Source organism: Myiozetetes cayanensis, unplaced genomic scaffold (assembly GCF_022539395.1).
Source record: "Myiozetetes cayanensis isolate MyiCay16 unplaced genomic scaffold, myiCay2020 scf6-25, whole genome shotgun sequence".
Classification (NCBI taxonomy): Eukaryota; Metazoa; Chordata; class Aves; order Passeriformes; family Tyrannidae; genus Myiozetetes; species Myiozetetes cayanensis.
The window spans coordinates 15,510,339-15,798,696 of record NW_026087853.1 but is presented as its reverse complement, the minus strand read 5'-3'; the positions used below and the strand labels follow the sequence as shown (position 1 = coordinate 15,798,696).

The 288,358-nt window shown below is 41.9% G+C and overlaps 1 protein-coding gene and 1 non-coding gene across 13 annotated transcripts; both read right to left on the bottom strand.

Moving 5' to 3' along the window:
- Positions 1–38,371: 38,371 nt before the first annotated feature.
- On the bottom strand, positions 38,372–38,444 carry TRNAT-UGU (transfer RNA threonine (anticodon UGU)). Its single transcript has one exon. It is a non-coding gene; the product is annotated as a tRNA-Thr (tRNA).
- Positions 38,445–74,649: 36,205 nt separating this feature from the next.
- FOXN3 (forkhead box N3) lies at positions 74,650–283,213 on the bottom strand. Of its 12 annotated transcripts, none has more exons than XM_050335353.1 (8): positions 283,088–283,213; positions 208,234–208,790; positions 179,939–180,075; positions 150,963–151,027; positions 103,294–103,359; positions 92,134–92,242; positions 84,700–84,726; positions 74,650–82,118 (listed from the first exon to the last, which is right to left on the bottom strand). In XM_050335353.1, the coding sequence occupies exons 2-8, from the start codon at positions 208,774–208,776 to the stop codon at positions 81,569–81,571; spliced, it is 1,497 nt and encodes a 498-aa protein (XP_050191310.1). In that variant the 5' UTR covers positions 208,777–208,790; positions 283,088–283,213; the 3' UTR covers positions 74,650–81,568. The 12 variants fall into 12 exon arrangements, with proteins under 12 accessions (XP_050191310.1, XP_050191312.1, XP_050191309.1 ...); XM_050335355.1 differs by lacking the exon at positions 283,088–283,213 and adding an exon at positions 282,377–282,391; XM_050335352.1 differs by lacking the exon at positions 283,088–283,213 and adding an exon at positions 211,328–211,526.
- Positions 283,214–288,358: the final 5,145 nt, after the last annotated feature.

Below are 288,358 nucleotides of genomic sequence, written 5' to 3'. Positions count from 1 at the left end.
TCATGAACTGCCCAACATATGCACATTACTCTGCATGATTCGTATATTCAGGATGAGCGAGGCAGTTCCTCCAGGAGTTCTAGATATCAGGAAAACTGTTCAAAGTTTTCTGCTGAAAAAGAAAGCCTTTCTGAAGTACACATGCAAGTTGGTATGGCTACTCCAGGTTGGCACATGATGCTCAGTGCCCATTTAGAGCACAGCAAAGCAACAGTCCTCACTGCCAATCTCTTCACCTCCTAGACAGCAACTCAGCTAAAAGATGAGTGCAACCACCTAGTAGTGCAGCTAACTCCTTGCTTCTTCCTTTTCCCCTTTAAACAGGACAGGGAGGATTTTACAATTGATCATCCTCATGAGACAGTCTTTGAAACACAAAAAGTATTTTTCTTAATGTGATTCTATTACATTGTCATGACTTGAATATTTTTGACAGTGAAATAAACTTAACTAATAAAGTGGGTGCTGTGTTGACTTTTCTTCCCTCCTTTCCTAAAAGGCAGGTGTGTGAACAGTACAGAGAGAAAGTATTTGCTGCTCTTCCTGGTTTTCAGAAATAAAAAGACCTATCCGCTCATGTAGTCTCATTTTTCTCCTCCTACAGATAACTGTAACATACCAGCTTATTCAGTGTTGTAAGGATGGCAGGCAAAACAAGATCAAATAAATGGATTCAGCGTTTTCAGTCTTCCAGGTGAAGTCTGATTTTCTGGTAGAATTCATCCCTTACCACCAGGACTCACATGCAGAAATGCACATGTGAAACAGGGGCTTATTGGGGCAGAAGGTTTCTGGGCAATGCCCATGGCCATCATGGGCAGAAAGCACTAACCACCAAGTTTCTATGCTGTTTAGCTCTCTATCCTGGAACAAAGATGCAGCCGTGAAGACCTCAGTTAATCCCTAGTTTCTTTCCCTACCTTTTTGACAAGTCATGTTGATGTCATCTACTCAAATAGCAGTCATATAAATGCAGTAATAACTGACTTTGAAGAACTTAGGCACATGGCCTAGCTTTCATAATCCTACCATAGGTTCTGATTTGCTAAAGGAAGCTTATGCAGGGGTGGTTTCAGGCATACTTTTAAATATTTTAAACATTTTTATCAGTGATTCATCCCACTTGCCTTGGAAACTTGTGGTTTTTTGCCAGAGGGCACAGTTTTAAGTTTGTTGCATTATTCATCCATAATGTCAGTTGACACTGCTTCCAGCCAGGTAAGCAAAGTATAAGAACTAACTGGCATACGAACCATAATGCTTAAGCAGGATCATTTGGGTGTGGGGAAGAGTCAGAGATGACATGAGCAGCAATTAATATGCCTGAGTGTTCCTCATTTGCCAGGACCTGAATGACAGTCTCAGTGTCCCATCTTTAAGGGAAAAAAAGCGCATTTTTTATGTTTGTCTATAATTAAGTTCCTGACCTATCGTTCAGTTACTATTTTCAGGGTGTACAGCTGTGGTTTGATGACAAGCACTGAATAAGTACTTTCTGAGAGACAAAGCTTTGATCCAGGCACCTGAAAGCACATACATGTTCATGAAATATAAAATTTACAGTTTGGATTTTCCAGCCAATCTGTTGCAATCAGAGTTTGTGTTTCTCATTGATCAAATAACAGGTACATCCAGATCAGGAATTAAGTCAATTTAGACCATCTTTATTACCTATAATTAAAATATGTATATATATATATATATAAATATATACAGAGTGGTACCAAATTTCCTTTCTCTTCTCTGGTACTGTAAAGAGTGGTGCTCCCTGTAGGAAACAAGGGAAAAGCATCAGTCCTGTTTGACTGAGACGCCAACAGTCTTGCTGTTGCTGGACAGTCTCATAGTAGGAAAGTAAGTCCTTTAGAATCAAGGTCAGGAACAACACACAGGACGCTTTTGCTAACTGGAGCAGTTTCATCCAGGGTTACCTGACCTGTACCCCTCCTAATTTCTTAATTTGACTCACCCCTACAATTTCAGGTGTGGTTCAAGTAGGACTGCTTTCCTTGTCTTTGATATCTCAGGATAGTTTCACAAGATGCCCCTACAAAGCTTTTATTTATTTTTTTACCATACCTTCATCAGGGCTCATTCCTCATGGTCTGTAGTGTGAATAGCACTTCTCCATGCACTGTACCTGAAGCACTGGATTCAGTTGCTTAAACATCTACAGACCTTGGCAAACATGCACTATGTCTATAGAGCTGGAGGCCTGGCAGCATATCCTAGGAAATGTAAAATGGTATTAGAAATCTAAGTCTAGAGGACTGAATGCTATCCACAGACATGTGGATATAAACAAGTTACTTCCTGTAAAACTTCCTCTACTTATCCGTGACAGTTAAGCTGCACCATCTCTTTGGCAAAAACTGGAGTTTCAAAAGACAAAACCCCAATGGGAAAGAGTCTTAGAATATATTAGAAGTTTATAGATGAAATGGATGCTCTGACAGTGGTATCTAATTTATTTGAATTTATGCATGTGTCATATCAATATTACAGCAATTATAGGAACACATAATTGAATCATGAGGCTGAAATTACCACAGGAATACTCTTCATTAAAATTCTGAGATTTCCTTTGTACCTGTTTTTAAACAAGGCTTTGTGTGGGATTTTTTTGTGATTTTTTTTTTCTTCAAAAAAAAAAAAAAAGAAATGTGTTTTGTTAAACATAGCAGAATCATCAGAGAGGATAGAATAAAGCTGACAGTGAGATCAAGTGGATATGACATAAGTCTGTGCGTGAGACAAGCCTGCCTCAGGTGTGGCATTGCCCAAAGATGAGCAACCTGATACACAGGTCCAGTGAAACAGCCTTCTTTTTTCAATAACAGGATAATAATGTACTTTGGTTTAAGTGATAACAGACATAACAGTCGTTAACTGGACTAATCTCAAAGTTAACCTTGCATAAATTAGATGAGAATTTGGCCCTTGATCTGGATCTATTAGAATGAAATATTCTCAAGTTCTAATTTTATCTTCAATCCAATGACTGTAACCGCATTAATTTACAGTTATCTGTAAAGAGCAAAGTCTTGGGCTAGACATACTCTGCAGTGCAACAACTTATCTGTTGCCAGTCATACAGTCAGAGTGAAAATCACCTGCCTGAATGTTGAGCTTTTCACTGAAGGTTTCTATATTTCATACATCGGGTCGGCAGGTATCCTCCTAATTACAGTATGGTCATACCAAGTCTCCACAGGTAAGAAAATCACCTCAATGGAACCATCTCTGCAGGAATCCTCCTGGAGCAGTGATGACCTTATCAGCTTCGTTTGAGCTGCAGTTTTTATTTGTTTGGAGTGAAACCCAAATGCCAAGTACATGATTCCTAACATTCTTAACAGGCTTCAGCTCTAGGGTTTGAAGCACATATCCCAGATCCTAGACACCTTCCACTTACTTTAGTAAGAAATCTGGATAATTAGAAGAAAGCATTAATAAGAGCAGTAGAGCAAACAGGAGAATCTGTGCATGGCCTCTAGCCCAGGGTGATGAAGCTGGAGTGCAGCTGATGCTGTCTGGAAATCCTGCTGAAATTTACTGGCAAACAACCAGGAATGATCACCCTGAGATGATGCTAAGACACATTCAGGTGCATGCCCAGATGGGGTGGCTTGGAAACACTCATGAGTCCATCAATGTTTCCTTATTTCTTTCATCTTGTTATCATCACAATTGCAAGGGGAAAAGGTTGGTTTTGGTGGGAAGGGACCTCAAAGATCTTCTAGTTCCAGCCCACTTGCCATGGGCAGGGACATCTTCCACTAGACTATGGCAAGTATGGGTGCTGAAAGGAATGGAACTGCACAACACACAGAAGTCAATTTCGGGATTTGTCTGCCAACCTTTTTTTTCAGGATTATTAGGATTCCTTTGTAAACACCACCTGGCGTTGGCATTCAGTTAATCAGAATTCCCAGGATCTTGCTAAACAGGTGTTTTGATTCCACACACTCACACTTGTATCATGTTTGACTGTTTTCAGCTATGGGAAAACCATGCAGACCGTGCAGACCGCTAAGCAGTGTTCCACTTTGAGAACACAACACTCTCTTTATCAAAAACACCAGTCAAGGCCAAAACACTCCTTTTTGATAGTAATTAACTGAATGCAGGTGCCTCTGGCTTAACTTGTTCCCACAGTAGACCAGCCTGATCAAAGTCCCATCCAATCTGGACTTGAACGCTTCCAGGGATGGGGCACCCACAAATTCTCTGGGCAACCTGTTCCAGTACCTCAATGCCCTCACAGTAAGAAAATTCTTCCTAATATCTAAACCTGCCCTCTTTCAGTTTAAAGCCATTACCCCTTGTCTATCCCTCCACGTAAAAAGTCCCTCTCCATCTTTCCTGTAGGCCTCCTTAGGTACTGGAAGATGCTATGAGGTGTCCCCACAGCCTTCTGTTCTCCAGGCTGAACAACCCCAATTCTCTCAGCCTATCTCCACAGGGGAGGTGCTCCAGCCCCTCTGTGGCCCTTCTCTGGACTTGCTCCAACAGGACCACATCCTTCCTATGTTGGAGGCCCCGGAGCTGGACACAGTACTCCATGTGGGGTCTCACCAGAGCAGAGTAGAGGGGGACAGTCACCTTCATTGGCCTGCTGGCCAGGCTTCTTTTGATGCAGCCCAGGATCTTGTTTGGCTTTCTGCTTTTAGAGCAAGGATCAGAAGTGGTCTAGGAGCTGACGAACAACTGGTTAGCAGGTTGACAACCACAACTAAACTGGGGAGGTAGATTTCCATACCTCCTGGATTTCTAAGACAGAACAACACTTAAATGCCAGTGGGCCACATCAGACACAGCAATTCTTTAAAAATGCTGGAATTGTTTGTGGTCAAAATACAAGACTGGGAAGCAGAAATGCTGTCTTTCTCTTCAGACTTAAGCAAATGAACAAGTGGCATGGCTCTTTTGCTCCATAGTTTCCCTCCTTTCAGAGTAACTGACAAAAGCAGCCTACCTTACAGATCTTTAATGAAGATTCAACACTTCCTTGTCATAAAACAATTTGAAATCTTGTGCTCACAGATACTAACAAGCCCTCATATATGACAATATACTTGATTTTAAATCAGATGACATTTTATGCCTTTTCAGAACTTTCATAATGCAGTAGGATTCATTAGAGTAGCTAATAAATAACACACATCTTCTGTTATTCCAAATTTCTCAAGTACTTTTTTTTCCTCAGTTACGTTAAGATATGCAGTGAAATAATCAATAACTGTTACTGCACCCTCATTTTCAATTTATGATGGGATTATTTTGTAGAGGAGTGTAGGGACTAGAAATTCATTGTCATAAATAATTTTGTGACAAATATGTCTTAAATACTTTTCACAGATTCCCCCAACTGCTATGATGGGCACTCTCCAGTGCCTTCCTGCAAGAGCGCCCTGTCTAATAGAGAGTGCAGATGTTTCATCATCAGGAACTTTACAGTTCACTGTGTGGGAAACAACTGGTGAAGCTAAATTGGCATTACAGGATACATTGTAAAGGGTGTTGAAAGTGATTAATCAGGGTCATATTGCCCTAAACTTGGAGAATGAGTCATAAGGTATTGCTTCACTTCTCCTCCAAAGTCACTTAGATATGAGTGGAGGTGTCCAGCATCAGAAGGAATCACACCTATAGCTTTTCAAAATTCAGAGACTACTAAAGTACAGCTAGACAAATACCACATTGCATCCTCACAGTTAAAACTCTGCCCTTGAAGGCTTAGCTTTCCAATTACACATTTCGACTTCTAGCAATTTCTCACCACTCAGGTATAAAGCCTAGGAAGAGCCAGTAGAACCTTCTCTGTACGGCAGCAGCACAAACACTGTCAACCACAGTCATCCTTTCGTAAGGGCTCCCTTTCCTCTGCTCTTCTATTACCTCCCAGGCTGAAGCTGAGTTGATGAGCTCATTTGCCCTCTTTGCACTTTTTCTTTTTCCCCATGTTTGGAACATGGAACAGCAGAGGAAAAGGCTGACAAGCAGAGGTGTGGACCTGAGCTGCTATGCCTGAGGACTGGCAAGCTGGGGAGAACTGCAAGAGGAGTATGATTATCTCCTTACTTGAAGCTATTCTTAGAGTGAAGTATATCATTCAGTGAAATGTGTAATTTTTGAGAATTCCTCTGAGACATAGATTTTAGTTATGGTCATAGGTAATGCATTTTCACTGTTCTAATAGCAGGAGTTCTAGTAGCAAAAGTTTCTATCCCTGAGAAGCATAGCAGAGACACAAAAGAAGCTCTTGGTTTGTCTCTTACTACTGTGACCTCGGGATATGGGTCTCTCAAGATAGTATATCCCATGCCAGGTAAATTGCAGCAGAGCTGGTTTCTGCAGTATGGAGAGGGCAATGTCAGCAAGGCAAAGTGGATAGTAAACTATATGAAAAGACTACCCTATCCTACCTCTGCAAATGTCCTGGCAGCTTCACCTTTCTCACCCCCTTTCTGTGCTCTCAGGATGCTGTCTATCAGTCAGAGAATTGGTCGAGGTAGTAATTTTTCTCATGATGGGGATTTTTGTTGATGAGAAAAGTTAGACTGTAATTTTTTACAGCTGTTTTACAAAGACTTGAAGGAGCCTGAGTCATAAAGTGGATGTCACACAACTAAGATAAAAAGAACAAATCAGAAATATTTTTTAAAAAGGAGAGAGAAAAAGAAAAAAAAGGTAAGAATTTTGTCTCTTTGTGAACCCCTGAAATCAGAAGTCCTTAATTTCTGTTTAACAAAAAAGACAAATAATGACTCATTATTCCTTTCTACTGTCTAAGAGCAAAGAAGGCATTTTGGTTTCCTTATACACACACCAGTCCCCTTCCATATCTAGACAGCACCTGAAACTGAATCATACAAAATGAATTATTCCTGCAACTGCAGGACAATTAATGTGAGCAGCTAAGGTAGCAAAGACAGAAAGAGAGCTTGCCTTAGGAACCAGTGCTTTATTGTCAGCCTCCTTCCTGTTGAGGATCCTTAGGGCTCACTGAGGCTAGAAAGACAGTGTGCTGAGACAAGTATGTGATAATATCTCCACTGAAGAAAGCTCCCCTGTTCAGAAGTACTTCAGGGTTATTCAGAAACAGCAGTTTCTTCTAGCCTCTAGCATACACCCTTTGTATTGTTAATATAGCCAAGAGCAATACATGCACCACTTGACAAGTTGAAGAGATTATTTCATTATTTATGCACAGCTACATCCTATAGGCATCCTATAGACATACAGCCTTCTTATGTATTAGCACTTTGAAGATGTACTTACTGCCTTTGATTCAGATACAGATAATTTTCAAAAAAGAAGACCCAAACCCCTTGGAATACTCAGTCTGTCTCACTGACTATTACTCCATGGATTGCACTGTCCTACATGTCAGGATCAATCTGGAAGTTTGATCTTGGAGTAATATTTTTATCAAGCTAGCAAAAAACCCCTATATATCTCTGAGTCCTCAATGGCTTCTGTGAAGTGCAACAACACATATGTATTCAATGGCCCATTGCTTATAGTGGTTTCCCCATCTCTTATCTTCTGACATAAGAACTTCACCACAAAAGATGTCCCACAGTGAGTATAAATGTTTCCCTTGATCTTGGTGTGTCTCAGAGTGTGCTAATTCTCACAGAAGATAAAGAATTTCCAATTAAACCAGATATTTTCCATCTAAAGCAGATACAGCAATAGAAGGAGCTAAGAAACGGCATCTTTGCAATGAAAATAAACCATCTGTCAAGTCAGACAAATAAAGCAGAAGGTGCAAAGCCATTAGCAATACTGGATTTTGTGCAGATTTCAAGCTAACCCCAAGACATTTTGCTTACTGGAATTGTAGCTCCACTTACCCAGGAAAGGGTCATATTTCATACTCCGTGAATACTCTTGGTTCAATACTCTTGGTTATTTATCATTCTGAGAATCGATGAGGTTTGAATATTAGATTAGATTAATATTAGATATTAGTCAAGGGGCAGGTCCTGTTAATTAAGGCTACTGAGTCTTGTGTCCATACATGGACATGACTGATAATTCTATAGGATACACCTTCTATGCAAATATCATACTTCTCTACCACACCATATTAAGGCTCCATGTGGTAGAATCCATGGCCCGAATGCTACATAGTAATCTGAGGTCTCTTATTCCTCAGAACATTTCCCTATGTTGTTCATTTTTAACTCTAACTGTAGATGAGGGGCAGAAATATTTCCACTTGAGTTTTTTATTATTATTTTGGTAAACCATAATTAGGCTGTCGCTCATTCAAATCCATCTGGCAATCTGAATATTTACGTTCATTATGGGAAGAAGTGATTATGATTTGTTCCAAATAACTGCTGTTTGAATTAACTGAGATGGCAGATAAATGCAGATTTCCTCTACTTCAGAGACCTTGGGGGAGGTTTAGAGTTCAGAGACTGTTTTTGGACATACTTCCTCTGCACTTAGCAGAGAAGGCGCAGTCTTCTAATGGATACGTGCCACAAATACTTAATGCTAATTCAGCATCAGCTGAAGGGTGTGTCTACACTAGTCTTTAAGTTCAGATCAGGGGGTGCTCTGGAAGTGAACTCTTAGTAATTCTCACTTCTCTGTGTTTTTGGTTACACCAGAAAGTTGTCTTGGTACAAACAACCTGGATTCTGGAAGATCAATGAATGAACCACTAATAGGAACTCAGTTCTCAAGACTCATCTCGAAAGAGACTGGAGTGAAATCCCTGAAAGGTGTACAGTGTGGACAACTGATCCACAGCATCGGTGGTTTTGTTCTAGAAATCAATTTTCATCATGCTGCACTATTTGGTAAGGCAATAATTTTCTAAAATGCTAGGTTACTGTCATTTGAAGAAACGTTCACAAGAAAAACACTAGATAAATCTGGTAGCTGATGTGCTTGCCTAAACGTGATCCACCCTGCCAGGAGCTCAAAGATAAATTCTAGATATGAAAGTTAGAGACAGAAGTCCTTATGATATCACCAAATATATTAGAGGAAGACCTACTTAGTTTCAAAATACTTTCCCCTTATATTTTCCCTTAATGAACAGCTAAAACATTAAACAGAACATAATATCAAGGCTATTTTAAAACATAAAGATTACTTCATCAGGCATGTTTGAGTGAAGAACCAGTTCTTGTTTTGAGTAAAGCCTGCTCTTGATGAATTCCAAGAAGCTATACCATGTTATGCCCTGATTCACAGGATGATAGTTATTATAAATAACCTCAAGTATTCAATGGGTGTGCTGCTTACCATAACATACAAAGCTAATGACTGAGCCAGTAGCAAAGCAGAGGAATTTTGACCATAGGAGTTCTCGATTGCTTTAACCATAAATGTTACTTTATAAAATCACTGTCTAATGAAAACAAAAAAACAACCAATCAAACAAACTCTCATGCTTTAAAACCTTTGCTCAAATTATTCAGTAGTTAGTGGGGGAAAGCAGAGGACTGATCACATTCAGGCCCAAATCATTGCCTGTCCAGCTAGTTTTCTTCTCATACCTTACAGAGTCATAAGAGTATTTAGCAGGATTTGCCTTCCTCTCCACCAGTGCTACACCTTCATTAGCCAGATGGCTGCTCTGGCTCCAGTCTTGCAGTATATATTGCTTGACAGGATTCTCTGCCTCCACAGCACAGCCAGTGTGGTATAAGGCATGAGGCAAGGTGGGTGAGTTCCTTCCTCCATTCTTAATCAGGCATTGGAAAGGGGTGCCCAGGAAAGTGGTGGATTCTCCTTCCCTGGAGGTTTTTAAGACAAGACTGGATGTGGCACTGAGTGCCATAGTCTGGTAACTGTGGTGGTACTGGATCAAGGATTGGACATGATGATCTCAGAGTTCCTTTCCAACCCATCTGATTCTGTGATTCTCCTGAGGGAAAAAACCCTTGATTTTAGTAGGTTTTATCAAAGGACTCCTTCTCTTCACAGTGCTTTCTAACCTGAACAAGTAGCTCCCTGTTCAAAGACACTGTTGTGTCACTATCGATTACTTATGAAGCACCAAAAAAAAAAGCTACTGAGGCTAGGTGTTTTATGATCTTCCATTATCTCATTACAATGAATTAATAAAACAATAACTTCAACCAAGCAGGGCGATATATCAGTAACTGGTCTTGAAACACTCTTCTTTTTAAACAGGAATGTTTAAAAACAGGGATTTCAGCAAGATGAGAAATGTTGCCACCAATTTCATATCACATGTACAGTGAGTTTTACATTCAGATATCTGGGAACATTCCCTTGCTACCTGCCTGTCCAGAGAAGAGCAACAAGGCTGGTGAAGGGACTGGAACACAAGTTCTGTAAGGAGAGACTGAGGGAGCTGGGATTGTTTAGCCTGGAGAAGAGGAGGCTCAGGGGAGACCTCATCACTCTCTACAACTACCTGAAAGGAGGCTGTAGCCAGGTGGGGGTCGGTCTCTTCTCCCAGGCAGCTCTCAGTAAGACAAGAGGGCATGGTCTTAAGCTCTGCCAGGGGAGGTTTAGCTTGGATAATAGGAAGAAATTCTTTACAGAGAGGGTAATCAAGCATTGGAATGGGCTGCCCAGGGAAGTGGTGCATTCTCCACCCCTGGAAGTTTTTAAGATGAGGTTGGATGTGGCACTGAGTGCCATGGTCTAGTAACCACGGTGGTAGTGGGTCAAGGGTTGGACTTGATGATCTCAGAGGTCCTTTCCAACCCCTCTGATTCTATGATTCCATGATTCTACAAGTCAGACTGAGCCCTATTAAACTCAATAGGCAATTTATCACAGAGTACAAGAAAAGCATTATAGGATTGCTGATGGGTTTCTCTCTCTTTACTTTGTTTTTTCTCTCACTTGCCTTCTTACCCTGCAAACAGCTTTGATTTAACTGCAGAAAGACAAGTGGTTACCTTGAAAAGTGTGTACAGGCTTTGTCCACGCAATGTCAAGTAGGGCTGCAGGAGCTGGTGCTGACACTGAGCTACTGCAACCTCTGAGCACTGGGCTTGAAAAACTTAACCTCACACTCCAATGGAGAGATAATTTATGTCACTTAAACAACCTCATCCTTCACTGCTTCCACTGCAGGGACCGAGATAAGCGTTTCCATGGTGCAGAGCAGCTCTGCGCATGCCTCAGAGAAATCAGAAACAACCACCTCTGCTCCCTGTTGGGTAAGTCCCACTATGCAGCTGTACCCTGCTGATCCATTAATCTCGGATCTCCAGAGATTACTTTTAGGGTGCATATCTTTTTCTTTGTTTTCTTTTTTTTTTCTTTTTTTTTTTCTTTTTTTTCTGCAGAACAGCTGGTAATATATGTGTGTGGGTTTAATATGGAACTTAGGATAACCAGTTATATTGTAATTACTACAATGAATTATGCTGATGGGGGAAGTGACAATGATGAGAAAAAAAATAATGAAAAATGTTTATATCCATGGAAAACTTTCCTATTAGCCAACATGACGTGTTCTCAAAATTGGAAGGGAACCAAAGGAAAATATGAGCTTTCAGAATGGTAGCTCAGAATCCACCATGACCTCTCTTTCCATAAGCTCTTAGCACCAGTTTCTACATTATTTCCACAAGGACTAAACAGAAAAAGAAAACTGACCCAAAGGTCCACTGAATCAATGCAACCCATTCTTGATGTTTCAGAAAATGGAAATTAAACCTCTAAAAAGGGTAGTTTGATGAAATAAGCATAAATATTTTTTTGTTCGCCATATCAAAGAAATTATTGCTATCTTGAAAGATTATAATATTATAGATCTACTTCTCAGAAAGGAAAAAAAAGAAATATGCTTTGAATACTTTATAGAGAGGGTTTCCTTATTCTTATATCCCACCAAAATTATATATTGTATAGAACAAAGACTTCTTATCACTTTCAAATTCTCTATGTATTAACATAAACTATAGTGTTCAGTTCTGGTCTCCACAGCTAAGAAAGACAAGGAGCTGCTGTAAAGGGTCCGTTGGAGGGGCACAAAGATGATTGGAGGTCTGGAGCATCTCTCATGACATCTCTCTTATAAGGAGAGACTGCAGGAGCTGGGACTGTTCAGTCTAGAGAAGAGAAGAGAAGATTGAGAGGGGATTTCACCAATATACATAAATATCTCAAAGATAGGTGCCAAGAGGACGGTGCCAGGCTCTTTTCAGTGGTGCCCAGTGACAGGACAAGGAGTAATGGTCATAAACACAAGAAGTTCCACCTCAAATTGAGGAAGAACTTCTTTACATTACAGGTGGCAGAGCACTGGAACAGTCTGCCCAAAGAGGCTGAGGAGTCTCCCTCTCTGGAGACATACACAACCCACCTGGACACATTCCTGTGTCATCTGCTCTAGGTGACCCTGCCTTGACAGAGGAGTTGGACTGGGTGATCTCGAGGTCCCTTTCAACCCTAAAGATTCTGTGATTCTGTGATTCTGTGAATAGCAGAAAGAGCACAGGTAGAACCTTTGACCAAATTCAGTCCTGATACATTTATCCTCTCTCATTAAATTTTATAAACATATCTTGTGAACTAAAAAAATTAGGCAAACAGAAGAACAATATGAAAGAATCTATAGATTTTCATAGTCCTACCACCAAGACTTGGCAACCTCTTTTCCAAAGCACCCTTCATGGAAAGGGTTGTCAAGCCCTGGAACAGGCTGCCCAGGGACATGGTTGAGTCCCCATCCCTGGAGGTATTTAAAAGACATGTAGATGTGGTACTAAAGGACATGGTTTAGAGGTGGATTTGGCAGTGTTAGGCTAATGGTTGGACTTAATAATCTTAGAGATCTTTTCTAGCCCAAATAGTTCTATGGTTCTGTGGTTCTGCATGCTGCTGCGGCATAATCACAAGTGATAGAAAACTTACACTATAAAAGGACATTCCTATAAGGTACTGGTCTATTGTCTTGGTGCATTTATCATGGCATACTCCATATTCTAACATAAATATTTTCCTTTAGCCTCATATCAACAGTGAATGCTTTCTGCTCAAGCATACCTACATTGGACAGAGTACAGACATCATGTTCCTGCATGAACTCCTCAAAAGCCTAAAACGGGGTTAGAGGCACCTGCACAACTCTAATGATCAAGCAGCTGGTGGAATGATACTTCACAAAATCAACTAGCATTTGATTCTGGAAACACACCTGTTGCTTAGACTGCTTTGACAGTAGAAACACAAATATTGCAGAACATCTCCATAGGTTTATAGAGACAGACCGTGGAGATAAAAAGGAAATCTTTTAATAAGAAACTTTAGAGGACAAGGTTGCTGTGCTCCTTAAGTCTATTTAAAAAAAGAACTTAAAGAAGGGAAAACAGGATGGAGCATTAGGCTGACTATGCCTCAGAGAGCCAGGATGTAGACGGACATGCTTTTATCTAGACCTGTTCTGTGTAATAGTAGCTTACCAAGTGGTAAATTAGAGTTTTGGTTTTGTAACACCCATGGCATCATCACTGCTTGTGAATCTGCCCCTCTGGAAGACTACTTTTTTTTTTTTTTTTTTTCAAATTGCCATCAAAGGTGCAGCTTTAAGACATTAAAGTCCACCAGTGTGCAGCAAAGGAATCATTGCACATGAGGACATTTTGCTGTGAACCATTGGTAAGTAAAGATTGAAGAAGGGTTTGAGGCATTCTTCTCCACAGTATTGCACCTGGAAAATTTCCAGAGAGAAATAAACCCCAAGATCTAGGAGACAGACTGAAACCTTCTCAAAGATAAAAATGAAAAGCCCCATTCGGCTCCATTAAAAAATGACACCATTTTAGAAGAAATGCAGAATATAAATCCAGTCAGAATGAAGTTAGGGCCTGACTAAAAGCTAGATTTCTCTATATTTTGTGGGTTTGTATTTCTATCACCATATTTAATCTACAGTATAAACATAGAAAATACAAATTTGAATGCTAGACCTAAAAAAGATTTAAAGTTATTTCCTTTTTAAGCAATCCTTTTGCAGCACTATATATACAGTATCTGCAGATTTTAAACACTGTTCATTAGATGTACAGTTCCCCTAAGTCTTCTTTTTTTCAGACAGACTAATACTTCAGCTGCCTTGCAAAATCTTCTCTTTTAGGATTTCTAGTTGAAATATTTCCTTTTTTATCACAATGATGTCACAGATTAGTGAAGGCGGCTACTTCCTCCCACCCCCGTTATCCAAGATTTTGTTGTATGTGTGGTTAGTTTCATTTTTCACCCTCTGCTCTCAAAATTAACTCAGCTGTGGATGAAGACATATATCCTATTAGCTCTATCCCTTTGGGGAATGCCTACAACAGCTGCAGCTGCCATTTCATTTCTCCTTAATACCCTCGTGTCCTAGAATACAAATAAAACAAATGTTGGTATCTTGTCCACTGCACCTCACATCATTTTTTTTTTAACATTCTGTAAAGTTACACAAAATGCCTCTGATAAGACATTGTTAGTCACTTGCAATGAAACTGTTAGAATAACACTTTCTGCCTCCATAATCCACCCTGGAAAAATGAAATTCCACACTGAATGCTGATAAATGATCCAAGTTCTCATAAGCCTTCTTAACTCTGAACAGTGAAATATTAAAATACTGCAGAAACCATGGCAGCTGACAGGTGGAGTCATTAGAAAAATGTATGCAAATCCCAAAGCAAATGACACTGCATAAAGGGGCTTTACAGCTAATGACTTGTACTGATGCAGTCCCATATTCTGAAAAGAAAATGTCTAACGTTTATATTGATGACAAGTAAACCACTAAGATATTTAAATTCAGATATCTTTTGTCCTGTACTGAACTCAGACTTGGGAGATAGACTTAAAAACCTAATAATAGCAATCTCAGATCTTGCTTATACTTACATTTTGACATGTCAGTTTATGTATTTAAAATTCAGCTAAGAACCCAACATATCATCAACACTGAATTTCCATTTTCAAGTAAAGATACTTTTACTGACTAAAACAACACTGTGCAGTGAAGTAGCAAAGAAAAAAATTTAGTCTTTGGCTGATATTGTCTCATATTGGCTACTTTCCCCCTCCAGTAGTGGTACACTATACTGGAAGATGAGCTAATGGTAACCAGTAAATTAACAGGGAATGTAAGGGCACATTCAGTGAAGTAGTTTAGACATGACTGCAGGAATAGAGTGCTACATTTCCTCTGCTGAAAATGGGGATACAGACTGGGACCAAAGATGGGATTCACAACCAAGCACTCTTGAACAGAAAGGATGATGAAGAAGAACAGCCAAGCCCAGCTGAGAGGATAGGTCTTAAGCCACAGCCTCCCTAAGGATGCACAAAACCCATCCCGTGCGGTACCGAATATCATGACTGTGGCAAGGGTTGTATTTCTGTAGTTCCTTCATTCTGAGTGCAAAGAATGTTGAGGAATCTATCTTTGTAATATTGAAATAAAGGAATGCTATCATCTTTAAACTACAACTAAGGACACCTTGATGAGGAAAAGTGCTGTTCTAAAGTGAGTCCTAAAGTGAACACATTTAGTCTCTGACAAAATCAGGAGTGGGGAGCAATTTTGGCAAATATATTGTACCTATTCCAAAGGACAGTGACTTAAAAAGGAGAGGAGCAGAGTTCTATTCAATTATCTTTCCACTAAAACTGAATTCTACTTGGATTATGTGGAATTTCCAGATCAAAGTAAAACTGATGCAGAAACCTAGCCACTTTTAATTGCTTTGAAACTAGGTTTTAATTATAATACTTTCTCCAATTATACCTTTATTTTCCTTGAACCTGATTTTGAAAGTGTACAAGATAGTTTTAGTGGAAAAGGATTATAAAGTCAATATTTTGATTAATATAAAGTCCATTCAAAACTGCAAAGTAAGACTCCATTAACATTTTCTTCATCTATTCAAGTGACTTGTACCTTGCAAACTGGTATCATCATCACCATCAGTAACCATCTTGAACATAGGTACCTCGCTGCACTCCCCAAATCTGTACAAATTACCTAATAAGAGAGTTCCTTGTGAATTAAGATACCCAAATGCTTAAAAATCCCCAAACCAATATCCAGGGAATATTTCTTCTTGAGATCCCATTTATGGTCTTCTCGAAAGTGAAAACATGTAAAGCAATCATAATAATCACTTTTCTTCAAGGTTATATGGCTTGGCAACTTTTACTCATCGTCTCTAAGTAATCTGCAAACAATGATACCACAAGCAGTGCTGATTCCCACCAGGGGTACATCTGCTTTCAGGTAATAACTACTGTGGATTTCCATGGGTCACTTTCAGTCCTTGGTGATGGCAGAGCCCCTACAGAATATGGGAGAAGAGCCAAACTGGATTCTTTCTTCCCCTCATGATTCAAAGCACAAAGCAGTTATATATCTCACCATAACTGGCATCTCATCTGTCAGAGCTCTTCCTCCACTATGCCTGTTAGCAACTATTCACAAAATTCAAGTGAACAACTTCTTCACACAGAAAAAATATTAACGATAGTTTGGGGGTTTCCAGCTGTCTTAGTTTTCTTTATGTCTTTTAGAGTACAAACTGTTCATGACAAAGATAATTATAACTGAGTAACACTGTTTCAGCCATTCCCCAGACTGTACACCCCCAGAACATGCTAGGTAGTTTTGGTCAGATTTCCTGGTCTAGATCCACAGCACAGCAGGAAGGGCAATGCTGGTGATGATACGTGATTTTCCAGCCATGGAGCCAAACTGTAGGAACCACATTCTAGCCTCAAGAAAGCACCTCAAGTCCCAGACCCAGGAATAGGTTAATTATTTATGCAAAGTGAAACAGGTCAGCCGGAAGTTTACCTGTACAGAGAGGAGGAAAACCAGAAAACATGGGATTGATCCTGCTGGAAAGGGCAGAACTGAATCTGAGTTTCCAATACCTTGGGAGAAACTCCTCAACACATAGCTACTGGCTTAAAGTCTTTTGTCTCCAAGACTGGAACTGTAACTCATCGTATTTTTCAGTCTCATATATACCCACAAAGCATATTTTATTGAAGATCTAATGGAACACCCCATGCAGAAATACAACTCTGATTTCAATGTGAAAGTTCCATTTCAAAATGTCTTTGTCCTCATCACTAATCTGATAGTCCTACTATTGGCTTATTCCATTTTAATGGATTTATTTGGCAATTGAGAAGTAAATAACTGATGGTTATTCATAATGTACTTAACCTTCCAATAAACTAAAAAGCTTTCTTAAAGAGGAAATTTGCAAGCGGAATAAATAGGCAGATAAACCAGAACTGTTATCTCTTTATAATTTAGAACAGATACCAGACACCTGAAAGTGCAGACCAGAGAAAAAAATTTATCTTTTTCAGTAACTGCTTTGAGGATTGTTCTTTTTAATCTGCTAACAAAGGAGCTGTATTGTTCCTTAGGTTTGCAGAATTCCTATGGGCATCATAATAACAGATCAATCTCAGAAATATAACCTTCAATTTTACATTAAACAAGAATATGGCATCACTTCCACTCTTGGTTGTGCTGACAGTATACATAATCAGCAAAGCGATTCCCAAAGACAACAGAAGGCATAAAGCTTGCAATGAGAAACATGCAGAATCCACAGATAAAAACAAGAAACGGATGGGCAATGTGTGTGGTAAAATATGCTTGGGTCTCAAGCAGTGATGTATCATGTACTTGAGAAATGACATATGGCACTTGCCTACAACCCTGGCTGGCTAAACGCCCAGTGCATTGTGGATTATACATAATTGTTTCACACCAGTGAAAAGCCCCTTCTGCACATTATAAACACATTCATATTAAATTCTTACTAATGAGACAGAAGATAGTGACTTGAAAAAATAATTTTAGAGAGGAGTACAGTGGGTTGCAGTACAACTGGTGCAACATTTTATGCAATATATTACGTTGTCTATCTAAATAGCATATCCTGAGACATGGCGAAATAACAGATTCTAGTTTCATGCTTTCCATGTTATTACAAAATGAATTATCAAATAAACAAATTGCCCTTCTATATGTTGTGCAGAAGCAAGTGATTGTTAAAGTATTGGACACAAGACAAGACCCCATAGCACCTGAGCAGGCCCACAGCACAGCCTTCTTCAAATCTTCTGCAGTGTGAAAAGAAGAAAATAGCCCAGTATAGCTACCTTATCAATTTAAACCAGAGCTGCTTCAGCCAGAAAAGAAAAACCCTGTTGTTCCCTACTTTTTACTGATTTTTATTTCATTTTCAAAAGTAATCTATTCAGAGCTACTTACACGGCTGCAGCCATCTGCCAGCCTTGAGCTCCAATCAGAGGACCCCTGTCCATATCTCCTAAGCTAATTACGGGCCAGGCACACTTGAACTTCATTTTGTGCTACATACCTTTTTCTAGGACATGTTCATTGTATGTTCTTACGTTTTTAAGATTTCCTTCAATGGCTTCTGGGAGCATTGTGGAGCTCCAGCAGCAGGAGGACACAAGCTTCCAGCTCTGCTTGTTTAATGAAAAACACTTCCATCATCTCCTCACAGCACCACCGCTGCCTTACCTATAATTATGCTATTTGGTTCTTACTATAAAATGCTAGAATTATAGAAGCAGCTCATTTGAAATGTGCAGACTGCTTGCTTGTAAAACATTTGGCTCTGCCCTTGCAGGAATAAAGCTGTTTTATGCTCTAAATAAGGAGTAGGTTGCAATGCCACATGGCTGCTCATTATCACTACATGAAACTAGCTATAATAAAAAGCACATGCTCCTTGAGTTAACTCCTGAATGGATTTGGCTCAAGTTCCCTGACACTTCCATTTCCACAACTCAACGCGTGTTTGTGAGACACCCAGCAAGATGGTAGGAGGGGTAGAACTGATGTCTGTTGCTTGTCAACAGGAACCAATCGCAGCAAGGTTACTGGAATTTTTATCCAAATTTCTTCAATTGCTTTCACGAGCTGTATCCTCTGACTTTCATTATATATTCACTTGCAGCCTTTGCTGCTTGTCTGCTGTTCCTGGTATACATCTGGGTGCTGCCAGGGTCCATAAATCTGTCTGACTGCTGCCAACTGTTACCCACATGAATTCCAGAACCTGACATCATTAGATTTAGATGTATCAGGAAAATAATCTGATCCTATTTCCAGAAAAGTCTACCTAATTTCATGGATGTCAAAGGCAACAAATCACCTGGAGAAGCCAATCACTGGTTTGTAAACATGCATTTGAAGCCAAGTTTTTTGTTTTCTGGGTTTTTTTTAAGAAAGTCTCAGTTCCTTAATGCCTTCTTATTATGTCTTCAAAAAAACCCAAAGCAATCATTATCAATTCATTTACATCTTCAACATACAGGGCAGTTATGACTGAATTCTCACTGTTTTATTAGGAAACCATTAATTTCCTTAATCCCATTCTGCAGATAGAGAAACTGAGGCACAAAGCTGGTCAACTTCATTATGTGTATTTAATTTGTTGGATTTCTTAAGATTTGTTCATTACACTCTTGAGACTTTAGTCCTTTGTTAAATCTTACATTGTTTTTTATTTCAACATCTTGAGAAATATTTTGAGGTTTTCTAATTAGTTCTTGAACAGAAATAAGGTCGCAAATGCACTACTGCATCTACATCTGATGAATACATTTTCAAAATGTCCATGAGCAACAGAGATGATGAATAAAGCTTTCCATTGATGGACCAAATTTATTTGGCGTCTTAAACACTTTACCAATATGGACAAGTGAAATGTTCCTCTTTTTAGCGATGGAGAAACCAAGGCACAAACCAATTAAAAAAAATAGACAAAAAAGCAGAAAAATGTGGACGAAAGCCCAGATTTCCTGATTTTTATTCCATTAGTCATTCAGTGCACTAAGTCAGAACAACCAGACTGAATTCTGATCTGGCTCTTAGATGTTAATACATATGCAGAAGCACTTGAAATTTTCAGGCCTTTTAAATAAATTTGAATAAACAAGTAGCATATAAAAGCTACCTTTTATAGTGATACAGCTAATACTGCTCTCTATTACAGATCATGCTTGAAAATTTCTATCAGTATTATGTCAAATGAACAAATAGTAAGAGGGCCATGTTAAGCAGGGTACACCATGCTGTGAAGCTTTTAAACCATGATTTACCTCTTTATTCTTCATAGTCCCAATTTAATAATCTCAGTATTGAGAAATGCTGGCAAATGCTTTATCATCTGCATTTATAACATTGCAGATTCAATGTGCACATGCATGTGTACACACACAGTCACAGCTGAGACCCATGCCAGTTTCCAGATGAAGAACTATCAGTTTGATGAAGACTCACACTAGTACAGAAACTGCATATGCCTTGGATGCGTCCAGGGACCTCAGATCAATAAATATGTTGACCAGGTCTTTTACAATACCAATTTATTTTTTTTTCCCACTGAATGGAGAACAAAACAGATGGGTTAGACAAGTGAGTGACTTCTGCTGATTCTGGCTTCATTTGTCATTGAAAGACACTGCTCTCTGAACTTTATGCAGGGCTGTGAAAAATGTGGATGGCTGCTTCTATGTGTGATGGACTTTTTGGTCCCAGTTTGTATCAGACCAGCTAATGTTTGATTGCTTTCTTTATACTCATTCTGTGAACTCTGCCACTTTGAGAAACAGAACATTATATACAAGAAAACACTGAGAGATTTTTATCATGAACACTGAAAATGTCCAGCTTTCAAAAGGATTCATAATAAACATAAAACCCACATAGTGTATCTTGCATATAGGCACTGTATATTCCAAAAATATTGGCCAAATGGTAGTAAATAAAGGAAATCTAAGAAGCTTTTTTCCAAGGTTGCCAAGTTGTTCAAGTGCATAGAAAATTTTATTTCTTTATGGCCAATTGATATGCAAACAGCAGCCCAATGCAGGCCCTATTCATCCTTTCTATGACTAGATTTATTTGTATTCTTGCATGAAAGGCAGTTAACTGCTGTATTTTAAAATTCTGTTTACATAACACAACCCTGGAACACTGAGACAAATTCTATGAAAAAGACAAGTCACAATTACTGATAATATGGGATAAAATGTCACCAAAAGGTTGTAAAAAAATATCAGTTTTGGGACAAAGGGCCTTCCAAAATCAAATCATGAACCCTGAAGCCATAAGAGAAATATCTGGAAACTCATGACTTTCAGTCCAAAGAAGCAAATTTTTATTCTTTTTTTTTTTTTTTAAACTTGAATTTTGCTGATGTTTTTTATACCAAATTACCATTCAAGATGTTACAAAAAGTCCCCAGGAAAGAGATCTATGACCATTACATTTATATAAACCAAGTTCAGCATGACTTGGGATAAATCAGGGCATGACACGCTCTGTACAAAACAAAGCAGTCATCTGGAGTACCAGCTTAGCTGCGTGAATCATCCAGGCCATCTTGGGAAATCCACACAACAGTTCCATCTCCACTTCCTCATTTCCCAGAAATATGATATACAACTTTCAAGTGCATGTCAGTCAAATCAAATCTTTTTTTCATTCACCCCCAGAAATTCTCTTTCCTGATAACTCTGAGTAAGTGTCATTGCTGGAGTTCTCAGTGAACCTGTTGTTTCTTGCAGAAAGAAGAAAAGCTGTAGATGGTCCACAAACAGCATCAGTAGTATGGTGTTTGTTCCTCATCTTAAGTTTAGTGCCACTTCTAGCTGTGTCTGTATATGAAACTGTACGAGATTTACACCATTAAAAATGTACTTTGAGTATTTTAAAAGAGGTGATGAGATGTTAGATTATGTCTGTATTTATATAAAACTACCCACCACTGTTTGTGCCTAAGCTGTACTGAAAATTAGTAGAGAAAATTCATCCAAATCAAGTGACATTTTTCCTCTGTGTCCTTGTGATTACTGGAATATGACTATTTGAGTAGGAGGTGTCTTCTGACTACTGATGTTTTTACACTTAGAGCTGAATTACATCAAAATGCAGGATCCAAACTGAAATACTATTGCTTTACTTTAGCCCACAAGACTTTGGGGTGTTCAAGACCAAGACTCAGATATTGGGAATGCAGATTTACCTCTGTAAGAGACTGGAACCTGACTAGTAGGAGAGTTGCATTCACAGGTTGCTGCTTTCTGACATCAGAGAAGTAGCAACATCTCAGAAACTATGCAATAAAATCTGTTCTCTTCTGTTAATTTGGCAGCTCTCTAGCAGGCATGGGTGGCATTCCAAAAAATGATCAGTCAAAGATCAAGGCAATCAGTAACTCCATTTGTTTCCCCCACTCTCAGCAGCAGCCTGACACACCTCACTCCAGGATGCCCCTTGGGCATTAAAAGTTCAAACTTTTGTGGATGGTATAAACTAAGAAAAATTTAATTTAAAGAGCAGTGAAGTGAAAAGTACATGGAGGAATCAGCTGGGCTGGGGGTTTTGAAATGAAATGCTGATGTATTTTATGTGGATGTGCAAGTTAACACTGGGCCAAGTCACTCAGGACGAACTGTTTTTCCATAATACAGGGAGATCTCTCTACATGTAAGGCATGAAAAAGCACTCCCAAATGAGCTTTATGTTGACCTTTCTCGTAAAAAGAAATACCCAGTTGCATTTCACATTTTGCTACAAAAATCCAGTGTGAGCTGGAAATGGGACTGACAGGACACAGTGGGGTGCAGGCATAGCTGACAGGTCCCTGTGGTGTGGTGTGCCCCAGGGCAGCAGGACAGAGCCTGGCAGCCTGGGCTGATCCAGTTGCTCCAGCCAGAGACAGGAGATCAGAAGCAGCAGGAGCAGGCCCAGCTTAGCAGGGCCCATGGCTGAGCAGGGCAGGGCTGTGGGGAGCTGGAGACCAGCCCTGCTCTGGCAGCACTGGGACAGGGGTTGATGGGGTTTACAGGGGGCTGACACGGGATGTGGCTGAGGTGGGTGAGACCCCAAACTGGGCAGATTGAGACCTGTAAGGCCTATTAATGCCCTGATAAAGAGCTCCTCATCCACGTCTGCCTGTTGCTAAATCCAGCGGTCCGTGTTCAGGAGCAGGAAGTGCAGGACAGTGTGTGCTTGACTGAAGAGTTTGGACACAGGGACCCTGAATCTGGGTCCATCAGAGCTCAACCCAACCCACTCCCGTATCAGGCAAACATGCAATAAAAGTTCAAATCATAGTAATGATGAAAGCAACTGAGTTGGGATTTCAACAAGGTCACTGAAATATTCAAAACAAGATTCAGGGTGAATACTAAATACATAGTTATTATGCAATGTCTATCATATACATTGCTCCCTTCCTCACAGCAAGGAGATTTCCACCTCACCATTACCCTTGTCCAAGGCCAGGATAAACCTATCGTGCTGTAGCTAATGGATAGTTTCAAATTCTTCGACTTTAAAATTTAATGAACCACCTACTCTTTCACAACAGTAATTGTTTTCCACATATTGCTTATTCATAAAATATGTATCTAATCCTGACTCTTCACTTCCTATTTACTCTGGTGAACAGATCCTCTGTTCTGCACAGGCAGCCCTGTCACCATGCTTTAGGTCCGAGGACATGTGCAAAAACCTTTATACAATAATTACGTGAAGTTAGTGGGGTAGAAGAAAATGTTATCAGCCATTATCTCTTGCTCCAGAGGATGTGAGGAGAATATAAATAAATCCAGACACCGCAAAAGCTTTGCTGCAAGCTAGGCGATTAAAGTATTTCAGATTCCTACAAGTCTATTTAAAGCAACTTAAATCTTTTTGATGGCCAGTAGTTCACTCCAGCCTAGCTGCTTGCACAAGCTAAGCTTCCCTAACACACTGCACAGAGTGCACAGCAAAATGTCTTCAGCTCCTGATGAACATTAATACAGATGAGACATTAGACTATGGATAGGTCTTCAGAAAATGTTCTAGGCTACTTTTGTTTATGTTAGAGATACACAACCCTTGTAAGGCTTAATACTATTGCACAGGCTCATATACTTCAACCTTCACTGTGGTAAGACTTCCACATTCAGGGCAGTGGCAGGTCAGCAGTTGGTTTTGCAACAGCTTGCAGAGCCAGGGAACAATTTAACTCTCTCTCCTATTTGTCTATCTGTCTGTCTCTCTCTCTCTGTCAAGAAGAACTTCCTGTCATTTGCTGACAATATTGAAAATAACAGCTCTACCACAGCTGGATTGATCAGGATACGTGCAGGCTATTTGGAAGGCCATGCAGTGTTTCCACTGCCTGAAGCTGTTCATAGAGAAGTGAACTCATCTTACTGCCAAGGAAGAAGCCTAGTGATAGTAAGGGAGGGGAAAGGGGATGGGAGTGGATAGAAGAGAAAAATACTGTTTGTTTGCATCAGTTTATCCATATCTAAGAAAATAATAAATAAAAAATTTCTTATCTTGCATTTTACAGCACATTTCTCCCATCATCATCCCACCACATGGGGATACAGTACAGACTATAAGCAGCCTCAAGAAAAATGAGAAATATAAGAGTCATCCATCTTTTGGCATAAACCTAAGGAAAAAAAAACATCTTAAAGCTAGAAAAACATGTATTGCCTAAAGAAGTCTGGTCAGTAATTTGAGTTATACAGGAGAGGCAAAGCTGACTATAAAAACCAAATGCCCTCACAAGTGACAATATCTATCATGAGTCAGAGAATCATCAGGGTTGGAAGAGACCTTCAAGAGTTCAACATCAACCCAACACCACCATCATCACCCCTAAACCATGCCCTCAAGTCCAACCATTAAGACACCATCCAAGTGCAGGCAGCAAATTCCTGCTGTTGGGAACCATCCCTTGAGTCCTAACAGGAAGAACTAACCTGAAAAGCACTAATTCCTTTGTGCTCTGCTTGAAACCCAACAGTTTTGGAGTCCTTGGTGCCTGATGGTCACTATTACACAACTAGAAAGTCCACGGCTTTGAGCCAAGACCGCAAGGCCACCAAGCTCCAGGAGGACCCTTTGGACAACCACGCAAGACATGGTACCTGCTACAGGAACTCCACTAACTGCTGAACTCATGTCTTCAGTTCTTAAGTAAGGTTCATTCTAACTAATGCTAGCAACATAATATATTTCCTGTGAGGAGTATTGTGCAGTTTGGAATTTTTTTTTTTTTATCAAGCAACTGATTCTCCATGAAAAAATGTCCTTTGCTTTCTGTCAGTCATACAGTGTTTTCCTGACAGTCTGAGCAATTTGTATAAACCAGTGTGCTTGGTCTGACTTTATCCATGTCTCCATATGGCTATAACCTCACTTAGGTTTGTTACTCTATACCTCTGATCACATGAGAAGAGCTCAGCCTTTAGCTTATGTACTGTGTAGGCCTGCAAGGAGAACTAACCCATTGGAGCCTGCTCCAAGTGAACTGCTCTCCATTGCCATAGCTTTCCAGACTGCACTGCCCTGGCTCCTTAACTCCATCCTGACCTGCTGAGCTGCACAGCACAAGTGCCCGTATATATTCCATTTTCTTCTGCCACTTCCAGGACTGAAGTAGCATCATCAGAGTCAGTGGCTTTCACCTCTCCCCCATCACCAGGATAAGTCATAAAGTGTGCTCTTCCAAGAAGATTGGATCCAGTTGGATCACATAATTCATTTAGAAGAGCACTGTGCCTCACTGTCTGCTGTGAAATCTGAGAAGACTGATGGACTATTGATGACAGCATAATGCTGCCCTAGCAGGAGAATGAAGACAGTCTGCCAAACACTACTGATTTGCTAATGATGCTTATCTGCTCTAATCATCCAGAGAATTGGAAATGGCAGAGTAGAGAGAAGAAAATCCTCAGGGAAATCAGTTTGAGACAAACTTCTGGAGTCAGCCAAAGGAGTAAGAAGGCTCTAATTTGTGAAAGACTCTTTTTGTAGTTAGAAGTTCCCTCAAATAAGTCAGCAAAACTTAGAGGTGATTTTGCAGATTTTGGTCAAGGGCTTTCTTTAGAGCTCTACATCTCATGCACTAGATCTACTGGAAAAATGGTTTAACTATAAAGATGTGCAAAACTTAATGAAACTTCCAGTCTTTGAAAGATGCGATTCTTAATCAGAGAATCTATGAAGATAAGGATGGAAATGTTCTGTGGGAGGATGATCTTAACCTATCTGGGGAGTCAGAAGAGCTCTTGGGGCTGCAGACAGCTGGACTATGGCGCTCCACATACCGAAAGGAAAGAAAATGAGTGAATGCTCTGCCATGCCAAATTAAGACACTGAGTTCATTGTGGGTTTGAACCTATGACCGCTTCATCACTGCAGTTGAGTTCAGAATAGAGTGAATCTCCGGAAGAAGAATGTAACACAGATTATAATATGTTATAACTATAACATATTACAGTTACAGTCTCTTCAAGTTAAGGAATAAAGAATATCAGGACAGAATCCCAAAGATAATTCATACGTAAAAATTAGATATTCATCTATTGTGCTTAAGCTCTACTGTTCCCAACAAAACATCTTCCACGATTTTGACAGTTCTCATTGACTGATTTTCTTCTTAGTTGGACTTCCTTCACGTGAGAAACTTCACCACCTTAGCTAGAAACAAAATCTGAGTTATCCAGGAAGAAGGGTACGCAGTTCATGTATAAACCAGGCCTGGCAGATTATCAAAGATAACTAGGGCATATAGAAAAGGTTTTACAGTTCTGCCATCTGTCCAAAATGATCTGTATTCCCCATGGAAATGGCCTAAGGGCAGCCTGATTTTTCCTTGATATGGATCTCCCACATGCACTTCTATCCTGCAGAAGGCAAGAAGGGCTTTCTCTGCCAGATCTCTGTTGTCAGTAAGTCATCAATAGCATTGCTGTAATGGAGCATTATCTGATGTTCTTGTCAAGTTAGATATATTCAGACTGGTTTAATTTCCTCTTTCTCCTGTTCCTGTGGATCTTGTCCATTTTTGAAGCACTGTTACTAAAATAGCAGTTGGCTGCAAGAAGTTTGATAAAATCTTATTTTAGTCTTATATCCAGTCGGTCAAAATCCACATTCTTCTGAAATGGGATTTGCTACAATTTCTGTTTTATACAACAAAATTGGGAAAATAGTTCAGATGGTGTTGAAATATTCTTTTGCCATTTTTGGGAATAGAATACAGCAGTGAAAGAATTGAAAGAATTGTGGGTTATTCCTCTGCAGAGGAGAGATAAGATGTACTGTAAATGATCAACATCGAGAACATCAATAGCTTAGTAATGACCTTCAAATCAAAAATTTACTGTTTAAAATTGAAAACACAGATGCTCAGTGAACACAACTTAAATTGATTTGCAGATAACATCAGAAAATCTGAGGAATAAAAGGAGATGCAACCACCAAAGGACATAAAAGGCAGTGAGAAAGCTTTTATAAATACATCCAGGATAAAAGGCGGAGAGCATTGCACTGGTCTTACGCAGGAATGGTGAAAAATGCATGAAGGAATGTAAAAGGACAAAGTGTTCAGTGCCTGAGCCTTCATAGAAATAGTATTTGTGATCGGATTCTTAACACATTTCAGTGATGTGGAACACTGGCTAGAATTAGAAGAGAACAGATAGCAAATATTTAGCTGTGACATGTCCATGATAACAGAGCCTGCTGAAAGGTTAAGAACCTTAGAAGGTTAAGAAATAATTGAAACAATCTGGACTACTTTGAAGGCGCACAGAGGACTGATGAGAACAACTATAGTGGTCTTTCACAGAAAGGGAAAAGGAAAAGATGGAAAATTGTAGGCTACTCAGTTTAATACCTGGAATGATACCACAACAAAATATGAAACAATCTGTGTATAAGCATCTAGAGATATAAACATGGTAAGAAACAGCCAGCTTGTATTTATCAAAATAAAGTGTGCTAAACCAAGCTAAGTTCTTTCCAAGTGAATAATTTGCCTTTTCAGAATAATTTGTCTTTTTGGTTGGAAGAAGGTAGTAGAGAAAATGGATGTTCAGTTCATTGAAGTTGTTGCAGTCTCAGACAACTTCTCCACAAACAAACTCAGGAATATGGCTTTTATTATATCACCATAAAATAAGCCCGTCAGCTGTGAAAACACCCACTCAAAGAATAGTCAATATTATTCTCAATTTCAGCTTGAAATTGCACCAGCTTTTGAAATACTGAAATCCTTCACAGTGCAGAATTTCTGTTCTCAGCACACCTGTAATGGAAAGGAGTGATTTCTTGCAAGCAACGAGAGCAGCCCTGTGCAGAGGAAGTGTCCCAGACCTTATCTGAACTTATCACCAGGCAAGATGGTTAGTCTGGAAGCACTAAAACATCTCTGCTGGGGAGCAGCCGCTAAGCCAGTTCTCTGCCTGTGCTGGGTGACTGTTGGTGTCAGGACAGAGGGGAGTCTCCACAACTGTGTTCCAGTGACCCTGATTGTCAGTGACTCCCAATGCAATTAGCAGTTTTATCCCTATCTGTAAACCAAATTATTCCTAGGAAATAGTCATTGGTATTGTGCTACATCACTGTGGCATCTTGGCTACGCTTGAGTTTCTCTTCCTTGGTACCCTTTGGTCTGAAGTTCCTATGACTTTGACAGGTGGAAAAAAATGCATTTCTCGTAGGGCACCTCAAAAAACATCTTCTTCAGCATTTCAGTAGCAAGAAGGGGACAAATACCTGTCTCATATCCTTGAGGTACAACAAACAAATTCAATCTAGTTATATCAACCCTGTGCTGAATGTCTGGTAACACGTAGTCCCAGATACCAGAGGCACATGCCCATGTAAGTTCATCCAGCTGGTCTTTACTGTTTCAAATTCAAAGTAGCTGCAATTTTATCAAAATATTCTCCAATTCACAGATTGTACAATAATATATTTATACAAATCTATAGTGACTGAATTGACTTTCAGATCATTAACTACTAGTCCTAAATATGAAATTACCATAAAATAGATAATTTGGGGAGAATTAAGGGATTATTTGAATAAACGGCATGCATCATTATTTTGCACACATACATTTGTTTACAAAGGGATGTACATTTGTTTACATGGAGTATCAGTAAGCTACTTATTATATTCCTAAGTTACTGATTTTCATCAATTGGCATATATGAACTGAGCAATTATCTGAGCAATTGAGGCATACATGCAGTCCCCTATAGTAACTTCAGCTGACAGGCTGACATAGTTAATTGCATCACATTGGATAGGCTCACATGTGCCTAAGCCCTGTAATACATCTGGACACAGTTCACTATATTTTTGGGGGAGTATTTTTTAGACTTTTCTAAGCTTTTTATTAATATATAATAATCCTTTAATAATAAAAGCAGTTAAGACTGGGTTTTTTTCATCTTTTAAAAAGGAGATCAAGTCATAGGTTCTACTATAACCACGAAGTAAAACTACATCTTTAATAATAAATATTCCGTGACTAAAATGCTTCTTTTTCTGTCAGTTTTCCTATGGGTCATTTTCTTTCAATAAGCAAAGTCAGGGACAGCTACTAGACCATGCAAGACTCATCTCTCCCTCAGGAGGGTTTTAAATTATAACTTACCTTATTGGATTTAACTTCAAGTAGAAACTGATCTATAGGTTCTGCTTGGGGCCTTTGTAGTCTCACAGAAATTAAGTTACTTGCAAGGCTCACCTAAGGGCTTGTCTACAGGGGACACTCAAAAAAAGGGGTAAGATTTCATCCAAAAGTAAACAGTACGAAGGCAGAATGCCTGTAATTAACAAGTTATAGACTAAAGTGTAATGGCAGATACCTTGAGTGCTGTGTGCAGTTTTAGGCACCACAATATAAAAAGGACATTCAGCTATTTTGGAGCATCCACAGGAGAGTCACAAGGATGGTGAAGGATCTGCAGGGGAAGCCTTATGAAGAGCAACTGAGGTCACTTGGTTTGTTCAGCCTGGAGAACAGGCTGAACTTGCAGTCAACAACTTCCTCATAAGGGGAAGAAGAGGAGCAGATACCAATCTCCTCACTCTGTGATTAGTGACAGCACTCAAGGAAAGAGCATAAAGCTGAGCCAGGGGAGATTTAGGTTAGATTTTGGGGAAATGTTCTTCACCCAGAGGGTGGTTGAGCACTGGAACAGGCTCCCCAGGGAAGTGGTCACAGCACCAAGTGTGACGGAGTTCAAGAACCGTTTGGACAATACTCTCGGGTACATGGTGTGACTCTTGGGGATGGTCCCATGCAGGGCCAGGAGTTGGACTCGATAATCCTAATTTGTTCTGTGGAGCTCAGAGGGGAAGAAGAATAATGAGAGGAGTCTAAAACTCCCATGCTAGCCAAAGCCATTCTTAGATGAAAAGGAACTGCACTAGAAGAGGCAGTGGCTAAGCAGTCAAAAGGTCAAGGGGAAAGGGAAAAATAAGCCTCTGGTATTGTCCACTTCCAGAATTCTGAAGAAATCTTCTCTGATGTCTTCTCCCTCATTGGTTGATAGCAGTAACAGAAATGCTACTGTAAAAACAGTTTGTGAGTACTTATGTACAGGTTAAGTTGTAAAGGTGACAGGGAGCTTTTTTCCACTGTGCTGTGTACTGACTGAATGTCAAGGACTAGAGAGATGCAGCCCATGAGGCACTACAGAGTTCACTATTGTTGATATCAGTGCTGAGACCTCATTAGGGAAGACTTGCAGATCAGAAATTAGTGTGAATATGTGCCTAATGTCTGGATTCAACAGACTCGTTGGGTTCCTCTGTAACACTTTGTCCACCCAGCCTCAGCTGCCTCCTGTGACTGGCTAAAATTTCAATGAATTCTCTCATAAACTTTAGGACAAGAGAGTCTCTGGTCTTTACAATATTGCCAGGTCCTGGCATTTGCCAATTTGTGTGGAGCAAGCTACATCAGAATTTAAGTTAGAAATATACACTATGTATGCTAGGAATTTAATTCTAGTAACCTCAAGGACAGTGTTTTGAATAGTTCTCCTGAACTAATTAGTTGAATGGCTTTTTAAATCTTAACTGATAATAATTTTATTGTCACAGATAATAATCTGGAATGCATCTAACAATCAGTGTAATTATATCCTTCACTAATTTTTCAGTAGGTAAGCCTTACCAAGATAATAGGTCTGATCATCCTTTGCATTAGCTGACACCTTGCATTGTTACGGTGCTTTGGAATCCTCAGGAAAAAAGAAAACCCGATTTGGGCAAACAGCTCTCAGTGTCTGCAAGGTTTTCTTTTCCCTGTTTTCACACCATCACTCTTCACTATCACAAAACTCTTTAGTGCCAACTCTGATATATCAGAAATCTCTGCTTTTTTGAGGACAAACCCACAATTTCACGTTGTAGGATCAGAAAACCAAGGCAAGGAAATGTGCTGAGGTATTTTGGTTTGTTTGTTTGGTGTTTTGGGATACACCTAAAAATTAGAGAAAATTGAGAGCCAATAGTAATTGAAGCAGGAATGATTATGCATGAAAAGGTAATGAATTAATGAAGAATCATACAATAAGCTTGCTTTACCAAAAAACCCAACAGTTTCACTAATGAAATAATTTTAATTTGAGATCTTCAGGAATACAAACAATTTTAGAAATTATCTGCAGCTTTGACAAAACATCCCAGAAATACAGGGCATATGATAACTAAAGATGAGCACTCTATTTAGAACAGAACTTAGTAACTTTCCATTGTGATGTAACAAGCCAAAAAGCAGTAACTTTTAAGTTACCCTTAAAGATCAAGCTTGTGTAGAACTTATGGTGTAACTTCCTGCTCTTAGTCTTGCACTTCACTGACATTCAGTGTCAGTACAGATCCTTCTAGCCATGTAATACTCACATATGCACTAATGGACTTGTCATCACTGGCAGCCAAATGCTGAAGTCCTTACTTAGCATCTAGCCAACATTTCCTCAGGATGATGTCAGTGGAAGTTCTAAGGTAGGTATGAGTGAAATGCTGATGGACCATGCTGCCACAGAGAACTAAGTGAATTGTCATTGCTTTCATTTGAATGAAATATAGGGAACCAAGAGACCCAGCTGAACAAAATAGGTCTCACACCCTAGTTACTCAGTTCCATTGGACTTCAATTTTATGACACTCTAATTCAGCTACCACTCTATAACTGATGCTGAAGTTGTTTTGACTTAAAAAAATGTGACATCATTTTTATGAGAAAAAACCAATACAGATGTCACCATATTCTTATTTTAGGATTTTATTTCTAATTTAAACTCTGTAGGCCAAGTTGGGCAACTGAAGTTTGGGGACTGTGGATAGTAGGAGAATATAGTTGGTTTAAGAATGTTTATTAAAAAGCAGCCTTAGTAAATCATTCAGCAGAGCAATGAGGATTAAGGAAACCACTCAGCCTGAATCCACATCATCTGCAAATCTGATGTTTATAGTGGTCGCTATATTGCCCAAACCTTTTGCAAACTATTTTTAGTGGCTAATTGTCCAGCTGTATTACATCTTCACCTAGTTTCTCTTTCTTAGCCAAAAGGAAATTGAAACACTGAGGAAGCACAAAAGCCAAGTTGAATATTAAATGGTATAGGTAATGCTGGAGTACTTGGATATAAATGCCTTGCAAGAAAAACCAACAAACAAACAAAACCCACAAAACAAGCAAAAACCAACCAAACAAAAAACCAAACCAACAAACAAAAAAAAAAGGAAAATGAAAAATCATCACAGAAAAATCTATCTATTTTGGGGGGGGCCTTAAAAAAAAAGATTGAAATTGTCTATGAGAGTGTGTTGAAAAAGCATATCTAAGGGGTTTTGTGGCTGGATAAAGCAACAAAGAGATATAAATTAAAGACCAACTTTTAAAAAGCAGATTAGAACAGTAAGAGATAAATGCAAATGAAGGGTCAAAGCAGCATGAAGCCAAGGGAGCAAGGATGTGTGGAGAGCCCAGGGCAGGATGGAGAAATGGATAACAGACATGCTGGATCAGAGGCTTGAGCTGTTACAGAAGCATCACTGAGGGCTGGATGAGTTACGGGCTTCTGTCAGCAGTGGTTTAGGAGTATTAGGTTTGCCTGAACCAGCCTGACATTTCCTCAGATGTGTTTATCAACTCTCTTTGAGGGCAGCTGGCCCTTGGCACTTTGCAGCTCTGAGGGGAGGAGCAAGAATTGATTCTTCATGATGGATGCTGCTGTGCTTGAATAAAGTCACTAAGTCCTCTTCACAGCTGCACAGCAAGTTCCCCTTGTCCCCCAAGCACAGCTGGAATGCAGACTGTGTGCACTACATGAAGCTGTACACTGTAACAGCCCCTGTTCATGGCAGACACCTGTAATAACTCAGCAGTCTGCTATTTCATCGACTGGCTGGAGAGGAATTGAGCAGACATGTTGTTGTGCCAAGCAAGCTATGCAGAACGGGGCAGAGAGACGAAAATCACAGTGAAAACCTGTCACATCCAAAGTTCTGACACAGATAATTCTAAAATGACAAACCCAAACAAAATGTGATACTCACATTACTCAGTACCTAAAAAGTTGTAAATAGCTGAGGAATTTCTAATCTACAAGGAAAGCTTCTCATAGACTGCACTTCAGTATCTAAATTTAAGCTTTCTCATCTTAATTTCTTTGTTTTAAGAAACACACAGTGCTTTCAATGTGAGAAGCCCATGCACAGGGTCTGTTTGAGAGGTAAGCAAATATATGTAGATGGGTAGTCAGATACTCAGAACACTAGGTAGTGTTAGCAGAGTGGTCTCTCTGCTTCAAGCAGAGTTGACACCAGCCTTCTTTTACAGTAAAAGGTCTCCATTTACAGTCTCTGGCTTAAGATAAGCTGGAACTAGATAAATTTAGAGAACCAGTCCAAGAGAAGCAGGCAAGAAAGCCGAATTACCTTTTCTTTTTTCCTAATACTTTAGAGTTGCAATTCTAAATTTTATTTAAGCCTCAACTTGTCCCAAAGACTAGTTCTACTTGCGTGCCAATTTTTGGTCACCTGAAAGCCAGAAATATTGTAATAGTCTAAAAGTCCATTGAGTTTAGTGATGTTAGGAGGGATTTTTTTGTCTATACATAACATGCATAGATTCTAAATGAACAGTACTTCATCCTTTATAAACTCAAGCTCTCTTTTCAGATGCATAATAAATTATGCATGTATGCAAACTTTTTAAAGGACCATCCCCTATACTGCTGTATGCATTCATTATATTCAAACCTATTATACTGTGCCTAGATTCTGTACTGCCAGGACCTGGTGTTCCCATCATTAGATTATAAACTGCATGAAAAAAAGGCAACATCTCTATACTGAAGTACACCATCAAAACCTAAAGGCATACACTGATACTAAAATATAAGCATGGTTAGCATCACATATTGCACAGTTAGTTAAATATCTTGGGGAGCTGAAATAAGACATTTCTATTTGCTTTTCTTCCATTCTTCAAGTGTTAGAAAGACTCCCTGAAAATAATAGAAAACACTATTTTTCTTTAAAACACAACAGTCAGGGCCCTGGCAAACACTGAATGTTTTAATTCATCTGCAGTTTTTCATTACCAGAGAGGTCCCCATTATTTTTAATCATCCTTCTTCATATGTCAGCGTGGCAGTAAATAACATCCATACTAGAAGCCAAATGGGTTCATTAGTTGTGCCTCCATCCATAGCGAACTGGCTCAGAAATATGGTCTTTTGCCCAGAATACCAGTAAGCATAGATTTATCCAACGTTACTCCTCTGTGAAGATTGCCTTGTATCATCATTCAAAGTCCTAATGCATTGAGCTCCCACTTCATCTGGGGATGCATTTGGCCTGTGGCTTGTCTTGAACAGCAGTATTTTAAAAACTTCCTTTTAAAAGGGATTTCTTGACAGAGGAGGAGGAAAAGGGACAAGGAGACAGCTCAGTCTGGAGGTCAGGATATACCAGACTGGATCAATATTATATTTGGTGATTGTGGTGTGCAGACTTATCTTCAAACAACTCTTGCAGATTTGTTAATGACACCCTAGAGAAAGAAACCCTACACAAAGTACCAGGACCGTTAAACTTGTAAAAAATAAGTGGTCGGGCATCAAGCTTGGAACATCCTGGAAGAGCCTGACTATGCCCATGATAGCTTGTCCTGCACAAGGAATTCTGTGTTGTTTTAGAAACTAGGAGAGAAGAAGTGTCTAACTGAAACCAGTATCTTCGGAAGACAAACACTTTTTTCTTTTTGATGTTACGATTAACACCCTAGGTTATTTTACCTGAACATTTCCACTGTTCATTGAAGACTGTATTTGCATCGTCAGGAAAAAAAAGCCTGAACTTCCACTTTCTGGCTTTATCTCACTGGCACAAATCCCAAGTCTGATATCAAACTAAAGTACTTGCAAAAAGTACAGAAACTTAAGTCAGAATTTCTTCAGTTCCTTACTTACAAAACAAATTCAAACATTCTTTATTAATCTTTATTAATCTATGGAAGTGTAGAAAGTGCTTGGAACCTGGTATGAGAGAAGTTGTTTGGGTTTTTCAGAAATTTGTGTTGTTTTGGTAGCATCTGTACAATATTTAAAGCATGTGGAATATTGAAAGTGTTTACATGTAATTAATTTTTCTTTAATTGATGAAACAAGTTTCACAGTCATAGACTTTGATTCCCTATTCTCATTGTCAAAAATTACACCACACTGCAGTAAGCTATGTTTAGATACGTAATTTTCTGTTACATATCTAGAAAAAAAAAAATAGTAGACTCATGAAGACAATAGCTTCTTCTTGTCTAAGGCCTCCTGCTGTTGAAATGAGCAAGATGGGTATAAATTTCCTGGAAAAAAACAGAACAAGAAGAAATATCTCCAAGATGAGTTCAGAATGCCTTGCAGCGATGGTAGGGTATCTGTCTTTCCAGACACTGTGGTAATTCCCAGGGGCTCTGCTAGCAGTCCAAAATGGAAACACAATTAGTGCTACCCAGGCCCCTCACCACAGCTTGCAGAAACAAACCGTACAGACATTTTCCAATGATATCTCCAATGACTGTATTACTGGATCTAGTGAAGGTCACCTCAAAGTCTTTGAGAAAAGGTTTTACACATTTCTCACCTTCAGCAACAGCAGCTACTAATAAAGATCCCTTTACAGCAAGAATTGGAGTGCGGATGATGCCACTTGCAGAGGACGGAGGAAATTTTGGGGTCGCTCATTGGCTGGAATCAGGGAATGGTATATACGTGTCCTATGGAAGATGCAGAAGGCAGGAAGAGCATCTCGAAAGAGGCCTGGGTGAATCTCCGCTTCCCATTCATGCCAGTGGGCGGATGCACTGGGGGCAGGGGAGGTGGCCCCGATGGCTCTTGCCACTGGGGATGCTTCCCACGGGAAGGCAGGGAGCGGTGCAGCTGCAGGAGGCGGCGGGCACAGCGCGGCACCCGCTCTGCTGTGCGCCACGGGCCAGCGGGGCGAGACTCGCGGGTCCGCTCTTTCAAAACACGCTCTGCTTAATTGTGAAGAAATATCCTTGGAAAACGAAAACTCGGGATTCACAGCAGCCTTCCCCGCTGCTCGGTACCACCCGCGCCGCCCTGCCCCCGGAGGGGGAACCCGCGGCCTCACCGCGACCACCCCCGCGGCGACGGCGCCGGTCGGGGGAGGAGGCGGGGGCGGCAGCGCTCCACCCGCTCCGAGGAGGCTCTCCCTCCCCTCCTCCCTCCTTGTCGGAGGAGCTGGCTCTCCCTCTGGAGGCGTCCGGCGGCATCGGCCGCGCTCCGCCGCTTATGTAACACCGGCCGGGCCCGGCGGTGGCCGGGGCTCCCGCGGGGCAGCCCTGGCATGAAAGCCCCATTCCCGCATCCACAAGGCTCTGAGGGCACACCGAGCGTCCCGGCAGCGCTCTAGAAAGGCACCCGTAGCAGCTTACATATATGGCTCCAACAACCGGGTATAGCTGAGCCCTACTCCTGTAGTACCCGGTGGACGTGGGGAACACTGCGGCCCAGCACTGGTGCATGATCCTCCCTGCCGTGGCTGAAGCGCCGCAGCCCCCTCCCTGCACGCAGGCTGCGATCGCCCTGGGCTGTGCCGGGCCCAGCAGTTCAGCTCCTGCACGTTTGTGCTGGAGGAGCCTGCGGGAGACTAAGCAAACCATGCAGCCTCTAGAAGTAAGTGCATGCATGACTTCTGAAGGCCACCTGTGCCAACCCAGGGATCTGGTAGCGCTCTGGTTGGCCATGGCAAGACCCAGCTCCCTGCCAACAGAGAAACGCCACACCCAGCCTCGACCGGACCCCCTGGAGAGAACAGATCCTCCCAAGGGCTGAGTTTGAGCACTACCTCCATGGACCTGAGGACTGCCGAACCAAGGAATTGCCTAGGATGGTAGTCAGGTGGTAACACCAAGATTAGGAGGCAATGCTGCAAACAAGGAGTCATTCCATGCAAACCCTTATGTGCAAGTACCCCAAAGCCCTGCAGATTCAAATGTTTTTTGGGCCTCGTGGCACAGCACAAGTTCAATCAAACAGGGGAAATAGCCTGTTAGCCCCCGGCTCCTCTCACCACAGCAATGGCAACTCATTCAGCCCCGTACATCCTCACAGCTCTGATCTACTCTCAGCAGAGGAAGGAGGCTGGAGAGAAGCTGTGATAGGAGCTGTGGAGGTATAACACGGGCTGCAGTGCTACGATGCAGCCCACGGGTCCTCTCGGCACATCTGGCACGCTGAGCCACAACCTGCGGCAGCTGCCTGTCTGTTCAAGAGCTCTGCCGTGGTTTGAGCTCCGTGCAGCCTGCGCGCTGCAGGTGCTGTCCTCTCCCCTCACCAAGCGCATGCATTAATCTCCCTGTTTGATGTCGGTAACGATTGCTGTAGTGTTTGCAGTGCTAGAAACCTTGCTAACAAGGTTTCTGAAAAAAACAAATGCATATTTTTGAAGTGTTGTGCTCAGGAGGATTTTTGTGGAGCTTTCTAGTTCTTTCTGTAACCTAAAAGGAAAAAAATAAAAAGGCAAAGAATCATTACACCTCCGCTGTCCAGCCTCCAGCACAGAAATAAACCCAACAGGCTGGCTCGCCTGACAAGCTGTGAAGACTCAGATAATCCTGTCCAGCTTATTCTCCACTCAGGGGCAATTTGTTCCTTTTAAACCCCTTAACAGCATTTTGCCAAAGCTGCCATCAGGGAAATTGTGACACGAGCTGTGCAAATATTTACTCAGCCATCCCCACACTGTTTCCCAAAGAGGTTATTATTCCCCCCACCCCCCTGCCGGCACGAAGCATAGCCACGACTTAATTTGGTATTACTGTTAACACTCAGATTTTACTGAACGCGTTTGTTTCCAAAGCGTTCCCCTTAGCAGAAAGCCCCCGGAGCCCGCACGCACACTCAAGTCCGCCACCACCAAAATACCCAAAATCAGGCTCGTTACCCGTGGGTGCAGTCAAGGGCTGTGCCATCTTAAAAAGAAAGCCCAAAAAACAACCCCAGGCCCCAGCGAGGATCGAACTCGCGACCCCTGGTTTACAAGACCAGTGCTCTAACCACTGAGCTATGGAGCCGCCGCTCAAAAGCCACCCCGGCTGTGTCTGACGAGCGGCGCCGCCCTCCCCGCCGCCCCCTGCCGGGCGCCCTGGGCCCCGCCCGCCCCCGGCACCGCCACTGGCACCGCCACCGCCACCACCCCCGGCACCGCCACCGCCCCCGGCACCGCCACCACCCCCGGCACCGCCACCACCCCCGGCACCGCCACCACCCCCGGCACCGCCCGGCGCCGCCACCGCCACCGCCCCCGCCAGGAGGAGCCCGCGGCCCGCCGGGAGCCGCTCCTCGCCCGCCGGCGAGCCGCCGGCTGCCCTGTCTGTCCCCTCGGCCCGGCCGCCCTGCCCTTCTCTTTCTGGAGCGCTCCCGGCGCTCCCAGCCGGCTGCGGCTCAGTGGGAGCGCCCGGGCCGCGGGAGGGTCCCTGGGCCCTCTGCAATAGCAGGAAATAAACCTGCTGGAAGGCGCACGTCCGGCCGAGCCGGCAAAGGCACCGGAGGAGAAATAAGGGCTGGGCCAATGTCTGACATACAGCCTGGTTTGTATCGGTTAGGAGTAAAAAACCTTGTCGTGACAAAGCCATATAAGAAGGTGTTGTGTTTTATTTCTGCAGAGTTTGGGTGTTCCTCGGAAGTTTGAGCTAGGCTACTGCAGGCCAGAGGTGCTGCCCGGGGTCTCAGCATCACTTATTGCATGACCCCCGCAGCACTGAGCATGGACCTAAGAGAAGATTTCCAGATAGTTCTACCACCTGGTGCCTGCAAACCACCTTCACAGAGGTTTTGGAACTCAGAGCTGAAATGTGGAAGCTTCAGAGAACAGCTCAAAGGTGGAAGGTAGCAATGGTGCCAGACCCGTTTTTAAGTATGCTGCTAGTATCCAGACCTGGTGCTGGGTATCATGACTTCTAACTGCACAAGTTAAAGCAGAGTTCTCTGATCACTTATGTGTGGACTGGACATTTTTTTAAAACTTGGTGGCAGATGAAATTATTGCAGTCATATGACTTTCAGAAAGCAATATTCTTGATTCTGTACTATTATCTCTTTATATAGAATTCTGACTTGGCTCAGCAAATGGGAAAGGGATGCAGTAGGATAGCTCATACACCTGGCTTGGCTTAGAAAAGTCTTAAAAAACCAGAATGTTATACTACAGAAATAAACCCCGAAGTCCACATCAGGATCAGGGTCTGCAGTACCCTGGGTGCTAGATGTGTAAATATGTGATTTCTGCCTTGAGTTTCCCTTCCAAGTATTCCCTCTCAACGCCCTGATAGTTTGTAATAATGACAGCCGTGAGATTTGAAGTTAAACACTGAACAATTATTGCTGGCTTACGGAAAACAAAGCTCCATCAGGCAGCTGGATAGTAGATGCAGTCAACAAACCAAAAGAGTGCAGATCCACCTTCACTGAATGGTACTCATTACATGTATGTGAATTTGAATTATTGTGAAAATATTCAGTGAAGGTTAAGTGTTTAAATTCGTTAAACATTTCATCCTAATTCTCTACTAACACTGGAAATAACAAGAAGGTCTAAGTTGTATTTCTAGTCATCATGACAAAGATACTCTTGTAAAAATTACAGATGTATGTATTAATCGTGCATTATTTGCTGTGTTGTTTTAGGGACGTGTCTCAACAATAAACCAGGTGGCAGGCTTTTCAGTCTTCAAAACTATGGTGACTGCCAGTGGCAGCTTTAATGCTTTTCTAGATGGTATGTGTGTGTCCTGTCTGAACATGTGTAATGCAATGGAAGTTTAGGAGCACTACATTGTAGAAAACAAAAGGCCTACAGATTATTTGTTATTAATATAATATTGTCATGATTTGTTGTCATACCCTGGAAAACAGAAAAATGCTATTGCCTTGCTAAGACCATGCAGTTTTCTCCTGTGTGCCCCTCTTCATGCTCAGCCTGAGTTACCTCATGCCCATCTGTGAACTTTGAAAAGTCAATTAAACACAGATTTTTAAAAAGCCAAACACCCCAAAATACCCAAAACAAAATTTCAAAATCCTTCATGAAAACTTGCTACGTTACCATGTTGTTCTCTGTAACTTCCTGTTTGTTCTTCTGCTACCTCACATCATTGCTAAGGCAGAACAGCCAAGAACAATTTCAGCAAGACTTTTTAAGTCTTGATGAGGATGGACCTCACCAGTAGGGCAAGAGCTGCCAGAAATTCCAGCTATAGGACAAAGGCACCCTCTTTGAACAAGTTGAACAGTTGTACTGGGTTTAGTATTTAAAACAACCTTAAGAAAGACAGTCCTTAAAAAGTAATGGACACTTCCACTCATTCAATTGACCTGGAAAAAGCACACAACTGTGCACTGAAAAAAAGCAATACAGAACACAGCTCTTTCTTTAGGAGTTGAGACTCACAAAGACAGGATTGTACAAAACCTGCGGGAGAGCTGTCAGCACAGCTGAGGCAGTTGGCACTTACCTTCTCATTTCAACAGGGACTGACTCCTGGAGTCAAAGATGTTCACCTTCCCTCAAGCACCAGAAGAAATGCACCAGCTGGGATATCTGAGGAGAAAAAAACTGAAAGGGGCAGCATATCTGTGGGAGGAGTAAAGTATTTCCTGCGTTCTTTGGAAAGAGCATTGTCAAAAAAAACGTTACAATGATAATTAAAAGTAAATTCTTACCTCTCATCATCATCTTAAATGACTAAATGTAAAGGTTTGACACTTTGGCTTTTTTTCTCTTGCTATCTCTTTGCTGTACTCATTTACAGAAATTAAACAAGATTGACTGGTTTTCATTTGATTCTGCAAGATGTGTGCCAAAACCCTGTAGTAGTAATACTGAATCTTGATCAAGCAGTTATTTAGTCCAAAATGAGTGGCAAGGTCAGAGGTGTCTGAATTCAAGATAAGAGAGTGGACCCTGTTCTCAAAGTGGAGGCAATTGTCCTTTAAAATGTGTATACACAGGCACTTTGTTTCCGTGTTCATATCACTTTAAGAAATGTACAGATCACATCTAAACCCCCTTCTGATTACTATGAAAATAAGAATCAACAAGTAAACCAATAAATCAATAACATTCCTGTCAGTACTCTTCCTCTACACTGCTCTATTTTATCTCTCCCACCCATCTTTCAAACACATTTTCAGAGCCAAACCAATATCTAGTTGGCAGAATTTCTTTAAACACATATTCTTATTTCACTCAATATTACTGAGTAGCTCATTTTTCTATAACTGAGGGCGATTCTTTGCATATGAAGTCTAAAAAAGCTGTCTAACTTAAAGCTACTAGAATCTATTATGCAGTAATCACTCCCTCACTAAGTCTAAACATCAGTGCCTGAACTGGGAAGCCCTCCCTTTCTTGAGTGCATTAGTATTGACAAAGCTAGTCCTTCAAATACATTTTTAATAACATTTTTATATGGTGCAATATCACTGAAAGTTCACTGCATTTATTTTTGTCAGTTCTGAATGGTGGGATTTTATATGAAAGGATTGAACAGATTTTTCTGTTAGTGCTCTTCATTTTAAAGGCTCCAAAGCATTAATACTGTGAACGTTAATATTTTGGCCTGATACATAATCTGCTTCTGCACATATTGCAGTTGGGCTAATGGGAGAAACCAGAAAAGTAGCTTTGTGGATTGGGACCCCTGCCAAATTGCAGGGATCTCCTCTATGGTTGATGATTTCCATTTCTTTTTGATTTTTTTTTTTTTTTAATGTCACTGTACCAGAACAGTGGCATGGGCTGCCTTTCATGTTACCCGAGACATCAAAAGGAGGTACTGAGGACCTGCCTCTTTACTGTTTTCCACCTTTTTCAAGCACTGACACTCCTGCCTGATGAGTACAACACGCTGCAAAAATAGCATCCCTGTTCACGAGCTGCATGCTAGTCTTTATTGTGTCAGGCGCCAGCTTGTGGCTTTCAAGCTCTTAGAAGCTTTGAGCCTAAATCTAGTCATATCTAGCCACATGGCAGACATGCCTGTGCCTTGGACCACAGGCTGGTCCTGCTCCTGAGCTCACCAGATAGCATGGGCCAGGACCTACAAGACGAGGCGTGGGCGAGGGCAGTAGTGCCTGACAGCGTATTCTCCCATTGCATTGCATCCAGCTGCCTCTTTCCCATAGCAAAATCTCCTGTGCTGGGCAAGTGAGGTGCCAAAGCAGTAGGTTCCTTCTGGAGCCATGATGCAGACATCTGACCAATAAGTTTCCTGGCACAAGTCCAAAGGGATGAGTTTTGAGGGTCAGCATGTGAGGCTCCAGAGATCTGCCCCAACCTCTATTCCCCACCAAAGTAAGGAAGTACCAGCTCTTAAGTGGTAAATTGCATGGTTTCATCTCTGAAGCTGTGTGCACTTACTGGGGCTGGCACTGACTGGAAATCTTCCTGGCAGTCGGAACAGATGAGCAATTGATTTGCCCTGCACATTGCTTCCCAATTTGGTGCTTTGGTCAGGGATTACGTCTTTGGAAGAGGACATGACTCTTCTGAAGTGAATCAACAGAGGATTTTGACATCATCCACTGTCTTTCATGAACATGAAATTCATTTTCCAGCTGTCACTCACAATTAATCTATTTATTCACAGAGGAGGGTAAAATTTAGTTCTCTCACATTACTTAGCTATAAATTTCACTCTGCAAGTCTGTTTTCTAAGTAAAAAAAGAATTTCCTTAGAATGGACCAATACTGCTTCCTGCAAAGGGACTGCCACAGTCTCTTTGCTTCTCATCACAATAATAAAAAAAAAAGAGTCCCTTTGCATTTCCCTATCTTTAATTCTTTCTGTATTCACTTCCATTATTGGTTTGTCTTTCCATTAGGGGGGTAGGCCAGGAGGAAGTCTCACCAGGGAGCTCTGTTCTGTGTATGAAATAATACTGTAGCAAATGAAAACACCAAAGCAAGTTTCTTTCTCTTTTTAATAGGCAAGCTGATAGGAAATGAGTTTCCTATGGGACAGAGCCAGAGGGAGTGGAGTTCATATAAGATTTTCCACACCATTTCATAGCTATGCAGTTAAGAATAGAAATCAAGCTACAGCAAGGGTCAACAGGTAATTTTCCCTGACACAGAGTGCATGCTGCTCACTCCATTAAAACCACGTCAAGGTAATGCAGTGAATATTACACTGACTTGCCAAACTGCATTAACCATAATGCCCTCTCTCCAAGACTTTAAGAAGACACCTCTTGGAATAATAGCTGCGTGAGGCTTTGGGGAAATCTGACCAAGTATTTGGATCTTTGCAAAGGCTCGAATTCTTTAGCTTTCTTGAAGCAGGAAAAAATTTCTCTGTGAACAATATTCATACACACCCTAATATTCATATAAAATACCATATTAGATATTCAAAAGGGACAAGAACAGGTTATTAAATAATATCCAATATACAGCACCTCATCAACAACAGAGTAGGACTGGTTTTCCCTAAAAAGGAAAGAAACATCAAACCCTTGAGTATGATCTCAGGCAATCCTGTATGTAAAATCAATGCAGGGATCTATCTCATCTATAACTTTAATTTTGCACAGTGCAATGTTAAGGAGTGGAAATAATTCACTCTGCTATTTCATTGGGCATTACTGGAAGACTAGGAAACAATGACAATCTTTTTGAGAGCTCTGAGAGCAAATGCCCATTTCAGTTTATATGGAATTCCAGTGTAGCCAAATATATTTCATGGCAAGCCATGTGATAGCTCCAAGTTCCTCAGTTATTTTCACTATTTGGAGTGGGGGAATTATCACATCTTCCATTCCTTTGTTTGATTTCAGCTGAATCCCCAGAAAGCTGTGCATCACTACCTACATTTTATGTTGACATCCTCCTCTGAAAAATGACAGGTGTGATGGGTAGATTTTGCTGGCTTGCACAAGACTTCTTTTTATCTGTAATAAAAATTCTTCTAGTTTTCTATCTACACTGCTTTTAGGTGGCTAATTTAGAGTCCTGGGGCAATTCTAGTTGAAACCTAGGAGTTCTATATCCCAGTAACAGATTCTATACGAATACCACCATATTCTCCTGCTAAAATATCTCAATTTTAGATGGGAAAAGAATTCAAATGTTCACTCAGGCCATTTGGTGAAACTTCAAGCAGTCTCCTGCTCCTGCTTGGTTACTGTCAATAGCAGTGTCTGCTGTAAATTAAAACTGCAGCAGTTCACTTCAAACAGGCTGTAAGAGTGATGACTTCACCATCACCAAGTCAAGCTGCATTTGAACCTTAACCTGACGGTCAATATTTCTGCTATATTCACGAGTCACAGAGAGATTTAGAGGCCAGGACTAAATGGTACAATCACAGCCCAGTCTCAGTGAAATCCACAGAAGGAAGTATTTTTTCCTTCTGTTCTTATAAATGAGGCATGGCCCCAGTATTTTCTTAATTACAATGAAGATTTTGTAAACTTAAGTAGTTTTCCAGCTGGACCTTTATCTAACAAAAATCACAGTTGTGGGTATCTAGCTAGGATAGTGAAAAAGAAAGGCTCCAACCAGAAATTAATTGATATGGAAAGATCAGGGCTTTTAATTAAACAAAACAAAACAAAACACCAACAAATAAAACCCAAACCAAACCAACAAACAAAACATCAACACCACCCCCCCCACGCTTTTCAAATAATAGCCTAGCTTCCAAAATAGAAAGATTTAATTTTCCAAATATGGGTGGAGAGTTGCTTTTAAAATCAACACCTGCACCTACCAGTATAATTTTTTTATTGTTAACATACCTTTTAAAACATGTTCTCATTATACCACTTGCCTGGTTTATATTACAATGGTGCTACTGAGCCTTGAAATGTAACTCTTTGGGGACACTTAGCACTGATATGCTGACTCTTTTCATGTATTACAGTATTATATTTATTTACACAAATGACAAAAATAACTCTGCATTAATATCACAATGACTCCATTCCTTTGGAAGAAAGGGATACCTGACAAAAGTCATCACAGCTCCTGGCAATATCTTTGGTGTGACTTATTAAGGACTATTTTGTCAAAAAGCCAAGTTTCTTTTTTTGAAAAAAAGCCCAAAGAATTAATTTAAAATTACAGAATAAAGTGGCTTGGAGGAGCTAACAAGCATAGTACAGTAAATAAAATCAGTCTGTTTTTAATATAGTAAATACCACTGGCTGAAAGTCATATTTTAGAATACATTTATTATAAGAAACTACTTAGATAATGAAAGCAGATCTAAAAATTTAATTTCATTTCCATCATTTATGCAGTTTGTTTGCTTTTTACATTTAATTCTGCTTGGATAATGAAAACAGACTGCTTTTTTCCTTTGGCAGTATCATTTTTCTGATTGTCAGACACTTGCCAAGGCTGCAGCGACTGAATTTCAGACACCTCAGGGGAAATGGTTAAATCCTGTTTTCAGTAGAGGGGTGAGCAGGGGAGTTCCTGAAAACAGATATATGTAATTTGGTCAGATCAGAGCCTGCCCATGACTGCACTGGTGACAGTCAGCCAAACAGCACATACCAGACCATGCTGCAAAGGTTTGGGTCACACACTGCAACCCTCAAAACTCAGTGCAAGACTCACTAGAAAGTGTTCCCATAAGCCAATCCCTTTGCATGCTCACAGTCAGCACTTGGGGATGGTTTGGTTTGCTTCCAACAGCACCGGGGTTCTTGGGCTCAGGTTCCAAACTCACGATGAACACACAGAGCTGAACTGCCATTTTGGGTCCCAAGAAGGGAAGCTCAGTTGGTTCATCTCAGGGACTAGATCTACCTTGTTTTCATGAGCATAAGAGAAGTCACATCTGAACAATGAAAAAGGAATCCACAGCCATAAGAAGTTTTTCAAAGGTGTTATAAGATCTAACTCCAAGTAGTGTGATGCGGACCACTTCAGAATTTAGCAGTCTACTTACTTGTGGCAACTGGGGCAGTAGTTCTTGGAGAACAGTTAAGTGCCTGCCTCTCATTTTCACAGTTTCTGTTAAATTCAGTAAAGTCCAGATCCAGTCCTTCCTTGAAGGAACAATTGAAACACAGCTCACTAATGTTCTGAAGCTGGATGCAACATCCCTGAGTCTCAGCAAGGTCTGGATTTGAATTCTCTGATTTCAGTACGGTCTCATTTTTTAACTGTAAATCCCCGATCCCTTCCAGTGAGATAAAGATCCAACTCAGTAGAACTCATTTTCAGGTTCTACAGTTGTTGAGTGCAGGGACATGAGGGATTACACCTAAGATGATCTTCAAGCTTGCGATTCTTTCTCTCGAAGTTGTTAAGATTGTAGCAGGGAGATTTTATTATCGTTTAATATTAAACATCCTCATTCAGCTAAGGCTGTTATAAGAATCTGATTTCTTGCAAATTCTTATACACTAGGGGGTGCAAACATCCTTTTAATGAGTCCAGAAATAAATGGTCTCATCAATACCAGGAATGCAAGTGCCTAGTCCAGCTTGTGTGGAAAATGTCTAATGTTTTAAGTCACATTTGGCTCATACAAATTAATAAATAAAATCTCTGCTTTCAGTAACAGCTTTTTAATGTTTTCCAGGTTTATATATGGAGCAGAGAAGATGCTAACGTAGGAGTTACATAAGAGAATTCAGACCCAGCCTACTTTGCATGCCATTGCCTGCAGCTTTCTCATGTCCTGTGGTGACTCAGACACTGCCGTAAGCTTCGCGGAGGGACAGTCTCAACTTTTTACCCCATATTTTCATATTGTTGTATGATGAGCTAGTCTTCTGACTCAGACACTGGCTGAAGTCCTTATTTCAAAGCACTTAGTCTTCTGTTGTTACACTAAGACCTGTCTCTTGCAAGTCATGGTGTGAGGCACAGTGGGCTAAGCAAGGAAGTGTTGTTTCACCTGCGTGGGCTCCAGCTGACAAAGTGCTGATTTTCTCAGCTTGTGCCAGCAGAGCATTTAAGCACTTACTTAACAGGGAACAGTGGTGGTTCTGCTGAATGTGATGGGATTGCTCACATGCAGAAGCATTAATCATATATTTATGCACCGGTAAAAGCAAAGGAGCAGTGCTGAGCACCAGTACAGATTTCCAGGTCCAGCGTCAGTAAGGCTTCAGTCCCTCTCCTTATGCATTGTTACTTACGTATGCATCTTTACTTTCAGATAGGGAACAGAGCATCTGAAGAGATATCCTCTCATAATAGTGCATTGTCTTTTGAGGTAACAGAAATAATTCTGCAGCTACAAAGAAATGCTTATGAATGCAGGATCCTCCTGTGCAACATTTCTTGCTTTGCATTTATTCGTTTGCCCACTCCTTATCTCAGTAAGGCATGATCAGAGCTAGAAAGTCCCTTCTCCTAAATCATATACAGAAAATTACTAAAATTTTGAATTCATAAATTAAGGCTGGAAAAAAAATCCCATGGTTTTATGCACTTAGGCTTTTACATCTGTTTTACCTAGATTCTGTGTTTCCAAATACAGGGGTTTGGAGATGTCTTTTCATCTCAGACACGAATGTCATCTTGTGATTGATGGAACACTACCTAAATACCTCAAATTCTGCCTGCCACTTAATACCATTCATACTATCAGCTTTTATTTCTGCATAGTGTTTCATATTACCTTATTTTTCCTGTGTTACCTTCATCACTACATCAAAACAAAACAAGAGGATGAAAGCAGGTCAACGCATAATGGTTAAATATTTTTTTCTAAGGCAGAGCAGACCATTGAGAATACCATTAAGACAGAATCCTGATTGAATCTGGTGCAGCCAGATTAAATGAATGTTAATAGACAAGGACAATTATTGTTGACTTCCGAATGCAAACAAGAACTTCAGACACTGATTCCTATCAGCCCATTAGAGCTGGCTGAATTCTACACACTGTTTTAACAGTTGCTTAGCAATGGCAAATAAGCTATTCTGTCTTTTATCACTAGAGGTATAGTTAGAACAATACCTATTATTGAACTGAATAGGTATGAAATTAGTTTATATTGTTCCTCTTTTTGAGATGGCACTTGGCAGCAAAGTGAATTATTTAGGCTGCAGGCGCAAGTAGCAATTTTTTTTCCTAGAGCTAAAATGGAGCTAAAATGAAACTGAGGCTTTGCTGTGGCTGTTTATCTGAAAGCATGATCAAAAAAACTTTGCTTGTGTTTGTTTGTGTGTGCAGGAATAAAGAGGTGTTCCTTCAAATATCTTCTCTGAGTAAATTTCCAGGGTTGTCACAACATTAATGACTAGAACCTATTCAAAAAGCAAATACAGCAATACTGCACTGTGATGTCATCTCTTCCCTCCTTCCTCCACAGGCATCTCTGATGAAGTACCTCAGCTCTGATCTGGGGAAACATACTGGAAATTAAGCTACCAAAGCCAAGATCCAGAAGGACACTTAGGCACTTGTCATTTACTGTTGCAACTCCTGTCTGTTAAGTGTGCACCTTCCACAGTGGAGTCCCCACAGCTGCAGAATTCAACATCTGCAGCAACATTCACACCTAGTGTGCAGGTTTTGTGGTCACCACAATAGAGGATGCTTAGCAGAGCAGTGTGGTTTAATTCCTGGTGCCGCAAGGTCTTAATTATGTCTTTCTAGTTAGGTTTTATACTCGCAGCTCCTGCCTCCCACAGGAATACCCCAATAACATGGCTGTAGTCTACTTTGAGGTAAATGCTTTACGAGACAAACTGAGCTTAGATAAGGGCTGCACATCCAAGAAAAAAATTTCAGATTTTAGTTAAGTTTCTCATCCTCCAAGTCTGATGCAATAAAGTATGAGTTATTTTAAGTACATTGAGTAATTTCAAGAGAAAAATTGAAAATGTTTCTACTTTGCAGTAGACTAGTCTTGTAGCTGGTGCTTTGGGGCAGTGAAAGGTTTGGGTTTGAATATTTCTGAGGAAATAATGTAACTTATATCTTTTTGGATTCTCTGACAAAGAGAACCACTGAGCTACTGCAGAGATAACCTGCAACTGCTTACTCTTCCTCCAGCTACATTTCATAGAAAAGAACAGCAGCTGCTTTGGACCCACATAACTGGTCCCTAAAGCTAATTCTCAGGTCACTTACCAGGTTTAACCAGAACAGGCTAACAAAGGAATCCCTGTTTCTGAAACCTGAGTGTAACACCTGGAGTTTGTGATCTTATGTATCCAGCTTCTGAAGCTTCCCAGTACAGAAGCACTTCTGTGCACCAGCAGAGGTGGAAATCAGGTACCTTTGAAATGCTGTGCATAGGGTGGAGCAATGTGCTCTGGGCTCCTGGCACACCACTGGCATCACTGTTCTGAATTTAAAGACCAGCTGAATATGGGTTTTGAGCCATGTAATCACAGAATGGTTGGAGTTTGAAGGGACCTCTTGAGATCCTCTAGTCCAACCCCTAGTCTCAAGCAAGGTCATCTGGAACCAATTGCCCAGGACTGTGTGCAGCTGGGTTTCAAAGATCTTCATAGATGGAGACTCATAACTCTCTAGGTAACCTGTGCCACTGTTTGACCACCCTCAAACTAAAAAAAAAAAAAAAACAACACGTTCTGTGTTCAGTTTGAATTTAATGTGGTTTAACTTGGGCCCATTGTCTCTTGTTTTATCACTGGGCAATACTGAGAAGAGTTTGGCTCCATTGTCTTCATTTCTTTCCATCAGGTATTTATATGCACGGATAAGATCACAGAATCACCAAATCACAGGATGGGTAAGGTTGGAAGGGATCGCATCTGGTCCAGCCTCCCTGTTCAAGCAGGGTCATCCTAGAGCACATTTCCAGACAGACTCTTCTGAGCCTTCTCTTCACCAGGCTTAACAGTTCTAGCTGTTCCACCCTCCCCTCATATGAAAAGTGCTCCAATCCCTTCGTCATTCTCATGGCTCTTGGCTGGATTCATGGTATGTCCATGTCTGTCATGCACAGGGGAGCCCAGAACTGGATACAATTCTGATATACAACTGAACCCATCATGTAGGCAACTCCAGTTCCTCTCCAGACCTGAGCTTTCACACTAATTTACTTTTTCAGTCCTCAGCCCATCAGTACAGCTTCCAGCAAAGTGTAACTTTGTACACCTTTCCATCAGAAGTGGGTGTGAAGCTTTCGGGTTCATTATCCCAACAAGTATTCACAATCTGAGAATGATTTAGGGATTCCTGCAGTGCAAGTCAATCTCATGCTCTGTGAAAGAGCTTTGTTACCAACCTCACTGCCTTCCAAAAGACAGCAAATGCTCCCTCTTTTATTAATAATCCATGTGAATTTCCAGTGGAAAAAAAATTACATGGAAAAAACCCCCCTTATTCATTTCTTGCTTGAGCTACTGGGTTCTTATGATGCCTACAGTACTAATCAGTCATGTACAATGATTCAAATTAGCCCAGTTAATATTTTTACTAATAATTTGATTGCTATAACCAGACACAGCAAGAGCAGTTTAACCTGAGCTTAAAGCTGGAGTCACAGATGAAAGGTTCGATCATTCATTCTTACCCGAATTCCTGTCCTGCAGCTAAATAACTGCTTTTGGGTAACTAAATGAAAAAATTAAATTCTCAAGTAGAAGTATAAAATGGAGTGGAACTGCAAAATTTCCCATTAAAGGTGTAAAGGACTTCTCATGGGAGAGCCTTAGCCAGGAAGATGGGCAGGCTGAAAAATGGCTTGGACTGCCCAGTCACGTAGCAGTCAGGTACCAGAGGGAGCAGTCCAGGGGCCAGGCAACACTGGAGCCATCTTCCCACTTCTCTTGGTGTTGAGGGTGACCAGGAAGCAGGACTGCCTGTTTGGGGTATGTGGGGGAGTCACAGGGACTTGGAACACCAGTGGGGTTGCCAGGGGATGTGAAAGCTGGGCTGGCCAGAAATGAGCTACGGTCTTGGCAGAGGGCAAGAAAGGAGAAAGCACCTGCCCAGTCAGACCTTCTCAAAACAAGGGCATCGTAAGTATTTCAACCACAGTTTGATGCAGAAAACCTCAGTTGACCTCTGCACAGTTTCAGTGGTGTTAACATGCTTTCCAAAATTCTATCGTACAACCTGCAGCTGGAAAATACTGAGAACCAAAATGATTAGGAGAACAATCAACAGTGTATAAAAAGAAATGCTCTAGTAAAGTAGATAAACAAAACCATTCCAATCACATTTAAATCAGTTACAAACCTTTTTATTTTTGTTTTTGTGGAGTTTTGTTTGTTTGTTTTAGAATAATGCCACTGCAGGAATCCCTGTGTACCACAGAATTTGCCATGGTGCATTGCAGAAGCCGGGTGGGGCTGGCCCAGGTTTGATGCTGGTTGTAAAATATAATTAGTTAAAAAAAAAAAAAAAAAAAAGGCAGTGTTAGCAGTCCAATATTCAAGAGAAGCTCTAAAAGAACAAATCTCTGGAACAAGATAAAAAGACGCTACAGATTTGGTTTCAGGTGCGCACAAGGCTGTAAATTGTAGTTCACTGGTTCTAACACAGTGACTGCAGCAGAGACACTTGGACAGACACAGTCCTTGCCGCACAGTAGTTACAGGATACACTTTGGAAATAGTGAAATGGTATGTGAACCCTACAGCAAACCATCATTTGTGATTGCCTCAAAACAGCTCTCAGAAGAGCCAGGCAGAGTTGGCACACCCGGTTGGTGTGAAAGGGCTGCAGAAAGATCCCAGTTTTCTCTCATGAGGAAGCCTGTGTGTGACATAAAATGAGGTGTGGGCTTCCCAGTGGTGAAGAGTGATGGGGCAGATGGTATTTGCAATGGATTAAATAAAGAGACAGTATTTCAGGATGTTTGAGCATGACCATAACTACAAGCATTGGGGTTTTGTCCCATATGTAATCTTGCATGTGAATAACGCCAGGTCACCCACCTAAGGCTACAACTGACTCTGTCCCTAAATGCCAGTAGATGCTCCAACTCCACCTCTTGCCTTCTGTTGAGAAAAATCTTTACCAAAACTGTGTTCTCACTAATACTCACCCTTGAGACTTGCAAACTAGATTATGGCTTTGAAATACCAGGCTTCCTGGTATCTCTCTCAAATCCTACACCATTTCTGTTGTTGTCTCACATCCCTGAAGAGATTAACAGCATTTTCAAGGTTTCAAATATAGATATTTCTTTCCAGAACTGTCTGCTTTGCCTAGCATGAGCAATGCTGTTTTCATTTAAATAGCTCTACCCACATCACTCTGTTTTTAAAGCTATGACAATTGTTGTCATACCACAACCATCTAATGGCAGGAGCTGGAGTTCCGGGCCTAATCGCTGTCATCTGCTGCAACCCAGCTGAAAATTTTGATAAGGTCCTCTCACTTACAGCAGCAAAGTCTCTGGCACACAGAAGTTGTATGTCTCAGATCCAGTGTAGGATCCTATTTATATTCAAGTATACACAACATAGAAAATAGAACCTAAAACCAAAATAAACTAAAAGAAACTTCATGGAATCCTGCCCAAGCTGAAGTCAGTAACAAGTCTGCATTCTATTTTCCTGGACTGGGGTTTTGCTCTGAGGTTTTTACTGCCTACTTTCACCTCTAAAATTGTCTGCTAATGTTTCACATTTTATAATAGCTTTTTATAACTTTTTTCAAATATTACCTTCTGTTTCATGAGCCTTCAACAACAATTTTTGAAGGAGGAGGAGGGTTTGCATCACCCACCAACACAGAGTGAATAGGAATCTCATACAACTTTCAATAGAGGATCAGTTCCAAGAGTTTGCAGTAATTTTGCTATGAAGTCGCTCTAGCCTGCAGTTTGGTCCTCTGCTTTTCCTCTTCTGCATTTATGCTACTGCTGGCTGCTGGAGGTTAAAAAAAAAAAACAAACAGAAATCCAGGAAAAAAAGCTGTCTATATGCAAACTACTGTCAATTCGACAAACAGATCTTTTTCTTCTTTAATGTGCCATGTATAGCTTTCTCAGGTGCTAATTAAAACAGCAGCATGAGCTTCCAGTAAGTTTTATGGGGATTTTTTTTTTTTAAAAGAGGGTGTCTTTTTGCATCAATCCTGCTGTTACCATGCAGTGTTAGCAGGAAGGTTTTTTCCTTACCTCATTACAAGAGACATATTACACAAGATATTTTGCAGTTTAAGTTCTTACCAGAAGGAAAAATTGAATATCAACATTTCTTCACAACTAAGCACCCCATGTACCATAATTACAAGCTATATTACTGTTTCCCATACTCTGGTATCTAAGCTTGGCCTTATCCAACTTCCCCATCAATCACTTCACACCACTCTTTGGGATCATGCCATCATATTTCCATAATCATTAATCATGTTACCAAATAAATCCTTGGGCAATTATTTAAGCTGCTCTCTTAACAGCTGTCCACTTCGCATATTGCCACCTTGGCTGCTCATTTACCAGCATGCCTTTGATCTGGGAACTGTTCAATCAGATCAATAACATGTAAGGAAAATGCAAATTGTTTGAAACAAGAGAAATTCTTTCATGTGGAATATTCACATTTGAAACAAGCCTTTCAACTCAGTGGCTGAAGCTTTCCTTTATAGTGATAAAGTTCTTTATAACAATTTAACAAATTACAACTAGGTAATGGCAAAGCATATTGCGTTTAGCAGCAGAGCAAGTGGTGGGTGTGAGGGGGAGCTGGAAGCTCCTAGTCACACATGCACTGGCAAGCCCCCCTCCTTCCCAGTAACCCAGGAGATGAGATGCCAGACTTTTCCCTGTGGGAGACAGATGAAGTGAGGCACAAAAGGCCAATTGCATGTTCAGGTCTGTGGGAAACTGCCTTGTTTATCCCTGTGCCTTTCGACTGGTCTCAGACCTGACTTCCCCATCCTTTTGTGGGTTCTGGTCCACCCTGCATACTTTTTCCCATCAAGCTTTCCTACTCCTTTTCCCACCCTTTCCAGCTCTCCTGTGCATGGCTATCACAGGACTTCTGACTTTGAGGGATCATTTTGGTTGGTCTGGTTTTGATGATAGGTTTTCTCATGTGTGAGAGAATCTCTTTGGCTTCAGGCAGATGTACAGCTCCCGTCTGTCTGTCAAGAAGATTCATGAGAAAGAGGCAAGATTACTAAATACAGTTTACTATCTGCAATGACTAAATGCCAAATGCAGATATAAATTGTAGTGCACTTGAAAAGCTGATTAATTAAAACACCCTAACACCACCAACAAATGCTCAAGTTTCAAATGTTTCTTTATCAGCATCATCTTACTCTTCCTAGACTGAGGGCAGATTATCATCAAGTATTTTTCAGCCTCCTCTAGTGAAGCTTTCTTAAGCATTTTCATGTTTTGAAACAAATATTTTTTCTACAGCCCTGTTTTCTAATGGTACCAACCCTCTTAGTCACAATTTACCATGGTGGTGTATAAATTTTCCCTCTAAATAAGACAAAATGGGAGGGAAAAAAAGTAATATACATCTTTAGGAATTATTATATTACATGCTTTGTTTTCTGAAGTGAAGGCTGTGAGATAAATAGTGCCATATGATTGTGTAGTTCATCATTTTACCACAAACCTGCACCACTAACATTTGTACTGCAATCCCACCCCCAGACCCCAGTGGGGCAGCCCCCCTGTGCTAAATGTTGTACATATACACTGAGTGACAGGCCATTCTTCAAAGGCCTTATGAGCTAGAGACAAGAGATTCCTACTGATCAAAAATGTCACCTTTCTTCAAACAGATGAACAGCACATTTTGTTTCCATGACACTTCTGTAGCCACGATTGGCTGGTGGGAGAAGCAGGAGGACAATTTTGATGTAAGTAGAGGGTGAATAAAGGAGTTTGCCTTCATGAGACAGAAAGGACACAGTGGAGACCACTGGTAGAATCTGGAAATATCCAAAAGCAGTTTTCCTATGGTACAGGGAATGGAGTACAGACTTCTGTAACACAGCAGTATGGCTTTACTGGCCTTCATTTAGGATATCTTCTTTGCCTCTTGCCTGTCTTTACCACTTTATCAATAATTTAATCCTCAAGTTCCTGCTAGTAAATACATGATATGTGTACAGGATTGAATACACAACATACGAGCTGGCGTTTAAGTACAACTCAATCTTTTAAAATAAATAGTTTCTAGGATATGATAATTTATGCAACAATTACAAAGATACATATATGCATAACATCTGCATTTATCAGTTAACATAAGGGTGTAATACCTAATCTCAACTTCAACACTTTATTTGGAAAGGCTGGTCAAATCTGATGTAATTTGGTATTTCCTCTTCACAAGGTACATCATAATGGTTCTTGTTTTGTTTAATTTATATATCCAGTTGAAATCCAGTCCACCTTCCATTCACGGCAATGTGAACACTGTCATTCTGTCAAAAATGGGTAATACAACCTGCAAACAGAATGTTACAGAATGGTTAAGCAAGTGACAGAGACAAATAGGTGAGCTGCAAACTGAGTAGTGTAACTAGACAGTCCTTTGGGGGTTATACTTCAGATATTCTGTTACTCACACCTTGAAGTACAGCTCTGTGCTGAGGAAGCCATCCTTATTCCAAGGCTTTTGCTCTGAAGACATGCACAAGAAATCTGGAGGCATAAGATGCACAGATTACAACAGCAGGTCAGGTCATGAGCCAGCATAATAAAGGGCATAGTTCCTTTGGCTTCGGCAGCTTCTGTGAAGCTTCCATCTTCATCTGAGCAATGAGAATTTCTACAACTAAGATACTGTCAGTTGGATGTTTGTGAACAGTGCTAGGTATGACCAAGTTATGAGATCTAATAACAAATGATAATGTGTAATTTTGGAGAAATAAGATGGCTGACCATGACTGGGGAGCCATTTAGGTGTTTTAACATGTCTGGTGCCACTTTAAAATCCTTTAGGATTTCACAGGATAATGATCAATATGACTCAAATGATCTACCTGCTTTTGGAGAGGTTGCAAAGGGAGGACTGGTGATACGTCTTAGCCCATCTAACTACAACAGCATCCAACAGATGCTACTGGGAATGCAAACCCCACTGCTGACCTCCCATACAGAAGAAAGGAAAATGTTTCTGAGAGTTCAGAAGCAGCAGCTCAGCAAAAGCATGCAAACACCAGTGGTGGAAATTACATATAAGGGAATATTAAAGTTGAAAAAAATGGAGATTGGGAGTAGGAGGAAATAGAAAAGGTGGCTTGGAGGAGGAAGGAATGGCATGAGGCAGATGTTCCTTTTGTGTTCTCTATAATATTACCACTACAAAATCTGCTCCAGAGAGGAACACAGCCTGGCATGGACAGGGAGCTGCTGTTGTTGCTGCTGATAGCAGAGGCTAGCAAATCAAGTGTGGTAAGGGGCACAGTACAAGGAAATGAAGCAGTGGCAGGGAATGAGATATGGCTGGAGAATGAGAAATAAGAGGTTTAAGTCCATCCCATTTTGTACAGATTGCAGTGGGAGCATGGTGTTTTCTGATGATAGGAACCAGTACTCAACAATCTGGCCTGATGGACACCAGCCCATGCTCCTGAGGAAAAAAACTCAGCTGCCCTTCCCTCTATGTTCCTATGATTCCTATTCATTTGTATCCATTCTTTTCATTACTTTCCAGGCAGGTGATGGCAAAATAAAGGTGTCTGAAACTTTTTTAAAATAGTTTTTAGGCTGAGATTTCCTCCTTTAATTTTGTTGGGTTTAAGGATTGGTATTTACATATAGATTTAGACAGAGATGCTCCAATACCATACTACAAGACCTCGGTGATTTGTACACGTGGCTTAAAGATGCATGGAGAAGGAAGGCAACCAAACATGCTAATGACAGCAAGCATAAAGCTTCACAAAATATTACCTGAGACTTGTACCTTAATTCCAACTGTATCATCACTAAGGTCTTTAAAAGCTACTGCAATATCCAAAATGTCTTAAAAATCTTTTGACTTTGTTTTTCTTAAAATTTGTGAATCCTTTGTACTGCTGTGACAGCTGTCTATGAGGTAGGCATTTTAAGTCAGTTTGATCAGGGTGATAATTAACAATTTTACCAGAGTATGTCAGAGATAAAGAAATGAGAGTGAAATCCTGATCCTAGTGCAACCAGTGTTCTCAGGGAATTAAGGGGTCAGCTCTTCACTCTCTAAGTTTTGTATCATCTGATAAATAATTTTTAATATGACTGCATAAATCATGCAACTGCACTGGTCTCTTGGCAAAAAATATTTCTTTATATTAATAGCTGTTTCAAGAGTATGCCAAGAGTAAGTGTTCCAAAGGACACACACAATTGTTGTGCAGCAGAAAAGCTATTATAATATCCCATTTTCTATTAAGCAATTACAAAATATTTCACCCCCTTTCTGTTTTTGTTTGTTTGTTTTCCAAGTCGTTTGTTTTTCAAAACTTATTTGAAACCAATCCCAGGACTCCAACAATGCACAGTTAATTGCTGTGACTGAATCTTTTTAACCTGTTGAGAAGCTTCCAAAGAGCTGGTCTCTACCAGTGATCTCAGTAGTATGGGCATCACTGTTGATGCTCTACCCTCTGGGATGATACAGGATAGCATTTGTAGTGCAGATTTTTCCCCATGGATCATCCTCCTAAGTTATTCTGAGGTGTAGTGCACCTGGATGCTCGGTTTCTACTTGTCATTCTCAGTTGCTTGTAATGAAGTTCATTTCTTAAAAAACGTCTTGCACTGCGGGATGTTAATGTCTCTTCTTCTGATATTGATGCTTCTATGCAATAAGCAAAGGCTGCTACCCAAAACGAGTAAAAGTAGTAGGAAAGGGAAAGGGCACAGCTATTAGAAATTATCCAGAATAAATATTTCTGGAAATGTCCTAATAACACTTACTCTCCACTCCCACCAGAAAAAAAACTAAGGTGGGCAGCAAAGCACTCTTAGGGCTCAAATGCAAGCAGACAGATAAGGCGCAGTGTATATGCAGACAAACTGACAAGACATAAAACTGTTTTAAAACGAACTTCCAGCAGCAAGTCTATCAGCAGGGAAAGGTCATTTGAAAGGTTTGGTTAGAACAAGGCAAGAGTAAACACTGTGCATTCCCCTGTCTTTCTGAGACAGAAGGGATTTTTCACAGGCCACTAACTCCTCTTTCAGGAAACACGGGCAAAATATTTCAGAAGTCCTCTCTAAGCACATAGAGTGACGGATGTAGAAAGTAATACCATAATATATTGAGTCAAAGGTGGGTCATAACAAGGAAGTTTAATCATCTTCCTCAGCAATGATATACAGAAATAAGTAAATAAAAGGGATCTTGGAGAGATCACAGTGCTGAGAACTGCAAAAGCAAACTGGCTTCTTTAGCTTAACTCTGCCAAGCAAGTGGATGGGGCTGTACTTCTATGGACTTGCTTCATATTCTGCTACCAATTCTTATGGAATTAGAAACCTTCTTCTTCAAAGGATATCTCTTTTGGAAGAGTTTACCTTTCTCCCCAGTTGCAGTCTCTGTATGCCTAGAGACAAGACCTCCCCACATTTACCTGCTATGAGTAGGCTTTGTTACACAGGAGTCTGCCAGCTTTCTCTTTGGACAGTATCGTCCCACCTTCATGCAGTTCTACATGAAAAGAGGTGGGGTTTGATTGCATCAAGAATACCTTGTGCTCAGGTATACCCTCGTAATTCAGACTGTCCTGCTTATAGTCACTCTCTTCTATGGAATATAAGTAATTTCACTAAGCGTTATTTCAAGAGGATTAGGGAAACTGGGGAATTAAAAAATCAACAAATAAACTGAGGAAAGCATCTGAGCTGGAGCAGCGAAGAGAGGCAGTCACTGGCACAGGACATTTAGAACACACTCCATAAAGGATACTCATCTCCAGCTGGAATCCAGTGCACAGTCTTTCCATGGAGCACCCAGTGCAAGAGGAAGAGGCTGAGGCTGCCTTTTCCATGCACGGTCACTGCAGTCAGAGGAGCAAATTAACAATCCTGTGCTGTATGGCAACTTCTTCTTTTGCTCTGCAGACCTGCACTCACAGTGTTCTTCCTACAGAAATCCACTCTGCACCAAATGGAAAGGGACATGTTCTCGTACTACCTGCTGGCTCTGTGGTGTGGTACGGGGAGGAATCCTTTCCCTCCTAATCATGTCTCAGACCCCATTGAGGACCATATTCCAGCCTCGAGGCCAGCAGAAAAATCTGACATCTTTCATGATGGATAGAGAGGAAGGACTTTCCCAACACATGGGCTAATCATGCCATTTACCCTCCAAACAACTTAAAAAATTCCCTTGTACAAAGTTAAGATGACAGAACCAGACAAGTAAAAAGAATTCTGGAGTTTTCAGTTCCCATTGTATGGTCAGAGAAATAAAAGAGAATATTTGTGAAAAGCCACCAAGGACTGAGCCTGCAGTCTGATAAACAACAATAACCTTTTTCTTGACACTAATTCTGTTATTATATTTTTAGAAGAATTTAAAAGCCACTTATTTTTGAAAACTATGATTTCAGGAAAAAGTATAATTTTCACATTTCCTCTGATGTGTTGTATGCCCTGCTGTGTTATGACATTTCAAGTTTCATCAAGTCACATTAATTTACATTCTCACATGTTTTCTCAGTGGAACCTGCTCTTTGGGTCTATTTTCATTTATTGCTTGATCACTTTAATGTATTTGTTTTACTGAATACTTGGGCCATATTAACTGATCTTTCCATACCCCATGCTTGCAATTCATTAGCAATCATTTCTCTTCTCTGCACGAAGAAAGGAAAAAAGAAATGAGAGAAAAAATGAGAGAAAGACAAGGACTTGGGAAGAAAGTGAAGTGCAGTTTAGTACACAGCCAGGGATGCAGCCTGTTCTGTTGCTTGGGCTTCGGTTATATTAGGAAATTTTGTCTGGTGTGACCAACATAAATTAGTGATCCAGTAGAAGAGATCATGTACAATAAATGCAGCTAACTGGTTGTAAGCTATCCTTTATTTCAACCTCCTCAACTTTGGTAAGCATGTTCAAAGCAGTGCAAGTAAATATGTGTTTAGAGATGTGTTTTGGTATTAGGTGAAGTGGACTGTTGGATCCCATCATGCAGAAATTTTCCAAGCTTGTGCAATGCTGATGAGAGGGAGAGCTGGGCATCAATCCCATTTGTGGGCTTGTTCATTGCAGCACCATTTTGGTTGCCCATGCCACACCTTGAGGTTGAGAAGATGACAAAATGCTCAAGTTTGAGCCCCCTAAATTCAGTTTGTTCAGAGCAGGCAGCACAGCTGAAGTACAGTATTGTCATTCTTCGTCTCCTGGCATAGATAAAGGTCAAATGATGAAACATTAGGTGAGGGAATCAGCCAACTCTGTGTATCGTTTCCCTATATTTATTAATTTAATGACTGAATGAACCATCATGTTTCTCCATGCTCTTGCCACCCTCTGCTTGCAAGTGGCACATGAATACAAAATGAGTGATCTCACCTGGAAAATTTTGCAACCTCCTAGTAAATTCCCTTTCTCTCCCCAATGTTAGGATGCTTGATCTTCTCTGGTACTGCTCTCAAGCCCATGCTGCATGACCTGAACACCAGGTAAAATGGTTCTGACACCCTGTGTAGGCAGCTGCTAATCCCCCAGTCTGGAAACCTGCAGCAAAGGTTTCAATGGCTGTGCAAGGCGTGAGCCTTTCTCAGCCATGGTGTAGCCAAACATGGTTAGAGTTGGAAGTTTTAGGCATTGGGTGGAAAGGAGTAACCTGCACTTTAAAAATCGTGTTGCCTGCAGCTCTCCATCACATACAGGAGTGACATGAGTCACATATGTATGTGACAGGAGTCACATACAGCTCTGATATGACTACCCTCTACCCATGACTACCCGTGATAATCCCTGTCCTCTGCTGTTAACACACTCCCATCAGTCAAAGCATCACCAGTCGGTGGAGGGAGGGGATTGTCCAGCTTTGCTCAGCACTGGTGTGGCCTCACCTTGAATATTGTGTGAGGTTTTGGGCACAACTATATAAGAAAGATATTAAGCTGTTACAGAGTGTCCAAAGGAGGGCAACAAAGATGGTGAAGGGCCTTGAGGTGAAGCTGTATGAGGAGCAGCTGAGATCATTTGGTCTGTTCAGCTGGAGGAGACTTAGGAGAAACCTCATTGCAACTACAACCTCCTTGTGAGGGGAAGAGGAGGGGCAGGCACTGATCTCTCCTCTGTGGTGACCAGTGACAGGACCCAAGGGAATGGCCTGAAGTTGTGTCAGGGGAGGTTTAGATTGGGTATTAGAAAGAGGAAGTGGTCACAGCACCAAGTCTGACGGAGTTCAAGAAGCATCTGGATGATGCTCTCAGGTACGTGGTGTGACTCTTGGGGCTGGTCCTGTGCAGGGTTAAGAGTTGGACTTGATGGTCCTTGTAGGTCCCTTCCAACTTGGCGTATTCTGTGATTCTGTTACTTACCTCATATTGAGATCTTGCCTGTAACCTCATCTTTTTGAGTTTGCAGCCACAGCATGATAGATACAGGCAAGTGGAACATTCAGCAATGTAACAGGTTGCAGCTTGTATTCCCCCACCTATATCTGTGTGAATACACACCTACTGCTCCCACACCTACCCCTAGCAGTGAAGACATTGCATAAGAGCCCAGCTGTTGGCTAATCTCAAGATAAATAATTCCACTTCCTGTCCTAAAAGCAGCTCTACGTGTGGAAGGAGAAAAGGGTGGGGCGAGGAATTGCCCAAGACAGACATTTCTGTTACTTTGGTCTCATTGTCATTAAGCTGTTTGGAGCAATCAGGCCAGACAGTAGTTTAGTGACAGCTGCATTTCATTTCAGATCTTCTCTCCACCCTTTGGCAACTCTGGGGAGCTGCCACGAAACAGCTGGAAGATTCTAAGGGCGGAGAAGAGACTCCCAAATGCGAACACAACCACAGAGAGACCAGCCTGCCCTTTGCGATGTCCTTATGTCCCTGAAAGAGTAGAAGGATGATGCTAAAGCTTCCCACAGAAGGTTGAAAGGAGCAGCCTGATGTATCAAAGCATTGGGAAGAGGGGGGAAGGAAGAGTTATCCCAGCCAATATATCACTGATGGCAAGTGATGTGGTGCCACACACTCAGTAGGAGAGTAACCAGCACAGCCCAGGGAAAGCAGCACAGTTATGACAGCAGGCCTGTTATCCGCGGCACACCGGTGATAGAATGGAATGTAATTTGTGTGTTTACATTCAGAGATTAAAGGCAACAACTGGCTCCAACAGGACATGCTGCCCTGCAATGGAGAGCAGAGAAGGATGCTTACATAAAATGGGCTGGCAGCAGTGCACAGGAGGTACAGACAGACTCATTTTCTCCTGCGGGCAGCACGGAAAGGGATTACTGCAATGGGGGGAGGGAGGCAGGAACACGGAGAGAGAAATTAGGAGTCCAGATGTCTACTCTGTATATAGAGTTTCCAAGGATTTGGGAAATAAAATAGAAATAAGCCATACTGTACCACAAATTCAGACACAGGTGCAAGGAGTCCACACTTACTCAAGGCTGAGGTTGTGTTATATGACCTTAAGCAAAACTAATAGCTGGACTGAGTCTCTACAGTCTTCTTCAGCACCTGTGAACCTGAGAGGTGGATTTTGCAGAGCTAAAAGTCAGTCCCTCCCTTTCACTGGGATGCAGCTGTCTAAATGTCTTGGTCCCCCTTAAGAGACCTCAGAGTATAGGGTGGAGGAACTGTAAGAGAAGCAGGGACTGATGTGATCACTGGCAGCTACAGTTCATATTAACCCTGTTTCAGAAATAAAGAGCTGTAAAGTAATTCAACCCATTCTGAAATCTAGGTGCAAAATGGCCAGGTTAGGTTGGCCACAATACAGTCAATCAGAATTTAAATAGTATTGTAAATACTATTCAGGCTTAATTAGGGCTGAGAGAAGGAATGCCAAAATGCCAGAGGCTGCCTTACCTTTCCTCTTGGAGTAATATGATTCCTGACACTACAAGACTAGAAGAACAAGTTTAAAACCCCTGATGCCTTCCAAACACCAGGTGCAGCACTATCAATATCTTACCTAGACTACAATTGACCTTTTAGCTCCTTTTTTTTGGTGTCTTTTCTCATGGGAGGTACCAGCTATCTCTGTCAGGATGAAAATAGAAAAGTGCGATCTGCGTGTGCCGAAAAGTTTATGAAATGAGAGAATAAGAAACTAAATCAAGTGGCTCTCTTGCTGTCACTTCCCCGCTCCCTTCTTGAATGACTTTTTGTGTCCTTAAAGGTGAAATCCCACTGGTGCTGAGCAGCAAGGCAGGAGCTAGTCACAGGGAAATATGCACAGATAAATGCCCCAAATTTTCCTACTTTACTTACTGCCAGTTGACATCAGTACAGAAAGTCACCCCTAGCCAGTCAGCATAGGAAAGTTACCTTTTAAGTGATGTGCACTGCACAATTTATGGAGACTGAGATCAGTGGAGGACAACAGAAATCTCAATTGACAGTGCACTAATAATTGTTGACATTAACCAATCAGATGTGATTTTAAAGTTCATACTGTGAACACTTATATCTTCTGTGTGATGGGAAGACAGTTTGAGCTGATATTTTTTTCTATTAATAAGTATTTGAAAAGGTGGTAGGAAGAAATTATTGTTGTAGTAATCAGAGCTCTCTGTGTGAAATCGCTTCATAGTCTTTGAGTTTCATAAAGCATAATACAGATAGTCTGTATTCAAAATAGTATGAGCCTTTACCTGACTACCTAATAAAAATGTAAAAGTTACCATTGTTTTAAACCTCCCTGTAGACTTCACCAGGATGGAGCTATCCATGTCAGGTCTCTGCTGAGGGGAAGAGGAACACAGGACACCAGCCCTGTGTGTTTCCAATAAAACTGCTGGATGTCACTGGTTTATATGCCTGCAACTCAGAGCAACCCTGCATCAACGCTGGAGTAGGTGCAGTTACGTTTGTTTAAGCACGTTTCACTTCTCACTAATGACAATCAAACCAATTCTGATTTAATGGCATCTTTAGACCACAGCACAGTGGATTACTTTCCTGTGTTTGCACAGGTGTTCAGTGCATCAGCTAGGATGTATGGAAGAGCCCTGCTGGTTCTTATAAATATGAACATGTTGGTTCATAAAGATGAGAAGGTTCTTAGCATCACAGAATCATTTAGATTGGAAAAAAGACCCTTAAGATCATCAGGGCAGCTATTAACCTAACACTGCCAGGTCTTGAGTACGCATCCATTGTTTTGTTAGTGCACATAATTCAGCATCACATAGCTATACACAACCATTTCTAGCTCTTGCTTGAACAGGGAAAAATATTATTCCCTTTTCCCATGGTGCAGCTGAGACTAATAGTGTAATTTGTATGATGCTCAAAACGCTATGCATATGAAATCCAAACCAACCTTCCCTTTGACAAAGAATTATATTTATGACACAATGCACCTACAATATTATGCAAGAAAGTCTGGAAATGAGGGCCTGACACTCAGTCTATACCAGAATGTATCTTCAGTCAAAAAAACCCTAAGTGTTAGCATCTGATTCTCCTTCCTAGCAGCCTGCTAGAGGGGTGAACACATTCATGCCTGCTTAGAATAAAATCCTTTTGTTTTCTCCTTGTGTTACCCACTCTCCCTTCTGACTTTACCTTATGATCAATACAGTTCAAGCTTAGGGAATATTATCAGAGCTATGATTGCAACCTCTAACATTATAATCTATAGGGTTGCTGAGAGCATTAGAACATCCAGGATAAATTAATTCAGTGTAAGTAAAAGCTTTGAAGCTAGGAGCATCACCAGGCTTTTGAAGCTTAAGCCCTGTTTAGATTACTTGATTAAAGTAGGTCCAAAGCTTCACGAATCAATATATTTTGCTTAGGAGTAGTGTTGATACAGAAGCATATTTAATGGGATCTGCAGTACCCCACCCAGAAGATGATCTGTTAAAGCAAAATGAGATAACGTGCATGGGGGAAGAGGGGCAAAATCATTGCCATGTGCTTGTGAGTGCCTGAGTAGATTACTTGCAGCTGTGGTACAGAATAGCCTGTGTAAAGAAAAAGGGAGTAGGGAAATGACAAGAAAATTATAGGCTCGGAAAAGAAGTAACTGAATCTTCTATTAGTTTAAAATTGTAAAAAATGACCAAATGTAAATAGATGTACCTACCATGCATTATTAAAGGGGCAGCCCTTCTCTTTGGCCACTTTAATTAGTGCTGCAATATCCAGCAGGACAAGGACTGATGGTCTGCTTAAGTGGACAGCAGCATCTCTATCAAGATTACTGACATGGTACCTGTGGGCCAACACTGACAAAACAATAATTATTTGTACTAAAATTAGAAAAACTTAAGCCTGACCATTAGATCATAGTTGAGAAATGCCAAAAATGCAATCAGCTCATGAATTTTTTTCTCATCCAAAAATACAAATATGCAAGAGGTACAACAGGTAACAGGGGAGAGCACAGGTTCGGTTTTCTCCTCTTGCTTCCTCGCTTTACCTCCTGAGTTAGTTGGACCTGTTCGGTTATTCACGTACAAAATTTCTGTCTAAGTGAGGGACAGGGCAAAGCGAAGTAGGGGGTCAAACCACATCAAAGAACATCCACATAAGTGCTTTGCTTTCTTCAGCAAAGGGAGCAATTGTTTTGTGTCGGTAGCGTACCACTGCAGTTGGCAGTCCGATAGCAGAGCTGTGGGCAGCCCTGTGGTTAAGGGCTGCTGAAGCCTTTACTGTTGCTTGTTACGTGGGGACCAGTTCAGCAATCAGTGCTCGAGGTGCGAGGTCCAGCAGACACGGAGCTTGGCCCTGCACAGCTGCAGAGCTGGCAGGAGGTGACCTCCAGGCGTGAGCTGCTCCAGTGGGACAAACGCTGTACATGCCTGAGCACACCCTCAGGGCTATGGGGGGGGCCACTCCACAGCTTCCACACCAGCACCTGTAATCAGAAACAGGCTGTCCCTTGTATCCTGGTGGAAAATATAATCCATTTGGATTTCTAATTGGTCTTAACATTAGACATTTAGATAACTTTTTTTGCAGTAGCAATTTAAATGAATTTGTTATATTTTCCAGCCTATTGAACAGAGCAGACAAACAAATCATGTGCTACCTTCATGGCACAGCATGCACCAAGTGCAGTGCCAAGTCCTGTAGCTCCCTTAGGAGGCCTGACCCCACCTTGGTGCTGTGAAGCTGCTCCCCAAGAGTCAGGGACCCCTCCAGCCAGGGCCCAGCCCCACAGTACCCAAGCAAGGTGAGTGAGGAAGACTTGCAGACAGTAGCCAGGTTTTACCAAGAATCCAGATCTTATCAGGCAACGCTTGTGTTTATATGGCAGCTCCAAAATCTCACTGAGAAGTCAATCAGTTATCAGAGTCAAGTTCAGTGATGGTAACCAGGGCTGGATACAGCACAATGATTGCTGGGCAGGTGCCCAGTAATAAGGCAGATCTGCAATCAAGATGGGAGGTCAATCTACTGGTCAGGGTCTGGATCAACAAGGGTCAATGGCCATGCACAGGAACAGCTCTGCCTGAGGTAGAGACTGATACTCCAATAGCATAGCCCAGACTGACAGCCCAGGGATGAGCTGAAATGGGGTTCCTGGGTCCACTGGCAGGCATGTGTGTGGAGACACCAGATGAGGATGGTAAGGGCCATTAAGGTCTATTAGTGCCCTGACATTAAATCTGATCATGCAAGACAAACCTTTACATTTTCCTTTCAACAAGAACCTCAGTTTAGAGCTGGTGTTTGCTCATGTTATGGTAATAAACATTTCACATGCAGGAAAAGCTCACAAAAAGAATGAAACTAGCATGCCAGGAGACCTTTATGTCTGAAAAGGAGAGTATCCACCCCTGCACTGAAAACTTTGAGCATAGCACAGGCTGGTTATCTTAGAGAAGTACAGGTGTCTGCTTAGAAGACAACATGAGGCAGTGCAACCCTCCTTTGTGCTGTTAAAGATCAGTACAGAAAGCATTTCTGTGCATTTACACAGGATTCCCTTGGCCAGCACAGCTGCTGTCTGGCCCCCTGGCACAGCACTCAAGGTCCCCGTGGTGAGGGAAATGCAAAGATATCTCAAGTGTCACAGACACCACTTCTCTCTATTGCCAGTGTAAGACAACAAATGCTCTAAGCAGACAGTCCTGCTGGTGTCCACACAGCAGTGCCATACAGAGGTGGTAGCTGGTCTGGTCTGGAAAGTGTCTTCCTACTGTGCCATTCTGGAGACAGCAGAGCTCCGCTGCTCAGAACACAACACAGCTGGGATGTGCTGACTTGTCCCCCTTGCAGTTCATTTGGCACCAACCACCTTGTGTACCCGCAGCCAGGGGTCCCACCAAGCAGTCTCCTGTCCTTCCCACAGCTTGACTGGCATTAGCTCTGACAGACTGACGGTTTCCTCACCAGTTATCAGTGGAAAACACTTTGCATGTTGCACCGTGTCCCCACACACTTCTCTGATGTGTAACTAACTTCCACATTTAGATTCTGGGTTACAGACTTCCAGTATGAGAGAAAACACAAGCCTCTATTGCCAGAAGTGACTAAACCCCAGCCAGATGTGCTGTGTATTTAGAAGCAATAAATCCACACAGTATTTGCCTCTGTGACAGCCAGGGATTGAGACAAAAATTTGCAGTTTGAAAGTTCAAATTGAAAGATAGACAGACAGTGAGATGTCTTAGATAATGTAGGAATTGGGAATGGGGTCTTTTCCATGAGTTCATACATCAGCAGCAGACTGAGGAGAGAAAACCCAGCAATCTTGAAAGACTCACTGGAAAGGAGATGCAAACAAAACACCCCAGCCCAGATGAAGAAGTTGTCAGGGCAGGACCCTCTTATTATCCTGTGCCTTGGCAGCCCTTTGCATCCCTGCTCATGCTACAGCTGCAGGTTCTGTTCAACTCCTTACACAGGTGTGGACTCAGCCTTCACCTAGAATTCCAGCCTTTGTTCCCATGAAAAATTTCTGTCTTGGGTGCACATCCCTTCCCTTTGGTAGCCTCTTTGCAGCCTGAGTCATGCCGGGGCTCCAGGCTTTTTCTCCCTCCTAACCCTAACCCTAACATTTGGAGTGGGCTAAGCCTCGTCTGGCAAACCCTGGCCATGCCCTAGTGAGCAAAACTTCTGAGGGGCTAATCCTTCTGGCAGCCCACCCTTTCCTTTGGCAGCCACTTTCAAGTTTCTCATTTTGTGTCAAAATCTATATGTTCAAGTAACATGTCTTCTGTCTAAAATGAAATATGGTTGTCTTTTTATTTTTATACCCATCAGACAGTTGTCCTCATAGTGAGTTTTCATGTATTTTAGTGGCATTTACAGTCTGCATGAATAAACAACTGGAGGCACTTGAAGGGTTGCAAGCTCTGTCTGCCTTTGTCTGCCAAATAATCTTTTCTTCTGTCCCTGAACTCTGAACTAGAAATTATTAAAATTCTTCTTTGCAAACACAGTCAGGCACAAGTTATTACTTGACTGTTTCAAGATGACTTTTTAAGAAAAACCCATATCTCCCAACTTTTGGAAATAATGAATCTTTTTTTTTTTTTCTTTTTTTTTTTTTTTTTTTTTTTTTCTCCCTGCCACTGGTATTTAACCCTCATACAGGTCACCCAAAGCAAGCTTCAGCACTGGGCTGCTCGTGGTTCCCTGGCCATGCCCAGCCAGCGTGTTCTCAGCAGTGACTTCTCCTACAGAGCAGGGTCCCCATGTGGTCCCTCCGGCCGCCGTGAACACCACTGTGGGGGGAGATGATATTACCCGTGCTATGGAGGTGACTGATTTGCTTCCAGTAAGATACATTGTCACAGACTATTAATTTTACTGCAGCCTCATTGGAAAGGAGTGGTAAAGAAGCACGGCGAGCAAACAGCTCCCGTCTGTGTGGGAACACTAAATGCCCAAGCAATTAGGCTTCTAGTTCACCAAATTTCAGCAGCCTCCCTTCTGCTTTTGTTTACATTCCATTTTACTAAAGCAAACAATGCCTGAGTAAGGTCAGAGCTGTCTCAGAGTTCAGAGTTCAGGTGCCTCTGGGTTAAGTCAGAGGGGTCTGTTTGCAAATAGCTGTAAAAACAGAGATAAGAAAAATGGTGAAAGGTCCTTAGTATCCAGAATTTATGTTTGGGGCAACCAGTCTGCCAGCACTTAGGATATGGTTCAGTTGCCCAAAATGAAGCAAAGCAGGATAGTGAGGAAGAAGAAAGGAGGATGTAGACGTGACTTTTCAGAAACAGAGATGCATGCTGACATGGTACCTGGGAATTGTTTGATAATTCTCTTCCACGCCGTTGAAGTCCTCCATCCAGCCCACAGGGGTAATAGTGTTTAGCCCAACAGTGCCACCCGGGTGGGGAGGTCACACAGGGCAGCTAGGCTGCAGATGGTGAGGAGCAGACACAGTGCTGGGACAGAACAGGCAGCCATGATGCTCTGGAATGGGTCTAATGCTTTAAAAGGTGGTGAGGGAGAAGTTCCACAGAAAGGTAAGGGCTAACAGAGACACAGTGGCTTCCTACATTAGCTGCTGAGCACTTGCTTTTCACAGGCATTCACCGCAGTCCTTTTCCTACATACATCTCCTCTTGCTTCATGTAGCACCGGAAACCTCCCATGCTGTTACCTCTTCCTTTTTAAGCAGACAGCAGGAGTTTTCCTTTCCTTTCCTTGCAGGCACTTTCCTTTCCTTTGCCTTATTTTCCCTTCCCCCCTACCTTGCTTGTGAAGCTCAAAATGGCTGACTGAATGATGTTTGCAGCCTTTTAGACAATATTCCCCAAATGCATTTTTTTTTTGGATGGTGGATCACTCATTAGATTTGCATCACACCTCGTCCCCACTGCCACACCAGGAGCAGACAGCAGTCAGTGGCCACCAGGAGCAGGAGTTGGGACTCTCCTCCAGATTGATGATCTGCTTCTTACAGTCCTGTAATAGGCAAAGCCAGTTGTATTTGATTACACCCCAGGTAGTGTGGCTTCTGTAACTGAGATGGTGAATGAACTAGGTTGGAATAAGCAAGTGTATTAATTAGAATGCCGATAGCTGAATAAAGCTATTTTTAAAATCAGTGAACAGCACCGCTCTTTACTATGATTGCAGAGATTATGTAAGACGATGATTAAAACCAGGTCCCTGCATCGCAGACTCATCTGTGTTTTAGAGATGAGAAAAAAAAAGCTGCAAAGGAATGAGAGGAGACTATTATTTTACAAGGGTCTCTGCCTGCCCTAATTAAGGGCAAAGCAGCCATGTCATCAACCTCTTCATTGTCATTCTAACCCATCCTACTCTGTCTATCGTATTTTGCCAATAAGCCATTTATCTTTTAAGGCTGGGTTTGTACATATGGAAATGTCAGCTCAGGGGGATCTGCTGCGTCATCCCACAATACGCAGCTCTATTAGGATGTCCCTAATGCACAGCTTCTGCCTCCTAAGGTGCATCTACCAGAAATGGTTTCCTCCTATTTTCTGATGTATTATCATTCATTTAAAAAAGCAGAAGAAAAATGTGGGGGCTACCTTTGTGAATTGTCTAACTGATTGAAAACAAACAGATAAGGAGGAGCTGTACCTCAGCAGTAGGAAGATGCTGTGTTTCAGGACCAAGCTACCAAAAAGGATGCTGCTGTTTTCAATGACAGTTATTTGGGAAAAGCCTCTAGAAATTGATTGTCATTAAAGACCTGGAGAGAACATTGCTTATGATGATAAGAAGAGATTTTAAGATTTCGTGTTTACATCCTCCTGCACTCTAATGCTCAGATTGCTATATATACACAATCATTATTTGATTTCTTACACCACAGTGAATAGCAGCTCTGCTGATCAAATATAAAGTGGCAACCAATCCTAATGCAAATAGAAATGTAAACAAACCCTGCAGATTTATAGCCAATAAAAATTATGTCAAACAGTGTAAGATGAAAAGCAGAGTGTATGCGTGTTATTCAGTGTGACAGATGTTTGCCGTAGAGTGTTTTCCATGAAGTTACTCACCATTATTAATCATTTGTATTTTATGATGAAGTTTAAAAACTCTTTAATTATCTTATGTGGATTGAATGTGCCCACTCAAAGCACCACACTGTGTTAAAGCTGAGATTTATTCCTTTATAATATTTCTTTAAGAAGTAGATGTCACAGGAACCATTGTTACTTCATTTCCTGGCATAACACAGGATCTGGAGCACACAGAACAAAGCCTTTTGTCGTTATTTATTTATTTCTTTGAAGCAACTTCCCCAGCCAAGGTGCATTATGCCAACAGAAGGGTCAAATGCCACCTCTTCACAGGGGAGTCTGTAGTACCAGATGCTGTTGTGTGAAGACAGGGATTTAATGCGGAGGCCATATGAACTTGGCCATTTTGTGTGTACCTACTGTTTTGTGCAAGACACCTGCCCTTGCAAGGAAGATGGGTGAGCCTTGGGGCCCGTGTTTTTTCCCTCACGTGCCATGAGCAGGTGAGGTCTGTCTTCCTTGCTCATTTGGGTCCCCAGAGCCTCGCACCTCTGGCCATGCAGCTGCTGAATTTCAGTGAGAATGCAGGGGTGTCTGGATGGGGCTGTGCAGTACCTTCCCACTCAGTGGGAAGCAGCCTGCCTGGGCTGTTTGGATTTCTGTAGCCAAATTTTGCAGTGTAAAAGCTCATATGCCTCATTTGCCCCATGTTACACACTTACACAACCACTTCTATTTCTACATGGTGAGGAGGGGCAGGAGCGCTGCCATCCCACTCTGCCTAGGGACTACTGAATGGGAGGTATGCAAAGGGCTGGGAGGACAGAGGCAGCTGTGCCAGGGCACGTGCCTGTACCAGGTGCCTTGGCCATGAGGGTGGGCTGGTGCCCTTCCTCTGCCCCATGCAGGCCCCAAGGGCTCTTTCCCAGAGTGCAGCCTCGGCACCTGCGCCTGTGAGTTCCTCATCAGAGGAACCTGATTGGGCTGAACACCACTGCCACCACAGCTGAGATGTTGAGGGACTGAGGGGATGCAGTGACCAAGAGAGATGAGATTTAAGCATGGGGTGGCAGCATCACCCATGTGGCAATCAGCCAGGAGCGGTCACAGCCAGTTTCATCCCACCAAGGGCTGAGGTCAACAACAAGGGGGGACCAACCCACTGGGTGGCACCGCTGTGGGCAGTCAGAGGGGCATGGGGTGCTCCTCCTCAGATGTATTTTACAAAAGAACCAGCACATGGAGGGCTGCTGGAGACCCACTTGAGGTCAGAAGGATTCTGTGTGCCCCTGAGGGACTGCAGCCCGTGGACCACCCATGGCAGAGCAGGAATTCCTGGAGCGGTTGCAAGCAGTATGTGCTGAAGCAGGGACATCCCTGAAGAAAGAGCAGCAGAAAGAGACCATACATAAATCATCTCACCTGCCCATGTTGCCCAAGGGCTTGCCAGAGGCATTTTGACAAATTGAGCACAACCCATGGTGCAAATAAGGGTGTTGAGCCTGGAGAGAAGGTAGGACAGGTTTTGGTTGTTTATGTCCTTTCTAAATACCCAAATGAGTGATCAGAAGTCTGTGTTAATTGCAATGATGTAAAACTCACAACTTGAGACTGTTTTGCCCGTAACAGGCAAACTGCTCCGCTGCACGAGAAGTCTGTAGCACAACTGGCATTCAGCACATCTCCCATAGTGTCCCTGAGCTAAATGGCTTAAGGCCCTCCCGTAATGCCCTATGCTGAAAAAAGCCCACAGCCAGCCTCTTGGCAAGCTTGCTGGCTTGTATATAAAGGCTACAACATGTTCTGTGGAGACTGCAGGTCTCTCTGCTCCTCTACACACGTCGCTGCAGATACATCCACAGATGGTGCTGCGTGATACTTGCTTAACTGGCGGCAGATGGGAGGGGGGATCCATTAGAGGAAGATGATTCAGAGCACAGTTAAGTGCCTTTACCTTCTCACCAGTCTCCTCCTATTTCGTCTCCTTGGCCAAGTCTGTTTTCTCTCTTCCTTGTTCCATTGCAGTAGCAGTGGGTACCGAGGATAGATTACAAACAGAAACTTTTCCAGGCAATACACGGAAGTAGCAATTGCCTGGACAGATACTGAGGGTAGGCACTTTTGTGCTCTTTCCTGTGTATCTTGGACATTTGATTCTTCTGCCCCACTGCTCCCAAGACCTGTTTACATGCATCTTGTCCCTCAGATGCCCACTGTGGTGTGTCCCATACCAACCACTCTGGACAGCATGGAGACAAGTGAGGGGGACACTCTTTCAGCTCCAGGTCAGCAGTGTTCCAGCTTCAGCAGCTATACAGTCTCCTTACACAGCCAAGAAACCATCCTCCTCTGCTTCAGCAGTGTTTCAAACCAGGTGTGAGAAAGTTTGACAGAACTGGGGGGCTTTTTTTCTTCTCAGTCCTTTGGAAAGTTAACCTATAAATACCTATGGCTGTTAACAGAACACTTTCAAACCATAGGGTTTGGGGAATGATGTGATTTATAGGATTTTACTATTCAGTTTAATTTTAATTGGAGAATGCTATGAGGCAACTACAATTTTTTTATACACCCTATTATTTACTCTCTGAAGAGAATCCTTCTGCACTGTTTTCTTCAACTCTAGACCTTAGGCTGGATTACTGAATCTACAGAGAGAGGGACAAGTTTTTAGCATCAGTCAACAAAGAGCATTACTATTCCTGCAGCAGCCCAAGGTGACTAGGGAGGCTCCAAGTATCTGAAGATCAGGATACCTCCTAGGTGGTTACACATTGAGCCAGCTGAGGCGACTAGCTTTGAAGCTCTTGACTCTACAGGATTTCCTCCTGCAAACAATCCATTCCTGCCGCGAGGTAAAGGAGTAACGTGGCAAAAGAATTATGAGCCCTGGTGCTGCAGAAACCTGAATTAACCTGGGGACGGTTGATGCAACAATTACAAAGCAGTGTTTTTTGGAATGTTATATATATACACCGTTAGACATGTTCTATTACTGGATCTCTTCTGATTATTGCTAATTAAAAGAAGAGATACAATTCCCAGTGAAATCAGCTTTGTTTCTGGGCTGCAAAACTGATGAGAATGGAAGATCAGGCCCTAAGTTAACATCAGTTTTAGTATGTCTAGCCATTTGCACATGACAGCAAATTAACATGAGCTGATATCCACTGCAGGGTAGATGAACATAACATCCCATGAGGGGTAAAACTATTTAATAATGAAGGAATTATTTCTTAAAAAAAAAAAAAAAATCACTGTTGTTCTTTCTTAACATCTGGGCATATTTTGAAGCCAATATTCACACAAATACAATTGTTCAATTGATGCAACTCAGTAATTTTTATTGCAACTGGAAGACAATACATCACAGAAACTTTATGGTAGATTTTGGGGAAGTGTTATTTACAATAATAATTGATGAAATAGTTTGTCTTTGGCAATATGATTACACATCAAGAAAATGTAAAATGCAAGTATGCCTCTAAATCAACGATTTCATATTTCCTAAAGATCAGCTGATTGCACTTGCCTTCGGACTGCTCATTTAGGTAAACACAAATACAACTTAACATCACTGTTCATTCCCCATCACAGTTTGTATTTTAATATTGTTGAAATTGGCAGTTTCAGACGCCAAGTACAGGAAAAAAAATTGGCTTATCACTGTACTAAATTAACTTATTGGCCAGTTAAGGTCCTGTGACCCTTAAGCATTGATACTAAATCTCTTGGTCTTTTGATTGCTTTATCACTTTTTCTGTAAAACAAAATATTTCAGAAATTACAGATCAGAGTATAAAAAAATGTACAAGTTCATAATGCTTTTCATACACACACAAATCATTCCCCCCAACATTTTACATCATGGCAGTTTTAAGTAGTGAGTGTGAATGATGCAGGCATGGAACTGGTTATCAGATACAGGTATGACTTTCAATTGCTGTCTCACACATACTCAGAAAATGTACAATGCTCTAGTAACTTAAAAATGTACTCAAGTTCAATGTCAACCAAACAAAAAAGAAAGTCTTGGGATTTCAGGCCAGAGTAAACAAATGAAAAAGATTCCCATTTCTAGATGAACAGCCATTCCAGCATCCAGCATGTTATTTTAGCATTCGATAAAATCCCTTCTAGCACTGAGGGCCAGCATGAGTTGTCATTTATCCCTTAAACCCTCACATGATGAGCTCCTGTAACTGCTGGCCTGATCCAAAGCTCAACAAAATCCACTGAAAATAAAAATGTGAAACAAAACCCCCTTCCACTGACTGTGAAAGGATGTTACATCAGGTCAATATTCCTCTCTTTGCAAAAGGAAATGTGATACAGTAGAAAAACCATTACATAGCTTCAGATAAATATACCTTGTTTCAATGCTAAAACAAAACCCAAACTCCCCAAACCAGGAAAGGCTACTTATTAGAAGAACTCGAAAGTGACCTTTATATCATTTCTGGCTTTAAATGTATACCAGCAAAATACAGCACCATAGACACATTAGGTTGAGACTTTTTTTTTTGGTCAGTGAAACTAGTACTTGCTTGCTGAACTGTGGAAGAATTGTAAGGTCATGTACATGATCAAAGATAAAGCAACCCAGCTGACAAGTCTCTGCTTAATTCAAGAATAACCAGTACTAAAAAAAAAAAGAGCAAAAATAAAAACCCCTAATAAACCACCATCAATTAATACTTTCTAAATAAAAGGGGATTAACAGATGAATTCACAAATGTATGCAGATTTATACAGAACACTGAATGTTGTGTGTAAATCCTTATAAATTGCATCTCAAAACAGAAACACACAAAATGTATAGTTTGACTTACACATCCCATTTCAAAGGAAAAGAGACATCATTACAACTTGGTAACTGTGCTAATTGCAATACAAACCAAACAGAAATTCAGAGTTTGGCAGGTAACTAAGAAGAGGGTTATCACTTAGGTTATATAGCAAAGTGTTGATGTATATTACATAGAGTAGTATAAATAATAAAAAAGTATTATTTAAATTAGATCACAGTGCTGCATTATGTGCATAACAGTGTTTGATATATTACTGGAGGGCTGTGAAGAACACTACTAAAACTTAACTGGTCAGACAGTCAACACTGATATACAATCAGGAGGATGTATGGTTCAAATGCTCTTTTGGTGGCAAAGTCAAGAAAATGTTTCAAAATATTTCCTATAAAATATGCCAATGAGCTATTCAGGCAGGAGTGATGTGCCCGAAGGAGCTGGGTTTGCATTCTCCATGAAGTGAAGTAAATTGCATTGGAAATGCATTCTCTCAATAGTTTTATTCTGATCCTGGAGCACAGGAGAGTAATGTTCCCAAAAATGCCTAGGGTCAGTTTCAAGGAAAAATGGTAATAGTAGTGAAATGGTAAAGGCTTCCAGGAGCACTTGGGTGTCTGTAGCTCCACTGACTGCAAAGGAGATCAGACACCTTCAAGTTCCAGAAAACATCAGACTGTGCACTCTCAGGCACATGGTGTGATTCATGAGGTGTCCTGCACAGGGCCAGAAGTTGGCCTCAATCCTGATGGGTCCCTTCCAACTTTCTACATCTTTAGATGGATTAGGGCCAAAATCTCTGTGAAAATCAATCACTGCCACCAAGAAACCAGGACAAAGTGGTGTTTTGGTAATTTTATCCTTGGTGCTATCTGGTGTACAATTTAGGATTTCGTTCTCTGCTAAAGTATGCTGATGTAACTCTACCTCACTACAGTGAAGAATGCAGCCTCCAGCTTTGTTCTGTATCTTTTCCAAAGGTAGACAGTAATTCCATTGAACACTGGGAGCCGATGCATCTCCTCTGGGATTTCCTTCTCCCATTAAAGTAAAGAGGAACAAGAATATGAACCTCAACTCAACTGCCACAGAGGAGAGAACACAGTCTCAGGACAGTTCTCTAGTCCCACATGGCAGACCTCCTCACTCCCACATTCGGCTTTTCAGCTGTAAAATCCTGTGATCTTGGTAGAACTACTGCCAGTTTTGCCAGGAGAAGAACAGAAGCAGACTGCTTTCAGAAACAGCTACAGGGTGATACATTTCAGCTGTTCGAGACCTGTGCCTGAATTTTTAAATGCAAGCAGAATCTCCATCAAAATGCAGTAGGACATCCAACTGCTTGCAGAACGCAAGCACGACCAGCAGATTTCAGCTCCCTGCAGATGCCGGTGAAATCTGCTTATGGCATTAGCTCTGGCCTGCAAGAGCTTCTTGCTGCAAAAGGCATATTCCAAAGGAACCCGCCATGAAGTCCAGCAACCCTTACAATTCATGCCTATGTGGAACTCGCCACTGAATGCTTGCCGACCTCCTGGGATTCCCCTAGACCCCACCTGTCTTCGAGAAATGCTAATTTGGCAATACTGATAGAGTGAGAAGAATGGAAAGTTAGAGATTTGACAACTTCTCACTCCAAAATGGCTTAGTAAGGAAAGCTAACAAGCAAAACCACACCACCTCATATCTGGCAAGTGAGAGAGTTTGTAATACAGTGCAATTAATTACCACTCTGTTTTGACATCATTCAGTCAAGGTAGAGACAACTCTGCTGAAAAGCTGACATTGTATTTCCTGGAAAACAAATCAATTTCAGTTCTTACAAGAAAAAGAGAACTTCTCTGATGGAGTTAGAACCAGTTCTGAAAAAGTTGCCATTGTCAGCCAGGCACAAAAATGGTTTAAAAGGTGACACCTAAATATTGTATACAATCCAAATTATGTACTTCTCATCAACAGTCAGAGTAAGCATCAATAAGGACAAGTTGTTTTTAAACACCAGAAACAATCCGTTGATGGCATTAGCCCTCAGCCAAACTGCTGGTCTTGAACGTAAATTTGTAAACTCCTACCAAAGTATATGTCCTTAGCAGATCACACTAGGAGAAACAAATTTTACATGAAAATAGATGCTTGCCAACATTTTAGGTTTACCAGCAAGTATATAGAGGAGTTGTTGAAGTCTTAGATAAGTTTTATATATATATATATCTCTATATATATCTGTATAAAGATAACTTGCCTAATTAGATATTTATGCAAAATGACTGTTTTCTAAGATGAGTAATACTAGTGGTAATTATATATTTAGCCACCAAGAGTCCACATTAATGAATGGTACTTGTTGTCAGATACTGATCTCATTTGCACTGACACACTGCAATCAGAGAAGTTGCCCTGGAATTAGTGCTGTGGACAGAATCTGGCCACTGACACACAAATACGTTGCTTCCCCTGGAGGACAGAGATAGTTGAGCCATGGTTTAAGTGTATCTTCTGCCACTAGATTTAACTTTTCAGTGCTGCTTTTTGATAAATATTAAACCACTCCTGAGATGGTACAACTACGCATTAATGAGCAAAGGTAGTGGCAAAGTGATACTGTAGTATTTTCTATTTCAAGTGACTCTCTCCAAAGTCATCTCCAAAAGATGAAGACCAAGTTTTCTTGCACAGGGTTGTGTGGTTCACTGCCTGTGGACTTTGGCTGTAGTAAGCATGGATCTGGAAAGCAGCTCATTATCCAGGTCCAAACAGATAAGGGAAAACTATGGCTCATTCATCTCTGTGCTACCTGGCCAAGGGACTGGCCCTTTCTGTTTCCCCCATTATTATCTCAAGGGCTGCAGGCAGTCAAGAAAAGTTAGTATCTATGTACTCATGACTTAACTAATGCAGGGAATCAACCCTGCATGCACCAGCCCCAGCAAACTGAGAGGAACACAGGCTGTTTCTCACACTATCCTCGGTTCTCTCCTTCCTCATCTCCATAGCTGGCAGTTGTGCTGAGCTACGCAGCTGTCAGGCAGCTCCTGGACCCAGGACACGCTGGCTGAGACGGGAATAGAGGCACCCTTTTGCTGTGCTGCTGCCAGCATGGCCCTGTTCTTTACTGACAAAATGCTTGTGGAGCACAGGACCAGGTCCAGACCAGCCCTTCAGTCCTTCCACTTGCAAACTGAACACACCACAGGCATCTCCAAATGTAAATTTTAGCTCACTGCACTGAGTGGAAAGGCAAACCCTTCTCTAAGTCACTCTTCATAAACTAGATCCATCTTGCTGAAACTGCTGCCTGAAACAGTTGTTAGGGATAAATCTAAACCTATAGTCTTTAAGAAACCGACCATTCTGTTCTACTAAGCGGTTGGTTCCTGGGATTTTCTTTTTGCCTCTACGATATTCTAAATGTTGAATTTTTCATGCCAAATGCAAGAATCCAGATGAGAGAGACTGTTTTATTTATTTGACAGTTTCTCTCTTCTGTAGTGATCTCCAGTCTCACAGTCATCATTACCAGGAGAGTAGCACTGTACCTGAATCACACTCTCTGTAACACTGGTTTTTCTCCGGACACCTCCGTAAGGCTCTTAATTAACTTCATTTTTTCATGGCAAATTAGCAAAGCTATTTTCTTGTCTACGTATTCCTGAATCAAATCAGAGAGTTTTCCTCAATTAACCTCCCATTATTCTCTTGATTCTGTCATACACACTCACTACTAAATTTGCCCTCAGATTATTGCGTCATGTTACACATGTACAGACGAAGAAAGGACACATTTTTACTTTTTTTTTCTTTTTTTTAAACAGAAGTAGGGAGAGGGGGGCTGAATGTGCAGACAAGGCAGTATAATTCAACCATCCAAGCCCTACCAGAGCATGAAGATTTTATTTTTTAATATTGCAGAGTAAGTTCCCCAACAGTCAGTGTTTGTCCCTGAAGAAGGTTAAACCTTAAACACCTGCTTCAAAAAAACCCCAACAACAACAAAAAAAGAACCAAAACAAAACCAAAACAAAACAAAAAAATAAAACCCCAAAAAACCAAACTCTAAGCCTAAGGGCTTAAAAATTAGAGGCATAGCCTTTTTCTCTATTTTCTATATTTATATGAAAATAATTCATGCTTCATGCTAAATACATTATTTACCTTACAAGAACTTTGTCATCTTTGAATAAAAAAAATTGTTTGCTTTTTGTTTTCTCCCCCTCCCTAAGGAATCCATGCAATGTGGATCAAATTTCTTCTGCTGGCTACGCTGGTTCAATCTGGAAATTTGTTGTCATTTTTGCACAGATGAATCCTGACTGACGGCCACTGCACACTCATTTCCGAGGGCAGTGTGGAGCTCTTTTGTTAAACTTCTGAATTTTACTGTTCACCAATATGCTTTCCTTTTATTTTTAAATACAGAATACTACTAATGGCAGGTTTTGTAGCTTTGTTTCCCCAGTTAGATCAAGGATGTGATCCACAGAAAAAGATTCTGATGTACATTGTATCTATTGTAATTTCTTAGACTTGATTGCTTTTCACTCAGGCAGTTTAGAAGACATAGCTTGTTTTTCCCTATTACTATGATTTTTTGCACGCAGTGCCAATCTTCAGGCTTATGGCTTTTTGAACATTCTTTCAATTTAATATTGAAGACAGAATTCAATGGTTAATGATGCTACTGACAGTGACCCCCCCTCCCATTTCTTCTCGTTATTTCACTGAAACCCATTGCATACATAGTCCAAATTTCCTCAAACTTATAGTTATCAGTCTTCACATTATGAGCCACATGGGACACATGAAGCACTGAAAGTGCATTACAGCTTGCAGTTGCCACCAGTGGCTGTCCAAAGACTTGTATGGCACAGTGTATCCAAGTGCCACTAGATGGTTCTTGGCTGAGAAGTACGTGCCTCCTCTCTTCCACAAATCTCTTTATTCATATTCACTTCTAACCCAATTGTAAGGCCAATAAAAAAATTCTTAAGGGTCAGGCCTGAATGAATACTAAATTATGCACAGCTCTTCTACTATAAGAGGGATTTCCAAGTGCCCAATTTTACTCCCATCACATCAATGTTGATGTCACTGCGTATTGAACCACGCATTTTTGACAAGCTGGAGAAAGCAATGGCGATTTTGGCTGGTTTGGTTTTTTTTTTTGTTAACTTTTTGTCTTCAGGTAATGAAAAGCTTTTCGTAAATTAGCTGAGTGTCAGTATGAGTTCTATGGCTTCAATCTCCTTTAAAAATAAAAATCTTAAGGGTTCAAAAAATAAAAAGAAAAAAAAAGAAAGAAACAAAACAGAAACAAATAGAAGAAAAACAAAAAAAAAAGGAAAAAATTGCTGATATTGCCACAAATCATTAGAATTCACCTGACGTGCTGAAACAAAACTTTGTAAGTTCAAACAAATCATTGATTTGTTCTAATTTTTTGTGGTTTCCTTTTGCTCTTTCTGCCCCTTTGCCGTCCGATTCGTGATGTTGTTCAAACAGGATCGAATTCCTGCTAAATGCAGGAGCGATCCCGCTGCTTCTTTCATCTCCTCATCATCACTCTCAGGGGGCTTTTCTGTACGTCTCTTTTTAAGAGGCAGTGTGTCACTTGGTACTTTTTTCGCCTTCATTAAATGTTGCCTTTTCTTGTGCTGGGATGCATACCCACTGTCAGCTAAAGAATCCTTGGTCTCCTTCCGACTTTGCTTTTTGTCCTCCTCTTCTGTTTCACTATGGCTCTCGTGGCTCTGGAAGCTAACTTCACTTCCTTCACTGCTGTCTTGGCTACCTTTAGTTGCAAATTCATACTGGTCGTCAGCAGAGGAAGAGGAAACGGAGTCACTAGCAGGTGATGTGCTCCTGTGGTTGGAAGATTTGGCACTGCTGTAGTTGTGATCCTCCTTCGGGTCACCGCTCACAACGGGAGAGCCGCAGGACTGTTCGCTTTCTGTCCGCATCCGGCAGTTTGTTATTCCGTTCCTGTAGAAACAAACAGAAGCAGTCTTAGAAGCCACAGAGATGTGATCCTGCTTCAAAGCAAAAGATGATAAAGCCAACTGACAGGTAAATTGAAATTATCATCTGAAACTATGAGTATCAAAGTAAAGTCCATGCAAGGTGGTTTCAAAGCCTCATTGCTCGTGGATTAGACTTGACATTAAAACACACCAAAAGACACAAAACAGCACAAGAGGCAGGAGCAAGTAGGGGATGGTTACAAATAAATGATGTCTAAACAGTCCTGATTTACATTTCAACTAATAGCTTACACTTCCAGAAATCAAAAAGCCCCAACATTATTTTATCTCCTGGACAAATAAACTCTGGTGAGTTGCATAAATATCCCCTCCTCTTTTTCATATAAATGATACTATCAAAAATGTGGTGAAGAGACACTAGCTTCCTGGAGTAATTCTTTGCCACCTCTGAATGACACTTTCCAGCTCTAGCACTCCAACTGCAGGAGATGTTTCACCCAGAAATAGCACAGCTTTCATTTAGGATTCTTTCCAACAAAAGGAGCAACTAAGTATAAAAGCCAGGTCCAGCCACATTTCTGATTCTGATCAGTTAATGAATAATCTTAAAAGCAACACAATCTTAAGCCACTAGCTGCCAATAAAATATTACAATGTGCTCAAAACCAGGCAGTAGAAAAAATAAATCTGGATTTGCTCTAGAAGCTGTCATTTCCCCCTTTGGTTTTATGGCACCCTGTGCTGTGGGAACTACTGCAACACAATATATTTTAAAATAAACAGTGTTCCTTTCTGGACTAAAAAGTATTAGAGCATTGCCACTGATTTTCAGTACAGAATACAGACTATTAAAGAAGGGACTGGCCCTTAATTCTTAATCCTTAATTCCTGCTGAGAAAAGGAGAGTAGGATGCTCATCATTGAGTAAAGCCATCACCATTGCTCCTTGCCAGTTCACCAGCCTTGAACCTCTCTATCAGTTAAAAAAAAACAACAAAAAAGCAAGGCTGTTTCAAGCATCACATGATAAAACTGATTTAAAGTCTACTCTTGCCGTCTTTGTGCTACCACTAGAATGCTTTTGCACGCTCATGGCAGTGTTGGATTAAAACCTTTTCTTAAATACATGCACTGAACATAGACATCTAAGAGGAACAGCACAGGGGCAAGTATTACTGCTCTTCTTAAAAAGTGCTTTAGGTTTCAAGGAATGGACCTCACGTATGGGTTTTTTTATAGAAGCAGCAGAACAGTATTATCCATTTTCGAAAGGTAAGGTTGAAATGTGGGAATATCAGAGTGATATCTAATTCCACAGCTCCTATTCACCTAAGTGCTCGTCTCTAGACCTCACTGAGATAAGAAACCTGCTTGCTTTTATGAACCAATGACAGTACAATGCTAGAAAGCAGCAAATTTATGGGTCATGCCAAATGTTCTTATTTACAGTATTTTTCAAAGAAATGTTTAGAATAGAAGGCCCAGTTATTAGAAAAGAAAGCCTCTTGTCAACCTCTTTCACTCAACAAAATTGCCTTCCCCTAGATTTCTGAGTAGATATATGATCCATAAATTCTACATAGAATCCAAAAGGACTTCAATTATTAATAACTAAATGCAATGTCATTCATGATTGTGCAGCAAGCCAGCTGCATTTACTCTGTGATGGCTTGCCACTGCAGGGGATGTCATTAGAGGTTGCCAAATGCTTAAAAGAAGAAATCATCCATACTAAACTAGTTTTAAGGTGAATTTATAACCAACTCCTTAAGATCAGTCATTACAAGGAAGCATGTGATGCATTTTAAGTGACAGATTCTTCATTTTTAGGGTAAATTTACATTTAAAGATGTTTAAAATTATCATAAATTAGCATAAAATTAAAGTTACTTGATTTTACTAGGCAGCTAAAAGTCATAGCAATGTAGCTCACTAAAAGTCACATGCTACTAATTTTCCATTAAAAAATAATCTATCTGTGCTCCAAGGAAACAAATACAAGACAGAATGGGTGGGAACTCCTACGGGATGCCTATTGACTATTAGCGAACAAGGCTTCTAATGGATGGGATTTAAACCAAGATGTCCATTTTTATGTTATTAAATCTACTTGTTAGTTTGTACTGAGAGACTGTCAATAAAAGGAAAGCTACAATTCCATGGAGCAGTGCAACCATGTACCAATAAAACACCCCTGATCTGCCCTAGTCCTGAGTCTCCAGTGTTGCTTTTACATAAAAGGGCTGTAATTTGGATTCAGAAACTCTGCCCATGGGACTTACTCTGGACCCCAATTCTTTCAAATCAGCATAAAAACAGAATGAAATGCCTGGGGAGTACAGAGGCAATGCCCCAGGGGAAGGTGTATTACTATGGGGTTAGCATCCCACAGGGAGTGACGGGAAACAGGGATGCTGATAAAGAAAAACAGAAGTTCACAGAAAGGTGCAAAAAAAGAATCACTTTAAAAAAAAGGGGAGGAAAGGAAATACCAATACACTTCAAAGAAAGGCTTCTATGGTGGAACTGGTCAGGAAATGGACAGCACTTGCATCTCAGAAAAATCTTAAGGTTTCACTTACATTTTGAAAGATTTCCAACCAGTTCTGCTTGAGGAAATAAAAACGGAAGAGAAAGCAGGTCAAGGAGAGAATTAGCAAAGAATATTTGCAGAAATAAAAAAGTTACACAGGCAGAGTGTTTAGGATATTCACAATATCAAAAGTCATGTACCCTGAAAGGAAATTATCTGATCTGTATCTTGATATGCAACAGCTCAAACACAAGATTAATTACTTATACCTGATGTTAGTAGATTAGTAAGAGTTGAATAAACTAATATCTAAAACATTTATATTCCACACGTGCCTCTGAAACTCTAAAGCTCTGCATTGCTCTTATACAATCATATGTTCACTAAGAAATGAATCTGTGATCTACTTACTTCTAGTTCCTTCAGAACTCCCCTTGGTTTCAGGAGACAGATTTTGGCTAGCTGAATCTATTTGTGCTCCCAGTTCTAGTTATGCCTCTAAGTTTGTTACTGAAACAGTAAAAGATTTTTAAAACAAGTGCCTGCTCTGTGTGTGGATTATTTTTAAATTACAGAGGGGAAGAAAAGGTATTTAAGAATTCTGTGCTTACTGTAACAATGAGAGGAATTTTTGTTGTTGTTCAGAACTTTATTTCAAAATTTCCAGAAACTGACGTATTTTCATGTTTTACAGCAGTGGCTTGCCCTTTCAGGAAAGTCCATGGGACAATCTCTAGATCATTTCGTCCTGCTGACATGGACATTTTATTTGCTTGAGATCTGAACCTAAAGCACTGCGTACAGATTCTTCTTAGAATATTTCTGTCTGGGTGTAGCACAATCCTCAAGCAGTGCATAGGTAAGTTTGGACTTTTGAAAGTCCAACTTCATTCCCATGGTTAATGGTTACGACGAATTCTGCCACAAATATAATCAGAAGTCAAGTGGGACTCACAGCAGCTGGATCTCAAACAGTAAAGAAATAATGTCTTTAACTGATAGCTAAAAAAAAAAAAAAGAGAATCACATTCTGTTTGCAAAGTGGCAAAAAGTTTTGCTGAAAAATACTCACTGTATTCCACCCTTAAGATAGGTGTATTCCTTTGATGAACACAGAAAACCTATGTGGATTTTAAATATCACCTTAATCTACCTCTGATCCTTCTGGATGACAGCTACTGTGTACCCAGAGGTGACAGTTTTGGTATGTAACTGGAAATACCCAGTTAGAAGATACAAAGAAAGCAGTACAGGTAAGCTGGGTTTGTAGATTTTGACAAGTTCCAGGTTTGCTAAAAAAAAAAAAAACAAAAAAACCCCACTCTTCTTTTATTTCAAAGGGAAATTCAGGACAGTCAGAGCTTTTGGCTACAGGTAGTTGAACTGCTTCTTAAAACCACTACACACCAGCAGACAGGAGGATGAGCAAGCATATGGAAAAGTAAGTGGTGCTTGCTGTATGATGAGATTCTGTCAGGGGTTACTGAATTGAAAGCCAACAAGTTGCTCACACTGGTGACAGCAGCTCTTACAAAGGTACTTCAGAACATAATTGTATACAAAGGACCACAGGAAATGTGAGTCATGCACTGCCAGCAGTATCAACAGCAGATCTGAAGTTAAGCCAAATACAGCCCTCTGCATTTTGCAAAGAAAGAATAATCCAGTTAGTTATCATTATTATCCTTTAGTTACTAATGGATTCCTTTGACTCCCAAGGATAACCGATCCTGCCTGTTACAGGTGGAAAGGGGAATGCAATGCAAGGATGACTTGGGGTTTGTTAAGCTGATCATGACAGTAATAAGCAAAAGCATTAAGAAGATGCAATTAAGAATTTATAAAAGGAAATACCTACCAATTCCTTTATCTAAGCAAAAATAATCATTCACAGATAATATAAGTGAATAATAAGAATTGTACTTATGCTTTGGCATCTATTCTGCACATGTTACTTAGGTTTGGTGTATTTAATCACTGCTTGAATGGCTGCTTCAAGGGAAGAAAAATAAGCAAAAAATAAAGCTAACATGAAAAATAAAGTCACAATAATTAAAATTACACCTGAGGAATAATCCAGTAATCACCCTATAAATTTAGAGTGAAAATAATCCTAAATAACAATCTTTCATCTTCAAATAAAGTTAGGCACAAAATTCATCTTCAAATAAAGTCACACTCCAGTGACCAGGAGGTGCATAAGGAACTGTGGCATTAATAGCAGAAGAAGAACAGGTATTTTAAAATCTGCTCGTGATGAAGTAGGTAAACTTTGTTACCATTGCATTTTTGGGCATTATGCTGATTTCTGGTTTGCTTTTATTTTTAAATTTTTTTTTCTTCCCCTCCCTCAAAATCAAGGAAGAGCAGTAGCTCTGCCAGTGTGGATGCACTTGCTCTCCCCAGGAAGAGGGAACATTTTATCTTGGAAACCTCAATAGAATATTTATTTCTTTTTACTGAGGGAAATTCCCTAGGAAGCTTGTTTGCAATTTACCGATCATTGTGAAATTCCTCAAGAATGCTGATGTTTAACCCCAGCCAGCAACTACGTACAATGCAGCTGCTTGCTCTTCCCCAGTCCATGCAGCACGGGGAGGAGAATTTGACATAAGAACACTTTAGTAATTGCAACAAAGTAAATAATAACAACAGTAACAATGATGTTGTTACAACGATGACAATGAAAAGGGAGGAACAAAGGGAGGAATAATAGGAATAAAACACAAGAAAGACAAGGGATGCACAATACTGCTGCTCACCACTCACCACATCCCCCAGGAGCGATCAGCCCCTCCCAGCTAACTCTCCTGGTTTATATACTGGGCATGATGCTCTTTCGTACGGAATATCCCTTCGGCCAGTTTGGGTCAAGTTGTCCTGGCTGTGCTCCCTCTCAGTTTCTTGTCCACTTGCTCACTGGCAGAGCATGGGAAACTGAAAAGGCCCTGACTTGGGGTAAGCTCTATTCAGCAACTAAACCATTATTCTTGCACTAAATCCAACATACATCTCTGTACCAGTTAGTAGGAAGAAAATGAACTCTATCCCAGCCAAAACCAGGCAGAGAATGCTACAAATATTTGGTAAGAAAGAAGAATTGCAAAGAAAGGAAAAAACCCATGTAATATTCCATTAATTTTTATTTTTAACCTTCAATAATTTAAAATCCAAGGTATTTCTAATAAACACTACCAAAAGTAATCTAACCTATTACCTAGGCATACATAGCCTATAAATTTTTTTTTTAAATTATCACAGATATTTTGTAAAACATCTTCTGCAGAATAACCTGAACCAAATTACAAGGTCTGTGCCAAACAGCTGGTGAGATTCTCTGTTGGGTGAGAACCTCACCTCACCTCACAGTGGATCTGTCCACATCAGGCAAATGTGGCTCAGCAGTTCTACTGCACTGCAGCAGGACTCTGACATAGTCACAAACCACTCACACACTGTGGATAACCAGAGAAAATCACAAACATCATGGTGGAGGCTGTCTGCTGAATGTACTGAAATTGCAGTTCCAACAGTTCTAATGCTGGATCAATTTCCAAGCTTGTGCTCTTCCCAAGGGTTGATGTAATAGGTGACATCTGACTCAATGGAAGGTGATTGTTTATGGTAGAACTTCTTGCACCTTGCCAAGACACGTGATGGCAGATGCACTTGCCACTTTGACAGACTGTGCCTATAACACTGAAGTTCTCCTAGGAAAACAGTTAAAAAATATTTTCCAATGGATGACGATAAGAAGAGGAAGAGCTCACCTTCAAAGCTCAACTAACTCTTCGCTGCATGTAAAGAAATACTGGCTTTGCCTGCTTTCACTGAATACCTTTGTAAGTCAATATTTTCTTTTCTACATACTCAGACTATCACTGCATTTGCTTTTAGATTCTCTCAGGAAACTGTATGGGGATATGGTCTGCCAAAAATATATATGATGGATCTCATGTTAGAGACATGCTACACGCTGTGCAGCTTTGAAGCGTTATTTTTCCCTGCTGTCTTTGGGTGGGTCTTAGACTTGTCAGCCACAACATGGAAAATATGGATGGTAAACAAGCTAAAAGCGGTGTGAATAAAGTAAATAAAAAGCTACTGTCAAAACACATCCAATTATGCTCTGCAGTGGAGATTTAACACCAGAAGATGATTGTCAAAGTAAAAATAGTGTGGGATGCCTTTTCCATTTGTAGATTAGTTTGGAATGAAAGGCCTATTTGTGCAATTTAAGGCAAATGCACTACAAAATAATGAAGCTCTCTTCAAATTGCTATTCTTTATTCATGGAAAGTCATGTTTGTTAAATACATTTCAGTAGGGTTTTTAACACAAAGTACTTAATTCAATTGTACTTTATTTTATATATAAAAATATAAAGTAATTACATGTAATTACAAGGGAACAGCAACACATTGATACCTTGTACAGGTATAAAATATGCCAATGCATTCAGTCACACTGTCAAAGATGAATAACACAGTAAACTTTCCAACTGATGGAAGCTAACACACCAGAAATCACAGATTTCAGCAATTTAGTCCAGTGCTATGGTTTTGGTCTCCTTGCTGAATAACATATGAGTCAAAACACTTCACCTAATTACAACTGTGAATTTAACCCAAGACCAAACTTTTTCTTACTCTGTTTTGGCATTAATGACACTGCACAGCAGGACAACATCCTGCAAGTCATTTGCACCAGTTTGGGGGACAACAAAACCAAAGAACATTAAGATATTGAGGAAATAAACACAAAAATTAAATAAACAGCTCAGACAGAAAGGAAGTGCCAATAGAAGACCAGCACCTTACAAAAGAACCTGTAACTTCTAGACATGGTAACTAAAGAAGAACAGTTAAAAGGTTTAATTTATTATGCAACAATCCTCTACCAAGAAAATGCTACAGGTGCCCTGTATGAATGATGAAAACTACCATCTTTAAGTGGCTTTAGGCCTTTCATTTACAGCACCAAAAGACCTCTTCTCAAGAAAATACATACTTGAGTAAAAACTTCTTAGAAAGAAGCTGTCTGGCTTCTCAATATATAGCCAGAGGCACACAATTTTTGCAGAACTGTAACAGGAGACTGCACCACCTCCCATGCCTGCCCAGACCTCCCTCCTGGTGAAAGCTAGAAGAGGAAATCAACCTTCCTGCACCTAAACAGGTCTGAAAACATCCCCTGCCAGCCTGACTGGGGCATCATCCTCTGTGCAGGAATGACAGCTCAATCTGAGCAGTACTCCCACTCTTAATTGCAAAAGAAGGCTGCATGGATGCTGTGGTAAATTCCCCCTGTTGCACATTATAAGCAGAAGTTATTCTCATGAGATGCCATGAAACCTCAACCTGACAGGTCCTATTTAGCCCTGCGTATCTGAGGAGAGGAACAGGCACCAAGAAACAATGTCATTTTTACAGTAAATGATAACAGAAGTATCCAGTTTTGAGAGGACCAGATGATATTCTAAGAGGTATTGTGAATCCAGATTGATCTTCTTCCTAAAGAAATTCGGAATCTTATTATCCCTGAGGGAGGCAAGGCAAAACTGCCTGCTGAACTCTCTTTGTTGCAGAGAGTCCCTTAACTTCTCACGAGGCTTTCATGCCTCTTGTCTGTGCCAAATCCCCGCCTTTCAAAAATTGAAAGAGGGTATATTGCAGGAGCCTTTAAATATGAGCAGACATCATGCACACTAGGAATAATATTCATAGCAAGCTATTTCTAATACTGCCTAAGGCTGGAGAACAAAAAGAATTAGAAATGTCTGCATTAACTAATTATAAATGATTTTCTGTGAGACAGAGCAAAAAGAACATAAGCAAGGGAGGGGTAAAATCCCTAATTTCTCAACTCTACATTAGGAGGTAGCTGGTAAAGATCCTGTTCTCTACCTGCTGGGGAAAAACATACGAAATAGTCCTCTGAAAAACACCTAAAATTTAACTATATACAGATTTACAGCATGGCAATTTGAGGATGCCTACACAGAATTAAGTTTTCAAGTGGCCTGGAAGTAAAACAGTTTTATCTCCTCCACGAGTCAACCCTGATTATGAAACAGGATCTAAGCAAGAAATGCAGATAAACTCTACAGAGAATATTCAGACCACTACGTCCTCCATTTAGCTTGGACACCTCATAAAAATGATATATAATTAATGACCCAGTAGTCCCACAGCTCTGCAATCCCCACTGGAGCAGAACACAAGTCCTGGGTAAAGCCAGCAGCAAAGTTGATGCAGAGGTTGACCTCTGCTGCCAGCAAGGCCAGGCTGTGGTAAAGGCAGATGGAGGGAACTCCACAGAATTCTGGAGGATGACCCTTGGGGTTGCATCCCTTCAGTGTAGCAAATGTGAAAAACAGATGACAAAGTTGCCAATCCAAAAATATGGGGTTTATTTCAATTAGTGTTTTGCCCTCTATGCATTTTAAGCATCAAGAGTACACAAATGTCACAGGCTCTCTCTGTCTCTCATTCCATTTATTGGATGGAAATACTGCACCCAAAGGGCTAGACACTGATTCTGAAAAGGGATAAAAAAATGGAGTAACTGGGTATAAAATCCCAAGTAAATACTAATGAAATAAGAGCTTTCAAGATACTTTATTTCATTGTCTTGCAGCCATTTCCTGAGAAAAGAGGATGTAATTGGAACAGCCCAGCAAAGTGGGGTCAGCACTAATTATGAAAACCCACCCAGAATACACCACTACATGAGCTGAAATAGCTTTTGCAGATACTGAGAGTTCTGAAAGAGAAGGGCACTGGCAGAACACTTGACCAAATTAATCTCTGTTGCGACTGACTGAAAATGGAGTTACACCCGAGGCAAATTGTTCTTCCACCAATAAACCAGTACTTTGCTTTAAGCTAAGCAAACCATGGAACCACAGTTCTGACTGTCATCACTAGATGTCTCTTACTGCCCTGCTTCCTGAGATAGTTGAGTATATCTTAAACAACATTTAACCCTTGAATGTTTTGCTATAACCTTGAAATAAAACTTTAGTGAAAGAAACAGCCTCATAAAGACCCAAGTTAATAACAACATGACAGCTTTGTGTTTTGATATCTTTCAGGGTTTGCTTTAATATTATTGATATTCTTCTCTCTGGTATTTAATCCAGGAAAAGGTTTTAAGAAAAAGAGGGGTGGGAAAAGCAGGAAAAATCATCTGAACTTAGAGGAACAGTCCACAGCAGGATGTTCTCACTATAAACTGTCTGCTATTTGCTAGTGAAAATAAAACTGCTTCTTACAAACCAGTGTGCAACACAGATATGCCATGACTACATTGCAAAGAATGATAACCCAAGAATTTTAGGTGGCAGAGTTTTGTTTCGTTTAGAACCTCAGAAGTATTAGTAAGCAGCAAAGTATCTGTTGACCAGAGCTTACAAATACTTTGACACTTTCTGCAAAACACTGATTTATTTCATACAGATCCCACAATGAGCCACTCTTACCTTACTGCGACAGCCATGCTTCCTATAGGGTTGATTGGCAATGGCCTGGCTCCAGGAAATATTCCTCTACTCAGTACTCGAGCTCCATTTTGTATCACTCCCGAAGGAACTAAAAACAAAACATAAAACATTTTTTTCTTTGAAAAGAAATGTCAAAAATTATGGGAGCACAACGTGGAACTTAAGTTTTTCAATGCACTGAAAAATCATTAGAGAGGCTTGAGCAATACACTGCTTACCTTGGACATCTCAGCCTCAACTCTTCTGAGTGCCGTGCTACTTTCAATGCTACTTTCACAGCAACCAATGATAACATGGCTTGTGAAAGCCACTGCCTGACCTAATTGCTGCAAATCATTCCTTGTACAATTGAATCACTTTTGTTTTGTAATTGCCGTTCTGCTGGGAATGCATGTGCTTAGAGTCAAAACCATCTACAAGCACAGATGAAACTATTTTGTCTACAAAAAGAAACAATGACCCTTTACAGATAAACAGAACATAAGTACTTCATTGCAAGAATACAGTTCACAGCTTTTTATCATCCCAGTTTACTTTATGATCAAGCAATCTCTTGGCCTCTGCCTCCTGCAAAATAAAATATTAACTACAAATATGTATTTACCAGGAAAGGAAAGAGAAGAGGGTAAAAAGGCATTATGTCCACGGCACTAATTAGCCCCTCTCTCTGGCCATCAATAACCTCTGTCACCCAGTCTGGCAGCACAGGGATGGGTCACAGCCCAGCCTCTCCCATCCAACATGGCACACAGATGCCACTGACACCGAACTGTGCAGGTATCGGCCACTACAGATGAGAGACTTTACTGGGGCCTTTTAACTTGGCTGTGTATCAAAAACTGCAGCTCTCGCCAACAAGGTTTTAACCCAGTACTTATTTTCTACTATGCAGACATGTTCCTGTGCACTGCTCAGGCCAGGGCAGCCAGCCCTGCAGCTGAATGAACAGAGAAGCACTACCAAGGCACCACCAAAGGAAGAGTCACCTTAGCAGGTCTCAGAGTTCTCCTCCTCCACTGTGAGATGCAGGACTCTTGAATACAGTTCTTAGCCTAGGCACTTACCAGGGACTGACTTAGACGCAATGGCATTTGTTTGCACAGATATTATGTCCCTTCAGGCTGGAGCAGTAACCTCCAACCTCCTGTACCCCAACTTGCATCTTTGACATCCATAGCTAGCCAGTTCGCTCACTTTCTGCTTACTGTAAGTCATCATTCATACCATAACTTCCCCTAATGGGGAATGTCCGAAAAGAAAACGATGATCATTACTCTGGGTATATTATTTTTAACCATATAGATACTATATAAACACATACAAGATAAATGTAAACCGTGTCACTTTATAAACATCCACAGAATTTATTTTTAAACAAATTACAAAGAGACTAGAAAAATTATTCAGCTTAAGAATCAACACATACACTTTACATGCTCACCTTCAAATACTCCCCCCCCCCCAAAATGTAAGTGTATTCTGAGGTAGAGGAATATTGGCTCAGAAGTATATTAGTTCTAAACTGCTGAGATACACTTCAACTTCCTATTAACACCAAGCCAGATCCACAACTCCCTTCCTGCTGTCCTGGTGCTCACCTTGTTTTACTCCAGACCACACAGATTAGTTCTGGGAAAATAATTTTCTTTCTCCTGCTTGTCAGAGTACATCACTTCCCTGAACAAATCCTGTCCCTGTGTTACACCCACCCTTGCTTTTAAGCACCTCTGAAGAACAGGTCATTTATATTTAGGTGCTTAAGTACAGCCTCAAATGGCTAAAATTACAGTACCTACTTTATAACAAGTTGGGTCAGCTTTCAATGACCAAAATAATTTTAAAATTGCATTTTGCTATTTATACTTCATTATTTTGTACACTCTTTCCTCCAGCAGTAGTTCATGAGAAATCAATCAAATGTTTCACTCAGGGGACACTATGAGGCTTTCGATGCTCTGATGTTTGGGTTTGTAGATACTGTAGAGCAATGTTATCTTGGTAAAGACTCCAAAATCTGAATTTAATATTATTATTTGTTTCAACAGCATGATTTTGAGATGGTTGAAACACAAGTGTCATGAAAGAAAAGTAGTCTGCTCAAGGCTAACCTAAAATACACAGATCATAGATAAATTCAAAGCAACAGATAAACGTGCTAAATACCAAAATATCAATAAAAGGACATAATTTCCAATGGGTATGGTTTTCTAACAAAGCTTTTAAGAGGGACAGATTTTATACTGCACTACACAGTATGGCTTCTTTCCATTTACTAAGTCTTGTTAAAAGAAATGAACCAAGAGTTTTGATAAGGATTTTGACCAAGGAAGATCTGGGAATTTTCTCTATACTATGATACAAACCATAGAGTTTTGTATTGAAATGAAATATTTATGCAAACGCACGGAACCACATGTCAGTTAGCTATGGATATGGTCTAAATATACACACTGTAAACCTTCAAAGCAAACATAATGTAAGTTCTACTGCAAAAAGAGAGCAACAGGCTCCTTGATGCCCAAACTCTTCTTTCCACAGTTACCATATAATTATCCTGGTCTGCTAGCAGAGTTAGCTGATGTCTTATTTTATTCTTCTACCCTCTCCTTCTGCCTTATTGACAAATCCCATTGCTTCTTCAAAAACTCTTGTTTGCTTCCTCATCAATTCTATAAAAGTAGTCTTCTGTCTTTTCTTCTTTACCTTTCCTGAATTTCCTTTTTTTCCTGCACTCCTATATATATATATATATATAAATAGATAGATAGATAGATATAGATATAGAGATATCAATATATGTAATACACTGCCAAGTCTCACAACTTAGACCTTCTATACATTGACATCCACACTGGAACCCACACTCCATGTTCCTTGACACTTTGCAGGTTTCTAAGTCACAGTGTGCTACCCAGGAAACACTCTCCTCCAAAGGCTTCACATTTAAAACATTCCCACCTCAACACACATGCACGCTCCACATATTCCTTTCAAGGATTAACAAATGATTGAAAATAGAGAAAACCTGCTGTCTTCTGAAAATATCCCCAAAAAGACAATTTGGTATTTTCTTCTGCCTATGAAATTCTCTTAAATGATGTCTGGTCAGTGCCATATGCCACCACTCACTGAAAAGCTTCAAGGCAGAAGAGGCCTTAACTATAATGCTGTGATTCTAACTTTTCTTTGAAGTACACCACAACTCTGTGTGCTGAAATGATCACTCAGAATTCAATAACTATTCCAGCTTACAACAGTAGTGTTATTGTTACTGATTTTTGGCTTTGTTTCCCCAAACTCTGAATTATGATGCAGCAATACCACTACAACACACAGACAGACAAACAGAAAGGTGATATGCAATGGATCACTGAAGGAGGACACTGCTCAACGCAGTGTATCCTTTAGTAAATATCTAGAACCATAAAGAAAACAGACCCAAACATCCCAACTTGCTGGTACATTAGTTTCTGTAGCATTTCAAACCTAAAATGAAAAGCAGAATCAAAATAATTCAATGGTGAAACGTATTAATTTCTAGTTATCCACATAACCAATATGCCACTGTAAGCCGGATCTTTCTTGCTCATGCATCTCTACTTACAACATTTAAAGCATCAATACTCATCCTTCTCAAAAACTACAATTACTGAATTGTAAACTACTAATACATTGTCCCTGATACCCACACACTTTTCCTGCCTTTGTGCAAGATGTATGAAGATGGCTACTTATATCCAAGGAATTATTTCTACATCTTGGTGCTTTTGAAAGGTCGTGGATTATTTACTGGAAATTACCTGGTGCTTTTATTTCAAAGATACATTTACGCCTTACAAGCTTTAATTACGTTTCAAGCACATAACTTTGAGGTGAGGTACTTATATTTGAGATTGAAGATTCAAAGTGTAGAGGCAAGATAATTTACTCCAAGCCATTTCATCAATCACTGCCATCCTGGACTAACACCTTACAGTCCAGACCCCTCTCTTCTAATGCTTCTTTAACCAACAGTACAGGCAGGTTACATGGTTCCCAATGCCTAGACAGAAGTGTGAAATGTAATTTACACCTTTTCTGTGCAAGTGAAAAGAGCCGTTTATGTCTGAGAAGCTCAGCTCAAGAAAACAATGCAAAAAGACCTGTGTGTCTCTTTGATGAAGGTTTCCTCTTTCACGAAATGTTCCTAATGAAACATAAGAGTCTGAAACAACAAAATCATTATTCACTTTTCAACTTTCATCACTGCTATGTTCTCATTCTGCTCTCAGGAAACTTAAACCCAGGAAACACTTCCACTGGAGTAGAGTTCAACTGTGTACAGAGAATCTGCTGCATGAATGGGGAGATGATTTTTGGATCTTATGCTGCTTATGTCAAAAATCAAGACTGCATCTCTGAAATTTTCCAAGGGGAAAAATCTGTCTTTTGTAGCAAACATTCATGCTATAGTTTAAAAGAAATTTAAGTGAATGACGTCTAGGAGAACGTATCAGAATCTGAATCCATGAAGACACTCTGTTCAGCTACTGTTAAAAGGATTCAATAAAAGCCCTTCAAAAATCCAGTACTGTTTTGTAGCCTGTAGGTGGAAAATAAGTAGATGGCCATATGATCACTCCATAGTCAGAGCAGGACTGTCTTAATCCAGAGCATGGTCTTGAGAGCACATTAGCTGAGTAGAATATCGCAAACTATGGACTTCTTTCACCACATCTCTTAACAGACTGCATCCATAATCTCTTATTTGCAAGTGTGTGTGCAGATGAAGCAAGCTTTCCCCCTCCAGCTGAGACAATCACCTCATCCAAGACCTTCACAACAATCAAAACCACGTCAGACTGTGTCCTTCTCTGAAGGGGGAAGGACATTGTTAAACATAAAATGTAGCAATTTGGAAAACCTGAAATGGAAAAGAAGGAGGAAACACGCAATGGATAGAGTCACAAGACACACTGACACCCCAACAGCTCAATAAAAAAGAAAACTAACTTTCTTGGTTAAATGTTGGCACATGGAAGTTAAACATCAGCACTGAGTGAGATTTACTGTCAAAGAAACGAAGAAGAAAGGGGTAACAAACATAACATGCTCTTTGTGTCATCTGGGAAACAAACATACACTACATTAAAATGTCTAGCTCAAGGTAGCCAATACTTAGTAAGAAAGACTGAATAGTATTTATTGAAAATGAACTTTAAAAAAGTGGAATATTAAGAGTGTGAAAGTATCTTGTAGGGACGGACTGGTTCTTTGCTTCTTCTGCCATCATGTGACACATGCATTTATCTCAGGGCTCTCATCCCTGACCCATCTCTTGTAGCATAGATGAAATTATTATAGACAAGAGGTACTAAATTTCTGCTAAAATCTGTCAGCTTCAGCTCTTTTCTGCCAAGCTCTTCTTCCAGTACAGAGTTTAGCAGAGTACTTTATCTCAGGCTACAAGAACTGAAAATCAGAAATTGCTGATGATGTATAATTGATGGGACATTAGAAATTGCCAAAAGCAAGTATTATCTGCCAAATGAGTAACTTTATTCACTTCAACTATCTTATCTCAGGCATAAATTTGATGCCATCTGCCTAACTTCTATTTTACTGCTCAAAAAACCCCATGAATCTAGGATGCATCCAAAAAGCCATTTATTCTAAACAAAAATTTGAGGTGGGGAGAGATATATATCCTGATAATCCTATCCCACTTGTATCTTGTCCAAGAGTATTATGAGGACTAGGAAGAAAGAAGTAGAAAGTATTTAATGAAAGTAAATTTTCTTTTCAATTCTATTCCATCACTTCAATGACTTAATACATAAACACCAAAGTAAGAAAAAAATAACAAAAACCCACTACAACTGGAATGGGAAAGTTTGAACCTTATGAAAATGTCTTTTCCTAGTTTTTGTTTTAAAATGAAATTGTCAAGAAAAATAGCTTTATGAGACATTTTACTGATAATGATTTATCATTTTCTGATATTAAAAGTTAGACTGGAAGCTGCCTACTAAGTTATAATAAGTGACTTGTTCACAAGCAGAATAAACAACATTAGAGTTCTCAAGTTTCATATACAGTAAAAATGTCCCAAGAAAACAGCATGTCTATTTTATCCTATTTGGAGAATTTCTTACTGTCATTAAGGCAATTTTATTTAGGTCTTGATTCTTGTATATGTACCTTCCACATATAAAATCCACTTGCACTGGCTTAAACAGCAAATTTCATATGGTTAAATTTTTAGTATAGTGGAAAAGTGGAAAAGATCTCTTTAGGGAATTATTTCTCCTCCTACCAAATTTAGAATATATGTATCTAGTCTGGGGTTTAAATGCTTTCAAACAAAGATTATTAAAGATTTGCAAACCATAGAAACACTAGTTTCACCCTTGGAAAACTTGCTTTTTTAGAAACACCAAGCAAAACTCCATGCTTGTATCTTCCCAAACATCTCCACCACAGCACTTCAGTCTCCTATAAGGAACCACCCACAAAAACAGTGTTGCAAAGTCTTCTGAAGGCCAGCCCTTTCCAGTCAACCTGAATGAGTAGTGATGAGTAGTACTGAAACAAGAAGATGTTCAGAGCTGAGAGGACTCTCAGGTTCCTACCCAAACTTTTTCTGTGAGCAGTTTTATAGCTATTTGCAGCTTTAGCTTGAGAAATATACTTCCATTTATGTGCAATTCACAAATTACACAGAAATGGGCAAAGGACATGAATTTGAAGCTATGTGTAATAGCACTGAGTAAGAAGCTTCTTGAATTAAATCAGTATTTCCAGGATAATCCCTAGGACCATGGCACTGTTCACCAGCAGTAGCAGCAATACACTACTCGTACTCGCTTCTTCACTGGTCCCTCCTGAAGAGCAAGTTCAGAATGACCTCACCAATTAAGAAGGTGTTGCTACTTACGTGCTTCCAGTGACTTGAATCTCAGGAATTTAAACATACTGCAAAATCACCAAAACTAATCTCCATTTTAATCATGGCAAACCACAATGGTTTGGCAAGACTGAATGACATGCCCAGGATGCTACACACTTCAGAGTAGGGAATGGTATGCTGTAGTGACAGCTGGTAATATTTACTTTCAAGACATTGGTAAGAACTGAAGTGTTGAAAACTTTTGTACAAAAAAACAATTGTACAGAACTAACCTATGGACTTCACTAACTTAATATGCATGATTTCTAAATTGAGCCCTACCATTTGTTCCCCATCCCTTTTTCCTCTTTGTGAAATAGATTCCCATCAGGGAAACAGGCCCAGAAATGTGATGCAACTTGCCCAAGATGGCCCAGACAGTACCCAGTCCCCTGCAGGTCAAGATACAGTTTTTAATGCAAATCACATATTTTGGAATTAATATTCATGAACTGGCTACCAACAAAAATCCAAACTATTTGTAACTTATGATAGTTGCTACTGAAGAAAGCAGGTGTTCCAGTTGCTGTTTCTTTTTAAACATAATTTAACCATACAAAACCTGATCAAACACAAGGACTTCAATAAACTGAGGCAAACGAAGTATTAAATCTATGTTCCTACATGCCCTTCCTTAACATATCATAGTGTCTTTCACGATTTAGCTCCTGGTGCCAGCTGGATTGTGTGTTTCAGTAGAAACTTGTACACAACTGGCTACTTTGAACTTCTGCCTTTAGTTACAATATAGAAGCACTTGGTCTGTAAATATACTGTAAAGTGTTAATAATTTAGAAATTGATTTCTGATGTTAACACTAACTATAATTGCATTATTGCTAACCTTTAGCAGCAAAATGAACAATCAATTTTGTGAGTCTATAAAGTAAAACCCACACAAACACAAAATAATCCTAACAACAGTGTTTTAGTCTTTTATTCTGCCTTTTTGGTTTTTGGAATGAAAACTAAAGAATGGTGGAACTGGGATAAATGGTAAGCAATGTTTGTCAGACAACATTTTAAGATTTCATATAAAAGGAAAAGTAAAGCTAAATAATCAATCTGTTACAAAGCAGGAATAGTTTCCTCTGGATTTTCTAATGCCACTGAGATGGGAATCTTTTCTGACAGACTATATTAAAAGAATTAATTTCAGTAAGACCTTGAATAATTGTTGAAGCTAACTTCAACCTAAAGATGCTTTTAGCACCCATATTGCCTAGATGAACACTGATTTTTATGCTGCTTGAAAAGCAAGATGTGTTCAAAGACAAAAGCCAAGACATGTAACTGTCCACAGAAAAAAATCCAGACTGTCACAATCTGCTTTGGAGGTATCCACTTGTCACAACAGTGGTTAAATATTTGTAGAATAGGTAAAGGTCTTAATGGACCAGTTTTAAACTTCTTGAGTTGCAGAGTTGTTATAAGGTAAACTGTCCTCAGGTTCTGCCTTCATCTGACTCTTTGCTGTGCCAGTAAGTGGCATGTTTGGAGTCAGACTCTCAGAGCAAAAGAATGTTTTCAGTCAGGTATTAACATGTGGCCAAGTAGCAAACTATGTCCTTCCCTTTTCATATCTTGTCTTCAGAGGACGGTGCACTTTGCAGCCCTTATGCAGATACTTGACACCACAGTCTGATACCAGCAACAGAACTCTCAGTCTTCAAGGGATCAAACAGTACCGGCACACTTAACTGCCCTGATCGCTCAGAGTTTGATTTACAGACCACTGCAGTCACTGACAGAGCAGAGAATGAACTGTGAGCTTCTAGATGATGCTCAACATTGTGGTGAAACTTTCATAAACAAACTGCCTTTCATTTGAGAACTAATCTCAAGTGTGATTTTTTTCATGCAATTATTTCTTAATGTGCAATAACAGTTAATTAAGTTGCCTAAGATTTTCCTAACATGGTACTTGAGTGAGACCCAACTGGAATTCACAGGACAGGCCCATTTACTTCCTCAAGGTATCCACTCATATTCCCCCCAAAATATTTCTCCTTTGTAATTTAGAAAACCTCTGAGGTTACAACAAAAACTTCTGCCCTTTCCTCCTGGCATTTCTAGCAACATCTAGAAGGATACATGAACTTCTGAACAGACCTTGCATTTGAGGTTAAAGGCACAGAGGAGGGCCTTGTTACTTGTGGACATCAAGAAAAGAGAAATGTGAATGAGGAGCCACCTTTTTGCTTTCATCTCCCTCTCACTTTTGACATCCTGACACAAGAGCCCATGGGGAAGGTGGCATGGAGGTAGAGATTAGCCAGCCTTCAAACTGTGACGTCTATGAGACACGTACTAAACACATTGTAGATTTAGGCCAAATTGGAGCCTAAAGAGACTGAGGAGAAAAAGACTCCAGGCAAATTTAGTGTATAAGATAAGAAAAAAAGAGCGTGTCCTTTAACGAGGCCTCAGGCCCAGGAGAATACACACAACGCGCGCTGTAGAACTGTATCAGCTGCTCGCAGGACATGTCGAGGAGCTGATCCAGGTCCACCCTGTGGTAAGTACATTTACAGAAGGTTCTCTTCTTCTTCTGCTCCATCTCTGCCATCTTTTCTGGGTTCTCTCTATATTCCCCAACTGAGGCCTCCCATTGTTGTAACTCAATCAGAGTAAAAGGAACTTCTATCAAAGTGCAGAAGTCTCCAAATCATTTCCACTGCAATGCTGGCAAACGTGCACATGATAAAAATTTGCAGTGTGTTTAGTACAAGTTTACTACTATGGATCTCCACTCTTTCTTGTTTGCAATCCTCTTCTATTCTCCAGTTTCCTCCAGGAGTTCATATTCCTCTGTGTTTTCCCCATCCTCTTCTACACACATACTGCTTTATGTCTCCTTTCCTCTCACATATACCCCTTTACCCCTGCGCTTTCATTCTACAGCAACTCCTTTCTTTCTCTTCTCTGCCCCACAAATTTGGCTTCTTTAAAACTGGGATCCTTTGGAAGATGTCTCATTTTATTCTTCCGACTAAGCCCAAGGGTAACCCCCTCTTCCCAATAAAATCTTTCCTTTTTCCTACCTACACAAAGAGGGGATTGGTCGCCCTTTTACCATGCACAGACCCTGAAGGCTGCTTAGGAGAGGACAAGGACCATTCTTTTCCTTCCAGAACAGAGAGTTTCTTGGTACATCATGCACTACTGAGAGAAGCTTCTCAAAAGGCATTCCTCTGGCAGGGTCACTAAGCAGGCTGACTGTATCTTTCCTTGGCTGCATTGGGAAATGCTTTGATGGTAATTGACTCTCTTCCCCAGGCAGAGTATCAAAGTGCAAATCACAGCTTCCCTTGGAATTTGGATTTGGTTGCCCAGGCTAGAACAATAGCAGTGACGCTAGACAGGCTTGATAATGGCTTCTATTTTAACTTCTGCCTTTATTTTTTACAGCTGCCTGTCACTTGGCATTACAACCGTGCTTGCTGACCAGCGATGTGTTTGTTTTCTTGCATTGCCTGTTTTTGTGCAGCTGTATTCCGCTATGGATTCCTTTAATATCTTCACTGCAAACTCTGTGGGCCAGGATGATTCCTGCAGTATTTGCACAGCTCAGTACAGTGAGGGCCAAGGCCCCTTCAGTGCTCTGTTAATACACAGCATCAAACCCTTAGGTCTGGTCACAGAAGAGGGAGGCCAGAGTTTTGGCAGGAAATGAGACCTCTCTTTGCTCTGTGTAGCTGCTACTGCCTTGCATCAGCCAGAGCAGCAAAAAAGGAAAACGGGCAGGATGTGTGCAAGGAAGGAGCTGAAACAGTGCCCAAGTGAATGGAAAGTATCCAGATGGCTGTGGTAACTCACACGATGGGAGTCAAATCAAAACAAAATGAAAACAAAACCATATGCCATGTACCCTTCACTCTCTTGCTCTCTCTCCCTGCCTTTCTCCTGGCTGTTGCCCCAGGTCTTTCTATCAGTATGGATAATAGTATGCTACTCATTTAAGTGTATGTCATGAATAACAATAACCCCTCTTTTACATTAGAGATCATGGATTAATATTATTCATGTAACAAAGAATGTAATATGAACCACAGAATTATACTCGTGTAAGGGTCAAGGAAGTGTAAGATTCTATAAGGGAAGGTATATTTCTTTATTAAATCCTTTTTATCTGGTATGCTGTATACTTATCAAAGAGAATATTAACTTTACACGTCTATGTTGCTATATGCTATAGAAATATCTACTCACAACCTGCTTGTATCTCAGGGGGAGTATTCAAAAGCATCATGGCAGTGGCAGCATCAATGTCAGGATCTGGAAAAATCAACCAATAAATACATTATTTACAACTGGGCTAATCTTCTTGCCCCCGTTGCTAAACTATAGGTTCAACCAAATCTCTGCAGTGAAAAGGTATGAGAGTTTATTATTCAGAGGGCTCGCTGATCACACACTGAATCTACTCACAAACTTGCATATGATCCCATTGCTACTTTTAAGTAGAGCACAGTGACCTGTGTCACCAAACCATACTCATGCTCGTATGTGCATGATACTTTTGTTGTCAGCCTCATCAACTCGATGTTTAATTCCGTGGAGAGTATTAAATTTCATTACTAAGGATCTGTGAAAGCAGGTGCAACATCACAATTTGTAAGCAACAGAGAGGCTGAGCTGACAGTAGAGCGGGAAACGTAAGGAATACCTACACTTGAGCAAGTACAGAAGATGACACTCAGTCATATTGATTTGTCAAGAAAGATTTCAGTGAAGTTTGAGAAAGTGTTGGAAGACAAACTGCTACAATTAAGGAAAAAAAAAGAAACTAGCATTTCATTGAAGCATTTGCATGCTCATCCATTGTCACTTTAATATAAGCAAAAATCATCAGCTGGTTGCTGTTATTCTTAAATTGGTTTCTGCATCCATCATGAACAGTCAGCTGACAGATGGTAAGTTATAGAGACAGAACAAAATATGATCCTTTTAGAACTATATTCACTTGCTTCACACACAACAGCTCGGCTGCTATGGAAATGCAGGTAGCTATGACAACAGTAAACAACCCCACAACGGCCACTGAATAAGCTGAAAAGAACATCTGCCCCAGCAAAGCGTCCCAGCTGCCCTGGGGCGCAACTTGCTAATCGTGCAGTGATGCCGTGTGACAGAGAAAGCCGCCTATGCCATGTCCAAATAAATGAAGTGTGCAATTGAAGCAGACATAAAAACGCACACCCTGGCCGACTGCTGCCTCTGCACGGCTAAACTGAATGACTAATGAGTATGCATTTGTTGTTTGGGGTTGTGTTTTTTTTTTTTTCCAGCTTGTCAGTATTTATACCAGATTACATACAAAAAAATTTAATTTACTGCTAATAGCTTCATGGCACTTTATTTTGGCTACTATGTCAGAAAATTGTTAAAAATATGTGTATTTTTGCTCTTCATATATTTCAAATCTATTCGCAGTGATGTGGTATAAAGCCCTGTAATTTATTAACAAGACAAATGACGTACACAGGATTTCAAAATCTGCTTAAGCCAAACAGAAATTCACTTCACTGGTGAATTAAAAAAAGGGATTTTTTTTAATTAGTTTAAGAATGTACTACTTTTCTGCGAATCGCTGCAAACACACTTCTAAAGGCTACTATATATTTAATTACTAAAATAGTAAAGAGAGAACCAGTGCAGCGGGTGTAAAACTGAAGCTGAAGCAGCAACAAACTTAATATAAAAGGTGCCCACGTAGAGGAAAGCAGGTGCCTGTGTCTCCTGGACAGGTCACCATACTCTTTTCCAACAGTCACCTGCATACTACTGAGAAAAGCAGCTTTACCAACTCATCTTTAAGTCTGAGGACACCTCAAAAGCAGCATTCCTGCCACAATTATCTATGCTGAAAGTGCCATTTCCAAACAGCTTCACTCCCAAACATGTGCCATGTTGCAGGAATGGGTCCATGTACCACACAGCAAGTGTGTGATATCAAACTGAAGAGGAATAATCTATCCAATGGTAAAAAGCAAGACAAAAAAAGCAAAGAAACTGGAGAAATAAAGACAAACCAAACCAGAATTCTTCCATCTCTTTCACACCATAAAATTAGAAGATTGTTAGAAGTTGAATTTACTGTATCATGATTCATACAGCAAAGTTCAGCATTTGCTGTTCCTAAATTTAGTTTTATTGTTTTACTTCAAATATGGTCCCTCCCCTGAGCAACCCTGTAGTATAATGTTAATTTTGCTGTTGAAAGAATAAAAGGACATTACCAGAAAAAACACTGGTGACTTCGGGTTTTGTTTGTGTAACAAACTCTGTGATTTGAGATAAAACTGATGCAATGAGTTTATCTTGAAAGGTGCATTCTTAACCTTTGGACCACTTATGGTACCACCATGTTTCTGTAATGACATCAGGACACTAACTGAGCTGTTCTCAACACAGGTCTGCATCGATAACAGCTGTTTCCCAAAGTACAGCCATGTTTCAAGCTCATCAATATCTGCTATTGTGCTCTTTCTAATGCCTTGGCAGAGAGGTAAGAGGGCTTGGAGACAATCACAAAGGATGCTGTCAGTAGGATGCAGGACAACGTGCTTTGGGTTGTCCTACTGGAAAGAGGCAAGAAAAAGGGGAGAGTGGTGCACAAGGGACATAGGGGCCAAGGACCAGCAGTCTGAGACTACACAAAGAGGTGCAGAAGAAATGTCCAAGGGCAAATTGAAAAGCCGGTGCAGCATTCTTGTGCAGCATTTACGTTCATGATCTGGAGGTGTTCTCCTGAGCAGTGCGTCAAGAAGAGCCAAGAAGCAGTCATGAGGAGCAGCATCGAAGGCAGGTGCTGGGACTGGCCCTTCCTGCTTTTCTCTTGTGGTACCCACCAGCACCCCACGCTGATGGCCCTTTCCCCACAGTGGCCATCCTCGTGAAGCCTCCTCCATGTGGATTCTCTTACTTCAACAGTAAGGCCTGACCTCGTGTGACAGTCCCATCAGCCTGGTAACTGGATCCTCTCCCTTCTACCTGCCTGTCTGCATTTGTGAAGCTGTGGATTTCAGAACTGAGATCTCTGCCCCACCTGAAGTCTGTGATCAACACAAAAGCTCCTGAAGTTATTAACAATGGGTGGTTAGTGAAAAATGATTGCAGGAATATCTTTCCCGAGGAAAGCAGGTTAAAAATAACTACATACAATGTTTTGGAATATAGAAAATTAAGTATTTAAATGAATGCATTCTGGTTTCTTTTTTTGCTAATTCAAGTAAGTAGTGAACTGACTGCATACACAGACAGGTAATTTTTTTGCCAGTGGAAAGTAGAAGATGCTCAGCCTTCCCTGTAAAAGAGGGAAGTAAGAGACAACAAAGAAAAGGAAGGATTGTGGGTATTGTACAAAGAAGTAAGAGTATGTCAAAGTCTCAGATAGGCAACACTGGAGAGTGAAAAAAAAAATAATGACAAGAATTTCCAGCAGCCACAGTTTTTCCTAACTAACAACTGCTGTCTCTCTATACACTTGGTGCTTCATGCTACAATCTGAAGTTTCAGTGCTTGGTCCCTCATACACCAAGGAACCTTCACAAGGTACCAGAAAGGACCTGGACCTTAAGTGCTTACACAAACTCACAGGGCATGAAAGCCACCAAGGGGCAGGAATTCCACCATGGCTGCAGTACCCCCTTGCAGTGTGAGCCTACCGGTGTTTTTGCCAGCATTGCTTTCAAAGACAAAACTTCTTTTCATGAAGACGATACCAACAATGGCTCAAGCCTCAGGGCAGGGCTGTTTGCTGCATTTTAGATTCATGCCCCTTGTCAGCAGAGTGTTCCGAAATGAACACCAAATCTCTAAACAGCACCTAGTTCTTTCACTGTGGAATTAACCTACAATTTATCACTCTGTGGAATTATATCTGCATATTGTCAAGACGTGCTTTGAGCTAAACTCACTTTGCATGTTAACTGTATAGGATCAGAATGTGCCTTGCACAGACATGTGAAGTGGTAAAATGGTAAGCATGAAATATTCTGGCATAAAATTTCATACAAGCAATGCAGAGCATAATGCTCAGGAAGCAAACTCTTTTTTCTAGACTCGACAAAAAATAATTAAAAGCAAACAGGTACCTGAGAAAGCTGGATGTGACAGCTCTTGTTTTATTATGTTGTGATCTCTGATCTGAGTTCATTTCACAGAGAGGGAACGTGGTTTATAATAATTCATATCATTTTGATATTAGTTCAAACTTCTATCTGGTTTCATCAATTGCTTTAAATCCACCCCCTACCAACTACATAAAAATTAGGATAGCACAGTCCCCTCTTGATTTTGCTAAAGGATATTTATCTTTACAGCCATACTATAAGTTTTTAAAGAAAATAGCAGTTAAAGCAGTTCAAAGCAACCATGGCCTGAATTTTCCAGTAGAGATGCCTAGAGAGAGGCACTTAAGATGCATATTTAGGTATTACTAAAATGTTACTGCCAACTGACATGAAAAATGTAGTTAGTAAATAAACCACACCATCTGTACACTACAGCCACAGTTACGTTATCTCATCAGGAAGGAATTTATAAGAACTTATTTTAAGTTACTACATCTAAAATAGAACTATTTTTGCAAAGAACTTCCCTATTCAGTATGCTAGTTTTCGGTTCATTCTACTTCTGTCTCAGCATCCTCCACTGCTTTTTTCCATTTAAATGCTCTACTCTAGATGGAATGCGTAAAACTCACTGCTACTTTACTCAGAAGGCAGAAGTCCCGTTTATTCTTTGTCTACAAGATCAGTCTTTTTACCCCCGCCTCACTTCCTAGCATAGACCACTCCTACATATTTTGAGGTGATATGATTCTTCAATATTTTAAATTTTTGGCAGCTAGAAAATGCTGCAAAAGCAACACTTTGTCTTCCACCTTTTACCTTTAGGTTTATTAAACTGCAACAGAGCAAACAGCAGCTTGCCCCTATTTAACTTGTCTGTTAACAGATGTGTCCTTTCCCTTCCCACATCATGATAGTTAACCTTGGTATGAGTCAAGTTAGGTCAAAGACACAAAGAATAATGAACAGAGTGGAGGCTTTTTTCCCATTTGTTTTTTTTCCTCCTTTCTTTTCAATTTTTAATTTATTTTACCTTATGACAGAATAAGAACATAGCTGTTAAAATAAAATTGCAATGTGCAATATAGAAAGAAATACCTGAAGAGAATTGTAAGTACTGTAACTCTGTCAAATGCCTTGGTGTAGGATGCCATTGAGTCCACTTCTGAAATACTTAAATAAGGTTGAGAAAATCTCTTAAAATAAACAGAATACTTGTTGAAGTGTAAGGTAAACCAGCAGGATTCAGAACCAAGATCTTGGAAAGAAACAAGAAATTATATTCATATCTCAACAACAGTGCATGGAAGACCAAGAATGAGAATTCTGGAAGCTACATAATAATAGAGGCCAGGAGGAAGCAATTTCACTAACAATATAAAACTGGTCTGGCAGTCACAGTGGTTCTCCCACTGCTTAGAAAGTATGAGATCTAGTATGAGATACAGAAGAAGAAAGGTATGGGTCGAAATGAACTAATAATTTTTCCTATTTAAGTTCATTTCTGGCACTGCCAAGTAAACTATGGCACAAATTATCCTGAGGTCTAATTTTAAAAAACACAAAACATTTGTAACAGAAACCTTCTTCCTGCTCCTCTGTTTTGTTACATTTGTATTGTCGTGAACCTACACATACGATTTCCGATTTTATCAGCTGAAAACCCGAAACAAACAGTTACAACATATTCTTGTTAAAAATACTAGCTTTAATAAAAAGAACGGTAATAGAAAGAGTTACAGAAGGTCTTGCACATGCACAAACTCAAAGATCTATCATATAGGAAGCTGTATAAAACCAAAGCATCTTAACTTTTCATCTTGGGAGTAAAGATTAAGATCATGTAATTGTTAGAAGACAGACTTACAACACTGATATGTATTTCACCAGTGCAAGATAAAAATATTTTAAGAGACAGATGACTAAAGAGAGATGAGATATACATCTTACACATAAATATGACACATTATAATACGTACTCTTCTTAAAAACAGGGTGGAGATATTTGCTGTGGTTTTGTTCCTTTATTTTAAAAATATTTTTCCATTTTGATGCACATTACTGGCAAGCTTAACTTTCAGTGCAGAAGGATGTGAAAATAAAATTTACCCATTACAAAAGCAACAGTCAAGTCTTTTTTGACTCCATTCAGGCTGTGGAGCTTGAAAACATCACCTGGAGAAAACACTAGCCAATGAGCTAGCACAAAAGAGAGAAACAATTTGCTGTTCTGTCATGTACTTACCTAATTTGTGATCAGGAATTTCAACCATCTTCTTAACTGATTGCTGCAGCCTCAGCTTCTACAGTGGAAGACGGGATTATGAGGGCTGTAACTCCTTGCAGCCTTGCAGGTTGCACACATATTTTTTTTGAGTGAAGAATACACATACACACACACATACGTGCTCTTTGTACCCAGTTATGCAGATGTGTGTTATCTCTGGGACATTGAGGTCATCATTGCTCAAGCTTTCATAATGTCCCTGCTGCTAACAATAGGTTTTCCTTCTAGCAAAATGGAAGGATGTCTAGCAGGAGGAAGCCTTCTACAAAAATCTGACCATTTAAGACCATAAGAACCACACCTTACTGTCCCATACCAGTGTTTGTTGTAAGCACTCATTTCCTTCTCATTGCTATTTCAAAATATACTCGTGTCCCCCAGACCTTGAAAACAAGAGTATGTCAGTCCAGCAAGTGCAGAACATGCCAGCTGGAAAAGAACTGACACATTTCACACAGCCCGAGTGACCCTTGAGGAAATATTTACAGTCCTCCTGCCTCTCTCAGCCACTAGTTCTGCATAAAATGGTGGCTTTTGGGTACTTTCACTGCAAGATGAGTCTTCAGGAGGGTTTCACCAAATATTCCAACTGCTAGAACCACCATGGCACAATCCACATCATGAACATAGCAAGGAAAGGCCTGAGGAGGTGAACATAAATTCCTCACTGGTTTCAGGATCCAGAAAGCAAGGAGGGGGGGAAATGTCAGATAAACATTAAAATAACAGTGAGAAGGGTATTTTGGGGATTTGAAGAAAAAAAAAAAGCTACTAATGATGAGAAAAGGGTCAGGCATGTGACACTGCCAGTGAAAGCACTGTACAGAGTATAACTACGGAGCCAAATGCAGTCTAAAAGCAGAAAAGGTGAACAAAAAATCCAGCAGCTAAAATAGTTGTGTGCTATCAACACAAGCAGACTGACATAATGGAAGGGAAACTCAAGGCACTAGTGTTATTACAGGAAAATTCACAAACAGGGTGGAACAGTAATTATTATTGAAACAAGTGTCAAAAGGTCTGTGCTTTTCAAAGAAAAGAAATATGGGTTTTATATGGTAGGATACTGTCATGCAATAATGAAGCAGCAGACTTTGGAAACAGCATAAAATGAAAATGTTTGGAAATGCTGTGGACAGATGGTCAAACGAGGCTACTAAGAGAGAGACACTGGGTCTGCTCTTCACTTCTTACAGCAGATATGGATCTGGATAGAGCTCTACATCATTATTTAAACAGGAATTGCATCAACAAGGGAGAACTAACTTTGCAGTACAGATTGGAGAACAAATGCTATTAACCATGGTAAGACCAGTTATTCTTGGATGTGACAGCTGAAAAGTTTCTTTATCCATGTTGAATGGACAAGAAGAGATTCTATTATGTTCTTTATCTTAAATAAGGAGGATGACTTTGGAACAGGGGACCATGAAGTGATTCAGTTTAGATTAAGTGGGAAGGATAACAGCAAGCCTAATTTTGTTTAAGATCTATTATTTCCAAAGAGTAAGTTCCTGTGGAACCTCTGGGAAACAGACTGGCCTGAGGAACTCTAGACCTCAGCCTGGGGGAGGCTGCAGTTTCTGCAAGTCACTGCACCAAGACCCAACCAAAACCTGTATCTGGAGAACATCATGAAAGATGCGCTTTCTGAAAATAAGAACACAAAAGCTTAAAAAAATAACATAAAAAGCTTAAAAACCCAAGCTGGCAGAAAGCAGAGAGCTTAGCTTGGCTTGCTCAGTTAAGCAAAACAGAGACAGAGAAGAAGTAAGATTATCATGACAAGGTATCCATGGGATGCAGGGGTGAAAAGTAAGATAAAAGAACTATTAACTTTAAAGACAATTTTAGTAAAGCAACACTGGCTGAAGACACAACTGGTAACTGGAACACTTCTAAGAGCAGGGCAATGGTATTTTGGCAAAACTCTTCTAATTGGAGCTGAAACAAAGAAAAAAGTTTGAACGTGAGTTTTCAGAAGTATTTACAGAGTGTTGCTGCCCACAATGTGTCCCAGGGGAAGGGGCTCTCCAGAAGCTACCTTTGAAACTACTTCTCTAGGGCAGGTAAGCTCTCTGCAAAACTCTATGACAGAGTGGGAAAGAGCACAAAAACACAGTCATGAAGAAACTATGCCAGTGAAAGCCTACATAAACATGCAGAAGCACCAGGATGATGTTTGACACTACAGGACCAGACTCATACCACTTCATGTCAAAGGTGACTTGTAATAAACTTAGGGGCTGTGCTATGGACACACAGGACTATGTCTATCAGCTTCCAGCATATTCTGTGCCCTGAGCTGCTAAACTTGGGCAGGATGCCTGAAGATCACTGGCTGTCTGCACTTGGAGAAGACAACTGTAGAGCTGGAGCCTCATACGAGCTCAGAGCAGAGCAGTGATGTGATCCCACAGCTGTCACCCATAGCTGGCCTGAGCCCTATGGCAACAGCCTTAAGCGTGTAAGGAAGACTCCTGGTGCAACGAAGAAGAGTTGGCCAGAACATACTCCAGTAGCACTGGAGCCGTGGCACTTTTGAAGAAAAGTCAGTGGGCAAGCTACATGAGACCCAGCGTGCAAGTGCTGTCACCCCTCTGACTGCACTCCCATGCCTGCTTGTAAACTCTGGTTCAAACTCTCACATTCCCTCTTCTGCTTCCTCTGCAGGACAGCAGAGCAGGTCCAGGCAGGGAGGTGCAGAGAGGTGCCAGCAGGCAGCGCCTTGTACATGGGGACTGGGAGAATCAGAGGGAAAGGTCGCTGGCCCACAGCTTAGGGAGGTCTGTGCACAGAGGTTTCTTCGTGAACCTAGAAAAGGCTGGGAGAACTGGTTGCAAGCCCAACAGTTCCCACTGGTGTACGCTGGGCAATCCTGGGTTTCAACGTGTGGATATAGGCAGGACAGCTAGAATTGTCACCAGAAATATGTTAAAAAGGCCAGTATAAGCATAAGCAACTAGCAGATACACAGCCAGGCAGGCATGCAGTCTGATGGGGGTCAATTCCATGCCATACAGCCATGACAGCAAGCCTAGGTGTGTCCTCGAGTTCTAGATTAGGTGTTTCTTCCCCAGGAGGGACAGTGGATAAATGAAGGTGTGTCAGTGCTAATTCTCAAGTGAAGTCACACCTGGGAGAAGAGATAACTTTTTATTTGTTGAGTTATGTGCTCTATGGGGAACTTGCCACTGGCTGCCACAAGAGAGGAGCCCCGAAGAGGAGATACAAGGACTGCCTGAAACAATCCCTCAGCCTTGGCCATATTGATCACCACCACTGGTCTACCCTGGCCTATCATGAGGCCTGGAGACACACCATCTATAACGGTACTGCTGCTTTTGAGAACACACGCAGGATCACTCTCGAGGAGAAAAGACAACGCAGAAAGAATCACGTCTCGTCTGATATCACCTGGGGAGTCTTTCTGCTGTGCCTTCTGCAACCGGACTTGTCTATCTCACATTGGCCTTTTTAGCCATCAGCACGCTTGTAGCAAGCGTGGGTAGAGCCCTTCCCAAATCTTCGTTCGTTAAGCTTAGCCATGATGATGATGATGATGATATGTACAAGTCAGGCAGGCATATTATAAATGAAGAAAAATCAAAGTCTGTACCATCTACTTCCCTTCTTCCTAAGATTGAGACCAACTAACAGTCACTAGTATGAATCAATCAATAAACAATCAAATCACTAATTTTGAAAACCTATTATTAAACACACTGAAAATCCCTGTTGGGGCTACTGTTTCTCCCTTGCCAATCTTTTGCAAGTGTATCCCCATCAAAGACCAATAGCACTAGACATAGACTTACCCAAATGGAAGTAGACTAAAGCCTATTTTCCATCAGAGTCCTTGAAAATTGTTATTTCTGAGCCAGCCCCAGCCTGCATATGGAGATTCTAAGGACTCACCCACATCTACGGATGATGGCTGAGCACTCTCCACAGGGAGTGATGTTCAACATGGCTGGAACAAGCTGCTCTTCTGCTTCTCTGAAGGAATTCAGTGGAGGAAGACAGTCCCAGGAACACTGCCATCATCTGACAAAACTGGTAATAATCTACTGTCTTCCTGCAATATTCCTCCTAAACCACTTTAATTTTCAAATAAAGGAAATGATAGAAGAGTGGGAATCCAGTGTTCAAGCCTTTTGCTGGAGAGCTTCCAAAGGGGGCTGAGGGATCAGATGCAGACCAATGGCAAGGCAGTACAGGAAATAACAACATCATATTTGAAAGATTATTATAACAGTATATGAAAACAAAGGCTTTGAAAATCTTGACATTCCCACTGCAGATGTCTACAAGATAACCCATGGAGTAGATGATTACTTTCAAATTACAAGTCAATATTCTGAGACCACATTGGCCTTTTTTAGTGAAAGCTTCTGCTGAAAGCAACACAGTGAACATAGGCTCCCTGAACACTAAAGAGAGTTTAGGAGTGAAATTAACCAGCCTTAAGGTGGGGCTTTAACTTAGCTTAAAAAAGCATACATAAGAATAGGATTTATTTAAAACAATTGCAACACCATTTGTTAAGACTAAACTCTGCATTCTAATTATCAGGTGTGTTTTGTTTCTCGCTTACATTCTTCAGAGAAGAGATTTTGTAGAAGGTATGTTCCAAACCTGAAAAAAACTATCAAACTTGTTTTCACTTTTTTCTTGAATTCAGTTGCATATGCATCTCAGATCTTCCAGTAAACACTTTGCTAATGTTAATTTAGTACCATCTATGATATATAGTAGCAAATGTGTAAGTTCAATATTGTCATCGCTGGAATTTTTACTTGAACATTTCAAAAGTAGAGGAAATATGAAATGTCATGAACTGAAATGTGGCGAAAGAGTAATTCACTTGAGTATCTAAAGAGCAGGCAGTAGGGCAAGACTTTGCTGCCAAGTCACATTTACAGGCCCCTTGGATGCTTCTAACTTGCCAAACTGCTATCATATAGCTCCTTTCTGGCCAAAACGGTTGAAGTAACTTTTAACTTACTATTATTTGTTACATTTTCATTAAAATGAAGAAGGGGAGACACAGGATTCCACTTCTGCCAACCTCCAATTTGCTATGAATGATCCTGTTCAAACTCTTTGGACTCTGAATGGCCACTAGCTGACAGGTTAGGTTAGCAAAGGAGTAAGGAATGGGCAGAACACAACCAGAATTCCTTTGCAGACTCTTCCAGCTCCTCAGCTGAAAGGTGTAAAGTCTATATACTTCACAAAACCGAGTGGGTAAGCTAAGGGGCTCTCATCCCCTTCTCTTTGTGCACTGAACATGTACACAAGCTGTGCCTAAAATAAGTTGTTGGACACTAGAAGGAAAAGAAGAAGAAATAAAGCTTTATCCAGAAAGCAGTGAGAGCTGTCTCTGTAATCGAGGAAAACACTTGTATGTGTATACAAGCCACAGAATGAGTAGCATCCTTGGAAGAGAACCAGAGTACCAGCATCCAGCAGGGCTCAGCCCCAGACTGGAACAGCTGGGCAGCTTAACTATAGCTCAAGACAGTTTAGTAAAAAACTAGTGCTTTAATTAACAAGAATCATAAGAATGTTCTGCACAATTCTCATGGGCATACAGCAAGGCCAGAGGGGAAACCATCTTTTACATGGTGCTAGATCTCGTCTCCCTGCAGCCCCCTCAAACGCAGCTCTTGATGCCAGGCAGCTGTGCCTCTGCTTGGGAGGAACAGACGTTGCTCCCACCAAGCGGATGGCATGGCAAAAGCTGCCCTGAAGAGAGTTTGCTTTTTGTAAGTATTTAGTCATCTAATCAACGTTGTGTTTACAACCAAACAGAGAAAAAGCCTCATGCTTCTTTTTGTACTCCAACATTTCAACAAACTCTAGCGAGAGCTGGTTTATTGATTTTAAATAGCAGATTTTGCAATCCTTGTCAGTGCAGCACACAGGCACCTCTCTGGCCTTTCAGAGTTCTGCTTCATGTCCACACAGCATACAGTTCATATGAACTCTGCTAATGCAAATTCAGTTTACTAACATGATCATCATCAGATCTGAGTGCCTGTGAGGTTAAAGGACGGGCTGTCTGGGGAAACAGATCTTAGTGATTTTGCGTAATCAAATCGATTACACCAAAACAAACCAAAAAGAACATATTTGCCTTGCCCCCTTCCCACCTCTGAGCACTCATCTTCAGTGAGCACCTGCCCTCTCACTGCAGTGCCAAACGGACCCACTACCCTGCTGTCCCCTCCGTACAGAGGCCCTCACGGTGCATCTCACCACTCTGCACAGCCAGGAGTTTCTAAGCTCCCCAGTGTGTCTGTTGCACTTTGCACCTCTCTGCTTCTCTCCTTCCTGTCTCCAGCAGGGGGTAGGGAAATCTCAAAGGATAATGGTGGCGAACCTCCAGAAAAGCAAATGTGAAAAGAAGAAAAGCTTGTCTTTATTTTTTAATGCCATCATTTATAGGCGAACAGCTGCCTTGCACACGCAGGAACAGAACTGAAAACCTTATAAGGTGTCCTTTCCCCTCCCTAAAAAATACCTGTTAAAAAATATCTGATTAAAAAATACCCCACTTTAGAAACAATTATTCATAAATCTGGTGCAACATTTTATCCAGTACAGCACACATGTTAATAGCATGTACTATAGAATTGTAAGGCTTTTTTTATAAAAGCCAGCAATATTCTTCCTAAGGGAATACATCAATGAAAATGTTTCTATTTTATGGAAAATTGTCAGTGAAATTCCAGCAAAGTTAGAGACCTAATAGTTACAATACTCCTTAGAGTAGGAAGTAAGTGCTACATTGTACAACTATAATAGTTATGGGAAACAGTGTAAAGCCTTAAAATGGCTGGGGAGAAGTTGTCTCTCACTTGTTTCGGGGGACTACCAGCAGTAATTATGCCTGATTAAAAATCAATGTTGCTAGACCTGATACTGGTTGGAAAGGGCCTGGAATTCATAAACCCCCAACTCTTAGTGCTGGGTGTGCACTGAGCTACATCTTCCTTTATCAGAGATGAATGTAAGCAGCTTCCTTCCTCTTAGTTTCAAGGCAAAGTATCTGGAAACATGGTTGAGGTTGGTTTTCATGTTACTACCAGGAATTTTAACATAAGCATGAGGATGTATTTGCAACGTAACAAAGAGCTTATTTATAAAGTTAGTTTTAGAAGTGGGAAAACTTCATTTGCCGCTCATGTCAGCCAGGAACATCAAATCTGATCTGGCCCTCAATCATGATAATGCAGCACAGCTTGCTTAGCCTTTTTACTGATGGGACTGCTTTGAGATTGCTAGAAAGGATGCTGATGAGTATTAACTATGATGTCTGTCATTTTGTATCTCTGGATTAATAATCCTATAGCTCTATCATTATGATAGCAGACTGCCTTTCAAGAATTTAAACACAGAAATTCTCTCTTCTCTTTCAAAGCTTTTATAGTAAGTAGTTTGGCAAGGGTATACGTGTATATCAAAGAAGAAGAAATGTGAGTACAAGGTACCTGAAGAAAAAGTGCAAAATGTATAAAAGTGAACTCTGCAAAACCTGTGATAACATTCTGGTTGAGCATGCCTACATGAACTCCTCCTTCCATGCTTCATAAAGCCAAGGTTACACAGCAATTACCAAAGGATGTCACAGCTTTTCAGGGGGCAAAACCACAGGAAATCTCCTTGAAAACTTTGACAATTATGTTGTTTTTTCAGGATGGAAACTAAACAGATATATTTGTAAAAGCCTCTATAAAACATAGCAGAAAATTTTGTTTTAAATCAGCTGGGGTGTCATGTCAGAGCGGCAAACCCATTTTTACTATAAAGTCATGAAGGTGCATATATTTCAGTCACAGCAGCAGAGAGTCTACGTTCACTGTCATAGACTGATGGAGCAGATACTTCTCACTGGTGCAAGAGAGTGACATCCAACAGCTCTGGGAAACTGAAAGCCCCCCAGAGCAGGGGCAGAAGCAATGGTCTGACACAAAAAGGACATATCTTAGTGCTGTCCCATCTTACCCACCATCCCACATTTGATACCTGCTTGCAAGTCTCTGGATTTGCTATAATAGTCCAAAGCCCTGGTTTGGAAGAGCTGCAGGATTGCTTCCCATGATGGCCGATGCCGTCGTCTCCTTGGACATGAGATGCACAAATCTGACATCAACACTGAGCCACCAGCTGACCAAATCCAGAGGAATTGGATCCAGCTGACCCCACACAGATGTTTGGTGTTCTCCAAAATTATTCATTTGCATGTGTTCTTCTCAAACCAACCTCTTCCTGTGCTTCAGGAATGTGGCTAGGGAAGGGCAGCTGATTTCACAAGCTGGCAAAATAATATTCCTTTCAGAAAGCCAAAGTGTACCCACAGCCATTAGTGGCTTGCCCTTCTCCCCTGCAGAATGCAATCAAAACCACGTTTCTGGTCAAAACCTTTCATACCATTTAAACATCACTTCTCTACAACTGTCCTTCTATTTTCCTGTTCCTCTTGGGCAGGTATCAGTTCTTTCAGCACGCTTTCCCCCTTTTTCCACATGGAAAAGTGTGTGGTGCCCATTGCTGTGGTACCAGAGCTCCTCACACCAGACATATGTATCCACTTGCCCTGGCCAAGATTCCCCAGAAGGCTGGGACATGGCTGGTGCCTGAGTTTCAGCAGGGCTGGAAACACAAGCCCTCTGGGGCAGACAGCCATAGCTGAACACTGAAATACAATGCCTTAATAAGTAGGTCAGCCTGTTCCTATAAAAGCAACGGGTTTAACGCTGACCATGCCTGACAGTGGCACTAGGAAGAGACTGTAGTTTTGCCCCATTTCCCACATTCAGCCCCTTTGAAGTCACAGCACTCCTCTCCTGCTCACCCTCCCAGCAGCAGGACAGGGCTTGTGGGGTGCCCACAGCCCTGCTGTACCTTGGCCCACAGTAACTCCACCTCTGCAGAGCTGCAGTCAGGACTGCTGGAACATTGCATCAGAAAGCAAATTCCAAGAAAACAAACACTATCACTAGGCAATTGAAATGCAGTTGGTAGCAACAAACAAACCCTCTGCAATGAGGATCTAGGGCTCTGTTTTTGCCAACAGGTTCAACAGGTTTTGAATATTAAGTCACTCTGAGCTTTATTAGTGCCTAAAAGGGAAACACCAGAGATCTTGTCACCTGAGGTTTCACACTGTCCCTGCTTTAGAGTAGTCCATCCCCCTTCTCCCCTTTCTCTCCCTCTGGCAAGAAAGTATTTTCACCCTCCTTAAATTAGTGAAGAAAACACTCCTCCCTTTCCAACTAACACATGCAAGCACCTCAACACACTGCGTGGGAAGGGGAGGTGGTGGTGGGAAACACCCTACCTGCAGGGCAGTGGGAGCACTCCTCAGTTTGCAGGAGTTTTCAGTTGCACAACAAAGCAGATACGGGAGTGAAACATGGTGCCAAGGCAGTGCACTGGCCCTGTGCACCACAGGAGCACACCTAGGCTGCCAGCTCAGTCCTGTGTGATCCCACTCCAAACACCTGGGGCTGAACCTTACCTGCATGGCTTCTTACCCTTATCATAGCCAACACAGACAGCTCTCCTGAAAGGAAGGATCGTTGCTTGCAAAGGACACCAATTTATTTTAATAAAGGTTCTGATATACTCTTGTCACTTTCTTTACATATAGCAGCAGTCAATGGAATTTACTAAAGACAGCACAAAAGACAAGAAAGTTCATTCAAATATTTCTTCTCCTCTCAGTGAAGAAGCTCACTATGATGCTTCTGCAAAGGGAGCTTCATGAATCAGCCCAACATGGCACTGCGTGGACTGCAAGACCACAACACAATGCCCAAATACCATCTGCTCCTCCCATGAGCTGGTCTTGAAAGCTTGTGTAAACAACTGCTGGTCCATTTTATTTTGAGATGCTGCACAATGTAGCAGAGCACACTTACAAGCTGACTATAATCAAAAGCTTTATAGTCTGCTAAACCGTTTTAAATAATGCATAAATACCAAAAAAGACACACTGTACTCTTCATCAATTTTCATGTGAACTCAGTTCTCTCTGTTTGCTGCATTTTCTGTTTATAGCAGCACAGTACGAACCACAAAATAAATAGTATTATTTTCTGTTCCCTTTTAGCTCTAGTCCAGAAACATACACTACATTTAATTACTGTTTTGGTAGCATCCACCTACACAGACAGGCTGTGCTTGCATGAATCAACTGGTATTTCTGGATTCAGAGCACTGAAGAGGTTAACAAAACACGAGGGCACTTATGTCAGCCCCTCCTTCCTCTCCCCTGCATGTCATCACACTGAAAGGGTTTAAAAGTAAAAAATTCCTTCCACATCATATAATCCTGGCATCTGCTGTGTAGCAAATCAAGCTCACTCATTTTGCTGTGTTATTCCCAAAAGTAACTATACAGATTCAGGTCTAGAACTCCATTTTCCACTTCCTGAAGTTTCCTTAGGCACATTAGAAAAAGCAGTAAACACAGCTAGTAAATACAAAGCAATCTTCTCTGTCTAAGTGCAATTCTGATTGCATTACTTAAGAAATATAATTTCCTGGGGCTTTTTACTACCTTACTTTATGATACACATGATATGGTATCAATCTACCAACTTCCTTCTGCTGCCCCTTTCTTCAGAAGCTCACAGCTCACCCATGACATTTTGTAGTTCAAATATGAAGCCATTACCAAGATTAAGCCACAGAAGGAATCCAGTTTAGAGAGTGAGTAGGTCGCTGTGGTCATGTTTATTATTTAATAACAGTGGGAATAATTCATATCACAGCAACAATTCTCTACCACTCCATTTATCAATTTCAAAGAAAAGTACATCAGACCTCTAGGCAGTGATGGGAAGGCTCAATCCATCTAGACACTGTTAAACACTGGGCCCCTATTCAAGAATGGACCCTATAGTAAGATATACAGGAACAATTCTACTTCAGCTATACTTAGGTCTAGCAAACCTGTGCCAGAAAACCTTGGGAGTAGCATGGCTTCAAATTCACATCCTATTTCCAAGCAGACATTGTGGTTTCAGGTGATGTGTTTCATCCTTCCTTCCAAATGGATGAAGGTTTATTTTTCTCCTTTGCATGGGCTGCCTGGCTGGTGTACTCACTCCGCAAGCTTTTTGAGGTAAAGACTGCCTCCTACTACATGTGTCTTGGCTGACAATAATTGCTGTAGTTGTCCTGAAGTCTACAATTTCTCAGATTTTTTTAAATGTGATAGAAAGAAACCTTACATCCTCACTAACACCTATCTCGGATCTATCTTCTTACAACAGACGATAGTGTCATTAAGCTAACATATTCAATTATTTTCTTCTTTAACATGCTTTCCTTCACACCCTTAATAGCAATTAACAAATTGCTATTTGTTAATGTGATTTCCAATACCAATTGAAGGTGCAATGAAACAGAAAGGAGATGACACTAAAACTTAAATCTTTATCACAAGTATTCCTGCACATCTCACAGATGAGCCGTTTTACTTTCAGCTTGCTTCTACCTACATGCCTTCATCCTGCAGCCCCAATAATTGATGAACTACTGGGTTTCCAAATCCTTACAACAGGGCCAAGGTTTTTGCCTTTTTTGTTTGGCTAATCTTTTCACATCTATTTGCCTTGCTGCCACAAGAACTAAACAGCACATAAGTGATTTGGGTTCATTCAATGGATTCCAAATTGGGAGCCTGCCTATTTTGTTTGCTTTAGGGCAAGAGGAGGAAGCAAACAGCAGCTTTGTAAGTGAAGTTGCCCGATATTCTTCTCTCAATTATGGCTGTGAAAAGATTTAGAAATGCAAAGTACTCTTTACAAACAGAGTCACTTCATGCTGATCCAACTTGTTTCAATTCACTTTAATTTGATTCCACGTCTAGAAGTAGTTTAACTTTGATACCTACTATGTTCTTTTACATTCAGACAGACTGTTTTCAACTCAGCAGGGCAAACTAACGTTAATAAGCTCCATTTAGTTTTGAGTGTTTGCTTAAAATAGGGGTTGGAGCTCACAAGTAACAAGCCCCAAGGCTGTAACCAGCTCTCTGGGTGCCCAATGCCATCTTCTCATTTATATCATCTGACCAATTCCCAGTGTTGACATTAATACTTTCAAGACTTTTCCACTAAGGTGGAAAAGAAAAATCTACTTTAAATAGCTAATAAGCCTCCACAAACCCATTTTTAATAACTGCTTGCCAAGAACTGCATAATAATTTTGCAGAGTAGCTGCAGCAGGCAATCAGATCTGGAATATGGTAGTTAAGCTGCAGTATGAAATAGGTACTGCTTTGAAGCCCAATTTTACTGCTGCATGCCTTTATGGCAGCAATTTGAAGACTTCTTACCCGCTGTAAAAAAATCAAACAAAACTAACACAAACAAAAACCCCCCAACAAACCAGTATAAAAAACCAAACCAACCAACCAATACAAACCAAAAGAGCCCACTGGAATCAACATATTCTTTAATAAAATAAATGCATTTTGAAACTTTCCAAGTTCATTCAGCTTCCTCTCAACCTGGCCCTGGCAACTAAACAAGTGCAAAACAAACATACATAATGGCAAGAAGCCAAAGTAATATCACAGCTGGGAATCCTTTTCCTTTCAAAGTCCACCCAATTGCACAAAAAAATCCACCATTTGTTAAACAGGTTTCAAAACTCAAACAATTCTCACATCTTCACTGAAAGGGAAATGTCACAAAATCCTGCAAGGAGCAGAGTCCAAGAGTGAGGGACATGGGGAGGCTTGATTCTCTTGGCTCCTTCAGCAGAGATAGGGCACCCCCTCTTTCAGCTGCTCCCTAAACACTCCAGGCATTGGCAGAAAACTGTGAATTTAGTGATATCATGCTGGGATGTAAAAGCCCACAGCCACTAACACATAACTATCAGGAAGTTCCTAATGGTGCCATATTAATCCAGTCCTTATTTAATATATCCTTGAAAACAGTCACTGCACATGTATGATTACAAATAAATTTTTAAAAAAATTGTTAAATTGTTGAGATTATTATTGTTGTGATTACTGTTGGGCAGGGGAGGATGGAGGAATGAAAGAAAGGGAGAGGAGAAACAACAGATTTCTTACCTGAAGACATATGAGGAAAGAAACAAAAAGATGCTGGCTCAGAGGCCCAAGAAATTCTGGGTAATTGAACACAGAAATACAAAACCATACAATGGATACAGACCTCGAGGGGGGATAGAAATTTGCTTCTTTGTAAGCTGAAGGTAGAAAGTCAACCAAAAAGACATGAACAGACCTCCATAAAGTTGACTCAACTCTACTTTCTGGTGTTGATGACAGCCCTGTAGAGACACCTCCCCCGCCTCACCACCCCGTACTTCCCACACGAAGGTTGTCCCGTTACACAAACACTACAAATGATTAAAAATTACATGAAATTTTACAAAATTACATGGTATGCTTCTGCTCCTGTTGCCAGCCCCAAAGTGTTTAGCACACTGTTATGCTATCAAGTTTTGTACTCTGTGCCAGTCACTCCCCAAGGTGTTTATGTGAAGCACTCAGGCAAACAGAACAGAACATCTGTATTCTATTTGCTAATGAGCAATCATAATTTCTACAATTCTCCAGCCAGGGATTTTGCTGTTTGGAATACTAATGGCATTTGAAAAAAATTAAAAGAAAAAAAATATGTTCTGCTCATTAGTTACTAAAATACTTCAGCACTATTTACAATGCAACCAGGCTTCTATTTCCATTGCTTTCCAGTATTTTTACAGAATTAGAACTTTCAGAGATAAAAACTTTGATGATACATACTTAATATATTTTCTGAATTAGCATCATTTACAACGCATCTCTTGCTGTAATTATATTTTACCCACACAGAGGCCAGGTTGTAAAATAAACTATTACAAAAGCTTTTCAAACAGACCCTACTGAGTATTCCCTTCATTGCTTGCTTTACATGGCAGCACCCACAGCAGACAAAATGAGGTAAAAAAGTTATGAAAGTACAGTCCATGGTTTACAGGCTTGATTATATGAAATTCCTATGTGTGCAGACAGTGAGGGAATACAACAGCTTTGAAAGTCAGGACATGTTTTGTCTGTAGACAGAAACAGCTAGCACTTTCCCTTCTAACCAGTGGATATTTAGATCACGTGAGGATCAGGATTATCCTCTGATGGAAAGGCCACATCAGGAAAATGGAAACATACAAGGGAGCACTCCCAGCTGCCTCCCCTCACTGCAGTGTTTGGGCATTTCAGATGTGAACCTCTCTTACCATCTGGTGCATCAGACGTGCTGCTGAAGTCACTGAAGTTGAAGGGTAGCAAATGAGTTCAGAATGGAGTATTAACGTCTACAAACTCAATTAAAGTGGCTTATGTAAGAATTGTCTTTATTCTTGCTCACAGCATACTGAAATGTAACTTACAAAGCAAGAGAACAACAATTAAATACAGGATTTGATTGATTTAGCTAAGGAAGTCCGATGTGGTACTTGTGCTCTCGCATGGGAGCAGGTGAGGGCAAGGCAACCCTGCTAGGCAGAAGAAACACAGTACTCCAAAAATGCATGTTCCACATGAAAGCACAGATGTATTTCAATATGCCAGGATACCCTCTCAGGCTAAAAATAAACACCCTCCTCCCTATGAGCCCAAATCACATCAGATAGGCTCAGTACATTTCAATCACCCATGAGATACTCAAAGCCAGCTCAGCTCCCTAGCAGGGAAAGATGTCTCTGCCGCTGTCGCAAATTCCCAGGGAAGACACAGCAATGGAGCAGCATCTCGGCCGGAGAGGCTTTTTATTGCCATGGCAACTGGCTGCAGTCCACCACCACAGAGGACCGCAGCCATCACCCCGGCAGGACAGGAAACGCAGTGTCATACTTAAAAGTCACCTTCCTTAAAGACAAAACAAAACAACAGAGAAGAGATCGAGTGACCCCGACTCTTGCAGATGCTGGATGAAACAATCTGCTCATCACAAACCTCCCCCTTACACAGCTTCAGACTGTGCTTTAAATCACTCCAGGGGACGAATTCTGTTTGGCTGAAATACCCATCTGGCCTTATTTTGGTCAGCCAGGCAGGAGGCAGCCTTGGTTTTTTTCAGCATTTACCTACCCTTTTAACCAGTCACCAACCAACTTGGAAATGCATGTCCCTCCTCCTCACAGAGTTTCCAGCCAGTGGCAAAGCCAGATGTACAGAAGAGCCTGACACCACAGAAAGAAGGTGGCCCCAAAGCCCACCACACCAAGCCAAGTTTGAGGTAGAATAAAACCAAAGCTATAAATGATATGCAGGAGCAATTAATGTTTCCTGTGCCATCCTAAGGTAATTTGCACACACCCCCTTCTGCCCTCGGAGTGCAGGATGTTCTACCCAAGGGAAGGAAAAATGCACTACCAGAACTGCTTCAATTTGGTTAAAGCATTCTATATCTGTTTAAGAAAATAACACAAACCTATTTTAATACAGAGATGACCACAAACCATAACTCACTCTTGTTTCCCCAGAACTAATTATATACATGTCACCAGAGTATGATATATACTTTCCTTCCACCTAGAGAACATGCTGCAGTCTAGTACATTATATACTGTACAGTACTCTCCATGCAACAGTTTAGGAGAAAAAACCCAATACCCAGTCCTTCAAGTAATGTGTGCTCTTTTATAAACTTACCTAGAAATAATACTGAGCTATGGGTGTTATTATTTAACAACACATCCATTCAGTGTGGAAAAATAAACCACACGCCTTATATAAATATTGATAAAAACCTTTCTTCTTACTGTTAGTTGTAGCCTACATCCACACCAACAGCAAATATTAAGGAACACCGTGTGCTTGCAGAGAAACAGCCAGCGAGCCTTTACCACAGAGGTAAAGCATGAAACCATGTTTAAAAGCAAACAAAGTTAAAACCTGACCCATGCTAAACACAAAGTTACAGTTCACTTGAAGGTACAGGATTTGTGACCTGGCAGTTTGAGCAAAGAGGGACAGAAGCTTCTTTTGAAGGGAAACACCAGAGTAAGCAATCAAAAGAACCTACAAAATCTCAGAAACTATTGAAGGAAAATGTTAAACTGACCATACATAAATGCTTGAGAGAAACAGAATAGTGATGAAAGACCAGACTGAAAGACTAAAAAAGGAAACAGTTTACACAAATACAGAGTGCCCATCATTTGCACATCGCAATTCCCCATCTTGCTGTGAATAAAATGGGAAACCCAGAGGCAGAATCCATTGTTTTCATCATGCAGTGCCAATACAATTTTGCTAAAATATACTAGCAAACAAATATGCCAATTCTGCTTCAAAATGCGTTAGAATCACAAATATTGATGTGTTTCCTCAACTGCAAGAACCAAAAAAAAAAAAAAAAAAAATCCCAAAAATGGCATTGGAAATTGAATGGCTGATATGAACAAAAGCTAAACAAACATGAGAAAGTATAGACAGGCCTGTGTCTCCTCTCAAATCTCCAAATATCCTCCCCCTGCCTCAGTATGACAGCTTGCTGTACTAGGCCATGTACCAGAGACACACTACAAATAGAACAGTTTGCAATACTGTACCAACAGCAAGAAACCATAACTTAAAACTAAATTTTAAATGAAGCACTTTCATGAAAACTGAAAAATGAAAGGATGCCAAGAAAATCTGATGGAATTCAATATAACTCAAATAAGTCAGATAAAATTTTCAGTTTCTGTTTTATGTCAAAGAGCCAGATTAGAGTTTGTTCTCACAGTAAGTCAACTAATGAGGAAGTGTCATGTTTCAAGCATAAAAAAGATAGTATATTCAAATTTTAAGTGTGAGAATAAAGTCATCTGCCTTCAAAGCACTTGTGATCAGCAGAAATCAAGTGAGTTGAATCTTTCTTTCTTTTCACACATTAATGAAGTAATGGCCACTCTCATCATTACTAAACTAGTTTAAGCAGTACAAGTTTATAATTAAGAGAGAAAATTCATATGCTCATCCCAAAAGAGAGATGCACGAAGAGCATTAAGCAGCAGGACTGCAGGAAACATCTGATAACCAAACACGTGCACGCAATATAAAATACAGAGATTTGTTTATTGACAGTTGCAAAGTACGCTGAGTATTTTATTTACTGTTACCTCATTTTCAGTATTACACAGATCATTTGAAAGAGGGCAATAGGGACATAAGTTTACCAAGCATGAAGAGTGCCTATGTGTATATGTTTATGCCAACAACCATGAGGAACTTCAGCTCTTTACCTTCTGCTTTTCTGTATGTGGGGCTATGAAAGAACAATTTCAGTGCATGCCAAGCCCACAGTCTCTCCTCCCGACCTCTTTAGGCAGCTGCTGAACCAGGATAACTGCTGGTGGTCATAGTTGTTCTCTCTTTGGAAGCAGGACTGTCTGGTTTTAATGGCTCACTGGCTTATTCCCTCCCCACCCCTCTGAAGTAAACTCTTCACTCCTGCTTAGAGAACTGGCAGAAAACACTTCTGCCAGCACACAGAGCCATGCACTCTGTGTTCTACAGTCAAACTTACTGGGTTGAGATGACACTGGTAGGACATCTACCGCTACAGATGTAAAGGCCTGAAATAACAAGTCCCCAAAACGTCCAGCCCTCCCATACCGTTTGGATCCCTTTTAAGATGGAACATCCAAGCAAGTTCTTCTGTTAAATTCAAACCAGGGAAAGACCAACTGACTGAATTTTAAACTATCAGCGCTGTCACAGAAACATACTGACAAAATCAGAAGGCCAAATCAATGTGAGTGCTGTGCAAGCCGTGGAGGTTGCCTCTTACCCCTTCCTGTACAACAGTACACGTGACTGCACATGGCCCAAAGGCAGGCAGGCAGACAGACATCCTCAGTCCTTCCAAGTCAGCCTCTCTCCAAGAGGAACTGCACTAGGTGAGCCTCGTCCTTTAAGTGCACTGTGTTAGACAATGCCATTTCCAAAGAGCTGCTCACTGAAACGATTCTTGCTCCACAATTAGCAATCACCTGAGTGCGGAAAATCAGACCTATGTCTCTTGCCCAGTTCCAGCCTTCCTGTACTGAGTCCAGGGCAACAATTTTATAACACAGTGCAGTATTCTGTACAGCTGTGTAACACTGATCGCCTGTGACAGGAGGCATTTGTACCCAGAGATTTCTGAAAGCAGTACAGTATTTCTTTGTGTGAAGTAGCTGAGAAATAATACTCTCAACACCCCCCAGCCCCCAACCTTCTTTTCCTTTGTGCACAGCCAAGTAAAATGGGCCCAAACCCATGCTCTCTTTATTCTTTTACTGATGGAAATTACATTAGAGAGAAGCCCAGTACAAAGGAAGTTTTGGCAAGGAATGTGCCTTTTATGTTACGTTCCATAAAACACGCAAAGATACATCAACTGATATTTACAAAATGATGTTCATACATCTATACACGGTGGCTGCTGCAATGCTGACTTGATCTGCACTTCAGACCAGCAATATAAAACAAAACATTTAAAAACATGTTAAGAAACAAAGACTTGGAAAAAAACATCCAAGTCCTATTCCTTTATACCTGTATTTTAAACTAATTATTGCAAACACATGTCAACTTACAATGTACTTCTAAGTATTACTGAAAATAGAAGTGGCCAACAATATAAGCAATGAATTACAAATGTATATGGAGTCTTTGTTCCTAAAAAAACCCCTACCATAACTAATGGCATGGGCAATCCTTGAAACCTCCTCTACTGAGCCTTTGAGTCTGATTTCTCCCCCATTTCTTGGTACATTGTCACAGGCAGCACTGATTTTCTGCCCTCCTTGGTGACTGCTGAACTCCAAGTTCAGGAAGCCTTTTGGATTCAAACTTGTGCTCCATTTTCAGGACCACAACAGTGGTCTGGAGTAGCTTTTAATGCAAGACAGCCAAGAGCCAATAAACCACACAAACACAGGCAAGGTGTGCAGCACTGTGCCAGAAGACACAGTCCTTTCTGGTAATATCTTTTCCTCACAGCTATGATCTAATCTATAGCTACTGAGTTTTGCTTATTGCTGATACTTATCACTGTGCTCTCAAATGCTTTAATAGTGGCAAGTCCTCAACAAAAGGAAGTCTTATCTGCACAACCAAGAAACTGTTCATCAGTAACAACACTAAAATATTTTCCATTTTTAATAAGAATAAAGAATACACTAACATACTTGCCAATTCCAATTTCCCTAGTTATAGATGGCATATTGCTGATGAGATCCCCAGTGCAGCAAGATCCTGCCCCACAGCCAGCCAGGGACAAATCCACATCACCCTTGGATGAAGCCAGGGGCGAGCAGAGAGCAGCAGGGGTGGAGTATGATCCTGGCGTGCATGGTCTCACACTCCTGAGGAACCAAATCACAGCCAGTTCTCATCAGGCACCCAAGCCTGGTGAGTGACAGAACAACACAGAGTCACTATGTGCCAACTGGTGGTATTTGATGATGCCTCTGAAGTAAGTTACTCTACTTAGCTCAAATAAGTACTTTTAAATATAGTAATTGCAGCAATGTTTATAAAAGTTACTAATATTTCAAAATATTGCTGCTTTTCATATTAAATAATTTTACTGCACTTGTGCAAATTAGAAACTTAAAAATCTGGACAGTCTCTAAAGAAATTAGTTTTTAATACAGTACAGAAATTAAATTTTCTTTTTTTTTTGGCAAGTTGAATCAGTGTCATAATTTACCTTCCCTACCTTTGGTAAATAATTTTCTCCCTGAACTCCATAAAGGATTAAAACCAGCCTAATATTTGGGAAGAATTTTAGGTTACAGACAAAATATGCACTTTAAAATACAGCAACTTGAACTGAAGTAGTGACTCATCACCCGTTGCATCTCTCTAAATTTACTTCACAAATTCTATTACTTCGGGGTCTGTCTGTCATTTCTGGAGGGAAGAGAAATGCTTGATTGAAAGATCCATCTAAATAAAAGCCTCAGGAGGGCTGTTCAGCTCCTGTACACCTGTTGCCCCCAGTAAAGTGACTGGCAGTCAGACACACCTGCATGGGTGAGAGAACAGCATACAAAGAAAATATTTAAGTTGATTAGTAGTCAAAAGGCCCCTTAGATAACCTGATAGTACTGCTGTAACCTCTTCAGAGTTTCACCCTGTTTAGTTTCAAACACGTGCTCCAGCTGTAAATCATTCAACTGGCAGCGTGCTGCATACAGGTCCATGAGTCACTGGAAGGAAAAGTTAGACTGATAAAATCTCACTTCTTCAGTGTCTTCCAACACCATAATAAACCATAAACTTTTTATAATTAGTTATGTTATATTCAGTAAATTATCTTTATGTAATTAAACACTCGTCAATACTGTGGGCAAAGGAAAGCCACGGGGAAAATCCAAACTGGCAGCTAAAGCCTTACATTCAACAAATGTGCTGGCCCAGGATTTGCCCTGTGCAAAAGCACAGCAGAAATTCAGGCAATGTATGAGTTGCTTCCCTGTCACATCTCTTGAACATTAAACTGTTACAGCAAGATCACTACATTTGCAGTTGCTTGCCTCCTCCCCCATTTATCACTCAGTACACCTCTCAAAGTTAATTGCTTTTTAAACACTGCTCACACTTAACATTCAGACTCAGCCTATACCATTTACTTCCCAATATAACTTGATGTTCAGAGTAAACCACATAATTATTGTATAAAAAGTTGTACAAATACGATTAAATATGAGGTGGAAACTTCTCCCCTCCTGCAATTCATTTTACAACATACATGCCCTAATGAAGCTTAAAGCCCCTGGTTTTTGCCAGCATTTTGAAACCTTTTTTCTCCTGTTCGAACTACAGCTACATGAAAGGCACTTGTCAGCACTACCACAGCAAACTCTCAGTCTTTATGAAAAAGTTTTCTTGAAACTTCCTTCACTGAAAACATGCACAGTCTGCAATCCTTTGCTGAAAGCTCCTGTAACTCCACAGATGTCCAGGGGCTGAACAGTTAGATCTTCATATGAAACGGCTGAACATCACTGCTGGTGTTTTCACCACCTACGGATTAGCCCACCAGTGATCCCACTGCACTGTGTGTATCACACACAGGGGATGGTACCAGGATCAACACATGGGTAACAAAGAAGTGGCTTTAGTACTAGTATTTAGTATTTTGCTTTATCAGCTGATGTATCGACTCCCCTATCGAAGCTCCTTTATAAAAGAAGGAAAACAAATAAAACCCATGTTTAGACAGGGTAACACCAGACCACTGTTCTCTGCATTAACACTAGTAAGCCCACACAGTGCAAAACCTGTGCATATACTTTTTCTTAATTAATGTGTGTGAAATCAGGACTTCCCCAGAAACTAAGCAAATCCACGCTGTCAAAAGGTGTGTAGGGGAGGGAAATATTGTATTTTTCACCTAAAAAGAACTTAAATATTTCTCCCAAACAGCTCTTGCCAATCCCCAGTGGTGCTTGCTGTGTACACTGCCTCATACCACAGGCTCAAGTAGGAGCAACATGTTTGCTTTTGTTCCGCTAATGGCCACAGGAAAAGACGACTGCAGGAATTATCTTCAAACTGGGGCATCATTATCTTGAAACTGTTTACCCTCTCAGGAAATGTAAATTTTGTACTTAGCTCTGGCTAACTAGAAACTCAGGTTTTCATTGCAAAGTTTGGGGTTAATTAATCTTGGAAAATAAAGATTTTTCGGGAACAACTGATGCTGCAAGATGTTCTGGTTTTAGTTCAGCAAATAATACTGACTTTCTTACCTTTTTAACTGATCTCCCGTGTAGGGCTTTGGGTCACTGCTGACCTGGAAGCAGGTCAGGTACCAACTCTTTCTTCTCTAAAACACTTGCATCTATTTCCACAATCTCTGTTCCACAATCTCTGTTGAGGTAATACCAAAGAGATATGGGGAAAAAAGGGAAAGTATGGCTAGGAAACCATGATCAAAACCAGTTACAGTGGCTCAACAATTTGCTCCTGCTCTTTGTCCTAAGCAAACCAGTTAGTGTCTCATGGAGTGGGCATATATCACCCCTTCCAAAATAAATAAGCAACCAAGATAAGATAAAGCACTGCCAAAAATACTCATACAGCATCAATCCAGCAGGGAAAAGAAACTTATGCTTTCAACAGATGCTGCAACTAAAATAAAAAGAGCTGCAAAGCTACTCTTCATTTCACCCCAGAAGAAAATTGTTTAAATGTAATTAACTATCAGTTTATTAAATAAACATCAGGCTTTTACGTCATAATTCTCCTAAAATCCTCAGTGTTACATAACACTTAGGAGTGAATTTACATGGGAGACTTTGATTCTGAAACATCAATATTCATTTATCCATCAGAGGCCCAGTAGGATAGCTTACCACTCCTTTTAAAGTCAAACACAATGTGATTTTACTTACTCTTCAAGATTAGCTCAGTGCATTTGCACTTTTGTGTGTCAGGCCTGTTTTAAAGACTCACTTTCAGAAGACCCTGGAACTTACTGCATTTATGACAGCAACAAAGCCACAGGAAAGGTCTTTCTGAGTTTTTTATGCTTGCCTTTTTCCCTCCCTCTTTGTCAAAGTACAGTACTTTCTAGCATTCTTTTCACAGCCACTTTTCACAGATCGACACTGCAACAAAGGTAATCCACTTCATCACATTAACCGAATTCTTATTGTGAGGAGAGACTACAGATTTGTCAGTGAAATGCTGAAGTTACTGTTGTCTGTGAATAAAACCTGCTGTAATACAATGCAATGCAAATAGTTAATCCTAGCTAGTTTGCAGAACACAGCTAAAACAAGCTCGTTCACGGTGGTGACACAGTCAGGCTTTCTAGGCTACTATCAGACATCTCAGCTTCAGTACTAACAGAGAAAAAAAACCCTCCACATTAGTCTTGAAAACATCAAATCCACAGCGCAGCAAAGAACCACAGGTTTTACAGCCTTTTCCACTAACTCAGAGAACTCGTGCAAAGAACAGAATACCACCCTGTCAGCTTTGAGAGAGCTGTTATGCTCTGCTACCCATCAATGCAGAGAATGATTAAGTCTTGATTCCTAGTGCCAAAGACTTTAGACAAAAAAGCGAACCATTCATTTCCAGCCATGATCGCACTTAGCAAAGCCAAGTGAGGGAACCAATCGTAAAGTGTACTTGGCTACTGAAGTTTATTGTGAATTGTTTGGAAGTAAGATTCCTTTCTACTATGATGTAAAAAAATCCATTACGTGGAGGCACCAACAGATATTTATTCATCTGAGGTTTGCATGGCTTCATGAAGAAGGAAGGAATACTTACTTTGGATGACAAATCATTCCACAAACATTATAAATCCTCCGAGCAGTAAATATTTCAGGTTTCAAGAGCCAATTAGAAAGGTCAGCATTTATCTTTTTGTCTGTTTCCAGCCTTAATAACTTTTGCTCTCTGCCTGTAGATTAATCATTGAAGTGAAAGATACAGAGGTTTATAAATAGGAAAAAAAACGTAGGTATAATAAGAGAGGGTTCAGACTGGACAAAAATTATCTCTACCTGTTCTGATTTTGATGACTATAGCCTACCTTAATCCAAAATCTAATTATTTGGATTAGATTAGGACAGTGGATCAGTGGATTTTCCTGAAATGCCCAGGCAAACCACACGCAATTTTGTATTTGGGGCACAGGGTTGCATTTCATTTCTAAATACCTTTTAATTCCACACAGGCATTTATAACTTCTTTTTCCCACAGCAGGAAATACTTGTCCCTCTGCAAAAGTTTAAAAAACAAAAATCAAAATCCCTGCCTGTAAACCTAGTGGAAGACTGATCTTTGGCTCTCATTGTTATTAATTTGCTGCACCTGGAATCATTGCAATTATTACAAATCCAAGAAATTCTACTGTTTTTCAAGTGAGAAGTATTTTGCAGGGGGAATTTTTTTTTTGAGGCGTTATGTGCATATATTCTACAAAAAGGCACAGCAGCAAATTAAGTATCAGCAGTACCCATCTCTTCCAGTGCATGAGATTATTCCACCCAAGACTCAGAATATGGGATGTTACAAAGAAGCAAGGATGCCTACAAATCAGAGTCATGTATTCAAACAAAGCACAACTGACAAGATGATGAAAAACATGCCTGCCATGTAAATATTTTCTGATTACTAAATGGGAACCTTGTTTCTACACCTAAAATAAACAGACAATCAGACCCACCTATGACAGCTTTAACTCATCCAAACTGTTTCATGGATAAGTTTGTTCAAGTAGTCTTCATGAAGAAGAATCATTAAGAAATAAGCAAAACTTCTTAATTCCTATTGGAAATTTTCTTTTTAAACTGATGACTCCTTTCTGTATTTGTGAGTCAGACTTCTCCATCTAAAACTGTTCATCTCTACTGATTCGCAAACATTGCTTTGTTCCTTCTCTGACGTAATGATATCCAAAATGCATTATTATGAACAAAATAAAAACAATTCTCCCAAACTATCAACATATATAAAATTCCATTGCTTAAAGACAGCATATAATTTGGACTGTTTGCTTCAGTACAGTTTACAAGCTGTGCTGAGCAGGCATGTACAACTCACAATTTACTTCCAAAACATCCCCTTAGGAAAAGATCCTCAGAAAGATTTGCTAAATGCTAGTTAGTACACTATGTGTTTTAATTAACATACAGAATAGAAATTACCATTTAGATAAGATAATGCTCCCCAGCCACCCCACCTTTGCTTTCTGAAACTCTGCCAGGTTTTTCAGCCCCTTATCCACTTGTTATTTATTTCTAGCAATCCTCAGGCCCTGGTTAGCATTAATTCAGCTGCAGTTGGAGAGTTTCTCCAAGGCAGTCTCTTCAATTCCAAAGTGCATGAACTACTTAATTTGAGTGCTCTGTGATTTGAGGGCTTTAAATAGAGAAAATACTGTGGGAAATGAGAGAGCTCATACTTGCTTATGAGACTGCTCCAACAGCTGTATGGACATAGTGAGCTGCACACATATTTGCAGCCCTAGCTGCTAGTACAGACACCCACGGGACAACACCTGAGATATGCTCAGTCTCCTGACAGAAATTTCAGAGAGTTCATAAGCCAAAGGTCAGGAACCCACAGCAGAAGGTGTCACTGGGGTTTGAAACATGAAAGCTAGCCCAGCTCTTACATAGCAGCCATGCCTGCAATAAAGAATCATACAGATTATCAGAGATAAAAAGACACCCTTTTCTAGTCAGGGAAGTACTAATGGGATTTATAACCACTTCTCACAGATAATCCATTATTCCCCGGTTCCTTTCCCCGCTCCTGGGTCATGATGTGCACCTCCTCATTTGTCCAAGTGCAGAAGCTCTTTCATCCCCTTAAACACCTGCTTATTTCTGGCCTTCCATGAAGCAATCTCGCAGTAAATGTCCATTACCAATAAAGAAAACCTGTGACAAATTTCCCCCCAAACTGAGAAACCATTCAATCTTTCATTCATTGGAAACTCTGTGTCCAGAATGTACAAGCAGATACTTAATAATTTTGGGGCACGCTTCTGGACTACGATGGGAATCTCTCTCAAAGCGAATTTTAAAAAAGTATGCAGGAATCAAGGAGGGATGAGGGACCTTGTGGCTTCTGCCACATCTGATAGGTCCAGGTTCCCTCTGAAGAAGTTGCTCAAACTCTTTAAGCCAGGCGTGCTAAGTGCTCACCCAAACCCATGAAAAGGGGTGCTTTGTGATTTGACAATGCTTTAAAGTATTTTGAGAGTGACAAGTGCTGTACGGGGCAACTGCTCAGTTGTTATCACCATCCAAGTAATTTATCATTCCTGAAAAGATTCTGCAGTTTCTGAGAATAACAAAACAGATCCAAGGGGTCCTGTTTAGACATGTGACATTTAGACACTGGATATCATAGGGCCAAGGTCTCTCATTTTGTTTTTCTGCCAAGTGCCATACCACACCTACAGAAAAGCACTGCCTGAATAAACTTAGGTACCATATACTATACTTCTATTAGAATTACAAGCTTATGAAGTCTTAAAAAATGCAAATGGATTTCCTTGATAACAGAACTGACCCAGAGTTTCAATTTCAGTAAACAAAAAATAAATAATGACACCAGCAGCAAGGGGAACAACCCCGTGACTAAACAACTAAGTAACAGAATAATCTTTTCTGTTAAATAGATACCTGCTCTATCTGAGCAGAATAAAACTTCTGGAATGGGTGTTCAACAGTTCCTTTTTTTATTACTCTTTTGAGCACCTCACATAACGCAATATACAAAATCATTCCATCTCATACAGAATTGGCGAGCAGAATACAAAAGTGTGATAGAATTGAGTCTAGATTTTCTTACGTATACAAATAACAAACCTAAATGAAAGTCATGAAGGTGGCAGAACCAAAAAAAAAAATACAAGCCAACTCAACTCCACCCACCAAAAAAGGTGAAGCACTTAAAAGCTAGGAAATGATACATTTCAGTAGATTTACAGTAGTCCTCCAAATCTCAGTTTCCACAGTTAATACACTGGATAAAGCAAGAGAAGAATGGGGAAAAAACCCAAACAGGTTAAGCAATTATATAATAAGAGGATCTGTATCCTAAAGTCCACATAACAGGAGAGCTGAATTAAAATTGCATGGAAAGATATAAGCTTATTTTTTCCAGCCTATATTTGACTTGTAGGAGACAAATCACTACCAATAGCTAATTAATGTAACTGACAGTCAGTTTTGTCAGTAGAATGCATTATGGCAGAAGAGCAGCCTGGCAGGGATCAGCAAGTGTAGAAGAAATACGACTTGTGAAACCACCACCACAAAGCAGCGCAGTGAAAGCTGGGATGAATCTTTGTGTTGGTATAACAAGAACAGCATGTCAAAATCTTCTCAAACTTCAGCATTTGTTCTAAATTCATGAGAATTAGCTAAATCTTGAGTCATTTAGGAAACTTAGTGCTTGATGTAAAACTTGTTCCTTGTCAGCTCAGGGAATCCATGCAGAGAAAAAAAGTACATCCAAATTCTCAGAAAGACGACTCAGATGCAATGGGGCATTTCTAAAGACATCTTTAATATTAGCCATAGTATACTCCAATTAGTTCATATCAGGTGGCTTCTCCTTTCACGGATCTCAAATAACCCTTTTCAAATTGCCTCTTTTCAAAACAGTAGCTGCTCACAGGAACTAGGGGATCAAACCAACAGACTGCTTCCTTTCACAGAGGACCCCTCACCATGCCCCTTGCAGGGACCTCCTGGCATCAGCCAGCTGAGGATCACCACCTTCCCCAAGGAGTGACTCCCCTAAATGGCCAGCTTCCTGGCCAAAGGCAACTCCTGCTTTCCAACCAGTGAGGACAACAGGAAACTCTTGTTTATTATTTTGCATGGAGCTTGCATACCTGAAGGTACTTATCATACAGGCTTTTTCTGCTGTTGAATGACCAAATGTCACGTCTGCAGGGAAGAACTACAGGCTTCAGCTTGTTGTCTTCCTATGAAAAGTCAGCAGCCCATTTTCCTTCCTGATTTTTTGTTAATAAATACTGAAGAAACAACATAAATGAAGAATTCAGGAAAGCTGAGGTTGAAAAAGCGACCTGTAATGACAATGCCTCAAGTCTGTTGGGTGCTGCACTGGAACACATCAGGCAGTTCCTAACAGCAGTGCAGGCGGCTGTTTTAACTAGCACAGATATCCAAGTGGAAGCTCACCATGCCAATTACTGCTGCCACACAGTGATTCATGAACTTCACGTCCCTTGATAAGAATATTCCAACCTTCCATAAAATTGTGTAGCGATATATATACCATAACGTAAAACGTGGAAAGTGTGGTGGAGGAGTTGCACATTTACAGACACAGTTGCCTATGTGAGTTCAGAGTTCAAAATGAAGCCACAGCTAGATGTTTCAAACCCGAGTTTTCTAAGGTAGCCCAAACTGCTGAAGCTCTGCTCCTCTCTCACGACTCTTGGCCAGCCACAACACTTGGGTGTGCCCCAAACTGCAAGCGATGGGCTGTTTAAAAGCAGTTTGAAGATTCTTTGCATATTGTCCTGGGTCTACAAAGTTGTCCCTCCTCCTGTCAGGGTTTACAGAGTATACTCCCCTAGGATATTATCTGGAAAATAATTTCAGCTTATAAAACAGGTTTACCAGCTGTATAAAACATCTAGAGGAACTGCAGGCTTTAGGATCTGTTGTCACGTAACTGTGAAGATCTGTTTTAAGTTACATTTTTTTCCTTATTATTACTTTAAACTGATCTGCAGTGGAAAAGATTGTTATTCCACTCAAAGTACTGCGCACATCTCTATTTGTTCAGATAAAACTACAAAAAAACTCACACAAAACCCAACCCACCAACCAAACCAAACCTAAAAAAAAAAAAAAAGGAGACATGCCTTTAGTTAAGACTAGTAGTTCACTAGTATCATCTTGAGCTATTTTACTCAATCTGTAGATCACTAAACAGCTGTTTGGTGGTCTTATGTACTAGCAAATCTCAATCTGAACCTTTGTATTTCATTTTCTTCCTCTAGTAAAATACATATTTAAGATTTTTTTGTTGCAGTTAATAACAGAGTAAGTGAAGTATCAGTAAAAAACTCAGCAATGTTTGTTTTATAATCTTTGCTGGAAGAATTTAATGTATGTCACTCTTCAAGGAAAACATATCCATGTAGACAGAGGAAGTATCTCTAAAGATAGCAGTCAAATCATTGAATGTTTACAAAATAATTCATGATGTCACAGACCTATATGCCCTTCCAAGTCTGGCAAAAGAGTAACTGCTTATCCTAGGAACAAAACTTCAGAAGGATTAATTTCAGAAATCTTCCAGTAAATTTGGATCCTATCCTTCAGAAGTAATTGGAGCCCTGCTAGCCCCATCGTGACTGAACTGAAAAGCCAGGGAGTCGTGACCTTGCAGTACCATGTGCTCACTATGTTCTGTCCCCATCCAGTTCTGCCATGTCTCATTTCTTCCTTCCAATATTAAGCTGTTCAACAGAAGCTATGAGGAAATTAGGGGTTTGCTGGGTATTTTGAGTATCAATTTGAGTAGAAGTGCCTTTCTGTATGAAACTACATGCTGAGCACTCATGTCATACACAGGTTGCCTTGTCAGTGATTCATACCATCAAAATCACCAAGAACAAGAGTCAGAGCTGTACTCTGTGCCAGTCCTGTCAAACCCTTACTCAGACATCAATTCACATGTTTCAGGCTTCATCTTCTTACAAATAATACACTGGCTTCATTTGCTTAGGAAGAAAGAGCTGTATTTGTGCAAGACATTGTAATCCATTTAAAGCAGCAGCTAAGTTACAGACACAATAAAAGGAACTATCTAGAAAAGCCAAAAAGCAAAAACAAATAGCCAGAACATCTCCCAGACTGATGATAACCTCAAGAAAATAAATAAATTAAATTCTCCAGTTTCTTAATCGATCATGCATCTGGGTCAGCATTTGTTATTCTGTGCTTTCAAACCACACACTCACTTTTACAAGAAGCTTGAAAATGCAGGCTTATCTATTCTTGTGGCTTATCAGTGTGACCAAGGTAAGTTGTGATATCATTAAAAAAACCACAACAAAATAACTGCCCTCTCTCATGAGCAAAATCTGCAAGAGAGAGATCCAGAAATATACCTCAAACTCTCTAGACTTCATACAGCAAATAAGGTGTCTTCTACCTAAGACGCAGATAGAAACCTATCTTTGGTAGACAGAGTAAATTGATATGTACATGATTTCAACACAAATTCATGGCAGTGTAAGATTAAAGGATTTAATTTTTTTTTAACAAAACAACTTTACAATCAACCTAGTTTATTTAACTCCGTATTGCCTCAAGCATTATAGCAATGTCAACTGCAGTGATCAAAACTTGAACTGCTTGAAGTGGAATGGGTAGGAAAAATCATAAGAGGAACAACTTCATTTTTGCTTTAGAGTACTGACACAGAGAACTGACAGAAACTGAAAAAAAAAAAGGAAAAAAATGTTTATAGTGCTCGCAAACTCTTAAGCTTGAGACACTTGAAGCATCACTGCAGATGATGAGGCCTGGGCTGATATTCCCCCCCATATCCATGCTCCTCACCTGGTAGGAAACACAAAGGGATTTGATACAAATATTTCACTGAACCTGAGAGGTGCCTATTTTTGATAGGTACCTCTACACACATAGAAATAGGTGTACATACTGTTTTACCTGAATGTGTGTGTGAACTGATGATGGTATGAATGGTAACTCAAACACAGTTAAGTCATTGTTATAATTGTAGTGAACCCTATCGAGTCACTTTGTAAATGTTCACGTACTCAGTGATTAAGAGGTGCTACATCATTTTGCCTCTTTATCTTTGCATCCATATCCTTTGTAACCTTAGCCCCTATTGCATTTTTGGCTTCCATGTGAATCATTCCAAGCTGCTTCTAATTTGATCCTCCTTGGTATGCTTTAACCCGTGTAGTTAAGTTCTGTCTATCGAGTGAACTCTGTAAAGTCTCATTTAAACAAATTCATATTAAACCCTGCTTTTGTCAATACCTTTGACAGTGGTCAAACTGCTCATTTGTGACAATAAGAATGGGGCAAATGCACCGAACCTTTAGCACAAAAAGGGAAATTTTTCTACTTAACCGCGTATTTCTTTGTACGCGTTCAATATATTAGATAACCATATATATTTATATTTAAATGCATTTATTTAAATATACACACAGGCACAGAAATATTTGTACACACAAAGTTGATCAAGTGGGTCTGGTCTTAGCTAATTTATTTTTCCACTTGCAGGAGAAATCACGTATTGTTCTTGTTTCTCAGGAGAAACAAATTACTTAATATATTAATAACAGAAACTGAGTACTGAAACTCAACTTGTGGTTCACAAAGCAGTATTTCCTATTTTCTTGTAATGAAAACCAATGTATGTATTCACACAAAATAAATAAACGGTGTTTAAATGATGCAAAGAAAGGAAGTACTGTAGAAATATGAAAAACAAAGATATGCAGGAAGTGTTCAAGTATCTTGAATCAAGTACCTTGATTCAAAATATGCATATATGTAAAAATCAGGACTGGAATTTTCCATCACTGTATGAACAACTTTAATTTCAATTTCACCTTATCCTTCTTATGTACTGGACAGCAGAATGATGGGTTAGGCACAGAAATAAATATTGTCTGAGAGAAAGAGAATTTATTACCTTTATTGTATGCAATTGCAAGCACTGTAACACTCTGACCTATAAGGAGAAAGGAAACTAAGAGAAATACATGTAAGATGAAGCCAATGATCCTATAATCTTACTTCCAAACCGACAGAGGTTGTCCTAAAATAATTTAAAGAACAGTTGTGTTTTCTCTGTTAATTTGGGATCAGTATTAAACACATCAAAGAGAAGATAAATTTTTTTACTAGTCAAAAAGTCTTATGAACTCTTGCCTTTGTAAGAAAATGGGTTTATTCCATTCTGCTGATTAGCATTAACATTCTGTTGTTTTGTAAAAATTCATCTTTCAAGATCCACGTGCAACTTAATCTTCCTTTTACAAAGGGTGAGGGATGTGAGGAAGAAGTGTTGTATACAGTAGGTTCATGTTCACAATCTACTGTCTTGGCAGGTGTACTTCAAGTAGTTTGAAACCAGTAGTGTAAAGCACTACTTACCCCAAAAGATGCCCCCCAGCTTTGGGTTTTGGCATTTCTTACCACAGTGCACTGAAAAAGAAAAAAAAAATTCCTGCCTCCTTCCCTCTCACAGTCCCAATTCATTTTCTAGTCTGTTATAAATTTCAGGAAAATTAAATTATGTATTCACAGTTGTAGAAACAGACTTGGCCATTCCATAGCTCTATATACTCTCAAGTGTACAACTGAAGAATTTCTAGTGGCAAGATTTATTCCAATATCTAAAACTAATGGATTTTTTCACATTTAGCTTAAATAACACACAGCAGTGAAATGTGCAAGCCACAGACCACGCTTTCAATTCAAGATAGCATCTATTTTTCTCAACAGTTCAAATAAAATTAAGCTCTTCTAGTAATATTCCACTTCCATTAATTTGCCATTTTTTTCCTAGATGTTTAAGAAATGCCTTTTAAATAATCAAGAACTTACCAATCTTTAACCAGCAGCACAAAGATTTGCTCTGACCAGCAGGAAGAAATTCTTAGCATGTTAAAGAGAGAAAATTACTGCCAATGTTAATCATGAACAACATTAACGCAAACAACATACAAAAAACCCCACAAGACACAAACATTGCTTGGACTTGATCACCATCACTGTTTTTCCCATAATTTTCTTCTGTTTACTAGTTCTGAAACTTTGGCTTCCCCAGGGATCCAAAAACATGTAACTGCCCATCATACAAGCAGGTCATAGCAAGAGAGTCTCTTAAAAATTCCCAAACATTCTGTTTTCATTCTCTCAATATAGGTCTGGCACAAGAAACCTGACATGTAGTCAAGGAACAGCCCAACTTGACAACAGCTTTCCCTTGCTCATAGCAATCTGCACATCACCAAAACTGCTCATAGCAACACAACTGCAATATTATTCTTATTTTAGTAATCTCCATGTAAAGCACAGGCTTACGCCTCTCTTGTAGCTGTGCTCTCAAACAGATTCTAGACTTATGAAAGCCAAGATTGCTTCTAATACCAGCCACCTTCACATTTTAGGAATGCCAAACATTCACAGGCTCTCAGCATGAAGCATATGCTCCAGCTCATCAGCCCAGAGATTTTGATGGCAATAATCACAATAATTTCACAGCTACAGAAAATAAATCTTTCCATACTCTACCATTTTCCAAGTTACTATACAAATTTTACCACTAATTTCTAAGTGTGACTTCTGCTCTTGTAAAATGTGATCTAACTGGTGGTATGCTATGTCCCTGTCACAGACCACTGAAATTTCCTACACTAAGCCTCAGCCTAGCCAAAAGTGGCCTGGCCCCAAATTCCACTTACAGAAAAGGTTTGATGCCAACTGCTGCCAGACTTGTCTCTGTATCTGCAGGGATCACATCCAGTACTTCCCAGCTACATGACAGCCCCTTAAGAGATGCTCTCACTGTGCCACCAGGCATCCAGCAACCCTGGGCACAAATAACCACAAAAACAACCCTCACTCTCTGAGCACACCATAGCTCCTGGAAGGGAAAGAAAAACATTGGAAGATGTATGGCAATACTAGTAAAGGAGAAAGTCACTGAACAGGAACTTGTCATTTCTCTTGTTCTACATTGTCTCCATCTTCCTTCACCCAACTGAAACCCAAGAGCCCTATTTGTAAGTCCCACATGTATGTTTGTAGGTGGGTATGTGGAATGTGTCTCTGGACAAAAGCACCTGCGCTGATGCCTATAGAATGGCCAGTTACAGAAAATACTTTTCCTGAAAAAGCTGAGGTAGCTACTGGCAACTTAAAGGGAAATAGATTCCAGTGTTCAAATTGAAAAGTCACAGCCACATCACCTGCAGGACCAACCTGAAAAGAAACTAAGGACATTTGAAGCCATTTAGCAGCAACCTTAGAGAAACACTACCTGTAGGTTACCTCAGCACTGAGCTCTGTCTGGACAGGGACCATCCAGCTCCTCACCTCCTCAATTCTTTGGGTAACCTGCCTGATCTTGTCAACAGCTACTGAGGCAGCCAGGCCAGCACTGTGGGGACTTCCAGCAGGAGCAGTTACCTCTCTCTCTGGTGTGTATTGCAAAGCGCTGTTTTACTGCCACTGCTCACACAGCAGCTGACTCTGAAGGTAAAACAGGTAGGACGCAAAGACCTGTACCCAGAACCTCTGCCAAGGTTAGCACTGTGGTAGGACTTGCCTTGCAGCACTCACTCACACTCTCCTGTTGTCAAGGAAAGCAAACAAAGTCAGTAAACTTCACCTTGAGTCACTCAGAAGTAATAATTTCAGAAGTCACTATGCAGGACTGTTACAAAATAAGTAGAGTTATCTATAAAGATAGTGAAGACACCTATGCAGATCTAAAACATAAATGAGTTTAAACGCTTTAGGAATTTAACTTATCTCAGTGTACTCTGCAACAGGATCTACCATTACCCAGACCTGTCTGTCGCAGTTCAATTTTCTTCCTTCGCAACTTCAGAGGCCAAAGGTAGCTCACACATTTTGGTCACAGGGAACATAAACAGCCAGCAGTCACATTTCCTTACTAATGGCTCTAACATCAATGTTAACAGGACCACACCTCAAGCACTTAACAAATTACAGCTTTTGCCATTGTCTTACACACTCAACTAGAAAAAGAGGAATAAAAAGACTACATACACATTGCACAGCTAATTCATAGAACTCTCTATGTATGTCCTACACGGAATGCAAAGCTAAAAATGTCACCCCAAAGTGACCATTTCTGCATGAATCACTGCAAAATTCAGTCTCTCACTGGGATTTTTTATTGACTGCACAGTGTTAAGGCCATTACAAAATCCTCTCACAAACACAAGTCCTCACCAGCACCCTCAGGGCCCCAGCAGCCCCACTAGGATTTTACCTACTTTTCCAAACAAAGGAGAGCTCTGCTGTTCAAATTACTCCCTTAGGGACACACTGCACAACCCCTCTGACTTAATTTTACTTCTTCAATAATACCACTGCAAACACACTGAATGCTAATAATAAATAAATTATTCAAATATTCAGTCTCTACAGAAACACCACGTGAATCATCTTCCTGAAAAGAAACTCCTGCAAAGATTGTCAGGTACCCTTCACATGAGGGAAAACAAAACAAAAGAAAACCCCAAAACCACAAACACCACCACAACAAAAAAAACCCCCAAACAACAACAACAACAACAAAAGAGAAGGGGAAAAAGCTGATTTAAAAAAAATATGTCATGTGAATGAAAAATGATTTATTTTAACAAGGAGAGATAGTAGCTTTGCTGCTAATCCAATAAGTTGACCAAAACCAAGTTATCAGCAAACAGAGCATGACTGTCATCATCCTTTAAAGACAATGGAATGGGAGCTCAGAGTATCAAAAGTTGAAGAGAACACAAGGTGAATTCAAAAGGTTTGGTGCTCCACTGGTGAAAGTAACTACATTGGAATTGGACACTCAAACCCCCAGATCTCTACCCAAAACAGTAATTTTCCAAGTGTATCTCTCGGAGTAAGGAGTTCAATAGGGAAAAAAACCCAAACCAAACCCCAAAACACATTTCCCTCAAAAGGGAACAGCTCTGTTTTTCATAACCCCGTTTAAGGTTCTTCCATTACTGGAGCATCAGAAAATGGTGCAGAGCCAATATTCTGTAAACTGGCAGCTAGCTCTAGGCAGTGAAAAGCACTATTATTATCCTCATCTCACAGAGCATAAACCCAAGGAATTATAACCCCAGAGCAAAAAATATATTTAGATTCTTAGGAACATAAGATGCCCTAATATGCATTAAGAAATAAATGTTTAGTTGGATTTGGGCAATAAAAGTCTTGCCCAAGATTGTGTTATAGATCACGGCACCTAAGTCTACCAATCCTAATGCTGGGCTGTCTTGCATTGCTTTTGGCCTTTTTCTTATAGTCCTCGTGACATTTAAGCATTATATAATATTAAATTATCTGTAATATATACACTACCTTGCCATGTTCTTTTTCTTTGCACGACTAGGCAGTAGAAGAAAACAGAGCATTTCTCTCCAAGGTTGGTTTTCTTTTGAGGTGTGACATGCAATTCTGAAAGTTAAATGCATGTGAGACTTGCTGAAGCCTCTTGTCTTTCAGCTCTCCCCTGTTCCTCCTTCTCACGTGCCCAGGACTTGGACAGTTCTGCTCGCCCACTGGAAAGAGCAGACAAGCTGAATTTACACCAGCAGAAAGAAGCCCACGGTGCCTGCAGGGCCCCTGGGTATTTGTTGGTGGGTATTGACACACACATTCCAAATTTTCACATTATTACAGAGAAAATGTATGTGGCTGCATGCACATAGGCATCTTCTCTTAAGAGAATTTGTTGTCAACTTCCCTCTTGAAGGTAGCGGGAACAACGTCCCCCAGACTTCTCCAGAGAAAAGACTGAAGAGTTGGTGTGGGCAATACTTGTCCAAAGAAACTGGTTCCTGCTGTTGTTACATTTTTATCCCAATGTCTCTATTAACATAAAAAAGCATGTCTTCATTTATGAGTGAAAATTTCAAATTTAGCCTTCTCAAGGGAAACCAGCAACAACTGCCCCCTTTCTGCCTCCTCCCTGCTGGTTTATTTCTACCTCAGCAAGTGCTTCTATTAATAGCTGAAAGTCCCAAATCTGCTCTCTCATTTCTTAAAAATTACTCAATAGGCAAGAGATTAAATGGCCTGTTTGGTCATTTCAAGGATTTTCAAGTTTATTATTCTCAAGATAAGAAAAAGATCTCTGTACAAGTATGTGCATGTGTTCAAAATGAGGCTGGTTCCTCATCTTTTTCTGCAGGACATCTCATGTCTGGTCTGTCCACATTTTGTACAAAATAAAGTTTCTTACTGGGGATGCAATTTTCTTGCTCCAATAAATCACCATTATCAATCAAGAATAAAGTGATCTGTGTTCTTTGGCACTTTCCACATACCAAAGTCTCACCTTATGGACAGGTATCAGATGTCAGCACACCGAAATGTGAAAGCTACCACCCTGGACTGAGGGTTGATGCAGCAGCAGCACATAGTTTCCATTTCTACCCTGCAACAAACTGTGAATCACTGTGTCCTGCTGGTTTTAGTGTTAACTGACCCTTTAAAGACGGTGTCTTCCAATTCTTTCCTGCCATAGCTTCTCACAGGTTGTGTCAGCTACAGCCATGGCAGATGGACCAAGGCAGATCACACACGGGCTGCTGGAAGCATCAGTCACAGAAAGCGTCTCCCTCATATTTTAGTGCTTTCCCAGATGAGAAGAGGACAAGTCATCCCCATGTAAGCATCTTATCCCTTGCTCTGTTCTGGAGCATGAGGATGCTCATGCTCTGCAGCTGATAGTAGAGAGAGAACAAAGCAGCCCTGTGAGGTCTGAGGAGGGCAATCTCTCCTTTCTCAAGCTCCCTTAGCCAAGAGGGACCAGAGGCCACATGCAAGTCCTCACTCCTCCCATTCTGTGTTCTGGGGAGAAAGTATTTTCCAATCTTTCTTTCCATCCTCATCCTCATTCAAAGAGAATCACAGCTTCAAAGGGAAGCCATGCAGTCTGAATTCAGTTCACTGACTGCTGCAATCGAGTTCACAGGTGTAAGTCCAGTTCTGCAGGATCTCTGAAAAAAGAGCTCATATCTTTGAGGTAACATCCACAGACAGAAGATTTAAATTGTACTGCTTGTCAGAAGAGGAAGTGGAGGACCTAGCTCACACAAGTTAAGTAGACAGCATGGAAAGGATCATGGCTGTACCTCCAGCAGGTCAGAAACAGCAGGAAGATGGACCATTCAGTCCCAGTGATCAAGCCCATCTCCATTTTTGGCTCCAATAGCAATAGGGTCTAGATGACCCAGGTTCACTTTCCTGCCCCGGACGATGAAGAAGTGTTAACTGTGGTATCACAAGGGCCTGGTGCTGACAGGTTTCAACGAGAAAATCAGGAATCTTACCCAAGAACTATTAAGCCTGGCAGATGCATGTTTGCCATAAACCAGGGAGGTGGCATTGCTTTCTGTCTGCCCAGTCATGGGGCTCTTGCATTCTTCTGGGGCAATTCAAATAGCTCTTGTGTTCTTGTTCAAATCCTCATCGTAGCAGCAACTGCAGATCACTGTTTTCACTGCACCCTGTTTCTGTGCCAACTGTAATTACATCCACAAACACTTTCTGTGTACGTAATTACACCCACAAACACCTTGCAACTCAAGACAGACCAAATCTGAAAAGAAAAGACATCATAATATGCTGCACTTAGTTTACTAAAGTATGAGGGCAAATAAGATAAAAGAGAGTGGTAACTTCCTTGGTTTTCTCCCCCTCAAAATGGAAGCTGTATCTTTAAGAAATGAAACCAAGCACCTCCACAGTCCAGTTACACCTCACAGGTGGCACTCAGCCACTCGAATTTACATAGCTATTGCTAAAAGTTAATTTGAAGTTTTTTTTTAGTTTATTCAAGAAGACTGTTAGATATACTGAGAGCAAAAAATGCTCACTGATCTGTGAGCAACTGCATCCTCAAGTCTATAACATGAGCTTAACACCCAAGATCAGAGCAGAGGCAACAAAACTGCCCTTTTCTGAAAATGATACATTAGTTTTAAGGTCTTGAAGACAGTGTGACTATTCATCTAGTATAAGTTCCTGAAGAGTTTACAATGTGTCTAAATCTTTTCCACCATAAGGACTTTTTCCTGTGATAGATTTTATTAAATAAAAATGGATGTGTTATGATAGATAAGAACAGGAAAAAAAGCAGGAACAAAGGCTCTCCATACACAAGGTTTAAAAAAATTAACCCATGATTTGAAACAAACACACAATACATATAACAAGCTACAAATCTGCACCCTCCCCCCAAAAAAACCAAATTAAACAGAAAAAGGAAAGCACCAAGAGCAAAAACCTTTTTTATCTGGGAATCCTGAAGGCTAGAACACAGCAATTTCCATGAATACACGGACAAGTTTTGAGAGAAGACATCAGTGTCTGCTAAGACTGAAGGTCCTACCTAAATTAAGCTCTGCATGGGACTTCATGAGAAGACCAAAGAGCATAAGGATATAGGGAACAATCCTCACCCAGAAGAAGGAATTCAAGACTTCAAAAGGCACCAGAACAGGGAACTTACTCAACACAGAGTAACAGATTAGAGAGTTATGCTAAGAGCAACAGTATCATGGACCCTCACAAAAGAAACTGAGGCAGACATCTTGTATCTAATAAAACCACAGGTAAAGAGAGAACAGCATATATATATTTTGTTCAATATTCTTCAAAAAACACAAAGACAGCCAGAATGGAACAGAGAATTAATCCTGCTCATGTCAAAAACATTATGGACGCAGAACAACTAAAATGAATTTTAGTTTCCTTTTCTCTTCCTTTGTTACTTTGAGGTACACAGATAACTTGTTTCTCAGTCACTTTCTCAGGAGAGATATGTTAAACTCTTTACAATGATTAAGACTGCTTTGCCAAATAGTTCTGATATAAAATGAATAGAAACCAGGAACATCTACAATCTTTCTTGACTAAAAAAAGCACTAGTTACATTGTGGAATTATTTTTTCTTCATTCCCCAAACCAGAAAAAGGGCATTTTTCTTAACAACTCAGAAGAAATGAGGTGTGACAAGTGCACATGAATATCACATTTACTAAAATTACAGAATTATTCTATATTATTGTCTATAACACACACTGAAGATTCTTTTCAAATATAGCAAAACATTTATCAAGTAAAAATAATTTAAAATCCCTTTATTACCTAAACTTTTGCCAACTAAAGGATTTGAAACCGATAATTGAGTCAATTTTTCATTCTCCTGTTTGCATTAAACTGGATATAAGCACTGGAAAAAGAGACTTAAGATGTTCATGTAACATAGGAACTGACAAATATCTGCACTTCCTCTGAAACCTCCCTGCTACCACTCCTCTATGCATGTTTTCTGGAAAAAGACAGAATCAGCAAAGAGGTGGATAGACTATTTTCATTCAACCTGCTGAAGCTTACACATGAAACAACTCACTGTAGGGAAAAATGGAAAGACAGAATAGAAGACAAAAAGACAGAAAGGAATGCTTGGTTGATTTATCTTCTTGTTTTAAAATCATAACCAGGAAGTGTTAAAAGATTACATTAATGAGGTTTTTCTTCATACTCTCTCATCCTTCTAACCTCAGTTGTGTCATGCATATCACAGTCCAAACTGGCTGCGTTTTCCACTTGAAATGGTAATGCAGAATGCCAACTTAATTAAAGGTCTGTTAGGCTATGCTAGTTGCTTGAAAAGGCAGTCTTTGCTCTCTTTTTTTTCTATTTCTTTAATACATTGAAAAGTTTTGGGCTTTTAGTTTTTTCTCTCCAATTTGGAAGGCAGAAATGTGCAGAAGAGGACAGAGAACAGGGTATTCTTTACTAGGAGAAGGCTTTAAGCAACAACTGAGATAGGAAGGGCTACTGAAACAGCTGTTATTAATTCCTGCTGTCTTGCGTCTTAAGAAAAGGTAAAACATTTGTGCCATACAGAGTTAACAGAGCAGTTCACATTTTATGAATTACGAAGACTGTGTGTGTGCAGATATCCACTTACAACTAGAATTGTTGAAAAACTGAAAACAAATCAAGCTATTTCAAAATAGTTCTTTTTCTTAAAAAAAAATAAATTAAAATTTAGTTCTTTTCAGTAGGAAGGACTGCAAAGGTAGCAGATCTATCTGATCAAGACTAAAGCCAAAAGCTGTCAAACACTACAATTTATACCACCTCCCAGTGTTAAGAAATTATCTGAATGCTTTAATGTATTTAGAATTTGTTTAAACAAATCTCAGCACAGATAATATATAGAATTATGCAAATTTTTAGACATGTGCAAGGAAATCAGTTGAAAAATATTCTCAGGTAAACTTCAGATGCTGGATTACTTTGGTATGTGGAAGGTGAGCAATTATTTGCTTGTGTGCCTTGTCCTGAGTAAAGCTCCAGGCTAGGTGATTTGGACAAATGTTCTCAACAACATAACACAGCATCTTCTGCCAGCAAGAAGGCCAGAAAAGTTTTGGCATCATTAAAATGAACACATAACTGAGACACTTCATGGATAAATACTTGCAAAGACCATCTGCACCACAGACAAACAGCTGCAGTCATGGGGACACAGGTTTCTGTGTTCCCAAGACACCTCCATTAAGAGTGATGGTAATTCTATGTACTCAATGAAATATAAACACACATTGCAGTGAATAATGGTTTTAAGAAGTCTGGTGAGATAGACTGAAAAGTTTGACCTATCAAAACTGCAGTCATATAGCTTCTGTTTATACTGTCCATCCAATGGAATGGATTAAACTACTAAATACAGTAGGTTTCTTGAGACAATTACTTTGTCCCTGTTTTCCCCACTACAGCATTGCTACCTACCTTCCAGTACATTTTTTTATCAGCACAATTAAGGAGTAAAGAAAGGATCTCTCTCAAAGAACAACCTTGCTTCATCCACAGAGCTAAAAGCGGTGTCCCTGGAACACTTCCTTCTGGTCACTCTTTATCCACACAAAGGAAAGAAACCAAAAAGCCACCCTTCACCATATACAAGAGCAAGCAATTTAATGATCTGAGGAAAGAAAAAAAGCAGCAACTTTCACAGACTACACTCACTGTACGCGGTAAATCGTCATTTTCAAGGCACCAGATGCGCAATTAAGGAGACAGAGTAAAGGAAACAAAAAAACATTAGGTTATTTCTTGCCAGGTGAAATATTAAAAAAGCTGTGCAATTTGAAAAAGGTATTTCTTAAGTAGAATAGTTAATCCAAGATGTAGCATCTTTCACCTACCTTGTAGAAGGGCTCCATTTCTCTTGAAGAAGGTGCTTCCTGGCCAAATGGGTGGACCTGATGTGCTAAAGGGAATAAGAAATAAGTGTAAAGAAAATCACATTTGCATTAAACAATTATAAGTTTCTATTTGTATGAATTCTATTTTGTTTTTAAAGGTAATGTAACATCGTGGCACTTTTGCCTTCAAGTAAGGGTCTAAAATCCCATGCTAAAAATAGATTAGTTTGATTCAAGATTCACATTCTCTTCACAAGGAAAAACCTCTTCAGCAAAGGACACACCCACACTCTCTTGGAAGAGGAAAGAAAAAAGCAATTTGGAATAAATAATAAAAAATTCCAAATCAACATCAAAAATATTTACTGAATTCTCAGTACAGCAAAATACACACCTTTTCACAAAGTCATATGCTAAAACCCCAAATGCTTTATGGCTTTCACTCAGCCGTGACAACACACTGCACCAGTGCATCTACCTGGGACAGCCCTGCCCAGACACCAGGCAGTTCCTGTGATCCGTCAGAGCCCTCTGCCCACGGAACACCCGTACATGCAGGGGTCCCCTCATGGTGCCAGCAAACACACGGCTCAACACGCTCTCTGCCAGTACCAGCACTAGTGTGGACAGAGTTTGGCCTTCACCACGTGCTCGGTGACCACGGCGGCTCCTGCGAGCCCCTGGCAGGGCAGTGGCCACAGGGGGCCCTCAGGCACCCGCCTGAGCTGGAGCCTTGCTCTGAACTCAGACACCTCCAGGTCCCTCTTCTGTTTCGCCTCCTGCTCATGCAGAGGCTGCCTGAAGGCAATGGACTCCAAGGGGCCTCAACTGTGACAAGTGCAGCTGAAGATAACAGCGTTCCAAGCATGGCGCAGGGAAGAGGAGGGAACATTGGCGTGATCAGTTAAACCTTGTTTCCTTTGTTGCCTTGGAGCAGCCCCACGGTGCTGCGGGCAATAGACTGTGGAGCATCCACTCCAACAACTTGTGGTGTCAGCGAGTTGGAGAAAGAGAGGAAGCTGTGAGGAAGCCTCCCTTCAGCAGCCACCCACAGCCACATCTCTCAGTGGAAGGACTGAACTTCCTGGACATAGAAGGTAACCTTGCCCTTTTCCTAACAGTGCCACTGACTGCTATCGCTACGGCTCAGCTCACCCTCCCCACGGCCATCCACAGGAAGTGCTGCCCAGGGCAGGAGTGCCACCACTGCTCCCGCTGTGTGCGCAGTCCTCAGCAAGAGAAGCACTGCCTGCAAGAGATGTTCATGGATGGGATCTGAGGGGTCAGCCACAGCAAGTATTTCAAAGCCATTGTCCCTGTGGTAAATAACTAAAAACATATAGAAGATTTGTTGCAGCCTTGTCAAGGCAGGTAGAAGAAACAGGCTGCCAGGGAGCCTTTCCTGTACTCAGGAAGCAGGTTTCAAAATCTTCTACAGCTTGACAACAATCATAGGTGTTCTAATATACTAAGCTTTTATTAAAATTACCAACATGAAACTATGATATCAATGTATAAATAGTTGCTCAAATTCAAGCACAATTTAAAACTAAGGGACTAAATATCCTTTAGTAAGACTGCTGTAAACCACTCTGCCTTTTTAAGGTAACCCACCTTCCCCTTTGGATGCAAAGCGTGAACCAAGCCCAACACTTCATTTCTGTTCAAAGTTACCTTTGTCTCCTCTTGAGCTGACCAATGCTACAGAAAATGTAATGAAATGCAAAACAGGTGTTGTCTATTACATTGACAACAATTAGCGAGGATCTGATAAAATACCATATATAAAAAGCATACTGCTTTCACAATTATTCTGCAGATACTCTTGTGTTAATATATAAAAAATTCACTGTGTTAAAATAAGGACTGTAAATAGATCCAAAGCAATTACATGAGCAATAAAAGCCTTCAGTACTCCTGAACAAAGAAGGGAGTTGAGAGAGAGAGTAGAGCGAGCAAAATGACCAAAAAGAAGTTAAGTAAGTCTACAATTTAAGTGCTGGAGAGTGTGGGGCACACACTCTGAATACACACATCCACTTTATAGGGTTTAATGCAACCAATTGTTTGCGTTCCTTATAGTAAGTGCCAGCTCTTCAGTGTAGCTCCTCAACTCATATGAAGGTCAAGAGCTGTTGAGGGCATTCACACTCCTCTAAGATTCACAGTCTTATAGCACATCAGAGTCCTGGATAATCTCTGGAGTAGACATTAAGCTATATCAAGCTACAAATGGAAAGCAATAGCATAATCTTGATACTGTACAGATTTGCCAATCAGAAATCACAGTATGGCAACTACAGGCCTTTCAAAAGCCCAAGAAAAAAAAAAAAAAAAAGACAAAATTATGAAATGAAGTCATAGAAAAAATTCACTCCCAGGCTGTCGTATGCCTGTAAGTGGGTGGAAGGGGGGCAAAGAAAGGAGAAGGAAAAGCGTATATATTTGAATAGACAAAATGTCTCCACCAGAGAAACAAAGCCATAGTGATTTATCTTATTTTCCAACTTGAAAAAAGGCCCAAGGCTCTCATAAAAATCTCCATCTGATTCAGCACAAACCCACATGAACTAAGAAAATTAACTATGTCTTCCCAGGGAAGGAAGCTGAAGAATTCAAGCACGTAAATAATGTACGGCAGCGACTGTCAAGCCTTTCAAAACAACCAACTTCTGTGTTTGCAGGGCTTCACTGAAGTTTAGCTATGCCTGGTCTGTGTTGGATAAATTTTCTATCTGTTCCCAAACTTTGGCATGTGAAGTCTCAGAGGGTATTAATTATTAAAACATATTTCAAGTTGATAAATGACAAAGTTGAACTATCACTCACTTTAAAGTGTTCAAAACCTGCTTCCTCCCTGTTCCAGATTAAGAAACCATTTGAAGAAGTTCATTCTTCTAAAGACCATCAATAAAAAAAAATTTGTTCCATCCCAGGAATTTTTTTCAAACAAATGATTTCTTCAGTGTAGCCTGTAAGCTACAAAAGAAGAGTGGTTGGTTGTCCTACAGAAGTAACAGCATATTCTGCATTTAGATAAAATAAGAATGCAAAATGTGGGTTTACAATCTTGTTTCATAATCAATGCATGCTGTAAGATTAGTATTTTTGCAATTAGCATTATTGTTGGCCAAGTTTTTCCCCAGATTTACCAACTAAACACACTGACTAATATTTTATTCTGACTAAATCCCTACCTGGCTACTAGAAGAAGCGAAGTAACTAGTTAGAATTCTTATCTCAAGAGTGAAGAAACTTGAGGCCTAATACATTTTTATTATGCACATGTTTGGACTGCCTTAACTCCCAGAAGCATATGAGCACAGGGCACTTGCAGGGGTGAGTGGAAGATGGACCCGGATCAACCATAAAGAACTGAGATTTCAAATAAACATCTTGAAAGAACAATTTGTACAGTTTATGAATTAGACACGTGAAACACCAACAGTTACCTGTCAAGGAACATTGGTCTGATTTGCAGAAAATACTACTGTTTCAAGCATACCCTCAGCCAAATGGATATCCAGGCTGCAACAGTACTTGTAGCAAATGCATAAAACAGGATCCAGGGGTACAAGTTCACATTCATCCAGTGCCCAGTCCACCTCTCTCTAAAGGACAGGCACTGGCACTGCGGCACCTGCGCAGCACCACAGCAAGCAAATGAAGTATTCACAGCCGACTGAACACCATAGCTCAGAGAACTCATGAAGGACCATGTTTAACCCCTGAGGAACCAGGAGGCATCTCTGATCAAAGCCCACCTTTCCCATGGATGGCAAGCGATTTTTAATGGTAAGTGGGACCTGACTTCCGCCCAAGGCAAGTGATGAACTGTTTTTCCTCTGATGACACAAACAGTAGAAAACTTCATTGTGCCACAGGGCCCTGGGCATGGGAAGCTTCTTGATCAAGGACTAGGAGAGATTTTTCTGAGCACAGGTTTTTCCATAGGAAAATGTTGCTTTACTTAAATCTAAAACATTCTAGGGGAATGTGTTGATTTGGACGCTGTTTGTGCTGGAAACCAGGCAGACGTGAAGGCTGGCTGGCCAGCCAGTGAGGGTTCATGGCAGCCAGCCAGCCCAACCAGGAGCTCCCAGGGCATACAGAGAAGCAACAATGTGTGTGAGCCCCCCTGATTAATTATTTCTACCAAAACGAATGCCATACATTTATAAAAATCTTTAAAAGGTGCATAGGCTTCAGGAGACTTAAAAAAGGAAACATAAATCCTTTGTCTTCTGGAATTCACATTAGAGCAAGGAGACTGCAGTCTTAAAGCCAAGCACTAAAAAAAGCCAGGGTATGAATTCTCTCTCACAGTTGCAGTATTTCACAACTATGCCAAAAGCTCTCACAGGCCTCTTTGTCAGAGAGGCCTGATTAATAGATTTAAAAAACCCAAACAACTAAAAATTCAAACCAAATTCAATTGTGTGGGACTACACACCACAATTAAGGGATTATGAAAACACAGAAGCAAGGCAATAAATACAGCCCAGTGACTGTTACCAAATATGTCCAGAGAGTGACAGCAACGCAGGATGATGCAGAAAGAGGGGAAAGCAAACAAACAAGCCAACACCACCCCCTGAATGCACATTTCGAAGGCATCTGGAGCTGAGAGCTATTAGCCCGAAGAAGGATGGCTCAGTGGAGAGGCAGGGAAGATGCTCCACACACACCTCAGCCCACCATGGCCAAGAGGAGGTGGGATCAGTTGCTCGGGCACAGCTGGTGCCAAATCACATCCTGGATCCCAGAAAAGCTTAGAGCACAGGGCAAGACAGCTCGGTAAAGGGTAGAAAGATGAACAGTGTCAGCTGTAAGCTAACAAGCTGTGGCACACAAAATACCCAACACAGATCCTGCAGTAAGCAAACAGCTGCTAGACCACAAACAGGCAGCAGTGACACACAGGATCTCCTCTCCAGCCCTTACCCGTGGGAAAAATGATGGGTACAAGAAAAAATGATTGACTGAAGTTCCTCTACATTCAGCTTAGCCCATGAATTTTGCAAAATGACGTGACAAGTGCAGTAAGTTCCCAGTAATGCAGAACAAGTGGATAGGAGAGCACTCGATTCACTGTGACCACCACCCTTTGCCCTGGGGATGACATCAGCTATCAGGACATCCATATAACTAAAAATTCCTGGGAGTAGAAGCTGCCACTGCCAGATGAAGGGAAAAAAGGCATTGCTGGACCTGTGCTGTAAGTACTCCATTACCAACCACCTACAATGCAAAACACTTCTTTGCAAGTTTCACCTACACCTCTGACATAGAGTGAACTGAAAGAATTGTCAAGGACCCCAAACCTAGAAGCAACAAATCATTTTGTCAAAGAGTAACCAATGAAGCTTCGTCCAGGCATAGAAACTCACTTCCCAGAGTTTCTGAGAAGCAAGTAAATTACATTTATTCCTATAGTGAAGTTGCTGAGATAACAGTAGTTGTAGGAACTACAACCCTTATATGGGTGGAGCCCATCAAACCCTGCATCTAGTGGCCCCAGGGAATGATGATCCTGACAAGCACATTCAGCTACCAATGCCAGCAGGACTCAGACTGCTACTATAAGATATATAAATGGCTACCCAACTAAGCTGGAAGATTGTAATTTTTACCATTCCTTGAGAAAGTAAATTTAGGATGGTGTCGTAAAAAAAGCATATTTTTGTGGGAATACAGCATTCCTTGATGCTGAAGATGAATAATACTTCATTATGCCAGTCACCCTGTGTAAGGCATGGGAAATACAAGCATGGCAGTGAGCCTTCTTGGCTCCTGTGGTGCACAACCAAGGTCTGCAGAGCTCCTGTCGGACTGCACAGGAGGAGATCACTTGGTCCAAACTGCCACGAGCTTGCAGAGCGAACACGAGACAAACAGCAGCTCATTCTGGTTGAGCATGCCTCTAGCACCTGTCAGCTCTTCACTGTTTACACCAGAGAGCTCAGATACTTTCTGTGTTTTATAAGCTCCCTTTTCTATAGCCAACTTCAATACCACTACTGAATGGGGCTAACAAGGCTACTGCACTGCAAAGAGAGGCCAATTCTCGCATCTGGGCATATAACCATAGCTGTTTTAAAGAATTTATCACTGCCACTATACATTTTGAGCAATACAGAAGCATTTAGATACTGCTGCACCTCTAACACGTGTTTTGTTGAAGAGGAAAATAAAAGTCTAATCCTTGACAGTAGCTTGCTGGCAGTTAATATCACAATTAGCAATCACCCAGCAACAAAGGAAGTAAGCTTCCTCTCCAAGCAGAGCGGAAAAACCTCTACTAACCTGAGCTAATGACAATACATAAAAAAATTATCTCTAGGGTTGGTGTTAAGGTATTTCCTGATTTCAAGGAAAATTGATTACTTTAGAGATTTTAAATACATAAACCCATTACTCTATCTTCTCGAATTTTCCATAGCTGACAAAACATTACTCTTAAGAAGATTTGTGAATTCACAACACTGATTTTTAATTTATGATAGCTAATCTAATATTCTGGCTATGCTTCTCTTTCCTCTGCAATTCCCTCCTTTATTGTCTCTTGGTATCTCTCACTTACTGCGACACGTGAGATCCAGACTTTAAGCTCCTATATGGAGTCTTTCCTGGTTTCTCTAGGGTGTCTAACACACTTTCAAGTGAACAATAAAATTTTGATTTCTTGCACACTCCAAATGAGTTATCTATATCACATGACTGCCAGAGGGTTTACATCTAAATTCTTATTAAAGACAAAATAAAAGTTGCTTGGGAAAGCCATTCACGAACAAAATGTCTGAAAAGAAATTTAGTGTTGCTTTTTGAAGGATGAACTGAAATGCTAGCCAAATCTTTACATTCTCCAAATAGCCAAAGCCATTCTCCTGACACAGTCCCTACATAAAATAAGTAATTAAGCAAGAACACAGAGAAACAGAGAAAGGAAGAGAAAGGAAAAAAAAAAGGTTAAACAAAGCTTCTCAAGTTTCCAGAACTAGGAATGAAAATGGTAATTCCTAATTTCAAGAAAAACATGGTCATGTGTCTTTTGGAACCCATGAATGACTCTACTGTGGTGCTCAAAAGGCCCCTCTCACTGCTGATGTGATATATGAAGCCCCCTCGCCCCTCTGTGTGACTCTGTAGCCTTCAGCCAGAATGTTGGTCTAAATATTATATATTTATGTACAACAATGGAGGATTTGTTTAAATAAGTTAAAAGATCATAATTTCTAGAGAGTTGTTGTTTTAAGAGAGATGGCTATTTGAGGTATTGCAGCCATAGTGCAAAATGAAACTTTCTCACTAATCTGTGTTTAAATATTTTAACATGTATTTTGTGAACACATTATAATTCTAGGCTGAAAAGGAGAAAGTCCAGATATATTTGAAAATTCATGGTGAGACAACTGTCCCACGTTACTTTTAATTAAAAAAGATTTGTCTCCATTGGGAATTGGGGGATGCTGGCTATCAGCCTGCAGTTCTAATTCTGCCTCTACTACTGAACCACACAGTGACTCCAGGCAAGTAATTTCATCCTTTCTGTCTCAGTTTTATTTTTCTTCTTCCATACTAAAAACAGGAATAAGTTCTTACTGACACAGACTACATATCTCTGGAAGGAATAAAGAATTGTTAAGTAACAACACAATAGGTGAGGGAATAGTCTTTTGAACTGCATATAGTTAAAGAAGGACTAACATAGCTCACTTCTGTAGCATGGGCTGTTATTTGTTCCTGCTTCACTTCCTTTGAAGTAAGGAAAAATACTGAAGGTTACTTCACATGCTGAAGTGCTGTGTTTCTCCATATTTCACAACTGCAATTAAATGGTTCCTAGACTGTCGATATCACTGGTTGAAAAACTGGTAGTTGTCAGGTTGGGGAAACTTCAGAGTTACCTAAAGTTGCTCCTGTGCTATGGACCGTGCCTGTGCCAGCTCATGCAGGAACCACAAGTCAGTGCCCTAAAGCCTAGATGAATAGAAGATTCCATTTACAGACAGCCACTGGCCTCTGAGACCAGAGAGGACTGTGGCCCCTTCTGGGCTGCGGCAGCATCAAATGCTCACCTGGCCAGTGGGGAGAAGTTTGAGTCTTTTCTATTCTAACTCCAGTTTTCTGACAACAGCCTTCATTTGCTGCAAAACAAGTGATTTCTGTTTTTGTTTTACTTGATTAGAATTGCACTGGAATGAAAAAGTCTTTAATCTCAGGTTCTGGAAAATACATGTGTCCTAGAAAATGCCTGTACTTAAAGCCTACCTTCATTTTCAACTTAAAGAGTCTGCTCTGATAGTTAATGCTACAGCACAGACAAGGCTCTAGAGAACTTCCACATGGACCACCTGGGCAACTGAACTGCAGTGAGACTGCAGAGCTGCTACCCAGGCACAACACTGCAAAGCTTTTCTAAAAGAAGGACTCTCCCAAACCGAAACTGATTAATTCTTTAAAAATCCCAAGGTCACAAAATTGACTTCTGTTAGTCTAGTCCTGAATTCTCCACTTATTATTTTTGCAGAACATCAAACAGCTCTGCTGCTAGACTGCCTGGCTTTCATAAATACTTCCCACATGAGGCTCCCACTCACATCTCTAACCATGGCTTAAACCATGCCTGTCAGTCAGCTGGACTTGAGAGTGACAATTCACCACCTCCGCCAGAACGGCTCATCAGCATTACTGAGAACACACCACTTGTTAATTTTAAAGACACGAATGTACCTTGAACATGCACAAAGTTGTAAGCATGTGCGTATGCAAAAGGGCAAATCCGATCTCAAATGAAGCAGAAATAGATGGGGAAAAGGAAGGTGAGGCCTTTAAACTGTGTGTGTGTGTCCCACCAACTGCTTCACGTTGCTTGCTGAAATTCTTGTTTATCCAGAATGGTGTGATTCCCCATTTCACCAATTTAAGTACTAAGGAAACTTAAAACTAAGCATGACCCAGAGGCTGCCGCCAGTATGAACTCCCTCTCCACCACTTGCTCAAAGCCAAGGCGCTTACCAGCTGAAATTTTCCATACTTGGTCTTTCTCATTAATCTTGAATGAATGTGGTTCAGATGATTCAGAACTAATCTGGCTTCTGGAATTACAGCAGCAGAGGACAAACGAATGTTTAACCTCTCCCCTGGAACATTTAACCTCTCCCAGATGCTGAGGGTATTTTTCCCTGGGAAGCTTAATGCACTTACGGGATCTGCAGGACTGCTGCAGAGGAGCGTGCAGAGATTTGCAGTCACTGGGCTGTACACCAAAGTGCTGGACGCACATGTCAGAAAGTTATGTAAAGGCAGAATACATGATCGTGATGATAATAACAAAAATAATAACAACACCAATAACAACAACAGATGTCAAGTACTCACGTATTTGAAAAGCCCCAATTATGTATTTTATTATCTCAATTCTACCTCTTCATGCATATCCACTTCATGAGCCCTGCATTCAGTGGTCACACTCTTATGCTCCAGAAGATCAAAGCCTGAGGACTATACTGCAAAGAGTGCACGGTGCTCAAAAGATGAATGACAGACAGTTTTTGGGTGTTTCTATCACTAACACAGAAATTTATTGCATAAATAACACGTTAACCTTAGAGATACATTTTTAGAAAAAAACTGCTATGGCATAAAAAATTTAGTATCAAAACGTGCCAGTTTTCACTCACTTGTATTCCCAAGGTTATTCCTTCTGAAGCACTAAGAGCTCTATTTTAGGGATGGGGGAGACACAGACCAACACACACATAAAAAGAACTACAGCATCTAACAACGGGCTGTTTCACCTCACGTTCTGGTTCTACAGATGCAACAAAAGACGAAGCGAATACAATATTTTTTGCATTCAGAAGCACTGTAGAGACATCACCTAGATCAATTCTCCCACCCACAGAGCTACAGATACCATTTCCATTCAGAGAAAGGAAAACACACACACAGAGGTAACAACGTACCTCCAAAAGAGCCAGGAAACTGTGGCAGAGCAGGATCCAGCCCTGAATACACCTCCTCCCAGCTCCAGGCCCATGCTGACAACCCACACTGCTTGCTGTATTAAGGCTTCTCATCACTGACTGACATTAGTTGCACCTACCATAGCTCAGCTTTTCTCCTGAATGTATCCCAAATGCCTCAGGTTGGATACAAAGAAAATTAGGAGCAGAATTTTAATATGTCCTCCCTTTTACAGTAAAGTTACAACAAACAGTACAAGTTTGATTGAATTCTATCCTATCAGCCCAATCTAGTCAGGAGAAGATGGGAATTTTTAACTTATTCCTGAAAACTCTTCCAAGAAGGCCTCAAATTCAAGGGGCAGAGCAGACGAAGCTTCACAGATATTTACACTGCAGAAGTCTCTTCCCTTCCTACAGCCTCTGCCAAAACGAAGAACCCCACTGACCCGTGGTTGGGTGAACTGTGCGTGATTGGTACAGAACAAGAGTGCTCCTAGTTAATTTTACAGAAGCAATAACCACAGCATCCAATTCCTGGTATCTTCCACTTAAAATTTTCAAAGCAGAGCTATGAAATAAAGAATTTCACATGTTCTGCAAACCTAACTGTAAACAAATACTCAGAGGACTTAATTTTAACTCATTTTCACTTTCATCTTTACAGAAAAATAAACCTCCCTCCTGTAATGGGAAATAAAATTCAGTGTGTATCTTTATCCCCTAATCCTTACCTCTCCAAACAGCTGTTCAGCCTACTGAGAATACTAACATCGTCTTTAATAATATTCTAATAATTCTCTCAAGTTACAATATTATCTACATGAATGAAGGAATTTAGTGAGGAAAAGCTGACCTTCACATAATTTGTTGAGAGAAGTCACCCTTCTACCAGTGATTTCTCATATGAGTGATGAAGTTGTATGTCTAACAAGGAGACTACCCTTCCCAAAATTGTCTTACAACACTGTCATTTCAACAAATCACAGTTGCCCTAGTGGAATCCATGATGTGGTCTAAGTTTCCCTCTGCTTGCTGCTTGTCCTCAGCTGTTTGTGCAGAAGTTGGATGAACTCAGGAAGACAAGTCTTAAACACTCTGCTCTTCACTTTGGGATTAGCAGCAGAAAGCAGAGATGTAGAAATAAAGGCTGTATGAAGAAAGGTAAAGTTTTGCAATGGCTTTTGCAATGAGATACTGGTTTCTTTATCTCTGCTTTATCCGCTGTGACTCCACGTGGTGAAGATTGAAAAAAATCACTATAAATGCGATAAAAAGTCACAAAAAAAAAGTCTCAAGTTTATTTTTTCTTCATGGTATATTTAAACAGCAGTTTGGTAGCAACCTTGATCCAAAACACAAAACCACAGAGGGAGAGTCTAGACCATCCACTATTTCTTGACAAAGCTGAAGAAAGTTAAGGAATAAAACCAAATATGGCAATTCAGCAATCCTCTGTGCCCCTCACTGAATAACTCTGGTTTAGCAGCCAGTGGAGGAGACCACAAGTTCTCTCCTCGACAAACCAAGAGGTTCTGGGAGGTCCATTTGCTGATGGACAACCCCAAAACCAGAGGTATTTCACTAATGAAGAGAACAATCCTTGCAGGCACTAAAAGGAGCTGTTAAGGATGGGTATGGTTATCTATCACATACTGTGTAATTCTACTTCCAGTTGAATCAGTATCTGCCATGCAGTTGCAAAATATCCTTATTAGCGCTAACTAGCAAAAAATTTATGGTCAGGAGTGTATATGCTCTCTCACTGTATGTGTAATTAATCCTTGGAGTAAAGCTGGTCCTCGGATCACCTCAAATATAGAAAATCAGTGAGTTAGATTACAGGAAACAATTAATTATGGTTCACTGGTGTTTAGAAAGAGAAACTGACACTCTGACATCCCTAGATAGCATTTGAGCCCTCTAAAGCAGCAAATCACAGAAAGTAACAAACTATGCTTTTGAAACATCAGATGACCTCAAGCTTGTTCCTTCTAGTGAAATGATACTAATCAGTCATAAAATGAATGGGACATAACCTTTTAAACATTCAAAAGGCAATTAATTTATAGTATCCGTTTACTACAACCAATTAAGGAGAAATATTTTCTTCACATGTCAGTGTAACTTCCAACAAATCAGGGAAGGAAATAAAGGAACAAACAACTTTGCCAAACCACTGCAGTTAATTCTCATGTTGGTGGTTTCATCGAAAGTCAAGTCCCTTTTTTATAATATCATGTACAGACCATCACTGAATTTTCCAGCCAACACACAAAGCGCTGATAGTAAATACCCATAAACTGGAAAGCAGCGGGCTCGGGCATTTGCAGCACTGAACCATCCAGAGAGTTGCCTCTGCTGGGTGAGGCCAGTACCACCTTTGGTTCTCACTTAACTGGAACATGCTCAACCAACAACTCCTTTTTAGAAAGCCCTGCACCTAAAGTTCAGATCATAGAGAAACAGGACTTGAAGCAAAGCAGACTTGGATGCCATCCGCAGAAACTGTTGTCATCTCATTGCACTGTTAATCCCTTTTCAATCCTTTTTTTCTCTCCTACTCCTAAGAGGACCAGCTACTCTGTTGTCACTACCAATCCCTGCTTACAACCTGTCTCCTCCTCCACATTAGCTCCTCTGCTGAGCCTCTTTTTGGGTTTTATTATTGTCTTTAGTCTATTTCAGAAAGTTTATGGCTAATTTGTAGAGCCTTCAACATCTCAGCATGGGACAACTTCACACCTGAAGTCTTATTAAAGCCATTTACACAAATCCCATAGACATGACAAGAAACCTGTGCTTCTTCATCAACTCCTGTGGAAACTCTTTTGGATGGGTTTGTCTCTTAGTCTCTCTTTCCCTCTTTTCTTGGAGGGCTGTGGAATAGGTTGTGAAGGCTAGAAAGCTGCAAGTCAGGTTCACTAGATTATGCGAGACCAATATAATGGAATAAAACCAAAATGGACAATAATTTAGCATTTAAAAAAGGCTTTGGATGGGAATTAAGATACTTGGGTATAAACAAATCCGAAGATTACAATTCACCTCCAAGAACAGTATGTAGAATGTACTATTTTAATAGTTTTGTCAGAGTTAAAGAGTCCTCTCTATTAAAAGAGAGGTTATTCTCAGTGTGTTCCCCGTGCACCCCAATCTTGCCCATTATTCAGGCTACACCAGCCCAAGTGGCAACATCGTGCCTATTAACCTCTTGGTGCCACACTAGAAGACAGCTTTAAGCATTGAACTCAGAGGTCTTTTCTAACCTTAATGATTCTATTACTTGCCTATGAAAGCAGTTTTAACAAGGGCTCACAAGCAATGCAGAACAGGAATCAAGAGCATAGCAGAACTCATTACTCCTTCACGATGAGAAACTTCTCTAAACTTGTGGGCACAGCAAACTGAAAGCAAAGGTTTCAAGCCTGTCTGCATAGGTGTTTCACACTGAGAAGTCCCACTGAAAAAGTACAGAAGGAAAAATCCTGCTAATAGATACATTCATGACCCCTCTACAATTTTTGACTTCAGGCACCCCTAGAAAACAGGTTCTGGTCTTGCGAAGGGCAGAAAAAGTGTCACTATTTCATGCAGTTTTGCAGTAATAGACTAAATCAAAACATTTCCTATTAAATCCACAATGTCTGTAGTTCTTTTTGGTAATTCCTCCTTTTGTAATTCTCCTTCTGGAAGGAGTGGAAGGGGGAAGACCTCTATTTCTGCTGTCTCCAAGCAAGCTCCAGTCTTCAGTCCCAGACCATTACGGGTGTTACATGAGTGCGTATTGTGGTCTCTTCAACAGAGCAGCAAGGCTTAGTGCCCACTTCCCTCCCCGAGGAAGAGAATTATGTACATCACTATGGTACTGACCGGAGATGGTGCTTTTAACTGAAGTAGGAACTGCCTGATCTGCATCTCTGAGCAGGCCAACAAACAAAAACCGGCACTGAAACTCATCTGTAGGATGGGTCGTGAAAGGGTGACTCCAAGTGCTGGTTTCATAGTAACCACCAGGAGAAAAGTTTCCTCAAAGGAAAAAAATGGAGTTCAATCTGCCTCCTTTCTTTGGCTTCCCTTTTAAAGAATACAAATAAGCTTCCTGAAAAACAACAGGCCTTTTGATGAGGCAATAGCTTTCCTCCATGTTTTTGTTTGTTTGTTGAAAACACTTTGATTTCACAGGAAGCACTAACAAATGCAACTGGGGATCAACTTAGTTAAAGAACCTTAAAAAGCAACAGGACACACATCTCCTGCTTCAGCCACTAAACTGGATTGTCTCACTGGCTCGAGCAAAACTGCTGAATTATTTCCCTAACAAAAGAAAGGCGCTTTTAGGTCCTATAATCTCATTTCAAGTCCTTTTACCCACTCCCTACTCTTTTTGGCCTTGAAATTGAAATCCTCTTTCAGGACTAATCTTGGGACTAATTGGTGCCAGCACTCCAGTTTCTCTCACCATTTCTTTCCCCTCCCTGCTGCATTGTTCAGGTGCCGAAAAAGATGGCAGGCCAGGGTTCAGTGGCCCTATAATGAGTTTGTTCCTACAGAGTAACTGTTAATAATTAGCAGGAAGCACTTTGTCTTTAAATTGCACAGCATGAGCAGCACGATTTCACAGAGCCAGAGAATTGCTTCACTGTTGCTCAAGAAGCTCCACAAGTTTTCGGGTGATGTTCAGGGTTGTGTGCCTGGGCCGAGGCCCCCAGCCAGGCACAAAGGGTGGCACAGGCAGCGCCACCTCTCCAGAGCTCTGCCACTGGCAGGGAGGAGGGAAACAAGGAGCACCCTGCGCACCCCACCTGTGGCAGCTGCCAAGGAACACGTTGACGTGATGGGACTGAGCTGGTGTGGTGAAAGGACAGTCTTTGCTTAATAAATATTCCATGACACAATTCCCTGAAGAATAAAGAGTAAAAGGAGATTTAAGAAAGCCTGATACTTTTCAGCTAATGACTGTATTTGCAGGTAGTGCAAAAAAAGGAACAATGACTTCTCTTAGTGAGGGAATAGCAGTGTTGACCACTTCTCGTTTTCTGACATTTTCTCAAGACTTGGAAGCAAAATCATTTTATCTCTATTTGGAAGCTTCAATCCAGGAAGTGCATTAAAACAAAACCACAAAAAACCTGTTTCCAATGGATGTTCACTTCCAACAAACCCAAGGTTAACCCTGAGTTTTGATTCAGGCAAATTAAGTAAAAAGCTTCATAAGTTTTTCAAGCTGGTAGGACTGCATCTCCAAGTGTGCACATTAACTTTTGACACTTAGATATTGTACAGTACCTGCTACTGTCCTGAAGCTGAAGGGCAACATAATAAACCCCATGTGAGATATACATTGCTTTCATCATGACCCCAAGGAGTGCTCTGGAATGTAAACACAATTGTGACTACATCCACACTCTTATTCACTACTGTACACCTGTAGGCATCTGCAAGCACGTATGCTATGAAAAATACATTACCATCAAAAAAGGAAAATTATACGACTCGCCTCACTCTCATGAAAGATCAACCCTTCTTGTAGAGCATCAGTAAGAGGCAAGTTCTCAGGTGTCGAGACTCCTGCAGAAGCCAGCACGCAAGACGCACAAGATTCTCATTAGATTTAGGAATCTACTGCTACTGCAAAGAGGCAACACCAAAGATATGTGTGTAAGAAGGTATGCTCAGCCAGCATCTCACTATCACTGGAGAAAAAAGCAGTCTGTTACTCCAAGTACCTCCCAGAAATGGTGTGGGTACTCAACTGTCACACAGTAAGAACCTGTCATTTATCTCCAGTCACAGAAATTGATCACAGAGCTGAAATTACTATTTTAGTTTGTTTGCACCATAGCTTGATATCAGGTGATGTCTCAGTGGCTTTTGAGTTAAGATGGGTAATAATTATGCTTAATTCTGTGCGTATTACAGTCCTCTGGACACTAAATTCCCCCAGCACTCTAAAGCCATCCACAATGCAACATCTGACTGAAGGATTCATGTTAGAGAACATCAGCTGGAAAAATTCAAATTCTCCATCTCTTGAAAATGCAGTTTACAAATGTGCTCAGGATCTACCAATTATTTCTGTTTGCCTTTGTGTCACAGATTTCAGACAAAGGACTCTCCTTAGGTCATCCAATTCAGCTTTCTGCCAATGGAAAACTCCTTCCTACAGCCAATTTTCTAGGATTTTATTGAGTCTGCTTTTCAGCCCTCTACCAGATGGATTTCAGACTATTTCCTTTAAGAGATTAATTCAGTCTAATAAGTTCATTATTTGCACCTGGTCAGTGACCAAGGAAAGATAAACCAGAGTCTGTGTACTTGTTTCCTCCTCACATGCTATTAAAATGGCAAGTTTTCCATCCCAATGTCAAAGTCTGTTCACAAGAGCAATAGAACAGAAGGAGAGAGACGTCCCCATGAAAATCGACCATCTCGTCCACAGAGTGATACTGTTAACTTGTTTATGGCATCAAAGCAACCTCTGTTTTCCACCAGTGTGAAAACTGGTAATTAGAAGACAGCAAGTGGAGGTCAGTTCATGTTGCCAGTCTCTTCTCCCCAGGTCAGAGTACCTTCACTGGTAGGAATGCTTTAAGACCTCACCCTTGACAAGTTCCAATACCTTAAAATGCCAAAGCCCCAGGATCACATTTACAGTGCAACGCTACAAGTGATTTCAGCAGCACAACTAAGAGAACAGTTTGCTATTGTACAAGGGCAGCAAGATCATCTTAAAATGACTTTTCAAAGGAAAAATAAAGAAACCACACCAAAATAACCCCAAACAAATCTCCAAATCTAAGTCCAACAGCAACCCTCTGCTGAGCAATCAGATGATACTGCTCTGAGGGTCCCCAGGCAGCTGTTTGAGAACTAGTCTGCCTGCCACTGTCACAGCCTATGGTCAAAGCTCAAGTACGCTTTTGTTGTCTTAGACTAGCCAAAGGGCAAATTCAGTGGTAAATCCCAAGAGCTTGTAAAAAGTTTCCTCTCAGTCTGGGGTGTGTGTGGGGGGGGTGCTTAACTGATCAGATAGCAATTGTTAGTGGGGTTTTCAACTGTAATGCCTGAGAGTGCCACCCACAAAGTGCTGACCGCTCTTCTCGGGGGCATCTCATATCCAACACAGTGAATCAAGGATGGCAGATGGGTACAGAAATATGCAAAAATTACCTTGTTGGGGGTTTTTTGTTTGGTTGGGGTTTTTTTGGCAGTGTTACTCAGCACAAACCCAACTTCTAAAGTTCTTGTTCCATGTAACTACAAAATACAGAGCTCATTGATACTTGCCCCATTTCCAAAGCAGAGTTTTTAGAGTAATATCCCAAAGGGTGACAGAAAAAGATTAGCTCTAACACTTCCTGAAGAAATTTCCAGCCTCTTTTCCCCAAAAATCTTAGCAAGTCTATTTCTGTATCTGAAGGCAAAGGAGGCAAAACCAGCAAAATATACTTAATAACCAAAAGATCTACATCGCTTTAGCAATATAGCCAACTGTGGCTCTTAAACTATCATGGAAAAGATTTGTTTGCATAAAGCCTTCCTTATACATTATATTATACTTGCAAACTGCAAAATAAAAGCTGGCTACTCCAGAAGCTTTGTTTGTTATTAATTCCCTTAAGTTTAGAAAATTATTTCATTCTAATTAATTGTTTTATTTATTTTTTTAATCTCATGAGAGAAATGGTCTTCTTATCTTTCATATGCAAAACAGCTAAAGAGAGAACAATCTTTTATACAGAGAAAGAACTCCAATTAATAGAGATTTTAAATACTTGGGAAGCTGTTATGAATTTTGCCATTGATCAGACAGCTGCTTGGGAAAAAAAAAGACTTTTCAGGAAAGTTACATAATTAAAAGTAACCCAGTTCCTTCTTGTTTATATTTTTTCTCCATCTGTTTATCCAGATTAAATATAAAAATTAATGAAACCCAAATGATGCCCAGTTTGCTAAATTTACATCTCTCTTTCATATACTTTTACTAGATCCTGCATCATGTACCACCATCAGTTATGAATTCCCAATGCTCCATGGGCATTTTAAAACATTGTTACATTTTTAATAACTCAACCTTCAGTATCTACATTACTGTGCAATTAAATTTTCTGAATTCTATATAATTTTTTCTTTAAAAACACCACCCCTACTACACAAGACTAAACCCCAGAATTATATACAGTTCTAAATGCTTAAGTGAAAGTGAAAGTGTCAAAATTAGAGTCTGTTCTGAGCATCTTAGTTTTTCAAACTAACCTTAGGAAGTTCTCCATCAAGCCTGTAACCACTGTTTGAATCAAATTTCTTTTGGTAGGATATATAATGGGATTGTGATAAAAACAGTTACAGAAAAAAAACAGCAGTGAGATGCATAGAGCTCTGCAATATTTATATCACCCAGACAGACAACACAGAGAACCCATCAGTGAGGTTAAAAACTGCAGGACAGAGAACAACTGGCAACAGCAGTCAGGTATAAAGGGCCATAAAAAACAAATGCAAAAATCCACCAGCTGTATAAAGTTGGACACTGACTACTAATTTAAAAAAGGCAGAATAATAAACTACAGTTACTTCACTTTAACAAATAAAGTCCATGTAGTCCTGATTCTAATACCAAAAATATGTCATAGAAGCTAATGAAAAGAAAATTGAACAAGTGCATGCATGCTGCAGTAAGCCAAGAAAGAAATACATTTACAATTGTATTAGCAAGACTCACTGGCTGTGCAATCTTGGATGTTTTAAGAGTAGAGCAATAAAAAATTACCATACATAACTGAAGCATACACATGAGCCGACAGAGCGAGCAAGTACTGGCAGTTAACAGGAGTGGATTGCCAACAAAGCAGAAATGAGTCAGGATGAAAAGAAAGATCTTTTATAAAACTGATCCACACTCACATCTGAGTTGGCCAATCTCTTCAGTTGTTCCCCTTTCACAAAAGAACACAGGATCTTAAACCACAGAGGTAGAAACCATGATCCCTTGTAAACAGATACACAGGTATATATGACAACCCAACCAACTTTACCCTGCACAGAGAGCTGGGCTGCACCCTACCCATGCTCCTCTTCTAGTATCTCCAAATTATTCACCAACAAAATTAACTTCTCTAATGTGTTTGCTAGTCAAACTGCTTACACGAACCCACTTCAGACTAGTTGTCTCAAGCAATTTTCCTATCACTATTCTCTCAGTATTTGCTCTTTTGTAATGAAAATAGGTCACCTGCTCTAAAATGGTACATTTAGTTTCTAAGTGCCAGAGAGAGCAGCTTCCCTGGCGGCCAGGCTGCCTTTTGACATAAAAAGTACACTGCAGTAGGTACACATACCCGTGCACTGAAATCCCAAGAGGTTTGCACATTTATCACTAAAACCACACATGGACAGAGGGAAAAAAAGCCTCAGATGCAAAATGGGGAATCTTATCCAAAGCATAACAACATGAAAACAATCAAACTGGATGAAATCCACAGCCTGTTCAGTCCAGGGTTTCCATGACCTAGTGCCAGAGATGAATGCTTCACAGGAAGTGGAAGAGCAACATTAAAAAAATCTGTGCTTGCTACTACAGCCCATGTGGACTTGAACTATTGGAGAGATCTAAATCTAAAAGTCCCACTAGGATTAGTATCCTCTTCCAGGTGTATTCATATTAGGTGTGGACACAGTTGAACAAAATTCCACCTTTTGGGGGACTACTGCTTAATTGTTAGCCTCAGCAAATGCTGCATTTTACAAACAGTTTCACAATTCAGAAACAGAACAAATGTCATCAGTGAGAACCCTCTGTAAAAACATACAATTCAGATAATCAAATATAACCTTCAGAGTTTCATCAGGGTTTTACTGAAAAAAACCCCAAGAAATGCAAATGTTGAGCACTTCTGTTTCAAAACAATCATTTTATCAAGCCACTGTAAAACTGGACACACTGGACAGGCAATAAGACATACATCTCACCTCCCATCTTTTTACCTGGGGATGAACAACTGAACGTGTGAGAAAACAGTCTGTGTTCCCAGCTATAGAGGACTGTGTGGAGGATGGAAATGTCTCTACTAAGGACACTCCAGCTCCTCCAAAAATCAGTTTTTATATAAGTAGTTTATTCTGATGAAACAACCAGCGTGATTTTTCCAAGTCAAAAATTAAAAAAGACTCTACCCATTTTGTTGTGGAAACACCTATGAAATGCAACTGCACTTTTCTTTTAACTATATGTATAAAAAAATTGGAAACACTACTGGGGAAAGCCCAGCTCAGTATGCAGGCGCCCCCTATGACGGGAAGATAAGGAAATAAGAGGATTTTGTTCAGGTCAAAGACCAGCTGGTCAGTCTACCTTCCCATGAAGCTCAAGGTCTTCCAATTCTCTGCTTGCTGACCCAGAGCCCAGGCTGAAAGTCCACCATCCAGCTCAGTTTTGCACTTCTGATGGGTAATGCAAGACCAGAAGGGCCATCTCAATCACCTGAACCCACCTTGTTAGGATTTTCCACAGTCACACTGTGAGCAGCCACAAAACCTGTCTCTCTTGCGTTATGCTTCCCACTAACATCATGCAGAGAGAAGAGGAATTGATTCTCACTAGTCATGCTCATCTCTAAGGATATTTCTCTATGGACAACCAGCATTTTTATAGTTTATCTGTCACCTTCTGTTATGATCTGGGGAGAAGATGGGTCACCTGTAGTCAGTTCCTCCAACTCTTGGACTCAGGTGGACTGTCACATGACAATGAGGAGCTGCCAAACAGGTCTGCTTGGCCTCTTCCCTTAGCCAAAGCCTCTGAACCTGTGGTAGAACTGATATTCTCAGTGGGTATTCCATACGGAACAAATTGGTTACACAAATATTGGAAGTTTTGCATAAAGTGCAACAGCTGCCTGTGTTAAAACATGTTCTCTATTCCCTAATATATATTCAAATGCTATGTGAAAGGATGAAAGGTCCATGCAGGTTTTTGTTTAAGACAGAGCTACAATTCTTGGAAATAGTCAATGCACTTTACTGTTGTTTAAACAAATATTAAATAAACGATGAAGAGTTAAACTGTAAAATGTCTTAAAATAACAACCTTTACAGAAAAGCCAACCCTTACCTACCTTTGAAAGATTCTCAATTTATCAAAATAATTTTTACTCACAGAATGTTTATTACTATTAATATGACATTAGAAGCTGCTCTATGAATGTCAGTCTTACAATAGAACTAAAAATAAGGTGACCTTCCCTGTCAATCTTTCTTTATACAGACACTAAAGCAAAAAAAAGTCCAATAGATAATAGAGAAGTGAATAAAATCTAAAAGGCAAAAAAGAGAGTAATTAAAACTAAATTTAAAAATTTAACTTCAGTTCAGGAAATAAAAAAATCTTTTTCTTAATCCAACAGCAGTAAGATGTGACATACTATGATACTATTTGCAGCTTCCCAAGTTTCATGAGTTTATTTTCAAACTCAGAAGTCAAATGACTTCCACTACGGTGATATTATATGATTAGCAAACACGACGAAAGCCACTGATCGTCACACAAACCCTCGTTCCTGAGCCTTAATTTTCAACTACTAAAACTTCAGTGAACTGTTGTTGAACACTGCACAGGCTTCCCCACCCACACAACTGCTGCAGTTGCTACAGTGATGCAATGCTTATTAATGGGACCAAGGGTGAGAGATGGACTCACACTGCCAAGTAGCCAAAGGAGAGGTGTCCCCCAGGCTCTCTTTTTGCCACACCGTATGGCTCATGCACTGCACAACCCATGCTCTCAACGCACAGCACACACTCTGGGGACAGAAAAGAGGGATGAAGAGTTGCAGAAGCACAGCACCCACATGCTTCAAGTTTCTGATGTCAGCAACTAAGTCAATGAGGTCACTCAACAATTTTCATAGGGAAATACCCAGGGCTAGAGAAGGTTTCACAAAGTAACAAAAATTTCAAAACACATCCCTAGACTTTCCTTTTCCCATGGACTGAGTGGAAATATCTATGGTACCATTCCAAGTTATCTTTGGAATAAGGCTATATTTATCTACAGAAGGCACAGAGGAGGGGAAAAAGAGCCTAAGAAGCCAAGTAACTGGAAAGACTATTCAACAAATGGAACTATGAAAAACAAAACCTAAAGCAAAGACCTGGTGTTTGCCTGGCATCTAGAGAAACATGAAAGTCTAAGAACGCTGCTTTAAAGTACTTTATCAAAAGTCTACAAACGTGCAGACAAAACAAAGACTCTACCAAATCTTCATGTATTTGGCAAATGGGAAACCAGACGTTTCTTCTATTTAGTGGGTATGAAGGAGAAAGAATTGAAAACATCTCAGCTGAGAAGGTTCAGGAGCATTTAACTAATTTTGAGAGGAATGAAGATGTGATTAGAGGGTTATTAGTATTTCCACCAGCTATTCCTGCTGAGCACAAGGATGCTGCAGAAAGAATGCATGAAACTGCTGTGTGAAAGAGATGATAGACTCAGACTTTCTGCTCTTCTTTTTCTCTCCAGGATCTGTTGCCACCTTTCCCAACTTATCTTTGTCCACTACACCTCCCTCATACAATAAGGTACTAAAAAAAAGATGCCTTCTAAAAGGTAAGATGATCTATTTTGTTTTCTGAAACTATGCTCAATGGGATACTTCCTGTAGCACAGGAGTCTAATGGCTAGAGAGTTGATAAGGGTATGTTAGAAACCAAGTCCTAGATTGGCAAATCCTCAAATATACACGCACTTATCAGTGCGTTCACTCAAGCAAAAGTTCTCTTTTCCTTTGCTATTCATACCTGGCACCAAATTGAACCAATATTCTCTAACTTGCCAGAAAACAGAAATAAAGCTGCATAATTCGTATAGATGCTCTTCAAATCAAGACATGCGACGGTGGTAGAGGGCACACTTTGGAAGAACTTGTATTCTCTGAGACCTCTGAACTACAGAAATATCAAAACAAAAATTCCCCAAAGACTCCACCTTAACACCACACCAAGAGAAGAAAACTCATTCTGACTCTGCCCAGGAAGTAAAATACCTAGGTCAATCTTAATAAAGTGATTGTAACATGTAACGAATTACTAGTAGACTGCTCTGTGGTCAGCTTCATTTCCTATTGAAAGTAAAAACAATAATACAGGATTAAATATGTGTTTCCAGACTGCAAAGGACAACCAACTAATTCCTTTTTTAAGTTCCTTCTTGCAGTGAGATACCCTGCAGAGCCTGTCAGCGAACAGGTAAAGACTGCTTCACCAGCTTCACTAAAAGGCCACAGAAGATAATTTCTGACCTCAACTTTAAAAGCTTACAGATAGGAAGAATGTTTATAATTTGCCCAATATGATAACCTACAACTATTGACTTTGATGCAGGTTTAGCTTCAATAAACAACTGTGAAAGGTCAAATCTTGAGACAGTAAAACCAAAACCTGCAAATATTTGAAGCAGTTGTTCCAGCAACAGCAGTTTCCTCAGCAGCCAAGAGCTGCCCTTGGCGGGGAACACGTGTCTGTTTCACATCCCTGTAACATCTTCAGCGTTCCCCAACCTGAGGGGGCTGTATGCAAACCTAATCCCGACAGCATGTGGCAGTGACTGCCGGAGGTGTTGCTGCAGCAGTGTGCAGGGGGCATGGGGGACCCGGGGGTGGGGGTGCAGTGCAGCTCTGCGAACAGGCACTGCCCCGGACCTCGTGCCACAGGACTGCCCCTCACCCTCCTCACTGCATGTGGGAGGGCTCTGACTGCTGAGATGGGAGCAGAAAGCCAGGACTGAGAGTGCTAAGCCCATGTGTCTTCAGTCTCAAAATAGGCAAAATGCAAATGTAAGTGTGCCCAGGCCACCTTTTCTGCCATTTACCACAGGACTCACAGTGATGGTCATCGCTTTCTCACAGTGATTTGTGAATCCTGGATTTTCAGGAATACAGCTTTAGCCACCAAGTTTCATGAATTTTTCATTGTGCCTTTATGAATAAATCTCAAAACCCTAACTCTAATCATAAAGTCCACTTTTCTTAATCTCTGTCTCCAGAAAAAGAATATTTTTGTCAGAAAGAGGTATCAAAAGACAAGACACTGGAGAACTGAAGAATGTTGAAGAGCTCATGGTGTTTTTTTGGGACCCAGCAGCAGTAAAAATAAATAGTGATAACAGACACTAAATTTGATAAAACAGAAGCCACTTCAAATGTTTCAAATTCCAGACTAGCAACGTTTCATAAGACATGTAGTCACTCACATACCTGCAGGTTCTCTGTGATCCACTGGCCCACCCCTGTACCTACACTTCCACAGCGGAAGGGGAATGGAAAACCAGACGATGAAGCCATGCACTTTTAAATGAAATACTATTCTGGGAAGTGACTACACAAGCAGCAGAGGTGGTTTTCTGCTGACTCCCTGTGGGGCCTGTTTCCCCCCCCCATCACCAAGGCTGCAGCCCTGGTCAGGAGCCCAGCAGTGCAGCAGGATGGCTCTGCAGCATCCACTCTACCAACCACCAGCAGGTGCCACATACATCAACTGCCCTCCAACAACCAAAACCATGCTGCAGGTAAGTTCTTGCTACATGTTTTCCCACCAGTTTCAGCCCTGCGAGGCTCAAGCCCTCTCTACAGAGGGCAGCCCAGCTGAAATGCAGTGATGCACGCCAGAGGAGGCATTTTTCTGACAGAAGTGCTCTGATGTGCACAGGTGGACTTCATGTCCCAAGTCAAACACAAATCTAGTTCAGGACTATCTGGAGTCTTAATCCTTCCTGAAGCAGAACCAAGCTCACCTAAGGAGTTGTTCCAATGGGAAGGAGCAAACTAATGGGGAACTCAGTGAAGACTTTATGAACAGGCAGGCTGGGGCAGCACACAAAAGAAACTTCTCTTCAATTTCTATCTTGGGCATGTAGGCAATTTCATCAGTTATAGGGCAGATATGTCAACATTTGCCACTGCTCTAACAAACTACAATTAACAAAAAACACTGGAAAAAATTAAAAGCCATGAAATTATTATCCACAAATCTATAAAGGGATCTAGCCAATACTCCTGGGTGGTCACCCTAATCTTAAAGCATTTTTTATCACTCTGTGAAACTAATAATTTCTGTTATTTTATATTATTTTTTGATTTTCTGATACTTTTCAGCAGCAGAAGGAGAAATAGAATTGAGAAATAGCCCCATGTAATATAGCCAGAGAAAAATCCATTCCAAGATCCCCTCTAAGCACTACTGGAAGAGAAAATCCCACCCACGCTTCAGTTACAGTCAGAAAACTGGAAATAAAACATATAGATGAAATATCAGGGCACTGACTTGTATATTTACTTAACCAAGTTTGTGTCTACAAATATATTTCAAGGTTGCTATTGCCAACACAATTGTAAATATTTAAAAAGAAACACATTAGACTAACGTACTATTTTTGCACACCAAGGAGAAAGGGGTTTTTTTAATAACCATATGTATCACTGTTAGTTTACTCTTGAAATTTATCATAAATTGTGCTTCATGACGTACACTTCAATTAGAAGAATCAAATAAAAATCCAAGGGGTTTTCTTTGGTTTTTGGCATGAGTGTTGTTTTTTAAGAATAAGATCCAAACCATTTAAAATTAAATAATTCAATTTGCTATATTCTTCTCTTCTTCCAGCTTACAGATAATCTTTGCCTTAAGTAGCAACTTACACAACTGAAGTCTGAAGTTCCTTCTTATGTACAAACACAGCAAGGTTGTCTTTTTCCCAGAAACTATGATCTTCTAGACATGGAACTCAATATAATCCAAATATCCTGATTTGAGTCATGTTTTATCTCAAATGATACTGGTATGAACAGCCATCCAAATGTGTGGGTTCACATCATAAAACTCTTTCCATAAAAGGTCCACCCTTTTATGCTTATGCAGGAAGCTAAATTATCTGATGTAATTAACTCTGTTCAGAAAAGGAGAATTTGTGTGTTTGGTGATCATTTGCCTGGGATATTTTTATAATGCATTCCTCCACACTGTGCTCAATTCAACCCTAAGCTGCTTACAGAGATACTAAACAGAACATGTGATTCATTTGTGCATCTTTATTCTTTTAAAACATATGATAAAGACAAGCAATAGGTCATTTTGCCCCCCTAGAATCGCAACAACTGACCCTTATAAATCTTGTAATTCCTCCAATTAATCCCATTCCCAGAGGCAGGAGTAATACTGGCAAATTATCTGGTTGCAGATATATTTCATTAATATCAGGTGACAGTTTCTCTTAGTTGTGGGTTTCCGTTATATAAGATGGATGGACAGCAAAACCCCTGCCATCCAAGGATTTTTTCTATATGTATTGTCCTCACCATCAGAAACATTTCCCTTGGAATTCATTACTATGACGATTTATTGCTCTGAAGATGTGACTATGGTGGACTGGATTTACATTTTCTACCCTTACTGAAGTCTTTGAACACATGAGAAAGCAATCACACATCGGATTACTGGGGTTTTTTATCAAACGCACGCGGAATGTTCAATTCCTTGTGAATATATTGGAAATATATTAAAAAAATACCATGTAACTGCCAATCTAGAATTAATTCAAAATGCACTGATAGCCTAGACTAGCTTCATGTTGATGTTTCACCAGACATTACTACAAGAATGAATAAATAAATATTTTAGAATACTATGTGAAGATTGAGCTTTATGTAACAGTGGAAATGCTGAAACATAGTCAGCTAAAAGTAACAGCAAGACCCTAGTTTCTTCATACAAAACCTCTCCTCCTTCGGGTCTGTGTTTGCAAGGTATTTACTCCCGCAGTCACACAAGCTCTTTGTTTAATGATGCAGTCATTACAAGGAAGATTCCAAACCACTTGGCAGCATAAGCAGCATAGCAGCAGCTCTGACATTCCATGGTTTCCAAGGACAGGAAGTTTCCCTTTCAGTTTTGGGACTCACTTGTGGGTGTTTTGCTAGCCCACTCCTTCTCCCTTGCTCAGAAGACAGTTTTTGCCATTTGGCTAGCTACAAATGGGCATTGGTGAAAGCAGGCAGTGTTTATAAATGCTTTCTTAAATGCCAGGTTGTCCATCACCCGCCAGTACACACACCTCTACCACTCATGAAAACAGGCCATGAGGTTCTGGACACCCACTCCACTGGAAGAGGGCAGCATGAGTTTTATCTAAGGTCTGCAACTCTGCAGGCATTCTTTGCCCCACACAACAGAGGGGCAGCAGGCACAAGGCTGTGCACGATGAGGATGGCAGAGCAGCAGGACACAGTGCAGCTGCAGCGCTGTGGGCTCCCTGACACCCAGCCAGGGTGTCTCTAAGGGCTCATCCCCGCAAGCATTGCTCACAGCAGCACTGCTGCATTGCTTCCTTCAGCCTAACCCGAAAAGGTTCCTGCCAGCAACATCTGCCAGCAGACTGCACAGTGGTTCTGGCAAATCCAGCCCACTGAGTCAACAGTCGCTTCAGCTATAAAAAAATGGGAGATCCTCTGGCTTTCACCTGCATGTGTTTGTTGGATTTTTTTGTTTGTGGGGATTAAAAGAGATCAAAATCCCTCCATTTCTATGTCAGATGTGCATTACACTTCTACTTGATACGGCAATCTCTCAATAAATCTGTATGAGCATAATTAAAATTCTCTTAAAAAGGTAGCATTAATGATAAAGCGAGGCTCAGGGAACATGCTTTGTTCAAATGCACAAATTACGATTTTAATCCACTATTTAAATTATTTATCTGTCTTTCTGCAGAGTTCAGTAGTAGGGGTACTTCCACAGGTAGTGCTAGGGACAGTGTTTCCGCAGTGGCCCATGGGACACGCAGGACAGCCGGGCCGCAGCCTCGGGACACCCCAGCCCCGTCGCCCCCTGGTTTCAGCCCAGGGGAACACCCGACGAGGCGGGAGATCCCCGCGACACAGCAGCCGGCTCCGGGCCGCCATTGCCAGCGCCGTGCGGGATTACCCGTTACCGCGGCAACCGCGGCCGGGCCCGCGGCCTCGTGACGCCACAGCGCCGGCCGGCCCGCGCGTTGCCGGGGAGACGCTCCGTCACCACGGCGACCATCACGCCGCCCTGCCCGGCCGCTGCCCTCAACCATAACGCGGAAAAAGTAATTAAAACAAATAGGCAAAAAAACCCCACAACTCGGACGCCACGAGAGCCGTCTGCGTCGCCGCTCAGTCCCGGCATTGCTGCGGGCCCTGCTGCGGCTGGCCCTGACACCGTCCCGTCCCTATCCTGAGGGGTGTGGGGCAACACGGGCCACGAGCAGCATTCCTGTCCCGGCCGTGACATGCTGCCAACGCTTGGAAAAAGTGAAGCAAAGAATTTCCGTATTAGCAGCGAGGAGAACGCAGTTCTGCCAAAGCCCAGTGCCTGCCTTCTCACTTGGCAGATGGCAGCCGTAGATTCTCTCTCTTTGCAAACATTTGCCCTAAGCGAAAGCCAGATCAAAAAATGCAAAACAAGTGGAAAAAACCCACCCCATGTCTGTTTCACTGAAGCAAGGCAGGCAATCCGGGCTGATCCCAAGAGCCAGCACTGGTGCCCGTCACACAAGGGCTGGTCACGCCATCTGGGTACAGGGCTCACCTGGACACCTCCCGCCTGCACAAGCAACACCAGCCGCGCACTTCTCTTGGGAGAAAAGACCGAGCCCATCTCCTCTGAGTGAGGGCACTGTGTTTTCATAAAAGGGACAAGTGGCCACTTCAGTGCTCTCCGTTTGCTTACATGCGCTATAATTTCAGGTATTCTTTGCCAAGCGGCTCTGTGGCTCAGGCAGGAAGACTGCAGGCTCTGCTGGGGGATCTCGCTGATGCCAGGCAGGGGCATAGCAAGTAAGTTGTCCTGGACACAAGGCCAGGCTGCTGCCAGCGCTCCTGGGCTTTCTTCACTGACGCAGTTCCAAACTGCATCACTTAATTACATTAATGTAGATTCACACACAACACTGTATGAAAACATTTAGAGTTATAAAATGCATCTAGTTCTTACCTTTGATATGCCTGAGGAGATGTGGGAGGTGTATTGAACACATGCGAATATGGGTGATAGGGTGTCTTTTTCAAAGCCTGAATAAGATTTTGTCTATATTCTGGGTCTATACACCACAAGGACCCCTTTCCAATACTCTGCAAAGAAAAAAGAATTAAAAAAAAAAATCAAATATTTGATCTAATGGCACAGCCTTATTTATTTAGCAGTATTTGTCAGTAAAAGCAGTGGGTTTGGGTTTTTCGTCTGACAGAAGTGAACATAGTTTGCTTGCCAGAGATTATAGCTCCATTAATAATGTATTGCAACCGTATGATTTAAATCACACTTCTGAGGGGGAAAAAAATAAGAATGAATGTTTGGTTGCTCTTTCCCCCCCTCTCTCTCATTACTACTGAATATGATGTATTAATAGCTGTCAACTTCCCCATCACCCCATATTGGAAAAATAAGAAGCTACAGTTTAACTGTTAAATAGAAACTTTGAAGAAAGTATCTTCTTTTTGGAAGTGATTTTCTTTTCCTTTTGCTGTTACACTAACAAGAAATAAGGCTAAAAAGGAGGGAGTTAAACACCCCAGCAACTGTTTTAAAAATAAAAGGACTTAATCCTTCAAGCCACATGACATCAATGCCATTATACTACAAGAGGAAATTAATCATCTTTTCTCCCCTGAGGGAAAAAAAATACCCCAAAAACCCCAAACAAACCAACCAACCAAGAAAAAAAAAAAAAGCTCATAACCATTGAAGGGTGTTGTGAAATTGTGATTGGCTAAAACAACAGTTACTGTAGTTACCCTTTCTGGACACATAGAGCAACACAAGTGGTCAGTCTGTAAGGCAAAGACTACTACTAACTAAGATTCAGTATTTATTCTGCAGTTATAAGCAGTGAAATTTCAGTTCTTGTCTCAATCCCATCAGAGGTCAGGCTGAGAGGATATTTTGAATTGTTTCGTGTCAGTTCTCAAACACATACAGAATGATAGCTCAGGAGGAGTCTTGGTCTGCTTGAGTATAACAAAAAACCCCCACCAATCCTAATTGTTGACTGTACTCCACTGGCAGCTTTCAAGGCATTATGATAAGATTTTCTAGTAAATGATGATGTTTCCTGGGACAGGTGGGGGAAGCTGTGCTACCACCTCTCGCCACTTTTCAATCCAGGATCATCCCTTTCCTCAGCTCCGACTTCTGTCAGTGGAACAAGGCTCTCAGTTCACATGTTAAAGAACAAACAGAGACACACACAAAATCACACCAGAAGTGGGATATAACTTTCTTAACCCATAAGGAAGACCAGAAACAGACACTTGTTCCTTTCAAAAACTTACCATCTTTGCCCTACCACCTAAGTGCTTCTCTGCTTCACCAACAGCTTTAGGATACATAGTGCATTGAAACATGCTAAGTGCTTACAGACCTCCTTCCAAGCTTACAAAGACAGTAAATCTGCAATAAATTTTCCCCAAAAACAAACATAAACGGAAAAGCAAAATCTTCCCCAATGTCACTGGATGGCTGTGTGGGTGCACCTAGCAAGTTCATAGCACCATGTGAAACTTGCCTCGAAAGAAAAGTAGAGGGGCTGGTACTACCCACAGGAGCTGTAACAGCTTTCTGTCAGAAACAGGCACAGCTGCTGCAGGGGATGAAGAAACTATCCTCTGCATGCTGCTCTGGGGGAGCAGGAACATGGGGCCAAGCCTCTTCAGGACAGCGCAGAGTTTAAGCTCATCTCCCGCGTTACTTCCCCGGTGTGCCCTACCAGGCGGCCATGGAAGAGTCTAAGGGAAAGCATCTTCCAGCTCTTGAAGTGAAGTAAGGCCCTTGCACAGCCAGAGATCAAGATTCAAAGGGCTAGAGAGAGAGAGCAAGCAAGACTCTTGGGCTCTCACCTCAGTAAAGCACTACAGCTGGTGACTGAAAGATCCACTGCTGGTGTCAGTGATGGAAGCTGTGCACCCCACATCTCAAACCAGTTTGCAAAAACAATTTTGTTAGGCTTAGCCTTCTTAAATATGAAACAACGAGCCAGACACTTGACACGATAAGCCTAGTAAGGGACTTTTTTAGGCAAAGGACAGAGTCAAAAATAGAATCCAAACCTCCCAAATTCCACTTCCATGCTCCATCCAAAAGCCAGATGAAGAACATAAAATTTCCTTTTAAACAAGCAATGTACAAAACTAGAAATGTTTTTTCAGGAGAAAACCTTTGCTGGATTCCTTACTTCTTACAGCATGGGATAAGCTGGGGTAAAAAAAAAAAGCTACACTTAAATACCATCTACCTTACTTGTACTTACTGGAACACAACATATTGTCTCCGAACTTCTCTGGTTTTTTATTTACTTCCAAGATAGACTTTTCATCTACCTGGAAGAGATTACTCCCCAAAACCATCAGAGTTAGTTTAAGCTGAGGGTCTTATAATATGAAGTCACTACTGAAGAGTAACTTCAAAACCTTCATTACAGTTAAGATTTGTTTGGCTTGCCTGTATTCTTGCAAAAGCCAAAAATAATCTCACTGAAAAACTGAAACTCTCTCTCACAAAAGGTATTGAGAAGAATTACACTCCATGTTAAAAAAAAAACACTGGGAAGGCAGATTTGCTGTATTTTTACTGCAACTGAGCTGACTTATAAGATACCAGCAAAACCAAATGCAGTTTAAGGCAAAGGTCCATGCCAAGTTTTCTTTTAAGATCGTTAGTTTTGTTTTTCTACAATCATGTAAGAGAGTAGGAATAAAAAGAAAGCTGAAGGGCCATCCAGTTAAGAATACTTCTTGACTGTCGGGAGGCATGAAGAGCTTTGTTAGCTCTCTGTTTAGATTTGTCATTAGTCTTCGCATACACAGAGCAATCACAGGAAAGGAAATCATTGGCGCTCAGACCTTCGGTTAATGATTAATTTCCATCTTATGACACTTGGCGTGCTGCTTCACTACCTCCTCCACGCCAGAAGTCAAAAGTGACTCCAATCAAAAACCAGCAAGGAAGGGTCAAAAAAAAAAAAAAAAATCCCTGGATTACATTTGTCTCCCAGGCAACAAGTGACTGAGGATTGGATAACAGCCCCCTGATCATCTCAGCACTGGAGTGCTTTCAGACCTCCTGACATGCTCCCAGGGCCAGCACAGCCACCTCCCTCCTGCCAATCACAGGTTACAGCTTCTGCATTCATTTCTGGTTAAGGTTACTAAAAACATGGGGAATGTTACTACAAGTCCCCTTCACATTGTCCAAGAGTAAACTACAGTTGCATGTAAACTATTTCAGAAGTGTTAATAGAGCGAGAGAGCAATACAAAGTTATCCCAGAGAAGTTCATGACTGAAAACTTTATTTAAAAAAAAAAAAAATCCTTTTCTATTAAGAAATCGCTACTCCTTTTTATGTCACTTACTATACATGTAGATTGTGCCATGATATTGTGTACTAAATCCCAATTTATTAATACATTTGCTCTTTCTCATATATACAACTCTGATTCCCTCCCAGCCATTAAAACCCATGCATTGCCATGAAAAGTTACATGGCACACTCAACGTTCAGTCACTTTTTCTCCAAATGGACTGTATATAAATTTTTTTTAATCCTACTTTACACAATCTATTAGTATCTAAATAAAAATGTTTGGCCTTTTTTAGAAGAATTGAAAAAAAAAGATTGAAATAATTAAAATGCTGCTTGTCAGCTCTTTCAGTTGTTACAGCTGGGAATAAAAGCATTACCCACTATTAAAACTCCTCATGGTAAAGATTTTGCTTCCACGTACTTCACAACTAACTGCCTGGCCTTATGTATCAGATATTGTCTGCCCAAAGCTCAATTAAAAAAATTATGTATTGAGCTCTTTCCAAAACAAATGGCTGGAAAAAAAAATCCATCTATATAAAAATTCCTAATAATAATAATAATAAATATCCATCTATATAAATAATGATAAATAATAATATAAATAATGGTAAATAATAAATATCCATCTGTATAAATAATAAAAATCCATCTATATAAAAATTCCAGATAATGTTTATTTGAAGAAATTTTTTCCCTGGTTATTTTAGCACAGACTTGAAATGTGTTAGGAATGCAGCTTTTTCCCCCAGATTTGTTCTTTTTATTGCCATAAAAACAGTCTGGCCAAAAGAAAGATTTGGGAAGAGTAGATATAGGAACCACAGAACATGTCGGCTCAGGGGGATTTTGGCAATTTCAAATTTTACCTTCTGAAGCTGTGGTAATATGTTCACTTTGACCAGGGAGGAGCAGCTCCAGATGTCCACATCTCTCACAGCCGCAGCAGTATCACCAAGATGGTCCTTAAGGGAACAGACCCCTAAGGAAAATCTCCCAAAAGGGATGTAGTGGGTAGAGGGGTCCTCACATCTCCTGTTGTTTCCCTGGTCTTGACTGCAGTCTTCCTCCCTGATGTCTTGCATATGTCTGGCCTTTCTTCCACAAGCCCATTTCAAGCAATTTTCTTCAAAGAAAACTATTCTACTCACACAATTTGATGTCATTTAAACTTAGTAATCTGGCTCACATGAAGGGTCTGATGAGCACCCAGAGCTGCTGCAAAGCAGGGGATGAATGTGGAGAGCCAGGGAGGGGAATGGAAGCTCTCCCCTTCTGCAGCAGGAACTGTGTTGACACCCTGATGCATTTCTTGGAACAGCACACTGAGAAAGGAAAAACAGGACTCTGGCTGGATACAAAGAGGCTCGTAAGATGAATGGGAAAACTGGTATGACATAGAGCGGGAGTACAGGGGAGAGCTGGGGTGAGCTGGGCAGCGAGGCTGGCACACAGCCCTGAGAGAAAGGCCAGGCCATGCATGTGAGACCAGAGACACTGAGATGCTGAGCACCAACACAGGGGTAGGATGGGAGGAGAGAAACCAAAACGAGACCCATGAGTGACCCCACAGCTCTGCACAGGCACCTAGGCTATGCAGCAAGCTGAGAATTATTAAACAACATTCAGAGTTAAAGACCTTGCTATTCCAAACAACAGCTCTCCACTGAGTAGATCTGTCCTCTTACTTCTCCACTACCAAATGAGGAGGGGATGAGCGGCCATGGCTAGGCTTTTCCCAACAAAACTATCAGTAATATGAATCAGGCATATGGCAGCTACGCAGGCTGAAGTGGTACAGATGTACACCATCTAAGACATATGTCACGCTGGCTACATGGGTACTTCAGTAACCATAAAAGCAAACAGAAAAAGCAGAAATTTCCTATTGCTCAAAAAAGGGCATTTCCAACTAGCATCTGCAGCCTCAAGCTATCAGATCTTGAAATCACACCCCTGTGACATCTGTCCCTGCCTAGCTCAGTGCAAGTTGCTGCAGTTGTTAACACAGGACCTGTGAATAACATTAAGGACATGTTCTGCAGTGATGAAGAACCTTTCTGTGTCAGTATTCACCATTACTGATCTAGTTTTCTCTCAAGGATGAAACCTACTATTGTTACAGGAAGTGACCTCTTTGCAAGTAATAGTGGAGAGATTACTGGGTATCAAAGGTTCTTACTCTAAAGAAATACTTATCCTGAGCTTATTGTGTCCAGTTACGCTGCAAGAGCAGGCTTGAAGTAAACCTTTCACACAGATTTGCCTCCAAGCTAATCCATGGGAATGCCAAACAACTTCCACAGGTGTCCAAGTACTTTATGAGCACAGAAGTGTTTCTACAGGATCAAAAAAATTGGAAGATAGAACTATCCATGTCACCACAAAATTTAAAACAACCATTTGAGTAACTACAGCCAGGACCAGAATCTGAAAAAAAATAATTATTTTAGAGTAGAAACACGTTTCTCAACTTCTGTGTCTGCACCACACCAAATGTAGCAGCACTAAGCCATCAGCCACCTCTTCACAGACTCTTGTGTCACTGCTGACTGCTCACACCTGTGCATGAAACCTCTGGGAGTATTGAGAGAATGCCCAGGGCTGTCAGGCAGCACAAGGCACGATGGAAAAGCCTACCCATGAAAAAGAGCACGGCATTTCACTCACCACCTGACACTGCAGTCACCCAGAAGACACAGCAATTCTGGAAACCTTGATTAAAACAGCTTTCTGGCTGGTTCCCAGGAAGAGCAAACTAACATCAAGGATTCCTCCTAAACACAAATCCCCCTTTTCTCACCTTCTAAAAAAATAATGCATTTAACAAGAAAAGTGAGGCATTTTTTGTGAGGAAACAGAAACGCAGGAGGAAGGGAAATAAAATACTTTCCGAGTTGCACCTCATGGACCCCCTGCCTTCAGCTCTAAAATGCACTTGAGATGAATGCAATAATCACTGCAAAATCTACTTCAAGAGAGAATGAATTGCTTAAATACCTTTTTGCACTATGCAGAGAAACCTGCCAAGTGACTTCAAAACCATTCCACAATACAACATCAATTACATATCCTTCACCAAATATGTCCCTACTCTTGACGGTCTGCAAACATCGTGCAGGCACTATGAGAAAAATGTGTTTCGTGACTAAGAAATTCACCAAGACTAGAAAATGCAAACCTGCTGTGACCACTGATACTCTGTTGAATCAGCATTGCAACAGCAAGGGCAGAGAGGTTTTTCAATATCCAAAGAGAAATTGTGCAACCAGGAACGCTACTCAAAGGCCAGCTATGTGCCACTCGCAGACAGTGATGACAAGAAGAGCACCCCTTACCCTTTTCATTCAACTACCTATCCCTCACGTTACTATCATGCTCCTCCAAATGAAGGGTATCACTGCTAAAATAGAACCAATTCAGAACTACAGTTCCTTCATCTATATGCATCAGAATTAGCATATTAGTATCAAAAGTTGGAAGTGATATTACATAATAAATTTTAAACTATATGGCTGGCAAACGCTCGGGCAGAGTTAAGATTAGATGCCAAAGTTGGTCTGCCAGTCTGTTTAAAACTCTGTTAGTTATCTTTACTCATTGGTATTTCAAGTTATTAAGAAAGACAGTGTTGCTTGCTCTGCTCTCCCACATAGATTCTCCAGTTGGAAATAGATTTTTGTGGGTAGTCACAGATAACAGGAAAACTTTATCCTCTTTACTGTGTACCTTGCATATGAGGTTTGGTGGGTTTTCTAGAAATGAACAATTAAACAAATGAAGTAATTTGCAGAAAGACACAAACAAAGCATTGAATCATCTGAGGTCAGCTAGTTTTTGTGGGGAGTTCTGTTTGGTTTTGAGCTGGTTTTGTTTTGTTTTTTTAAATTAAGAAGTACAACTGCTAAGAAATCCTTAAAGAAAAACAAAGCCACTGCCAACGATTCCTATTATTACAAAACACATTCCTCAGATTCACTGCAATCTCACATAAAAATTACAAATACCTATTCATGTAGTTTAAGGGTAGATTTTCTTCATTCTCTTTTAACTTTTCTAGCACAGACCAGTGAAATTCTCTATGTCCAGCTTTAAAGCACTGAAGACCTTAACCACCATTTTATGACAGTGACTAAGCCTTTAATTTTTATAAACCCTCACAAAAAAGCCTCCTGACCTATGAACTTAAGAGAGTTAGAAATTTCCCCATCTCTTACAAGGAAGGTTTGGCAATGTTATGTGGCAGCTTGACACCAACAGAAAACTGAAGTAATATCTGCACGCAGTATAACAAAAACTACACATCCATTTCTCCTGCATGTTTTCAACTTTTCTTTCAGTAACATAGCAGTCACAGCTCAGCTCAAACAAAAAAGGTGAAAAAGAGTAAAGAGACTAGCTAAAGCACAATTACATAACCATAAATATATCCTGATTTAATGCCTGAAATTAAAGGTTTGACAGGAAAGATTGCTGAAGTACAGTGTTCAACCCAAGTAAACCAGCTGCATCAAGAACCTACAAGGATTTCTCAAGAAAAAAAAAGGTCAGGGTTTTTTAAATCCTATTTTGCTCCAAGTAAAAACTTCAAATCACACAAGTCCAAGTCTCTGCTTTCACACTCACCTCTTGGTATTTTAGCTCACTTGCTCAGTGAGATACCCCAGACATCAACTCAGCCATCAACCTTTTAACCCCATAGTCTGCCATTAGGAAAGTGGCCTGATTCTTCCCCGAGTGGTGCAGCGCCATTAACCATCTCCATGTCTCTGCTCTCCTTCCAGTGACAAAATGGGCACTTCTTTCTGACTGGAGAGGTTGGGTGGGTAAGTTACTTCCCTGAGAATGGAAGTACAATTAGAGTGGAAAAAGACTACTTTGCCTCAAAACGAAATAAAACAAAAAGTAAGCCAAGCATACAAATGAACAATGGTACAGGACTAAAGAGGCTAGATCAGCGCTGTGAAGTAACAGCTGAGAAAAGGGAAGGTTATGTATTCTATAGTCAAAAAACCTCAACCTATTTCAGAGGCAAGATGCAATGCAAGATCCTGCAACAACAAGAAAGTGCTACCAAAATGCATACTGTCCAGTGGTCTTCTAATATTAAATGAGTTCAAGTCTCACCAGCATAAGACATAACCAGAAATTTTCCTTGTACCTCTGGGATAGTGTGTGCTATCCGAGTGAAGGGCCCTGCTCCCTGCAGCAGTGCCTTCAGAGGCTGCCCACCCCTGCCTCCCACCCAAACCTCCAGAGAGATCCCAGTAAGTAGAGTCACAGGCACAGATCCTATGGCCTTGTCTACCTGCCATAGGTGGAACAAAGAAACAGTAGGCACAGGAGTGACTGTGTTCAGGTTTTACGCTAATGAAGACGTTCGGGCTTTTAAGCAATTTTTACCTCTGCACTTCCCCTCATGAATACAGAGAAGCCAGAAATTTCTTCTAGACACCCAGCAAATCTGAGTTGCCACCAAAGACTAACAAACCAAAGCACATCCTTAGAGTCCAGGTTCCTGATCCAGGCAAGGGGCACTTCAACACTGTGTCTAGAACATCTCTCTACCATTATTTCAATCACGGTGACCCACTTCCAGGTAACACCACAGGCACAGCTAGTCCAGCTCCTCCAGCACAGCAGCACCTGTCCATTAGTACAGGTAAGCTTGCACAAAATGACTGCCTACAGCCAGCAGTGAATCTCTTACACCACATCAGCTTCCCACTGCTCTCATCATAAAACGATTTCTCCAAGAGGCTCAGGAGGTGTTGCATTATGTCACCCAACTCCAAGAGTCATACTTAGCTTGTTAAATATCTCCTTTTTGAGTTTATATGCGAACCACCCTATAAAGCTATTAGGATGCCACACAGAAATCCTGCAAGCAGCTGAAGAAAGCAGAATCATTAACTGCCCTTAAACAATGCCTGGCTCCTATATAAAGTAGATGTTGTTTCATGCTAGTGCTTAACAACCCCAGACATTCCCCAAAGTCTCCCCAGGCTAGGCTAAGTCCGGGCACTGAAGAAGAAGGGCTGTGACACTGCAAGGAAGAAACAAAGTGCAAGATCAAACAGACGCAGGGAGATGGGGCTGGGAAAGCAGGAGTACCCAGAAGACAAGCCTGTCAGCATGATGGGCCATCACAGGCACACTTGAGGGAGATTAGGCAGCAAGTTGCATTAATAATGCTCTTTCAGCCTATAGAATTTCTGTGTATACATGGAAAGTGTAATTATCCCTACCCTATTGAAAAGAAAATTGAGGAGATGCAGAAACAAAAGAATAAAAAAGAAGTCCTCAAGGTCACCTATAAAATCAAAGGCAAAAAGGAAAAAACCCCTGAGACTCCAGCCCATTTAGTGGGGCATGCTAATTTTGTATCAGAGGTGCACTCATTCAAATACTCACTGGTCATCTGATAGTCTTCATATTATCTACATTATACAATTGGAAAAGACACAGATTGCCTTTTCTTATAAATATATAGTTACGTCGGATATGGAAACCTAGAGACAATTTTAAAACACAACCCTTCACACAAGCGATATTAAAAAAATTATTCAACACTTATATCTGTGCTAAAGGTTTGCAGGTCATTTTTAGCCTATTGGTGTATTAATGATGAAATAAGCCACTGGGTGGATTTCCAGGTGAAGGGGTTAACAGCTAGCAGAAATGGGTAGGAGGGAGTAAGTTGCACCAAATCCATTAGCAGTGACAAATAAAAACAGAAATAAGGAAGACCTGACAAAAGCTAATGGATTTGCACCATTTCCCCCATAACCATCTATTTAATATATGGGTTTTCCTTGCTTAGTATTTAATATTGGTTTACACGATGAACTGAGGAAGAACACCGGGTACTTTGATAAATGGTTTGAGAGGCTCCCTGGATGAGAGGTTTCCAAGTATCCCTGAGCTCTTTACAAAAACAAAGCTGTGCTCCATCCCAAGCTCTGCTCAGCCTCCTCAACAGATCTCTGTCACCTGCAGCAGGCATAGACTGCAGAATGACCATCCTCCTGCAACACAGACCTCAGTGTTACTTGACATCCATGAACACACACATTATTTCTACTACTTACATACACATTCTACTCTGCTTGTGTACCATTTCTACACAAAGCTCAGAGATTATAGTAAAAAATAATCTCTCTTTCCCTCTCCTGTTTCTCCTGAGTGAATGAAATCCCAGAAAGCAAAATAAAATACATGCTGCAGACATCCTCCAAAACGAGGCAACTCTTGACTGCATATGAAGCCTTCATCTCGCTCACACAGCCCAAATCACCATGAACTCATCAAGCCAGGGCCTGGCTTCAGGAGCCTCAACAGCCCAAATGTCATAAGCCCAAACCTCATGGACTCAAAAACCCTGAGACTTCACCACGACTTGGCATTTTTTCAGCAGCTTACACCAATTCTCCTTCCACCCAAACACCAGGTATTATCACAAGGCTTTGGAGAAATGTCTCCTAAATTAGACAGTAAGATCAATGGCTCTGCAACAAAGACAAACCAGGGCACGACCTGTTTAGCTCCAGGAGCAAACCAGCCTCCTGTGGGGAGGTCAAATCCCAGTTGCACCAGTAAGCACACTCCCTCTTAAACACTGGACACTCTAGTGGGACTAAAACTTGCAATGCCTGTGGGAGAGGGCTTTCCTCACCTGGTGGGATTTGGCATCTTGTTTTTATTGTAATCCAAACCAAGCAGGAAATTCCACCTGAGAGCCACACCACTGCAACCCACACATGGCCAGACAGAGAGCAGCAAGCCCTCACCAAGCCCATCTGCAGAGTAAGAGCACCACCACCTACAGCAACAACCCCTTCCTGAATCTTCTGGAGAGCTGTCCACAAATGCCTTGCCAGGAGAGTCAGAAACACACCTTGACTGCACCAAAGCCTTCCAGCACAGGGAGGCTCCAGTCTCAAGATGGCAAGAAAATTACATACCCCGGCAGAGACATCCACCTGTCTCCACTGACTGCCATGTTGCAGAGTGGCAAAAGCATCCTCTCCCAATCCCATCTGTACCTTTAGTCTCCTGTGGCTGCAGCTCTACAGCCCATCTGTGAACGAGCGCACAAAGCTGCTTTCCACACCAGCTCCAGCCCACAGACAGTTGGAGACAGCCAGGGCCATGGCACTACCACAAGTGCAAACAGGAGACACCGTGCCATGTGGGTTAAGTACAGTGCGTCCACCCTGGCAGCAAGCACAGTCCCTGGCTCTCTCTGAAGGTATATGGCATCAGCACCCACTGTGCCACAGCTGGGGAGCCTGCACCCAGCCCCAGGGGATAAGCATCCTACCAGGAATGTCAAGGTCAGGGAAGGACAAATGGGAGAAACTGACCTTCTCAGTAGAAGAATGTGATGGCAGAGGGTAAAAGAAAGAAACATTGTCAGCTCTCATCCAAGTCATCCTCAAGGTGGAGTAAGTTAAAAGGAACAGCAGAGGAATGTCTCACTGTGTGAGCCATCAATTCAGATGTGCTCCCATTTCCTCCCACTTTTACTTAAATTCTGCTGCAGAAGCACAGGCTTGTAAAAAGGGTAAGAAGAGGAACTTGCTTAGCCTCAAAATTTAATTCACAGTAAGTTTTATTAAAATAGTAAGAAGACTCCCTTTATTATTTTTCTCCACATAGCCATCTCAAAAATAGACTTGACAATTACAGGTGGTTTTGTCTTCGGGTTTTTAGGTGACTGTATTTTTACAAGCATGGCTTCATGGGTTACAACTCATCATCATCATCATCATCATCATCATCATGATTTTTACAAGCATGGCTTCATGGGTTACAACTAATAAACTTGTAAATGCAGCAGATACAACAAAGTTTGGCATGAAGAACTCCTGCAGCATGAACCAGTCAATCAAGTGTATTTTAGAATGGATAATTAATACAGCATTTCAGCTTCCCTGAGCACCTCCACCAGTAAAACAGATTTGAAAGTGTGTAGATAGTTTATTAAACACGGCAAAGTGATTTCATTAGAAAATTAAGATGTTAACTCACTGGTGTTATGGACTTAAAGCAAAAGAGGAATATTTAAATCTATAGTTTTTCCAAGGAAGCTAGTAAGTCCCTGACCAAAACCTACTGCTTGGCAAGAATAGGATTCACAGGTTTATTCATGTTATTTCCTGGGCAGACTAGTTCTGCATTAGCACAGCATTAATCAAAGTCTAAATACTTAAGAATCCTGACTTAATATAGATTCTTCCTCTGTTTAAAGTCTACCTCATTTTTCCAGATGCCATTCCAAATCCCACAATGATTTTGCTATTTCATACAAACAGCAAAGGAAGAGCAGGTTTCCTCAGATTCACAGAAGAGAATCGAAAGGCATGTGATGGAGGCAGCAGCAGAGAGCCAGCCCGCAAACTCACCAAAACAGACCCAATAGAAATAGAAATGTCACTCTTCAGGGCGCTCGTTCAGCTAAGCTGGTAGCAAACAGGATGTGAGCATCAGTCACTGTGTGCAGATAAGAGGTTATTCAGAATAGCAAGTTCAGGCACAGACTGGGTCTTTTACCCAGTAAGGAAAGAGTGGGAGGAAGGAGGGGGTAAAAAACAGCTTTCAACCCACACACCGCAGCCCTACCTACTTGGGTTTTCCCTGGCTTCTTTTTAACTGAATTAACTCACAAGCAGTCATTTTTCATTTTCAAGTGCCATGTTCACAAGACGCCCCCATGAAATAGGAAGCCTGTGCGTGCTTCAAGTGTACTGAAAGGAGAAATGACAGGCTCCACAGGAAAATGAGACACTGGACAACCCCAGCAGCACCAGCAGTCCTGAGAAGAGGGACTGGCTCACTTGCTGAAAGACACACCATCTACCAAAGGGAGGATTTATGCTTGGTTTGAACAGGAGAAAGAAGAGAAACAGTTTGGAGCAGGGGAAGGGAAAAAGAGAAGATAACACTGTTGGGTGGAGTCTAGGAACCTATGGAAATTAGAAAAGCTGTATCAACTTCTGCATGGGGCTAACTTGTTGTCTTCACCCTCCCACTCCTCAGTGTTTACAAGTGAGTTATTACTCATTCTGATCATTGTATACAAAAAGGCTGCTGATCAATATTGCACTAGGGTGATTACTGTTTCGTGATCAAACATCAGAGTATGAATTTATCTGACTTAACGTGCCTGAAGTGGAAGGAAAAAGGGAGAAACAATTTCTGAGCAGACTCCATTAATGAAAATTGACAACTTGCCCAAAATCAGGTGATGGTATTGTAAGGAGTTCAGAAGTAACAAGGAGGCGAAGATGTATGATATTCTCAGAAGAACAGAAAATTGTTTTCTCCAAATTATATATGATCGAATATGCCTTTGAACAGAGGTACCATCTAAAGGAAAAGAAAATCTCATTTAAGGATGCCAAAGCAGGACTATTTTGATGACACAAGTGTCATGCAAACAGGCCTGCTGTGACCTGAGTCACTGCTCCAGGTCTCCTGTGATTTTTTTTTTCTATCAGTTTCACACAGGAAGCCTTCATATTTGACACACCAAAAATAGCACATGGTTTACGAATAAAAATCCTGCTTCGAAAAAGGGTTACAACTTTTTTCTTTTTCAAAATGCAAATGCACTTTCAGTGCAACAGTGACTGAAAGCACTTGCCCCTGTGTTCCTCAGACAGACTTTTACGATCAGTTCCATTTACAGATGATGTAAGTAAGAAAAAAAGAGAATTAAGAGGGAGAAAAAAAACACAAAAACAGCAATTGGAAATGAATACCTGAATGTGAAAAGCAACCAAAAAATAACATGCAAACATCCTTACAGAGAAAAATGTATAGCTAGAAAATGAGGTCCAAACTGCTGAAGGCCCTATTCAAAGGCCGAAAAAAAGGAAGGGATCCTTTATAATTGACTCCATTCATCCTATCAATTCTAAAACACTTTGGCAGCAGTCATCTTACCTTTTAGAGCTGCATAATGTACCAAAAACGGCTGAAAAACAGTAACCAGCCCTTGAGCATGCTGGCAGTGTAAAACTCCACTATCACTTGCCCCACAAGAGGAAGTCAGTTATACCAGCTCCAAAGCATCACCCCGCAGAAAAGGGCTGGCTGCTCCAAAGGGTCCTTCTCTCTTCACAGTCACACCCAGCGACCACAAATCCTGACATCTGCATTGTACAGACAAGGACTTCTGTAATGACTGTGTTTTTCTTGAAAAAGATTCTCCCAGGCAATAGTAAACACACCACCAACAAAAGAGTTTGAAAGAAACTTGACAGATAACACTTTATCCCAGTGTCCAGAATCTGGCTTTAATACTGGCGATTCACAGCACTTTTAGCATTTTGGTATTTTACGTGTTTCTGTCAGAAAATCATGAGATGGTGCAAAATCATGGCGGGGTGGGGGGAGCCCAAACCAAACTTTTTCAGGCTGCCTTGACTTCTATGAAAGAGCCTGTAAAAGATCATAAAGGCTCTAAAATAAGGCACACATCCCCTCCCTCATTATTTTAAATGACAACCTGATTTTTAAGCCAATTTCATAACTTTTAAGACACAAATCCTATATAAATAGCCTCCCACACCACTCTTATCATAGCCATTATTACACAAACACACCCTTAGATGCTAAAAGTACTTGGTCTAACTTAAAAGCCATGCAACACTGACAGCTACATGTGGCATGGACTGAAAAGCCATTTAAGCCACTCTGGAACCAATAGGAATTAACAGATAGTCAACTATTGAGTAAATCTGAGTGCAACTCAAATGCTGGTGAAAGAGCAGAAGGTAATTAGCAAAAGATCATAAGCATATTTACTTTGAAACTAAAATAATACAAGTATTTTAGCTAGTGGGGAGAAGACCTTTTCCTGTATTTTTCCTAGTCAGCAGAAAAACAGGATGAAAAAGCAAGATCTTTCCTACAATTTCATTGCTACAAATTAAAATCAAAGCTTTCTAAATGAAAATAATTTTTTTTTCCTAACAAGAATGACAGAAAACCTTGTCTCTTAATGGAAAGGGTCATAATTACATTTCTGCTTTTCCAAATTCAAAATCACTCAGCTCTAAAAACCAATAGCAAATGGCACATCAAAGCAGACTTGTTAAGTCAAGAACAAGGAACTTTATTCCTCTGAACAAATGCAGCACTATCCAAAAGGCATTTAAGTTTTAGCAAAATCTGAAACAACAACTAATTAGTCAAAGTGGAGGTGTTTTCCTAAATTTTAAATGCTAGTTTGTTTTGGGGAAAACAAGAGAGACGATTTCAGATGAGTTAAGACTTTTAATTGAGAGTGATCTGTTTAGACTAACTGGTAACTATTTGTGGCAACAGAAGATGTCTGTCCCAAGGAAATTTTGCAGATATATACCACTACAACATCATTTTGTTTTCCTAGCACAAAGACATAAGCAGATAGAAAGCTCTATGTGACAACGCAATTTTTGCTCCTATTTTACCTTAAAAGTATTTGGATGATCTAAAAAACAATGCAACTTTGTCATGCTTTTTATATATAAAATATATTTTTATACCCACATACATATATATAGATAGATAGATTAAAAAAATAAATGAATTTAAGCAGAACAGGGAGGTACAGCCTGAACAATAAAATGGCATTTGCCTCAACAGCTGGCAGCTAGCACTGGACTGAGTCTCCTGTGCAATTTGTCTCTATGACAGCTGCCTTCCTCTTTATCTACCACGCAGGCAGAACTCTAGAAAGTATTAGAAATCAATATAAAATTGTAAAAACCAAATCTACCCTCCTTTACAAAAGCAAGATCTGCATATTTAACCCTGAGCACTGAAGGGAAAAAACCTTCCTCTCTATAGAAGAAGGATAAGCAAGAGACAATGCTAAGAAACTAGCACAAGTAATTACATAACAATAAATGCATAACATTAACTGCCAACACAGGAAAAAAAATTTTGGACAAGTTATCTGACTGCTTCAAAACAAAACATGCAACACTACAAGTGCCAGCAATTGTCTAATTCCCAGCCATCTCAGTCACATCCTGACTCTCCTCCTGCTCAGCTCTCCCAGCTGAAGACTGAAAATCTGCACTTCCTGTGCACACCATGCATTCCTTCCTACCTCAGCTATGCAGGCAAGCCAGAAAACTACTTACACTCCTATATGAGTAAAAGGTTTTTCACCTAGAGTGTGACTGGGCACTGGAATGGGATCCCCAGGGAAGTGGTCACAGCACCAAGTGTAACAGTTCAAGAAGTGTTTGGCCAAAGCTCTCAGGCACATGGTGTGACTCTTGGGGCTGTCCTGTGCAGGGCCAGGAGTTGGACTTGATGATCCTTGTGCGTCTCTTCTAACTTAGGATATTCTGTGATTCTATTCATCTACAGGCCCTTAGTTCTCAAGTACTTCAGGAAGGGTGGAATTATGTAAGAATCGTATCATTATTTCCAGTTAAATTTATAATAAATATTATCTCTGAAGGGGATTTCTGCAGAAGTGAATACCTTTTGGCCCAGGGTATTCTCCCAAAGCCTAAGTGTAATTGTAGCTCCATATGAGCTGGCAGCAGGCAGTTCTTAAAGCTGTCAAACATTGCTCTCCAAAAGCCTTCAAAGCACTCCCAGGAGCAGTGATGATCTCTGGAAGTGCAGTGAGTCTGTGTTATTGAGGGACTGGAGAAAGCTGCATGCAGCCAGCCACTGCAAAGCAGTGGTACTGAGGAGAATCCTTCAATTACAGCTTTTCCTGCATGGCTAGGAAGGACTTCATTGCTAAAGATGAACCTTGCAAGATCTATTTAATTCTCCCCAAATATTTAAGGAAAACAGATCTAATTACAAAACTGCTACCATTATTACATTCTTTATCACTTAACAGTGATGTTTGTCACCCCCTCCTCCTAATCTAAAACAAGAACATTTCATTAATAGTTTCCCTATTTTTATTGAAGCACACAGAACCCACAAGAAGGGTGTTCCCACTCTGCACCCTCAAAGGTGAGGAAGAGAGAAAAATATGTAAATGAAAGCTTGAGGTACCCCAGCACCTAACCCTCATCTTGCATTAACCCCCAAAAGTCCTGCAAGTTGCACTGCAGGCATTTTTTTTCAACTGTAAACTCAGAAAAACATTTACAATAGTTGCTTCATCTCAGTGAGTATCCTCCCACAGTAGGCAGCCGTGGGATCTCATAAACATAACACTGGAGCACAGCCTAATTTTCTGCTCAAAGCTTGAATGAGTGTGAATTTAGCATTCAACTAGATTCTCTTATGCAAAATCCCATCAATAAGTTTCTGCTCCACGTACTGCCACAGAAAATTCTCCATGCCATTGAGACTTCCCTGTACAGAAGCCCATTCACTCCTCTGTTAACCAACAGTTGTCTTTCAGCAAGTTACACCAGTGCTTCAAAATCCTGAGAGTTCTCAACTAGTGGTAAATTGCTACCGTTCACTTCTGCAATGAAATACAGCAATTCAGCATGCTATAGATAGTGCTTTAGTATCTTAAGTCACTGGCTAAGAGCAGCAATTTGATTTCTTTTCTACTACAACAAGGAAAAACCCACTCACATTTAAGATCCTTAGAACACAAATTCCTACACCAGTCCCCAGGATGGTTTTTCCTTAACACCCAGAATGGAATTTGAAGAACTAAACTGAAATAAATGAATTTTAAGAAGAAAAATAATTAAAACATACTGTCTCCAAAATTATTAAAATGGATAACTGAGTAAGATCCAGAGGCATCATTTATGGCTGCTGCTTTCCACAGCCCTCAGTCACAATTCTGCTGTTGTTTACTCAAGAGTAAATCAAAAGCAGCTCCTCTGAAGACAAGAGTCTAAACTGCTGGGAGAACATTAAAAAAAAAAAAAAAAAAAAAAGCCCTCTTTAGGCTAAGAAGGGCCAATAATGACCTTCCAAAAATTCAGGAGGAAAACCAGTTGTATACCAAAGCAGGTAGGTCGCACCCCTTCCTCCTCTCTCCTGAGGCTTATCTTACATGACCTGTAACACTGGTGAGTTTGACACTAGTGACAAGGACTTGAAATTTAGGGCTCTTTAGAAACCTGTTTTGTTGCCAGAAAGTAGATAAACCTTTTCAGCATCCAGGCTGTTATAAATGTGCTTATTCTCAAGAAAAGATAACCGGAGTTTTATTGCCATTACAATAAATGGCCAGACATGGCAGCAATGATGAGCATATGTGGGTGCACTGTCCCAACTACCAGGCATCTCAGCAGCTCCAGCCACTTACTTGCTCAGTAAGATCTGAAGGCTGCAGGCTAAGAGGAATCATGGACAGGATGGTATGGCAGAGTCAAGGCATTCTGCACTCCCTTGTGTAATCAAAGGTGAGAATTACTGTGAACTTCAGTCCCAGATGCTAATTTTGTTCAAAGGGAAAATACCTCAGAAGCTCTTGATAAAAGCAGCACAACAGAGGAAGGTGCTCCTTGCCCCCACCTATGAGGCCAGTTAGTCACAGGCCAGCCAGACTGCTGAAACCATCCGCAGGGCCACTGTCCAACAGCAACACGTCTGCCCCTTCAGAAGGGCTACCTCTGTCTCCACAATTAAAGAAGGCATATGGTACTACTTCCATGCCTCGAACTCTTCCAAACCAGAAAAGGACACACAGGAATTAAGGCACAAAAAATAAACTACAAGACTGATAAAAGCATCCAAGCACACATACAGCATCCACTTTACTTTTAAGGATGTGAGAGCTGAAGTGGCAAGGTCAGGGACTCAATAAATGCACCTGAACTAACCACCTGCGTTTCTCTGCTGCTTGTCAGTGAAGCACTGCCAGACAATCAAATCTGGCAACTCCTCTCTTCCCCAGCCCACCTGTAATAATTTCCCAGATCTAGAGCTGAGAGGGTACCCTGCTTTTGGCCAGTTCTGAGACACTGGAGCAGGTGGAGAATGGTTGGGGAAGCAGATGAAAATACCCATGAATTAGACAGAATTACAGATGTTATGAAGCTAAATTAAAGTTTTTCCTTGAGACCAAAACTGAAATACTAAATCATTAACAAGCCAGTTGGTACTACTAAAGAAAGCAAAATCTCATTGTTCCTAAACTATTTAAAAACAAACAGACTTCAACTAGAAGTACAAGAAAACCAGCAAGATTCTTACATATCTCATAAAAGTGAACTTTCTTCAGTATCTTCCTTTACCTGGAAGACAGGACACTTGAATTGTACTAGTTGAAAACACCAGACTATGAATCAAAAGACAAAAGCAAATACTTGGAGATATAAAGCTTTATTAGCTTAAAAATACATATAAGCATGCAGTATGTCTTTCCCAAGATACTTACTAAGCAAAACTTAACCAGAGGCAGCCACGTGGGGTCTTTTTTTTTTAAGTAAATACGTGTTTGCAAGACTAACTGCATAAAATCATAGAAAGGTTTGGGTTGGAAGAGACTTCAAAGTATCACCTAGTTCCAACCTACCTGTCATGGAAAGGAATGCCACCCACCAGATCAGGTTGTTCAGGGCCCCATCCAACCTGGCCTTGAAAATTTCCAGGGATGTGGCACCCACAGTTCTCTGGGCAACCTGTTCCAGTGCCTCACCACCCTCACAATAAAGAATTTCTTCCAAAATTCTAGTTTAAATCTCTCCTCTTAGTTTAAAACTGTTCCCCCTGGTCCTGTCACTCTCTGCTTGTGTATGAATCACCAGCCCTCTTTTTTTGTAAGCCACCCCCTAAGTACTGGAAGGCTGCAATGAGGTCTCCAGGGAGCCTTCTCTTCTCCAGGCTGAACAACCCCAGCTCTCTCAGCCTGTCTTCATGAGAGGTGCTCCTGACCTCTGATCACCTTCATGGCCCTTCTCTGAACCCTCTCCAACAGCTCCACATCCTTCCTATGTCAGGGGCCCCAGAGCTGGATGCAGCACTCCAGGTGGGGTCTCACCAGGGCAGAGCAGAGGGGCAGAATGCCCTCCCTCAACCTGCTGGCCTCGCTGCTTTGGATGCAGCCCAGGATACGGTTGGCTGTCTGGGCTGCAAGTGAGCATTGCTGGGTCCTGTCCAGCTTTTCATCCACGAGAACCCCCAAGTCCTTCTCCACAGAGCTGCTCTCAAGGAGTTCATCTCCCAGTCTGTACTCATGACTGAGACTGCCCCAACTCAGATGCAGCAATCTTGCACTTGGACTTGTTTTGTGACATAGTGCTTTGTTATAGCTACATACAGTGCTTGCACCACGACCTCATCCAGCAACAGTCTGCCCAGTCTTGAAGTGACACAAGTCAATTACTTTTACATGCTAACCCACCACTGACCAACACACGAGGAACAACCAACTAAATTAAAAACAGTCACACTTGGTTTCCTTCTTCATTAGGATTTTGGCTTGTGTTACTCCTAGGCCACTCATTTTAACTACATTTATGATGAAGATACAGCAATTAGCTGAAAACAACACGTAAGGTGAAGATAAGAGCAGCCTGGAGACTGATGCCCACAGGTCCAGTCATCTGAATAACTTTACCAGAAATGTGGAGATCCTGCAGGACTGAACCAAGGCTTCAGCTGTCTGGCTCAGCGAGCAGGACACAGCAACTGCCTGAATCCAGAGCAAAGAAAGGAAGCTTCTCCAGCAACTCAAAGGCTACTTCAGGCTGCCTAAAGAGCATTCTCAACTCCTCAATTATTTTCAGCTGCTCAGTTGTGATCAAGACTTTTAAATGTTTTTTTCACAAGGTCTTCACCCAGGAAAAGAAGCCACACAGCACAGTCTGCTGGGCTCCTTCAGACAATGTAAAACAGTTCACTTCCTTTTAGGAAAGGAAGTAGGAAGTCTAAGGGATAAAATTAGTAAATAAAATGGAGTCTTTGATGTTCTGCTGAAGAACTGAAGTGCAAGACAGGACAGCATACACTCAGCAACACCAGCCAGACCAGCAAGCCCAGTTCATTTCTGATGAACTACAACAGCCATGGTGGGCCTGGTGCTCGGGGACACACCTTGCCACATTGACTAATGGACATGTAAAAGTGCTCCCATGCACCTATGTCCTCCAGCCCCTCACGAGCGAGGCCTCCTGTGCTCAATCACAACGTGGCTCCAGGACCTGTGCTTCCTCTGCTGGCAGTGACAACAACAGTTCATTAGCTCTCTCACAAATAGGAAGAAACCTCAGAGGTGATGAGGACGTAACAACAGCAGCATGAACAAGCCTGACAGTTGGTTTTATAGACATCCTTTCCTCTTCTGCAATAGTTTTTCAGAGGATACAGAACACAGCTCCATGCAGAGCCACCTCTATTAGCAATATTAAGCACCTTAGGCAACAGAAAGAAACAAACCTTGAGAACATACACGTGTGTGCACGCACATCCCTGTGCAGCCTTCATAGGACCTTTCACCTCTGTCCTATGAACCCAATCCAGCACCAAGCATATATCCAACTGAACATACAAGCAGCCCCAGTGATTTATTTAGTGCAGCCTGTGCTCCCAAGGGTAAGAGCATCCTCCAGCCCTTCCCTTCCCCATCTCCTGCTGTCACCAGGTCAGTTCTGAGCTGGATGGAAGCCACAGGCACAGCTTCATGCCAGATTAAATAGAGCCGAGCCCATGGCCTGTGCTGACACTGGTGCTCCACTGACCACAGTAACCATGAACTAAATAGGGAGCTGAAAATGAATCCAGCTAAATTACCCCACTGAAAAATAACCCAAACAAAAATTATGCAAACAGTTTTCAGCCCGCTCACTGTGAGGTGACACATGTGCCAGTATGAGCTGAAGAGGAGCTGGTAATACAGCCCCAGATCAGTTCCATCTCCCAGCAAAGGGAACAGGTGGCCAGGTTCAGCAGGGATCATGCATGGTGGTGGCAGCCCAGACTTTGATCACTTTAAATCAGCTGTAGAACACCACAAAGAACCACTAACACAGGCCACTTAAACTGCACATAGCACAGTCCTGGTCCTAAGGGAAAACAAAAAGAAACATTTCCACAGAGGAAAGCCTCCTGTTGTACTTTAACTTCTGTTCTCATTTCACCTTAACCTTCACCGTGTGGCAGGGACCACATCCATAACCCCACTAAGCAGTCATGTACCCTGCAGCTGCCAGCCTTTCTTTTGTCAGGAATGGCTTGTCTCCTCAGCAATCCCAACTGGAGGTATTCCCCAGCCTCCCCATCATGTCCATTCCTCTTGTCATGCCAGTATAACAGTTAGCTGGACTGCACTGTGACCTGAATTGGGGAATTAAGGTGAAAAGCAACGCAAGAATTAAAAGAAGGAAAGATAAAAATCCAGCCAGATCAGATCTCTGATCAGATCCATAGTTTGTTGCAGAAACACGAAAGTTCATGTGGCAGGAAGGTGCTGGAGCAAACAGTCAGGAGCAAGGGAATGCAACCACAGCTGAAAAATGGACTCATCAATCCCACCACAGCCCAAAGCCAATGGTAAAGAGCACTTCCTGCTTTCCTGGGCTCTCCCAGTGCTGCTTAAAACACTTTGCATCATCTTTGCTGTGGGTGAAGAGCACAGACAGGGCCCCATTACTCCAGTTTATTGAACCTTAGTAGCCAATCTCCTCTGGAGGTCAATAGCCTGTCACTGTGCAACTAACATCCCAGTTACCCAGCAGGATGCCTGCACATGGGCTATCATAACCAAGAGCAAGATAACATAGATACCTCAGGTGTAAGGTTCAGAGGACTCCCCAGATATTACCAGCTCTTCATCATTACTTGAAAAAGAACTGATTGTGCTTTTTAAAGCTCTATAACAGTTCATACAGGCAGACTTCACTGCAAAGAGTTAGCTCTGATGTGAAGTCAAGCAGCTGGAAGCCAGTGAAATGGAAGAGTGTTATTTCCATGCACAGCTTTAGGAAATCTATTATTTAAATATTCTGCATAATTTCTAGGGTTTGCAATTCAAAAACAAAAACTGAAAGGGTTCAAGAAAATCTCTCCATAAATTGTTGGATATCTGGAAACTCTATTTACGCTATGGTTCTACAGACTTTTATGACTGCTCTAGAAAGAGATGACCCTCATTTCTCCACATACCAGTTTAAGGAGAAAATTTATGATATTAGAGAGCCTTTTGGTATGACAGCCAAAGGTATAAGAAAATGGATTTCAATTTAAAACTAGACAAATTCCAACTTAAAACCAAAAGATATTCTTTTAATAATCTGAGAAATTCACAGTTGCACCAGCTTATTTAGTGGATTATTTATTTTATTAGTGGATTCAATATTATCTGAGGCCTTTAACATGAATCTGAGGGGTTATTTTATTGTTTGCTTGTTTGGTTTTTTTTCACTTTAGCTCCACTAGATGTTATAAATGCAGTGAAATTCTGACACTTCTGTTATTTGGGTCAGTCTGGATAATAACAACACTAAAATCAGAGGAGATATTTCTATCCTGAGAGTGCCACTGAACTTTCAAAGGAAATCTTCTCAAATAATGGCATTAAAAGAGGGAGGACAGGGTCCCATGTGCCTCACCTTTGTGCATATGCATATGCAGATGGGATTAGGAGATTTTAACACAAAACAAGCAGGCTCCTTTTCTTCTCATTCCAGCTAGCACTTATCTTTCTGCACGGTTTTACATGTCAAAAGCTCAAACATTATCAAATCAGAGGAGAAGCATTTGCAGGAGACACTCCTGAAATTTAAGTCTCCTGTACCCAAAGGGTCCCCAGCGACTCCTGTCAGATGCCCTGGCAGAGCGTTTATGAGAGGCATTAGATGAGGACAAGTTGGACATCAGCTCTCCAAGAGCTCAAGGACCACTCGGGAGTCCTCAGGTCTCAGAGCCTCATCCAGACAGAGGAGGAGCCTGGCTCGATCTCCATGACCCAGTTATGGACTACGTACTTCTAAGAATAACTATCACATCAAGTGAGGAGAATTTTCTTCCCCCATCTCCATAAACATATCCTTTACCCTCATTACATTTTTATTAACACATCCCTCAGCACAAGTGCCAAGCAAACCTTTAATATGTTTGAATTTCTTCAGCTTGCGCACAGCTGGGAGCAAGTGTGTGTTTCCCTATCTCAGACAACACAGAGCAGACACAAAGAGGAGTGCTCTTGATAGGATGGATGCTCAAAAAAGCACAAACAGCAGAAAATACAGCAGAATAGTGGAGAAGAGCAAGGGGACAAGAGCTCCAGCCTTTATAACTGCGGGCTGTTCACTGAGACAAAAATATTGCAGCAAAGCCAACGAGGTCAAACATCATTTCCCCTCATCTGGTAACGATGACTGAGGAAGTCTGCATTCATAAAAGGCACAGACTTATCACACACCCTGAAAAGACAATCCTACCAGTCTTTGTTCAAAGCAGGAATCCCTACACAAATAAAACAAATCTTCAAGGGAGAAAAAGTAGGGCTTGTAACAAAATTTTCCAGCAGCCCCTTAGCTCAAGCAGCACTAGTGGGCGCAGCTATAATCACAGCAAACCTGCATAATGGGTCTGAACTAGCTTAGCCCTTTCCCTGCAAGCAGAGAAGCTGCCACATCAGTAACTCCGTTGCTAGGGCAACTGCTTACTTTCCATATCAACTGCAAACTCGTTGCTATGGAGACACATATACAAGAAAAATTCCTCTCTATAGCCAAGGACCAGATGGTAGGGAAGTCAGGGAAGTCATGGACTAACGGGCTGTACTAAATGGGACACACACTAGAGGACATTTAGATCTGTATATTCACAATAGGATTAATCTGAACAACTGAATTCACAGGTCTGGCAGTATAAACAAAGCCAGGGAACTCCTCATCTATTCCCCATCATGTGATACTTCATACTCTGGCCAACTACTATTAAACTGCTGAGCTCAATGCAAAGAGGTTTGTACAATCAAGGGCTCAGCATTTTCCCTTCTTCAGCCCAGCTCTCTGTCTCGATCCAGATCAGCCTCCTCGCAAAGTTACACGAATAGCCGCGCTGTCAGCTTGCCAGGTAAGCCTGATGGCACTGCAGCTGAAGCGGAATAGCAGCAGTGTAAAAACAAATCCGAGCAGAAAAACGTCTTTTCCTGGCACACCTAAAAGCACCAGGACAGGGCAAGTCACAAACTGAAGTGATGCAGCCTGCCTTTTTTTTTCTCCCCTCTCTGTTACAATGATCTCACATCAGGAAATTCAAGTGTTCATACACAGGCAGAAAAAGCTGCAGACTATTAGATGCATATTTAGCCCCATGAATGTAAACTAGTGGAACGCAAGACTGACAAAACTACTATGCAGAGGGAATTCAAAAAAGAATTAAGTGTTCAGCAGAACTTTTTTTAGCAAAACGATTACTGGAAGGCTACACAAACACTGGAAAGCACAACTACGAGAGAAAAGGCTTCTAGCTTTTCACAATGTGTCATTGCACATCACCCGGCAAATGCCTGCAATTCCCAGCACTGATTAACTCCTTCCCCCCATACTGTACATGTTTCAGAGCCCATCTTATTAGCATTTCATAACATGCCATTTGTTAAAGGCTGCCTTTTTTCCTTCACATAAAAACAGGAAAACAGGCAGACTCCAAACTTGCAATTTGCAGGATCTGGCTGCAAAGGAGAAGTGGCACAAAATGATTCCTTAGAGATGAAACCCCCCCTTTCCCCTGCCCCAAGCCCCAGACCAAACCCAGAGAACCCTTTAGATGGACACCTTCCTTCTGAACGGCAGATATATTTGCTGCAAGGTACTTGAATCAACCCCAAAGTGTGCATTCACACACACACAAAGGTATTTTCAAAGCCATCAGTTGACATTTACTGCTTTCCAAGTCCACAATTAGCTGTCAAGCACCTGATTCAGCAACTCTGACTGAGGGCCAATTCTGTGCTCAGGACTCTGTCTGCCACATCTCTTGGCCAGGACATGAGAAAAACCCAGCAGGGGACTTAAATGACCTGCTATGGTGCATTTTACGTTTTAAGGTTCCTATCCCATTCATCTTAATGCTGGCTACCTGCAGTTATTAGCATCTCCAGAAAGTGGAAGAAATTCTTTCTCATAATCTGGGATTTTCCAAGAATGAATAAAACTCCACCTTGTTATTCATACAGGCAAGGCCATCCACCACACCTTGTTGTCTACGTAACCATGGCTCTAATCATGAATTTGAGACGTGGGTGACTAGTCATGCATTGTGCGGTGCCACTTCCCTGCGGAGAGGCAGCACGTTGTGGTATTGTTCATCTGAGCTCAGTGGACTGCCAGATATTTGACAGATAGACATGAAGACAAGTTCCTCATAGGAAGGAAGCTGAAATCTGAATAGTCAACTTGTAAACAGAGAAAGAGGGACTGTACAAAACACAAATGGCAGTGTAAACACATGCCTTGCAAGTTACAGTATTTTGGGGGGAAGGGGGTTAAATGCTTTGTGTGAAGATTTCTTAGAGTCTGGGACAGAATCATGAACGTCTGCTGTGGCGTTTGTTATTATAGTCTCACTTCCAAACCAGAATTTAAGACTCTGGTTTACACAAAACAAGATCCAGTTCAGAAACAGGTTCTTTTTAATCTCACAACACAATCATTCACAGCAACTAATGGATAAAAATACCAACACACGGAGTATGATCAGCAATATGGAAACACGATTCTACATAATAGTATTTTTAAAACCAGAAAGAAAAGAAAGGTAGAAGGGTCAATCCCTTAAAAAGGGAAAGCTCCAGAGAAGAGAAAGTTAAGTAATCTAAAATGAAAAGTTCCTAGCTTAGGGCAGTATGTGACTCTTCCTCTAGAGTTACTTGAGCTCCTATTGCACAGCTTTTGAAGTAAAATAGCACACAAAATAGGGAGAACAGCACCACCAACAGAAGTCTAGTTTCAGGGTAATCAGTTATAAGACAATCACAGCATTTACCTCACTGAAACACAAAATCTGAGTGCATCTATTGTTTCTGCTAGGGAAAAGTGTTCACTGTCTGATCTTCAGCCAGTTTTAGAGACAGACCATCCGTGATGTGATCTTACCTGCTATTTATTTCCCTAACCTGTGGGAAGGCCTCTGAAATTAATCTGCAAGTTGATATTTTTATCAGTATATCCGTACTTTGCCAAAGATTCATCCAGACCACTGCTTCTTGAGACAGTCCCCTTCGGAAACTGATACCTGCTCCCAGGCTCACTGACGCAGTAGAAAACTGTGCAAGGACTGCCTCTGCTGCTCCGCCCGCTTCCCCATTCCCTCGCACACAGCCTCTTCCCGTAGACGCCACTGAGGAATCAGCAATGAAACCAGGCGACAACAACTGAGATCAGAAAGCAAAGATGTGCTCCCCAGGCCTCTGCACTGCACCAAGCGCAGAAGCTACGTGAGCCTAGAGAGAGAACAACTGAAATTTTGGTGAAGGGTAACTTTCACCTTTGATACCAGACCTGTCTCATCTCTTTGAAGAGCTTTTCTAAAACCTTCTTGAAATGGAACAAAGCTTCATCATCAAAATTTAGAACTACTTCTGCTGGTGTAAGAGAAAGAAAAGTTTTTTCAGATTACAACACGGACCAGGGAAAAAGCAATGGACTCTTACATAAGGCATACCCCTTCACTATACATTTGTATTAGCCAAGAACAGCAAGCAGCCTATTTATAACATGATTACATTCATCTAGTATAGCTGGAAACCATTACCACAGCATGATAACTAAAAACAATATTTAACCACTATGCATGAAGACACCAGCTGGGGGGAAAAGAAAAAACACACATCCTGAGTGCTTTCTTACAGATGTCTAGACAATGAATTTAATAAAATCAGAATGAGCAATGCTAAAGAAATGTTGGCTCTCTGAATTTAATGAACTATGTTACCAGGGACAGGGTTGAATGTTCCATATTTCACTGTTAAAGACACATTCAGGGATTAGCAGGTGAATATTTTCAGCACCAGATAGATTTCCATAGCTCCAAACTTACCTGACTTCTGTCCTTGTCCACTTTCTTAAAACACTTATTCAAGGATAGATTATGTCTCACAGAATTTTTCCATCCAGTGGGTGCGTTTGCAAAATATGGAAAGTGTTCCAAGATCCAGTTGTATATATCCTTTACAGGCAGTCTTTTGGTTGGTGAGTCCTCAATGGCCATAAATATGAGGCAGCTAAAGGAATAAGGAGGTTTGCAGTTGGGGTTCTGCTTGGCATCGTAGGGCATGTCAGAGTGGGCAGGAGACGGTGGCGTGTCATCACCAATGTCCTGAACAGGGCTAACGCTCCTTAACACCGAGTCCCCAAAGCTTTTCAGCAAGTTCTTACTCTCGTGTAACCAGTTCAAATTAGTTAGTTCTTCATCTTCCATGGCCCCTTTATCTAATCTGATGGCAGGCAAAGAGAAATCTAGGTCCTCGTCATCGTGAAGTGCCTTTGATAAATCGCTATCTTGGTAACGTTGGCTCAATCCACTGGGCACACTAATTCCTGAGCCCTCTGGCTTCTTACTGGGAGGCATGACTGGACCCATTTAGACAGCAGCTCCTGGGAGAGTGAATCCAAAGGAAAGGAAGAAAAAAACAGAAGAAAAAGTTAGCTCATCAAAAGATCCTGCATAATGTTTGGACAGTTTTTCCCTAACTGGTCACTTAGCCTTTTGCCACCTGACAGGTTCACAAATACTCACAATTGTTGAGTAAAATAATCTAATATCAGCATACAGGAAGACATTTCAGTTGATGGAATAAGATGACAATCCAGATACACCTCAGTTCTGCATGAAAGTGAAGCCCCCACACAGGAAATCCCAGAGAATGTTCCTTTAATGATGAATAGGTGTATCAAAGCATTAATTGTATCCGACTGTATCACTTTAATAAGCATGTGAACTAAAAAAAAAACCTAAGTAACAGTGACCTAAGGGCAGTTCTTCAATTTCAGCTGTTTCACATTTGAGGACAATACAACAGCACCATGATTAAAGTCACTCTGGCTAAAGGCCAGGGCAGACAAACATCCAATTTGACTATGGACCCGGTTGCATCAAAACTCAGAAACGACGGCAGAACTTCAAAACCAGCAAGGGCAGGAGAAAAGGGAAGGGAAACCAACACACAATAGTTTTGGGACCAGGGCCAAGACATGGGGAAACAAGTGCCGGAGGAATAGAGCATTTTAAAACATATGTAAACAGAGAAGCTGCTAACATTAGCTGAACTGTATTTCAAACATGGTAGAAAACAGTCAGAAAGCCTGCTGTGATGCTCAACAGTGGCCTGGGAGAGGTTGGATGAGCTGCTGAGGGTACTGTATAAGCAGGGCCTAGGGGGTACACCTGTGAGCAGTAATATTTGGGATGCCTTGAGCCCTTTATAAGCTCAGTGAAGTTGTGCACCTGCCCAGCTGAAGAGAATCAGATAGGAGACCAACAATTCTACTTCAGAAGCAGGAGACAGGCTCACTTGGCTTCTATACACAGTCAAACTGCCAGGATTTAGGTCTGGAAATGTGAACAGCAGTAGAACAAAAATTGGAAAGAGTTAAATTCTGAAAGGATGAGACTTCCTGCACAAACACTGAACAAGAACAAAATGATTCCCTGTATCTAAAACATAACCTCAGCAGCTCCCTGAAGTCATGCAGTCACACAGTCAATACTGTGAATGAAAGGCAAAAAAACCTACAGATAACAATAGAATAAATCATCTATCTGCAGGGAAAAATAAAGCAACACAGCCATTCTGGGAAAGAGAAATGATGGACTTTATTTTAGCTGTTATAAATAGGCAAAAATGAAAACTGAAAGCTCCTCGGGTCTTTCTATAAACACATTACACCAAAGCAGCCATTACTAAAAATAAAAACACAGAACTTTTCTGCACAGAAGCCTTTCAATACACACCATCGCTCAAGACACTCAGTGAGAATGTGCAGTTTTACATGAGTATCTGGGAAAAGAAAAGTATCAGGGAAAGGAAAAAATACCAAGGCAGATATAAACACCGGGTGGCAAAACTTACGTCGGTCCCACTTCCTAGCTTTCAAAACTGCAACCAGCGCAGCCAGAAGGTAAACAAGGGAATCGCCGGCGTCCTGGGGCTCCGGCATTGCCTACCTACGCCGCACGGTCAACTTTGACTCCAAATGGAAGTTACGTCCCATGAGCTTCTAAACAGGAAAATTATATGATGGCTGACAGTAAAGTAATTTAATTGCACTGTTGCTATGACAACATGCTGCTCTCTTTCTGTTTAATTTGCTTATTTGCCAGTATCCTCCCAAAGGGCCATATCACTCCATGATTTTTCTCCCCGTCTCTCTTTCCCCGCTCCAAGCAGCGGGGGTGATCGGGCGGCCACGGCCCCGCGGAGCCCCCTCGGGCCAGCAGGGAGGGCCGGCGGGGCCGGGCCGAACGGCGGCTGCCAGCGGGGCCGCGGCGGGCGGACGGGCGGGGTGCCCGGGGCTACCCCCGCGACGGCGGGGCCCGGCTGGGGCCAGGCGTGGGGGTTACGGGGGGACTGTTAAGGAGGCCCGTGGCGGCGCCCCACGGGCAGACAAAGGCGCGGCGGTCACGGGCGGTCCCGCAGCGGAGCCCCCGGGCAGTCCCGGCGGCGCCGGCCCCGCAGCCCCCGCGCCGGCCCGGGGGGCGGGCAGAGCCCCCCCGCCTCGCGCCGCACCCGCCGCGCGGGGGGCGGGCGCCCATTGGCCGCGGCGCCAGCCAATCAATGGCGTTGCCAGGCGACCGGCGCTGCCCGGGCGGGCGGCGCGCGCCGCGCACCCCGCCAATGCCGGGCAGATGTCACCGGCCCGCGCCGGGCCCGCGCGCCGCCCGCGCGCACCGACCGCACGTGCCTGCGCGCGCGCGCACCGCGGTCCCCGCCGGGACCCCCCGCCGGGACCGGCCCGGGCCGGGCGCGCCCCCGCGGCGCGGGCACGGCCGGGCTCGGAGGGGTCACACGGCCGGGCCGCGCACCAACTCCCAGCCAAGTTGTGGCCCGGGGCCGGGCCGGGCCGGGCGGAACTGCAGCGCGCCGCCCCCCCGGCGGCGACCCCCGCCAACAACAACAGCAACAACAACTCACCTGGCTGGGGGCGGCGGTCTCACCGCGGTCCCGTCATGGCAGTGGCGCAAACTTTCCTCTGACGGAGCCGGGCATGGCGCGCCCCCGCCTCAGCCCGAGCCCCGGGGGTGCCGCGGGGGTCCCGGCGCACGGGGCTCCGCCGCCTGCATGGGGCCCGCCCGCCCCGCGCTCCCGACGGGCAGCGGTCGCCTCGGTGTGAGCCCGAGAGCGAGAAATTGTTTCCACTGCAAACAAAAAAGGCGACACATGACCAGGGAGGGAGGGGAGAGACGGAAAACGTGGGCTGGGCCAGCCGCGACGGGAGAAGCCGCGTAAGGGAGGGAGGGAGGCAGGCCCGGCGGCGGTGGGGGAGGGCGGCGGCTCCGGGGGCCGGCGGCGGGACCGGCCGTGCCCTCCCGCGGGGCGCCCGCCCGGCGGCGGCGCCGGGGTCGCGCCGGGCCGGCGGCAATGCCGGGGGCGGGCGGGGAAGTCCCCGGTGCGGAGGGAACCGGCAGCGCTGCGTGCCCGAACCGGCGCCCGTGGCGCTCCCACTTGTGCGAGTGTCCTTCCCCCCGGCCCAGCCGGGCCGACCCCCCTGAACCGCGGCGGGCACCGACGAGCGCCGGGAGCCCACGGCTCAGCAGAGCACAGCCCTGCCACTGCCTCCCCCGCAAGAGGAACTGGGGAGGTATCTCTGAACACCCTCCCGGCGGGCAGGTAATTCCTGCCGAGGACTGGCGACCCTGCCGGCCCAGCTGCGCACTCGGGAGTGCGGCAGCCGAACACCCGCCCCGCCAGTGTGAGCGGGAGCCGGGCCACACAGGGATGTGCGGGAGCGACAGGCGGGGGTCGCGCACGGGGGGCTCTGCTGCTGACTCTGCGTGTCATGAAACTACGGTCTCGCTGAGGGTCTGCACGGTGTTCAGTAAAGAACTGTGTTGCAGAAATCTGCAGCAACAGCCGGGGCGGGGGGGAGAAATTATTTTGTTAAGGAAATCTGCTTTAAAGTAAGGCTTGACTCAATTAAGAAGAATGGTCCATTTTTCTCCTCTTCTACCATACCCTGACATAACTGGTATTAACTTGAGTAAAAACCCTTACCATCAGTTAAATTAATTGAAGGGAACTAACTCCATTTAAAAATAAAGAAGCTGCCCAGTCTAGACAGCACTAGTTGAACGTACAGTCTTCTGTATGCTACGTGCCTGATCTCAGACAGCCTCAGTGATATGCACCCCGGAACTCAAGTATGGCTCTCTACCCGTAAAGCAAGTACATGGAATTGTTTGTAGTTGGCTCACAAAAATCAAGGATTTTCTGCTCTGGATAAACAAGGCTTGCAGATTTAGCATACTTGAAAATAAATTTTACCAACAGTATAGAAAAGGTCTGCTGCAGAAACATAAATAAGTCAGAAATACAGGTATTCTTTCTAATGCAGGCTTCACTGGACAGAGAAATTGTCACTAAGCATTTTAGCTGTTTTATTTAGAAAAGTTAGGACAGCTGTCTCAAGACCCTGCAGGAATTCTATGCTGGCCCACAGTCAATATTATCCCACTTAACCAGGTTTACCACTGTATCCTTCTGCGTGCCTGTGTCCATACTATTTCTCAAGGCATTGGTTACCTCTTTTAATCTCTTGACACTCGTGAAATTCTCAGTTTTAGACAAGACTGGCAACCACCTCTTCTCATAGTGCAGGGCTAAGAAGCATTTTGTTGATTCTTTGGAACTAGAAATTCCTGCCATAACTAGCTAAGACTTTGTTTTGCCGATAGCTTTCCCTCCCCTACCCAGTGAATAGCTATTTCGCATTCTTGCATATTTTCAAGAAGACATGCCAGCAGCTGAATTGCAGAATGGGAAGAATACCTATCAGGCAGCAGAGTATCATCATTACCCACTGGTAACCCGGCTATGTGACTCCACCAGCCCTAACACTCAAACAGTCAGCAGACCATTAGTTTACACAGTTCTTATCTTGTGGCCGTTTGGTTTCAAACCCAAACTAAATTATCAAGTCATAACTCCACCCACCTGAATTTATTCCAAATGCTTCAACGTTTTTCTGAGTGAATCAACATGTCTCTTTATTGGCAAGCAAGGAGATTTATTGCATTTATTATCACTTGTAAAAGTCAAGTGCTTTGAAAGACTACCAAGAAGAATTCAGCTAATGAGAAGTATTTCTGAAGTGAGAAGGGGGAAGCCTCATGAGATGCAAGGTAGTATGCAAAGAAAATTATGCTCTGAATACATTAGGTACACATCCTATTCAGCTCAATTCTGTTCAAAATTAGTGGCCAAATTCAGCATCAATACTGGTGGAATAAGATCGCTTCCAGAGTTTTCTCCCTTTTCCATGGCAGGTAGGAATTTCCCCAGAGTGCACATTAGGGATTACATTGAAGGGCCGCTGTGAGACATTTGCTGGGTGGACAGAAAAGCTGGCATGATCAAGCACAGGGGCCAGCAGCAGGTGATAGAGAAGCCCAGGAGAGCAGGGGGACAGACTACCCGCTGGGTCGAAGGGCTGGCACAGGGCTCCCTGCTGAGGTGCCACATGAGAGGCAGCAGTGCAGGGCAGCCTCTTGCTGGCTCCAACTCATCCCTGAGCTCGACAGCAACTGCAGCTGCTGACTTGCAGAGGAGTAAAACACCAGTGGTTAGGCAAACACTGATATCTTGCCTTTTGGGAAGACTGTCCCCCAACTTCTGGCTTTTTGCTGAGATACCTAATACAACTAATTTAAGAAGGGAGCATACGGTCTCACACAGCACCACTGAAAGACCATTAATTGCTGGCTTAAAGACTACATCTGATGTATGGCCATCAAGTAACTAAATACTACTGTAATCTCAGGCAAGCCACCAAATTTACTAGGGTGTTGGTTTCCCCATTTCTGAGACAGCAATAATACTAATTCATTTAGCAAAAGATTTGCAACAGTGACAGATGAAACTGTTTGTACATCAAGACCAAAGTACTTGCCGTACTGAAGGCCGATTAGAAGTACTAACAGTGCAGAGCTGCACTTTAGCCTTGTGGGCTAATATACAACAGTCTAATCTTTCCACTCAGATTTCAGAATACCAACTGCAGATGTTGCAGTATCTTATTTAATGAGGATTTCCAGCCATCTCCCTATACTCCTTTATCTCTTATCCTCCTCTAGATTGGAATCCCTGAAAATTTCCCACAAGCCATCAAGGGTCATGGGCTCATCTTCCCTCCTCCATCTCCATCTCTGCTGCAAACATCTTTCTTTGCTAGTATTATGACCATGTGTCATGGTTTAACCCCAGTTGGCAACTAAATACCACACAGCCGCTTGCTCCCCCCTACACACACACACACACACACAGTGGGGAGAGATATCAGAATTAAAAAAAACCCCAGACACCTCATGGGTTGAGATAAGAACAGTTTCCTAGTTCAAACAAAATAAAATAAAAATAACAACAACAATAATAATACTAATAGTAATGGAGAAAGAAATGGAGAGAGAAAAAGAAATAACACCTGAGAGGAACAAGTAATGCACAATACTATTGCTCACCACCCACTGAGCAACATTATTTTCATATTAAAACCAAATATACATCTCTGTACCAGCACCACTGTCCCAGTCAAAAGCAGGACACCATGACACATGACCCTGCTAAATATTTCTACTTTCTGGCCTCACCTGTCTCACCATTCAATGGGCCTGCACTACTTATTCTCGCTTTCGAGCCCCTGTTCCTAACCTGATCTCCAGTTATAATGCCCTATTGGCATCCTTGTCAATGTTTACTCTCTTTATATCGGAGTCAGATTTCTTTCCTTGTGATCAGACCCTCAGTGTGGGAGATGGCTCGAGCCCTGACACCATACACTGGCCATCTCATTTTGTTTCAATTCTTCCCCCATGCAGAATGACTGGTGTCCCACACATAAGTCTTGCCATTTCTAAACTTCTGTTTCCTCTGAGGCAACAGATTTAATCTTGCACAGAGCAGAAGCATGTTGAACACCTTTGAGCACTTATAAAAACCGAAACATGAATACAGTATGTATTCATTTCCTCTTTCACAACTCCTCTTCCCAGCGTTCTTCTCTTGCAATATCAACACTTATTTTCTTTATTTTCAACCACAGCAGACCAGCCTGGTTTTGTTGTTTCCACTATGTCCACTTTTGGGGCAGAGAAAGAGCCGTATCTGAATTCCTCGAACAGTACCTGAACAGCCAGAGAGCCTCTGCCTCATATGGAGGTAACACACCCAAAGCAGGTAACAAACAGTGCCTTGCTGCCATGAAAAAGAGCAGCTCTGGCCTTGCAGCTGCTCCAAGCGCAGTTGTACCCTGCCTGCCTGCCTGTCCCATGTCTTTTATATGCATGCGGTCCCCTTTCCTCTCCCACACCAAGCACTAGCTAAAGATACAAGCTGCACCTGCAATGAAGGCCCAGCTTACTCCACCTTACTGATAAGTTTATCTTTTGCTCATTCACTGGAGAACAAGGAATCAGATTTACAAAGCATTCCTCCAACCTATCATTCAATTACTCTTCAAGTTCTCATTTGCCCCAGCAGGCAAAACCCAACAGAAACAGAGTTGAATCAGTGAGAAAAGGAGCACCACCATGAAGCTTTGTCAGAAGTGCAAGCAAACAAAACTATCACTATCTACAGCATTTCTGTTTCACAGGCTAAAATAAAATTAATTTCTTACAATAAAATCCACATTTTTTATGAACTAGCTTCTTTACAAATTAATGTATGCACATTTACAATGTTATTGTAGTAACATTTGCTTGCAGCTTCTAGGAAAATGAGTATACTTAGTGCTAAAATTATATATAGCTGACAAGCTACCAGCAACTGTGTTTCTGTACATGAGTGTGGTGGGAGGAGAGCATCATGCATGCTCATTTGTCCTACATACATTTGTTAAAACAGGTCCATAAGAGATATGCTTTCCCAGTGTAATTACCAACATACAAGCGCCCCAAGCACAAATCTAGCTTATACTGGGAAAGTGAAGCTTCTGCCAATGTAGCTTATTTTAGTAGCCCAGCCAGTGGAAAGCAAAATGTTGCTGGGACAAACATATCTCTACTGGAGTCTTCTGCTGTAATAGCTATATTGGTCTGAACTCACCTAACCTAACCCACTTGGTACAGTAACTGCAATACAAGCCAATATTTTTGGTACAGTTGCAGTGTTTGAAGAGGCTAAAAAAATGAAAGAATTCTTTCTGGGGTTTGGTGCTCAGTCTCTGCTCTTGGTTGTACAGGTGTAATGCCACAAAATTTGGCCTGGAGTAATCTCAACATCAGTATTCACCATTTGGCAGCTGAAGTGAAACTTAAAAGTAATCAGCAGAAGAAGAAATCAACTCTATTTTTGTTCTCAAAAGCAACGTGGAGGAAAAGCAGCAGCTAACACTGCAGAGGAGTAAAGATCAGAAGTTTTTGGGAAAACTATAATGGAGGACCACGTTCTTTTTATAAAGTTCCCAAACTGCATTGCCAAAGGGAATTTCTAAAACTAAGACAAAATTACTTCAAGGCAACATCTCAACCTGTCTCAGCTTTCCGAAATACATTCATTTCATTAGTGGCTTTAGCAGTTCGTCCTTTATTTGTGCATCTTTGCCTGCAAAAATAAGTTGCAACAGGACCTCGCAGGTAGTGAAGTTTGTGTTCATATCTCATCAACTGAGGATCTTGGGAACTGACACTAAACACAGTTTGCCATCACTACTGCTGGGAGCTAGAAGGCAATTATTCTCCTCTGACCATTTCCTTGCGCCAGGTGCATTTCCTAACCACAAAGGTACTGAGTCCCAGCTTGATTTCCAGCTCTTTGTAGCACAGGATATTCCAGGGTCCTTTCCTCTACTCCCCACTCAGCTCTACTCTTCCTGTACGTTTCTTGAACACTCTTCCTGGAGGAAATCCTGTGAAATACAGATTCCCAGACTACGACAATGCAGAGACAGCTATGAGAGCCTGTATGAAGTGATGCAGTGATGAAGCATAAGCATGGCTGACCTACAGCTGTGTCTGCAAGAGATGCTGAGAGGGTGCAGGTTGTGAGAATCACACCAAGTGTCATAAAACGAATAAGCAGATTTCTATCCTCATTGTGTTTTAAATGCTAGCCTACCAAAAGCACCAGGGAGCAAGGAATGGAAAGCAAGGAAAGCTGCAGTGGAAGGACTAAAAAGAGTCAGTAGCATCTGCAGAAAGCTTCTGTGCTGTCCTGTGCTCCCCTCCACAGCTACAAGAGAGGTGGCCTCCAAGGCTAAACCAGAGAGCAGCCACCATGCGGAGCAGGTAAGTGAGATCTGCAGAAGAAGGAGGAAAGGTGGCACAGAAAAAAAGCACAACTAAAGTACCCACATCCCAGCAGCAATTTCTATGGCCAGAGTACCACCTCCATGGCTGCCACACTCACGTCCTGTGAGGTGGGTTTCCCTGCAAGCAGCTTTTGTTTTCTCCACGGTGACAAGAGTGCATTATCATTATGGGCTGACTTATCCACTGGAGCATTAATTTCTATCAGGCCTTTTGGCACTGCCCCAATCTTTCTGGCAACAGGTAACTTCAGTGAGCAGCTGCAGTAATCTGGGAGGTGTGGTGCATCTGGCACTTCACAGACATTTTGCAGGCAAATTTCACATTCCACAGGTTTCTCACAGGGATGCCACAGTGATGGAGTTAGCAAAGCCAAAGCACTACCAAATAGTCTTGGGAATGTTTTTGTCTTTAAATCTGCAGTCCTGTAAGTATTGATAGTTAAGCCTTCTTCTAAAGTTCAGCTAGTTCCAGCACAGTTTAGCACTTCTATAGGCATTTCAAGGACAGTTTAGCACTTGCATAAACATTTCAAGGACAAAAAAATGCTATGGCTATGATGTGGTTTAACCCCAGCCAGCAACTAAGTACCATGCAGCTGCCTGCTCACTACCCCTGCCTCAGGTGGGATGGGATGGAGAATCCGAAAAAGGTAAAACCTGTTAGTTAACAACAGTTTAATAAATTAAGTCTTAAGAATAATACTATAGTCTTTAGAATAATAATGGAAAGCGAGATATGAGAGAGGGAGAGAGAGAAATAAAACCCGAGAGGAACAAATGATGGACAATGCATTTGCTCACCACCTGCTGAGCAACCCCGTCTCCGTGCAGTGATCAGCCCTTCCCAGTCAACTCCCCCCAGTCTATATACTGGGCACGACGCTCTATGGTATAGAACATCCCTTTGGCCAGTTCGGGTCAGCTGTCCTGGCTGTGCTCTCTCACAGCTTCTTGTGTTCCTGCTCACTGGCAGAGCATGGGAAACCGAGAAGTCCTTGACTTCGAGTAAGTGCTGCTCAGCAACAACTAAACCATCAGTGTGTTATCAATATTATTCTCATAATAAATCCCAAACACAGCACTGCTTCAGCTACTAGGAAGAAAATTAACTCTATCACAGCTGAAAGCAGGACAGGCTATTAACAAAATTTTGCAGAACACTTGAGGAGAAAAGTCGCTTTTATTGCTTGTATGCCAGTAGAAGGTTTTATTTTTACTTATTCCACTCCACCTGTCACATAATCTTCAATATTTTCTTCCGTAACAGAAAAAAAAACCAACATGGAAACCACATAATACCAAACCAAACATCACATATAACAAAGGAAAAAGCTATCACTTGAAAACCCCTGCACGATCAGAGTTGGGGTTTCAGAAGCAGACTGGCCAGTCGGGCTGTCCCACCACAAGCCAGCCAGCCGCCAAGCTGAGCCATCCCTTCGCTGTGCTGCTGAGCAGAAGACCCGTGTAATGACAACTGCAAAACTCATTTAAGCTCTGAAAAGGTGACTAATGAGCTCATTCATGCTGCTTATAAATTATTCACTACAACACTGAACCCACTCCAGACAAGCGGCAAAGTAAACTTTAAATACAGGGAGCAGGAGCCTCCTGTGTTGTCAACTTCTGCCTGTAAAACTTTTTGCAATCCAACAGGCACTTCACTTGCTTCTGGCCCCTGTTAAAACTCACTCAGATGTTTAGACCATCTTTTTTACTACCTGTAGCAGAGTTAGAGCAGCTGCAGCTGCTACGTATTTATTTTGCCAGTGCCAAGTCTTCTTCATTTGTAGTTGCAGGTAGTCACAAAGCACTACACAGAGCTTTAAATTACATTCTTCAGAAATTAAAGTCTGACCTCAAAATGAAGGCCAGGTCTGAAGAAGTAGGAAGACAACAGCACATGCATATTTAATGAGAAGCAGCCCATCTCCAGAGCCTGCACTTATTGATACCTCTGTGAACATCTATGATTTGTGCCAAAATGAAAACTGAGGTCTTAAAAAAACACTTTCATTTTTTAGGTGCTGGACCAAACAAGTTTCTGATATGTTTAGAAACAGCTCATTTCTAAGAATGCTTTTGTTATACTGTTTAGTGTGAAATAAGAGACAGGTAATAGTTTGGATGTTGGCAGCATGAGTGGTGGAGTTTGCTGCTGTGGTGGCTGAAACAGGCACTGGCTTCAGACAGTACTTTTTTTGTAAGATAAACTACTCACAGTATTTATAAGTTAACTTTAATAACTTTCACATATTGAACTAGCAACTACAGCATTACATTAAAGAAGGAGCCCCTGCTGGTCTAGTGGTAAAGACGCCGCGCTATCACCGCGGAGACCCGGGTTCGATTCCCGGTCAGGGCCACTCCCGGGCAGGTGGGGCTCGTTAGCCCTTAAAGGCAACCCATCTACGTCCTAAGGACCTCGCTGCCACCGTCCAAGCTCGCTTGGCCCCGGCAGACGAACCTTAGGATTAAAGGGTGGGCTCAGTTCCGCGCACACTGTGTCTCACCTAAAAAATCCAATGCGCAGGCTGGAAGGTGTAAAGACCTTCCCCGGATCTTCGCTCGCGAAGACTGGCCATTATTTATTACATTAAAGACACTGTCTTATACGGCATGTCTGATCTTCAGTGGGAAAACACTACTCGCACCTCTGGTTACACAATCAAACTCCAAAGGTCGGGAACAACTAGATAAAAGGGAAAGCCGGGAATTACATAGCTAAAGTCCAGTAAGGTATAAAGCGGGGTAAAGTGTGGGAGACATAAGGCAACATCAAGCTGATGTCTAAACACAAGAAAAGAAAAAGGTCTAGCAAAGTAAGTTTGCAAATGAAATAATCACTGTAAATTTCACTAATCACTCTCTTCCAAACTGCCAGTGCTGTAACTAAGCATACTAAGAAATTCTTCCCTACTTGAAATAAAGGACTTTACCACCTACCAGTAACTATGTGATTAGTCTTCATTTATTTAAATCCATGATTTTGAAATTACCAGAGATTCACAGAAACCAAATTGCCCTGTCAGTACTGCTCTTTAAAATGGTAATTAGAAAAAAAACAAACACGAGACACCAAGGAGCAAACTACACCACCTAGCATGCAAGTAAACTTATTAAACGCTGTCATGTTTTAATCCCAGCCAGCAGCTAAGCACTACACAGCCACTTGCTCACTGCCCCCCAGCCCCAGTTGGGACAGGAGGGAGAACTGGAAAAAGGTAAAACTCGCGAATTAAGAACAATTTAATGACTGAAATAAAGTTAATAATAATAATAACAACAACAGTAATTATTATTATAATAATAACATGAATAATATTATGAAGAAAAGGGAGAGAGAGGAATAAGAGGGGAACAAGTGATGCACAGTACAGTTGCTCATCACCCACTAAGCAATGCCCAGCCCATTCCCTGCAGTGATCAGCCCCTGCTGGCCATCTTCTCCCATGCAGTGCACGACACTCTATGGTATGGAATATCCCTTTGGCCGGTCTGAGTCACCTGCCCTGGCTATGCTCCCTCCTGGCTTCTTCCTGCACTTGGTCACTGACAGATCATGGGAAACTGAAAAGTCTTTGACTTAGGGTAAGCACTGCACAGCGGCAAAGAAACATCACTGTGCTATCAATATCACTCTCGTATTAAATCCAAAACACAGCTCTGTACCAGCTACTAGAAAGAAATTAACTCTATCCCAGCTGAAACCAGGACAAAAGCTGTTGAGATTCCTAAGCCTCCTGTAACTGAAGGGTGTTGGCAAAGGGCTCCATTGAAACCACAGACCCCACTAACCTGCCTGGCAAGGGGAGTTCACCTCCCAGTTCAGTGGTGGGAAACGGAGGTGCTTCCTCCAGCCAGCTACCCACACCCTGCTCCTCATTTCCCTAATGAGGCCCAACAGTGATGTCAGTTTTGCTCCAAGGCATGATTTGGTCCAAATAACAACAACCTACAGTTGGCAACATAATCAGAGAAATGCCAGATCTGGGGGAGGATGAGCAAACAAACTGACAGTACAGCTTTTAACTTCTTGCAACAAAACCAACACTTGGCTACAACTGCCAGTGAATCTCTTGACTGGTCAGTGCCACTACTTGTGTTGAGAGTGCCCTGGATGGCTTTGACCTAAGAGGTCACCTGGTGGGGGGTTTCTGAGACACTGTTCTCAGCAAATTCATGTAAGACTCCCATGTCATGAGTAGGATATACAGACAGCACTGGCCAACTGATTAATCCTGACCACCACTTTGGGGCCAGCTGATGTTGCTGAGGTGAAGGCAGCTGGATCACACTGGGTACCAGGGAAAACGCAGCCCAATCCAAAGCCACAAGCAACTGTTACCTCTACTGAAAAACTAGTCCTGCAACTCCTTTCTCTTGGCTCTCCTAACAGCATAATCTCACAGCTCTCAAGACCCCAGTGTATGCCAATCAGTGGGGAAGGCTGGGCTACTCTGTGCTTTGGTCATATCATTACAGCAAACTGTAGGTATTTCTTACCAGCAATCAGAAAATTGACATGTTCACAACACAAAAAACCTCACACATTCAACAAAAAAGAAAAATTGCAGCCCCTTTAAATCACATAATGCCCACCTCTATATAAATGAAATTGCCTCTCTGTTCATCCATTACCACACACATGTCCAAGTCAAAAAAAAAGCCAGGACCTATATGCTCCAGTGATTATAGGGTAGTCACTTTGCTGAGCGAGAAAATCTGTAAGTGCTGACCAGATGAGGCCAGAAAATACATGTACCCTCCTTATTTTTATGTATTTCTGTCTATTGTCACAACCTCTACAATAATGGAGAAGGCAAAACAAGTGGCGTGAAATAAGCAGTGCCATTAGTAACCTACTCCCGGTTCTTCTGCTACAGCACTGGTCTTGCACACTCCTTGTACACAGTCACGGTTGACTCTAGATTCCCACACACACCCATCAGATTTAGGGAGCCAGAGATATACAGCACTCATGTGTGAAGCACAGGTCTGCAACTAGGCCTCTGGTGATACATGTGTTTGTGTGTGTGCATGCACATCGTGGCAAGCATGTGCTCAAGCCTGTTCAAGACTGGGATTTTAGTTGTCAGGTACCCAAAAGGGGTCCTTACTGAAGTTAACGGGTTCCACTTGAACAGAGTTTCTTCTTTCATAGGTCAGGAATATGGAATAAGATCTTGAAAGTGGCCAGGTGGAAATTTATGCCTGTGCTTGCCTTATTGAGCGGGAAGTGTGATGCTGGCGCCTGCAGAGTCCTTAGGGAGCTGGGCTGAGGCTGTCCTCAGGTACCCCAGCACACTGTGGCTCTGTGCACTATTTGATTGCATCCTTGGATTTATGCCAGCTCTAATCAGCATCCAACTCTCTACCTTTATTTCTCCCTTACCTCCCTGTCACATAACTCCGTTTAACATTTACTGTAAAGAGTTGAAGAAGCCGGTTACACCAAAGCTGCTCTTGCCCACAGTCCTGGTTCCAGCCATGTCTAAGGAAGAACAGGGTAAGTGATACTCTGCAGTGTTCTCCTGTACTTCCAGAAACCTGCTGCTTAAAAGCTTTAGCTAAAGATGTGATCAGATGCTGTGGTATGCTGTAAACTCAAAGATATTTTTTTGTTCTATCAACTTTCAAAAAGGTTCATGTAAGCTTCAGCATCAACAACACCCTGTAGCAAGAAGTCCCATGCTTTAACTGTGCATAAAAAAATTCTTTCTTTGCTTTAAACATGTCACGTCATAGCTTTGCTTGAAACCCCTATTTCTTGTGTATTATGGTAATTACTGTATATCTAGGACATGTGACTCAGGTCTATGCAGACTTCTCTTGATTTTATAGTGCCTTCCTACTGTTCAGACAGTGCTACTAATATTTAATCTGCATTTCCCTCCTTGAAATAACTACAGGTATACAGAAACAACAAAACATAATACACAAACATGCCTATCAATGACCATCTAATCATACAGTCATAATTATCAGTATTATGTCTACCCAGATAGGAGAAAAGGGAGTTATTTTTCAGTAAAAAAGTCCTAACAACATGCCTTCCCTTGTAGTCTCACTCTGTATTTTTTCTCCTTATAGTCTCCCTTGAAATACCTGGAGCTTTTCCAAGCACTTAATATGTCCATACAAAATGTGGAAGCAGATCATTCCAGCTGACGATATCTTTATCCATGAAGAGAACAGCAGCTGGAGGATGCTGCCTCACACAAACACAAGCTGTGACAGATCAGGCCCTATGCAGGCTCAGTCCCATAAAAAAGCTGCAGCTTCAGGAGTTACCAAAGTTCTCAGGGGTGCTCCAGTGTAAGTCCCAGCCTCCAGCTTACACCTGGCATCTGCCTAAGATAGCAGGAGCACGGCCAAGGTGGAAATAGTCTGGGAGATGAGGAAGGACCATGGAGCACGGTGGGAAGGGCTATGGGGAAGTGATAGAGTGCTTTTAAAGGGTGACATGTTCTGGGGTGGTCATGTGGGAAGCAATGGCCTTACATCATCTTCTACTCAAGTTTCAGCTCTGGCACCACATGAAAAGGGCAACAACTCCACCTCCAACAACCTGCACTCATTATACATCACCTCCTTGTGCTTGGATCAGTGGAATAATAAGTGATAAATATGAGGGAACATACACACAGGAACTTAGCTTCCACTCAAAGTATCCTCATTTCTTCACCTGCACTTGCAGCTCCTGGGAGCAGTTCCTAACTGTGGTGTACAGTGCAGGGCAGGGGACCTGCCCATTTGAGGCAAAGCCCAGCAGTGTGTCATGGCTCAGCTGGCAGGATGTTTGTGAAAGCAGCTCAGTTCAGTCAACAATCTCCCCCTAGAGTCCAAGTACATCACCTCAAAAATATGTCTCAGCTCTTCTGGCACAGAGCCTGGGAACCCAAATTTGTTTCTGATCCAGGTCCTCTAGCTGGCAGTGTAACAAACTGCTGTCCTGCCACCAGGATGAATAAAGTCATTTTTCACTCATTATGCTATTCAAAAATAGAGCAGGAGCTTTATTTAAAACAAGAGAGCAATACACTGAAAATTAACAGGGGAAAAAAGGCTCTTTTGCTTTATAAACCACAAGGACAAGAGACTGAGCTAGAACAATGTGAGTTAATATCCCAAGGAGGTTGACCAGAAAAAAGATACTCGGGTTACAAATTCTACTGCTCCTGGTCTTCCAGCTAAGCCTAATGTTATATCCATGTCAGGCAGTCTGGCCTCTCCTGCAGATCACTAACATTTTTCCTTGCAGTCTACAGAATAGTTTCAGGCAAAATGGTACAGATCCATACCAGCTGTTGGATGGGATACTCTATGGTTGTTTTCCTCTGTGAGTATAGGATATGGGTGAAGCATGCTGCAGTGAGTGATACCTCTGTTGTTCTTATTGCACCTTCCTTAAGCGTGAGGCATCACCCTCTTTCCCAGGATGCAATCCTGCAGCTGCTCCTGCTGTGAGAGGCAGCCCTGAGATGAGAAGCAGCACCCTGTTTATTTAACAAACTGTGAGGACTCTCCTGGACTTCTGTCAGAGGCTTGTGACAGGGCCTTTAAATCCAAGGTGTTACTTAACAGCAAGTTAAAGAAGAGTAGGCAGGTGTATCTTGTGTCACCTGACGGTATCATGGCTACAGCTGACTCATTCCTCAGGAGACACTGCTCTCCCCTCAGCATGTCTCCCTTGGACTCTCCCTTGTCACAGTCAGGGAAGGAAGGAAAGGCCACACAAGCTGCTCATGCTGACTTACTTCGCCTGCAGGATCCTTCCGTCCTCGCACTGCCTGTCACCCGCCCAAACTGGGCTCTTGGAGAAGTGATTTACCATCAGCTTTTATTACTGACTGGGTTATTTTTCCTATTAACCTAAATCAATATACTCATACAGTGAACATCCCAAAACTCAAGTCAATATAGAAAATTCATAAGGTATTACAGATTTATAGATATTTACAGCTTTGATTAGAGATCCTCAGATGGATGGTGCAATGGAGGCACAGCCAATAGATTAGATTTTCAAGTACTGATGGTAACTTTTAAGAAAAGCACTGGAAAGATTTAAGAGCCCAAGTCTCACTGACTTTTAATTGACTTTCAGTGAAGTTAGTAGTGCTGCAGCCTTCAGGTACTTTCAAAAGTGCCACCTTACAAGCCCTACCTAAAGGTTTGCCTCTCTCCCGACCAACACAATGCTTGTGAGAGAGGAGGGCAGCTACAGCAGAATATTCATCTTGTCTTGCCTAGGGGCAATGTCCTGCACAGAAATGAGTGTGATCCTGGGTGCATCTGGCCCTCAGCTGTTACACAAACCAGTATGGCCAAACCAGCTATGGTTGCTGTTAGTCCTGCACCTATCCTGCTCTGCTGCCGTAAGGAGATGGCAACATAGACAACTGAATTGGTGTCTTCCTCTCCTCTGATAGCTCTGCTTTTCAGTTCTAATCAGATGGACAAGAGGGTAACACACCCTGTTAAACACTTTTTTCTGTGAATTATTTCAGAACTGTGCACTGCAAGTACTGGATTAGGTCCTACTCCTATGAGATGCTGATCCCCAAGGGGAACGTGCCCAGCTCTATGCAGACTGAGAGCACACTCAGTGCAACAGAGGCCCAAGCCAGGCCAGAGGGGTGAAACCCATCATGTCTCTGCAGAGTCCACTGCCCATATGCTTAGACTGTCTCTTCTCCGTAACCGTTAGCAAGCCTCCACTCTTGGGAGAACATCTGAGCAACTGTCTAGACTTGGAAGCTGGTTGAAACAAAAAAGAACCACAACATCCTCTCATGTGGTGATCTGTAAGAATATATCTGCTACCCCCTGCCCAGCAGAGTGTAAGGACAGCCAAACCACTGCATGTCCTGTAAACAATGTCCCCACACCAGCTCAAAGATAAACTCAATGTCCAGGTAGCTGAACTTCTTCAACAGAGCTTCTCTGGAGTTCACTGAGATACCTTCACAGGCATTTTCCTGTAGAAAACAGATTGGTTTGGTTTGGTTTTTTAAAGAATCTTTCTTAACAAGCAAAAGTCACAATCAAAATAATTAAACTTCCTTTATTTAAAATCCGTTATTTAAATAAAGGGAAATGTACTAATAAATGAAAACTGCTCTTTTTGTCCTGTGTTTCTAGACTGCAGAAGAGGGATTCTCTGCCCAGAAACTTCTGTAAGACTGTTAGACAGTATTTCTTCTATTTAAGTAGGTCACCTGACAGGGGAAAATATCTATGCAAAATTTCAGTGAAGCCAACAGATTTCTGATCAAAACTGGCACCTGGCAATAGCTATAGATTTCCACAGATTTATCCCTCCAAGCACAGAAGTTATACATCTAATACTTACTCAGATGCTTATGGAAAAAATTTTGCATACATTAATACAAAATGTAGCAACTTCATTCCATGCTTTTAGATCACCCTCTAGAAAAACAAAATAGCACATCCCTGTAACAGAGATCTGAAAGTGGATCAAAAATCCTATATAAGGAGAGACTTCTGTATTTAGCTCCAATTAATTTGACTTCAGTACAGATATGCTGGAGCCAAAAATAACCCTAGACTGTTTGACTCCCATTTTCTGTTCTAGCCACTACACCACACTTTGACAATGATAGGTACTTTACATAAATGCTGGTTTCTCTCAGTATTACATATTTTCAGTTGCCCTTTCAAATCCACTCCATTTCAAGTGGTCTGCCACATATGCGTATTCTCTGAATCACAGAGTTCAGTTTGTCACTTCACGGAACTGCTGCCTTACAATACAACCCTATCAGCTAATTCCTAGGATCTAAATATATGGGTTTTATCAGAATACATCTATCAGAGTTCATTACCCTGCTGACTGCTGCCAGCGGAGCACAGTATCAGGTACAGGCACACCATCCAGAAACACCTGCTTGAAAGCACAAAAATAGGAACAGCACTTCTGCAAGAGGTAAGGTCAGGGAAAACATCCGTAAGAGAAACATCCCAGTATTGCTGCCACCAATTCCATGCAGGCCAGGTCTCACCATTAAGTGTGTCAATTTAAGGGCTGTGAAAAAAAAAACCAAAACTTTACTTGGATGCTAGTCTGAGGGCCCGAGAAGGGCAGGTCTTTCCAAATTGGCACCAATCCTGCACTCTTTATTCTTGGAAAGGTTTTATTTACATTATTGCAATTCTGGGTAAGGATTGCAAGATGTAACTCTGAGATCAGACCTCTAATCCTGCCTCTCTGTTTACTGCATTGATTGTGCTCTTTTAGACTCTGATCTTGCCATTCCTTCTTAGTGCAGGCTCCCCTCTGTTGGGGATGGGGAATTAAAATGGGATTCAACTGAAAAGCTGAGGCAGAGCAGGGAATGATGAAAACACATCATCTGCCATGAGCAGCCCTCACCATGGTTAAATATAGAATGTAGGCTCCTCAGGCAGAGAGATGATCCGCCTTCCCTGTGGGGCACCAGTCACACAGTGCTACATAAATATTAAAATAATAATTGATGATTAATTAATAATAGCTTCCTTTTCCTCATGACCATCTCTCAGCTGCCATAAGAAATAATCATTTCCTTTCTCCTAGATGCAGATACAAACAATCATTCAAAAACTTATCTCCTCAGAGAAAATTCACTTTCCCATTCCTTTTTAGTAAAATATTATTTTCTGCAGCCTCAGACATGAGATTCTGGACCATTCACAGGCAATCCGTTTAAGAAAGAAATACTAATTTAAAAAGCCTCAGAAGCCACAATAACCAAAATAAACATCAAGAAGGCAAAGTTGAGGTACAGAAAAAAGGCAAATCTGTTCATTCTCTCTTGCTGTATAACCACGTCCTCTATAAAGACAAAAGTCTTTCAATAAACCCCATTTTAGATGCTGTGGGGAAGTATCCAAGGATACTTACATTCCTTTGGTGACCATAGAGACAGACATCTGACTCTGCTCTTACAGCTGCCTTGTATCTGTGTATTCTGTAAAGTTAGAAGATCTCCAGAAATTCAGCAAGCAATGCTCTCCTTTTGCCCATCACCTTGCTCTGCCCATCTCTTCCTAAGCAAGGGCAGTCTTACTGCATCTCCACCCACCAGCCTCATTCCTGCCATCAGCGAGTCCTCCTGCTGGTTACTGTTCCATCACACTATCCAGCAGATCTTCTATTTACTAGCCCCTCTTGTAAGCCTCCTAGTTAAATAAATAATCCAACTAACCAAAAGTCCTTTTTTCTCCATCTGCCATATTCTCTCAGCATGTAGCCCTCAAGCTCCAAAGTTGGTTTCTGCTGCCTGAGTTCATTTCTCTCCAACTTAGCCTGCTTCCTAAAAGTCAGATCCTTGCAAAGCCTTTCCTTACCAACGACACTACTACTTCTCTTCCTCCACACTCTTTTTTCTGTTAGTTAGTGTTCGGGTTTTTTCCCCAAATAACCAACCTTACCTTTCCCAGATGCATAGCACTGCAGGTGTCAAACACCTAGAAATCCCTGACCGAGCCTTAAATCACAGACTAAGCCTTAAAATCCAATTTAGCTTTTAAGATAGTTATTAAGATAATTATGCTTTTTAGATAAAATTGTTTCCTTGTGGAAGAAAATTTACATCGTCCAGAACATCAACATTTGTCTAGGAAATTTCTTCATGGTATTTTTACTGATAATGAATGCCATCTCTTAATAATCCCCCAGGCCCTCTTTAGAGACAATTATTGTAAAAACAGATCTTCCTAATGAAGATGGAGTTACTGAGTCCAGAAGTTTTAAATCACTAATCAGGATGGCTGTGAGACTCTGTGCAGCAATGAGTTTTAAAACCAGTTCTAAGATGCAGCTGGATCGCTTTCTGACCGGGAGGGATGTCAGAGCCCGCAGAGCAGTGAACCCCGCGGGGCGCGGTGTGCCTCCAGCTGCGCAGCAGCCGACTGGGACCTGTACCCCGGCACGGGCATTGGCCTATGTGTGTGTCTAGGACAGAAGGACTAAAAGCACATGAGAAGATTGTAAGAGAAAATAAAACAACCAGAGCCCCACAAGGAGGAAGCAGCACAGGGAACGCGTTGGGGAGCCCCAGGGGCAGCCAGCCCTGGGGAGGCGGTGGGGGGGCACTGCAAAGTGCTCAGCATGAACACACGTGGTTGTAAACACTAGAGACACTGGGCTTCACCTGATTGTCCTGTACCTGCTGAACAGCAGCCTGGATGCAAGAAACCACCTCTGTAAAGATTTCACCCCATGAATAGTTTCTCCACTCTTTTGAAGCCCTTAGCAAAAGGATGGCACCTGCCTCCAGGAACATCATCTCACGCAATGGGATGATGCTCACTCCTACATCAAAAATGTGCTTTAAAAATCCCTGGGCAAAAAGTGAGGGTCCAGTCCTTCAGCTCAGATCCTGCAGCTCCCACAGCCCTCCATTCAGGCAGAAGGCCTCCTTACCCAAGGACAGCCTCAACAAATGAGTGCAATTAAAACATAGATAATGCATCTGAACATGTGCATTCCTCATTTATTTAACAAGCACAATTTAGCTTTAATTATTTATGATAACACTTTAGAAGAAACTAGTAAACATAGTGCAGTAGACTCTACAAAATTAAGAAATCCCTTGCTGAAGGAGACTGCTTCATGGCCTCCTGCTTGGAAACCTCTGCTGGGACAGGGACTCAAGTCTCACCAAGTAGAGGAATTACAAGGTGCAAGAATTAGGGCAAACAAGGAAATTGATGTTGTATTTTATTAAAAAAAAGGAAAAAGCATAGAAATCCAAGCATACCTGCTAATAAAGACCATCACACAGAGCACTGCCAGGCAATTCAGGACACCTATGACACATAGATCATTGGTGAGTGGATGAACAGCATCTCTGCAAAAACTGACATCCAACTCAAACCCATTTGGATGCACAGACATACAGACAGACCATGCAACCCTTTCCAGACAGCTGTGTGTGAATGCAGAGATGTTCAAGTCTTGGACCAACTTGGGATTGTTACTCACCAGGGAAACCCGAAACTAAGTCCAGCACTTATCTGGAATCAATTCTTTTGCCCTCACTCTATAAAAGTCAGATCTCTTCCTTAATGAAAAAGGTGCTATGCACACTAGATTTACCTTTTCTGTAGTTTGACTTAAGGTATCACTGGCTGTGTTTAATAGTTTCACTCCTGCAGAGCAACCTTCTGAAAAGGTCAAAACAAAACACAAGGAGCCAAATTCATCGCTGGTACAACTCCATTGACTTCAGCAGCATTACACCTGGGATAGATCCAGCCCTAACTGCTTCCATTATGGTAAGTGGAAAAGAAGTGTGCTTGCTGTCTTAACTTTACTTTTCAATTGATCTGTTCTGCTCTTCTCTGTGTGTTTCAGTGCAATCAATAGGAATATATCTACTAGAGAAAGTTACAGCACAAAACATCTGAATAGCTTTCAAAAAACTTGGCTTCTTGGTTTATAATGAATGTCAGGAGATGAGAAGGTAGCAGGCATTCAGCCTGCACTCAAGTGCTTTATCTTTTAGGAGAGGATAGATTTAAGCAGCTACCGTAAATATTTTTATGTATAAGCTACATCATAACCAACTGAGATCTTCCATAAAGATCTGCTCTTGATAGCAGACACAAGCTGCCAGCCCTGAACAACAATGTCAAATATTGCTCAGATATTATAGGAATGGGCACCATAAATGCTTATAAGCAGTTAGATTAGGGGAGGAATAAACTTAACTTCTCTAGGACTATGTCCACATTCGTTGTGTTCTGCTCTGCACCTCGTCAGCCATACTGACAGACTCCTTCTAGGCAGAGGAAAGATTATGGGAATCTTATTTGTATTTCAAGTGCTTGTTTTCCTTTCCAGCCTTTCAAAGCTTCTTCCTTCAATTCTCCTTTATGTGCCATGACGGCACTTTAACACTGTACCAGTACCCACTGGTCTGGCTGAAACACCACCCAGAGCACCACTAACTGAGCTAATTTTAATAAGTGATCCTGGAAAAATACCACAAATCAATCTTCTGGATCAGCTTTGGTCATTAAGGATGTCATGAAATGAGATGACATTACCAGATTAGACAGCTCTTAGCATTAAATTGTAGTCATGTGGCTCTTTTAATTTGACATTTAGCATTTTACTTAAATCTTTGCCTCAGAAATATGAGAAATATCTATTAATGCCTGCCATTATTCCAGGTTTTAATTTTTATTGCGTTTCAGTGTCATGCATCAGTGCATTGGAAGCTTCCAAAAGACGTTGCAGACTGTGCCTGGCACCGTGCAGCACCTCCCAAACTGGGACATGGAATGGGAGACAGGTTTGACCAAGAGATGGAAGAAACAAAACTAAACTGCAGTTGCATCACTCCAGCACACACGTGCTATATACACCATTTTTAGTTGTGGGATTCATATTTTGAGACAATTTACCAAGGGAGAGGCTCATCTGTGCTCTGAATACTACTCTGCTCACCTACAGCCACAGCATCTCCTTCACTTAAGCCTATAAAAGTTGTCTGAGGTGGTCTTAGTGCTCTGAAGGACCAAGCACTGGAGAATATCCATGTGCAACCTCTTCCCCAAGATGAAGACACTCTATCCAGTAATGGCAACTTACATGCTCTTTCACTGACTCCCAGTTTGAAGACTTTGTTGTGAAATTCAGAATTCTAACTATCACACAGACCTTTCACCATTTATCTCACTGTCAGCTCATTCAGCACCAGTGACCAGGTCTCAGGTGCTAATGGCTGTCATTTAAGGGTTGCTTTTAATGTACAATCAGTTATGGAAAAAGCAAAATACTATTGTATTGATTTAGCTTGCATAACTACGGTGTCTTAGCATAATGGATAAAGTATTCATGACCAGCATGCCATGCTATTCCCTGTGAAAACAATCTTAAGACACAAATAATGAGGCAAGAAGGATTTGTGAAAGGGGCTTTTGCTGCTCTTTGTATTTGCTTGCTCTTCTTTTAAACTGTGTATCATTCACTTTAATGTACATATTCTGAATAGCTATGCAACTGAGAGTAATTCAATTTTCCCACCACAATCAACAAAATGTTCTTCCCTTGATCACTCCACTTCGTACATTACTTTGTGGCCACTTCAGTGTCAAATTCAGTCTTCCCTGCAATACCCAAATGCTTCTAACACAATTTACAGCCTACTCAGAGACTACCTTCTTGGAAATAATGTTAATCAGTATAATTTCTCCTCTTACTTTAAGGAGCTCTTGATTGGGTGCTTTCAATCAGCTGTTAGCCAGAGTTGCCTCAGAATTTCTCAAGTTCTTAAGGGGAAATGGGACAATGCCATTTAGCAGTCAGAGAGCATGTTTAATGGATCACGCTAATCTCAAGGAGGGCCTATGAAACTCTAATTTGTCAGGTTTCATTACATTCAATAATGACTGTAATTTTCCTGGAGTGTTCTGCTCACTAGAAAATTATGTACCATAGTTTTGCACCCCATTTTCTCTAACTCTTTATTTGGAAAAATTGAAGGTATCTCGTTCTCCACAGCCACTGCCCAGAGGAGGCCTGAGAAAGAGGGGTTAAGAGTTCACTGTCAGATGTATTTATCTCAGAAGCAGGTATAATTCTTCGCAAACAGCTAAGTGTCAGTGCAAAACCAAGCTGATTCAGGGTAATAAAAGCACTTCTGCAAAGCTTTTAGGTGACACTATATCCCTCGCAAGCTTTCTTTATCCCTGCGTCCATTTTATCATCCAATACCATCATTACCTTGACCAATCTGCACATTATTTCCTTTCCAAATGGATCGATTTCAAACCAGCTCATCTGCTAATGCTCAGTGCAGGTTTGGGTGATTCTCCTATTGTTTCAATTATTTCTTTGAGGAAAATTCAATCCTGTTAAGCAAACAATGCTTTTATCTCATCTGAAGACGTGAGAGCTATGGTCGCCACTGACAGATCAAGAGCTTCTATGGAACCCTCCTTTGCAGTTGCAGCACCCTCAAGTGACAGAGATGTCCCAGTTTAGCTCATTACTTGTAATAGACAGTGTTAACTATAACCCAGCACATTAAATAGGTGAGCTATTAAAATTAACCAAGTCCCGCATATTTCTGGAGGAAGATATGCCATCTCAGCAAATGATTTGGTGATCTCCCTGGTGATCTGCTGTGGCAAAGGAATGGCATCCTGAAGAGCAAAACAAAAGGCACATATGGCTTCACCCCAGTTTCCAAGGACTGATTCCGTTTTGGAGGGAAACGCAGCATTGATCGAGATTTGAAACTGAACCTGTCAGGTTTTCTCAGATATCTTTGGAGATTTGGCCTGGCAGTCCATAAGTAATGCAGTGTGCAGATGAGAAAGCCCCAGGCAGAAAAGAATAGTCACAAAGGAATAAATAGAGCAAAATAGATGATCTTCCAGTTGCTGCTTGTGGGGCGAGTCCTCTGTACTTTTATACCTCTTCACTCTAGGATAACAGTGCCTACGTGCTTTCTAGACAGAGACTGGAGTGCCTCTGTCCACAGCCATTCAAAATCCTCTTTGTAAGGTATTATAAACTGAATGGGGGCAAAGTAAATTGATTATAAATGGCTGCAGTTACATTTAAACTCTACAATCATCTCCCAGGATAATTTTATGTAAAATTTTGTCAGCTATGCTAAGGAACAGTGTTTATCAAGATCTGCCTTTCATAGAGGCCATTGCTGGAAATAAATACCATCTTGGTCAGAGATTCTAACTTGCAAGTTTGTCATGCCAGCACTTATATGATTTTCCTGGTCTCACTCAGATACACATGCAGGGCCCAAAAGAACAGTCTGCAAGCATGAGACCAAAGAGAGTCACTTTCTGTTAATTATTACCTTTAATACATCAGCCTGGTGCTGGAAAGACCATTCTGTTGCCACCAGTGAAGTCCTGAGCAGCAGACATAGCTTTCCTACTCTAGGCACTTAGTACTAGCCCAGAATAAACCAGAAGGAACTAAACTGCAAAAATGTCCTCTGAACCCTAATCGTGTGACAGAGCACTATTTTACTTGAATCCTTCTAGTCCCCAGGAGAGAAGCTGCTGGTGACTGGGAAATCAGCCCTGTTCAAAGCAAGGGATTCAAATGTCTCTTAAGCTTGTAAATGGCTAGAGCTGAATGCAGACTTTGTGGCTCAGCCCATCACCAGGTATCTAGAGATGCCTTGGTATGCCACAGCAAATACAGTGAATAACCCTTTTATTTCTACATGGCATTCTTATTCCTGATTTGAAAAAAGCTTTTCAAGTGAAACATGCTTTGCATTACCTGAGTGCAGAAACAGCTTTCTGTCCTGCAATGTTCTGCTAAAATGCTTCAAATGGCCCTTGGTTTCCTTGCCTCAGGCTGATGCACACCGGCTTGTACCAGCAGCTCCCGGGCTTGAACCCTCATCGAGGAAAAAGCCAATTGTTGTCTGCTGCTTTAACATCAACGCAGCAAGAATCAGAGCACTTTTGAAATATCCCCCATGATTGTGTTTGTGACTTAGGCACTTGGGAAATCCACGCCACTTTGAATGATGTTGTTTTATTGGGAGAACATCAGAAGTGGCAGGATGTCTTCTATTGACATATTGGTTCCACTTTGCTAGACATACGGGATCAAAGTCATCCCTGGCGGAACTCCGTAACCTTCAACAGATGGGATAAATTTGGCCCCATATGCCCGTAGCAGCTGGGGACTACAATTGTTTTCCTATTTTCAGCCATATTTTGAGGATATGGAGCCTGATTTTCTGCTTGTAAAGCAACTTGAGATTTTGGCATATGTGTGATGTGAGGCAAACAATTTGTATTATCATACATGGCCCTGGTATGATTGTTATGGTCATCTGCAGCACATACCTAAATTTTAAATTAAACATGTGCTATAAATAGCCTAGGAAGAATCACGTTAGAGATTATTTTATCAGACACTCAGCAATCTGTTCAACTGGCTTTCCTACTTACTAGACATGGCATCAGAGTCCATTTTGAATGTACAATTATGTTTTCTTCGTGTAGCTTCTCCTATCATCGATTGTATTCATATAGAAAGAAGCAGTTCGTAAATACTATTTCACATTCCAAACAATTTGCTATAGCCAACTACATCATTTCTTTGTTCAAATAAATTTACATAAATCATTATTAGAATGTTTTATCATAGCAACTTTATTTTGCTCCCAGAGCACAAATTAAATGCATGCATAAACCAGAATATTTTAAAGGGAGTTATTCCTGAATTGTTTATGAGACAGTAGACATTTCCACCTAATTTTTCATTCATAATGTAATTTCTTCAGTTTTCTCTGTACATTTAAAAACTGCACATCTAATTTGCAGGGGTTTCCCTGGAAGTGCGCAATAGAATAGATGACTGTGCTGCAATCTGTTCATCCATCAGCCAGTGCTTCCTTTGACTCACTGCGCATTCTGCTCAAAACACTTTGTGGGAAAGGCCAAGAATGACAGTAAGTCCCACTTGCTTCTTGACATGATCATATTAGGAGCAAACTGTTGTTGTTAACCAGAATTTGCAAATAAAGTCACTGGAAAATAAATCCATTTCTATAAATATTTCTGTGTTTGGATTAATTGAGCTCTCAGAGTCCTTGCTAGCTCAGATTTACAGCTCGGCATTCGCCCATGCATCTTGTACCGAACTGCGTTGTTCTCGTCAGTGCTACTCAATCACGGACAAAAACATCCTAATTGTGCTTGACCCACAGACCGCAACGAGTGATTCAGAGAAGAAAACCAGTAGGCACAGTCACCCAGTAATGTCCCTCAAGCCCAGCCTGAAGCTGCAGCAGACCCATCCCATGGCTGTCTGTGCCCAGTGATGGGCTCACCTTCACTCGCCACTGCCACAGGCAGGAGCTGAACAACAACCAGCAGCCAGCAGCTCCCGGCTCTACAACCATTCTGTCCTGCTCATCTACACCCTGCACCCCAAAGTCAGCCTGCAGGATCAGTCCCTGTGCAAGGACTGGTTTTGAGAGACCTGGTAGGCCCATGCAGGGCCAGGAAGGTTGACCTGGAGACAGTAGCTCTCCCTGCCAACCTGCAAGCTCCCAGTTAAAAGCCCAGTGGCAGCTTTTCCAGCAATGCTGCCCCCACCCCCACAGCTCGCTGGTGTGCCGCAGGATCTGGCACCTCTCATAGCTGTTACGTGCTACAGACTTGCCCTAGGAAAAGTCAAGCCGCTCTTCCAATATGCCCTCAAATTAAAACACAAGCTTTTAAACACAAGGCATGTTGAGCAAATCTTGATCTTTGATCTATCTCTCTATCCAGCACTGTTCCCACTTGCCCCCTCCTCAGCTTCTTTGTGACCATTTGCAGAGCTGCTTTATTCCCTCAACTCCCTTCTAGGGAAGAGCAGCACCAGAGCAAGTGTTAGAGCTCACATAAAGACCCTGGGAAATAAAGAAATCAGAACAAGAACTTTTGTTACTCTGCACTGTTATCCCACACCACCTTTGTGCAGGTAAGAAACCTCTCCTGGCCTAACCAGCACAGCTACCGGTTTTTTGCACCATCTCCACAGCTGTCCCAGTTTCTTTTGAAATGAAACCCAGGATTGTGGATGGGAAAGAAAATTACAGTTTTGATGATCCACAGAAAGCTCCCAACAAGTACTGTGGACACAGCCACAACCTCTCCAAGTATTATCACGTAGAAGCGTTGATGAGAACTTCTGCATGACCCTTTCTTCCTCCAGAAAATCAGCACACCATGTGCCTGTTGTTACACTTACTCCACTTGCATGTCCTGTGGTAGGCATGGCTGCTATGTCCCAGCTGCCAGCCCATCAGCTATACATCAGTTTAAACAGACATGAAAAATGCAGCAGAAGCAGAGACACAGCTGAGAAATCTCTACCAGGATTCAATGCAAATACCACCTGCCCCCGTAGTGTCTCATCTCAGTCTTGATCTCAGAGATAAGCTGGAGTTGTGCAATTTGGAACTACATCTGGGTCAAGACGGAGGCGTGGGAAGAGGTTTAGGACAGAGAAAGCTGTCTTCCAGGGCCTTACAACATTGTGCTAGCATATATAACTCTGCTATTTGGGATAAAGGGTGGAGGTTCACTGCAGATAGTGGAAAAACCTCTTGTGGGTCCTTGCCTTTGCCTTTCCTCAGAATTCCAGCAGAATTTCATGCAGAGCAAAAGGACCAAACCAAATCTCTTTGCTTTTACTTAATCTAAGTATACAGCATATACTTAAGGGCCTGGCCAGATCTGTTCTCACACTAGCATATCACAGAAAATTGCTTCAAATATAGAGGCTTTCCATCCCACAGCCATGGTGATATTGTGTGAATAGCAAGTAACTGAGTACTGGGAACCCAGTGAAGCTTCAATAATACAGCCATGGAAGATGGCAATAATTTATCATCTCTGCGGTAGTTTAATCCCAGATGCACCATTTGCTAATTTATTTCCATATGTACCTGGCAGACAGATTAATCAGCCATCTCTCTCTGAAACCTAGAATGCACTTTATCCCTTTAGTAAGCAAGACAAAACAAATGTACACAGCAAAATAAGAGTCCCTTACAGAGGAGCTTCATCAACCTTTACAGCTCACGGTTTCCTTTTTCAGCTTAACAATGGCTTTTCTAAAATCTAACACCCAAATCTACTTTCACATCAGTGCACTTCTTCATCTACTGAAGTCTTTTTGCTAACAGTGGTGAAAATTAAGGCACAGGTAGAGAGGGGACATCCCTTACACAGCTGGACTCAGCTGGAGAGAGCAACACGGTCCAAGGAGAGGGGCAGCAGCCCTGCAGCAGAGCCAGGGCCATCCCCACAGTCAGCAGTGACTCCTCCAAGCCAAGGAGGCTGTTTCTCTGTGCCATGGTTTGCAGAGTTGCAAAATCGGGATAATAATATTTTACAAAACATTTTGAGCTCTACTGAACTAATTACTATTATCAGCAGTAATGTGCTTCTGATACACTTAGCCTTTCTTCTGGAAAACTCCGCAAAGGGGTTGCACTTGCTGGAGCTGAGCAGCTGTTAGCACTTCAGCAATGTTATTGGTAATAAATACAGTGTCAATTCTATGCCTGGTGCCCTTTAAGGATCTGTTTGCAATCCACTCTTTATTTTGATTATAAGACATTATCTGCATTAAACATAATTAGTCATATTATATCATTTGCCAGTCTAAGCGCAGTCACTTAAAAAGGCAGGATGGAGCTGAATGAAAGTGTAGCGCAGTCTGAAGCCCAACGAGATGAAGTGAGTGGGAATCAGTGCACATCCAGAGGGGACACAGGCTCAGGCACACCTCGTAGCCACAGGCTTTTTGTGAGAAGAGTGTCACTTGCAAAGCCACACTGTGACTCTGTTCCTTGTGTCAGAACCTGAGCAGGCACATGCAAAATGTCACTATCAAACCGTGGAAGAGTAATAAAATGATTGCTGAAAATGAAATTATTTATGAGCTTCAGTACCCTCATAGTAGTATAAATACATAAATATTTGTATATGCTACTGACAGATGGCATATATGGGAATAATCATACAGAATATGTCAGCTTTCAGAATCAGCTTATTCCAGAGCTGGCGTGTTTCAGGGCTTTCTGCTACTAAAATAAGCACCTGGTATTTGATCCTCCAAAAATGTATTTTCACAAACACAAGGGCGTCTTTTGATAGAAAAGCTATCGGGCCTGTCACCACCCACATACAGTACCCACGTAACACTGTACTGCCACCAGCTTCCTTTGCTTTGCCCGTGTGTCAGAAGGCAGCGGAGACCTGTCTCATTAGAGCTGGGGTTGTCAGGACAGAGTGACAGTGCCTTGCCAAAGTGTATCTGGGGTTTGGGTTTGATCCACACGTTGCCTGCGAGACAAACTTTTCCATTTGCAACCCCAGGAAGAACAACCCGACTACTTTTGCCTATGATCCCATGCCAACAAGTCTGAAAAAATCAGGGCTTTTGGAGAGCTCCAGTTGGAAATTAATGTTCATTAATAATGATTAAAACAATTAGTGTGGACAAATAAGCTTATTTGTTTGCGGCATCAATGAAGCGGTAGCCTGTGCCCTGAACTAAGAAATCCACATGGAGATAATCCCAGGTGGAGGGAAGGAGAAGAGCAAAGTCCACATCCATGGTGGGCTGCTCCTCCTGCCTGGCTCCTGTGACAGCAAGGAGCAGGTTGGCATGCACGTGGGAAGGGGGACACCATGCTTTCACTCCCACAGGGTTATTAGCAAATAGCAGCCTCCTTCCTCCCTGGAGGAGACCCTGCCTGTCTGTGGGTGTCTGTCACTGGCCCCAGGACTTCTCCAGGCTCATCCTCCCCTCAAAGAGTCTGAAATGCCTTGGCCATGGCCCTCCCAGGTAGTAATTCCTCTCCATGAATACCAGTATTTCAAAAAACCTGTTTACAGCACCATGTAACAGGCTATTTTAGCAGATAGGAAACAGACAAATTTTAAAGATTAATAGGCATTCATTTGTTATGTTACATTCTCTTCAATTTTCCTAGACAATCAAATTGGTAAATTAGAGCCATAATTTTCCACCAATTAATACCAGATGTGACACATTTTGACATTAAAAGAGTAAATAGAACTGTCAAATACTTCATGTTACTAATATAATACTGTCAGAATAGAAAACCTAAAATCCTCATGCTTCAGACCTAATCTGAAACACAGACGCAAAGGATGCCAATGTTTCCAACTACTGCACATTCACATGCTGCATGCTGACCACTTGACAGTTGCTAACACCTTTCCCAAAGGCATGTTGACTAAAAAGCCCAATCCCAAAACAATATTTATACCTCTAGTCCAGTAGAGGACATACTGTCATAACATCAAAGGAGATGCCAGTAAAAAGCAAGAGAAAATGCCAAAGACAAATGAGGGTCATTGCATGTTTCAGTGCAGTACAGGACAATGGTAATTACCAAAGCTTTTAGAAAAGAAAATGGAACACAAAAATCTTGATTTAGTGCTTCTTTTATGCAACAGTTTCTACACTAGGACATCCCAGCATCAGTTCCAGGCCTGCAGAATGCCACATTCCCACATTCAGACAGGCTCTGTGTTAATAAAGATGACCAGTGTGACCAGGTCAAGGAGACCTGCTTGGCACAAGTGGTCTGGGGGATGGACTTGCTCTCTGTAGCCCTCTTGGTTCCCCCAGACAGGCTGGACCCTACTCCTCAGGACCCAGTGGTGCTGCCAGCACTGTTCTGCTATCCAGAGAGGAGAGACACAGAGCTCTGGGAGCAATTATGGCTCATCTCCTTTAAAGTCCACATCACCTAAATTTTGGAGAGGTGGGAATCTACTATACTGCAGCTCTCTTTTACTTCAATTATCACTATACTCCCTTTTTTCATATAGTCTACACAGCACAGGATTTTGATACAGGTGCCTTTGCAAAGGAAATATCCCCTTCACACAACCCATACCCCTGCCCAGGCCCTCATGTAAAAAGTCTCCTCATTCACACTGTGGAGCTGAACTGGGATCATAGTCTATCACCAGTTTCATATAGCCCTCACTCTGTCAGTTGTCTGCCACAACCTCCAATATCTCTTCCCAAACTCACCAGACAACAATTTTTGCAGACTTCAGGTTTCACCACAACTTAAAATAAAAGGGATTGAAAACAGGAAGATGCCTAGAAACAAGAGGTATTTTCCATCAGTGCTTGCTTTGCCACATGGAGCAGCCAAGACCCACCATAATTACATCCCATTAGCAAAGTCATTGTAGTAAAATGTGGCTGGGTAGAAATCACTCTCACTCTTGTGTCTCCCTACACTCACAATGAACGGGCTTCCCACACACAACCATATGTCATGTTTTGCCAGCACAGCCAGGTAGCTGACAGGTTTCCTAGTGGCCAGACTTAGCTGGCCAAATCTGGTACTCAACTGATTTTCCTGATTGGAAGATGTGGGCTTTGATGCTTTTTGACCCAAATTATCTGGCTTCATCAAGCTCCAAAATCGGCAGGGACGTTTAGCCACAGAACAAAAAAAAAAGCTGGACTGGAAAGGGGCTCAGCCTCATTTGCAGCAACATTACTAGGAATCTGCAGAAGGGTCCCAGCAGGGTTCTGGATCCAAAGCAGACAGTGCAAAGCTACAGTCAGCTGGCAAAGGGGAAGACCATCCCTACTGGCCCTACAATGATCGTGTTGGGATGAAATACAGCCCAAGGCTCCAGAGCTTCTACCCAGCCTGCCCCAGCCTCTGTATGGACACTTTCCTGGAAAGGTATGAGAATAGGGCTTGAAGCAAAATTGGAGCCCAGGCAGGAATCTCCCCCTTCCAGTTTTTTCCCATAAACAGGCAGTGGGGGGCAGAGGGGAATGGACTTTAAATGGCTTTGAAAGAGGAACTCAGATGAAAGTAAATCAGCTACAACTGAGAAAATCCAATCTACTTAACTGTCCTGCACAGAACTAATTTTGCCCGGTGCAGCTGTGACCTTCATGAACATCAGGTCAGTAGCAGCCTTACCATTTCCAAATGAAGGTAGGAGACAGTCATCCCTTAGCAGGCCTCCACAATGTCAGGGAGAAAAGAGTTTTTTATAAAGCACAGTCTCCGGATCAAGAGGAATGTTACTGGAAGATTACACTGCAAATCTAATCTCCTATCCCTAATGCTCAACAATCTGATACATGAACCTGCCTTTCATCAAAGAGCTGGTGATTGCAGTATTAGGCAATCTGAGCAGTGAGTAGAGAACAGGGTTGCCAGCTGTACGGGCCAGCTCAGGCACAGGTGGATGGCCACACCAGCTCCTCTTGATAAGAAGCCCTTACACACATGTTCATCCACGTACGTGTTGCAGCACATCTGGTCAATGAGTTTAAAAAGTTTAAAACATTTTCCATAATGCTGGTACAAACTCTCTCCTGACTGTCCTGTCTCCGGTTATTTGCACAATGCCCCTCAAAGTGGTATCTGACTGCTTTCAATCTTCAGTGTTCAAATTGACTTTTGGCAACCTCATTCACTCCTCCCAGATAGGGGGACCCAACACAGACCATCTACAGAAAGAGTCATATCCATTAACCTTCCCTACTCAAAAGCCAGATACACACAAAAGGTAGCTGTCCAGGTCCCACCTGCACAAGGCAGAGGTCCTGCCTAAGGGAGCCAAGTGACTTGTGCCAGAATATGTTGCCCATTCAGTGCTGCTCAAATGGGGACATGTTATTAACACACGCTAATGGCATCACCCCTCACCTTCCAATAAGCACCATGCTGGGCTAAGGTGGTGAGGCTATAAGGTTTGCACTTCTAAACTCAACAGCCAGAAAAAAAAAGGATCTTCCTTTCATAGTCTTAAATCAGGAATAAACTTAGAACAAGACAATACAGAAGCATTATTCTGAAATCAGAATCAGGCATGTAAGCTACAAGAAGTTGCTTTAAAGAACTCAGAGCACATGGCCTAAAAAAGTATTTAGTGTCTACATCTTCCCTGTAGATCTCTGAGTGCACAGAAACTACCTGTGTCACAGACGCTGGTTTTCAACCAGTGAAAATATTGTTATATATTGTGAACCCCATTTAAGTATATGCAAGTAGTAATGCGAAGAGTAAACCTCTTGTCAGGAGGTATACATTTGCTATACGAGGAAACCCCATCACCAGTAAAACTTTTTAAGTGGTTCACAGTGGAAAGAGGCATAAAACCACTGCTGGAGATGCCTCTGTAATTCACTAAGGGACAGAGATTGGCACCTATCTTTGCAGCTGATAAATTCATTTGGATGTTGACAAAATAACTTGGCCAAAGGGAGAAACAAGCCAAAAAAAGTTTTAACGTATTTTATTCATTCAGTTCCTGTCACTCAAATAGAAATAAATAGCGGAGTCGATTACATGTCCCATGCCTGCACAGCACAAGTAAGCACAGTGCATTACTCCTCACCACCAGCAGTGCTAGGATAGCCATAACCTTTTTTGTTATCACAGCTCATTCTTATCCCACCATTTGTTACCATACACTCTTTTTGCAGAAGCCTGCAGTTCTGCTCCCTGAACAGGAGTCCCAGACTGTCATCTTGAGAGAGCAGGGCACTTCCACACCAGGGATCTCCTTGCTTTGCAGAGAGATGCATGCCAGTGGAGTACTGGAGCTGAAAGCTAAGCTGATTAAAATTAAAACCAGCACTAATTTACCAATGGAAAAAACTATGGAGGGAAGCAGTGATCTATATCTTGCCACCTCCAACACATCAGGATCTGAATGCAGACAGCATTTAATAAAAGACGAGCTATTGGGTGCACTAGTCATCTGCATTATATTGGGTATGATGCTCCCTAGAATACTGAGAGCTTCTCCACTTCAAATCTGGGACTCTCTGATTCCTTGTCCACATACACGACAGATTGACTGCTGTGCGCGTTTTATCATATACGAGAGATGTGAACCACTCTGGACTTTTTCCAAAGCAGCAAACTTTTTTTTTCTGTAGCAATCTCCAATCTGGAATTCCTCCGCTTCTGTTGGAGGAGTTCTTGGTGACTCACATGTGGATTGGGAGCTTTCTCAGCCCACAGCTGAAGGCAAGGGTGTTAAATATTTAATAAAGAGACAGCTTTTCTCCCAAATGTTTTGGATAAATAGCTGCTAAGAGAAACCAAAATACAAAAGGGTTTTAGCTGCTGGAATAAAAATATCTTTTTCCCTCTCCAACAATCCACTTGCCCCTGCCTGGGTTCCTTCCCTGGTGCTCAAAGCTGTCCCCAGCTGCCACTGCCAGCCCATGCCTGCACTCAGGAGGGAACCACGCTTCAGCCAGGCTCCTGCAGCCATACCCATCCCACAGACAGGCTCAGCTTCAGTCACTTTAACTAGGAGCAGTAGTAGTAGTTTTACCTGTAGTCTAAAAGCTGCTCTGGCCTTAGAAGTGTGGCTGGGCATGGTTGGTGCTAACAGTTGTCAAACACCAGAGATGGTAACAGTGGTAGGGTGTTTGGGGAAGTTTTTGTAAAATACTCTGTAACTGTTGCCACACAGCAGAGCAGGCGACATGCACCCTTACTTGGGTCTCAATGCTAGTCTGATTGATTTTAACAACAGGAGAGCAGTGAATGTTCAAGAATTTCTCCTTTTTAATGTTCAATTAAATATCAGTATTAAGCAAGAAATTTGACCTTCTTAGGTCCATATTTTCCAATACCTGCTAACTTTATTCTGTATGACTATTATGTGATTGTTCTTTATTCCTCCTCGTAATTTCTACGTAGTTAAAATATTGCAAGCTGGAATGCAAAGAAGTGAAAGAAAGGATCAAATTCTTGGACAGTAAGTTAAAAACACTGTTGTCTACAGACAAAGCAAGACAAAATCCTTGTTTAAGAATCAAACAGGGTTTATTTAGGCATTCTGTTATCTCTGTTAAGGATCAAAATGGCACATACCATTGTGCTACCAAACCCCCCTGTCAGAGTTCCTGCCATACAGGAAGGTATAATAGGTATAAGCCATAAGAGGTATAGACACTGGCCCAGGATTTGGCCACTGCTCAGCCGAAAGACAGCAGTGTGCCTTCTCTGTGTCTGTCCTCTAGTTCCGTGCTCTGCTTTCAACTTGGAGTATACCCTGAGGGTACACACAACCATCCTCAGCATTACATCTAGCAGCTGATGATCTCCAAAAGCCTGGACTTTTCAAAAAAAATCCTAAAGCCATCCATAGTAACAACTTCTACCTCACCAGTTCATTTGCTGGAAACATGAAAACTGATGAAATTCAACTTCTGTAGCCATGAGCAAGGACCTTGTCAGCAGGGAGCCCTGGGCTTTCGGGCAGACCATCACCTGCAATGTGCTATTACAAAGGTTACCTCTGGCATCTATCATCTGCAGGGCGAGAGGCAGAACTCTTCTGCTTTACTGAACATTCCTGCAAGCCAGTGGCACTGCATGGATGCAATCAGTGTGTCCTGCATTGTTCCAAAGCTGTCAACATCTGTCAGGAATAGTAAATTTTACTTTCTTTCATTTAAGTGGAATGGGTTTCCATAAAAAAATATGTAAATAATGCGAAAAATAATAAAGAAAATTAGTTGAAACAGCATGGCAACCGTTACCCACAGTTCTTACAGGGACTGGGCAAGCACTGCAGGAACACACTGCTAACAGGTGAGTCCAAGCCCTGCTGTTCATGAAAGGAAGGTGAACTGGAGATGAAGGCTGCATGGCTGTACTTGGTAAATTGCAGGACCAGACCCATACCTAAAATAACACTGCTGGAACTCAGATTTTAAGACTGAAACTTCATGCCAACTCTAGTCAAAAAAAACCAGAAAGCCAAAATTTGAAGAAACCAACTTGAAAGCTTGCTACTGATACAAACCAAACAGAGGAATAACAACTAACACAGAAACATCAAGTAGAGGTCAATGTCCGCCTCTCTCTGTACCTCATATAAACACGCAGTCCTTTCTACTCACTTCAGTGGTCACTTCAAATGAAGCAAGGTCTTTGAGATATTTCACTACACTAAAACCACAACGTCTGATTTTACTTATGCCTTTCTTCTGCTGCCTGCAGTCTCCTCGTCTTGTTTCAGTACAGCATGTAACGGCAAACAGAATGGGACCAACCTTTTTTGTCCCATGGTGAGCAACAGACAGGACTAAAGCCGTGGCACTGAGTGGGTCAGCAGAGATGGTCAGCAGCTCCTAAAAACAGAGGTGGGCTCTTGTCCATCAGTAACCAACAAACAGTAGCTAAATATATGCAGTTATAACCATAAACCTGTATCTGCAGTTACAATATAAACCTGTATGTATGAATGGTTCACCTTTCTATAACCTCACAGAAGACTAAAATACCAGAATTTTTTTTCAGAAAAAAATCCCCACTACTTTTTGCTCACTTGACTCAGAGAAGGAGACTTTGCCTGCACTATCTTCAAATATTAATAGTGAACTGCCAAGGCACATTTCTTACTGTGATGCACTTGTATAGCTCTGAGTAATTCCCACTGGCATTAATGAGAATCGCTTATATAAATCTCTTTGCAGCAGGTTAAGGACCTCATCCCATAATCACAATCATGGCTTTAAAAGAGGGTAATACGCAATTTCTGTGTCTCCCTACCACAGGACAGGACAGTTCCTATATTCAAGTCCTCTGTACGTGCCAGAGTAGTCAAGTGACATGAGTCAAACACCAAGTTAGGGTATCACCCCAGACTTCTACCTCCCATGAAGCCAAACTACATTCACTTTCCTAAGGAAAGTATTATCCTTGCCTGGATGTAGCACAGTGTCTGAGGCATTGTGAGCAGGTGCTTCTGCTCTGGGATTTAAAATTCCTGCTGGAAGGAAGGGCACAAAAATGCTTATTTTCATTTACTATAACATCTCATTATAGCAGTTACCTTTATTTCATGGCCCCTTTTCCCTGCCAGAAGACCCTAGAGAGGTTTTTGGTGAAGGAAAGCCTTCATCTCACAGTGACCACCTTAACACATAGTGTTCATTTGAGGGCAATTCAAAGAGCAGACAGCCTTTTGTACTAGCAGATGAATTCCCAGATCTTGGGGGCTTGTGGGAGCTTCTGGTTCCTTCCCCATCCAGAGACCTTCCTCAAGCCATGCTGGGAAGCCTCTTCGTGGGCAAGGTTTCCCCAGTGCCACTGGGATGCTGCAGCTCTGGACTCCCAAGCAACTATTCCTGTCTAATTCTGAAACAACTCTATTCTCACACCACAACAATGCCAGCTCATCTGAGTCCAATTAAACCCCCCAAGAATGATTCACAGCAAACTGAACCATATTTACTTTCAGTTCATTATCACACTCACAACTTGTAATTTTGGAAATTTTGTATTCTGACTGTGGCAGCAGACTACAGGCTGCACATCTCTTGGTACTGTAGATGCCTGAGAAAGATGTCTCTCTTATCTTCCTCTTCCCCACCTCCTTAGAGGGGAACTAAGGTAGCAGAAAACTTCAGAAGCTCTAATGGTATCCACAACACAAAATCCTATGTAACACATGAACCAGAGGAAATGCCATCTTTACCCTGCTGGACCAGCCCCAGGATAAAGGTTTGCTCTAGGCAAGGACAAGACAAGTAGATTCTTCAGTATTTTTCATTTAATATCCTTTTAACTTGAGCCTGTACTGGTGCACAAATGAGCACAACTGCTCAAATGAGTCATACTTCTTTTTTAGGGCCTTGTTCTGGCAAAACTCCCACTGAGCTCAGCAGGGGTTTGGCAGAGTGGGAACTGAGGATCAGCCCAGGACCCAGACCTGCAGGACGGGTACAGGAGCACAGGACATTTGATTAAATAATCCAAGTTCTACAACCTATGAATATTTGTAATCTTCATGAATGGCAAAACAATACAATTTAAACCAAAATGTTCAGCTCAGAGACAAGACAAAACTGGTGCCCAGATGCCAGATTGCATCGTTGTCGGTTCTTAAAGCTCATGGTACCTTAAGTGCATTTAAAGGATCATAACTATTACAGCCCAATTACCTCTGGAACCCCAGAGCAGGTGCACTCATCTAAACCAAAGCCTCAGAGAAAGCAATTCAAACTGAAATTGCGACAGGATTTTCGAAGTGTGAAAGGGACTTGTTGAGAGTAATTAAAGGCCCCAGGATGCAAAATAAAAAGATGTATTCTATCCGGACACATGGGAAAGAAAGCACCATCTCCAGGTATGCAAATTGACAGCAGGAGGTGGGCAGCCACGGGGGGCCAGGACAGCCAAACCAGTGGGGTAAGTGGGGGAATGTGTCTGCGTGAACCCTGCTTGATACCATGCAGTTATCACAAAGTAATTAATGTGACAATTACTGGCTAATGAGCGTACTGTCTCCAGATAAGCATGGTCTCCACCATGGGCTGGCATGGCCAAGGGAAGACTTCAGCAGGCAAAGGAGGGTAGTGGCTGGTGGGAAGACCACAGCCATGGACTTAGGGTGAGACACTTTGCTGGTATCAGCTGGAAACTCCAGGAGGTTTCTGGGATGCAGCAACCAGCAGGAGAACAAAGCATGAAGCAATGCTGTGTCATATGCTAACGTGGAGACAGAAAGAACCCGAACAACATCCCCACCCCAGGCATGGACAGAAACCAGAATTTAGCAAAGAATGGCCCTAGAAAGGAAGAGGCTTCCCAGGATGCAATGCAGATTCAGGCAGGATCCAAACAACCCTGAGCCCAACCCAGGAGATGCTCTCTGTGGCAGATCAAGATGAGAAATGCAGGATTGCTAACTGGGTAATGATACTTCCAATTTTCCTTCTGTTAAAGAAGTACTGCTGTGGGCTAGTCTCAGGCTCTCAGGCTGTATAAGTCAGAGGACTAGCAGTTCCAAAGCTATTCCAGGGACACTATGCTTGGACTCCTGAGTGCAGCGGGCAGCAAAGGGCTTCAAGGAGCAGAGGAGCAGCAGGGTGGTATCCATTAGCACCCTGGGGTATTGCACCCCAAATGTGCCTCTGCTTTGGGTCACACCACAGGGACTAGGCCCTTGGTCCCTTCCCCTGCCTCAGGAGCCACAGCTAGGAAAGCAAGCCCAGAAAAACACAGGTGAAACCAGCGTTTCATACATTTTCCCTTTTTCAAGAGCCTGTGACATTCCATTTTAGGATTTTCACAGTCCATGAGGATGCCTGGGCACTTCATCTTAATCCCAAAAGTCAAAGAGGAACTTAAACATTGGAATAAATAAATAGCAGTGCTACCCTGCAGAGGGTATTAAAGCATTAATTTCAAGAGACAGATGGTGTGGAGAGAGAAGGGTTATGTACAGAAAAGTGGAGCCAGGAGCTGGATGTGAATTTTTGACCCTGACATTTCCATACACTGAAGTATCTCCTCTCCTCACAGAGGACAAAATTTAAAAAAACAATAAAACAAAAATAAACCACCAACAACAACAACAAAATAAAAAAAAACAAACAAACACACAAAACAAACAAATAAAAACACACACATGCATGCAAAAAAACACCAAAATGAAAACCCAGCTTGCACCTTCCATTTGTAGCAGTAACAGGGCTAGAAAAGTGCTGCCACTGATGATCAGCCACAAGCTGATAAATAAGATCTTTCTTCAGAGGAGGTGCTGTGGCAGAGGGTTGTTTCATACTGTCCAAACCCACACAAAAGCCCCCGTTGTGTTTTGGCACCCCCACACCACTCGCAGTGCCACGCTCCAGGGCAGAAAGCCAGGGCCCAAGGCACTGAGCAGGAAGGGGCAGCGCACCCAGCATCATCTCTTTCTCCTACAGATCAGCTGAGTTCATGTGCCACCTGACCAGACTATACACAGAAGCAAGGAAAAATTACGGGCACATGCCTAGATCTCTGACTGCCATAAATTTATAATTTTATTGCAGTAATATATCTGTCGTAACAGCGATTTGCCTGCAGCTATTCCATATTGTGGCACAATCCCATCAGATCTCAAAATCCAAAGGAGGCAGTACAGGGCACGAGCAGGAGGCACCCAGGCATGTGTCCTGCCTCCAGAGCTCACCCCCTGCATAGGCCTCAATCCTGCACCCTAAAACCAGGTCAGCGGGAGAGCCTGCATGAGGATGCACTGCCCAAGGGATGCCCTCTGCCCAGGCCAGCTGCCTTGTGCACCACCTTGCCTGCCCCACGCACTGGCTGCCATCACCATGGCACTGATTTTCCCTGCTCTTCCTGGTCCCTTCCTCACCCTGCAGCCCCCTGGCCCTGAAAAGACAAGGCTAGTGCTCGTGCCAGCCTGGGAGCAGCGGGGAGTCAAAATTTAGTTTTGCCAACACTGCTGAAATAACTGGATTCATCTCTGGGCATATGGTGGTATCTTCAGGGAGAGAGGAAGCCACTGCTGCCTCCTTGCCAAATTCCTAGTATTTATGGAGTATTTACATGTCATGCGTCTTGGGTTTCTCTTCTCCCTCTGGCTGCTCGCTGGGGCAGGATGACGCAGTCCAGCCGGCAGGGGCCAAAGATATCCTACCCACAGCCCCTGCCACGCTAACTACAGACAGGCAGTTTTAGCTACCTCAACCTACTTCGGTTTTCTCCCAGATTTAAGCAGGATAGCTGACAAAAAAATTAGTCACTTTTAAAAGCATCCGTAAACACTACACCCTCCCCTTTGAGACCACACAGAGTCCAATGAGAGCTTGGGAGGAAGACTTGCCTCCGCCCAGCACAGAGATGGGTTTCTCATCCCTGTTCAGAGGTTGCTCTGAAGAACGGTGAAGGACACAAGTATGAAAGCACAACTAAGTCTTTTTAACATAGAAAAGATATCTTCCACGAGGTGCCAGCTTCACTTTTTAAGTGATCAGAGGAAACCAGAAAAAGGGAAAAACCTACCAGCCAAATAACCTCTGTTGCTGGAGAGCCCCCACTTCCACCAAAAAAACGTATCGTACCACTCTTGCTCTCAGAAAGGAAACAGAAAAGATAAAAACCAAAACTGAGTGGACAAAGGAACTGTTCGCCTGGGCCCAGAGGCTGGGGAACCAGTAGATTTTTTACAGATCCTAACTTTGATTTAGACTTCACCAGAAGTGGGCCTTGCGTAGCCACTGCAGGCGGTTGCTCATGCCCCAGCAGGAAGGGGCTACACAGGCAGGAAGGCAGCCCAGAGGAGCTGCAGCTGCCACCAACCAGAAGAAAGGTTCAGCTTCACCAACACAACCCTTGACTTCCTTTGCGGTGATGTTCACACACAGAGATGGGTTCTACTGTAAAATTACTCTTCCCTCCCAACTCATAGCCCCACGTTTAAACAAAAACCTTGAAAATAACACACGTCCTGTAATGTTCAAAACCTCAAGCGAGGTGCAAGCAGCCTTCAGCATCATCAGATGAAGAACCACAACCACAGGTTGTGAAGAAATAGAGAAGGCAGGAAGCACATGGTGCTTGGAGGCACCTCCTTGACCCAAAGCTCACTCTGCGAGCCACGGTCAGCCACTGACTCCATCTGCCCAGCAGTCCATCCCCGCAACCCAAGCCTGTTTCAGAGCCACAGTTTCAGGCATGAAGACATCACAGCTTAGTACCTTCCAGACAAAATGAACACTGCCATGTTGATGTAACCACTGGCAAGCACCACTATTTTACTTTGAAGTGGGAGAAAAAAATTACTTGCATGCCCAAACTGAAGCTAAGCTCAATTTTGACAATATATGCAGAAAAAGGAATGCAGAAAAAGGATAGTCTTATATTTCCCAAATATTTCCAGAATATATTATGGAGGAGTCATATCTCTACTAAAGTGTGACAACAGCATAAAAATACATCACAACAATAAAAAAGAAAAAATATATTTTTTCAAAAGCACATTTTTGAAAGGAAGCCAGCTGGCATACAAAAAGGTGATGTATTGAACAGGTTACAAACAAATAAATGTTCTAACAAAAATGTTTGCAACTTTTTCCACAGAGTATTTAAAATATATTGACAGAAATAATTACAATGTTCTCTGAATACTTAACAAAGAGACGGCAGCATTTCAAAAAATCCACTTTCCATACACTGCATATAATTCTGTGTGCCAGTAAGCTATGCTGGAGCAACAACTATGTATTTTTTCATATATATGCACTTACAATATGTATGTATTAATTTATATTTATAAATACATATACTTTATGTATATATTTTATATACACATAAAACACACATATATAGAAACAAGTCTTACTTAAAGTTAGGAAGTAGAATTTTATCCATGTCAGAAATAAAACAAATTGCAAATTAAATTCAAGAGTGATTAATCAGCCTAACCTAAGGATGGGAAAAACACTTCTGCTCCAGGCTTTTCTTTTGCATTAAAATCTGCATATGGTCTGAGGTACCACTTTGGTTTAAATTTTTACTAATTGTTTTCACAAGTAGCATTTCACTCTTGCTATCACAATCTGAAAATCAAGGTTCAAGACTAGCTGATAAAGGCCATGAGAAGTTAGTGAGGAACAAACTCTCCCAATCTCTTTTCAGCAGGGCAGCAGCTGGGACTTTGATGGCCTCATGCCCCATCTGGTAAAGAAAGATCATAAGGCCTCAACATTCAACCAGTGCAGCTGGTAAAGTTCAGTAAATAGATTAACCTTCTTTATGTTTATGTATTTCCTTTAGTTTCAGCCACAGCCCAGAGGAAAGTGCCTTTTCCAAAATAAAATATTCCAAACCAACAGAGGGAACTCCAGCAAAACCACTTTTTTTTCCCAGATGTGTTTCCTCATCTACACTTCACAGTAATCCCCAGTTTCCCAAAAGGATCAAATGTTATTCTTAGGAGTCGTCATGAACTTCTCCTAGATGCCTTCATGTACTGACTCCTCTTTCCACTACAGACCCATGCCTGCCCAGTTCTTCCCTGTCCCCTCCCTGATTTGCAGCCTAACTGAGGAAAGAGGGGGAGATAACAGCAGCTTTAGCCTCCAGGCAGCCTCAGCAACAAGTAACCATTATCCATGCAGATCTAACACACTCTCATGAAGATCAGGGCACAGCTACCTTGCTCCCACCCCCAGTCGGGATGGTGGAGATTTCAGACTTGCACTGACTAGCAAAGAGGAACAGCTACCAGGGGAGACCCAGATGAAATACAAAACTTTCCCCTCACCTGGGTTTCATTCCAACCTCTGCAACATCCTCCGGCCAACAGAAATAGCCTAGAAACTGCTAAATTATAGCATGGGTACGACAGGCTTCTCTGGAGCAGGGAGAATGAATTAAGCTGTCCCTCTCTCTTCCCTGCAGCAGCTATCTGTTGATGTTCATGAGAATCTGCAGATGATTCAGACAGCAGCATTCACCAGCAAGATCAGCTCTGCCAATTATTCCTATACTTATCTATTAAATTTAAGAAATCCCTGAGAGTCTGAGCCTGTCAGATCAGGAACTGAAATTAATTCACCAAGTAAGAAAAGTTTTTAGGAAATTCTTGCCACAGAGTGCTGGCTTGAACCCTCACTGGAGATGGACTGTGAGCTCCACCAGCAAAAACAAAGTCATAACAGACCTGTGTATTTTTCCTCAGTGGAGCATGGCACAATTAGCAGCATTAATGGACAGACTGTTCATTTAATTCAGTTTTTTGTTCCACAAATAAAGTCTTCTGTCTGTTTTTTATTTGGTTTTATAAATTAACCTCTTTCTTTTCTCATTAAGTAAACAATGAATGAAGGATTGCTCTGTTGGGAAAGATGCAAGTGCAAAGGGCAGCGGTTTTATACTGCTGCAGCTACTTCCTTTCATGCTACCAAATAACTCTGCTCTAGAAGGCAGAAAATCATTGACATCTAATAATTTATTTAGTAAGATACACTGTTTTCTTTTAGCTTGGGGAAACTTATGGCTGGAAAGCTACGCTGAAAGTTGGTCTGTTTACGAATGGCCCTTGGTCCTTCAAACAGTGACAGAGAAGCCGCATGCACTGGACATCAAGCAGCGGCGCAGTACAGGGAAGGACAGACCACGTCCTGATGCACTTGTTATTTGAACCTGAAGTGCCTGTCAGTCTCATCATAAGGTTTTCCATCTTCACTGTACCTCTGTTGCAAGGCAGTCATGCAGCTGAGGACCCCAGAGGCCTGGCTGAGCCATAGCTGACTCTGGAGGTGGACCTCTGCAGGGGACACTTTGCTGCTGTTTTTTTGCCTCAAGGTGCACCTTGTTCTGATCTGACTGACCCCACACTTTCCCTCTGGGGGTTTTAAAACAGCCACGTGCTAGGATCTTGCTGAGAAAATCTAATCTTTACAGCAATAAACTCAAACTTGATATTTCATTTCTCCCCTCTTAAAGCATAAGAGCAGGATGACAGAAATGGCCATTTGCCCCTGCTCAGTGCTTGTGGGACAACCTTATAGCACTGGGTGCAGAGACACACTCTGCAGTGGAGGGCTGTGGAGGGCTGATAAGGTCAGGGGGCTGGAGAACAGGACATATTGAGAGGCTGAGGGAGCAGGGCTTCTTCAGTAAAAATAAGACAAGGCTCCAGGGAGAGTTGCCTAAGACTACCTGGGGATGGAAGGATGTAAGAGGTTGAGTGGATTTCCCTTGGAGGACTACAGGAACAGGGCAAGAGACAATAATTACAAGCTGAACACAGAAGGTTCCAATGGGATTATGAACAAAAAAACCCCAACAAAACTAGGAGAGTAGTGAAGTTTTTGAGCAGATGAGCCAGAGAGGCTCTGAAATCTCTGTCTGGGAGCAGCTGGCTCTTGTTGGACCTTAGTAGACTGCTGGACCAGATGACCGCCAGCAGTCCCTTCCAATCTAAACTATTACTCTGTGATTCTATGGTCAAATTTTGAAAATAAGGAAGGTCCCAGCACTAAATGCAGAAGCAGATCTGGCTCGGTCAAAGCAAAAAGCAGTAGCGGAAGAGTTGTTACCTCCTCTGCCTTTTCAAAATGCAGCAAACCTGAAGATGTTTACAGAATCTTATTCCTGTGCACTTACCCTAGGCCACTGCTGAAGGCCCTTGGCACTGGTATAGCCCTCTTCATACCTTATATGAGGGGTACCTTATACCCCTGTTGCCAATGGGGAGCACTACATGGCACCTGGGTACGCAACTTCTCTCTTGGTCTCAGCCCCAGAAAGCCTTGGCGTGCCATAGAGTGCATCCCTGTGCCCCTGTGGTGAGCAAGTAACCAGGAGTGCAAGGAGGTTTTTCACTCAAGAAGAGCCTCTCTTACATGCTAAGCCTCTAAAGTAATATAGCCAGGATATAGCCAAGTCTGGTTACTGTGATACAGATGCAGGGGCATCTTCAAAAACCTAAAATGGACAAAGGTTAATGAGGAAACATACTCAAGACCTCAGAGATACACAGCCAAACACAAAAATTTAACCAGTATCCAATCCACATTTCTCTTAGGCCTCCCACAGGGGGTGAAGAGTCCACAGTGGATCAGCAGCCTCCTTGCAGGGTTTTCTCTAACAGCAGCTCTGCTGTCAGATGGAGGCCAAGGGAAACTGTCTCTTTACTAGGAAAGCCCATTTCTCCAGAGGCCAGCAGTCCACAAGTGTTTTCATAAACCTTCTGCTTTCCAGGTTGGCCAACAGCTCTGTGCTGCATTCCTCTTCAGATGCATAAAAACTTTCTTATTTAATTAAAGGAATTTTCAAATTTTGTTTCAATTGGGACAATTAACCGAGAGACCAAAAGCACTGTATCCTACTGTCCTCATTCTCACTTCATCAATCTTTGTGTCACCCAGAAATTTGATCAGAAATAATTTTATATTTACTTCCAGATCACTGCCAAAAGTGATGAATAGCATGGGGGCTCTGACTGATCCCTGCAGAGTTATATTAAAAAATGCTCACATTCAGTAAAGATTCCCTATTGACAACCACTTTTTGAGCTCTGTCAGTTACCCGGTTCTTAATACATTTAAGATGTGCTTCAGTAAAAGTATATAGTACTAATATTTTAATAATAATGTCATGTGGAATAAAATCAAACGCCTTACAGAAGTTTAAGTATATTATATCTACACAGTTATCTCATCCCCCAAACTTGCAATCTTATCAGATAAGTCAGGTTTGTTTGACAAGACATATTCTCCCAAAAAGAATGTTGAATGGCATTAATTATATTCCCTACCTTTAATTCTCCAAATCCTCTCTCAGTACTTCTATTCTTCTGCCTGGGATTGATGTCAGGCTAAGCTGCCTGCAGTTACCCGGGATCTTCCTCTTGCGCACGTTCGCTCATTGTGAATTTCCAAGAGGTTTAAGAAGTTAACAGAAGCAGACCAAAGATCTTCATCAACTTCTTTTAGGACTCTTCACAATAAGTTATCTAGCCCCACTCACCAGAGAACATTTAAGCACTACCTCACTTCAGCACACTGCACAGACTGAACTGCAGTGCTGTCAGTACAACACGTAGCTCTACCTGGACTTCACCACACACAGCAGGGTCGGTACACTGACAAAGACTGACCAGCCAAAGACCTGAGAAGGCAAAGATGAGTTTGTTGGGAAAAGGACAGTGCTCCAAGGAGTCTGCTCACACTGAGCAGGTCCCTTCATTTTAAGGAATGCTCTGCCTTGCTCTCGTACCCCTTCCCTCCCTATCAGTCAACCTAGCCTATAGTCAGGCTTAGATTTCACACCAAGACTAAATTATCCCACAGCAATCTTTCTAAGCAAGAAAATACTTTCTGTCAACTTTGAGTTGGAATCTCCACCTCATTCTAACAGCTGGTGACCTTGCTGCAACTTTTTGTGTTTTATCACCTCATGATTAGCAATAGCCACGTAATCTACCAGGCACAAAGCCTCCAGTGCTATGGAAAACTTGCACAAAATGCCTCGGTGCATGTCTTCACCAACACAAAACATGGCTGTCCTATTAGTTTTGTTACCATCCAACTATATCAAATCCAGAACCCATGTCTTCAATTCACAAAGTCCCCAGAGAACAGATCCAAGCTGTGTACAACATCTCCAACACGCCCAGCTGAGGGCTGTGATCAGCAGTTTGGGTCTTCAAGCACAGCAGAGCTTCCTACTGTGTTGGGAAAGCAGTGCAGGAAACATGACTTTATGGGGAGCTGGACTGAGTCTGGGGCTAACCTCTCAGGAATTAGAGGAATCTTATCTAATAATACATAAAATAACACACAAAATCACCTACCACAGCAGATCTAGTATTGCATCCCCAAAAAGGACCTGGACAGATCATTTTGCTGAAAAGTCTTCCTCTGCTGAAGGATAATTCGTCTGACATAAGGAGGTGGTGATCCAGATAGCTAGGACACACACCAGACAGGGAGCTTTATAAATACCATCCAGAAGGCAATACAGAGCCAGCATGTTTGTTCCAGTCAGTGTTATTAAAATGGGAGAAAATTACGCATTTAAATAAAACTTCTAGCAGGAGGTACAGCAGCAGATCAGTGAGAAGCATTAAACACGCTTATTCCACTTCACCCATTAACTATTTTTAATTTTTAAGCAAGTTATTACAGCTACTATAATATTATAAATATTATATTACTCATTCAGAAAGATTAAATGGTCTCAAAAAAGAGAAGATATTCTTGTTGCTGCTTTAGTCAGTCTTTGTGATCGGCTACCTGGCTTCTCTACCGTTCTTCCACACCTCTCTAGGACACCATTGTGGATGGCACTGGGTGCCCTCAATTCCTCCTCACCCTAAGGGACAGTGGAAGGACAGTAGAAACACCCAGCATCAAGCAGAATCAAGCTCTGAACATATCCTAGTCAAGTAAAACCACGCTCTGGGCCTGTTTCGGTGTTGTATCTGTGATCTGTATCATGTAATCCAGGAGGCTGCAATGTGCTGACCTCTGCCTATGGGCACTGGTCAGCTGGGCCCTAGAGGAGAGGCAGAATGGCATTCCTAGAGGCAATCATCTGGTCAGAGGCACTCCTTGGGCTGAGCCAATTTGTACCCTTCTGCAGACCATGGAGGGGTGCTGCCTGCTTGCATGGGTGTGGGCACCCACACTACACTGGCCAGGTGAGTCCCACTGCACAGGAGAAACAACCTGGCTGAAACACTTCCTCCATCGGTAATAAAGGCTCTAATCCAACAGTTCACCTGTGCAGTTTCTTATAATATAAACACATTTAAGGTGGGAAATGGTCCTTTTTGGTTTATGTTTATAGAGCACTGAGTAAGGGAAGGATCACAGGTCACAATCAGGCTCATCAAGAGTCTCACAATGCAAACTAATGAAGGCTTGTTAGGACCAGCACTGCTAAGGGTGAGAATGCTTTCCTGCACAGACCCCGACTGACGTTCTTTTCAGTACGCAGCTTACAGCACATTCCCATTTGACTCCTCAGTGAAGGGAGGGGAAAAAGTTGTTCCAACCATGGGAAGGAAAGTCCTTCTTTGACCTTTCCTTGAAACAGGAATCCATAAGCAGCAAACCACTATCTCTGTCAAAAGGAGTAGGACCTACCCCTACTGGATTTGGTTAAAGAGATGACAAGACACAAATCTCATAATTAGGAATGAATATGGCAAGAGTTGTGCTCAGACTGGGACAGGAGCAAGACCACCTCTTCCGTGATCACACTTTCTACTGTAAGAAATGTTTCTCCCCAACAACCCATGATTCACTCAATTGAAACCTTATGTAGCCTTTTGCTGTTATCCATGCTCCTATCTGATAAACATGATGTTAGTTTTTCATAGCCCTTATTTGTTTCCTGACAAATAAGCACACTAGCATTCTGAAAACATTCCTCCTTTTAAATTTCAGGCAACCAGTGCTCTGCTTCCAGGTACTTCCCTCTGCCACCCTGTGCACAGCCATTTTAGAAACAGCACTGACAAAACCTACAACACTCTCATTGAACAAAGCTCCACTATCCAGGTGATGGAAGTTATCAATCTAGAGTTGAAGGACTTTAACAAAATGAATAAGAAAGAATCCTTGCAAGGTGGAAGAACAAAGACAGAACAGCAGCTTTTCAATCAAGAGCCACACATCATATGCTTTAGGAAATAACAAGTTCAATAGTTAGTTGATAAATAGCTTGCCACCAGAAAGTGCATTTGAAATGGCACATAATTGCACATATATAAGCACAGACTAAGCGAGTTTTTCCTGCCTGATAACACAAATACCACCTCTCAGAGGTTGTCCCTGGTCCCCTAAAGTCACGGGCACATGGGCAGAGTCACCCCAGGACACGAGTACAAGGAAGAGCTTCAGAGCAGCTGCATGCCCATAAACAGCTGCTCCAGGTGGAGCAATGGAGGGAAGAACACAGATAAAGCAGAGCAATGCTGCCAGGGGAGGGGCAGGGGGGGCAGATTTATCTCAGTTTAAGGGCTGCAAATCTTTTTCCCCTTAGGAGAATTAGTGCTTTCCCTGATACCACTTTTATGTTTCTATACCCTAATTTGCAGTGGAAAAAGAACCTGATCTAATGGCACCTGAGCCAGCATAGCCTTTTCTGTGCTCCCCAGGCTCCCAGGTCCTGCTGTCTTGGCGACACCGCTTGCACTGGTCCAGATCCAGCAGAGCACATGCTCAAGTTTCAATGTGTCCAGAAGTTCATTAGCTTCAATGGGAATATTAAAACATTTAAAGTCAACTTCATTTGTAACTGCTTTCCTGAATCAAACCTCTAGTAAAGAGCTTGTCAACATAAATAAAGGCACCAGAGCCAGACCATGAAAAATATCTATGACTACACAGGTAGGATTTTGTGTGATCTTTTCAGCAGGATTTAGCTCCAACTACTGTTAATGTGCAAGAAGTTTAAATTCATCCTTGAGTACTTCTTCTAAAGAAATCCAAATAGTGCATAAATGCATCCTATAATAATTAAATATTCTAGAAAATTAAGGAGACCTTCAGGAGGACCCTGAAGCCTAGTTGGCATCAAAATGTTGGCATTACACGACTCTCTCCAATAAAAAGAGCCCTTTGATTCCTCCAGAGGCTTCTTAGGCTGCATCCCAATGATGCCTGGCCCACTGTGTGTGTGGCTGAGTGTCCTAATGCGGGGCAACCACAGCACAGGGAAGCACAGCCAATGGGGAGGTCAGACCTGGCCATGTCAGCTGAGCCCAATTCAGGAACAAAAAAAAACCACCAAAGAGAGAGAGGTCAGGGACACATACTGAGCTTTGCTGACATTTGCTGAGCTCCTACAGCCCATGGTTTCGTTGCTACAGATAAGGGCCTTTCTAAAAAGGAGGGGAGACGATGCTGGCAATATGGCTTTAAGAGCCTGACCGAGGGGAAGAGCAATGCCATCGATGTGAACAAGCTCACAGCACCTGCTCCCAAACCAACATGATGTAGTCGACCAAATTAACAGTTTTAACAAGGATGGCATGAAATGCATTTTATCCAGCCCTGACACAAGAGCCAACTATTGAGAGTCGACATCCCCCCGCCGGCTGAGCCCATTCCCTGCGTGCACAGCGGATGCGGTACCGTGAATACATTGTAGCTCAGCTAAAAGCAGAGCGGGTGGCAGGACATCCATCTTCCTCCGGGAAGGTTGCTGGGCAACTGGCAAGCTTTTGGCTGGGCGCTGACGTCTGCACGCACACACGCACCTCCTCCATCTCTCACAACTAACTTGATTTTGATGGATTAACATAAGATGAAAATCTACTGAGCTTCTCTCTCTCTCTCTTTCTCTCTCTCCCCAACACATAGGGATCATTAAAATACAAAGGAAAATACGATAAAGCGTTGACTTGTAATGCATGCAGAAGACCATGTAAAGGACAATGCAGGCACTAATGATATCAACATTCTGAACTGATCCCTTATTCTATACTAGAGAAAAATATTCAGTTGGTAAAAATCTCATAATAATAATAATAATAATAAAGCATAACACACACCCGAATTGTGATTCTCTTTCATCCTTTACTCTTTTACATCCTTCAGAATTGCTGTCTATTTTTTTCACTGCTCCTTGCCAAATGATGTTTTAAGATTATTTCCGTTCATCTGCTGGAGATACACCACTGGGACACAGAAGTCCCCTCTAATCCCATCCAACCAGGCATTTATACCACTCTTATTAGCTTGGTATCCCAGTACCCTACTGAGCTGCATTATCATTAATTGTTTCTCAAGTGTCAGCCACAGGCTCAGCTTTACACAGTACAAAGCAAAGATGCGATCCCTGCCCCGAGGAGTTTTACATGCTAAACAGATGGTTAATGACAGCAGTAATGACAGCCTTTGGACTGGTAGGGGATAACATTTATGGAACAGGGAATAAATTAGCTGGGATTCAAGACAAACTGCACTTGCTTTTCCTGAAGAATTCTGAAAATCTGGTGGAGACTGTTTCCCATGATACCTTGGAAATGTGTACCAGGGTTGCGACTCAAAAAACCAGAACCTCAGCATTTTTTGCAAATTTATAGTTTTATTCTAACAAAAATTTTTTACTGAAAAACTGATCAACCTTCTTCAACCAAACACACACAGGGAATCTTGTCAGAAAGAAGGAGAATTATAACTAAACAAAAAATATTACTGTTAAAAAAATAAAGTAGAATGTTTTAGTTACCCCTGAGTTTAAAAAAGTTTGTAAAAAAGTGATGAAAAGGCAAAATGTAAAACAACTGAAGAGCTGAATGGGAATCAGAGACTAAGGTGTCAGGCCACAACATTGGGTGAACACTGTGCTAAGGATGCAATGACACACAGGACTTTGGGCAGGTACAAATAAAGAGCTGGGCAGAACAGGGTAGCTTTAAGGACAAGAAACTCAGACCAGCAAGGCTGGTGAAGGAAGCTGATGAAGATATCCACTCCACATATGTGTTATTTATTACTCTAAGAGCAGCATCAGGTGCAGTGCAAGTGCCCCCATACAGCAGCACTGTACAGGGATGGTACTGCTGGGACTGGGCTGGGGTATCATGACCACCCAGCACCCAGGCTGGGACCACCAGCAGGACAGGGCCCGAGGGGGCGTTTCTTGTGCTTGTAACATCTGGCTGAGACAGGGCTCAAAACAGCGTCTCTGTACTCCTCACCAGCACTCGTTATTTGTTTCCATATACATGTAAGAGGATGATTAGCTAAAAGACCACAAACCCACAGAGCCCGACTTCTGGAGCACCCCATGTGCAGTGATGCACGTGGGTGGGACAAGCAAGGTCAGGGATGGTTTCTTCTACTGTGACAGAATTTAGCCTGTTTTGTTTTGCTGCCATTGATACTGGCATTAGTATCTTCAGTGCCAGAAAGCTGTTCATAATTTGGGTAACACATAGCCTGAAGTGGAGGGTATTTTTGTATGATTTCTAGAAGCCATTTTTTGATTTTATGGTACAACCACATTAAATATATTTTCTACTCTGGTTTGCACTGTAACGCATAAAATTTTTCTCTCAGCCTTATTGTGACCTTCTGGTATTGGGCAGGCTGCACCACAGAGACCTCCCCACACATCAGTCCTTCCCTCCATTGTAGAAACACATTTCCAGTTTTTTACTTGACAATAACTCACTCTGAATTCCCATGTGAACTTCACGGATCTTCAGATAAGACACTGAAGTAAGAACAGTGAAAAGAAACTTCTTTTGGATGGTGAAAGATGCAGGTCCAGCTACCTTTCAGTTTCATTATTCCAGCTCTAGCCCTCCAAGTAATATTTCAGAAGGCTACTAAAAGACAAGGTCCTCTTTCCTTTCCAACTCAAGTATTTAAGATCTTGCAGCTCACTGAAAGCCACAGAAACTCAAGCATTCATGTCATTTCTAAACAGACCTGTATTATTCTATGTGGGCAACTAAAAGTTTGTACATGCAAGGCAGGTAAAACACCTGCAAAAACAATGTCAAAGAAGAGAAATCCTCAGCAATTATATGAAGACCAAAAAAGGTATAACCACGGAGCACTTAAATCAGGAGACAACAGAACTTTCTCCCCAGCTGGATAAAACCCTTTACATATCCCAGTAACTTCAATGCAAATTTAACTTAGAACAGCTTTGAGATGATCTCAAAATGAATTTGTGAACAGAATAATTGATAAGACTCCTGGGCCCTTATTCCTGTGTGCTCACATAATGGCAATTAAAGCTAAGCACCTTTGAATGGCCTCTAAACAAGCACATGGAAATCTAGGAGAACCTCTGAGTGGGGATTATGCATTAACCTAATGTTCATAATCACACTCGGAAAGTTTCCCTTTCAAAGCTTGGAACAGAAATGTTAATAATCTCAGGCAAATAAAAAACCTTAAGCTATTGCAAAAGGCAACTTTTGAATCAAGTATATAATAGGCAATAAAACTTCAAAGGATTCATCGCTCGCTGCAATTAAAATGCCCAACACAGATTTTTAAATAGCCTTCTCATTTCTAAGGAAACTTTTTCCCTCCAAGTAAATAGCTGAACTCAGGTGAGCATCAGATTTTATTTTAGGAATAAACATACACTTTCATCTGCAGTGCAGTGAAAAGAGCAAAGAGGCAATCAAAGCCAGTTCCACCTTGCCTAATTTTGTTCTTTGACAGTTCACAGTATCAACTCTTCTTTTAGAAATCTTCAAGTATGAGCAGTTTGCACAAAACAGCGAACAGCTTACATGAGAGAGTAACAAGAAAACCCCTCCCCAGTTTCCACACAATTAACTGGAAACCTTCCATACTTTGGAAGAAGAGAGGATGTCTGTCTATAGCATGATGATAGATAATGAGGCACAGAGAAGAGAATGCTCCAACAATTGCTCCCTAGCTTGCCTAGAAGAGGCAAAAAATTTTTTTAAAAAGGAATATCCCTCTGGAAAGTGAGACTTGTAGCTATGGCTTTACAATGAACTGCCAAACAAAAAGTAAGCAGACAATTCCCTGTCAGATTTAACAAAACACCCTGAAATCTTAGTCTCATCACCATAACTGCCAATTACACAACGCGAACCAAAATCCATGCACTCCCATGGACCCAGCCAGGCAAAATCCCCTTATTTGACTGCAGTTCCCAAGCTGGAGTAGCAGAGGATGCATACTTGGAATGGGAATCTTTTGTGATTGCCTTGCCCTAACAGTGGGAACAAGTGGCACGTAGGCAGGTCTTGAGCACCAAGCTGGCATCATGTAGGCCGGTAAAAAACTGTGATGGATGTTCCTTTCACAATACACAAAGGAATCACAGAAAGGCAGATAAACAAGCAGAAATTTTGTAATGAAATCAAACTACATAAAATATGGCAAGAAGTCACCTACACCAGCCTAAAGGATTTATTTAAGAGTGGTCCTACAGCTGAACTAGCTTGAAATCTTACACCCAAACAACATAATTTAGGTGTTCCTTATTTCCATTCAACAGTTTCAGAAACTCATTCTTTTGTAGCACAAAACTGAAGAACTTGAGGGAAAAAAAAAGTCCCAAGCACCACGTCCAAAATCACTTCAGTTTATTTGATGCCTTTAAATTTTATAGGAAAAAACCAAGCTTATTTCCAAAGCACTTCGAAATTAGTAAATTCTCAGCATAATAGTATCCATTAATCTTCAGACAAGGTCAAGCTTACCCCTTGCAACCTGTCAAAAAAATAAAACAGAATCAAATTGATACTCTTGTTTTTTTAAAGACCAAAATCTGAGCATGATCATTTCCTTTCCTTCATCAGCAAAATAATACATGTGTGGGACATAGGTTGAAAACATAACAATGATTAGATCTGGTGGGAAAACAGGAAACAAACCCAGGACAACAGGAGCAATCAAGAGAACAAAAATTAGAGAACTACATTCCTGTGGCCTAACAGAGTCTCTTACAAAGTATCTAACAGAACTGATGGGATCAATCTACCACAGATGATCTCAGGATCCTCAAAAGTCATTGAGATCTTTCATTAGGACCAGGATTTTATCCCAGTCTCTTATAATTAGCATAATCTTTACAGATGGCCTGGACAGAGGTTAAAGTTGCTACCCTATCTTCTCAAATGCTATTTCATTTAGAAAAAAATCCATGGACAAATAAAATCTGAAATCAAAGCCTCCTATGGCCAGGCCCAGCAATTCCAACAGTTCCCAAACGTGCTCCTTTCCATTTCTATGGATTAGAGTGATGGTTTGTGAGTGATCACAGCCCCTTACCTGGATACACACAGATTTTCAATGGATTTGTGCTCCAGGTTTACCTATGCACTTCTGGAAATCCCTGCTTTGTCCCAGATCTGAAGCAGCACCAGCTGCAAAGCCAGAGCATGCTGCATGCCTCACTAGTGTGGACCTGCCTCCAGCTGCAGCCAGCTTCCCAAGAGAAGGGCAAGTCTTGCACTGCCAACTCTTCACAGACACCCAGAACATCTGGATTTTGCTCCAGGTGTTCCATAGCCACAGCTGGTGATATCCAACCACCTGGAGCATTACAGTCCCCATCTGCTGAATAAGGGCAATTGCTTCGTGAAATGCAAAAAAATCCCATAGATGTCAGGATAAAAAGCAACTTCCTAATCTTTTTCCTTTCCTATTGATACTTATGTCAATGTTCCTCTCACAAAACCAAAAAGAACCAAAACTGTGATGTTACAGCTTTGTTAAAGAACCATATTTAAAACCCGAGGACTCTGCTAAGTTTGAAGATGCACGGCAAACACATCAGGTGTAAATGCAGAATGCACATTATCTCAGTAGATATACTATGTCAACAGATACACACCAGCTGAGGAACTGATATAAGCATATGTTTAAATCTCAGAAGAGAGAGACCTAGACCAAAACAGAACTAGAGGAGAAGCTGTTCCTTCTCCAAAATGGCACTGTGTAGGAAGAAAATGCTTTCTGCTATGTTAAAACATCTCCACGTTACTCCTCCTTGTTTTTCCTTTAAAACAAGATTTCTGTACAGAAGGGTGCAGGCAAAACTTGCTACATTAAAACATAAACATTTTTCACCTCAGGACTAGCCACAGATCAGTATGTGTATAGTGGCACTGAGCTTGCAAAACTCACTCTGACAAACTCCCAGCTACGCGTACCAGCAGGTTGCCAGAGAAAGGCTATTGAAGCCTTTTATAGCCATTCCAGCAACAAAAGGACGCCCCTCTATACACAATCATCACAGCCTAGCTTATCAAAGCACTCCATAAGTCCTAGTGCTCAGCATCCTTATTTTTTAGCAATTATTCTTCTGATGAGTAACCCTTGGGCAGCATCCAAGAATAAGGGGAATTTCTGCCACGGGATGCCTGGAGCATTCCTCCTCTGCAAAGTGAAGCAGTAAAACCACTGTGTGAATGTGTACAGAAACAACTCAACCCACCTCCCTTACAGTTGTGCTCAAAGAGGTCCCAGGGTGAAGAAGCAGCACAGATAGTCGAGAGCTGTCTGGGAGCTGCCTCTTGAGTGTCTCGAACTACATGGTGCACCACAGCAGACCTAAAAGCAGGCAGCCCGTGTTTACAGGTACCTGTGCATTGGCCAGCTTTCCCTGAACCAGCCACCCAAGCACAGGAAAAGGAGCTGGTTCTGAAGGCACATTTAGTGGATGAACCAATGCTGAGTTTTAGCTTTGGTGCAGTGACTGGTGAAATTCAAAGGCTTCTGTCTACAGGCTTGCAAAAGCTACTAATTGCATACTAACTTGGCACTAACCAGGAGATAAAAAATCTTATCATGGTCCATGCTGAGAACAAAACCACCGTTGGCCCTGGATTAATGACTGCAATACCTGACAAGAGCAATTGGAGATTAATGGCCTGTAACTGCCTGGCTACCTTGCACTCTAAAGGGTCACGTACATTAATGTCAGCAGAGAAATAGTTTGTCTCAACCCATTGCTAGTACTACAAGGACCCATGAACTTGGAGATATGAGGGCCGGGCTCTCAGACCCACTTTCTGTCACTAAGGTCTAGTGGTGGTTGAGGAAGGGTTCTCATGGAGAGCCTTTAATTCCCCGCTCCCAGCACACTGCGGAGGGACATCCTGACTTGTCACTCGGTGAGATTGTGACTGAGGCAGGAGTTTTAGGGCAGCAAAGGCAGCAGACGTGAGAGCAGGTCACTCTGACTCCCTCCAGCGTTGGGCCCAACACCCAGACAACCACAGGCAGCCCCCAACCCCATCTGTTGTTTGCTTGGCACATCTTTGTACAGGAGAGAAATACAGCCAAAATTTTCCATTGTTCTTGGTCGCTACATTTAATTGCAAAAAAATCACTGCTCTGACATTTGCAGAAATATGCCTTTTGCTCAGCTTTCCAAATCCAGGGTATTTCCAGGAGCGTTGGGATCCAACTCCTAAGCAGAGGCCAGGCTCACTGGAGCACCTGTGCCCACCTCCAAATAACTGTTGTGCTCAGGCTATACAGCTGCAACACTGAAACCTAAAAGCAGTAGTACTCAAGGGAGCGTATTAACACAGGAAAAGGTTGTATTATGCTATGCTACACCTCGGAAAAAACAGAAGAGTTTGAAATAACTTCTCTCATCCCCCTGTTCCTCAGTTTCTCAAATATAAGTGTGTCAAGAAGGGCCAGAAGGAGGGAAAAGGGAAGGAAGACCCTGTGGTGTCTCACAGAGCTGGCATCATAATGCACACACTACAGACAAACAAGTTGCTCTGATACAATGGAAGCAGGAGCCGCAGCAGCTGGGATGTCCTTCCACACCCAGTATATGCTTGGGAAGTATGTTTTGGTCATAGAGGTCACACAGCTTTCAGAGATGCTCCTGGCACTTGGAGAGAGGATATTTAGCATCCCACTGACTCCTCTCAAGCTCCAAGGCTTACCATAGGGCCAGTGGCAGCCACAACTCTGCAGCAGTGGCCCACGCTCCCCAACAGCTTCAGTTCCTCTCCTCCTTGCTAGCTCCAGCAACATTCCTTTAAGAGGGCCTGCAATGAGCTCCAGAAACACACGTGCTGTAGGTATCAGCCCCTAAAATATTGATATGGAGTACACTGGAACAAATATATGATAGAGTACATCAAAGCAAGAAACAGGTGGTAAAAAGTGACAACCTATAAATGAACCTTTTGACAAGTTTTCACTTTGCAGTCTCCTCAGCCAACAGTGCTTTAATAGAAGAAATCCAGCTTTAGCTTGCCTCTGAGAGCAGTGGACCTCTGGCCATGGAGCAAAGAGGGTTTCTGTACCCAACACCACCCTTTTTCCCCTTTTGAATCCTCACCAGACTTCACATACCTTCCCATCACAGCACACTCTTTGGGGCAGAAACCCTTTTATCTCTGTGTCTGCAGGATGTACACTACAGCCGGCCCCCGAGCCTTGCAGTGCTTCAATCCACTAATGCTACAGCAAGGTCTACCATGGCTGTTCAACTCTCAAGTGCGAAATCAGCTCTGTCTAGCCAAAGAAGAGGAAAAAGAGACCAAAACAAAACCCTGAGCACATTAGTCATTGTTAACTGGTCTCTCCAGAAACATAGCATTGAAGAGATTTCACATATTTCCTGGCAGAGAGAATTAGTGGTGGCTCATAGCTAAGATCAGCAAGAAATCCTTTCAAACACACATATATGCACATTAAAACTTGAGTATTTTACCTTTCCCAAAAAAAACACAATTGCTGCTGTCAAGTACACCCTTCTATTATAGCCACATGCTCTGTTTAAGAATAGCTAATCAGAAAAAGGTACAGAGGTATTTAATAAGGCTTTTCTTTTTTCTTTAATGATCTAATGTTTTGGTTTGCAACTGCTGCCAACTCATGCTGGGTAGAAATTCAGTACTGTCAGCATTTAATTATTATTTTAACACAGATTTCTCTACCTTCTTACTGTGAAGAAATAGCTAGAAAAAATGCAGCAAGGAACAGCTTTTTAAGCCATTAGACACCATCCTTGTTATTTAGCCGCACTGGAAACTGCCATTTAAGGACACCCAGACACTCGCTCTGCTATCTCCTGCTAGGGCAAATGCTCCCCAGTTTGCAACTCTGCAGCCAACCAGAGGGAACAGTGTCCAAGGGACAGCCCAGAGGGACTGCAGACACCTGCTGTGGAAGTTTGCCAGTCTGGGATACGGCTCACCAAAATATGTGCCAAAGAGCTGAAACACAGAGCACCTTGTTGGTGTTGGACATTGAGCCATAAACAACAAATCAGTCTGGTTCTTTTTGTCAGTTTAAAATCTGTTTTCCTAATTTTTCCACTCACTGTCTGAAACTCATAAACTCAGTTGTGCAACCTGTAACAGGCTATGGGCAAAATACATGCATTGATCAGCTGCAGACTGCAAGACATGTTCATTTGATTCACACAGTGGGGGTCAAAAAAGACCCAAAAAATTGGTTGTATGAATTTCAAAAGAAATCAAGAGCTGTGCTGCCCACACTAAACTCCCAGCACCATGTAAGTATTGCACTGCGTGGTACTCTGCAGCCAGGACAGGTGCATGAAGAGGGCTCTTCCCACACTCCTAGACAGTCTGGCGAAAGCCTGCTCCCTGCTCTCCTCTGAAAAAACAGGCTTCAGTCCTCACAAAAACAATGGGAGAAATGAGACTGCAGCAAAGCAGGGCTAGTGACAGCATGTGTTAAATGGTGCAAAGCAGGAAGGGCTGTGAGGACGCACGTGGATAACTTTATCTTCCAGAGCGGATGGAATAGTCAGCCACACACTTATTAAAACAAGCATTAGACTGTGATAGCAATCTAAGATAACACTAAGAGGTTTGTCACCCAAGGAAAAAAAAATAGAGGCCAAAAAAAGATGCTATTGCTGGACCTGTGTCCATAGAAACCACATTTAACCTTATCAGAGGATCCAACTACACAGGTGACTCCTTATTTGAGAAAAACACCCTGTTTGGTGTATGCTGACCTTTGCATACAGTCATTTAAGAGAAACACATGTATGGAAACAGAATGGAGGTTAGCAATAGGGAGGTAACAAATTTCATTTATCTGACAGCAAAGTAGGGATCTCTTGAAGTTGGCAGGAATGAAGCATTGCTCTTCTCTACCTGAAAAAAAGAAGGTGTGGATGTGGGATTTAATATCCAGATGGTCACTATCAATGGAACCTACCTGTGATAAATCTGCTTAACATTAACTCTTCTCATGGTGCGTTTTACAAGTCACATTCCTGGAGTGAAGGGTATGTGCTTAAGAAGCCACATACAATTCAAGTTTTCCAGAGTAAAAGAGGGAAATAGCCTTGGTCACTGAGAGTATTTGAATGTCACTTTGTTAGGCTGTGCATTGCATTTGACAGAGCTAGCAAAGGAAATGAGAAGTGATAACTGATAGTGCCCTGATTAGATCAGCCACCTTGGGAAAGGTGCTGAAGCAGAGATATTTCACTAAAATAAGGAGAATCCTGGGAATAGATTTCTGGCAAGTGATCGCAAAGGAGATATGGCCAGAATTAGAAATGGATTTTGCAGGCAGATAAAACGTAATAGATAGAAGGCAGCTCAAAATGATATATCGTGAGGACCTACAGAGCGACTATAAAGTTTGTTCACAGATATTTAACATATAGAGATCCTAGAAAGACTTAACTTCAAAATACACTTGCTGTGTTATTAACTTTAATGTGAGAAATAAAACAATGTTGCATTAAAGCTCTGTAGTAAAAAAGGAAGATGTCTTCTCCCCAGATACCCACCTCTGACTTCAGTGGAGTTGCATTACTTTATACCACAAGATAGAAGTGGAACAGGAGTATCTTCTTGGGCTTCTGACTGACAAAGATACATGAAAATCTACATTTCATTATTTTATCTTGAAGGAAATTGCTTTAATAATAACAGATAACTATTGAAAGTGGTAATTAACATATTGTAAAAAACTCCTTACTTGCACTTCTGTAATCTAACCATGTTTCCTTCTTCTGAAGCCCTTAGACAAAGCAATTCTTTAGACTGATACTTAGGCATTTTAGGGGGGTTAGCTTTATTAGCTATTTAAAAAGTCATCAATGATCCTGCTGCCCACATCTGTCTGTCTCCTCTTTAACAGCTTTAGCCAATTAAATATAAAGACAACTATCTTCTTGCAGTTCTCTAAACCATGGTGGCCAAGACAGAGACCTGATGATGGTAACTTGGGGAAAGGCTGCTACCTGCATTCAGTCTTTAGACATCAGAGTTTATTACCACAAGACAAGTGTGTTGACAGCCCAATTTAAACTCACTCCTGCACTCACAAGACACAGAGATCAGTCTATGGGCTTAAGGGTCTGCAAGTCAGTAAAGGTCTATACACTGCTCCCAGGGGAATGAGTTTGGCCCTCTGCTCCTCACTTCACTGGCTGGTAGAGTGCTGAATTTTGTGCAAACAAGTAATGGATTGCATGTTGTTCATAACAAGATACAGATATGGTTACAACAATATAAATCTATGTTGCAGCATACCTGTGTATAAAGAGGTCTTCTCATCTGGCTCCAAAGAGCCATATGTGCATCACTCACACTGCCAGACTGAGAACAGACACATAAATCACCTTTGGTATCAACAGACGACTCACTTGAGAGAGCTAAGATGTCTGAGGAAGAGCCAAATACTAACCTGTTTACCCACCACTGGAATACAGGTTAATGATAACCATTATCACCATCACTGTATCAGTGACAGCAATGGAGCATCAAACTCTTCATCCATAAAACCAGAAGCAACTGCTACTGCATCCCACAGGAACTCTCCATGAATACACAAAGGTGGATTTGAAACATCAACCACTTACGCGATCAAATGCAGGTAGAATCTTCACTAAAATCAGCCAAGAATATCAGTCAGCAGATTTTGGCGTGAAAAGGGACAAGCTTCAATCTTTGCCAGCATTCATTCCCACTTTGGCACCAGAAGGAATAATTTTCCAAAGTGCCATGCTACTTGCCTCAACACTTGTAGAAGACAAGGCAATTCCTCACCTCCAAATGTTGCACCTGGGCTGAACTTCTTGTCCCTTGCATTTGGAAACAATCAATCCATGTCAGATTCTGCACCTGGGACAGGGCAACCTTGGAGGTATGTACAGACTGAGGAATGAGAGGCTGGAAAGCAGTGCCATGGAAAGGCAGCTGAGGATTCGGCTTGATGGTAAGCTGAATGTGAGTCAGCAGTGCCCTGGCAGCCAGGAGGGCCAACCATGTCCTTGGGGGCATCAGGCACAGCATCGCCAGCTGGTCGAGGGAGGGGATTGTCCTGCTCTGCTCTGCACTGGGGCAGCCTCACCTTCAATACTGTGTGCAGTTTTGGGTGTCACAATATAAGATATTCAACTACTGGAGAATGTCCAAAGGAGGGCAACAAAGATGGTGAAGGGGCTTGAAGGGAAGCCATATGAAGAGCAGCTGAGGTCACTTGGTCTGTTCGGTTTGGAGGAGACTGAGGGGAGACCCCATTGCAGTCTAAACTTCCTCATGAGGGGAAGAGGAGGGGCAGGTACTGATCTCTTCTCTGAGGTGACCAGTGACTGCACCTGAAGGAAGGGCCTGAAGTTGTATCAAGGAAGGTTTAGGTTAGCTATTAGGAAAAGGTTCTTCACCCAGATGGTGGTTGGGCACTGGAACAGGCTAGCCAGGGAAGTGGTCACAGCACCAAGCGTGACAGAGTTCAAGAAGCATTTGGACAATGCATTCAGGCACATGGTGTGACTCTTTGGGCTGTCCTGTGCAGGGCCAGGAGTTGGATTTTAATGATCCTTGTGGGTCACTTCCAACTCAGGATATTCTATGATTCCTAGCACTAGCACCCAAGAGTGTCCATCAAAGCAAAGCTCTACTTTTTAAATAAAACAAGCTCTTCCCAACAGCCCATAAGCTGAATCGTGCTACCTTCATTGCTGTTGTTTTGAATGAGCAAGAGGTGGGAGGGAAGTTTCTGTCAAAACTAATCAATATTTAGGTGGTTTCCTGCCCATTCATTCATGTGCTAAAAGTGTTTTTGACAGCAAGAAATCCACTGAATGTAAGCAGCCAGTAGCAGCTGCTTGAGAAATGCCAATAATACTGTGCATACCTTTCAAATTTCCCCAATGTTCCTATGTTATTAGTGGGTGACAGGAGCTTAAATAAAACATGTGAAAAATGAAAGCAGAACAAATAATTATATTGGTGTAGAGACTCCTATATTGGAGCAATTTTTGCTCCAAATACCTTACATAGACTGTAGGTTTTTGGGGTCAGAATGAAAAAATTTTTTCCACGCTATGTCTTAGGAGAGAGCAGGCTGCTTGGGATCCCTGCTGCTCTGCAGTTCCAGCTCATACCCTCACAGAACCAGCAGCAGCTAAGAGTAGCAAGACTAAACACAAATTCAGAATGAAAATTACTATAAAAAAAATCCTGCTCCAGATTTCAAAGCAATTTCTGAAGTGCTCACATCACACCATGAACAGGCATCCTCATTTGAGCAGAGAACAGAAAAAAGCAAGAAGGGAGGAAGCCTGGCTTGAATAAACCAAGAGCAGACCACATAGGGAGTGGGCAGTCACTGGCTTGGGACCTTACACTCAAAGGGAGAAAAGGCAAATGGGCAAGACTAATATTATTCTTATCATCAGCATAGCAAAGGCTGTTTCATGAAGCCCCACGAGGAAAGTTAATATTGCTTTTCTTTAAAAAAAAGTCTTTGCCACTAGCATTGTAGAATTATACCCTTAGAAAGGGGATCAGGAGGGTATATACTTGTGCCTGGTCCTCTCATCTGCTCCATCCCTTCAGCACTTCTGTACAACTCTCCAACCTTACAGAACAGGAACAGACCACCAGAAAACCTGATCCTACAGCCATGGTCTCTAATCAGCTTGGGTGACAGTTGAGGACACACAGCCTCCTTGCCTCCTTGCCAGCCCTTGAGGAACCAGAGCAAAGCCATCGCCAGAGCACATGCCAGTCCTCCAATTCCTGGTGACTGTGCAGGACCAGGAGCAGGCACAAGCCCCTCAGCCTTACAACCACAGACAGGCATTGTAAAAGGGGAACTACTGCTTTCTAGGGCTAATCCACCTGAGTGACTCATGGTGAAACACTTCACATCCATTATTGCCCACCACATCTTTCCTTGCTTTTCCTAGGAGACATCTCTCAACTCCTTTAGCTTCAGGATGCTCAGTCATTTTTCTCAAACTGTTGCAATGGCAGCAACAGATGCTTTCAATACAACTAGGAAAGAAAGAAATCATTCCACTCGGAAAGCCAAAATGCTTCCTGTTTCTAAAGACACTGACTTTCCAACCCAGGTTGGCTACCTGTGAGGTGATGGACTGCGAGATCCCCAGAGTCCTCAATGGGAAATGGGAATGTCTCCATCTGTCAGAAATGGTACCCTGGCTTACAAAAAAAACAGAAGTATTTTTAAAACACACTTTACTTTTCACTATTTGTGCTGTTATTTTTTTTTTCTTGCCTTGGAACCACTGCTCTGGTCCCATTTCCAGTCAGCCTATTTCCAGTTGTTGCACTGGGCCCCAGGACTGTGAATGGGTTGCAGTTACTCCAGCAACGAGACCTGCTTGTGAACAAAGATGACCATCCTAACAGACACGCCTAATTTCTAAATTTTTTCACTTTTTTTTTGCTATATTTTATCTAATTTCTCCCACATTTTACCTCATTTTTTCCAATCTGTGTTATCTTTCTCCTCTCACAAACTTACTTCATGGCAAAATACATCCTGAGTGAGATCTCCGGCTCAGTCACAACACAAACTGAAGCTGCAATATTTCCCTCAGACTTTCTTCATCACAGCCCAGCCCTGCTCTTGACCTATGTGGCAGACCAAGGTGAACTCATCCACTGCCTCCCCTGCTCCCCTGTACCCACAGGTGGTTCAGCACTGCCCCACTCCCCCACATGGGCTCTAATATCTGGGGTATGGCAACTGCAGATACAACACCCATATATTTAATCAGAACCCTGTGATTTCCCAGCACCTCTTTGAATTTCCTGAGCAACAACCTGACTGCAGCACCTGCCCTGGGATCCCAACTGCAGCAGGCACAGCACCAAGCTGGGGGTCCCCAGGGTAAGCCAGGGCTAACACAGCCACTTCAACCCAGAACAGAGCTCAGCACGGCACAGCTGTGGCAGCACCACATAGCACAGTGCTCATTAGTGATGCTGCTGTGACCATCCCCAGGACATTAAGGTCTGTTGCACCATTATATGAGACTACTTTGCAACAACAGAAATGAGGAGGGGAATAATCAGACATACCAGTGAAGATGTAGCTTATTTATAGTTCAGCTTTTCGAGGTTTACTAATTGTAGTAGAAATTACTCAGAGCTCATATCTCTAAAGAAGTCAGTGTCATTCCTTTTCTCTTCTTACCTCTAAGTAATATTTTATGGTTTTTTTCTATTCCTCCTTCCAGGTTGAAGGATGTTTGTCTCTTCTTGACTATGTGAGATGTTATCTTCTGGCTCTCTTCATCCTCATCCAGCAATTCTTCTGTAACTCCACGTCCTCTCCCCCAGCCCCTTCCATGACCTTGGTCTGTCCCACACACACCCAAACCCATGTGTGATCTTATTCACTCTCACACCAATCACTACTATGCCAATGTGAAATGTACTTTCTGCCACGGACTCTCCTCTCAGCCAAGCCCATCTCTCAGCCTGCCTTGATGACATCTCTTCTTGGGCATCTCAGCGTCAAATCAAATCCAATACAGTTGCAATGGACCTTGTGATCTTCCTTTACTTGCCCAGCCTCTCTGTCACTTCTGAACAAACTTCCACCCTCCCTGTTGCCCAGGCCTATAACCACTTCCAGTTCCCCCATTCTTTGAATCCTCACTCTTCTTTAATACCGCCGGACAGGCCATCAGTTGGTGTAAGTCAGTGTAATTCCACTAACTCCAATGGCATTATACCAATTTACAAGAGATGAATTTCTGTCCTGGTGCCTCTAAAAGCAAATATATTCTATTTGACAACTAAAAACCTTCAGGTAGTTCCCTCAAGATATCCTGTATTTATTACTGTGATCTTTTGCCCTCCGGACTCCCAGCAGCCACACTCTTTTCAAAACATGACTCCCCCTGAAATTCTTACATGTCCCTTAGCTCTCCATTGCTCCCAACCCAGAAGGTTCCCTTCCAGTCTCCAGCCTCATGCATCTATCCACTGCCCACTCCTCAGCCATGCTCAGCATCTTAAGCCTTCTGAATATGCCTGAAATAATCTGGCATGCTGACAATATTTAATTAACAGTAATAACAAATCACACACTAAGAGATTTGTTTTATGATAAAATAAAGGAAGAAGGAAAAAAAAAAAAAGAAAAAATAAGGAAAGGAGAGTTGCCATGAAAGTTGAACACAAATTTCAAATTCAGACACAATTAAAAAGCTTTTTTAACACAAGCTGGGCACATGTTTAACATGAGGTGGGCACACACCTTCAAATTTATGTACTGAATCACCAAGATTACATGTAGTGTTACGTGTTATTTGTACCCTCCTAATACCAAACACTGTGCTATCCCAGGTAAGGCTCCTTAAAGTTTCATAACCATTTTAATACCAGTATAAATCTCTGCTTGAACCAAACATGCCACAGTACAAAATGATGCAATCAATACCACAATAACACAGTGCATCTTCACAATCTCTACATCACATTTAAGTTAAGTTTTGTGATGGCTGGAGGCTTGGCACTTAGTGGCTCCAACCTAACCATTGCTGCTATCTTTGTATACATACTTCCAGTTTGTAATAACAAAAAAGCAACCACAGAAAAACTCTACAGAAAATAAAAGAAACACAAAAAACCCCCAAACAAACAAAAAACCAAAACTAAACTCACAAAGAAACACTTCTGTGTTTTGTTTGGTTTACTATGTATTGGAAAAAGGGAAAAGCTCTTTCCAAAAGGCAGAATAGTACCTGCATTTAGGGTTTTCCACACCTGGAGGGATGTGAGGGCGTGGGGGCAAGATCAGGCCTTTAATGAAAGTGCTAAGGAGTTCACCATATGCACTATGCCAGAATGATAAAATGTTAATGAAGTGAAAGTATATTAGTGAATTATTAAAATTTCACTCCTCTCTGCAAAGCACAGAGTAAGAAAAACTCAGTGAAGATAACGACAAAAATAGGATCAAAACATTTGGATTCCTTCACTACCTCCAACACAAAAGCTTTATAAAATCTGGTGTTAAAATTAACATATTAATTGAGTAGCTTCCACAAATGATCTACTGTAAAACCCAGTTCAAAACAAGTTAGAGTTGGGGGTAAAATGAGATATAATTCAGTTAAATCTGGATGGGTCAGACCTACAACTTCCTCCCATCTCTAGTAACCTCTCATAACCCCCCCAAATGCCTCTGCTCCTCTCCACAGCCAGGCAGGCGACCAACTGAATTGGCTACAAGAAGCCCTTACTGCACAGGTGGGTCGGGCTGTGGAGTTCATGTCTGTGTGCTGTGCCAGAAGTCAAGTTTATCCAGGGAAAAGATAGCCTCTCTATAAAGCCCAAGAGATAAACCAGAAAGCAGCTCTGTACCAGGAGCCACAGAGCTGCCAGGGGTTGGACGGGGGGCCTTGGCAAGCCTGGGATGGGAGACAGGGCCACAGGAGACATGAGGCCACTGCTCAGTCCAGCGGGGCAGGCCCAGCTTTGGCAGAGAACTACACTAAAAAGAGCAACAGCTTTGCCAAACAGCATTAAGAAGCAATTTCCAATGAAGACGCCATTCTGTGAAACGCTTTCCAGAGTCTACCTTGGATTGCTTCATATACAAAGTCTGGTCTGTTAGGAAGTCTAGTGTATTCCCCTTGCAAGAGAAAGAGGTATGCCCAGACACAGTGAGTGGGCTCCATCAGCAAACAAGTGACAGGTAAGCAGTTTGCCATGAGGCTCCCACCAGGAAACCTCGCACTCAGCCTGAACTAACAGTTTAGTGCAGGGTCCCACAACCCACCATGTGGGAGAAAAGCAAAGGAAGAAGCTGGTGTAGGGCAAAACCATCCCACTCCTAAAATAATACCTGTATTTACTTGTTTTCAACCTATTTTCAGTAAAAGGTAAAAACATTTGGTGTTGGCAATTTCATTGTATCAGCTAGCATTGATGTAAATTCCTGCTAATGTTGGGGAAAAAAACCATTGTCAAACATCTAGACAGACCTTCCCATTCAGTAGCACCTACCAAGCCTGACCAGAGGTCACAGCCTTGCCATCTGTCTGTCCTGCAGTCAGTGCTGACACAAAGAAAACCACGTCCAGCAGAGACTCTTAGACTACAGACAAGAAAAATAAAAGGAAAGAGCGACAAAATACTGTCCAGCATAATAAGTAGAAGCTTCACCTCCGGTAGCCTGTCAAATTCTTGCAGATATTATGGAATAGAGGTGCGTTATGGAGAGTTTTGAAAAAGGAGTCACTTATGTTCCTCCCTGAGAGTGGTGGGGACAAACTGATCCCCAGCAAGCAAGTAGCCACCAGCACCAGGGCTAACATGAGGGTGGTCCTACCTGCCTCAAACCACCTGACAGTTGTGCCCAGCTGTGGTGAGTTTTAGCCATTCACCAGCCACTGCCAGAGCAGGGCTACCCCACTGCTTCATGCCCATCCTGAAGGGGAACAAATAGGGCACAGGAGCTTCGCTCCTTTGTGGGCTACACAGGCACCCAGGGTACAAACTTTCGGCTAGACAACCAGCTTCAGCCCAGATCAGTTAAAAGTCCCAACAGTGCTAAAGGCACCTAAAGTCTTACAGTGAGGTTAGGGAGGGTTTTTAGTTGCCTTGATGCCTGGCAGCTCAACTTCAGGCACCTTAAATGGAGAATAATTTTCAAAACCTAGGCAAGAATCACTTCCCAAAAACTGCCCTGCCTTCCAGAGCTTCAGGCTGGTTTCTCAGAATCAGCCGATCACTTCTGAAAAAAACACAGCTGTAAGTTTTACATTTAAATGAAATGCTGCTTTGTGGGAGTCCTTCTTTTTTTTTCCTTTTTTTTTTTTTCTTAATTTTGTTACAGTTTTACTTTGGCTTGGTCATAAAAGCAGGTAACAAGCCAAATGCAGTTTCATTACAAATATGTCAAAATTGTGGCCACAGTCGTGCTACATTGTAGTCGTGCTACATTGTGTTACATCTGAAGTCAGGAACTGGCAAATTCTAGCATCAGACAGGATAGTCCCGCTTAGGCTTCTGGAGAGCCCTGGCAGCTTCTGCCAGGAACAGCTCTGAACACCAAGACATCTCCTACACCAAAAATCACTACTTGAAGCTATTTAGCATGCCAGACAGCTTCTTACAAGTTTATGTAACTTTCCCACGTTTCCCCCTCAAAACCCTCTGCAAAAGTTCAGCTTAACACCATAAAAACTCTGTTCTGAGCTGACATCAGAGAAATGTTTATTTCCCTGAACCTCCCTGCTTACTAAAACACACAGACCTAAACCTCAGTGCTCACCTTTGGTCTTGACCTTCATCCAAAGCCGCGTCTAATCTTACAAGCCACCAACCTGGCATCCCAGCCATGCCACACTGGGCAGGGACCAGTAAATGACTGGCATTTTCTGGAACTGCTGCTTATATTCTCACCCCGGACCCCATATCCCAAACACGTACGTACTGCACTCGTGCATTAGCATGAGTGCACTCAGGAAAGACAAACACATTTTCAAAGTTTTAATCCATTAGCAATCGCTAATTAAGGGGCAATTAATTTGACTCCAAGCTCTGCTCCTAATTTGCCTTGCAACTTTGTGCAGTCCATGTAAAATGCTAAGTTTCAGCTTCCTATGCTCATACAACTTCTGTGGATATTAGAACATTAATTTCTGTAAAGTGATTTATGATCCATGATGAAAGGCAGTTCAGAAGTGTAAGGACTGCTCCTATTAGTAAAATAACTGGTGCGTTTTTTGATCTTTCATTCTAAAGGGGGAGGAAAAAGAAAAGCCTATCTGAGTATCAGTAATGAGGCTCAAAAGGTATAAATTGCAAATTTTGAAAATGTAGCCCAGAGAGGCTGGTGGGGTGGGTTTTTTTATAACAGCAAAAAATGGTAGGACAACACAAGCATTTAATTTCTTGCATTTCTCTTGGAATGCTGAACATCATAAAACTTTTACAAACTAAAATCATTACAGATAACTAAAGTAGCACAGACACAGAGGCTGATGAAGGGTAAATCTAGAAGGTACCTAATCCAGATCATTTCCTTCAATGTGTAAAAACAAGTAACCGACACGCTTCCTGCCAGCAAACCTTCCTGCCGATAAGGGTGCTCCCAACAACAGGAAATTCACTTCTAGAAGCAAGCACACTTTCGCTACCAAGCCAAACTTTCTCCATTTGAACTCCTCAGGAATTAAAAGCTGCATCTGGCTAATCAGATGTGAGCTGGATTAAACAACTGCCCAAATCCCTAAACCTCTCCCCAACAAAGAGAGGGGAGTCCCACCTCCTGCACCCCAGTGCAAGCCCAGATGCCAGTGGGGACTCCTCAAGCAGAAGTAGGCGCTGCTCCCCATGGCTCTACCATACCTTCACCTTGCTCTGCCTGCAACCAAGTTTTAAAGACAGGCCTTGGGTTTTTCAGATAGCAAAGTGAAAAGTTTTGCTTTGGGTGGAGAGGGCACTGGGCACCTTCACCTCAGCACCCAGCAGGATTTATCTCCTGATCTGTAAGACGTGCTCACCTGCTTTTTTTAAGAAATAATAATGCAAAAAGTGAAACATGCAAGCAAAGAGGCAACAGAGGTCAAACCAGTCATTTAAGATTTCAAAGTGATGATTTACACAGTGGGCAAAACACTCAAGTGATATTTCTCAGCTTGGTCACTGCAAAACGAAGATTAAAGGAAGGAAGAAGAGGAAATGTTTTGGAGAAAATGCAGTGAATACTCAAAGACATCTCTCCATCACAAACATCTGAAATAAACGGGTGATGCCCAAGAAAATAAGCAAAAACATTAACACCTTTCTTTTGAGTTTGCTGTGAAATACTTCTCCTCTGCTCCAAAAGCAAAATAGCTCTCTCCTTTCACACGTGATAAACTTTCAATAGCCCAGCAAAGTAAAACTTCAATTTACCACAATAAGTCTGATTTTCTCATGCTGCATTCAGCAGCAATGAAGTATATTTTATTCTTATATCTCTGCTTTTGTCCTCAAATAGCATGCTACATCTGAACTGTGATTTTTGTTGTTGTTGTTGTTATAAGTAATTGCACAGGGCTTTCCAGAGCCATTTGCCACTTTTTTTTTCTTTATAGGTGAGGCAGATTCGTGAAATGGCCTGAATATTCAAGTTTGGGAGATCAATCCCAGCTTTCCCTGCCAGGTCCATAGACTCCCATAGAAAGAAACAAGGCCTAATCATTTGACTAAAAAAACTGTCATCCCTTGTTACTTCTGGCTTTTAAAAGTAAATGGTCCTGCTGCTTTAAGCCTTTCCTTGGATTCCCCAGCAGCAGGATGGGCTTGGGCACGACACCCACCACAGGGCAGCCCGGTGGACAGGTGGCTGCATCTCCCCAACTCCTTGGGTGGAAAGTGCAGGACAATGTTCAGAGAGGAGAGAGGGAGGCGGCAGCACAGGGTTTTATTGTAAAATGACCTTGATTTGACAGGCATGTTCTCAGGTTTCAACAGATGCTGTGGGAAAGGCAACAGCAGCCAAAGCGGTCTGTAGGCATTTCTGATGATATGCAGACTTTTTTTCTTTTGCCTATTTTTTTTAAATACATGGGGGGGGTAGTCTTCTCAGTTTCCATGACAACAATGTCTCCACTTGTCTGTTATTAGATACCATCCGCTTCCTGTGTCTAAATTTTTAAACCAATCAGAAAAGTGTTTATAGATTTTGCAGCTCCTGGGACAGTCCCTCTCCTCCAAGAGAGCTACTTTAATGACACGTAACGCTCCGACAGCCAGGGCTGCAAGGCCTTATATTTTCGGCTGCAAAGTGATCACAGTTTATGCGGTTTACTGCCCGATTTACTCTGCCCATAACAGACGTTACCACGTCAGATTTAAAAAAAACCCCAAACAAACAAACAAAAAACCAACCAACAAAAACCACCCATAGACTCATTTTCATTGTTTGCTCATTTTTGTTTCCGACTCCCTCCATGAAACAGCAGGATTACTCCGTGCGTGACAAGCGACCGCCTCGGCGAGGCCGTTATCCCACCGGAGTATCGGTCCGCCCTGACGTAAATGGATCCACGGCACAACATCGCCTGCTGCAATTAAAGTTTCGGCAAACTGGGCTCTAAGAGGAGCCGCGCTGTTGCCCTGCGAGCCCATTTACACAGGCGTATCTTTGATGATGTAAATAATACCTGGCCGCAGCTCAGTCGGCAAGTCAATAAGGAAATCCTTTTCCAGGGTTCAGGGACACCCGCATACATTGTGAAGGAATTAACACACGGTAAGTCCAGTTAAGTGAAGAGCCAGCACTGAAGACCAGCAAGCAGCGGGGAGCTGTTGTGGGAAGGGGAAAATCCCTTTCCAGGCAGCTCTGACAGACCAGCATCACCGGAGGAGGATGCCCTTCAGGCGGGTGTGCAGGCATAGACGGAGCCCGGGAAGTACCGAGCGGCTTCTTCCCGGGCGGGGATCCAAGGCGGGCGGCACGCAGGAACAAAAGGGAGCGGTGGGGGGGCCGCCGGCGACGCCGCTGCCCCAGCACCGCCCGCCGAGCCGGGGCCGGACCCGCGGGCCGCGCTCTCGGGACACAGCCCGCCCGGGATGCGACCCGGCGGCCGCCCCGCAGCGGCCTCGGCTCGCCCCGGGTGCCTTTCCCTCCCCTCCCTTCCCTCCCCTTCCCTTCCCCGCCGCCGGGTTGCCGCCTCTGCGCGCCCAGCGCGGCGGGGCTGCTCGGCGGCGGGACAGCGGCGGCAGCGCGGGGCAGCCCCCACAGCGCCGCGGGGCGGCGGCCGGGCCAGCGGCCCCAAAAGTTTGGCCGGCGCTCCCTGCCCCGGGAGGGACGGGGCCGGGCGGGCGAGCACCGCGCCCGCTCCCGATGACCCCGCGAAGCGCCCCCGCGTTACCTGTGCGCTCGTCCCGGCGCTCCCGGCGCCGCGGGGTGGTGGGCGCTCCCCGCGGCCGGGCCGGCCCGCCTGCGCCCCGCGGCGGGAGGCACCGGAGGCAGCCGCAGCCCGCGCCGCCGCTGCCGCCCCCACCCCGCCCCCGGCGGCGGCGCCGCGCCCCGCCGGGCCCTAGCGCCGCCCGCCGCCCCGCGCCCGCCGGGCCGCCCCCCGCGGCTGGCGGCGGGGACCCGAGCCGGGCTTCCCTGAGGGAAACTTCGGGAGCGGGGAGCTGGCGAGGACGGGCTGGGGGATGCTGTTCCCGCAGGGGTGCTTTCCTGCGGGTGCGCGGGCATGCAGCAGCCTCGGGCGGAGGGAGGGCGGCGGGTGCCGGTCCCGGTCCCGGTCCCGGTCCCACGCGTTCTGTCACTTTCCCCGCAGGGGAACCCTCTCTGACCCGCTGTCCCACTGGGCCCTGCCCGCCTGGCCCGGCCACCTGCCACCCGGAGGGAGACGACCCCCAGCGAGTGCCCGCTTGCCTCAGCTGCCTTCCTTGGCCATGGCACTGCGACTGCGAGCGGCCTCATACCACCGGAGCCGGGCTCCCACGTGTTGAAAACCGGGACATGCAGAACTAAAACTGTTATTTTTGGTACCGTCCTACCCCCTGGGAGCCACAGCCGAGGCCTGGCAACTCCTTATACCATATTCTTTCCAGCTGAAAGCAGGGAAAAGTCAGAATCCCAGAATTATAGAATATGCTGAGTTAGAAGGGACCCACAAGGATCACTGAGTCCAACTCTTAGCCCTGCACAGGACCATCCCCAGGAGTCACACCATGTGCCTGACAATAATATCCAAATGTTCTTGAATTCTGTCAGGCTTGCTGCTGTGACCACTTCCCTGTGGAGCCTGTTCCCAACCACCCTGTGGGTGAAGAACCTTTTCCTAATATCCAGCCTAAACCTCCCCTGAGATAACTTCAGGTCATTCCCTCGGGTGCTGTCACTGGTCACCACAGAGAAGAGGTCAGTGCCTGAAGAAGATCCCCATGCCAGAAGAGCCTGCACTGCCAAGGATGCACCTGCATCCTCCTCTTTATGCCTTTGACTCTGCAGCCCTCACCCCAGTTTCCTCCAGCTGCCTCTCCTACCTTGCTCCTGTGAAAGGAGGTGAGGGAGAGCTTTGGGCTGAACTAGGGCCGGTCTGCGAGTGCAAAGGCTGACATGGTCTTGGAGGGAGCTGGTGCCGTTGGCACTGCCACACACCTGGAGACTGTCAAACCTTTAAAGGACATTTAATTATTAATTGTAAGTTTAGCTTCCTCCAACCAACCCTGTAGAGTGAGAACTCCAGGTAGATGCGATTGCTGTAGTGATTATAGGAAAAGCCTATCCCTTTAGATTTATTTTGTCATAATGTGGGAATGACTGGTTGGGGATGGGATGAGTTGGGGTTTTTTTCCAAAGGGGTACATTCTTTCCTGGACAGCAAGCGCGGACGTACGGCAGAATGAGAGCTGTATCTTGCCAGGCCTTTTTCCTGCCTACGTGAACTCTGCTACTCTACTGTACAGAGCTGACAACCCTAGATCAACAGTCTTTGCTGTGGGCATGACACAAGAAGACCCAGATTTTGCACCACTATATTGCAACCTTCAGAGGTCAACAGTGCACAAAAAGTAGCAACTCCGAATTTTGATGATGAGATTTGAAAAAAGAAAAGGAATGGGGTTTTCTATCTGTATCAAATACAGCTTTACTGGGAAACAATGGAAACATTGTTCCTCTGCCCTTTTTTCTTGCTGTCTTCAAGTGGATTTTGAAAAGCCAGCATAGGTTGGAGTAGCAGCTCAATCTTTTCATTTGTAAAAAATGCTGGCATGAAACTTCTCCCTGCCCCCACCTTAGTCCTAGTTATATCCCTGAGCATTGCTTGTCTGTGCAGATGGCAAAACCTCCTGTTGATTCCCTGATGCTCGCCTCTTCAATGGATGGACGGGCTCAGTTTATTCCAAAGTGAAAATAAAACCCTGGAGTTTCCTGAGCAAAGTTACAGTTTTCATTTTGTAGGTGGTTTTGGTGGCATGGAGACAGAGGCATTCCCATCCCACAGGATTCCTGTGTAAAACACACAGGTCCCTCATTTGGTTCAGTTGAAAGTTTTCTACTGACTACTCTACAGATATGACAGAGGCTGTGGCAGGAGAGACCAGCCCTGCCTGCTGAATGCCCTTCCAGCAAAGCAGTGACAGAAAATCAAAAGCTGTGAAATAAACCCAACCCTAGGATCCTTTTGCAGGCTTGTTTCCTGGTTCAGAGGTGTAGCTACTGAAGTGGTGGCCACTGGAGATGCTCTCAAAGTATAAACACCTGATTTAGTTTTAGTGACAGCACCCCAAGAGTAGCTGAGCATTTGGGCTCAGCTATCAATGCAGCTAGAGCCAGGGACCTCAGGCACCATGTTAATAAGATTTTTATTAATTTAAAAAAAAAAATTTCTGTTTGCAACATCACCACATAAGGAAATCCCACAGATACCATTAACAGTTTCCACAAAGGGCAAAATCCTGTCCCCATTGAAGCAATTCCTAAGTCTCATGATTGTAGATACTACAGGTATTGATTACCCTTTGCAGGGCTACTTCCTATCAACATTACAAAGACATTTTTTCCAGTGCTTACCCATTAACTCTAAGCTAGGTAATTTTCCTAATGAAATCAGTAGTAACATTTCTTTGTCCTTTGATCAAGTCATTTGAATTACTCTGTGCATGTATCTATGCTAACCACAGCCGTTTTAAACCTCAGCCTAAGTTCCTGCAAAATTTAGCCACAAGTACGTGCATTTCCCTTCTTCTGTTGTTTGCTCCCAGTGATGCAAGCTTCATTATTCTTTCATTTCTTCCTCCTTCCTCCCACTCATGTATTTGAGGCTTTCTTACATGCTTTGTAGCTCTACTTCCCACCTCCTCCTCATTTAGATCCTTTCTAAAGAGAAGAGTGTTTTAGAAGACCCAGATTTGCAAGGGAAAAATATTAATAGTGGAAATTTTATCAGAGATGCATTTTTTCCTATGCCTGCAAGTGCATCTTGTCTCTCTGAATCAATCCAAGCAATGTTAACTCTCCCATGTAGAGGGCCGCTTTGTTATCTCTATCTGCTGGATTAAATTAATGGAGATGAAATTCTTACCTCTCTCCAAACATGGAAGAATTTATGGTTTATGCTGTAGAAGTTTTCTGATGTCCACGTCAGTCCATTTTATCCAATTTTCCTTTGAGTTTTTCATTAAGCTTCATTTTCCTGGGGAGTCTGTAAATCAAGGCTCTCCAGCCAGCAGCTCCTGGGTTATTTGTCTCTTGGCTTGAGTTTGCAGCCCCCAGAGCAGCCCCAGGGCACAGGTGACTCTTCTTCCTCAAGAGAACATGTCCCTGCCGCCTCCTCTCTGCTTCTGGCAAAACGTGGTGCTTGCTCCAGGGTCAAACAGATGAGAGGCCCTTTGCCACAGGGATGCCCCTTAGGAATGGCTTCAGTCCCACAGGGGAGGAAGATCAAAAGGATCTTGCCTGCATCAGTGGAGTAGCTCTAGGTACTGCTATCAAACCCTCTTGTCTCTTAAACAGCAGCACCGTGTGATTATTTACCAAGGACTGGAGTTAGGTGTTGCACAGGGGGCCCTGCTCCACAGCTCCATCGTGTTATGTTGATACCCATTTCTTTTTTTCACTTCCAAACATTTTATCATGACTGGGACATGTGGGGAGCTACTAGGCCAGGTATTGTGGTTAATGGGGGCCACATGAAATTGAGCATAACTGATAGAAATTGGTCACTATACAGCTGTTCACTCATCACTTCCAAAATGTCATTTTATAGCTGTGCTCTTTACCCATTTTGTTTCTTGAATTTGTTTGGTCTCTCCATTTGAACACAAAGATTGAGATACCAGTGCTTTAAGCTAGATCACATTTTCAAGGGCAGGAAGATGTCAGTGACTTTTTTCTACTTACCCATTTGCTAGTCATATCTAACTGCAATAACACTGCAAAAACAGAAGGCAAATAATTTAAAAAAAATTAATTCCCCTAACTTTTCAGGTATATCTAACATACCTAGTGCTTCAGGTTTTTTGCTTGTCTGATTTGAGGTATGCTTATGATTTCCATAGGACGAATACTCACATATGCAGTTGCAGGTCAACTTAACTGTTGCCTCTCCGATGCACAGGGCATACAACCCAGACCCTGCACCAAAACACTCCTGTTGCCAGTGCTGTACACCCACCAGTCTACCACATAAGGCCGAGCTCCATCAAAGTAGTGAAATAGAGGGAAATTTCAGTAATGACATTCCCTCTTTCGTGCTGATGAATCAAGTTCCACTTGCCTTCCCCCTGGACAGCCAGACAGACCTTTTATGGTCACATAGGGGTACTTAATTATGCACATATATGTGTTCTTGCACTACTTTAATAACAGTGTAAGAGTCACTTGAGCTATAGATTTAATATTATGAAACAAAAGGATAAAACTCATGTTCTCTGGTGGAAAATGAAACTGGATTTTGCACTCTTCCTTTTTTGTTTGTTTTGTTTTGTTTTGTTTTGTTTTTGTTAATACCACCCTTAAACTTTGAATTATCCTGTGAGTATTAGGGCTCATTAACTTTGTTTCGACTTGTACTTTGTGTTAATGGGACTTTTCTGTAACAAATATGAATCACTTGAATGTTAAGGCTTAAATGTTTAATAAAAGTCATTAGCAGAATTACATGTAAAGACTTATGAGAAAGATGATGGTGTTGTTATGGTTACTGCTATATCTCTGGCTGGCAGTGGTCTTTCTGACTTACCTTCTGCTTTTGGTGGGCCTTGAGCTTTTAGCTTTCCATACAATGGATAATTTGATTCTCACATACTAAACGCAAGCTCCAGCCTATGTAATTTTTCAAGCATGCATTTTCCAAGCTCACATAGTATACGAGAAGAGAGACCTTCAGCCTTCCTGCATGACCCAAATGTTTTTAAAACAGGTGAGCTACTTAACCAACGAAACAAAGCATGTCGGTTAAAAAATATTTCACATGAACTTTTTCTTGTGATCTTGCCAACATCTACTAAATTAAACATCTACAGATCTGAGCACTTTCAACCCCTTTTGGAGTCTTGTTCTCAAAAACTTCTGTTTCGATGGTCCTCTGTAAATTCTCTGGGGTCTTTCGTGTCTTGTTTTGCAGGCGCCCACATTCCTCCCAGGGAAATCTCTCCAGTGAGCCTAGCAGGGGCTCAGCCAA

Coding starts and splice junctions, on each gene's coding strand:
- FOXN3 (XM_050335353.1), bottom strand. CDS start 208,776: ATGGGTCCAGTCATGCCTCCCAGTAAGAAGCCAGAGGGCTCAGGAATT. Junction 92,243..103,293: donor CCCTGAGATACAAGCAGGTT/GTGAGTAGATAT, acceptor TTTTGTTTTTAG/TTCCTTCGGGAGTGATACAA. Junction 84,727..92,133: donor AGCATGGCTGTCGCAGTAAG/GTAAGAGTGGCT, acceptor TATTTCCTCAAG/CAGAACTGGTTGGAAATCTT.